The sequence below is a fragment of the Equus przewalskii genome, chromosome 9, assembly GCF_037783145.1.
Source record: "Equus przewalskii isolate Varuska chromosome 9, EquPr2, whole genome shotgun sequence".
Classification (NCBI taxonomy): Eukaryota; Metazoa; Chordata; class Mammalia; order Perissodactyla; family Equidae; genus Equus; species Equus przewalskii.
Genome location: NC_091839.1, coordinates 46,048,873 through 46,337,230, shown reverse-complemented (window position 1 = coordinate 46,337,230; position 288,358 = coordinate 46,048,873).

Here is a 288,358-nt window from a genome sequence, read left to right as displayed (position 1 = left end):
ATTCCACAGAGATTACATTCAAGCCAGGAAGGACAGATAATAACAAAAATAAATAAGTAAAAGCTTATGTAAATAGTGTTATATGCAATGGAAAAGACTAGAAGGTGGGGATATATGAGTATGAGAATGCTACAATTTTAAATAATCATCAGGGATAGCTCACTGAGAATGAAATCTTTGAGATGGCATCGTCTTGTTTTCATGTTAATAACATAAAAATGAAACTGCACTTTAGATAGATCAGATTTATCCAAATTATGTTAATGAAGTCTTGCTGAATGATAAGCATATCTATATTCAAACTTCAAATTTATTTTTCATTTCTTGCCTATAATTATAGAAAAGACATTCTAAAAGAATCTATCTGTATATTTATGTATGTATAGATATATAGACATAAATATATATCTACATTTATATTCGTATTTGCATACAAAAGTTATTTTAATTCTCATTACTTTTTCTTCTGAACACATTGAAAACATCAATTAAATTGATAAATAAAACATTCCTCAAAAAACACTCACTACTATGACTCACACAATGTGACCTAGAAAATTAAATATCCCTAAACTAACAAGGAAATTGTATTCATAAAATTCCACCCAAAATATTGCTAATCCCATATGATTTCACTGGCAAATTCCACCAAACTTTAAAATAAGAATTAACACCATTTCTACACAATCTCTTACATAAAATATACAAAAATTAATTCAAAGTGGATCTTAATTGCAAAGGTAAAATGTGAAACTATAAAACTTTAAGACAGAAATATAGCAGAAAACCTTTGGGATCTAGGGCTGGACAGGGCATACTTAGATTTGACATAAAAAATACAATCTAGGGGCTGGCCCCGTGGCTCAGTGGTTAAGTCCGCGTGCTCCGCTGCAGTTGGCCCAGTGTTTCGTTGGTTCGAGTCCTGGGCGCGGACATGGCACTGCTCATCAAACCATGCTGGGGCAGTGTCCCACATGCTACAGCTAGAAGGACCCACAACGAAGAATATACAACTATGTACCGGGGGGCTTTGGGGAGAAAAAGGAAAAAATAAAATCTTAAAAAAAAAAATACAATCTATAAAATAGAAAAATGATAAATTGGACTTTATCAAAATTAAAAACTCTTGCTTTGTGAAAGATCCTACTGAAAGGATGAAAATCTACATTCTGGGAGAAAATGTTTTCCAACCACAATCTGACAAAGGACTTGTATCTAGAATATTTAAAGGACTCTCAAAACACACTGTAAAGAAAAAACAAAAAATCAAAACCCACTAAATTAGAAAATAAAAAAAAAGATGAACAAACATCTTCCAAAAGAAGATATATGCACGACAAATAAGCACATGAAAAGATGTTCAACATCTTCAGCCATTAGAGGAATGCAAAATTAAACTACAATGATATATCACTACACACCCACCTGAATGACTAAAAACGCTTAAAAAAGTGACAACACCAAAAGCTGACAATGTTGCAGAAAAACTGGATTACTCATACATTGTTGGTATAAAACAGTAAATCCACTTGGGAAAACAGTGTGGAAGTTTCCTATAAAACTAAAGAGTAACCACCACTAGATCTGGCAATTGTACCCTGGGGATTTATCCCAGAAAAATGAAAAGCTATGTTGACACAATATCCTGTAGATAAACGTCTATAGCAGTTTTATTTAAAATAGCCTAACCCTGAAACAACCCAGATGTTCTTCATATGGTGAATGGCTAAGCTAATAGTGTTATAGTCACACCATGCATTACTACTCAGCAATAAAAAGGATCAAATTACTGGGGCTGGAGGTGGTGTAGTGGCTAAGTTCCCACACTCTGCCATGGTTCGCAGGTTCAGATCTCAGAGCGGGCCTAGCACTACTGGTCAAGCCACCCTGTGGCAGCATCCTACATAAAGTAGAGGAGGATTGGCACAGATGTTAGCTCAGGGCCTATCTTCCTCACAAAAAGAAAAAAAAAAAGGATCAAACTGTTGATACACATAAGAACCCAGAGGAATCTCCAATAATTATTTCAGATGAAAAAAGACAGTCACAAAAGGTTACATGCTATATTATTCTATTTATACAACAGTCTTCAAATGACAAAATAATAGAAATGAAGAATGATTAGTGGTTCTAGGAGTTAAGATGGGGGTAGGGTGTGAGGGAAGTGGGTGTGGTTATAAAAGGATAACACGAGAGATCTTTATTCATTTGTGCATTTCTAATGGATTAAGTCCTAAAAGTGAATGCCAATTTGAAAATTGTCACAAAAAAATTTTAGCAGTTTCAATTTATAAAATTGTATGAGAGTAAATTTTTCTACATTCTCTAAATTATTAGTGTACAAAATGAGTCAAAAATATTCCATGAGTATGAGAATATTTTCTAAGGTGTGTTTAGGCATGGATGGCAAGGAGGAAATCGGTTTAGAATCCTCAACTTGCATATTGTGTCTCTTAAAATGTAATGCACCATCTCAGGAGCTCATAAAGAGAGTACATCCACATCCCTGGATGTGTGGGACAGACTTGTAAACTTCCTGAAACTTGAAATAAATCTACTTCTCCTAACTTGTCATCAGAAAAGAAATGGAGCCCAGAAGGCAGTGGATGACATATTGGAAGCACTCAAGGGAAAAAAAGTTATCCAAGAATCCTCTGTCCAGCAAAATTCTCCTTGAAAAATTAAGAGTAAATAAGGACATTCCTAGATGAGCAATACCTGAGAATTTTTTTGTAAGCAGACCTGTCTTACAAGAAATACTAAAGGAAGTTCTTCAGGCTAAAAGGAAGTGACCTCAAACAGTAATTCTAATCAACACAAACAGAAGAATGCAGGAAGAGGTAATTATGTGGGTAATTATAAAACACGGTATAATAGCATATTTCTTTTCCTTTCTCTTCTTGCGGGAATGCAAAATCATAGGGCCATTTTGTAAAACAGTTTGGCAGTTTCTCAAAATGTTAAAAGTATAATTACCATATGACCTAACAATTCCAATCCTATGTATCTATGCAAGAGAAGTGAAAACAAGTGTATATATAAATACCTGTACATGAATATTCAGGGGAGCATTATTCATATTACCCAAAGAGTGGAAACAATGCAATTGTTTATCAAAAGATGAATGGACAAACAAAACACCGTGTATCCATACAATAGAATATTATTCAAAAATAAAAAAGAACAAGGTACTGATATATACTAAAACGTGGATGAACCTGTAAAACATTAGGCTGAGTGAAAAATGCAGACACAAAAGAATACATATTGCATGATTTCATTTATATGAAATATCTAGAACAGGCAACTATCTAGAAACAGAAGTAGATCAATGTTTGCCCGAGGCTAGTGGGAAGGAACAGGGAGTGACTACTAACGGATATTAGGTTCAGTTTGTGGGTGCTGGAAATGTTTTAAAATTAGACAGTGTCGATGGTTCCATAACTCTGTAAATATATTACAAAGTATTGAATTTTAAAAATTCATTGAATTTTTAAGTGAGTGAAAATGGATGGCTTTTATGATATGACTATTACACTTCAATGAAGCTGTTCTTAAAAAGTTAAAAAATTCATTTTAAAAAATATACAGAGGGAATGTTTCAAGGAATAAAGGCTTATGAAAGATTAATCAAGATAGGGACTGTTAATCTTTACATTTAGCAATCTACTCTTTATCTTTGTAGTAAAATTTCAAGACGACATATGACTATGTTAAGTCTTTTTCTGTTTGTTTTGTTTTTTCATTTGTTATGCTTGTTTCTAGAAACACGCCCTTTGAATTCGGAGGCTTACATTTTTAAGCACTGAGGAAATCTTCATTACTCATTTAACAATATCCTCCACTCTATAAGCTGTGATCTTTCTCACTTGAAAGTTGAATACCCTGTGTTCTTGATCCAAACATCTAATATTTGATCGTATTTACTCTATCATCGTGCTTTTGTTTATTGAGTGTTATTTGCATTTCTGTATAGATTTCAAGAGATTTATCTTGTTTTGTTTTTTCTTTCCTAACTAAAGGACCCTAGTCTTATTTATGGATAAAATGTCTTCTTACATTTCTTCTGAGCATACCAGTCAGAAATTTCTAAATATAATTCTGTTTTGACCTTTGTTTTTCTATCTTTTTGGGGGCCATTTTGGTTCACCTTGCTTTTTGGATTCTCTTTTTCCTTTTTTATATTTTCCACAAAAGTCTCGTGAGCTGTGACTGTACATTCACATTTAAGAGGAAGACTCCAAAAATTTGACTGGGAGTGCAGTATCCACAGGTTCACCTTCTCTAATGGTAGACTTCAAGTTGATTGCCCGAGTAACTGACTGTTACTCTGGAAACTCTAAATTGCTAAAATATGGTGGCAATTTCTCTGCAGTCATTTATTCTATCTGATGTTGACAGGGAGAGCTGTCTGGCAGGAAGTTTCCTGTTTTGAAGGTTGTGAGGCTTCGTCTCTTTTCTTTCCACATCCCCAAACGTTTATTAATCTGCTTTCTGTCACTAATTTTAGAATTTTTAAAAACTGGAATCATGCAGTATGTGCCTTTTTTAATCTATCTTTCACTCACTCTAATTGAGATTCATTCATGTTATAGCACAGTTTACTCCTTTTTATTGCTGTATTAATAGTTCATTCTATTTTATTTATCCATTATACAGATAGGCCACAATTTGTTTATCCCTTTACCTGTTGATGGGCATTTGGGTTTTTTCCAGTCTGGTTATTACAAATAAAGCTGCTATAAATATCATGTACAAGTCTTTATATGGGCTAATGCTGTCTTTTCTCTTGGGTAAATACCTGGGAGCAAAATGGCTGGATCATATGGTAGATTTATATTTTCCAAAGTGGTTGTATCATTTTACTTTTTCTTTTTCTTTTTTTGGTGAGGAAGATTGGCCATGAGCTAACATCTGTTGCCAATCTTCCTCTTTTTGCTCGAGAAAGATTGTCACTGAGCTAACATCTGTGCCAATCCTCTTCTATTTTGTATCTGAGAGGCCACCACAGCATGGCTTGATGAGCACTATGTAGATCCACACCCAGGATCTGAACCTGCAAACCCTGGGCCGCTGAAGCAGAGCATACAAACTTAACCACTATGCCACTGGGCTGTCCCCTCATTTGACATTTTCACTAGCAGTATATGAGAGTGCCAGTTCCTCTACATCCTTGCCAAACTTTGTGTCTTTTTAATTTTGCCATTCCAACAGGTATCCATATAAACCTCCTCATGGTTTAATTTGCATTTTCCTAATTTCTAATGATGTTTATCATCTTTTCATGTGAATAGTTACCCTCTGTATGTCTCAACTGGTGAAATGTCTGTTCTAATATTTTACTCATTTTTTTACATTGTGTTAATTATTCTCTTCTTGTTGAGGTTTAAGAATTCTTTATATATTTTGGATTCAAGTCTTTTATCAGATACATAATTTGCAAGTATTTTTCTACTGATATGTAGCTTCTCTTTGCACCCTCTCATCCGTGTTTTTCTTGATGAGCCATAGTTTTTCATTCTGATGAATCTCAACTTATCAATTTGTTCTTTTATGAATTGTGCTTTTAGTGTTTAATCTAAAGAAACTGATGCTCTGTCCTTGTTTAAATTCTATTTTCTGTCTGTATTTTATGTTAAAAAATGTGAAATGCCTAGAATTTTACCCTACTTATGAACTAACAAGTTAGTCAACCACGGTCTCATATATGCTGGCAGAAGACAAGAGACCCTGGGTCAGAGACAAAGGACTGTATTACTCATGGCACAGCAGGCAGGAAGAACTTCTGTTTCTTTTGCTATCCAAGCCCTAGATGTGCAATGTGGAATTGAGCTCAGTGGGACACTAGACACACAGTGGGTTTGTGCAGCTGAGAAATTTCAAGCTTGGGAACTCAAATCTTTTACAGGAGTCTCTGTTTATGTTTTCCTTCCCTTCTCCAGAGCCTGAAACTCTCTCAAAGTCAGTAAGTTTGGGCAATCACTGGATTCAACTTGTTTGTTTCCTGTGTCTCAATGATCAGTGTCCTTCATTGTCTGAAATTCAATATCTTGGAAACTGTTATTTAATACAGTTTGTTGACTTTTGATTTTTTTTTCCTGATTTTCTATTTTGACCAAAAGTGTAGAGGGTTCTGTTAAAGATTGTGGTTATATAGTCAAAGTGATATCAGACAGCTTGTGTGTGTGTGTGTGTGTGTATGTATATATGTGTTATGGTTACCAGCCATCCCAATTTGCTTTGGAACAAGGAGACTCCTGAGATGTAGAAATTTTAATGCAAAAAACAGGAAGGTCACGGGGCTGGCCCCGTGGCCGAGTGGTTAAGTTTGCGCACTCTGCTGCAGGCGGCCCAGTGTTTCGTTGGTTTGAATCCTGGGCGCGGACATGGCACTGCTCATCAAACCACACTGAGGCAGCGTCCCACGTACCACAACTAGAAGGACTCACAGCAAAGAATATACAACTATGTACCAGGGGGCTTTGGGGAGAAAAAGGAAAAAAAAAATAAAATCTTAAAAAAAAAAACAAAAAAACAGGAAGGTCACAAACAGACAGGGAGATTTTGTCATTCCAGGTTATGTGTATGAGTATGTGTTTGTGTGTTTATATGTGTGTATGTGAATGTGGTTTATGTGTATGTTTGTGTGATTTAGCTACTTTTAGTGAGTTCCATTCAGATGAACATTGTACACATATATGACTTTTGTGCAATGGAATTTCTAAGGAACTTGTCAATATGATTTGTTGTGCCTTTATTTAATTCAATCGAATTTAACAAATATGTAATAAGTGAGAGGGATAAGATGGGTACTTTCATGTCTTCTCCTCAGAGCCTTGACATTTAAATGAGCTGTGGTAAATTGCAGTAAAAGCTTCTTTGAGCTGTCTGATTCATTCAGGCTCTTTCTAAATGATGGTAAAACAAGCTTTGCTGTGTCATAAATTTAGTCAGTTATCTGTAACCATGCTGATGAGAGAACCAAAGTTTTCCGTCTAAATTTAATCATTTACTTGAAAATTTTGTTATTTTTTGTTAGAAAGGATAATAGTCATGTGATACAAACTATAAAATGCCTATTTTATTTTTTAAGTTTTATCAGAGAGAAGTAAAATCTTATGTGACTAAGAGATGTGTTAGATCTAATTTAAAAAGATCATTGCACAATTATTTCGTAATTTATAGAGAATCATGAAACAGCATTCCCTATTTTCAAGGTAGATGGTCACAATTAATCAGAATTCAATTTGTATCTTCATGTCAGATCTCACTGTATTTTACACTTCCAATATATTTTACAAAAATTGCTATTGACCCTATAAAGAGAGAAAAAAAAATGGAATGCATAAGATCCATTAATACTGACTAATACCATAGTGTATGATTAGGTTGAACAATTGTCTAGTACCGGACTAAAAACTGGCAGATCATTTCACATTGTCAGTGAATTCACTGTCAGCCTTACCTTCTGTTAATCCCTGCCCAGCTCAGTTTCAAGCTGTTGATCCATTTCAGTGATGAGACATTTCATGCTTTATTAAAAATTCCACTAACACACCTAGATATTTAATCTCCTCTATTTTTGTAAGACTATTTCTTAAACATTCATAAGTACTGCATACACTGGAATTCTCCAAAAAAACAAACTCAAAACACTGCTGTATTTAAAAAGGTTCCACAATATTAGGATTATTGGAAATTTCTTTATCTGCTTAACTCACCAAATCCTTTAAATGGTACTGAAGATTTTAAAAATGGAAGGAAGGAATTTTGACCATTAAACATGTTTGCAAGGTTTCCAGCCCATTCAGTGAACTCTTGTAATGAAGAAAGAAGTCTGAGATGGCTGAGGAGGACAGAGGGGGCAGAACAAGAGAAGACATGGAATGGGATATGAGAGACTAACCTCCTCCAATGTAACAAAGAGCAATTAAGTTTAATAACACCAATAATTTACGCAATATTGCTTCTTTCCATTATAGTTAATGACTTGTTTAGAGAAAAGGGCAGTGAGAGCTAGAATGATGGGCACGTATCGAACTCAGGGAAGTTTATCTTGTTTATCTAGGGAGCTCACTATTGCACCTGTATCTGCTTGCTTGACACACAGGTGTTACAGTCTGTATTTACAAGACTGTCTTCCAGCCTGAAGACCCTTTGTTGTGAAGGGCGTAAGCCATTGTGATTATAGGCACATAAAATCGAAAGCGAGCCGTTCCCTAATCCTCCTCACTTCCATCTGTTTGGTTGCCACTTCTCGGTGTAATTGAGACAGGCAGATGTGCAATCTGGGAATCCATCCAGATTCACTTTATTTTACTTCCTTTTTAAGAAAAGAGGAGCATTCAATATTGTCTCCAGAAAACAATTCAGTTTCCAGTCTGCGGTTATGTTTTATTCTCCGATCATAATGTGGGAGAAGGCTGGGTCCTGAGACTTCGACATTGGTCCTCTACTTCTTCTGCCTCTTTTGTCACCTCGGACAATGCTGTTCTCTGGCAGCAGTGTCTAGCACTTTCTCCAGAGAAAGTTCTTCGGTTGTGATTGTGGGTCTCTGGCTGATGGCAAAGGGCTAGAGGAAACCTACATAAAATTCCCTTAATATGTCCCTTTTGCTAACCCAACTGTGAAGGCAGCCAAATTCTTTGTATAATTGACATAATAGTAAGGTTTAGGGCTCTTTTAGAACCCAGACACAACTGGATATCCAGAACACTTGGGAATACAGAATGGTCATTCTGGGGGGCAGATCAGGGAGAGAGTGGAGACAGACTAACTGCAGCGACTTGTGGCCTGTAGTATTAGTCAAAATAGGCTGGGTTATGCTATGATAACTAAATTAACCCTGAGATCCCGGCAACTCAAAAAGACAAATGCTTCAGCCTAAAATGATGCATGCGTCCTTACAATGAATTGGTCAGAGCAGTCATTCGACCTCATTTAATAGCAAGTTGAAAACAAAAGGGTAATTTTCATGAAAGAAGAGTGAATCGAATATGCAAAGATGTTAACAGTCTTCACCATACTGACTTCATGAGTGACTGTTAATGTATAAGTTGATTTATTCTTTCAGTTCTTTATTGTTTCTCATTAGGCAAGGATCCTGCGAAGCAAAAAAAAGTCTATTATTTATTTATATGCACCCCACTCAAAATTAGATATATTTTTTCCTAGTTGCTAGAATATTCAGTTAGTCCCATAACTATTGTACCTCCATCTAAAGAACGTTTAGGTATATAGAAAAAGGAGGTAAATATTATCTCAGTTATGAAATATTTAGTTTTATTTTCAAAGGACACTGCCATCCCTGACTTAGTGATGCCTGACTTACTGAAAATGATGGCAAGATCATGCTTGGAGAGGTCAATTGGAAGCAGGAAAATGTGGTAGCAGATGGTGACATAGTGTGTGGGAGATAGGGTGGTGGGAGGGAGAATACACAAATAGAAATAAAAAGATTAACTATAGGTGACAGCTGCTGGTGAGGGAGTTGACAGATTTTTTTTTCTGGTGTGGAAGACTTTCACCACACTTGTTTTAGAGTCAGAAAATGTGAAACCATTGTTGGCACTTTTGATCTGTTTTGGCATCACCCGGAGGTCTTGCATTACTGTCATCAATATAATAAGCCAAGAATCGATCCTTTGAAATAACTGACAATACCAAAGAAGTACTGATAACCAAGTGCTCTTGTCCCTTTTGTTCTCGTCTTACTAAATAATTATTAAAGAAAAACCATAGGTGTCAACAAGAAGGAAGCAAATGTCAAAAGGTTTATGTTTTATTTAATTGTATTAAATCCTATTGTTATAAGAATCTGTTATTATGGATACCATGAAGGAGCTTGTAATGACTCAAAATTGACCTCATTTAATAGCAACAATATGATTCATTGACTTAGTATTCATAAATCATCTTAGAAGAGTGTTTGGCACATAGGAGGTACAAGTGTTTGTTAAATACACAATTAAAAAAAATTGGTTTTAGTCAAGTCAGAATTATCTTTCTTAGGTCATAAGTAGCTATGTGTTTCTACCAGGTCAAATTTAAAGAAATTCTTCATAAATGTTTCCTCTTTGTCGTGAAGTTCTATAAATTTTGGAAAAGAACTTGGATAAACAAGATTATATAAGTTAAAAAGGCTTTCATATATATATGCAATGTAGATAAGGGCAAGTAACACCTCCCAGAAGAACAGAAAGGGAACATAAGGAGAATAAGATGGAAATAATAGTTACAAAGATTTAAGGTTTTCTGTCCCCTCCCCCCTGTTTTCTTTTTTTATTTTCATGATGTGGGACTCTCTAGAGGAGAATAGGTTGCGCATAAAACGTTTTTTGATTTCCTGGAAGAAGGAAAATAAAGAGAGAGAGTTTAAAGAACTGATGAGAGAATATTTCTTGACAGAGAAGAGAGATGCTTATTTGCTGAAGGCAGAAATCCCTGGCCACTTCCACCACTCAATAAAAACTTTGGCAAATTGGGAAGCTTAAAAAGTGAAAATAGGAAAAATGTATGAAGGGAGAGGGGTTGTAGGTGAGGTGATTATATTTTGTGGATTGAGGTGCCCTAAAAATTCTCAGTGTTGCTTTATATTCTCATAATAAATTCTGGTTCAAATGACAATGGTATTGTAATTTAAGAGTGTCACTGTAATTTTATGGAAAAGTACTTGCATCCTAGGATATTGGGAAAAGAGAATAAACATCCAACTCCATATTTGATGTTAATTACAACAAATTAGAGTGACTTGAAAAGTTGCATGGGTAGAAGTGTTAGAGATCCATGGGTTCAGTTATCCTTAGTCACCACACCACATCTTGGAGGCGATCTAAATGCTCCAGAATGTGGTTGGATTAGAGAGCTATAAAAACACGAATTTAATCTGTCAGTATAATATTCAACGTTTATCGTTTTTCAGCAAATAATTCACTAGTCTATGTCTGCTTTGTACACTGAAGAGGAGATAGGCCATCAATACAACAGATGTCTATATTTCAGCCATATTTTTCTTGGAAATGTTATGACCCAAACTATTACTTTTGTATCATGGCACTTAAAAGTCATTACAGTCTCTTTTATGGTTTTCTATTTTTGACAGATAGTCCTGTTTAGATTATTGTGTTTTACACATAGTTAATCTGGCAGGGTACCACTGAGTACACTACAGCAACAAAGATAAATCCTTTCCTTCAGAACCGAGAGATTAAATATCCACTCACTGGACAGGACCAACTTACACCTGAGTTTTTAAAGATCAATCATATTTCAGAGAAATAGTTTCTAACTAAACACAGAGAAGCAGCAGGAGTCATGTACAGTTTTCTGACCTCTCAAAGTTAGGTCACCCAGTTTTACAATCTCATTTCTGATGATTTGTTTTACAATTGCAGGTACCACTATTGAATTAAATAATCGATGAAGGTGTCTCACAGCATCCATTACTCTCACTGGGTTGCAGGCTCCACTGGGCATTTCTAGCTTATTTCTCCATCCTTATCATCTAGCATATTGTTTCATTTATCAAGTCTCAGTTTCCACATAAGAATAATACAATATAATAACATATAATTTATTGGGAAATAGCATGGTGTTGTAGTCAAGAGCATTGATTCTGGAATCAGATAAACCTAGTTTGTATCTTAGCTATGGTAATTAATAATTATGTAAGTCTGGAAAATTCCCTAGACTACCCAGTAAAATTTTTACTTCAGATATTATATTTTTCCATTCCAGAACTTTAATTTGCGCTTTTTGGGGCTTCTTTTTCACAGGTCCTCTTTCCTATAGAGATCCTAGACTGTCTATCCCAGTATCTAGATTATTTCAGACTTATCTATTGATTTCCTTTTTTCTTGAGGATGGATCATGGTGCCTTTAAAAAAAAAAAACTATGTGTATTCTGGAAATTCTGGATTATATTCTAGAAACTGGATGATACATTGTGTGGATTCTGGGTCCTGCTATATTTCTCTAAGGAATATTAAGATTTTGTTTGCTTCCTTATTTTAGCAGACAGTTATCTCGGCTAAACTCAACCTACAAACTCTGTCTGCCATGTAGGGTGCAGCCATTGAAATCAACGCTCAATTCTTTATAAATAGCTGGCCTCCTTGGAGTCTGCCCCAGGCGTTCATAGAGCAGGGAGCAGCTGGAAAGTTGGGAAAAGTTTACATGCAGAATTTGGGGCCACCTCTCTGTGGCTTCCTCCTTTGTACAATTTCACTCTTCACATCCCAGCTGCTGTTGTACTCCTCATATCCGTTTCCTAAAATTGCCAATGCTATCCAAGTTCTAGCTGCCTGTCTTGGGTGCTGGCTGAAGACTTTCTTGAGGCAAAACTGATTAAAACAGGAAACTTACTTACAGCCATTCCTTTTTTCCAAATGTTGATTCTTCTCCAGGATGGGTTTGGTCACCCTTGAGCGCCTTGAGATAGTTATTTTATATATATATATATTTTTTAGAGTTTGTGATTGTTTGTAATTGTAGTCTGGAGAAGGTTACTCCACCATTACCAAAAGTCAAAACCTTCTCCCTAAACTCTCTAATAATTATTTTCCATATTTGTTTAAAAAAAGTACCAGCTAAATAGTAATATAACAGCTCAATAAGTTGCGGCAATTGTTGATTGAGATGATACATATCAATAACTCAACACATAGACTGGCATATAATGAGCGTTCAGTATGTGGCAATAGCACTTATAATAATTGCATGACAGGATTGACTGAGAAAATATACAGCACTTTAAAATAGTGAAATATCATATTCTCAGGATGAATTAATTTGATCAATATGTGGCCAATAAAGAAAATATTAAATTGAAGATTGTATCACTAGTTTAGATGGTTAATTTCCTTCTTCTGGAAATCAAACCCCTTCAGATATATGCTTTAGTTAGTGTGCTGTATTGTGTCCTTGAAGCATTTTCATTAATCAAAGAGTCTATGTGCATCAATCATCATAATAGATTTTTTTTTTAAAGATTTTATTTATTGCCTTTTTCTCCTCAAAGCCCCCCAGTACATAGTTGTGTATTCTTCGTTGTGGGTCCTTCTAGTTGTGGCATGTGGGATGCTGCCTCAGCGTGGCTTGATGAGCAGTGCCATGTCCGCGCCCAGGATTCGAACCAATGAAACACTGGGCCGCCTGCAGCAGAGCGCGTGAACTTAACCACTCGGCCACGGGGCCAGTCCCCGTAATAGATTTTTAATCTAAATCTCTTGATGTAGTTGGGTAACAACTATCATCCTTATTTCTTTATAGTAACAAAATTGACAGCTAGACTTTAAGCAGAAGTGCATTCAAACTACATAAAGAATCTTTAGGCTAGTCAATTGAAAATCTTGAATAAGCATGATAAACTTCCTGTTATCTATGTCACTTTCTGTTTATTCTCTTTAACAGCAATTTCAGATTCTAGGAAGCAATGTTCTTTTATTTTTCTGCACTCAAGAGATGATGTTGATGGTTTTGGGTGTTACATTTGCAAAGCGTTTTCTATTTACAATGTAGCTTAGTTCTTCTAATGCCCTCGGTGAAGAAGACTTCCACCTGTGTGCTTCTGCCTGCACTAACGAAGATTATCATCGAAGTCCCTCTGCATTTTCTTCTGTCACTAGGAATAATGAATACACATAACAAAACTAGAAATTGCATTTGATGGCATGCTTAAACATGAAATAATTACTAGCTTTACAGTCATCCTGGCGCCAGGTACTGAATTTACCTTAAGAAAAATGTAGAACAGTTTTAGACAGAAATCATTTGATAAGAAATTAGCAATGCTGATTTTTACACACCTGTTTCAGAATAAAAAAGTTACCAAAAAAAGGCTATTACATATTTTCTGGAAAAATTTTCTGGGGCATACTCTTATTTTGAATTCATTTTGTGTGTTATTCTTTGATTACTCTTAAGATATTCGTTGATTTCTCTGTATAAAATTCAACTTTTTAAAGAATACTTAGAAACATTTTAATTATTCCAAAGGGTACAGTATGTGTATTTACATATATATGTATAAATATATATGCTATATGATTTTACTTACACACATACACACACACGTCACACTTACAGCCTAGTTCAGGCACTTTTTAATCCCTGCCTTGATAATTACAATAGACTTAAAATCTTTATTCAAGATTTCCAGCTTGGCTAATTGTAAAAGTGTGATTGTGGTATGGCATCGTGGATTAAATGGGAGATTCTTAGGATTTGGGAGTGTTTGTGGATAGGAGGAGAAGAAAGAGATTCGCACATGTATGTGAGCATGTGTGTGCATGTGTGTGTGTTATAGATAGACCTGCACGGAAATCCATACTCCACCATATAGTAACTACGTCTACACAAGTTCTCTATCTGTAAAATGAGGATATTAACTACCATCCAGGATTAGGTGATTAAATAATATATTTAAAATGCCTATTTAAATAACTGATACATAGTAGATATTCAATGTATTCATTTTCTTTCTATCTAAACTCACTTCAAGTTCCACCCTTGCTTAAAAGCTTGACCTGCCAGCCTTACTCCTCATTGATTACTCCCGTGTTGAATTCCCTAATGCCCAGGCCTTCTGCAACCTTTTCTTAGCAGATGCTACCAAGTATTTCCAGTTATATATTGATAAGCATCTTGCATTTTTCAAGTGAGGTTGTAAGACATTTAAGATATTGTTGAGGAGAGGGATGGATCATTATACCTTTCAATATATCAACCATTCATCCAGGAGTCTAACACGTAGGAAATACATAATTAGGTGTTCTTTTTTGCAGTACTTATCAAACAAAGAGAACCATGGAATTGCACAATTTTAGAATTTAGAGCAATCGTAGATATCATCTAGACTAGAGGTTTGCAAACAGTTATTATAAAGGGTCAGATAGCAAATATTTTAAGCTTGGCAGGCCAGATGGTCCTGCCATAATTAGTAAACTTAGTCATTGTGGCGTGAAAGCAGCCATAGACAATATGTAAACAAACGGACATGGTTGTGTTCCAATAAAACTTTATTTACAAAAGTAGGAATTGAGCTACAGTTTATCAACACTTAGTTTAATAGATTCATTAGATCCATAGGAAAACAGACTTGAAAAATATTTTTCCTAATGTGAAAGTCGTCAAAAATGGCAGAATGAGAGCTAGGATTTCTTTAGCAGTAGTCTAGCCCTCTTTCCAGAAACCCAAAAGCCAAAGGAACTAGCGGATTAAATGCGTAATAATATTTTAGCATATAAATAACATAAAATTCAACTTAATGTGATGAATTATATTTTTTATGTCTTTGGAAATGGCTCGTTTTAACTGTGTAGGGCCACAAATACCCAATTTAGCATTTCATTTGATTATCATATCAACTGAATCAGAAATATACTGTACGTTTACTCAACAACTGATATTTTCCATTCTTTTTATCATAATCATTTGAAAAATAACTGATCCCTTGTGGAGCTTATTTGACAGGTCACAACCTTCTTAAGGGTAAAACATAGATTTGAGGTTTAAAGGTTAAAAATAGTTCAGAACAGAAGGCACCACAAGAGTGGACTTTCTATGTCCTTGTAGAATGGGAAAAGACACAGGTGCCCAGTTTCATTGAGCTTCTGAATGAGTGGAATCCATACAAATAAGATTGTTTGCATTTACAGGAAATAACTTTGAAAATAGTCTATTCATACTGAAATAGACTCTAAGATTTCTGTGCCAGCATTAAGACTCTTATTCTGTAATGATTTAAGGAGCCTCATACTGCAAAAGGACTGCTGTTCCAACTCTGCAGAGTTGTGTTAACTTTGCTGTTATATTAAAGATTTAAGACATTTCACTTGGAGTATATGTTAAAATCAATTTTATGATATACAAGATTTATTTTTTTGCATCTTACTTGAAGATATTTTTAATAGTCTCATGACAATATTTGACTATATTTAGGCAGATAATAGATGTCTTAGAAATTTAAAATCTTGTCGTATTTCAAGGTAAGTCTATGATTACTAGTTTATCCTTATCTTTTACACAATATCTCTTAACAACCAAATCAAAGTAGATATAAAAATGTCATAGAGCTAATGCAAATGATACTAAATTTCAATTTTTATTAATCTAAATTATGTATACAGTTTTTAAAAACTGATATTCATATATACTCATTATATTTGACCACACATAGAAGTCTACATTCAGAATTGTGTATTAGGAGGGACAAGAATGTTCTTTATAGTCAATAGCTCCTTCCTTTGCTGGGTCTGGAACCTTGAGTGTCATGTTTATCTCTTTATGACTTTCTCCAAATGCAAGCTGGGGCTAATACAATCAAATGTTTCTAAACAGGAGGTTTTATGTGATTCTACTATTTGCAAAAAGGCTTAGCATGGGATCTGGCATATTATATGTATACAATAAACATTAAATTTCATAGTTATTATTAGTTCTGGGAATCACATTGCAAGAAGAATATAGATAAAACAGAGCCAGTAAAATATAGTAGAAAGAGAAAAAAATCTGAGGAATTATATGCCGTTTGACTATTAAAACCAGTTTCTTTATCTGATAAATGTATGCCAGTCTCTTTTTTAGGAATTTATGGTGAATTCATGAACAAAACAAACAAAATTTTGGTCGCAGATGACAAACATAAAGAAGTACATGTATAGTATTTTCAAAGGTGATAAGTATTATATATGTGATATGTATATATATTCACATACATATGTGTAAATATATTATTTAATAATAAATATATATGTATATCTGTGTGTCATATGTATGAAAAGGTAAAGTAAAATGGAGGAGTTTATTGAGAATTGAGATGCCAGGATATATGTGGTAGGAGGAGCAATAAGAAAATCAGTTTAGGCCTGACACTTGAGAAAATGACATTTGCACAAAGATTTGAAGAAAGAGAGAAAGTTAGCAAGTCAGATATTTTGGGGAAGGGCAGACTAGACAGAACGAAGAGACTCAATGATGGGAGCATGACTCACATGTTCAAAAATAAGCAGGTAATCCAACATGGTTGTAGCAGAGTGAGGGGAAGAGTAGTTAGGAAATGAGGTTCAGAAAGGTCATGAGAAGCAGGATCACAAAGGGCCTTTAGGTCACTGCATGATTTTGGTTTTTAGTTAAAGTGAGATATTGAGTTACAGCAGGTTTTAGAACAGTGTGACATGATCATGTTGTTTAAAGGATTAGTGTCATTGCTGTGTTGATGACAGATTATAAGCGAGAAAGGGAAGAAACAAGTAGACCGATTAGGAGGCGATGGTAGTAATATAGGCAAGAGATGATGGTGGCTCAGGCTAGGGGAAATGTGATCAGATTTTATGTTAATTTTGATATTCTCATGGATTGAATGTGGGCAAGTAGAGAAAGAAAGGAATCAAGAATGACCTAACTTCAAGATTTTTGATGTGAGCAACTCGGAGGATGTATTTGCTATAAAATGAGAGGCAGAAGACTGCCAGTGGAGAAGGTTGTTAAGAGGGTCAGTAGGAATTATCTTTAAGCCAGTTTGAGATATATAGTAGACTTGCAAATAAAGATGTCAAGTAGGCAACGGATATAGGAGTCTGTAGACCATAAAAAAATATCTTGACTGAAAATAAACACATAGGAATTATTAACCCATTGATAGTATTTAAAACCATGAGACTGAAAGAAATCATCAGAGAAGAAGACCAAAGACTAAGCATCAGAGCTCACTACCACCAAACAAACAAAGGAAATTGGGAAGAAGCATCCAGTGTGATTTGAGGAAAATTGTATTGTCCTGGGAGACAAGTAAAGAAAATGTACTGAGTCATCCTCGTGGCCAGTACTTGTTTGCGCTGGGCTTCACCAGCCCAGGGTTTTGCTGGTTCAGATCCTGGGACCAGACTTGGCACCTCTGGTCAGGCCATGTTGAGGCGGTGTCCCATATGCCACAACTAGAAGGACCCACAGCTAAAATATACAACTATGTACTGGGGGAATTTGGGGAGAAAAAGCAGAAAAAAAAATAAGATTGGCAACAGTTGTTAGCTCAGGTGCCAATCTTAAAAAAAAAAAGAAAATGTATCAAGGTCAAATGCCATCAAGGTCAAGTAAATAAAGATTTAATATTGACCATTGAAACTAGCAACATGAAAGTCATTCATGATCTGAAAGGAGCAGTTAGGGTGGATATGATTAGAAGTCATTATAACAGAAAATAGGGAGAGACAAATTGGAGACTGAAAATATAGATAATGTATTTAAAGAGTTTTATGCAAATAAAAGAAGAAAAACTGGTAGTGGTTGGTGGAGGAAATGGGGTCGATATGTTTTCTTAACATGAGAAATAGCATCATATTTATATGGTGATGTGAATGAGACAGTGTACTATGTTGAACGGCGTGCCCTCTACCAAAATTCATGTCCACCCAGAACCTGTGAATGTGACATTATTTGAAAATAGAGTCTTTGCAAATGTCAAGTTAAGATAAGATAAGCTCTAATCCAACATCTACTCTCCTTACAAGAAGAGGGGAATTTGGACACAGACATAGATAGAAGAAAAGGCTATGAGAAGATGAGACAGAGATTGAATGATGCATCCACAAGCCAAGGACTGTCAAGGACTGCTGGAAACCAACAGAAACTAGAAAAGACAAAGAAAGATTCCTCCTCTATGGCCTTTAGAGAGAGCATGGCCCCGCTGATACCTTGATTTCAGACTTCTAGCTTCCATGATTGTGATAGAACAAATTTCTGTTGTTTTAAGACACTCAGTTTGTGGTACTTTGTTGTGGCAGCCACAGGAAACTGATACAGACGGTACAGATTGTTGATGAATGGGGAAATCAGTGATGAATGGGGAAATTAGAGTAGTTCATCTATAGTATAAGATAGAAAGGCAGGGTATGTGGATGTAGCTTCTAGTAAGTGAGTAGATGTAGCGTTAAAGAGACTCCTATTTTTTAATCGTGAGCCTTATCAGGAGGACCTTAAAAGCTTACATGTAGACCATAAAATATATTTAAAAATTATTAATCTAGATTAGCTTCCATCTTTTAAGATGAAAAATTTAATAGTGGGGCCTGGCCCAGTGGAGCAGCAGTTAAGTTCACATGTTCTGCTTCGTTGACCTGGGGTTAGCCAGTTTGGATCCCAGGTGCCGACCTACACACCGCTTGGCAAGCCATGCTGTGGCAGGCGTCCCACATATAAAGAGGAAGATGCACACAGACGTTAGCTCAGGGTCAGTCTTCCTCAGCAAAAAAGAGGAGGATTGGCAGCAGACGTTAGCTCAGAGCTAATCTTCCTCAAAAAAACAAAAATCGAATAGTGGCATCTAAATGCTATGTATCTCCTATGTCCTTTCATAACTGCCTGTCTTTGCTCATTCTTATATTGAATGCCCCTTTACCTTACATATTCATCTATAAAAATCATATTTATACTTCTAAATGCAGACAAAATATCACTTTCTATCAAGCTTTTCCAGGCACCCTTTCCCTGGCTGTATGTACAAATAATATTTTGTCTGCTCATTTTTAAAATTTGTTTAGAGAACATTTCTCCCTATCTTTCTTGTCAATACGTATATTTCAACTAATTTTCAAGTTTCTTGAGATTAGGAACCATATTTTAAGTATCCTGAATCTCCTAGAATGTCCAACAAAGTACTCTGTACCTAAGTTAAAATAATAGAATTTTGGTCAGGACAAAATCAGAAGTCATCTAGATCAAATCCCTTTCATCAACCACCAGGAAATTTATCCCTATCTCCTTAAATGAATTGACTAAGGTATTTTTATTTGACCTAATGTGTAGTGACATTTTCACTATATAGTGTTGCCCTCAGCATTTTCTAAATTATTCTTTGATAGCACTAAGATATATACGATGTTTATAATAAAATTTTGAAATCATACTTGAGTAAAATAAAATAGTCCGCAACTGATGTAAAAATAAAACATTCCAACTTTTTACACGTAATTGGGCTGACTATTTTTCTTGGTCTTCTCTTCCATTTGGCTTCCTAAATTTTCATCACTTATCTCTACTCATTACCATCTGTATCTCATGGCTAATAGAAAAGAAAACAAGTTTGGGGTAAATTTAAAATGTGTCATTTGCTTATTTCCTGGAAGCTTTGACCAGAATTTAGTTAAGGATTTGAACATTAATGACTGCAGTAAGACCGGGGGTTATTTGAGAATTTCATTCATCCGGATTCTGCTATTTCCCATTTCCAAGGGTAACTGAGAGTTGAATGAATCATGAAATGACGTTGTCCCATTGGTATATCTAAAATGGTTCCAGTGGATGAGAGAGTTAATATTCCGCGGCCATATCTATGTGCAATTCCAGAATTGACTACTTTACAGCTAAAATGTCCTTTCTGGATCTTTTGAGAACTGAGTTTGACACAATGGAAAGGATATATTATATATTCATCTCAAATTGCTTATTTAAAGTGACTAAAAATAACAGTTTATTGAGAAAAGTCAAATGAGAATTGTCAAATAGATATGATCAGAGGGTTATGAATTTTTCTCTACTTTTGAAAGTAATGAAATGTTCTTTAAGCTTTTCCTGCATTTTAATCAAACACAAATATTTTTAATTTTTACATCTTCAAATTGCAAAGAACTTATTCAAATATTCAGTTGATCCAAGTGCAAATGAGTCTCAAACACAAACAAAACACTTACAACACTTTCACGAATTTGCCTAAATCTCAGTTAATTTCTGGTACTTTCTACCATATTTGGAAAAGGACATCTGAGTTTATCATATTAAATATAAAGTGTTGATCATTTAATGATCAACTTTTATGGTATTGTCTCCCCAGTCTAATTAAAATGATGCTACAAGGTTGCTTTTAAAATGCTTTTAGAGGCATTTCCTTATTTGATCTTCACAATACTTACATTGTGAAGTAATTAAGGCATGGATTATTATTATTAGCCTCATCTTAGAGATGAGAACTCTTTGGCTCATTTAGTGAGTAAGTTGTGAAGGCAAAGCATGAATTTGAATTGTAATACTCAAAATATTGTGCTCTTTCTGCTACCCATAGCTGATTTGGTCAGTGACGACTGAATGTTCTCAGACTTGGATTCTAATGCTGGTTCCACCAAACATTAGGAGCATGGCTAAAGAAATTTTAATAAAATGCTATGGGTGAGGACACAGTTCTACTAAGTATAGAACAGACTAACATCTTTTTCCACTTTCAAGTTGAACATTCTATACATCTTCACGTTTATAATTGTGTATGTCAATGCATGCATGTGGGCTTATATATAAAATTCTGAGAGATATTATTGCAATTTGAGGTTGAATAAAAATTAAGAAAGTTCTTTACGAATTCTTGAACTTTTAATGTATTAATAGATATTCTGAATTTCAAGCACCAGTTAAATTTTGCAAAATTTATATAATTTTATATAAATGTGAATTCTTTTTGTCAAGAAAGTCTATGGTATTCAGTGAAAGAAGTAATTTTCTGAATATATTTTGGAAAAAACAGATGGAATATATTTCTATTTTTAAACATCTAGTAATGAATTTATGAATCTCCTTTGGAATTGACATTACTTCTATTGCTTCCCTTGGGGGAGGGGAAGAAGATATCAAAGCACGAGAGATTATTGCTAATTTTGACTCAGTATATATTTGGCTAAAAATTTAAAGAGCTTGAAAGATTTCTAAGAAGTTGATTAAATAAGGAATTATTTTGGATGTCACTACTATCTCTGGGTATCAAGTGTCTTTACAAAAAGAATATGGCTACGGCAAACATTCTTCATTAATTGGCTTTATTCATTTGATTACATTGTGGATAAAATGATATGATCTAGAAATACATCGTTTTATATGCCAACTTCTCTACCTACTTGTTCTCTGATCTTAGAATGGTTGTTTAGCCTCTGAAAGCTTTACTTAGACGTCGGTAAAATGGGATTTTAGTAGTCATGTTGCAGGGTATTTAGAAATATTAAACATAATTTATGTAAAGTGAACTAGATTATAAATTCTTTGGTTTCCTGAACCATTGCTGTGTCATATGTACCTGTACTTCAGTTCCTCTCACAGTGGAATTAAGACCTGATATGCATGGGTGACTTCTGTGTTTTAAGCTGGGGTCATGATAATCACGATATCATTTATGATAGTGGGAAAAGTAGGTTACACAGTGTAGCTATTTTCTAAGGTGTTAGGAGAACTGAAAAGTCAGAAGGGGATAGTGGGGTAATCCAGAATTTGGGAATAGGAAGAAGCCTCTACTACTCCTATGGCTGGAAGTACAAGGAAAACATGGAGTTACCAAAGGCTGGGAGCAGGATCACTGGCTGCATCTTCACCCATGAAGGGCAGGCCTCCCTGGAGATTGATGCATCTATAGAAGAGAGATGGCCACTTCCACATATACCCTTGAGGTAGGAAGGGGGAGGTACTCTGTATCTACTTCCCAATCTCAAATTTCCTGCCAGAATCTTCCATTTGTCAAAATTATCTCAAATTCAGATTGCAAGGAAAATATAACTTCCAGAGAAAGCATGAGGAATGGATTGAGAGCAACTAGCCCAATGGAACACACTGATGAGATTGTCTGATACTTATATAAAAATTGCAGTTAGGAAAAAGAGTGACTGACCAAGACCAGAGACTTTAGATTGAGAAGCACCATGTAGAAGTTGAAGATTTAAGATGAATCTTCATATCAACTTTATAAAAAAATAACTAATTTGACGAGAGGCAGGTCAATGGGCAAGAGAAGGAGCAGAGGGAGGAGGAGGAAAAAGAAAAAGCAGAGGAAAAGACCCTACACAGGAATCTTAAAAAAGCAATCTGACAGAAAGTGAACAAGGAGGATATGATCTCTTTGACTACAAAGGTAAGATCGAAAGAGAAGGGAGGCCATCAAACAAATAATATCCAATTTCTAACTCTTCAATTTTACATATGTATATACATAATGTATAAATATGTATAAAATTGAATATATAATATATATTATACACACATTCATGTATGCATCTGTCATATAAATGTTATATATCTATATTTTTATCTATAGATGTAGCTGTATATAATTACATATATGTATAAATTTATTGTGCAAATCTCTCTTTATATATCATATACATACATGCACACACACACACATATATATGCTTCATAGAGATTGATAAATGTATTTCTTTATTACCTCTGTAAGGGTTATATAAAATAACTTTCTTTATATTTCTTTATATTTCTTTGTTATGTCTCAGGTGAAAAGACAATGAGGAAGCGTCTCCATGAGCTGGAAGCTCATCCTGTTCCAAAGTCCCTTTGATTGTGTGAATGTCTATACCTAGAAAAGGGTAGTGCTATTTTTCAGTGATGATTGAGTGTGGAATATCCTGTCCTCCATGGAAATCCTATTTTGTGTTTTAACCATGATTCTGCTCAAGAAATTAATTTTCATATTCAGTGTAATGTGTGTTTATTTTTACTTTACTTTGTTCACTCTTCCAAGGGCATAGAAAATGTTTATTTTTTTCTTCTCAACAAAATCCTCCTATTTTTAGAGCCAGTCTCATCACCCCCAATGTGACCTTCTAGGCCGGATCACTATCGTGTTTCCCCTGAACCATTTCAATAGCTCTCTCACTAGTTTCCTGCTCCCACTCACGCCCCAGTTCAGTGTAATTCAGGCTCCACAACAAGCTGTTTTATGCATTCAAGTGTAAATCAAGTTATTTCTAAAGTCAGAATCTTCCAGTGTCATTGCTTCCATATAAAAGCTAAAACCCTTAACATGGCCTACAAGTCTCTTCAACATCTGTCCTACGTCCCACCTGTGCTCCCTCTTTGAGTACATATCCTCCTGCTCACACCATGGCTCACTATTCTCCAGCCGATGGTCCTTAAACACGCTAAGTCCTTACCCCAAGGTCTTTCCTCTTTCCATTCCCTCATTCTGAAATAGTTTTCCCATATATAAAGCAATCATTTACCTTCTTACTTCCTTTAGGTTCCTTCCTAAATGAGAGCTTGTCAGAGAAACCTCTGATTATAACTTTCTGTCACTCTGTTGACTCGCCTAACTTTATTCTTCCTTTGTCTTCAAGTTCGCAGACACTTCCCTCTGTCACCCCCATTCTGCTACTGAGCCCATTTACATTTTTCATTTTATTCTTCAGTGATAATATTTCCATTTGCCTTTTCTTTTTATTATCTTTTTATTTGGTGAGAGTTTTTACCTTTCCATTTATTTCAAGAGGGATCACCCTTACTTATTGAAGTATGCTTATAATATCTGCTTTGAATGCTTTGATAATTCCAACATCTGTGTCATTTCAGGGTTAGCGTACATTTTTGTATTTTCCTTTGGGAATTCAGATTTTCCAGGTTTTTCACAAGCCAAGTAATTCTGGATTATATCCAGACATTGTGATATTTTGATTATATATTATGAGACTCAGTATTGTTTAAGTATTAAGAAGAATGGTATTTTTTCTTTTATTTTGTTTTAACAGGCAATTCGCCTAGTTAGGTTCACTGAAATAGATTTTTTTTTCATAAATTTCAATTCTATTTAAAAAAAATTTCAATCCACCTTTGCTGAGCTGTGTTTGCAATGTCAGTTCACTTGTCAAAGCACTTGCAATGCTATTCACCTGTGTCTTATGAGCATACCATCTTAGTGACCAGTCTGGGACTTGGGCAATGACCTTCTCTGTAGTTGGCTCTCTAAGTCTATGGTATGCTGTTCAAGGTCAGAACCATGGATGCACACCTTGGAGGTGAGCTTTGAAGTTCATATACAACTCTGAAGGCCCACTCTCTTCTCTGTAATCTACCTGGCATTTCCTTTCTTCCTACATACCTCTATTCCCTGACTTCCAGTCAGATTTCTGAGTTATTGATTTCCATATTTTGTCACACAGTTCCTTCTACCAGCAACATATCTGGAACCAAGCTATGGAAAGAGAGAAAGAGGGGAGGATATTTGTCCCACTGTCTGGGGACCACAGATCCACTAGTCAGATAAAAATGGTTATCATCCTCAGGGTTTTCGAGGTCAGCAGCTGCTTATGTCCACCTACTGCCATCACTGCTGAGGTTATTGCCTGGGAGCTTGTCTTGCAATGAAAGGAAAAAAGAAAAAAAAATAAAATCACAGTATTTTTATCACTTTCTCTGACCCATAGCACTCCTGTTTCATACTCTGGCCCAGAATGAGCAGGCTGCTTTAAGAACTCTTTCCGTCCACACCTGGTGTATGCAATGTGTTTCGATCTGCCTCTGAGTTCAGGAAGGCAGTAGTGGAGGAAAATGGTAAAACCTGCATCAATGTGGTGGGACTTTGAAGTTTGGTCTCTTCTCCAATCCGCCTGCTATTTTCTTCTCAGAGTTCTCAGAAAGCTGGTCCATGCATTGTGCCCAGGGCCTATAGTTGTATCCAGTGGGAGGGACATACGAGAGTCTGCTTACACTAGGTTCCCTGGGATTGGAAATGGTAATCCCTCATTAATATTTATTTGGTACCACAAAAGTTTTCTTCTTTGTGATTTTGTTTAGAAAATGATGTTGAACTTGTAACTGCTTAAAGTATATTTTTGAAACAGTCAGCTAAAAACTTTGTACAGACAATTAGCAAATCAATATATTTTATCAGTGACTAATCTACAAATTGGTAGTAAATTTAGTTTAGGGAAATACCTGATAACAACTTAAGCTTTTGATTGTTCAATCTATAAAGACAAAACTGGTGTCTCCTTTGCAAATACAACATTGAATTTCTTAATACTTAAGAAATACTCTTTTGGATACATACAATGCCAAGCTTCCAAAAGAAAAGGGAAAATGCAGTGAAAGAAAATTTAAACACAATTAAGCAGACTTTCAAATAACCCAGTTGTTTTTGCCTACTTTTCCATACTTGGGATATGTAATAAATAGTAAACTAATAATTAGAGATTTATTCAAAAATCAGTAGTTTTTAGGTCTTCTATTTGGGTCAGTAGGGACCAAGGCCAGTATCCTGTACTCTCACTAAGATTTCATCTCCATCCTCATGCAATGAGAACAGATGCTTAAAATGATGAGCCTGAGGCTTTTGCAGATCTTGAATTAGCACAGATTCAATTATCTTCAGACTCATGAACTTGCTAAGGTGGGCAAAAAGACTAATGCATTTGAGAAAGATTTTAAAATAATAAGGATTGACCTGAAATGATTGAGAGTTAATTCTTAGTATTCATGGACTTTTATTAACCATATTAGCCAAAATTTTAAAGCATTAGTGATAATCAAGACTTTTTCTACATATAGTCTTCTGGTTTGGAATTTACTTTGAATATTAAGGAATATATATGCAGAGAAAGAGTAAAAGTTTGTTCTTTTGTGATAGCAACAAACTCCCTGTGGAGACTTTCTATACCTATGAAGGAGTTCAATAGCTATTTTCTTTATCTTTAATCAGATAGAATAGTGTAGCAACTATGAATTTGTCAAGATAATAATATCTGGAAAATAAATGTTATTATTTATTATCATTTACTAAATAAATATTATTTATTTCTTCATTCTTTCATATCTCAACAGTTATTCTTATTTATAAGTAAATAGATTGTTTTAAATTAGGGACTGATAATTGATTAGAACTGGTATTTCATTGATGTTTCCTAATACATATTTAGTTATGCAACCATATTCCTTTCGTATCTTCATGGATACACACAATGAAGATCTTGGAAAATTGTCTATTTACAGGATGATATATTTTATTCCTGAAAGAGAGCAAGCATATATTATGCAATATGTAAATTGTAGCACAGCTTTTAAATATCAAATTCATAATTAGATATCCTGCTTAGCTAGACTTCATTAATCCTTAATCTTGTAACATGCTGTGTGCTTCTTGAACATAAACTATATCTGGCAGAAACTATTTCTCAGAGTAAGCCATGCAGACTTTTGTGACATAAAAACAAAATGATACATGATTTATCTGAGAACATTTAAAAACAGAACAAAGCACATTGCTTGAACCTCTGATTCTACAGTTTATTTTGTCAAACTTTTGCTTATTTTTCAGAGTGCACAAGAGGCTGACAGTCGTAAAACACTCAACTGAATACTTAAGTTGAGAATGGTCGAGCCACATGGGATGTTTCCACTAAATTGAGAATCAAAACATGCCATGTTTAAAAGAGAAAAATTGATAGTCAGATTTTCGTCAAGAAAGACATTGATTTGTCTAATAGAAAATGCCTGTATTTGAAGCATTTTAAACTTGATTTGAGTCATTCTCTATTACATAGTAAGCATTCAAATTATTTTCCCCTTCTATTGGTTTTTTTCCATAACAGTAATGTTGGAATGGTTTTTAAAATATGCAGAAGAAAGGAAGTAGAATTACGCTAAAAAATTGCAGTCTCTGTGTTTGAAATAGTGTTTTCTCAGGTAAATGTTCTAAGAAAAATCTCACGTAGAACCAATGTGGTATAAAGCAAAACTATATTTACCAATAAGATAAGACATAATTTCCCAGGATGGGGACATGCAGTAGCCCTAAAAATAGAGAGAACTTAGAGGTTATCTAATGATAACCTATATTTACTAATAAGATAAGATGTGATTTCCTAGGATGGGACCACATAATGGTCCTAAAAATAGAAGAAACTTAGTGGTTATCTAATGATGTGACATTGCCTGTGACTCTGGGTGACTGTAGGAAATTCTAAAGGTCACACTAGAAGGTAGTATAGAACTGGATCTAAATGCCCCCATCTGATTCAGAGTACTTGGTTCCTTGCACTATATCTGCTTTCTCTCAATTAGTGGCTTTATTTTTCTCAATTTAATAAAAATTTCATAACTTCCTGTTATTGTCCCTGCTGATATTCTGGATCAGAAGAAGTTTGATTCTTCTTTATATTTACATGCTTGCCTTTGGTTTAGTTTTTCTGCCATTACCTTTTTATTTATTAATGCCTACACTCATTCAACACCTATTTAGAGAGTACATACTTTGTATTGGACACTATTATAGGCGTCTGGGGAATGTAAGTGAACAAACTAGAAAAGGATTCTTGCCCATATGTTAGAAGAAATAAGTGCTAGGAAAAAGGAATTCAGAAAGCAAGACCTTGGAGAATTGTGAGAGTCAGAGGGAAAGAGAGAGATTTCAGTGTTAATTGGAGCGGTCAGAGTAGGTCTCGATGGAAAGGGGATATTTGAGCACAGACTGAAATAATTTAAGGGAGTTAAGAATGAAGATATATAGAGGAAGAACATTCTGGGCAAAGGAGACAATAAAAAGGGCCTTGGATGGACTTGTGCCTAACATGTTCTAGGAACAGTAAGGTGGTCAGGGAGCCAAGACAGAAAATAACACAAAAGGCAGTCAGTGAATGGGATACCAGATCATGAAGGGCTTTGCAGGCAGCTAAAGAGTTCCAGGTTTACTCTGAGCATAATGGGAAGATCCTGGCAGTTTTTGAGCATAGGAATGGCATGATTTAACTTGAGTTAAGAAAGGAAGAGGTATCTACAAATGTTAAGAGATAAAATGGAACGGGAATTCAGAGAAATAGTGGAAAACTGAGGTGTGTAGTTGTTCTGAGCAGGCCCACAGGGCCATCCTAAGACTGAGGTTCAACCAAGAAAACAGGGTACCCCTATCCTCACCACAAGGCTAATGAGCTCCGAATACAAAGCAACAGCAGTCTAATGGTGGAGAAAGGGCAAGAGTTTGGAGAGGGACACCATCTGTGACACAGATCTGCAGGATGACTGAAATTTGACAGTGGAACTTTAACACTGACTAAAGCCCCCTGGTAATGTAGCCCCACTTAAGCACGAGTTAGGAAACTGTGAAGCCTATGGTCTACTTCATGTAATTATAGCAATGACAAAATGCAAACTCAGCTCAAGTACACTGACTAAATGAATTTAAACCTTCCACACAGAAACCAACTGCTTGAAAGAGCTGTGACCATTACTGAATGCAAATGCTATTTTCCTCAGACTTGTCTGCTCTAGAAAAGATTGCTCCATTCAGTTAAAAATTACAGAACACTTAAAAATCAAGAAAAAGGCATCTCATTAAGAAAAGACAAAGCATTAATAGAACCAGACTTAGAGATACACAGATGTTGTAAATCTCAGATACAGTGTTTAAAATAACTATTACAAATGTGTAAAAAGAAATCCAGTGGAAACATTGTACAACATGCAAGAACAGATGGGGAATTTCAACAAAGCAATAGAAAATATAGGTGTGAGACAAATGGAAGTGTTAGGATTAAAAATATAGTAATAGACACGAAGAAGTACTTTCCAAGACACATCAGTAAGCTCAATATAGCCAAAGAGAAATTAATTAATTTTAAAATAGGTCAACAGTAATTACCCAAAGTGGAAAAAAAAAGAGAGAGAGAGAGAAAAAAGATAATATATTAGATGTAAATAAACACTCTGATCAAAAGATTGTCAGACTGGATAAAAAAGCAAACTCAACTATGTGAAAGGTACAAGAAGCACACTTCAAGTATAAAGGCAAAGATAAAAACAAAAGAATGGAAAATCATTTAATGTGCAAGCAGTAATCAAAAGAAGGCTCAAATGGCTGTAGTGATATAAAAAAATTAGACTTCACTGCAAGGGAAACTACAAGAGAAGGAGAAGGGAATTACATAAATATAAAGAGATCACATCAGTGAGATGATAGAACATTTCAAAATGTATGCATACAATTATTAATTTACTTATAGTAAGAACACAGTTCTGAAATTCATGAAGCAAAAATTCATAAAACAGAAGGAAGGAATAGACAAACATAATTATGTTTGGAGGCAAATATTTCTTTCTCGGTAATCATGAACATAGACACAAAAACCCTCAATAACATATAGAAAATAAAATCCATCAATATATTAAACTTATAACACATCATGGCCATATCCTGGTCATACAAGCTTGGCTCAACTTTTGAAAATTAAAACAATATACTTCACCAGATCGATAGAATATTCATATATATTCTCACTCACTCACTAGGAATAGGAGAATCTTTCTTAACTTCCTAAAGAGAATCAATCCAAACCCCACTCCCCCTTGCCCCCAAAACCACCCTACAGATAACATCATACTTAATGGTGGAACACTGAATGTTCTAACAGACAGATATATTTGCATTTGTCACTCTTATATATCATATTACTGGAAGTTCTGGTCAGTCCAATTAGGTAAGAAAAAGAAACAAAGGGCATATCATTTTAAAAAGATGAATTAAAACTGTCTCTATTTACAGATGATATGATTTTCTTTAATTTATTTTTATTTAGATATAATTGACATATAACATTGTGTAAATTTGAAATATAAAACGTGTTGATTTGATACATTTGAATATTGTAATATAATTACCACCATAGCATTTGATAACACCCCTACCACATCACGTAATTATCATTTCTTTATGCAGTGGGAATTAAGATTTAGTCTCTTGGCAACTTTGAAGTTTGTAATATTGTCATCTATGATCTCTAGGCTGTGCGTTGGATATCCAGGACTTGATTGCCTACTAGTTGTGAACTTGTACCCTTAAACTACATCTTCCGAATCCTCTCACCCCCCAGCCCATGGTAATCACCATTCTACTCTCTGTTTTTATGAGTTTGGTTTCTTTAGATCCCATGTACAAGTGATCATACAGTATTTGTCTTTCTCTGTATGACTTATTTAGCATGATGCCCTCAGGCTTCCTGCATGTTTTAGCAAATGGCAGAATTTCCTTCTTTCTCATGGCTGAATAATATTCCATTGTATGTATGTATATATACCAAAACTTCTTTATCCCTTCATCCATTGATGGAAACATGATTTTCTAGTATTGGATTGCAAAGTCTTTAAGGAACCGCTAGAACTAATGAGTGAGTAAGCAAGATCACATGACAATATGGAAAAATAAATTGAGTTCCCATATAAAAGCAAAGTGCAATTAGAAATTAAAATTTCGTAAAAAGTACTGTTTACAATAACAGAAAAATTATGAAGACCTTTGGTATAAATCTAAAGACATATCCAAGATTTGTGTCCTAAAAACTACAAAACATTAACGAGAGAAAACAAAGATATAATGAAATGGATGTACATACAATATGCGTGGATTAGAAGATGTGATTTTGTTAATATATCACTTCTTCCCAAATCATTCTATAGATTCAACCTACTGCCACTACAAATCTGAGCAGGTATTTTATAGACATCATCAAGTTGTTTCTAAAATATACATGGAAAGCAAATTAACTTTTTTTTTTAAAGAATAGAGTCTGTGGACTCACACTATCTGATTTCAAGGCATAATGTAAAGCTACACTAATTCGTACAGTGTGGAATTGTTGAAAGAGTAAACATAGATCAGTGGAACAGAATAAAGAAGTGGAAGGAGACGTGCACACACAGATGCACACACCCAAACATATCTATTTAACTGATTTCAACACAGACATCAAGTCAATTTAATGGAGAGCTGATAGAATATCTAACAAATGATGCTGAGCAATTGGACATCCATACCCCCCCCAAAAAAGAAACAATCTTAACCCCTACCTTATAACTTATACCACATATAAAAATTCATTCAAAATGGACATAGGCCTAATGTGAAACCTAAAACTAATAGAAGAAAACATTCAAAACCATTGTAACTTTGTGTTAGGCAAAAATTTCATAGAATAAATAAAGTATGAATCATAGAAGAAAATTAGAAAAAAATAGACCTCATCAAAATTAAAAACTTTAGCTCTTTATAAGGCACTGTAAAGAAAATGAAAATGTAAGGCACAGATTGGGAGGAAATATTTGGAAAACACATACCTGATAAAGGACTGAAATTCAAAATATAGAACTATCAAAACTCAATAATAAGGGAAGAAACAACTCAACTTAAAAAACAGGCAAAATATTTAAGCCTACACTTCACGAAAGATGATCTACAAATGGCACATAAACGTGTGAATTGATGCTCAACATTATTTACTTATTTTTAGATAATGTGGTAAAATTACTCACCTATTAGAATGAGCAAATTAAAAAACAACAACAACAAGGAAAAAAAACTGACAATATCAAGTGCTTGAAAGAATGTGGAGCAATCAGAATTCTCATACTTCAATGGTAGGAATGCAAAATGCCACAATCAATTTGCAAAACTGATAATATTTATAAAAATAGATATCAACATATCATATGATCCATCAACACCTTTCTCAGATATTTATCCAAGGAAAATATGTCCATACAAAAACTTGTATTTGAATATTTATAGTTAATTTAGTCATAATTATCCATACCCCTAAGCATCCCAGATGTCCATTACTGGAGAAAACATTACAAATCTTAGAGACATTGATACATTGGAATACTTCTCAGCAATAAATTGGAGTGAATGGACTTCAAATACATATTACAACATGAGCAGATTTCAAATGTATTACACTAACTAAAAGAAGCTGAATTCAAAAGGCTACGTACAGGTTTTTTTTATATTAGGTTTTTCTTTTTCTAAAGTATATGTTTTTGGTGAGGAAGATTGGCCCTGATCTAATATCTGTTGCTAATCTTCCTGTTTTTTTTTTTCTCCCCAAAGCCCCGGTACATAGTTGTATATCCTAGTTGTAAGTCACCCTAGTTCTTCTATGTGGGACGCTGCCACAGCATGGCTTGATGAGCAGTGGTGGGTGTGTGCCTAGGATCTGAACCAGCGAATCCTGGGCCACTGAAGCAGAGCATGAAAACTTACACACTTGGCCACGAGGCCAGCCCTGGCTACACACTCTTTGATTCCACTTACAAAGCATTCAAAAAATCCCAAAAACTACAGAAAGAAAAATGTCAGTGAATTCCACTGGCTCGAGTTTTGGGTAGGGGATTAATTACAAAGGAAACTTTCCAGGTCAGTGAAACTGTTCTATATCTTGACTGTGGTAGTGAGTATATGATGGCACACATTTGAAAAAATTGAGTACTGTACACTTAGGTTAAATTTTGCTGCATATAAATATGCTTCAATAAATGTACCATAAAAAAACTATCATGATAAAAAATATAGCTGATACTTGATTATAGGCTAGTTGGTATTGAAGACGATATTGACTTACTGCTATGGCTAATGACAATGTTGATTATTTTCTACTATATGTATAATGATTGATTGAGTGTCAGGCACTATGTTATTTTACAGATATTATCTTTAGTGTTTTACAAAATCGGGAATTATATGTAATATAATCCTTTTTTTCTCCACTGGGAATTTGAGTTTCAAATTAGTTAATGATTAGCCAAAACAATACAACTTAAAGGTGCCCAAGCCCTAAATGATAGGATCATTTGATTCTAAAAGATGACCCCATTTTTTCAGAAGTGAGAAAATACGAAGGAAAGGAGCTAATAGAGATCTTAGTGAGATTTGGAACATGTTGCGTTGTTGTAAGAGCATGAGAAAGGTGCTAGAAAGGAGATTAGATTCAAAGAAGGAGATAGAGTGGCCAATGACTATGGTGAAAACTGAATTGGGATGACAATAATCAAAGCCCTGGAGATCAAATAAATGCGGCATTATGTTTTTAAGAGGGTCATTAACATGTATATTGAGATTTTTGAGGTTGATGGCAAACTAGGAGTAGGTTCATGTTTAACTCATTTTATTATAATTGAGAATTTACTTAGTTTGTGTATGAATTTATTTCTGTGTGTGCATACAACATTAAGGTCTTCAAATGCACAAACAGGGCTGTTTCTTAAAAGGAAAGGAAAACGTACTGGGGCTGAAACACTAGCACCTATTTCCTGACTACTGGAAAGAAAGGAAGGAGGGAAGGAAGGGAGCAGGGAAGAAAAGAGGGAGGAAAGGAAAGAAGGAAGAGAGGAAGAGAGAGAGAAAGAAAAATTAAGCTAGCTTGTTAGCCTGCAAATTGGAGGAAATACCAGCTGTACAAAAGTTTAATAAATAAAAAGTAAGAATGAAAGTGGGTATTTTCATCTTGATCCACAGGGAATTAAGTGCATAAATCTCTACATTTACCTTGTAGCCTGACCCTAGGAAGTAGAAATAATTGAGAAAGTGCCCACAGAATCTCATTATTAGAGAGCGAAATTACATAGAAAAGCCTAATCCTGAAATCCTCACGCAGGTGAAGTCTCCTCGCAGACAAGCTCGTAGACCACAGGGAGCTGACAAATGAAATTGTGTGTGAGATGATCAGCCTCCTGGAGACTCCTCTGTATGCTCACTTTATTGGAACTGCAACAAGAGCTTTCATCTCCTGGCAATGAGAAGTGCCTTAAGAATTTATCTATCATCTAGGAGGAGTGTGAAAAATATCCTGTACAATCATCTAAAAGTATGTTCATTTGCTAGGAATGAAAATTGAGGCCAGCTGCTTATAATTGGTTTGAAAATCATTCTCTAACATAAGAAAGGAAGGCTTCAGACATTTCACTAGGTTAAAAAAAAAAATCACACACCCTTGATCATGCGGCAGAAAATAAAATACTGTGCAAAATAATTTTATTTCTCCTTTTCAGGGCATTGGCTTTTTGAAATATGAATAATTCATAAAATTAATAGTACTTTTTAAATGTAAAATGGAGAATGTGCCAGGGCATTCCATTGCCATATTACTCCATCTCTACATTTTAAAAATGTTAATATTATTGTACAGTTCTAAATGCTTTACATATGTCATCTCAATGAATTATCTATGATGATGCATCTTCTGTTTTTGTCCCTATTTACAGAAGAGGAAGTGGAGGCAGAGGAGTGTGAATCCATATACTCTGGAACCATAAAGAATGTTTTTCGAATTTTCCCTGCAGAGCCTTGTTGACCCTGGGAAAAATTTGCTATGGCATGATTTCCTTTTTACCTCTGCTTCCTCAAAAGTGCCCTTCTGCTGGTTTTTTGTGAAACTTACTTGGGCCAATTTGGTGGGCAAAGATCCATGCTCAGATTTTTTTTTCTGACATTCATTTTCCTTCTTTATCAAAATTTATTTATTGGTCTTCATTCCCTGAGGACCTTGCTAAGTAATTCCTTCTCATAGGCTAATGGAACAATGTACTACCCTCCCAGCTAATAGAGTTGCATTTCAAAAGAGCCATTTTGGAGACATTAACTTATGGCATTACCTTACAGAAAAAAAATTGATATTGTTGAAGAGACTTTCAGGCTTCAAGCAGGCCTCTAACCCAATATCTTAAGCCATTTAGAAAGGCATTCTGTACTGTTCTGCTATAATGTACTTAGTCATAGCATTCAAGTCATCCTGGTAAAAGCTGAACTTTTAAACATCTGGGCCCCCTAGAGCTCTTCTAAATTGCCTTGTCAAATTATAAGATGTGCACAGCGACCAGAGGATATCAATTTCAACAGAATTGTTCACTTTCAGGAGATGGATCAAGATGTTTGTATTTAGCAGTTGGAAGACTGTTAAAATCTGAAACTGACATGGGTCTTTCTTCTCTGAGCAAGTGCTAACACGATACCACCAAGACATGCATTTCTGATATACTCAGCTACGTGCAATCTTAAGTGGCAGTAGCATGAAAAATTGTACAAAAGTATAAGATATTTTGTTGGCTATAAAATATTCAGAAGTCTTAGAAATTTTTCTGAGCAACCCAGGTTCATAGCTATGTATGTACTATTGTTAACAAATAAAACATCCTCACATTCTAATGTGATAGTTTACGACATACCTGATCAATTGTAGAATTTTTAAAACCCTTGGCTATATCCTGTAAATTATTGAGTATATGACATACTTTTGAATTAAGCAATTGATGGTCATGGGCATCAAAATCATATAAGCTTATTATTCTTGCTTTCAATATGAATCTATAAAAATCTTGTGTAAAAATTATGCAAATATATTCTAACTGCTTTATTATGTCACTGAATATTTATTAGGTGCCCACCAAGCAGAATGTTCACATGCCACATTTCAAAAGTTTAGATTTGTATTAAAAGTCCTCTCAGAGTTTCCTCAACAGTTATCTGATAGTAGATATTCCCCAATATTTATTTTGGCCTTAGAAAATTTGAGTTTACACAATACATCCAAATTCACATTATGTCCATTGATAAAAGGATTCACTTCTGATCTATTGGTTTTCTGTATTGAAAGTAGCATTTTCATATACAAAATTTTCCTATAAAATAGCATTGTATCTTAGGGAAATTGTGAAGTGGGTGAGATTTGCTTTTTGACCCTTATGTCCTATTCATATCCACTTATTTTGTGTTTATTTCCTGAACACCAACCTAAGTTGATTGATTGATTGATTTTTTGTCTGGGAAGATTCACCCTGAGCTAACATCTGTTGCCAATCTTGCTCTGTTTTGTATGTGAGTTGCTGCCACAGCATGGTCACTAACAGGCCAGTGGCACAGCTCTGCACCTGGGAACCGAACCTGGGCATCTGAAGTGGAGCGTGCTGAACTTGACCACTGGGCCACCAGAACTGGCTCCTTAAGGTGATTTTTAAGATATGTCACACACATTAGGACTTTCCTTGTTGCCTTCTTCTTAAATCTTATGCTTCCATTTTTCTCCATGTCTTTCTTATATATGCATGTGTATATATATATACATATGTGTGTGTATGTATGTATCTATATGTATATATGTATTTTTATACACACACACACACATATGCATTGATTAAACTAATCTCCAAAGGGCCATGACCACCCTCCCACATCTCCCACAATTTCATTACTTATTAGCTCTTCTTGATGGCACATTGGGATGAATTTCAATTTCTTCTTCTCAGGATATCATAACAATCCAAGACGGCAAAGAGCTGATCTGTTGAACCATTATGTACAAACAGAGAAAGCAAGAGGGATTTCCTAGAAGGAGGCAACAAAGAGAAAGACTTTAATGCGTGTTGGTATGACTAGATGGCGTAATTAGTTTTGGAAAGTTTCTTATCTTCCCTAAATTTGTTTTGTCATTTGTAAAAAATGAATCAATAGATCACAGGATTTATTTGAGATTCAAATGACTAAATTATGCATGCTTTTATACAAACAAAAGTGGGAGCACAGTGCTGGAAACTTGGTGCACACTCAATGAGTACCTATTGATTTGAATCTCACTTGAGGAAGTAGGATACAGAGAATTAGTGGCTGGTATCAGGCCTGGGGTCTGAGAAGCAAAATAATAAGAAGGGAGGTGGGAGAACGGGTGTTCTTGGGAAAAGTCCTGCTATCTGGACATCAGTGATTGATACGAGAAGGCAGAGGGCACAAGCGAATGCAGGAGGTTATGAGAATTTGGACAGCGCAGAGCTGGAGCTGTGGAGCTCTGTATACTGAATGGTAAATTGTTTTATGGAAAGAGGATAGATAAGGAAGGGAGGAGAAAAATGAGATTCTAGATTAACAGCTATGGGTAAATGAGATGAAGAGTCAGTGACTTGAAAATTGGTGAGGTCGTATGTAATAGTGATATAAGAAATAGAGATATAAGGAAGAAATAGTTTTATAAATCTGGGGAAGTTACATGAAAAGGAGTAAGACTTGGCCATAAAACTTAATCTCAGTTTCCAAATGTGACTTCCACACATTCCCTCTGACTCTTTATGTGATCCTTTTTAAGAAGCAGATTCGATATTCTTTGTAGGAAAAAAGAAGTGCCTTAAAAGAAGATTAATATCATGGCACTTAAAATCTCTGAGGTTGATCCTGTGCTCAGTGTTTTGTCTACTTAAAAAGGAGCCATTTGACTGTTGTGATAAAAATTGACTATTTATATGGCTGAGAAATTTAATCATCTAGGTTGCACTGCAAATAAGAGGCCATGTGGAAGCACTGAACAGGCCATACAAATCTTGAGTAATGATAATCTTTATCTGAAGATTCATGTATAAAATCATTTTAAGAATCTATTAGGGTAATAACTACACTGGCATTTTTCTTGGACACACGGAATATTTTATGATTTAGGAGATCTATATGTACTAAACTTGAAGCTGAAACAAAATATTCCGCTCTGTATGTCATCGATGGCTCATTTTTGTTCATAAGCAATTTTGAGTTATCGCGTGATGTTTAATGGCTGAGGACCTTCTAAAATAGGCTTACAGTTATCTGTGATACATAATCGCTGACTTTTAAAAGTTCAGAAAAAGTTGTTATGGTTTATTTGGAGATATCATATAGTTTACCAAAGGCTTCTGGGCTTGTTGACATCCCTGACACTTTGTGAATGAGACCTTTTTTATTCTCTCTTCATTTGTTTAGCTCTTTACCTAATTGATTTTCTGTGCTAATACACTAAAGGTCTGAAGAAGGCAGTGCCTCAGGTGTGACAGATGAAATAAGGCGCTTTTAGTCATTGCTTTTATCTTCCATATCTAATGTGTTGGTTACAGCTGTGCAGTTTAACAGCGAAATCAATACATCATTTGCTGCAGGTACCTGAAAGAATTTGGAAGCCCTTAAGTATTTTAACTATTAGATTTCCTCTGGAATTTTATTTATTTATTTATTACTTATTGACTTATTTGTCTGTTTTCTGAAGCTGCATGCTACAAGGTGAGGGCTCTCTTTTTTCTCCTTCTTGCCTTCTCCTGAAACATTGTCTTTTTCACGATCCAGTTAAGTTACTTTTCTTTGGGTTTGGAACATCTGCCAATCTAAATGAATCCTGTAAAGTGTAAAATAAATGTTTAAAAAATCTTTTCCATTTTGCCTAAATCATCTTTGAGCTTAAACATTTAGCATATGTTCTACTGAAAATGGAACCACTTTGTATTGTGCACGGAAGGCAGTATGTGTGGGGGCACTTGGGTAATTTCTCATGTAAATGGATGCTTTTATTGCCAGTTTTCCATTTTATTTGGCAATGACATGGTTTTCAGCCTGAAACGGAAAAAAAAAAAATCCACTTGATTAGAACATTTTCCCTATTCAATATTCTCCATATATTTATGTTCTTTCTTTTATTCAGTTTTAAACAGTTCTCCAACTGTTTACTGCATGTTAGTTTTACTTTCATGCCTTGAGTGTAAGCTTCCAAAGGGCAGGAAATGTGGCCTGTACTTCTCTCTCACCCTACACAGACATCACAGGCCCACGATGAGTGAGGGCAGCTCATGCAGCTTTGAAACCCCACACATACTTTACCAAGTTGATTTACTCATAGTAGGTTCTCAGCAAAATCTGTTGAATTTTTTTTAAAGTGGATTTTTGCTAACAGTTGAGTTTTTCTGCATATGTCCATGCCCTTATATAATTTATGAAAGTAGATGTCTTATTCATAATATGGACTTATTTTTTATAATGACTTTAAAAGATGATTTTCATTAACATGCTTATTTCGAAGAAGGTGCATATTTAGGTGAAGTAGATATAACAGAGTGATGCTTAAGAGAACACACATTAATTCAGCAACACTTATTCCATATTTTAGCATGCTTTTTGTATTAAACCTTATTTAAATCTTACGATCTTAAATGTTAACATCTAGAAAGATTAAGGATTTAGAAGCCCCCTCATGTTAATGAGTTTTATAAGTGAGGACAAACAGCAAGTAAATGAACTATATTCATGAATTTATTTTAAGTGTAATTTTTAGGATATGTCATAATATAGGATATAGGCTTCTCTCTTTATGGGCTACAAAGGCCCTGTTTGCTCATAAAGATGACTCAAACAAAGTGAGACCCTGATTAATGTTAACTCAGTTTATACTATGGTTCATGTTAGCTCAGTTTATATAACCTCTGTATAAGTGCTTTTTAATTTAATTCTAGTTAAAACTTCAAAAATGTAATTAATTCAAAAATATGTAATTTCTCTCAGTTTGACCAGAAAGTTCAATTTACACAACGTCCTAATTTTCAACCATTCATTTTATATTTTTAAGAAATACCTTTTGTAAGTTTCATAAGTGGTATACAAAATTATTTAAATAGTTAAACTATTGATTTACCGATCTATTCTTAGATGAGATTTAATGTTATTCCTCTTGGATCTCCATAAAACATGGTGAGATTTGGATAGGCAGGAAACATGTATTTTATAGTTACACATAAATATACTTATATGTCTGAGCATATTTATGTTAGCAATTGCTTAGTACTTTATGCAAGATGTCTGCATTAGTCATCAAAGGATTTTTCTAAGGTGAGGTAGATTTCTCTTCCTGAACTTTCTTAGCTAGTTGTCTAGACAGGTTCAGATTTATTTGTAATAGTACAAACCTATGCTTTAATTGCTCTGACTGAAGCAAAGTATTGGAATGAGGCTGAATCATGACGAAGGCTTTGTCTCTACAATAAAAGATTCTTCATTAAAATTGTAGAACTTTTTTGTTTTTTGTAGAATTGATTACTTATTAGTGAACAATTGATTTGGTTCTGTTAATTAAGTGACTAAAAGAAACGACTCACGCCTATTATTTTCATGGGTACTTGTGCACGATACATTGGTTTTTGACCACAGAATGCAACTAGATCCCAAAGGAACGGTGTTGAAGTTGATTGTTGAGCTAAAAGAACACTGAATCAGAATATTTAGTATGACCTAATCTTAAAGTAGAATACAGACTCAAAGTCCTTCATGTTTTTGCCAAATATACCCGTCTAGAAGAAATACAGGCTATTAGAGAGGTGCCAAATTAGCATGCTTTAGACAGGACACAACTTATTTCCGGGGAGCAATAGATCTTCTTTTAAGGGAAAGGATTTCTTTACATTGCTTAAATGTAATTATGTTGGTGCAAATCAAACAGCCACAGGCAGTGCTGCATTTGCATTCCAATGGCATAACATTTTCATTGTTGTACTCAAGCTGCTTTAATCTGCTTCATTGTTTAAATTGGGAGAATAGCCAATTTTATGGTATACTGATCCTTTGGCAATCTTGCCCAAGATGGAATCATCAATCTTTTGAAAAATATGGACAAGAAAATTATAGACTTGTTGTGGTTGTTAGTCAAGAAAGTAGGCAATAATCTCACGAAAAGCAGAAGTAACAATATGTAAATTCTAATTCTTTAGGGATAAAAAGGCTTAAGAAGACATTCATATTCTATCTTCCTCTTCTGAGAAAACCTTACCTAAATAAGATATATGTATGTAGGATGTGTCATCTTTTAGAATTATATGACTAGCATTACTATGTAATTTGTATTCTTTAAGCACACTAGAAGATACAAAGATGAATAAGACTTTGGTCACTAGGAATTTATAATCTACTGGTAGAGGTAGCCGTGTGCACAGATATTGAGAATTTAAGCAATGAAGAGCAGACAAGGGACTGAGTGAAACTGTAGATTGAAAACTTAGCAGCTCAGTGCTAAGACTTCCCTGGAGTTCTTAGGAGACGGCTACTCAACTTCTTTCAGCAATACATTTCATCAAGTGCATCCTTCAATATTGCCCCAAGATGGTCACACTGCCATTTTTTTTTCTGTATGTACCCATTTTTCTGATAATTCTACCTGTAAGCTTCATCCTGGTCAAATTGTATTCACCAACTCCAAATATTTTTGTAGCATTCCATAATATATTTAAAAATGAAATAATTAATAATTTAGAAATAAAGGCTCCCTGCTGATTTCTAATAATCAATAGCAGAAGAAAATAAATATAGGAGGAGTGCAATTTCCGCCTATATTTTAATGTGGGATCTCTCTTTCTGAAATTTATCTTTATTTAACTTCTAGCAAAGTGTAGTGCTACAGAGATAATTTTGGTGTTTGTTTTCTGATTAGCTATATCATATCAGGTGATACAGTGTAGAGAATACATTGAGCATAAGGTAGAGTAGCATATTTTCAAAATCTTGGTGGTTTGCGGTGAACACAAGACCTGGAATTCAGTCAAATCAAATTGATTATTTTCAAGTAATTTTTTATATAGCAGATGTAGCAGGAAAATTGGGTGCTGTCAATAGGACATATATATATATGTGTGTGTGTATGTGTATAAATATATACACTTGTATATAATATATAAATATATAAAATTATTATATATAATATACATGAATATATAAAATTATTATATATAATATACTTATATAGATATATTCTGGAGAATTCCAGATATGTCTTTCCAGGCAAGAGTAGCTCTGGCTTGAGATATCACAGTAACATAGATTCCTCCCCTCCACCTGTAACTTATATAAACACAGAACTCACTCATTCCAGAATGCCATGAAATCTACCTAAAACCTTGAAAGGCACGGAAGGTAACTAATTTGTCCGTTCATTAATTAAAAACATATATTGATTGCCTACTACGTGCCAGGTAGTAGAGAAAGGAACTGGAGGAATAAAAATGGGCCTTGGTCTCAATAAACGTGCTGTGAAAGAAGTAAGGATGGAAATCAGAGAAGCGAATCAGACCAGTGCATCTCTTTGGGGTGTTTTGTAATCCCTGTCCAAATCCACGCACAGAATGGCTTATGGGATAGTGCTTCAAGGCTATTCTAGGCCTGGCTTCACTCCCTAGGATATGTGTAGGAATCCTGTTTCTTCGAAACTAGTTTGAGCTATTTCAGTAAGTTTACTAAAAGAAGGTGGAAAAGACAAGTTGTAGCAAAGCTTCTCCAATTCTACAGCAATAAAGTAGACTTAAATACATCCATACCAATTTAGTATCACCATCCAGCCCGCACTTCCTACTTGCCACAACCAAACACAAATATAAGAAGCATGTTTTTTGGCACTATTTTAAAATATATTCCTTGAAGTTATATGACTTAAGGATGTATTGACCCAAGAGATCATACTTAAAAGGCAGTTGATAGAACAGCTATGATCTTTAGTACTAACTTAAAAAAAAAACAAACCCAGTTCTCTGGAGTCTCTGGGTGTTTTTAAATAATCAGCAAATTACGTGGTTTTTAGATTGTCAAATGGTTAGCTTTTTCATTTATTCATGCTTTTTTTGCCAAGGGTGCAGAAGGAAGACAAGTCTGTTATTTCTCATCTAATTTTTACCTGGCTATAGCCAATCAAGTAGCCTCTGTCTAGTCCCAAGGTACCCTATTGAAATGCTATATTACGTGGTTTTATATAAATGGTTAAGAAAAATTGTAGTTTTCATTTTTTTTTTGTTTTTAGAAAAAGGAGAGTGGTGAAGCAAAAGTCTTGTATTATGGGAGCATAGGGAAAGTAGTGAATTCGTCCCAAAGAAATTCATTCTTCAATTTATTTGTGCCTTTTTCCATGATAGTCTCAATTGCATCTCTCAGACACTATTCAATATATGTTTCCTGGGCATAGGGAGCAAAGGAAAAGTAAAACAGTGAACGTGTGGGAGGGGCTAGGTAAAAGTGGGAGCTTGTCTTTCATTCACCATGCCTATCGTCTCTGGGAGTACTTAGTTTCTGTGAGCGTTGCACTGTTTCCAGGACTTTTGTAACTACTTTTATTTACAAGATCTCAATGAAATCAAAAGAATCATTATAGGAGGCCCACTTGCTTCAATAGATTATTTTGTAGCAAATGGTTTATTGGTGAGCTAAATTTACACCGTTGTAGGCCACACAAGTTAGGAGTTCCAGCAATAGAACTATAAGTGGATGCAGACATCTGAATGTTATCAAGGCACATAGTCATGCTATAAATGGCTCTTTTGTCTAGTTTTTCTATATATTTCTGCTTACAAAGGATGTAACTCTAAATTGCCTTTTCCATAACATTGAAATCAGTTGATCTACAAGACTCATGGAATACTATTTCAGCAAGATACAATACTATTTCAGTGGGAAGCAATGGGGTCCACTTTAATTTATAAAATGCAGCATTAATGCAGTCCTCTGTAATGCGAAAGTCAAAGAAAATGAAAACCAACACTGTTTGGTTCTTTTTTTACATGCAAGCTGTCAAATCAGATAAAAGGCTTGAATTCCTGTTATTATAAAAGGAGAAGACTGATCAGGGAGTGTGTATGAAACTCTTTGAGGAATTAAAAAAAAAAACTGAGTAGAGTTCATGTGGAAATAATTTCCAACATGAGTAGTGGTCCTTTTCTTTATATTTTCTGTATTCCATACTATTTTATTGCTTTATCTATTTCACCTGTGGAGGTTAAAGCCTGTCCTCATAGTTGGAATTGATGAAAATCTATAGTATGTCAAATGCTAGGTACACATCAAATGACAAGCCTTAAGGGTGATGGATGGTGAGTCTTGCTGTTAGGTGTTTGGCAAGTGAAGGAAACACTCTATATTCTAGCAGTGCTCCCAGTGACTTTTCTCCTGATTTAATTTGAAAATTATTGACCTCTGGAATCTCAATGCAAACAAGATATTGTCATTCCATAATATTTGCCAGTCACATGCCAAAAAAAATTGTGTAAGCTAATGTTAAAACAAACAAAGTATAGGATTTCTAAGATAGAGTGTGTCAAGTATTATTTAAATTAACAGTTCGAAAATGATTAATGGTAGAAATGACATCGCCATACTTAACTTGAGAAATTCCAAGTTACCCTGTGGTTGCTTAGGGACCATAGTTTTTCCTCACTCTTTCCTTGAAGTAGATAGAGGTTCTGTTTTACTAGTTCAAAGCATTCTCAGGAGAAAACTCCCACCATAAGTCAACAATAATCCAATCAGGAGTCACATTAGGTTCTCTGGACATTGTATGCATATCTAACATAAAACTAAAAGTTCCAGGGTACTAAAATTGTCTGGAGTCCCTAAGATTAATACCACTTCTTGGCAAACTTCTCCAGAAAGCAGGACATACTTTATATATCAAGGATATGTGGCTTACGATGTTGATGTCATCAGCAATTTTTTTTTCATTTGAATTGTGATTTGGTGAATTTCACCAAGATGCATTACTATATTTGCTTTTCAAAACAGCTTCTTAGGCATTATGCCACGTAACAACTGGAAAGAGTTGTGATACTTCAGTTCAAAGCAAGTATTATTTTAGCAGTGGGTGAAGTGTGTCCGATGTATACAGCCCCTAGAGCATTTTCTTATTCTTTATGATGTAGTCCTGTAGAAGTATAGTTCACGTCATTACCTCTAGTGCTTTCCAGAGTAGAGAAGCACATTGTATTAAATTGGTAGTAGACAGATGAAAGCTTTTTCTACACAGCAAAGCAAAGCTGTGAATTTGAAATATCACTGATAAATTCCAAATCTCTTATGGGTTATTGCAGATTGCTCGCAAATGGTCACATTCTGACTCCCAAGGGAAAATCTGAAACATTCTCATCTTTTCTGATAGGAGTCTTGAGACAGTTTTAGGCAGAATACCTTTGTAGAAAATACAATTTATGTTTGCATGTATGTGTGTGTAGCCAAATCTTTCATCTGTTGTCAATAATCTATTTTGTTTTAAACCAATTACTATAACATTTTGTCCAATACAGGACATACATAACCTCTGTCTTTCTGTCTTGCAAAGGGAAAACTTAGACTATTATTAGTATTATCATTTTCATCATCATCATCATCAAAAAGGAAGGAGAGGAGGGATTTCCAATTTTAGCCATAAAGGAATAACAGTTTTAAGACTTATATTCCTCCTACAAACTTCTAGAAAACTAGGCAAAAAATATAAAATGATTGTTTTCACACGTTGAATAAGAGGACTATAATCCTTGACAAAAGGGAGACAATTAAGGGATGCTATATATTTTCTCTACTTTTCCTCTTGGGGAAATTTCCAAATCACAGCATAAGAAGGGGGACTTTCCAAAGTAATAACAGGGCCCCATAAATCTGTATAAATTTACTGTTAATCTTTGACAATTAACAATTAGCCCACATAGGGTAAAAATTGACAAGAGTGGTCACAGATAAATTTGGGGGAAAATAATAATGACCTGAATTCACACGTCCTGAAATAATCTAAATTTTCTTTAGCAAGTATGAAAAAAAAATCTTTGACTACATGGAGCTCTCGGTAGAGACCTCAGACGGGTTAGGCGTCAGTAGTAAGGCTAAACTTGTACAAAGGTAAAAGTATTACAGGCTAATCTTATAAAAATGAAAACAAAAAAACCTCAAAATTATCAAAACAATCTTCAACTAACTTTTTTTGTCTGTGTGTGGAAGATTGGCCCTGAGCTAACATCTATTGCCAATGTTCCTCTTTTTGCTTGAGGAAGATTGTCACTGAGCTAACATCTGTGCCAATTTTCCTCCATTTTGTATGTCGGACACGACCACAGCACAACTTGATGAGTGGTATGTAGGTCAATGCCCGGGATCTGAACCCATGTACCCTGGGCTGCCAAAGTGGAGCATGTGAACTTAAGCACTATGCCACCAGGCCAACCTCTGCAAGTGACTTTTTAACTATTAGGCAGATCAAAGTGCAACATTCTTTAAAGTAATACAAAAATTTAACACTCAACATTATAAAATCATTATATTCAGCATCCAAACAAAAACTACTAGATGTGAAAAAAATGGTAAAACAGAACAGGAGGAAATTCAGTTAGTTTAGATCCCAAAACAATGAAGATGGAAGATTACGTTAAAGAAGCTCTCATGAATAAGCTTAATATGCTCAAAGATTTAGTAGAAAAGGTAAAGCATGATGAGACATGAAGGAAATCACAAGAAGAAATATCAAGGGATAAAAAATGTAATATCTAAAATAGAAAAGTCAGTAGATATGATTAACTGTAGATTAGTCAATGCAGGAGACAATACCAGTGAACTTAGGGCTCAGCAATATACGCTATCCCAAAAAATAGCAGGAAAAAATGACTGACAAAAAGAATAGATTCTTAGTGGCTTATGGTAATATACTAAGCAGTCTAGCATACAGTACTTGGGATGTTAGAATAAGGAGGTGTCATAAAAAATATTTGAGGAAATAAATGACATAAAACTTCCAAAATTTGGAGTAAACTGTAATCCTAAATATCCAAGAAGCTCAACATAACCCAACAAGGATTAACAGAAAGCAAGCTATTTTAATACACAGAATAATCAAATTGTTATTGAAACAGTGATAAAAAAGAAATGTAGCCCAAGAAAAAAGGTATATTAGCTACAGAAACATTAGAAAATCACAGACATCTTGTCAAATATTATGTAAGCCAGAAAACAAAGAAATGGCATCCCTATTAGAGTGCTGATGAAAATAAAACAAAGCTCTGAATCTAGAATTCTAGATTCAGAGGCAATATCTTACAGAAATTAAAGTAAAAGAAAGACTTTTACAGAGGAAAGACAAGGCTTATTTTATACCAGTATTATTATATTACATTAAATGTTGAAGGAAATCTTTAAGACAAAAGAAAACGATATAATTTGAAAACTTATATCAATAGAAAAGAAGACAAAGCACCAAAAGTGATAAGTATGTGGTAAATATAAAATTTATATTATGTTTTCTGCTGAGGAAGATTCACTTTGAGTTAACATCTGTTACTAATCTTCTTTTCTGCTTGAGGAAGATTTGCTCTGAGCTAACATCCATCCCAGTCTTCCTTTATTTTGTATGTGGGTGGCCACAACAGCATGGCTGCTGACAAATGGTGTAGGTCCAGGAACCAAAGGAAGCAAATCCAGGCCACTGAAGCAGAGCAAGCCAAATTTCACCACTAGGCCACGGGGCTGGCTTTGTCTTTTTAATTTCTTAAAAGGTTATTTGACTATTGTAGGTTTTACAACATATGTATAAGCAAATTGTATAATTATATGGTAATAAAACAGAGGAAAGGAAGAAATAAACAGAAGTATACAGTTGTAAAACTTTACTTACAATGTGAAAGAATGTAATTATCTTTTGATGGTAGATTGTGATAACTTAAAAGTGTACAATCAATACTCCAGAATTACCATCAAAGAAAAATAAAGAAGGATAGATAATAAGCCAATATTGAAGATTAAATAGAATGCTAGATATTATTAATCAAAAAGAAGTTAGTAAGGACAAAAAGCTATAAGAATAAACAAAAAATGAGATGAAAAATTATATAGTAAGTTATTAGATTTGAAGCTAATTTCATTGGTAACAACAATAAATATAAACGGTCTAAACATTCCAATAAATAGGCAGAGAGAGTAAAACTGGTAAAAAGAGCAAGAGCCAACTATACGCTATGTATAGATATTCAATTTAAATATAAACATGCAGAAAAAGGAAAATATGTAGCATACAAAGAGAAATTATAAAAAATCTGAAATGGCTATTTATACAAGAGCAATTAGATTTCAGAACAAAATTTCATCACATATAAAAAAAGGGGAATTTCATAATAAGAAAGGGACCACTAATCAATAACAATAATAATAATAATATACAAATGCAAATGAGTATTCATACAGTAGCAGAGTCTGAAAGTACACGAACTAAAACTGACATAGGTGAAAAGAGAAAGCGGATAACTTCACAATTATAGTTGGAGTCTTCAGCACTACTCTATCATTAATTGATAGAGCAAGTCAATAGGAAACAAGTAGGTATAGAAGCTGTAGCACTATCAACTAAATTGACCTAAATAACATTTTAGAATACCACAACAAATAACTGCAAAATATGCATTCTTTTCACATGCATGTTCACCAAGATTGACCATAGGCTGGCCCATGATGAAAATCTACAAATGTAAAATTGCATCATAGCAAATATATAATATCAGCACAATTAAATTAAATTAAAGATCAATAAGAAAATACTCAAATATCCAAATATTTGGAAATCAAACAATGTAAGCCTGATCAATCCATGAGTCAAAAAAATCACAAAACATGTTGGAAAATATTAAAAATGATAAAAAATGAATCAAAATTTTTTGGCCTCAACTAAAGCAGTCTTCGGAAGAAAATTAGTAGATTTAAATGCTTATATTAGAAAGGAAAAAAGATCTCAAATAAATAATATGACTTTCCAACTTTAGAAAACAGAAATAGAAGATCAAATCAAACTCAAAATAAGGAGAAGCAAGGAAATAATAGTAACAAGAGCAGAAATCAATTAAACAGAAAACTAACAAACATTAGATAAATTTAATTAGCTCAAAATCAGTTTCTTAGAAAATATCACTAAAATCTTTCCTAACTGACAAAAACTGATAAATTTTAAAGATAAATATAAATGATAAATAAAATAAAAATAAATGAATTGATTAAAAAGATAAAATATTATTTACCAACATCAGGAATGAAAGAAGGGTTATCACTACAGATCCCTGAGACATAAATGAAGAATAAATCAGTATTGTGGACAATTTTATGCCAATGGATTTGATGTATTTGAAGTGTTAGTGAAACAGACAAAGTCCTTCTAAGGCTTACATTTTGAAAACTGATCTTTAAGCCTAAAAAACCTAGAAAGGCCCTATATCAACTAAAATAGATTAAAAAATCAATTAAAAATCTTCCCATACGGCTAAAAAGTAACAAACTGATTCTAGAATTTGTATGGAAATGCAAAGGAAAAACAAAAAGCTGGTGGACTTGCATCTTTGGGTTTCAAGCCTTGTTATAAAGCTTCAGTGATCAGGAGAGTGCAACATTTGGCACAAGAAAAAACATGTAGATCAATGAAGCAGAAGACAGAATCCATACTCATATCCACACTACATATAGTCAATTAACTTTTGACAAGGTGCTGAGGAGTTTAAATGGGAAAGGATAGTCTTTTGAACAAACAGTGCAAAAGCAATTAAGTTATATCCAAATGGGAAAAAACCAACTTTACTACTGCCTGACATCATACCAATAGTTACTATGATGGGGACTTCAGACTTAACCTAATAGCTAAAATAATATAACCTCTACAAAAACACAGCAAAATGTATTTGCAAACTTTAATCAGGCAAGGATTTGTTAGATAGAACACAAAATACACAAGCCATTTTAAAAAATAGATAAATTGTACTTCAGCAAAATTAATATCTTCTGCTTTTAAACTATATCATTAAAAATGAAAAGATGATACAGACTGGGAGAATATATTTACAAAGTACATATCTGACAAAGGACCTATATCCAGAATATGTATATATACTCAACAAGAAGTCAAGCAATCCAATAAAAAATGGACAAAAGATTTGAACAGAAACTTCATGAAGGGAGATTTGAGTGGTCAATAAGCCTAAGATAATTTCGTTAATATCTTAAGTTATTCAAGGAAATGAAAATTAAAACCATAGCGAGATATGACATTGATAATAGAATGACTAAGATTCATAAAAATTGGCAATACTAAATGATGATCTGAATATGGAGCAAAGCACAGCTCTCATACACTGCTTTTGGGAATGTAAAATGTACAAATACTTTGGAAAACAGTTTAGTGGTTTCTTAAATATTTAGATGTATACTGACTTTATACCGCTTAGTAATTCCTTTGTTAGATGTTTACCAAGAGAAATTAAACTCTATATTCAAGCAGAAACCTCAATAGGAATAACATGGCAGCTTTATTTTGATAACCCCAAAGTGGAACCAACCCAAATGCCCATAAACAGGTGAAAGGATAAATACACTGAAATATATCTGTAAAATGCAATACTGTTCAGTAATACAAAGGGACACACTACTCACACACATAACATGAATGAACCCAAAAACACGCTGAGTGAAAGCCAGACATACAAGAGTACGTATTGCATGATCTTATTTTTATAAAACTCTAGAAAACGTAAATTGAATATGAAATGATAGAAAGTCAGTGGTTGCCTAGGTCAAGGTGTCTTGTAAGAAGATTTCCTTATAAGGGGTACACAGCAACATTTTTGGGAGAGGTACTTGTTTTACATCTTGACTGTGGTGGTGGCTACGTGGGTATTTACCTTCATAAAAATTCATTCAGTGGGGCTGGCCCGGTGGCCTACTGGTTAAAGTTTGCATGATCTGCTTCAGCAGCCCGGGGTTCGTGGGTTCAGATTCCAGGCGCAGACCTACATACCACTCATCAAGCCATGCTGCGGTGGCATCTCACATACAAAATAGAGGAAGATTGGCACAGGTGTTAGCTCAGTGACAATCTTCCTCAAGCAAAAAGAGGAAGATTGGCAACAGATATTACCTCAGGGCCAATCTTCCTCACACAAACACACACAGACACACACACACTCATTTAGCTCAATGCTTAAAATATTACTGTACATAAATTATTGATTTATAATATAGGAGGGAAAAAAGGCAGCAGAATGCAAACGTAAGAAAATTTACCTATTCTTTTCCTAAGGGTCAGTAACTCAGGAAAGATTTGGGGTTTAGAACTCAAAATTAAATAATATATGAGGGCAACTATAAGGCCTCTGCAGAGCAGAACCATCTTGGTAGTTTTCCATTATGTTGCCCTCTCTCATAGTTGAAACGAACTGTACATACATGACAAGGCATCACTCTTCAAGATTAAGCAAAAGTTGCAGTGGGGATATCTCCAGGAGAACAAGTTTGAAATGAATGTGTGGCACTAGGAAGATGGGTCATCAACATAACACTGTACTAGCATGTTTACCAGATAAGAGGTTTTCCAGGACAGGGGATCCTGGTCAAATATAGGTAAGCTTCAAGACAAGGAAAGGAAGCAGAGAGCAATGAAGACTATATGGATAGGAGAAGGCATGTGCAGAGTTGAACCTTGGAAGCAAAATTGCCTTTGGTTAGTGGTGTAGAAGATTTGGGGTATGAGTAAGGGAGCCCAAATGAGTCTTGATGAAAGTGAAGGGCATGGCCTTTTTTTCTGTTTTGTTACATGATGTGTACCTAGATCTAGAGTAACGTGTAGCACATAAGAAGCACTTGATAATGTTTGTTGAATGAATAAACAAATAAAGTGATAAATATGGGTGATTATCAAAAGAGTACATGAAGCAATGAAAATAAAATTAATAGTCAAACTCCCAGCATAGGCATGGGGCATATATTGTACTCAATGTGCTATGGCTTTAATAAGTATTATTTCATAATTTTGGCTGAAAGCAACCCTGTAATAATTGAATTCTAGAGTCATCAATGAATATCATGGAATATTTTTTTAAAAAGGAGAATATGTAAAGTTAATTAAAGCAGGACAGTTATAAGGAATTCATTTTAGCGAAGTTTAAATTTCCTCATTTCCCATCTGTTCACATTATATTTAAGTGCTTTAGGGGAAAAACCACTTTGATCTGAAGTTCAGAGCTAAAACTCAAGTTAAAATAAAAACTGTTCAGTCTTAATTACAACAACGAAAGAAGAGAAAAGTTAGGGAACTATGTACTTGTGATTTAGTTACTCAAATAACTTTAGTATGAATGAAAGAAGATTGTTAACTCATCTGGATAAAAAAAGAGGAGGAGGGCCTTCACACAAGTATCACTCTTCAACATAGGAAGCTGTGCCTCTTTTCCAGGCCCCTAGCTTCAGTGGGCTCCTGTGTTCTGGCCTGCCTTCCTCAAGATTTTCTCGGGTCTCCTGGATCTGCCAGGGTAGACAACATTGTAAGAATGAGGCATCCCATGTTCTGACCGGGACCCTTCAGGGTGCTCTGTGAACCTCTAACACACCCTACTCCCTCTGCCTGTGGAGTCAACCGTATGCCCCGAGAAGCCCTTGGACTCACACATAGTGTTATCCTGAGCCCCTGTTTTTGGAATGGTTCCAGAAGTATGGCTTAGGGAGAAGACTGATTCTGTTGCCCAGTGTGGTACATCTTTCCAAGGATTGCAGAAAATTGGGCTCAAGAGTTGTGCTGACATGCTGATTTGGAGCTATGCAAATTGTTTGTATACACAGGGGCTCTGTTAAAAATGGCTTTCTGTCTCTCTTATTCTAAACTGAGAGAAGAAAGATAAACTGTAACATAATAAGAAAATAGTAAAGTGACAATATCTGAAAGAAGATTTAACAAGAGTGAAATACGAGCAGTCCATTATAAACGTCATGCTACAAATGTAATTCCACTAAGGTGGAGTTGAGATGTAAAACTGGGGTAGCTAAAATGCACGTAACTCGATTAAAACAAAAATAAGGCATTTGAAAGCCAAAGCTAGGTAAAGTATGGAAGTAATTAGAAAAATCTCTTCAGATTGGGGACAGAAAATACTTTCTCTGTAGCTCCAAAGTACAAAATAATTGCCGAGCAAAATGACTCTAATCTAGAAAATAAACCAATGTACATTTACATCCAATGGCTATTGAACTAGGCATATCTAAAAGTTATTTAGTGAGGCATGATGTCATGCCTAAATGATTCCAGGTCTTTTAAATATTGTCTCTCACTTAGTAGACATGCAATAAATATTTGTAATCTAAATGGAGCTTATAATTTGTTGGATATTTTAAGGTTTTTATTTATTCATTATTATTTCTTTTTCTTATTGAAGTCATATTAGCTTATAACATTGTGTAAATTTCAGGTGTACTTTATTACATTTCAGTTTCTGTATAGACAGCATTGTATTCATCACCAATAGTCTAGTTTTTATCTGTCACTGTACATATGTGCCCCATTATCCCATTCACCCTCACCTCACCCCATCTTCCTCTGGTGACCACTAATCTATTCTCTTTATCTGTGTTTGCTTATCTTCCACATAAGAGTGAAAACATATGACATTGGTCTTTCTCTGCCTGACATTTCGCTTAGCATACCACCCCCAAGTTCCATTCAAGTTGTTGAAAATGGCACCCTTTTGTCTTTTTTATGGCTGAACAGTATTCTATTATATCTATATATATATCACATCTTTATCCATTCATCTGTTGATGGGCATGTAGGTTGTTTCCATGTCTTAGCTACTGTGAATAATGCTGCAATGAACATATGGGTGCATATATCTTTTTGAATTATTGATTTCAAGTTCTTTGAATAACTACCCAGCAGTGGAATAGCTGGGCCACACAGTATTTCTATTTCTAATTTTTTGAGAAATCTCTATCCTGTTTTCCATAGTGGCTGCACCAGTTTGCATTCCCACCAGCAGTGTATGAGGCTTCCCTTTTCTCCACAACCTCTCCAACAATTATTTCTTGTCTCATTAATTATAGCCATTCTGACAGGTGTGAAGTGCTATCTCACTGTAGTTTTGATTTGCATTTCCCTAATAAATAGTGATGTTGAACATCTTCTCATGTGCCTGTTGGCCATCTGGATATCTCCTTTGGAAAAATGTCTGTTCATATTCTCTGTCCATTTTTTGGCTGGGTTGTTAATTTTTTTGTTCTTGAGTTGCATGAATTCTTTATATATTTTGGAAATTAACGCTTTGTTTGGTATGTGATTGGCCAATATTTTCTCCCAGTTAATGGGTTGTCTTTTCATTTCATTGATGGTTTCCTTTGCTGTGCAGAAGCTTTTCAATCTGATGTAGTCTTATTTATTTTTTCTTTTGCTCGACTTGCCAGCTCAGACATGGTATTCAAAAAGATACCAGTAAGACCAATGTCAAAGAATGTACTGCCAATATTTTCTTCTAGGAGTTTTATGGCTTCAGGTCTTACACTCAAGTCTTTAATCCATTTCAAGTTAATTTTTGTGTATAGTGTAGGATAATGGTCTACTTTCATTCTTTTGCATGTGGCTGTCCAGTTTTCCCAACATCATTTATTGAAGAGACTTTCCTTTCACCATCATAAATTTTTGGTTCCTTTGTTGAATATTAGCTGTCCATAGGTGTGTGGCTTTATTTCTGGGCTCTCAATTCTGTTCCATTGATCTGTGTGTATGTTTCGCTGCAACACCAGGCTATTTTGATTACCATAGCTTTGCAGTATAATTTAAATTCAGGGAGTGTGACATCTCCAGCTTTGTTCTTTATTCTCAGGATTGTTTTGTCTATTTGGGGTCTTTTGTTGTTCCATACAAATTTTAGGATTCTTTGTTCTATTTCTGTGAAGAAAGTCATTGGGATTCTGATTGGGATTGCATTGAATCTGGAGTTTGCTTTAAGTAATATGGACATTTTAACTATGTTTATCCTTCCAATCCACAAGCATGGAATATCTTTACATTTTTTTATGTCTTCTTCAATTTCTTTCAATAATCTATTATAGTTTTCAGTGTATAGACATTTCACCTCCTTGGGTAAATTTATTCCTAGATATTTTATTCTTTTTGTTGTGATTGTAAATGGGGTTATATTCTTGACTTCTCTTTCTGCTAGTACATCATTAGTGTATGAAAATCCAACTGATTTCTGAATGTTGATTTTGTACTCTGCAACTTTGCTGTAGTTGTTGGTTATTTCTAATAGTTTTCTGGTGGATTCTTTAGGGTTTTCTATATATAGAATCATGTCATCCACAAACAGTGAGAGTTTTACTCCTTCTTTCCAATTTGAATAACTTTTATTTCTTTTTCTTATCTATTTGCTCTGGCCAAAAACCCAGTGCTATGTTGAATAAGAGTGGTGAGAGTGTACATCCTTGTCTTGTTTCTGTTCTCAGAGGGATGGCTTTCAGTTTTTCACCATTAAGTATGATGGTGGCTGTGGGTTTGTCATATATAGCCTTTATTATGTTGAGGTACTTTCCTTCTATATCCATTTTATTGAGAGTTTTTATCATAAATGGATGTTAGATCTTGTCAAATGCTTTCTCTGCATCTATTCAGATGATCATGTGATTTTTGTTCTTCATAATGTTAATGTGGTGTATCATATTGATTGATTTTCAGGTGTTGAACCATCCCTATCTCCCTAGAATAAATCCCACTTGATCATGATGCATGATCCTTTTAATGTATTGTTGTATTTGATTTGCTAATATTTTGTTGAGGATTTTTGCATCTATGTTCATTAGCATAATTTTATTTTTTTATGTTGTCCTTGAATAGTTTTAGTATCAGGATAATGTTGGCCTTGTGGAATGAGTTAGGAAGCTTCCTCTCCTCTTAATTTTTTGGAAGAGTTTGAGAAGGATAGGTATTACGTCTTCTTTGAATGTTTGATGGAATTCATGGGGAAAGCCCTCTGGTCCTCAACTTTTGTTTTTTGGGAGGTTTTCAACTACTGTTTCAATCTCTGCTTATGACTGGTCCATTCAGTTTCTTTATTTCTTCTTGATTCAGTTTTGGGAGGTTGTACGATTCTAAGGATTTATCCATTTCTTCTAGCTTATTCAGTTTGTTGGTGTATAGCTTTTCATAGTATTCTTTTTTGACCCTTTGTATTTCTGTGGTGTCTATTTTAATTTCTCCTATTTCATTTCTGATTTTATTATTTGAGACCTCTATTTTTTTTCTTAGTGAGTCTGGCTAGGGTTTCCAATTTTGTTTATCTTCTCAGAGAACTAGCTCTTAGTTTCAGTGATCCTTTCTGTTGCTTCTTTGGTCTCCATTTCATTTATTTCTGATCTGATTTTTATTATTTCCTTCCTTCTGACTTTGGGCTTTGTTTGTTCTCCTTTTTCTAACTCTTTTAGGTATAAAGTAAGTTTGTTTATTTGATATTTTTCTTATTTGTTGAGCTAGGCATGTGTTGAAATAAATTTCCCTCTTAGTACTGCTTTTGTTGCATCCCATAAGTTTTGGTATGTTGTGTTTTAATTTCAATTTGTCTTTATGTAGTTTCTTACTTCTTCTTTGATTTTCTCATTGATCCAATAGTTTTTCAGGAGGATATTATTTAGTTTCCACACATTTTTGACTTTGCTAGATTTTTTTTTTGAGGAAAATTAGCCCTGAGCTAAATCTGCTGCCAATTCCCCTTCTTTTTTGCTGAGGAACATTGGCCCTGAGCTAATATCTGTACCTATCTTCCTCTGCTTTATATGTTGGAGGCCTGTGACAGCATGGCTTGATAAGTGGTGTGTAGGTCCATGCCCAGGATCCAAATTGGCGAATCCCAGGCTGCTGAAGTGGAGCATGCGAGCTTAACCACTTCACCACCAGGTTGACCTCCTCAACTTTTTTCTTTAATTAATTTCCAGTTTCATATCACTGTGGTCAGAAAAGATGCTTGGTATGATTTCAATCTTCTTAAATTTATTGAGGCTTGCTTTGTTTCCCAATATATGGCCTATCTTTGAAAATATTGCATATGCACTTGAGAAGAGCATGTTCTGCTGTTTTGGGATGGAATGTCCTATATATATCTATTAAGTCTGTCTGGTCTAGTGTTTCATTTAAGGCCACTGTTTCCTAGTTCACTCTGTCTGGATGATCTATCCATTGATGTAAGTGGGGTGGTAGGGTCCCCTACTATTATTGTGTTGCTGTTAATTTCTCCCTTTAGGTCTGTTAATAGTTGCTTTATATACTTTGGTGCTGCTGTGTTAGATGCATATATATTCATAAGTGTTATGTCTTCTTGGTGGAATGTTACTTTTATCACTATATAATGCCCATCTTTGTCTTTTATTATCTTCTTTTCTTGAAGTCTGCTTTTTATGGTATAAGTATGGCTACACCAGCTTTCTTTTGCTTGCCATGTGCTTAGAGTATCCTCTCTAATACTTTCACTCTGAGTTTTTGTTTGTCTTTAGAGCTGAGATGTGTTTCCTAGAGGCAGCACCTTGTTGGGTCTTGTTTTCTAATCTATCCAGCCACTCTGTTTTTTGATTGATGAATTCAGTTGATTTACATTTAGAGAGATTATTGATATTGAGGACTTAATACTGTCAATTTACTTTTTGTTTTCCAGTTGTTCTATATTTCCACTGTTTCTTTTTCCTTGTATTTCTGACTGCCATTTCAGTTTGGTGGTTTCCTGTGTTGGTTTTGTCAGTTTTCTCTTTAGTTGTGATTTGTGACTCAGCTCTGATTTTTTGTTTTTTGGTTTCTATGAGGTCTGTGTAAAAGATCTCAATGGTGAGAGAGTCCGTTTTCTGACAGCCTCTTATCCCCATTAGCCTAAGAACATTCTATCACTTTCCTCTTCCCCTTCTTTTTTGTTGTCATAAATTATTCTTCTTTTGTGTTTTGAGTTTGTGACCAAATGGAAGTGTTTATAGTTACTTTTGATAACTTCTTTACCTTTATCCTTTATGTTATAATTAAGTGTTTGCTAACCTATTCTGATACAGAGCTGCAATTTTCTGATTTTGTCTGTTGATTTATCTCCTTGCTCAAAGCTTTGTAAGTCTTTGCCTTTTTGTTTCAGGTATGAGGGCTCCCTTCATCATTTCTTGTAAAGCAAGTCTAGTGGTGATATGAACTCCCTCAGCTTTTGTTTGCTGGGGAAAGCTATTTTTCTCTATCATATCTGAAAGGTAATTTCACTGTATAGAGTATTCTTGGCTGATAGTTTTTGTCTTTCAGTACTTTGAATATATCATTCCACCCTCTCCTAGCTTGTAATGTTTCTGCTGGGAAATCCACTGAAAGCATGATTAGAGTTCCTTTGTAGATTATTTTCTTTTTTCTGCCCTTAATATTTTATTTTTGTCATTGGCTTTTGACAGTTTTAATATAATATGCCTTGGAGAAGGTCTTTTTTGCATTGATGTAATTAGGAGTTATATTGACTTCATGTTCTTGTATATCCAGTTTCTTCCCCCCAGATTTGGGACGTTCTCAGATATTATTTCTTTGCATAAGCTCTCTGCTGTTTTCTCCATCCCTTCTCCCTCTGTGATACCTATAATCCTTTTTTTTTTTTTTTTACTTTTCCTAATTGAGTTGGATATTTCTCAAAGAATGTCTTCATTTTTCCTCTCCTCCACCTCCTCCTGAAACATTTCTAGATTTCTATCTTCAAGCTCACTAGTTCTCTCCTCCATAAGGTCTGTTCTATATTTTATGCTTTATACATTATTTTTTTTATCTCATTAATTGTTTTCTTCATATTTAGAATTTCTGTTTGGCTTTTTTTTTTTTTCTTTTACAGCTTCAATCTCCTTGGTGAAGTATTCCTTCTGGTCATTAATTTTATTCCTGAGTTCACTGAACCACCTTTCTGAGTTTTCTTGTAACTCATTGAGTTTCTTTATGATAGCTATTTTGAATTCTCTGTCAGTTAGATTGTAATCTTCTGTGATTTCAGGTTTGGTTTCTGGAGAGTTGTCATATTCTGTCTGTTCTACTGTGTTACTGTAGTTCTTCACGGTGTTTGATGAATTGATTGATCCTCTGCACATTTGTGGTAGTAATAAACTTTCTTTATTTGAGTTCAGCTTTAGTTTCTCTGGTTCTGGCCACCTGGATCTTACATTCCTCTATTGCCTCTCTGCAGACTTGTATGCTGTTGTCCTGTGCACCAGCTATGCTGCCATTCCTGGGTTGCCTTGGTGTGTTGTTTGCACCACTGCCAGGGCTGCTGGGTCCATGGGTGTCACTGTCACTGGCAGGAGCCCATGAACCCAAAGACATGTGTGCAGCCCACACCATTGGTGGAGTTGGTGTCTGGGTTGCCACCACTGGGATCTGGGTCAGCAGTTTTGCTGTGGCTCCTCATGCTTCTGGTTGCAAATTCTACCTGCCACTGCTGGGGAAGGTGTCAGGGGCTGTTTTTCTGTTCCCTCCCCATCTGATTGTAGTTGTGCCAGTCAGGCTGCTCCACATTTGCACAGGCCTGGCCACTGCCATTCAGCAGGATGCATTTGCATAGGCTAGGCCAGCAGTGGTTAGTGTGTGCTCTTGTGGGCCAGGGCACCACTGCAGCTCCATGGCAAGGGACAGACTGCCTCTGCCTCTACTCATAGTCACACTGGCTGCTGTGTGAGGATCTCCATCCTGAATCACTATGCTGGGGAGTGAGAGAGGATAGCTTCCCTAGTTCCGCTACTTACCAGTGGTCCAGTCCATCCACCTTCAGATGACTAGCTGTATGGATCTCTCAAGCATCCTATTGTGATAAGTAGGGAATCCTCTGTTGATCAATGGATGTCCATTTCGTTGTAACTTAGAGGGGAGAGACAAAGGGAAGAACTCATTCCACCATGATGCTGATGTCACTGTCATAATTTACTGGATTTTTATATTAATAATACATTAAAGTTCTGTGAGAAGAATAAGGCAAATTCGAAGGTATGTAAGACATTTTTGAAACACAACAGGGCATGCAAGGAGGAAGGACTTTGTATTATCCAAGGTGCTATAAGCATAATGTCACAGCATTGAGAATTGACACTCTACTCCTTAAAATAAGCCAATTAGGGTTTTTCAACTTTGAATTCCTCAGTATACAAATAGCATTTTCAAAATAATATATGGAACACAGAGTCAAAAAGAATGTGCCTTCTTTGGGCAAGAGGATCCAATCCTTGAAAATATTTTCTTCTTAAAATCTTCTATGAAGTAGGTCTTAAGGAACATTTAGATTATGCATTATACACAGACATTTATATGTATGGATGTGTGTTTCCATTTTGGAGTTGCTTTTATTTTTTGAAATATTATACTTAATCCCTGAGAATTTTAAGTAAAAATATTTCTAGATAAAATGTTTGTTTGGCTGTCATTTGGGCCTAAGATCAGATCACGTTCTGATTCATGTTTTCTTATTTATCAATGATTGTTGAAGTATACATTTCATATAATTGGATATTTCCTATAGTTTATATTTTTGAATTGAATAGTGTTATTGTAACTCATAATTCAAAACATGGAAAAAATAATGTTTTGAGCTCTTAGCTTTAGAATTATACTGCTGCCAATAAAATGTGGCATTTCTCTAGAGCATGTGCATATCCAATTCTGTTTGGCTACAGGAACAGTTAGCATGGGACATATTTAATTGGGTAAGGCAGATTCTGGGTTCTCCTAAGAAACTAGATCCACTATTCACCATAAAAATATTGAATTTAAAACACCTTTTCTTTAAAAAAAAATTTGTTTTTCATAGTATGTCTCTTTTCTAGTAGATAACTTCTGAGAACTTCCAGAGAAAATATAATCTGATGTTAGGTCTTGTGGGTTGAGGTATATGTGATAATGTGCTGGGTAGACTAAAATTCCAAGTTCATTAAAAATAAATACTGGAAAATGGACAAGTTATACAGGATGGCCTTTCCATGGATAACCTTCATTTTTAGAAAATGTGATATGATTATAAACATAGTCATATTAAAGTGATTTTTCTAAGGATAGAGAAATAGGATATGTTCTCAAGTTGTGAAGAGTCAATTTTAAGTATTTTTAATATAGCAAGTCCAAGTATTTGAAACTAAATAGTCTGCCTTCTGTTTATTAGCAACTCTAGTTGAAACTATTTTCAGGATGAAAGATATAGAGACTGAGAGTGATGATTTAAATTGGTAAGTCCATGTTGACATTTGCCTACTAGCTAATTCCACCAACCAAAATGATTCCCTGTCACATCTCCAATAAATAATAGAATTCTTATAGAAAAGATTGATTAAAACAGGCTTCTTTTTCTCTAACCACAAACATTACTTCAATGCACTTTGTGCATTTTTAATTTTTATTACAATTTTATGCTTTTTAAATGGGGCTTCTGCCTAGGGAGAGTTAGTTCCTGGATCTCTCTGGCTATCTCATTTGCCTCTTTCTCTGAAATCGTGCATGAAACATGCTCCAAAACACCCCTACTGTGACATACGAATTACCTGTCTACTTGTGGCTGGGAAAACACGGAGGAGAATGTGCAATGAAGCTAAAACTCATGTTTTTGCCAAAAGCAAAAATTGGACAAATAACATAAATCTAGTAGTTTATTTATAAAAATTCCTATTCGAGTATGAATTTCTTTAAAATAAATGAAACAATCTTTTCTGTTTCTATGATGCTAAGGCTTATGCAGTTAACATAGATAAATATTTACTTAGCGTTTTTTTCTTTTTTAAGTTTCTATACCTAGTAGTAAAGAATTTCTTCAGAAGGTGAGGATACTTTTTCTAAACAGTCAGACAATGGAGATAAAACCAAACCCAACTGATCTCCTACAAAGCATGTTTATTATAGACATATTCAATAAATACACAGTTTTTAAACTCTGCTTACTACTTCTGTAATATCATTCTTTTAATAGTTTGCTACTAATTTCCATATATTCTCTTCTTTCTTATTCCAAAGATGATCTTCAGGGTCTGGTCAACAAAATCTTTTGAGGGAGTAAAACTCTTATCTTTCTTCTTGTTTTGTAAAAGAATTAAATTCTCTTCTCAAAATATATCTGAAGACAGCATCACTATTGTTAACATCAAGATGAGGTCAACTTTATAGAAAATAAATCAGTGTTTTCCAAACTAGGGTGCATAAGATGATTCACTCAAATTTTAAAAAAGTAACAGAAGACATTTTCATATTTGTATTTCATCATTTTCTAGTTTCGATCTTTGTGTACATTGTATAATATTCATGCAGTTTATACAATTATTGTGAAATTTATGCAATTAGCTTAGAAGGACAATATAGAAGTAATAATGTATTAAAGTGCTTAAGGGTGTGCCTCTGGAATCTGAGCACTTAGGTCTAAATCCTCCCTTCATCACCAACTAAATAAGGCACTTTGCCAAAATTATTTCTCTATGCCTTATCTTTAAAATACAGATGAAAATAGTACTTGCCTCGTGGGTGATGTGATGATTAAATAAGTTAACACTTATAAAGTACATGTTACATGTTAGCTCTTATTAAAATATTACTGAATATAATTTACAAAAAAGTAAACAGATATATTGAGAATGTATACATCTAGAAACTTAAGATAGTACATGATCAACATTTAGAAATAATTTAAATGTATGCATTATTAATCCAAGGATACACAGATGTCATGAGAATAGGTTTTAAAGTAAAAGCAATCATCATTTTATAAATGAGTAGAGAAGAAAACTTAAAATTTAGTGTATAAAAAGGTTTCCTGATGAAAATGTTTCCCTTGCGGAAGCATGTCAGAACAGAAGCATTTCAATTCCTGAGGACAACAGATCGAGCTTTGTTTCTGACTCTGCCAATGATTCTTCATGTGCTCTTGGACAAATTATTTCAGCAATCTGAAAATCACTTTTCTCATCTAATGAATTGCAATAGTGATATTAATTCACAGGTTGTTGTAAAGATTATGCAATGTGTGATGCATAGGATGCTGAGCATACTGTCTGCCACATCATCAATGTTGAAAAAATAATCAGTTTAGTTCCTTCCTTCTCCTGACCACAGTGCTTTAAATTCCTATATTTCTCAGCTAATAGGAAATTTTATGAATGAAACCATGTTGGAATATCTTCTTTTGAATCATTGATTAGCTAATCAATTCATCTAAAGCATCCTGAGGGCATAGAATGAGTATGTTGATGAGGTTATGGAGCAGAATGGAGAAGTGTAGGTGTTTTTTGTACGCATGCTTAAACATGTCAGCAAAGTCTTTTCCTTATGGGGGACCTCCACAGGTTAAACTACATCTTACTCCCAATAATAATTCACATGGTGTTGTCCATGAGATTGCTTGACTAACACACTCCCTCAGCACAACCGTAACACCAACCATGACACTAACTTTATGTCCAGACCAATTTCCAACTTTTAAGAGTGAACTGGGAAGGAAGAAACTATCTTCTCATTCTAGGCACACTAAACTTTGGTCTTCCGAAGCCTTAAGTATGGGTTATTCCTGTACATCTGCTGGCTTTCGAAATCTCTGGGGGCCAGCCCGGTGGCGTAGTGGCTAAGTTCTCACACTCCATTTTGGCAGCCCAGGGTTCACCGGTTTGGATCCTGGGCACGGACCTACACACCACTCATCAAGCCATGCTGTGGCGGCATCCCACAAAGAAGAACTAGAAGGACTTATAACTAGGATATACAACTATGCACTGGGGCTTTGGGGAGCAAAAGACCAAAGAGGAAGATTGGCAACAGATGTTAGCTCAGGACCAATGCTCCTAAAAAAAAGTAAGAAATCTCCAGACCAGGATCAGGGACCAGTCCCTCTATTAAAGTATATCCTTTGCCATAAGGGACTGATATCCACACCTTTCCGAAGAGAAAATAGACCCTATACTTAGGCACCTACAATGTTCTCAGAACAGTCACTTTCTCTAATGTCTCCTTCAGATAAAGGGAGAAGTCGCCAAAAACCGGTTTGACTTCTCTTGAGCACAGAAGAAGATTAGGCATCTCACACCAAGATTTGCGCCCCCTCAGAACATAGGGTCTGAGAATTTAATAATTTTCTTCTCAGCTGTGTGCTATAAACCATAATCTTAGGTCTGTTCGGCAACCTGGATGGATTATCTATCTACCCATCTATTTATCTGTATATCTATCTACCTATTTCATAGGGATGGATATCATATCATACTTGTTCATACCAAATAGAGATATATCATATATATTCGTATATACACACATACAGATTCACATGAACACATACGCAGTTTAATGTGAAATTTATGTCATTAAGCAGCCACATAAGGGGAATAGGATACAGAAAAATAATAGGAAAATACTGAAGGATGCTGAAATAAACTTCCTTTTTAAAACATATTTTTGCTACGCTTGGCCCTTAATTTAATACAACAGAGAACCCAAAAACATCCAATTTTTCATTGTCTGTGAGATATTTATTTTGGCAGAAAGAATGAAGCAGTAGTTCAAAAATCGATGGGTTCTGATCTGGGCATGTTAGATTCGAGATGCCTGTGGGCATCTCAGTGGCAATGGGCAGTCAACAGCTGGGTCCGTGGGTCTGGATTCATGGGAAGATTTACAACAGGCATCAGCACACAGGTCAACAGGGAAGCCTTAAGCAGGAATGAGATCGCTAAAAGAATGTGTGTGAAGTGCGAACAGGGTGTAGAACAAAAACTGAGCTACGCTGTTTAAAGGATTGCATGGACAAAAGGAGTCTGAAGGGAAACCTAAAGTGTGTTACTACAATATTATGAGTTATTGCAGAAACAAAAAGGAGAGCCTTTTAGTAAGTAGGGAGTAGATAGCAGTGTCAAGATCTCCAGAGAAAATGTAACTGTATAGAATATATTGAAACAAAAACTAAGGGACAATTGTTCATTTGGTGAGACAAAGTTTCAAAAAGTTACATTGATAGAAGCTATACATTAATGAGTTAAGAATAAAAAATAGGTCAAAATATAGAGACCAAAGTGGATAGAAGTTTACAACATTTGAGGACTTAAGAGCTTTACTAAGAATTCTCTCATAAACAATCAAAAGCTTTATAGAAATATGCTTACGCAGTAAAATCTTTCCTCAATCTTTACACTGTCTCATTATTTCCTACATGTTCAACCTGATTCTTTGATTTCTTATCAATGCATTAGGTAGTTTAGATCAGGAGAATGGTCCAGAAGTTTGGGTAATGTGATTAGAAATATTGAGCAAAATACAGCATGCTTATTGTAAAGAAAAAGGCTGGTAGTCACATACCACTCGATATATGGTCAAGAACATAGCTAATGGTAAAGACAAATGCTGAACTGCTTCTGGAAGAAATGTGCTTTCAAAACCAAACTATCATATTTACTGAGAGCTGAGACTATGTATAGGTAAAGTGAGGAATATTCTCATAAACATAGTTTTATTTGAGATGAACCAAGAATTATACCCTATTCATAAACTCTTTTCAAATCCACCTGTGAGTGGGGCATGATCTAAATTTTAGAGACTTAATACCCTTTAAAAAGGGACTTACTTAAACAAATGTTTAAATATCACGTCTATGAGTGATGGTAACATTTATTGGTCATTTAAAGCCCAGGTTAAATCACTTCTTTCTCACTGTCAGTGAACTGAGAACATGGAAGAAGAGGCAAAAGGGAGTGGAAGGCCTTAGAAATCTCAACGCCTGGATAGTGGAAAGAAAAGGATGCTAAGAAGGGACAAGCTAGAAAGAGATGATTGCCTGCCTGTGCTAAGCAGATAAATAGTTGCTCACATTCACCACCAAAATTTTAAGCCTATGAAGATTTAGTGAATAGAACAAAGTAAGTGCTGTAATTGAATGTTTATTAGTACCAGAGAGGACAGGCTCTTAATATCACATTATCTTTCTGGATTAGATAATTGCTGAGCAAAATTTCAAGAGAATTACATTGATATAGATAAAAGAAATGATAACAAGTGGCAGATTCATAATACCATTTCAGGCATCTGTTGATTCCGAAAGAAAACGTACATACTCATTCTGTTAGGGAGACTCATTCACTTACTACAATCCATCAGCTGTGGTCATGAGTGGATAAATCCATGCAAGAGATGGAGATTGTGCTATTCCTAAAGATTCAGCTTCACAAAGCCAGGATCTTTTTCCTTCATTCTTCCTTCCTTACACATTTTTATATTATTTATGTCATTACCTCATTTTCTTTCATAACGCTCTCAATATGTGCTGACTCATCATGTGCTCCCAGACAGGTAATCTGCAAGTTTTTATATCTGTGAAAACGGTCAAAGCTTCACAAGCTTAAGGAGAAAGGTCCATTACTCCTTTGCTTGCGTGAACTATGTACTTGTCACCACATCCAGACCTTTAGATGCTCAAACAGGTGGTGAATGGGCCTTCAAGAGATCCTGGGATTTGGCTGGTTTTCCAGATACTTCTTTGGTCAGTTGGGAACTTATTTACACTCTCAAATATTAAGATTTATGCTTTTTAAAAACTCCTCCAGGCTTTATGCTGTATCCATTCCTTAAGTTACAATTATCTTGGCCTCAATGAATAACAGAGGCCTGTATAACACAGTCCTGTTCAAAACACAAGTAAATTTAGCTAAAACCTGGCCCCTTTTCTGTAACACTTATTTCTTAACGTTTAGATCCCACAGCCCTGAGGAAACTCTTTTTTGGATTCCAGGCAAGTATCTGTGGAGTGCTATCGTCCAAACCCGTACTGGGACACACAATGTCGCTATTTAGTCATTTCTCTGATATTGATTAGTAGTTATGCATATACTTAAATTATTCTACTAATGAGAGAATAAACTCTTTGAAAGCAATTATTATTGTCATTTTTTATATTTACTATAGTATCTATATCAGTCTTTTACAAATTTTTAATTAAGTTAATAACAGATAGGATTTCCAGAATTCATGTTTTTTCCAGACACCAAAAAGTCACATCCTTTCAATATGAACAATTCATATGTAGAATTAAAGCAAAAAGTAGAGGACCCCTAAAAGAGAGAAAAAATGGACTCTGTGTGGCTAGCTGAGACCTAAAAGAAAACAGAGTCAAGCAGCTGTGCCAGCACTGAAGGGCAGTCGCATACTCTTTCCTTAGAAAAATCACAGCTTATCCCTGAAACTGAGTGTTCCTTCCTGATGGATGACCAGAGCCTGATCGAGCTGATTTTAGAAGACCAGTGTCTATAGGGGAACCAACGAATCAGAGGGCTTTCAATACAATCCCTGTGGTCTATGTTTTTGGCCTTTATTAGCTCTGCTCTCTTATACCCTACCCGGAACGAACTTTCAATTTGTTTTGGAGGCTGTGTCTCCCTGGTTTGCAAACTGTATGAGCAATAAAGCTTTCCTAACTATATTATTGTATTCTAGGTATTTTTGTTGCCACATATATGTTTCATTATTCAGAATATCGTTTAAAAAGATACTATCTCAGAACCAATATATTCTTAAACAAAGGCTGCCTTCATCAGCACAGGCCCTCTAAATATATAAAAAAAGAAAAAATAAACTAATTCAAAACTTCTATATTTTACAGGAGGTTTTACTATATGTATCAATGGGAAAATTCCAATTCCAAATGCACGTTTCATGGAAAATCAGTATGGCTTTAACAGAGTGAAGTCTCTGTGGAGGAATTCATGATGCATCTTTAGAAATTCACCAGCAGTAAATCCCTGGAACTGGATGAGTGCTCTCTGACGAGGTGTGGAGAAAATACAGTGTGAAATAGCAGAGATATTGACAAGGATATACCTTAAAAGCAATAAGCACTTCATGATTGGAAAGTTTCCCATACTCAAAAGGGAGTCTAGAAATCTCAGCGAAATCTGAGCTTAACCTCAGAAAAGCAGTAAATAATATAGGAAATAGATGATTCATTTCAAGTAATATAATTGGAACACACTTTATGGGTAATTGCTTTAAGGTTTGAAACTAAGATTACCAGCCTTTTTCTGATTAAAGAACTCATGTGTCCCACATGAACCTCCTGATTTAAAACATTTTATCTCCTAATTGAATATATTAAATTACTTTTAAGTTTGTTTGGTTTGCATTATTCCAAAACATTACCAATCAAATATTTTAATCAGCATTAGAAAACCAGTGTTAACACAGCAAAAAGCAAAACATAATCAAAAACATTAAAATAGAAGATACTTTAGCCTATGTTGTTTTAAATATATTTCTTTCAGGCTCTTGAAATCTTGAAGCAACTTCTAAATCCTCATTTCTGTTAACATTCAGAGTCTTTTAAGTGTCTAAAGATCTCTTATTGAGAACAATTTACTAACACACAAATTTTTTATGATTTTATTATAATTTTTCAAACTATTTAAAAATTCCTCCAATGAAGAAAAAAAAACGAATCACAGTAAATATCTTTCTTTCAAAACGTTTTTGAAAACTGCTTAAAAATTTTTTTTCCTAATGAGAAATTGAGATATTAATTCCTGCCTGGCCGAACTGTCCCAGCTCATCTGGCCAGCCTTCTTTCTGTGGCACTCAGGTCGCTGACCCGCTAGGAGCTGGACTTTGGTTGTGATTAATTTACCTGTAGAGGTACCACTACCACCGGCAATGTATTACATCACAGAAATTTCCAGACTATTATGTTGTCAAGATTTATATCTTTTATGACCAGAACAACCAAAAAGTAAGAAGAGCAGTTATTGTTTTCATTTTACTTTCAAAGAAACTGGGACTCAGTGAAGTTATCTGAATTTATTTGTCAAACCACATAATCAGGAAAAGAAAAAAAAGAAAAAAGAAGACCCTTTGATTTCTCATTAAGTTTCCCACCCGCACCACAGAGATGAATCTGCGTGCCCCTCCACTTCATGGGTGCACATTTTCGAGCTGGCGGACCGGGTTAAAGAGGTGGTCTAAGGCTATGAAACAATTGTGTTTTTTCCCCCGTGAAGCAGTAATTGATGTGCTTGGTGGCTGCACCTCTGTCCTGACCTCATTATTAATATTCTCAACAGGTACGCTGATGAACTCTAATGAAATTAATACTCTTTTTTTTTTCTCTGTTGAGAAAGACGGTAGAAGAAAAAGATCAAAAATGTGAGTAGATGTTAGAAAAATTCTAGGATAAATTTAGTATCTCAGAGCTGGAGCAGCATCAGATCCCCATATTGTGTCTGAATTTACCAGCTCCTATAAGTGTGAAAAAGGCTTAGAAACTTCATAGATACCTCAATGTCCATGATCCACCCACTTTAGGGTGTGATTTGAAAAGCAAATGGTGTGTTGATGGCATTAAAAAAGGTATAAAAGACATTTTAATGACAGTGTAATCAAAGATTATACACCAGCTGTCACAACCAAGGCAACCATAGTAATTGGGGGTGACCAGAAGGCTTTCCAAAATAAGCTTCTTTTAAAGATTCATTTAAAACTGTCACCAAGGGACTGTTGACATTTTAATTTTTTCTTTAGATTGGGAGTCGTTATTTTATTTCTTTTTATCTTTTCTTTGCAGAATAGTACAGCTCAATGTATCATCAGTCTGCTCTATAGTGAACGATCAGATACAGAAGCAAAGAAAAGGAAAACATTTGTATGATGGAATTTTTATTAAAATTAAGGCCATTTTGAAGGCAAGCATGGAACTAATTGATTAACATATCAGTTTGCCTTAAATATCACATAGAGATAGTTTGTACAACCATAATTAATATTTATATCATATATTTGGTTGGTAACATTTCTTGGTCTTCTGAGCCAATAATTCTATGCTCAAAAAGCAATTGCTAGTGTTAATATCATTGTCATGTTTAATTGATAATGATGCATCTTATTGTTCTATCTTTCAAGAGTTTGTATAATAAAAGGTATAAATATACCTCATATATAAATGAATTATAATTGTGTTTTCAGCATTTTTGAATCTTTCCTATTAACCTCACTGAAATTATACTTTACTAATGTTTCATTATGTTAGTAAAGTACTTAGTATTTTATAAAGTGTTTCCTACATGTTTTGCATTTGTTTCTCACAACACCCCAAAAGCATATATAGGATAAGCATTAACAGCCACATTTTACCACAAATTCCAAGATGTGGAAATTGAGAATGAGAAGGGTTGACTGCTCTATTTAGACTACATAATGAAGAAAGAGCGTACCTGAAGCTTAATTTTGGGACATCATTGCCAATGCTTGGTATTGTCAGTCTATTTTAAGCCAATTGAATAGGTGAGTAGTGATATCTCATTGTGGTTTTAATTTGCATTTCTCTAATAACTAATGAAGTTGAGCATCTTTTCTGCTACATATTTGTCATTAGTAAATCTTTTCTGGTGAAATGTCTGTTCAAATCTTTTGCTCATTTTTTTTAATTGTGCTGTTTTCTTATTATTGAGTTTTGAGAATTCTTTATGTAATGTGCATACAAAGCACTTGTGAGACATATGATTTGCAAATATTTTATCCCATTCTGCAGCTTTTCTTTTCATTTTCTTCATAGCGTCTTTCAAACAGAAGTTTTTACTTCTAGTGAAATCCACTTTGTCAATTTGTTGTTTTATGCATTGTGCTTTCAGTATTGCATCTAATAAATCTTTATCTAACTAGGCTTACAAAGATTTTCTCCTTGCTTTCTTCCACTATTTTTATAATTTTACATTTTATCTTTAAGTCTATGATCCATTTTGAGTTAATTTGTGTATAAGGTATGAGGTGTGGTTTGAGGATTTTCTTTTTTGTATATGGTATGTAATTATTCCAGCACTGTTTATTGAAAAAGATTGTCCTACTTCTGTTGAATTCCCTTGGCACTTCTGTCAAAAGTCACACCAATATATTCTGTGGGTCCGTTTCCGGACTCTATTCTGTTCAATTTATCTATGTCTCTATCTTTCCAATAAAATCACACTGTCTTGATCAGTGTAATTTTGTATTAAATGTTAAAATCAGGTAGTGTGCATTCTTCAACTTTGTTTCTCTTTATCAAAGGTATTTTAGATATTCTGGTTTCTTTGTCTTTCCATATAAATTTTTATTGAGGTTATGATAGTTTACAACCTTGTGAAATTTCAGTTGTTCTTTATTATTTTTCAGTCATATTATAGGTGCACCACTTCACTCTTTGTGCCCACCCTCCACTCCCCTTTCCCCAGTAATCACTAATCTGTTCGCTTTGTCCATGTGTTTTATTGTTTTCCACACATGAGTGGGAGCATAGAGGGTTTGTCCTTCTCCATCTGGCTTATTTCGCTTAACATAATACCCTCAAGGTCTATCCATGTTGTTGTGGATGGGACGATTTTATCCTTTTTTACGGCTGAGTAGTATTCCATTGTATACATATACTATATCTTCTTTGTCCAGTCATCAGCTGATGGGCACTTGGGTTGTTTCCACCTCTTGGCTATTGTGAATAATGCTGCAATGAACATAGGAGTGCAGGAGTGTCTTTTAATTGCTGATTTCAAGTTCTTTGGATAGATATCCAGTAGTGGGATGGCTGGGTCATATGGTATTTCTATTTTTAATTTTTGAGAAATCTCCATATGTTTTCCATAGGGGTTGCACCAGTTTGCATTCCTACCAGCAGTGTATGAGGGTTCATTTTTCTCCACAACCTCTCGAACATTTGTTATTTTTTGTGTTGGTTATGTCAGCCATTCTAACGGGTATAAGGTGATATGTTAGCGTAGTTTTGATTTGCATTTCCCTGATGATCAGTGATGATGAACATCTTTTCATGTGTTTCTTGGCCATCTATATATCTCTTTTGGAGTAATGTATATTCATATCCCCTTCTCATTTTTTGGTCAAGTTGTTTGATATTTTGTTGTTGAGTTGTGTGAGTTCTTTATGTATTATGGAGATTAATCCTTTGTTGGATATCTGATGTGCAAATACTTTTTCCAAGTTGGTGGGTTGTGTTTTTGTTTCAGTCCTGCTTTCCCATGCCTTGTAGACACTCTTTAGTCTGATAAAGTCCCATTTATTTATTCTTTCTTTTATTTCCCTTGTCTGAGGAGACAAGGTGTTTGAAAAGATCCTTTTAAGACTGATGTCAAAGAGTATACTGCCTATATGTTCTCCCAGAAATCTTATGGTTGCGGGTCTTACCTTTAAGTGTTTGATCCATTTGAGTTTACTTTTGTGAATGGCATAAAGGAATGGTCTATTTTTATTCTTTTACATGTAGCTATCCAGTTTTCCCAACACCATTTGTTAAAGAGACTCTTTTCTCCGTTGGATGTTCTCAGCTCCTTTGTCGAAGATTAGCTCTCCATAGATATGTGGTTTTACTTCTGGGCTTTAAATTCTGTTCCATTGATCTGTGGGACTGTTTTTATACCAGTACAATGCTTTTTTGATTACAATAGCTTTGTAGTATATTTTGAAGTCACGGATTGTGATGCCTCCAGCTTTGTTCTTTTTTCTCAGGATTGCTTTAGCAATTTGCCGTCTTTTGTTGCCCCACATGAATTTTAGGATTCTTCGGTCTATTTCTGTGAAGAGTGTCATTGGGATTCTGAGTGGGATTTCGTTGAATCTGTAGATTGCTTTAGGTACTATGAACATTTTAACTATGTCTGTCCTTCCAATCCATGTGCATGGAAAGTCTTTCCATCTCTTTATGTCATGATCAATTTCTTTCAGGAAATTCTTGTAATTTTCATTGTATAGGTCTTTCACTTCCTTTGTTAAATTTATTCCAAGGTATTTTATTCTGTTTGTTGCAATTGTGAATGGGATTGTGTTCTTGAATTCTCTTTCTGTTAGTTTGTTATTGGAGTATAAAAATGCTACTGATTGATGTAAGTTGATTTTATACCCTGCAACTTTGCTATAATTGTTGATTACTTTTCATAGCTTTCTGATGGATGTTTTAGGGTTTCCTATATGTAAGATCATGTCATCTGCAAACAGCGAGAGTTTCACTTCTTCATTGCCTATTTGGATTCCTCGTATTTCTTTTTCTTGCTTAATTGCTCTGGCCAAGACTTCCAGTACTATGTTGAATAAGAATGGTGAGAGTGGACATCCTTGTATTGTTCCTGTTCTCAGAGGGATGGCTTTCTGTTTTGCCCCATTAAGTATGATATTGGCTGTGGCTTATCATATATGGCCTTTATTATGTTGAGGTACTTTCTATACCCATTTTATTGAGAGTTTCTATCATAAATGGATGTTGGATCTTGTCAAATGCTTTCTCTGCATCTATTGAAAAAATCATGTGGTTTTTCTTTCTCATTTTGTTAATCTGGTGTATCACATTGATTGACTTGTGGATGTTGAATGATCCCTGTGTCCCTGGTATAAATCCCACTTGATCATGCCTAATGATCTTTTTAATGTATTGCTATATTCAGTTTGTCAATATTTTGTGGAGGATTTTTGCATCTATATTCATCAGTGATATTGGTTTGTAGTTTTCCTTGTTCAGTTTTGGGATCAGGGTTATGTTGGCCTTGTAGAATGTGTTAGGAAGTGCTCCATCTTCCTCAATTTTCTGGAATATTTTGAGATGGATATGTACTAAATCTTCTTTCAATGTTTGGTAGAATTCTCCAGAGAAGCTGTCTAGTCCTGGACTTTTATTTTTGAGGAGGTTTTTGATTACTATTTCAATCTCTTTACTTGTGATCGGTCTATTCAGATTCTCTAATTTCTTCTTGATTCAGTATTGGGAGGTTTCAGAAGTCTAAGAATTTATCCATTTCTTCTAGGTTGTCCAGTTTGTTGGCATATAGTTTTTCATAGTATTCTCTTATAATCTTTTGTATTTCTGTGATATCTGTTGTAATTTCTCTACTTTCACTTCTGATTTTATTTATTTGAGTCTTCTCTCTTTTTTTCTTAGTGAGCCTGACTAAGGGTTTGTCAATTTTGTTTGTTTTCTTGAAGAACCAGCTCTTTGTTTCATTGATCCTTTCTACTGTCATTTTTGTTTCTATTTCATTTATTTCTGTTCTAATTTTTATTATTTCCTTGCTTTTAATGACTTTGGGCTTTGTTCTTCTTTTCTAATTATGTTAGGTGTAGTTTGTGATTGCTTATTTGAGATTTTTCTTGTTTATTGAGGTGAGCCTGTATTGCAATGAATTTTCCTGTTAAGACCACTTTTGCTGCATCCCAAATGAGTTGCTATGGTGTGTTTTCATTTTCATTTGTCTCCAGGTAACAGTTAACTTCTCCTTTGATTTCTTCAGTGATGCATTGGTGGTTCAGTAGCATGTTGTTTAATCTCCACATCTTTGCACCGTTCCCAGCTTTGTTCTTATAATTGATATCTAGTTTCATAGCATTATGGTCAGAAAAGATGCTTGATATGAGTTCAATCCTCTTAAATTTATGGAGGCTTGCTTTGTTTCCTAATATATGATCTATTCTTGAGAATGTTTCATGCACACTTGAAAAGAATGTGTAACCTGTAGTTTTTGGATGGAATATTCTATATATATTTATTAAATCCATCTGGTCTAGTTTTTTATTTAATTCTACAATTTTCTTGTTGACTTTCTGTCTTTATGATCTATCCATTGGTGTTAGTGGAGTGTCAAGGTCCCCGACTATTATTGTATTTTTGGTGATATCTCCTTTTAGTTTTGTTAATAGTTGCTTTACATACTTTGGTGCTCCTCTGTTGGGGGCATATATATTTATAAGTATTATGTCTTCAGGGTGGAGTGTCCCTTTTATCATTATATACTGCCTCTCTTTGTCTCTCTTTACTGCTTTGCTTTGAAGTCTACTTTGTTTAAGTACAGTGATACCTGCTTTCTTATTTTCACTGTTAGCTTGGAGTATCGTCTTCCATAACTTCACTCTGAGTCTGTGATTTTCTTTAGGGCTGAGGTGTGTTTCCTGGAGGCAACATATTGTTGGGACTTGTTTTTTAATCCATCCTGCCACTCTGTGTCTTTGGAATGGAGAATTCAATTCATTTACATTTAGAGTGATTATAGACATGCGGGGGTCTAGTGCTCGCATTTTATCACTCGTTTTCTGGTTCTCCTGCATTTCCTTTGTTTCTTCTCCCATGTGTTTTGGACTACCAATTTAGATTGTTTTCTATGTTGATTTTCTTAGTTTTCTCATTTGTAACTTGTGTCTCTGTTTTAATTATTTGTTTAGTGGTTACTATGTGGTTTGTATAAAACATCTCATAGATGAGATAGTCCATTTTCTGATAGCCTCTTATGTCCTTAGACTAAGCTGGTTCTATCCCAATCCTCTTCCCCTTCTAAGTTGTTATTCTCACATCTTGTTTTCTTCTTGTGTTGTGAATTTGTGGTTAAAATGACAAGATCTATATTTATTCTTGGTGTTTCCCTTCCCTTTGTCTTTAATGTTATACTTCAGCATTTGTTAACCTGTTCTGATGGAGAGCTTCAATTTTCTGATTTTGCCTTACTACTTATCTCCTTGATCAGGGTTTTGTAACCCCTTTCCTTTTTTTCTTTTCAGGAATGAGGGCCTTCCTGAGGATTTCTTGTGTGTGTGTGTGTGTGTAGGGGGGTGTCTTGTGGTGATGAACTCCCTTAAATTTGTTTATCTGGGAAAGCTTTTATTTCTCCATCATATGTGAAGGATATCTTTCCTTGGATAGAGTATTCTTGGCTGAAAGTCTTTGTCTTTCAGAATTTTGAATATATCATTCCACTCTATCATAGCCTATAAGATTTCTGCTGAGAAATCTACTGACAGCCTGATAGGGGTGCCTTTGTAGGTTATGTTCTTCTGCCTTGTTTCCCTTAATATTTTCTCTTTGTCATTGACTTTTACAAACTTCACTACTATATGCCTTGGGGTTGCTCTTTTTAGATTGATAAAGTTTGGAGATCTATTGGTTCTGTCATGTGGATTTCCACCTCCCTCCCAAGGTTTTGGAAGTTCTCAGCTATCATTTCTTTGCACAAGCTTTCTGCTCCATTCTCCTTCTCTTCTCCCTCTAGGATACCTATAATCCTTGTTTCATTTCCTAAGTGAGTTGGATATTTCTCAGAGTTTCTTCATTTTTTTTTTTAGTTTTAGTTCTCTCTCTCCTCCTCTGTCTGAAGCATTTCCATATTCCTATCCTCCAGACTGCTAATTCTATCCTCCATATTATCTGCCCTACTGTTCAGGAAGTCCAGATTTTTCTTAATCTCCTCCATTGTGTTTTTCATCTCCAGCATTTCTGACTGGTTCTTCTCTATAGTGTCAAGCTCTTTTGTGATGTAGGTCTTGAACTCATTGAGTTGTCTATCTGTATCCTCTTTTAACTCATTGAGATTTTTAATGAAAGCTATTTTGAATTCTTTGTCATTTAGGTTATAGATTTCTGTGTCTTCGAGATTGTTTTCTAGGTGCTTGTCATTTTCCTTCTGTTCTGGAGATTTAATATATTTTTTCATACTGCTTGATAGCATGGATTTGTGCCTTTGCATGGAGATAGAGTTTGGCTACTGCTTCCACTTGCTGCTGCTGGGGGGAGAGGGTAGGAGCTGTGTAATCTGCACTCACCAAGATCCCTGTCAGCTGTTCCTGATTGAGCCTGGGCCACTCTTTGAGATTGCAGTGGCCTTATAGGGTCTCTCATCAACTATAGGAACAATCACACAGGGCCTTTGGGTTGCTGCTGCCTGTTCCCACAGACCTGCCTAGACATGGTCTCTCCTTAGGGACTGCAATGGTGTTATGGGCATTCACCACAGCTGGGAGTTTGTTTGCCCACACTCACAGCTCTGCCACATTCTTGTCTTTATGGATCTCACCTGCTCCCTCTGGGCTGGAGCAGAGCTATGGGCATCTGATGCAGTCAGCAGTTAGCTTTCCCAGGAATATTGCATCTACTTCTAGGTCGCCCAGGCTTTGTGCTTGGTAGGTGAGTGCCTTTCCACTAGGGCTGAGCAGAGACTTTCCCTGGGGCCAGCATGGGACCATGGATTTTACCATGAGACCAAGGATCAATCAAGCTGGGACTCCGGATAGTCACTGCACACTGTGTGGTCCCACTGGATCTCACTTGCCCCCTCAGGGCGGCAGCAGAGCTATGATTGTTTAATGCAGCTTGCGGGTAGCTTGCCCAGCTGTGCCACTTCTGTTCCCAGGTCACCTAGGCTTTGTGCTTGCTGAGCAGGACCTTTCCACTAGGGCTGAACAGAGACACTCCCTGGGGCCGCTGTAGGATCATGGATTTTCCCACTGGTCCACAGAGCAATCACAGGGGGCTTAGGGCTTTAGTCACCTGTTTCCAAGTTGCACTGAGGAGCACGCCCACCCTCGGGGGCTGCAATGGTGCTATGAGTGCTTCAGCCAGGATAGAGTTGTTTGCAGGTACTAGGCTGTCTAGGGGCTGGAGAGTTCTCACCTATCTCCACCTCCTCTCTGGGGGTAGTCCATCCACCTTCTGATGTATAGCAGCATGGGTCTCTCAGGCAACCTGAGGTGCTGTGTGAATATCCTACATTGATCACTGAATGTCCATTTAGCTGTAGTTCAGGGGGAGAGACAAAGAATATCGCTCACTCCGCCATGTTGCTGATGTCACTCTTTCCATATAATTTTAAAATCAGTTTATTATTATCTACAAAAATTGTTGCTGTGACTTTGACTAGGATGGATGAATTTGAGAAGAAGTGGCATCTTAACAATGTTGAGCATTCATATCCATGGACATAGTATATTTTTCCCAATTACTCAGGTCTTCTTTGAGTTCTTCCATTTGTGTTTTGTAGTTTTTTGAAATGCCAATTCTGCACATATTTTGCCAGATTTATGCCTATGTCACTTTGCTTGCCTTATTTCCTCCTTCCCTTCCTTCCTTCATCTTACATTTGAATTATAATCAGTCTCTTTCTTATGATAAAGCTCTCAGGAAGCTGACAGAGGCCATATTTCCAGACTGACTTAGTCTGAAAGAATGAAGGTGATTTTCAGAGAAAAGCAGGAATGAGAGAGATAAGAGAAGCAGAACAGACAGAGAGATGCCAATCTGGAGGCAGGCAGATCTGTACCACTCAGCTCCAGTTTGATTTGGACTTCCATAACTTATATAGAAAAGAGCCATGACCAAACATTGAGCCACTTACATTTTTCTCTTCGATTTTACATAAACGGCACCTGTTGCTGAACCATTTTATCACTTATTAGAAAAATTAATGACATCCCATGGAATTGGAAAAAACCCATTTGAATATGCTCTCAGAACAAGAAGCTGTCATTTATTTTCAAGTCAGGGTTAAGATAATAGCCCCTGATATTTCACCTTAAGATTATGAAGCTTTCTTAGCCACTGAGGGGTGGGTAGCACTGATGTGCCAATCACTTCTGCTCTGGATCAATACCTTATACAGAGGAGAATTCTGAAGCAAATACTGAGGAATCTAGTATGATTATTAAGTAAGAAAAGAAAGTCTTCAACATCATTTATAGCCAGGTATTTATAATTGTAGCTATTGTTAGTATTTCATGATTATTTATTATACTCTAAATCACAACTCCCCCTTAGGATGTACAACCACACACTTGTTTCAAAGTTTGGTTGAAAAATAGCAAATGCCAGCACTTTGAGTCACTCCAAGGTTATGTTACACCACCCATGATGATCTTACTTCAGGGGGATTAGGGTCAGATCCTAAATTTTTCTGTGTCTTAAATTGAGTGTGACCAGGAGTAGAAAAATTACTCAAGGAGGCAAGCCTATAAAATCTGTTGCTGAGTTCTCTGTTTATAATTTATATCTTTAATAAAAAACTATTTTTATTATTGAAAGATGTTGTTTATACTAGAACTTTATCAAATTCCACGAAGCATATTTTGTATTCCAAATATCCAACAGTAAAGGATTATTTTTTTTTTAAAAAAAAGGAAAGGAAAGGATGCTACAATCATATCAATACTAGGCATTCATAGTAAGTGATGTGACCAGATAAATCAGACATTGTTTTTCATCTCATGTAACACAGTAGGAAAAACATAGCATTGCCTAGAAATTATTCATGTCAATAAAAATTAAGCCTGTATCTAATCAAAACTAAAGATCTAAATATCAGTTTACAGGAAATGCAATAGGGAGAGTAGCATGCCAATAATACCATAAAGATGAAATCAGTCAAATCCAGAAGGTAGAAAATCTTACGGTCCGAAGATCCGTTTATTTTTCTACAAATAAATAAGATAATGAAATAAAGAAACATAAAATTCTAAAAGATTTAAACTGACTTAAGAAAGAACCAAATTCAATGTGTACATCATTTGGATCCTGATTTGAACAAACCAATTGCAAAACTACAAGGTTGAGACAATTGGAGAAATAGTAAACTTTGTCCATTACATAATATTAGGAGATTATTGCTAATTTTGTTAGGTGTGATTATGTTATTAGAGTTATATTTTCAAAAGGTCCTCACTATTATAAATGCAAACTGAAGTGTTTATAGATAAAATGATATTACAGCTTAAATTTACTTTATAATACTCCAGAAACAAACAAACTATTAAAAAATTTTGGGAAGACAATAGATGAAACAAGCATCTACAAATAATGTTGCCAGTTGCTTATGTTGGGTATTGGGTACATGTGGGCTTATTATACTATTCTCTCTATTTTTGTGTATTTTTGAAAATTTGTATAATAAAAAGTAGAAAAAAAATTAATGCTTCAGGAGAGCATATAACAACACAAGAAAGTGTTGGGACCAATCATATAAGCTAAGAAAATAGATAGCTAAACTGCATATATGGTATAAACAAACCTATGTAAAATGTAACCTTATAAAAATTTGTATATGAATATGCAACTACGTACCTCAAAATGTTAAATATTAATGCTTATCTCTAAGAGAATCATTTTGTTTTTATATATTTTAGAACTTTTAATAATTAATTTGTATAAATTCCATAATTAGAAGAAAAGTTCAAAGTTATTTACAATTATGTTAATTATCCATTGTCTTCGAGGAAGCTTGTAACTCTTTGATTCATGGTTTTTAAAATTGCGTAAAATGGTCTTACTGCCGTTCTCAAACTACTGGCTTAACATTCACAGTTTCATGTGCTTTCATAACAAATTGAATTTATTCCAATTAATATTATAACACTCTTATTCCTTACAATGTGGTCTATATTCACTCCCGGCCACATTAATAGAGCTGAGGACAATAAAAGTTTTTGATGTCTATGAATATTGAAATTCTCATGTGACAGTTTGAGTTTATGTTGTTGTTGTTTTACACTTAGGTTGGGAGTACATACAGCTTAAAGATCCCTGAACTGGGTAAATGTACAAGAAAAATGGGCAAGAATGTATCTTTATTGCTCTTTTTTAGTTCTTTTGTATCAGAATGTTATATGAAAAAGCTGAGGCACATGAGCTTAAAACAAAGGTGTGCAAAGTGATTACACATTCCAAGAGCTGCTGGGTCATTTGTAAGAACTTAATAAAAAGGGACTGGAAGAGCACACTTTGTCCCTCAGCACACCTAGAGGCATATGATGGGGTGACTTGCAGGGGAAGATGAGGAGAGAGGATTTCTTTACAGGAATTTGCCTGAATGCTGTACGTTTCCACCCCTCCCTTCTTACCACTTACAGAGTAGAGGTGCTTTTCAAGAGGAGAGATCAGCTCCTTCCCCCTGGCTGAATACTGGCTGGGTTGCGGAAATCTGTGAGGCTCAAGGCCGCCAAACTAAAGAGTAGAATGTGACAAGAGTCTGACCTATGTGTGTGGTGGTTTATGGGGGTTGAATTGGTGGTCAACCTTCAAAGAGAAACTCCTCAGAGAATAACATGGCTGGAGTTCCCTGAAGGCAGACTAGGCAGAGAGCTCTGCAGGGAGTACTGGGTGAAACACCCCTGACAGCAAGCCATGGTAGATGTTTCCTGCAGACTGGAGTGGACACTGAGAAGCAAACTGTGCTTGATTCATCTCTGGTTAGTGTAGTGGGTTCAATAGGGCCTCCCTTCTCCCAAATTCATGCCAGAATGTGACCTTATATGGAAATAGGGTCTAAATGTAGGTATTAGTTAAAATAAGGTCATACCAGTTTAGGGTGGGCCATAAATCCACTGACTGCAGTCCTTATAAGAAGAGAAGAGGACACAGACATACTCATATAGAGAAGTTCGTGTGAAGATGGAAGCAGATATTGGAGTTAGGCTCCCACAAACCAAGAAATGCCTAGAGCTACCAGAAGCTGAAAGAGGCAAGGAATACCAAGACTGTCCAGGAACCATCAGAAGCCAGGAGAGAGGCATGGGATGGTTTCTTCCTTGGAGCCTCCAGAGGGAACAAACCTGCTGATATCTTGATTTCAGACTCTGACCTCCTGAACGGTGAAAGAATAAATTTTGTTGTTTTAAATCACCCAGATTACACTAATTTGTTATGGCAGCCCTGGGAAACTAGTAAAGTGAGGGTAAATAAAATTTATCATCCTGACCAGAACTTTTTTGACAAAAGGCTTTACAATAGTTTAAGCAGCCCGCAAGACTGGCCCCTTACTGCTCTCTGACCTCATCTTCTGACGACTCTCCTCTTATTCACTCCCTTACTTCAGCTACCCTGCCTTCCGTGCTGCTCCATGAATCACCAAAACCTCCCCATCCTCAGTCCTTTGCACTTAATGTTCCACAGCCAGGCAGGCTTATTGTCCGCATAATTGGATGGCTGCCTCTATCACTTCCTGATGGCTTCTGACAAGTGTAACCTTATTATTAGCGCCTTTTCTGAATATCCTTCATTGAATAACAGAAGCACTAAATGTCCTTCTCTCTGCATTTGCTTTCCTCCATCATATTGCACATATTGCTTTCAAAACCACTTATCATGAGTTATATGTTTACCTATTTTTATCATGACTGTCGTTATCAAATAGACTATAAGTTTCTTGAAGGCACGAACAGGGTATTTTCATATGGCAACAACTCAAAAAATAAAGATAGTATGAATGAATTATTTATCAAGAGATATATGATAAGAATTATTTTAAAATAAAAAATGCAATTAGATATGCCAATGAATTTAATAATCTAGACAAAATTGATTAACTTATAGAAAGTGAAATTTCCAGAATTGGACTACAAAGAAAAATAACTCAGAAGGAAATGCTACTCAATACACAGAAATGGCAAACTCTTTACTCCAAAATTTTAAGAAATATACATGATATACAAAAAAGAAAAAGAAAGAATAAATAGAGGAAATGCAGTTCAATTAATTTTGTATATAATATATAAAAACTATAGGGGGCCAGCTCTGTGGCTGAGTGGTTAAGTTCATGCCCTCTGCTTTGGTGGCCCGGGTTTGCTGGTTCAGATCCTGGGCACAGACCCGCCCATCAAGCCATGCCGTGGTGGCGTCCCACATAGAAGAACTGGAATGACATACAACTAGGATATACAAGTATGTGCTGGGGCTTTGGAAAGCGAAAAATAAAACAATAAAGAGGAAGATGGGCAACAGATGTTAGCTCAAGGCCAATCTTCTTCACCAAAAGCATCCTTAAAAAAATTATAAATGCATATAGGTATACTTAGTTTCAAATATGTAAAGAAAATTTGAGATACCCTCCAAGAGAAACTCATGTATCTGTCATTTATTTCCTCACAGTAATTAAAGATGAAGCTGACAAAAATCAGACAAAATATAGTAGATTGGCATTGTACAGTTAATAGTTTGTTCTGGTGGGTACATGTAATTACTATACCCAATAGTTACCGAATACACCTTCTGCACCAGCATACATGGAACATTCTAAAACCCGACCACATATTAGATAAACAAACTAGTGGCAGCAAATTTAAAGGAAAAGATATTATAAACCACCTTCTTGGACACAAACAAAATTAAGCTAGACGTCATTCACAAAAAAGATAACTTTCTTTTTTCTTTTTAATTTTTTTTGAGGAAGATTAGCCCTGAGCTAACATCTGGCACCAACCTCCTCTTTTTGATGAGGAAGACTGGCCTTGAGCTAACATGTGTGGCCCCCTGCCTCTACTTTATATGTGGGATGCCTACCACAGCAAGGCTTACCAAGTGCTGCCATGTCCACACCCAGGATCCGAACCGGCAAACCCCAGGCCACCCCACTGCACCACTGGGCCAGCCCCAAAAGATAGCTTTCAAAGAGCCAATATAGTTGGTAATATGAAGGCATACTTTTTAAAATACGCTTGGGGGGAAGCAGAATTTTAGGCCCTAGTGTGTAAGGTTTTGGTGCTCTGTGGTAACTGAGAATGGTGTTTGAGGGCAGGACCAGATCTGGCTAAAATCAGAACTCTCCCTGATTGGAGAAGCTGCCAATGGAACTTTTCCAACTAAAATGTTGACTTTGTGGTCACTTTACTGCTCCTGGTCTGGTTGCCATCCCCTCCTTCTGCTTCCCTTCCCTCCTGAGCTGGCCTGACTACTCATGATGCCATTTCTTCCTCTGCATTGTAGGCAGAACAGATACCAAGATGTACAGCCAAGTGGTCTTTCAGCAAAGGTATTATGAAGAGAGATTAGTAAAATGCCTTAAACAACACCCTGAATGCACAACTAGAGGGTTGCCTTTCACCACTACAACCCATAGAAAGTCCTGTGAAAGCCATGAAAATGCAGCATATAATTACTGTGTGTTTTGTGATGTCTGGCTGTATAAACCAGGGGATCTATTTATCATTGGGACAATTCTCAAACTTGAGATAATTCTCAAACTTCCAGTAATGTTCTCCTCTCTCCAAGTATTTTTTTCAAGTTTCTGCAAACAGATGAAAAAAACCCCTTGCTTTATAAGGCATTTACCTTATACAGCAAACATTATGGACAACCATGAGGAGTGTTTACCATAAATTTTATGTTGGTTAGAATTCTAATAGTCTTAGTAATCTGGAAAATGCTTCAGTAACTATCTAGAGATATCTTAGTAATCTCATTGTTTTTCTGATTTCTGTAGTTATCTTCAAGGTTCTGTTGCAGTTGCTATTATAAGCATCTGCATAAAATAGACATGAGTGTTATAGGTCAATGTGCATTCTATTGGAGTGTTATTAAGTGATTTGTCAAGCTCCAGAAGAACAAAAGGAATGTGAGATTTTTAAATTTTTAGCTACACTCAGTTAAGCTACTGGAGTAGAAACTCACAAGATGGTCAATGGGTTATATAGCTAGAATATACTCCAATGAAGCTCTGAAAGCTCAGGGATGGTCCTTGCACACGACTTATTCTTACAAAGATAACAGTACAAGGATAACATTCCTGGTCTTTGTAGAACATCAAGACCTTAAAGTTAAAGGAACATTCTTCTCCCATTTTCTAATAAATTCAGTCTTCATATAACCCGATTATAAAGCTTTGTTATCTAAGCAATTGAAAGAAAGCTCTCACCAAATAATTCTCTAAGTAAGACAGACAATATAAGTAAACTTTGGTCAGGGAGCCAGTCCATCAAGTATTATAATCTTGTAAAATATTTCCTATATTCTAAATTCATATTCTTTCCATACTCGTGCACACATATTATGCTTTCAGAATAACATTGTTAAACAAAGAACAGGATGAAAATTTATGAATAAATATTATTTATAATGATCTATATTAGAATATAATACATTTACATAAGGAAAAAGAAAGACAAAAAAAAACTTATGTAGACTTTTAATCAGCAGTTATATAGCTTTCCCAAAAAACTAATTAATTACTCCTACAAATTTTTTGAAAAATAACACATTCCATTTTTTTGTCAAATTCTTCTAGCAAATAGGAAAGGGAAATACAATTCAACTCATTTTGTGAGGCTAATAAGCTCATTTAATTTTATTAGCTATGCCATACAAGAAGGGCATTGTAAAGGGAAATTAGAAGCCCATCTCATAGATTATCAGTGTGGCAAAAATCCTTAAAAATATGTTAGCAAAACACACCCAATATTATATCATTATACACAATTAAATTTATATATGTTCAGATGAATTTCTGTAACTAGTCATATAGGCAAATAAGTAGGTCAAGGCAACTACAGCATGACTACCATGTAACTGCTCACTCCATGAGGCAGAAGGACCATTTTGTTTTCTGCTTGCTAGAAGGTCTGATGCTTTATCAAAAATCACTGGGCCCTTATCCTGCATTCCTAAATTGTGACACAAACTCACTGCATTCTTAGGATTGTGGGCCTCTCACATCACCCTGTGGGACTTGGGAGCAAGAGGAACAGGACAAAAGTGGTATGCTCATACTACTTGTCTGCCTTGAGAAATAAAGTCCTTTGTCTCTGACTCAAGAGTATCCTGTCTTCTGCCATCATCCCTGAATCAGTAACAGGCCATTAGGGTAAAAGCTGAGACTCTTCACAAATTTTGACAATACAATAATATAAATTCAACATTATATAATAAACTATATATAAATGCATATGTGAATATATAATCATTTCAGTAATGATTAAAAACTAGTTGATAATATTCAACAGCTATGCATGATTTAACTTTCAGCAAGAAAGGAACTTCCTTAACACAATAAATCCTATCTACAACATCCATACACCATGTATCATTTGTAATTGTGCATCATTAGAAGCATTCTGATAAAATCTGAAACAAGTCAAGCAGGCCTGCTATCAGTGTTCCAGTTAATATTACAGCAGAGGTCTTAGCTTATTAATAAGAAAGCAAAAAAGTAATGGAATGCATAAGGACTAAGAGGAGGAAACAAATGATCATTATTTAATGTGATATGATTTTTGAAATAAATATCCAAGACAATCACCAGGAACAAAATGAGCATATTAGTCAAATTGTAAGTATGAATGCAAGATATAGAAATCACATCTACTTGAGTATACAAGCAAAAATAGAAAATAAGGCTAAATGTAAGAGATACTATCTTCAACAGTAACAATATAGGATACATCATAATAAATCTAACAAAGTATATGCAAGAGCTTTACAGGGAGAACTAGAAAGTATTGAAAGTCACAAAAAATTATAAATGAATGTAGATTTATGCCATGGTCTTATATAAAAAGGGGCAATAATGTAAAAAAAATAAATCAATTCATCTAAAATTAATCTCCAAATTAACTGAAATTTTACTAAAATTTCAAAGCTTTTAAAATAAAATTTTCAATATGATTGTAAGAAAATATGAAGAGAAATAGCCAAAAATACAATCCCATAGAAATTCTTCAATCCTGAAGACATAGACAAGTATGGTGGCTTTCCCATGAAATGAAATATCAATATTGATTATGGAAATTAAATAACTAATTTCGGCATGTGATTAAAAGACTTTTTGACCAATACATAAAGGAATAGACCATGAATGAACCCATATAAGGGATGCTGATATGTTATGGAGATGACACTCTAGAACAATTGGGCAAGGATGGATCATCTAATAATTTTTTTCTAGTGTATTTGGATATGCATAAAAATAAAATTAAATCTTTAACTCATGCTACATACAAAAATAAATTCTAGGATTATATTAATTATAGCAATTCTAGTATTTATAGACCTAAATATGGCAAATAAAACTGTAAAATATCTAGAAGAAAAAAGGTACAAGTTGAAAGGATTTCTTAAAGCCTGCCAAATCATTATAAAACTTCAAGAAGGAACTTCCAGTTTGCAGTTCTGCATGTAAAGAGCTTGCAAGTTGCCATTCTGTCTTAACAGCAAGTAAAAAGCTGAATAGCCTGAAAAATTAATAACTCTTCCTGGATCCCTAAGAGAGTAGAAGACACAGGGCAAACCACTGCCCCCAAGATTGGAGAGTCAGACAGAAGAAAACAGGCAAACACAGGAAGTTATGTCTTATCTGAACAGAGACTCACCAGCAGAAACCACCATAGGAACCAGTGCCAAGGTAAGAAAACCTGAACTGTAATTGACAAATTGCTGAAGGGTCAGTGTGGACAACTCTGAGAGTTAAAATCTCTAGGGGGATCCAGTCATGCAAGACCCCTACAGTATTGTGAGATTTACCACCAGGGTTCCACCAGATTCCCACAGTAAGTATAAGAGAAAAATCCCCTCTGGCTTCTGGCAGGAGGAGGGGAAAAGAAACTACTTTGAAATACACCAAAGCACTCAGTTCTTCATAATAATGCCTGCCTCTCAGGAGAAACCAGTTAACAAAAATCTAATTGGCTGGGGTATTAGCAGAGCCTAACTGACATGGGGAAGGGAAATACCCAACTCCAGCTTGCTCTAACCATCCTGTCCCACTTAAGTGGGGAGGAAGAAACTGAGAAGTGCTTGTGAAGTTCACAGTTCAGAGGCATAAGGTCACTAAAAGACTCAGACCTAATCATAAGACTATAGAATGCTTCCTTTCCCCCCACACCTCATTTCCACATTATTAAAAGCCTGTTTACAACAGTTCCTTTTTCCCAGTGCCTCATGACCTGCTATCAAGAAAAAGGCATACTAAAAAGCAAAAAATAGTTAGAAGAGACAGAGCAAGTATCAGAACCACATATGTAAGGATGTTGGAAATGATCAAACTGAGAATTTAAAACAACTATGATTAATGCGTTAAATGCTCTAATGAATAAAGTAGACATCATGCAAGAACAGATGGGTAATGTAAGCAAAGAGATAGAAATCCTAAGGGGAAAAAAAAATGAAATGCTAGAGATAAAAAACACTGTACAGAAATGAGGAATAATAAATGAGCCTTTGGTGGGCTTATTAGTAGACTAGACACAGCTGAGGAAAGAATCTCTGAGCTACAGGATATATGAATAGAATCCTCAAAAATGAAAAGCAAAAAGAGCAAAGACTGAGAAAAAAAAAACAGAATATACAAGGACTGTGGTACAACTGCAAAAATGTAACATACTAGAAGAAGAAGCAAGAAACAAAGAAATATTGAAATAAAGATGACAGAGAACTTCCCCAAATTAAAGTTGCACACCAAACCACAGATCTAGGGAGCTCAGAGAACACTAAGAAGGACAAATCCAAAATAACCCCAACACCTAGGCATATCATTTTTACCTACAGAAAATCAAAGATAAAGAAAAAAATTTCAAAGAGGAAAAGAACACCTTACCTAATGAGGAACAAAGATAAGAATTATATCTGGTTTCTCCTCAGAAACCATGGAAACAAGAACAGAATGGAGGGAAATATTTAAATTGTTGACAGAATAAACTCACCAAACCAGAAGTCTTTACCTGGCAAAATTAGGATTCAGGATAGAAGAAATAAAGAATTTTTCAGAAAAACAAAATTGGGGGAATTTGTTGCCACTAACTTGCCTTGCAGAAAATAAGTTTTTTGGAGAGAAGGAAAATATGTTATATATATATATATATAGAGAGAGAGAGAGAGAGAGAGAGACTATATATGTATTTATATATGAGTATATATAAGTGAAATGAATGATGGAAATGATACAAGGGACAGGAGGGGAAGGAATTAGCATTATTTTGTTATTATAAGGTATAATTATATTATATAAATATATTAAGGTATGAGTATACTATTATATACTACTTGTGAAGTAATATAGCGTTATTTGAAAGTGGACTTGTGTTAGTTGCAAACGTATATTGCAAACTCTAGAGGAACCACTAAAAAACGTTTTTAAAAAGTATAACTGATATTCTAGGAAGGGAGAGAAAATGGAATCAAATAAAATGTACAAATAAAACCACCAACAGTCAATGTGGGAGAATGGAAGACAAAAATAGAAACAAAGGACAAGGACAATATGTAGAAAATCATAATGGGAATGGTAAATATTAATGAAACTACATCAATGATCATTTTGAATATCAGCAGTCTAAATGCTCCAATTAAAGCACAGAGATTGTCAGAATGGATCAAAATATATGATCAGATTATATGTTGTCTACAAGAAACCTATTTTAAACAGAAAGACACGTAGTTTAAAAGTGAAAGGATGAAGGAAAATAAACCATCTAACACTAATCAAAAGAAAGCAAGAGTAGCTATATTAATTTCAGACAGAGCAGACTTCAAAGTAAGGAAAGATATCAGAGATAAAGAAGAGCATTACAAAATGATAAAGGAGTTAATTCTTCAAGAAAACATAACAATTCTTAATGTGGAAATGCCTAACAACAGAGCAACAGACTATATGAGGCAGAAAACTGTAGAAACACAAGAAGAAATAGATAAATCCACTATCATGGTTGAAGACTTCAACCCCCTTCTTTAGAAATGGACAGATCCAGCAGGCAGAAAATTAGTAAAGACGTAGTTGAATTCAACAACACTATCAATCAACTGGATATGATAGACATCTATAGACTGATTTATCCAACAACAGCAGAATACACATTTTTCTCAAGCTCACATGAAATATTCACCAAGACAGAGGGCATTCTGGGCCATAAAATACACCTTAACACATTTAAAAGAATAGAAATCATATAATGTCTGCTCTCAGATCAGAGTGGAACTAAACCAGAAATCAATAACAGAAAGATAACTGGAAAATCCCCAAATACTTGGAGATTAAATGACATATTTCTAAATGACACGGGTAAAAGAAGAAGTCTCAAGAGAAATTTTAAAATATTTCAAACTAAATGTAATGAAAACACAATTTATCAAAATTTGTGAAATGCAGTGAAAGCAGTGCTTAGAGGGAAATTTATGACATCAAAGGCGTATGTTGGAAAAGAAGAAAAATTTAAAATCAATAATCTAAGTTTCCATCTTAGGAAACTAGTAAGAGAGAAAATTAAATCCAAAGTAAGCAGAAGAAATGAAATAATAAAAATTAGAAAAGAAATCAATGAAATTGAAATGGGAAATCAATAGAGAAAACAATGACATCAAAAGCTGATTATTTGAAAAGATATTAATTCAAATATAAATGAGCTTTTATATTTCAAATCAATGAGCTTCTAGCCAGGCTAACTAAGAAAAAAGAGAGAGGACACAATTACCAATACCAGAAATGAAAGAGGGGACATCATTATGGATACCATGGAAATTAAAAGGATGATAAAGGAATATTATGGACAACTCTCTGCCCACAAATTTGATAACCTAAATGAAATGGACCAATTCCCTGAAAGATACAATCTACCAAAACTCAGACAAGAAGAAATAGATGATCTGAAGAGTACTATATCTATTAAAGAAATTGAATAACCTTTCAAATCACAAAGTACCAGGCTCACATGGGTTCCCTAGTGAATTCTAATGAACACTGAAGGAAGAAATAATGCACATTCCCTAAATCTCTTTCAGAGAATAAAACAGAGGGACTACTTCCTAACTATGAGGCCAGCATTACCCTCATACCAAAACCAAATAAAGACTTGACAAGAAAAGAAAACTACAAATCAATATCTCATAAACATAGGTGCAAAAACCTTCAACAAAATATTAGCAAATCAAATCCAGAAAAGTATAAACAGAATTCGACACCATGACCAAGTGGGATTTATTCCAGGTATGCAAGGCTGGTTCAACATTTGGAAATCAATTAATGTAATCCATAACATCAATAGACTAAAAAAGAAAAATCACATGATCATATTAATAGATACAGAAAAAGCTTTTGACAAATTTCAAATCCATTCATGATAAAAAATTTCAGTAAACTAAGAATAGAGGGGAACTTTCCCAACTTGATAAAGACTATCTTCAAAAAAGCTACAATTAACATCATAGTTAATGATGAGAAATGCAAAGCTTTCTCACTAAGATCAAGTAAAAGGCAAGGATGTCCCTTCTCCCCACTCCTTTTCAACATCATACTGGAAGTTCTAGCCAACGCAATAAGATAAGAAAAGGAAATAAAAGGTAAACAAATGAGGAATAACGAAATAAAACTATCTTTGTTTGCAGATGACATGATCATTTATGCATAAAATCCAAAAGAATCAACCAGAATACTCCTGGAATGAATAAATAATTACAGCAAGATTACAGAATACAAGATTAACATACAAAATCAATTGCTTTCCTATATGAAGATGAATAAACAATGAACCAACAACAAACAAGTGGAATTTGAAATTAAAACCATAATATCATTCACATTAGCACCCCCAAAAATGAAACACATATGTATAAATCTAAAATAATACGTGCAAAATCTATACAAGGAATACCACAAAGCTCTGAGAAAGGAAATCAAAGAACAACTAAATAAATGGAGCAGTATCCTGTGTTCATGCAGAGGAAGACTCAATATTACAAAAATGTCAGTTTTACTCAAATTGCTGTATAGATTCAAGGCAATCTCTGTCAAAATCCCAGAAAGTTATTTTATGTCTATCAATAAAGTGGTTCTGACTTTTATATCTAGGCAAACAACTCAGATTACCCAACATGATATTGAAGGAAGAGAACAAAATTGGAGGACTGACACTACCTGACTTCAAGATTTTTTATAAAGCTGCAGTAATCAAGACAGTGTGCCCATTCTTGGGAAAATAGTAGACAAATCGATCAATGGAATAGAATAGTGAACCCAGAAATAGACCCTCAAAAATATAATCAACTGATCTTATATAGAGGGGCAAAGGCAATACAATGGAACAAACATCGTCTCTTCCACAAATTGTGCTGGAACAACTGGACATCCACATCCAAAAAAAAAAATCTAGACACAGACCTTATAACCTTTAGAAAAATAAATTCAAAATGGATGATAGATCTAAATGCAAAACACAAAACTATACAACTCCTAGAAGATAACAGTAGAAAACTGAGATGACTGTCATAGTCTGCTGGGGCTGCTATAACAAAATATCGTGCGCTGGGAGCTTATACAATAAGTTTATTTCTCACAGTTCTGGAGGCTGGAAGTCCAAGATCAAGGTTCAAGCATGGTCAAGTAAGGGCTTATTCCAGGTTGCATACTTCTCATGCTGTCTTCACAGGACAGAAGGGGCTAACGGAGCTCAGTGGAATTTCTTATAAGAGAACTAATCCTATTCATGAAGGTTGCACCCTTGTGACCTTAGTATCTCCCAAAGGCCACCTACTAATAATGTCACCTTTGGGGGGGTTAGGATTTAAATATATGAATTTTAGGGTGATGCCAACACTCAGACCTTGGCAATGACTTTAAGTTTGGATGCCATTTTAGATAAAATACCAAAGACACGATACATGAAAAAATAATGTTTAAGCTAGACTTCATTGAAATTAAAAACTTCTGCTCTGTGAAAGACAATATCAAGAGAAGTAGAAGACAAGTCATAGGCTGGGAAAAATATGTGCAAAATACACATTTGAGGAAGGACTGTTGTGTAAAATACATGAAGAACTCTTAAAACTCAATAAAAAACCCTGTTAAAAATGGGACAAACACCTTTACAGATACCTCACCAAAGAAGATGTACAGATTCAAATAAGCATACGGAAAGAAGCTTCAAATCATATATCATCAAAGAAATGCAAGTTAAAACAACAATGAAATGCCACTACAAACCTCTTAGAATGTCCAAAATCTAAAACATGGACAACACCAAAGGATAGCAAGGATGTGGAGCAACAGGAACTCTCACACATTGCTGGTGGGAATGCAAAATGGAACAGCTACTTTGGAAGACGATTTGCTTGTGCCTTACAAGACTAATCATAATCTTGTCATACAATCTAGCAATTGTACTCCTTGATATTTATTTATCCCAAGGCATTGAAAACATACGTTCACATAAAAACCTGTATATGATATTTATAGGAGCTTTATTCATGATTGCCAAAAATTGGAAGCAACTAAGATGTTCTTCGGTAGATGAACGGATAAATAAATTTTCCAGAGAATGGAATATTATTTAGCACTAAAAAGAAATGAGCTATCAGGCCATGACAAGACATGGAGCAACCTTAAATATGTAATACTAAGTATAAGAAACCAATCTGAAAAGGCTACACACTACATGATTCCAATTACAGGACATTCTGGAAAAGGTAAAACTGTGGAGACAGTAAAAAGATCCGTGGTTACCAGGGGTGAGGGGTGGAAGGTGGGGAGAAACCGGTAGAGAACAGAGGATTTTTAGAGCAGTGAAAGTACTCTGTATGATATTATAATCATGAATATATATGTCATTGTATACTTGGCCAAACTCATAGAATGTACAAGACCAAGAGTGAATCCTAAGGTAAACTATGGACTTTGAGTGATTATTATGTGTGAATAAAGTTTCATCTTTGGTAAAAAAAAAACAAGTGCCATTCTGGTGAGTGATGTTCATAAAGGGGCGGGCAGGAGATATGGGAAATCTCTGTACTTTCCTTTTAATTTTGTTGTAAACCTAAAACTGCTCTAAAAAAATAAAGTATTAAAACAAATACAAAACAAAACAAAATCACATTTTACGTCTTAAATATGTACAAGTTTTACTTGTCAATTATATTTAATGTCTGGAAAAATATAAAATCTTAAAGTTTAATGTCAATAAGTTTGACATATGAAAATAAAATAAATTTCATCAAAAGACAATTGAAGAAATAGTAAACCTCTGGGTAGATATATTTTTCTCTTTTAAGTTCTTTAACATACGTATGATTGTCTAAGGCAAAGGAAAAATTAAAATATTGTTTGAAGTGTTTCAACATATGTGGATATATGCCTATGACAACTACAACAGAAAAGGAGGAGAGAATAGAGATAAAATGGTAGTAAGGTTGCTACATTCCCTTGAAGAGGTAAACTATGAGTTCTGATTAATTTCTTAGTCTAATAGAAATAAATACCGAAATTAAAAATTAATATTATCCATTGTAATCGCTAGAGCACACACATGAACAACGTGTACAAAACTTGGAATATAATGATGTTGGCAGTATAGAAGGAAACAAACTGAAAAACACAGCAACAAACACTAATCGAAAGAAATCTATATTGACTAAAATGCATGTATCCAAAAACATAGCTTCAAAATGCATAAAGCAAAAATAGATAGACCCAAAAGGGAAATGGACAAATCTGCAGTTATAGTTGAAGAGTTGCAGACTTCAACACAAGTATACAGGAAAACAGTACATGTTTAGCAGTATAGAACAATTATCTTGTACCAACTGTATATACTGCACAATATGGAACATTCACCAAAAGAACAACATACATATTCTTTTCAAGTACACGTGGAACATTCACCAAAATAAAACATCCCATAGTCACAAAACTAAGCTAAATTTAAAACCTTTGAAATTATACAAAGTATGTTACCTAACTATAGTGACTCTAACTAGAAATCAGTAAGGGAATATTTTTACTTCTCTTTGGAGAACAATTTGGAAATACCTAGTAAAGCGGAAGTAACATCCCCTTACTATCAAGCAATACCATTTCTTGGCATACACCTTAGGGAAACTTTTTCACATGGCCACAAAGTGACATCTACAAAAATTATTCCAATATTGTTGTTTGTCACAGCAAACAGTATGAAACAACTTAAAGATCTCTCAGTTAATCAGTCTATCAATTCATAGTTCATATGAGAGAATATAGCATAGCATTGAAAGTGAATGATGGAGAGCTACATATATTAATAGAGATGTGTCTCTCAAACAAAATGTTGAGCTAATACATTTAAGGCTTAGTCAGACGTGGAAAATACATACTCAGTTGTTAAAGATATAAGACATTAAATGAGAAAATGAACCCTGAACTGAAGAGAGAAGGTATCCCTTGGTGTAGAGGAGAGGCCGCAGATGAGATGGCAGAGAGAGGATACATAGAGCACTTCAATCAGATTTTAAGGTTTTCTTTCCCAATTTCAATCATGGATAAATGAGTGCTTGTTGCATTTTTTTTTGTGTAATAATATCATGTAGTTATAGGCCTGAAATATTTCATATTTAATTTTTAAAATATAATCAGTAGATTCATAATTAAAGGTCCTTGCTTTATTTTAAAAATAGTGATTTGACCCCTACTTGTACATTTTAGATTTAAATGTTTTGGATAAAAAAAATGCAAAGGACTGGCAAAAATTAAGAAGATTTGGAATACCAGCTTTGTGATACCAGGAATTGGTGAGATTGTGGAGAGAGAATGCTTGCATGTTGATCTGAAGGGAATATACTATTCACCCATTTTGGAAAAAAATCTGGTGGTTCTTAGTGAAATTAGTGTGCAACGCCATCTGACTCAGCAAATACACTTCTGAATACATTTCCCAGAAGATTCCATTACACACCTGTCAGAGCTACACGGTTGCCAGTTAAAATATTGGACTCCCTGTTAAATTTGAATTTTGGATAAACAACAGGAATATATTTCCAGTATAAGTACCTCCAAATTTTGCATGGAGCATACTTAGACTAAAATTGTATTTGTTGTTTATCTAAAATTCAAATTTAACTGAGAGTGTCACTTTTTATTTGTTAAATTTGGCAACCCCAATAAGGGTCCATGTTCATATTTAGTTAGCAGCGAATTCACGGCAACATAATTTTTATTCTCTAGGCCAGTGGTTTTCAAAGTCTGGTATTTGAAGTAGGAACAGAAGCATCATCACCTGAGAACTTAGAAATGCAAACTCTCAGGCCTCATTCCAGTTCTAGGGAATCAGAAACTCTGGGCCATGTGCCAGGCAATTTGTATTTTTGCTAGTCCTCTAATGCTCACTAAAGTTTGAGAAACTGCTCTGTGCAAACTGAGAAGTAAAATGTTTGAGAAGTCATTATCTCTTACCTGGATTTCTGTCATAGTTGTCCACTACACCCATCTTTGCTCTGTTCCAATCCACTCTGGACAGAGCAGCTACAACATTCTTTTAAAGAGCTATCAGATGGTTACTCTTGGGTACAAAACACTTTATGGCTTCATATGGCCACTATAATACAATTTAAATATCCTTTACACTTGCAGAACTTTTTTCAGTCTAGCTGCCTGACTCATCTTGAATCACTCTTGCTCTTTTTAGGCTCCGATGTTCTGGTTTTTGATTCCTTCAGGTACTGAGCTCTTGAATTTCAATGCTTCCATCAATCAGTACCAAAACATAGTTCTCTCAGTTTGGAACAGTTTTTCTCCCACCATTGTTTCTGTTTTGCCTTGCTAACTCCAACTTATACTTCAATTTAGCTAAAAATTAGCTACCTTAAGGGGACCTCCCCTGGTCCCTCAAACTCTTCAATTGTACTCTTTGGAAGGTAATCACTATGTACAGCCCATACCTGAGTGCCGATCTCCTTGAGGACAGAGGACAAAAATCACTCAGAATTCTTCTGCATGAGAGATCTCTCTATTCTCCCCCATTAATGAATGAATGATTTTCTTTATATCAGTATAATCTCACAGAAATATGTCTCATACTTTGGTTTATAATCCAGCACTACTTTACTTATTTTGTTGCTCATATTGTTCCAAATTTGGAATTGGGAGCTCTTTCATTTGCCACCTATATTTCTTTGACAAATTCTGTGTGTGTGTATGTGTGTATGTGTCTGTGTGTGTATGTGTGTATGTATGACAGAGGAAGAGCCAGAGAAATAGAGAGAGAGAACATCCTCAATTTGGGGTAGTACAGGATACTCCAAGATCATCTTGTATATATCCTACCCCAGTCCTGGAATCAGCCATTTGCTCAAGGATCCTTTGTTCTTCCAAAGAACAGTATTAGAAACCAAGATCTGGATGCTAAGTATGCTTGTTGCTACTAGGATGTCATTGCTTCTAGGCCCTCTCAGCAAGGAAATATATGCTAACCTGTACATATTTGCATATCTATAGATATTTCTGTATGTAATCATCAATATCTGTATTAAGGTAAACATGGGTTCATACTGATGTCTCCAACATAATCTATTACCGTGTGGATCATTCTAGCATCCTCCTCTTGCTTATGTGTAACTTCCCACTCCAACAGTAAGAAACCTGGCTCCTACCATCCGCTATCCATTTCCTTAATTGTTCAACTGATGTATACATGTATGGTGGTTTCAGAAATGTTAACCTTCCCCCATGTGGGAATTAACTTTTATCACCTATAGTACAGCGCTTGTATGCAGTTTTTCTGCCTTTAGACTTAAGATTCCACTTATTTCCAAAGTTACTTACGTCAGCACATTTCACCCACTCCCTCTCAGAATATTTTGCAACAGGAGTAATTTGGTTGAGTTAGCAAAGGGCAATGCCACAAATTTATTCTCAATCTTCTCTATCCAAACCTAGATAAGGATTTGTAATGGAAACAAGAATATATTCAACATATTATTACTATTGATTTTTACGTATTACTTTTGACTAGGAACCATAAAGCTGGATGCACTTGCTTCCTAAAATCACACCTAGAGTTACAAGGCTTTTTTAAATTTAAAGACAACTATACAGATAGATCACTTTGGCATCCCCAAACTGATTAATATCAAAAATGTTTTCACCCAATAGATTTGAAAACAGTAGGGACTATCTAAGCAAATTATATGAAAAATAAAATAACATTGACTTTTTACCACCTGAAGATGTACAGTGAATGAAACAATAATTCTTCTCTAACCAATATAATTGCAAAAGTGAGGACACCTGCCATTTTCTTACTACTAGATATAGGATACAACTTGAAAGAAAAAAGAAATTCCGTATCTGGTTAAAAAGTTTTGTTTGTAACATAAATAAAATATATATATATAAATCTTTAATGTTACATTTTTCTTCTTTTTATTCTATTAGTAACATGTTACAGAGATTTGTGTTGAAGAAAGATAGATGCACTAACGTGTAACTCTATCAACTTTTGTTTACCTAACATAATAATTGCACAAATTTTTATATAAAGAGAAACAACTAGCATTGCATTTCCCATTAATGATTAAAAGGGGTAGAATATTTTGGTGGATAAAGTGATGAAATTTATCGAAAATGTCTCATGATTTAACTTTAAATCAGCTTCTAAAGCGTGCCAATCATCTACATATAAAAAACAAAGATAATACCCCTGACTTCATGGGAATTTTATGAGGATTAGTAAATAATGAGTGCAAAGCTTTTTTCATTGTCTAGATTTAGTCACTAATTAAATACAAAATGTCACTGTTGAAAGATATACAGATAATATTCAGAAAGTGCTGAGATAGATTAAAAGTAGACAATGATATACTATGTTCCGAATTATTACTTAATCCAACCTTTCTCTACAAAGTATAATTTCGAAAGACTGGATGCTGTAGCTACCTATTGATCTGACTACTAATCACCATATACTAGCACCTTCAACATGTGTAAATCTTAGAGAATATGCTGAAATAACAGGCATTAAGCTGCAGACACATAAAAGAAAGAACATAGGAAGATATGATAGCATCTTTGAATTGTTGGTTCCATGCATAAGTAGACCTCATCAATGTTTTCTAAAAAACAAAACAAACTAGATACACATTCTTTATTCCATACAAATTTGCATACTCTGTTATTCAGGGGGCTAAGAAAAACATTTGACTAGGTAGTCCAACAGCGTCTTCATTAGTTTACGGTAAGTGTAATTTTTGTCTTTCTGTTCTAACAATGCTCTCGTGTTCTAAGCCAAGTCAAAGGTAGATGCATAATAATTTTTAAAACATATACACGTACCAGAAAGTAATCTCAAATACTGGCAAAAAACTGTGAAGACGTGATTATGGAAGCATAGTTTTGCTCAGAGTTTAAATGGCTACCGTGTGTTAGCTATGAAAGATAAAATCATTAAAGCACTAATTAGAAGCTGCTAGGCATACGCATATCATCTGTTTAAGTCAGGAACACTATCACATGCTGTGTAGAGCAGTACATAGGTGTAATTTGTTTAGCCTTTCCCTCAAACAGCCCACCGGCACCTACCACAGGCAGGTTTTAGTTTAGATGCACTAATTGTCTGATCCATTATACTGAAATTCATGGTCTTATTTGAAGAGATGATGAGAAATCATTATTTAAAGGATATCAAAGTGATGGTAATTGTGTAAAATAATCATTAGAGTCTATGTTTTGACAAGCATATCCTTTTCATCATTATTAACATCTATTTACTTCCTTGGGTTTATTTTTCTTTGTCAGGAGATATGTTAATTTTATTCAAGGAGCAAACACAATCCTTTGTCCAAGATTTTTCCAAAATTCAAATTCAGTACTATTGATGTGTCTTTGTAGCTTACTGTGATATTTTTTCAGAATGTGAGCAGAATATTAAAGTAGGCCCTTTAATATCGGTGGCTCTTAAGTTTAAATTGGGATCTGGTGTCCTATTTTTAAAAAATTGGTTGTATGGTGGTATTCTACACAGGCAATAGCTTAAGAGGCAAAATAATTTCTAAAATACCATATTAAAGATAGTAACAAGATATATGAGGAAAGTAGCATAGTCAAAATCATCAAACTCAAGAACCTACAAGAAATTGAGTGCACAGCAAAAATAATGAATATCTTCATTGTAATTTTATCAGAATAAAATATTAAGAACCTAATATTTGTACAAAAAATCAAAGATGTTATTTGTCAGAAAAGTATGTCAGGAATGTTCAGATTTTGATAAGATAAATCAATTATTTTGACCATATGACATTCTCGTAGTTTTTGAAATTGATCACAGCCAGAATGATCAATTATAAAAACAATATGAAAAAAATACTGATAGTAGGAAACCCACTTGCCTATTGTGTCAGACAGTTATGCAAATAAACAAGACACAAAACCTAGATATTGCTGAAATTGTTTATACTTAAAAATAAGTAACACAGAAATGAGAAAATCATTGCTAAGGGAGAGAATTCTTAAGCAAATAGTATAGGAGAAAAAAAATAATAATGTAAAACCTGAAGTGACCAATTCCACATTCCTATGCAATATTTTATAATCACTACAGTAAAAATGTGGTGGTACAGTGGGAGGCAGACCACCCTGGAGGGAGATGGACTTTTCTAAACAAGCCTTTTTATAAAATTTTCAGGTTGAGGTAAGTTAAGGCTCATCATTTCATTCTCACAGATGGGTATAATTCTATCCCAGACCTTGGTGTGCAGTTTGCATTTCCATGCATGTTCGGAGTCCCATGCTGGAGCTGATAGGAATAAGATATACGGAGGAACTCATAGACTTAGTGGCCTATGGAGATTTCAAGCCGTATTTCCTTCAGGCCAAGGAATTGATCTTAATTCTTTGATATCCACCTAACTACAAAGAAATTAAGTTATTCTAAGAAATTCAAGCAATCTGTACTCAGAGGCCAAAGGTCCTAGATCAACCTTTAATAATCATTGAGTAATTTACATAATCTAAGAATCAGTTTCCTTATTTGCAGAATGGGAAGAGTAAGAATAGTTTTCTCATCAAGTCATGGTGAAGCTCAAATGAAAAATTACTATGTGAAGGTTTGTAACGAGCTACTAAGTGAAGTACAGTTGATATTTCCTTAATAATATATTAAGAACATGTACTTGAAACTTTCAGGTTAGGCTACCACAAAATGACCACCATTTTAAAGAAGCTAAAGAAAAGTTACCCAGGGCTCCCCTAGAGAAATTTGATGTGGGTGTGGTGGTTGGGGGAGAGCATTAAATATGTCCATATTGCTATTAGAGAAGGAAAGGTCTAGGGCTATCTTTCTTTCAGTTTTCTAAATATTCCTGTGGATATGTGCGTAGTCATCAAAAATTTAGAGCTCTCAAGTACACAACAAAATGGGTGCTATCAGCGTATTAGCAGCTTTAACTTTGGTTTTTAGTTTCTGCTTCCTCCGCCCCCCGAGGCAGGAGGGCTTTCTGAGAAGTCCACAGTCAGCTAGTGGCCTGTCCCCTGTGCGTGGGCTGTCTCCATTAATTCCCCGTCTCCAGCTAAATCGATGTGTCTGCATGCTGCCAATCCATAAAGGAACACTTTTTTTTTTTAATAAATACCAATCGGATATCGACATAATTTAAATGAATATATCTTATTTTGGCCACGTTTGCTTAGACTTTACGTTGCTCACTACAAGAAAAAGAAGTTAAATTTTTTCTTTCTATTGAACTTTGAAATTTGAGTCTCTTTCTCTTAAACAAAAATCAATAATCATGGTAATAAAAGATGTCTCAATAATCTGCCCAAAGAGTCTTCAGCTAGCAAGTAATAACTTAATTTCTGTATAGCTCGGGGTGGGTGGGGGGGGGCGGGGAGTTGCAAAGGGAGTGTGAGAAGTTCATTATTATCCAGCAGAAAAAAAGGGAGCATGCTAAGAAGAAAGCAGCATCTTTCCTACTGGGATTTCTCTTGGACTACATGATTTGCATGAAGGGCGCCACATCAAACACAGTGGGTGCCCTTTTTCAAATATTAATGTGAAGCTTGTTTTAAGTTCTCTCTTGACTTTGTGCCACCTTGTATCAAAGGAACTTAAAAGTAGGACTTGGGGGCGGGGAGAACTTTTCCAACTGTTTTAACACTTAGTGGAATTCTTTCTGCATTTGATCAGTGTGCCTCAGATTCGTAATAATTTGACATATATGCACATTTTTCTAGGATGCCTATTTTCGTGACGATAAATCTTCTTATATTTTGTTGCTGTGTGGATTGTTTAAATATTCTAAACTGAAAGGATTTAAGAGATGGATCAGTAAATGGCACACAGAAGCAATAAATGCAGACACTGATAGTTACTTGAATTTATTGTGGAGAGACGATTGCTAGTTGCTGTTATTTTAAATGAAAATTCTCAGCTATTTAAGTAGAGGCTTTTAATCTCCTTCCTTCTGGCATGATTAAAACAAATCAAATTTGGGGACTAGTATGGAGATGGGTCTGTCTGGGTGCAGATGTGCATAAAATAGGGTGTAGGTCATGGAATGAGATTGGTAAATTGATCCACTGTGAGTAAATCTAGATTTGTCTCTGTCTGTCTATGTGGGTCAAATAGTAATTTGATCTCGCTATTGCTTGTTAAATAATTTAGTGCTGCAGCAGGATAGTTCACGTTCAGACATGTTTTTGGTTATTAATTTCAAGAATTAAAATTTGAAATATTTATAGCTTGATGTCAATTTATGCATATTTCTTAAAACACAAGCTTGATATAAGATTCAAATTGAGAAAATACATCTTAAAATGTAAAATCCACATAAGAGACTTGTTAGTTCAGGAAGAAGATAATTTTATTGATTAATATTGATCAACATATTATTGGTTGTATGCTCTTAATTGCTCTCCACCATAAGATGTTATCCCTCCCACTTTTCTCTGCTTTCTTCCTTCACCTTCCTCCAAAGTTACATTAGTTGAAAAAATCATCAGCACAGTAATGTGCCTTATAACAACATTTTGGTCAACGACAGATCGCATACACGATGGTGGTCCCATAAGGTTATAAAGAAGCTGAAAAATTTCTATCACCTAGTGATGATGTAGTCATCATAACGTCATAATGCAATGCATTACTCACAAGTTTGTGGTGATGGTGGTGTAAATAAACCTGCTGTGCTGCCAGCTGTATAAAAGGGTAGCACATACAATTAGGCACAGTATACAATACTTGATAATAATAAAGGACTGTGTTCCTGGTTTGTGTATTTACTGTACCATACTTTTTATCATTATTTTAGGGTGTACTCTTTCTACTTATAAAACAAAGTTTACTGTGAAACAGCATGCCATATTATGCCGGCAATAGCCTCATACATCTCGTGTTTATTGTGTCTGTTGATCGCATCATTTTCTTTTGTGCTTGATTTAATATTTTGTTGTTTTGTTCATCATGGCTCCTAAGCATACAAAATCCACTGCTGAAATTTCTGGTAATAGACCATGTTGAGTGATTGACCTGGAAACAAAATTAAAAGTGATTAAGGGCTATGAAGGTAGAAAATTAGTTATGGTTATTGCTCATCAGTCAGGCCTGTCCCATTCCACCATAGCTATCATCTTGAAGAATAAGACCAAAGTGATGGAAGCTCTTAAAGGATCTGCTTCATTGAAGACAATGACACTAACAAAAGTTCCAGAAGGGCTTACGTGAGACATGGAGAAAGTGTTAATGACCTTGATTGAAGACCAGACAGAGAAGTGTACTCCTTTGAGCACCATGATGGTCATGGCCAAAGTAAAAAGTTTGTTTGTGATGGGGAAAGAAAAGGCTGGACTTGACTATGATGTTGAATTTACTGCTAACTCTGGGTGGTTTAAACAATCCAAGAATTGTTCTTCATTACATGTGAAATGTGAAAGTGAGTAATGAATCTGAGCGAGCTGATGTGAAGGCAGCTGGAGAATTCTTTGAAACTGTGGACAAGCTGACTGGGGAGGAAAATTACTTGCCAGAGCAAATATTCAATATGGATTAAACCTTCCTATTCTGGAAGCGGACGCCTGAAAGGACTTTCATCCATAAGGAGGCCAAGTCAATGCCAGATTTCAAGGCTTTAATGACAAGACGAGAGTCTTGCTTGGGGAAAGATTTCAGGCTACAAATTGAAATGCTTTATGATCTATCACAGTGAGAACCCCAGGGCCTTCAAGTATATCAATAAGCACACACTGCCAGTATACTACATGAGCAATAAGAAGTCATGGATGAGCCAGCTCCTTTTCCCAAGATGCCCTCCTGAATTGCTATGCCAGTGAAATGGAGAAGTACTGTTTGGAGAATAAATCTTTGAAGATTTTGCTTATTGTTGATAATGCTCCTGGACATCCTCTTTTTATGGGTGATCTTCATCCCAATATCAAAACAGTGTTTCTCCCTCCAAATACCACCTCTTTGATCCAACCAATAGATCAAGGAGTTATAGCAGCTTGTAAGGCCTACTACCTTTGCCCAGGGTATTGCTGCAACTGAGGAAGACACTGAGGCAATTCTGGAAGGATTACAACATCTATGATTGGATCGAGAATCTTGCTTGAGTTTGGGGTGATAGCACCAAGAAGTGTATGAATGGCATCTGGAAGAACACACTTAAGAGGTTTGTCCATGACTTCAAAGGATTTGTCAAGGATGAAGAGGTTGCAAAATCAACAAGGCTGTAGCTGAGATGGCGAACAACTTTACCCTGGGTGTGGACGAGGATGACATTGAGGGGCTGCTAGAGGGGGGTTCCTGAGAAATTGACTAATGAGGAGTTGTTGGAGCTGGAGCAGGAATGCATAGCTGAAGAAGAGGCGAGAGGAAAGGAGACTGCAGGAAAAGAAAAGGAAGAACCCCCCAGAAAAGTCACAGTGAAGAGTTTAGCAGAAACTTTTTCACACTGCAACAAACTCCTTAAAAATCTGAATACATGGACCTCAACACAGAAAAGTTTTCATTAATAGAGGCACGGTTATGGTGTATTATCTGCTTACCAGCCAATCTATGATTAAGAAAAAAAAAGGAACAAACCAAGCAAACCACCCTGGACATACTTCTGAAAAGAGCGACATCTTCTCAAGAAGAGCCTCAGGTAGGTCCTTCAGAAGATTTTCCAGAAAAAGTCATTGTTATCATAGGAGATGACAGTCCATGGGTGTCGTTGCCCCTGAAGACCTTCTAATGGGACAAGATGTGGAGGTGGAACACAGTGATATTGATTATCCCAAACATGTATAGGTCTAGGCTAATGTGTATGTTTGTGTCTTCATTTTTAAGAAAAATTTTAAAAAGTAAAAAAAAATGCCAAAGAAAATTTTAAAAGTAGAAAAAAGCCTTTAGAATAAGGATATGAAGAAAGAAAATATTTTCATGCAGCTGTACGTGTTTGGGTTTTAAGCTAAGTGTTATTACAAAAGAGTCAAAAAGTTAAAAAAATTTAAAAGTTTATAAGAAAAAAATTACAGTAAGCTAAGTTTAATTTATTATTGAAGAAAGATACTGTTTTCCAAATTTAGTGTAGCCTAAGTGTATAGTGTTTGTAAAGTCTGCAGCAGTGTACAGGAATGCCCTTGGCCTTCACATTTTCTCACTATTCCCTCACTGACTCACCCAGAGCAACTTCCAGTCATGCAAGCTCCATCCATGGTAGGTGCCTGACACAGACGTATCATTTTTTATCTTTTATTTTTACTGTACCTTTTCCACATTAATATATGTTTAGATGCACACTTACCAGTGTTTTGCAATTGCCTACAGTATTCAGTAGAATAACATACTGTACAGGTTTGTAGCCTAGGAGCAATAGGCTATATCATATAGCCTGGGTGTGTCGTAGGCTATACCATCTGTGTTTGTGTAAACACACTATGATGTTCACTCAACAACTAAATTGCCTAAGGACACACTTCTCAGAATGCATCCCCCTTGTTAAGCAACACATGACTGTATCGTTAGGACAAATAAAACACAAATGGTAAGCAAAGCTGGTTTCAGTTTTTATTCATTAATAATAGATAATCGTTGGGTACATATTCTAGGGGTCCTGACGGCGACCTCTGGGAATAAAGAGTTTCACCTCACTCGGCACTATAGAGGACTTTGTAGAGAATATTTTACGCTATGGACTGAATGTTCCTGTTCCCCTTAAATTCATATGTTGAAACCTATCCCTGCCCCTATGTCATGGTGTTACGAGGTGAAGTCTTTGGGCTGTAATTAGGATTAGATGAGGTCATGAGGGTGGAGCCTCATGAACGGGATCAGTGCTCTTATAAGAGTCACAAGAAAGCTTGCTCCTTCTCTCTGCTCTCTGCCATGTGAGGATAAAATGAGCAGCCATCAGTATGCAACCCGGAAGAGGGACCTACCAGAACTCAACCATGCCGACATCCTGATGTTGGACTTCCAGCCTCCGTAACTGTGGGAAATAAATTTCCATTATTTATAAGCCATCCAGTCTATGGCATTTTTGTTATAGCAGTCTGAACAGACGAAGACACTTTATTTGAAGAGGGTGCTTTAAAAATGAAACTATGTGCTATGGACTGAATTATGTCCCCACAAATTCCAACGTTGGAGTCCTAACCCTAAATGTTAAAGAATTTGGACATGAGGCCTTTGGGAGGTAATTAGATTGAGATGAATCCATGAGGGTGGGCTCTCATCATGGGATTAGTGCCCTCATAAGAAGAGAAATCAAAGAGCTTGCTGTCTTTCTCCCTCATATGAGGACGTGGAGAGAAGGTTGCCGTCTAGAAGCCAGATAGAGAGCTCTCCCCAGAAACCCAACAATGCTGGCACTCTAATCTCGGATTCAGCCTCTAGAACTGCGAGAAAAAATATTTTGTTCATGCCACCTAGTTGGTGGTATTTTCTTATGGCAGCACAAGCTTATTAATATACTATTTGACTACACATCTACACACACGTGATAAAACTGTGTTGATTAGTAAGCTGTTTTACACTATGCTAGGTGTTTTTGCCATTAAATATTTGAGATGAGTTACATAAATAAAATATCAATATAAAAATATTAGGCTATCATGAGTCTTATTATTCACAATGTAGTCTCATATTGCTTCCTCTATAATTTATTTCCCTTGTGTTTATACTTCCTCAACTACATAATGCATTATACGTGTAGTGATAGGAACAAATATGTACACTCTGAAAAGAATGTATATATTTCTCAATTTCTATGCTTAATGTATTGATTTTAGTTAAACTATCTCACCACAATAGGTAATACAATATAATGTAATAGGTAATATAGTGTGACACATTAGGTGTTACAAACAAAATTGTATAATAATACACTAAGTTATTAAGCACAATTTAAAACCCATGGACATACTGCCAAACTTAAAAATGTTAACATTGCCAGTCCCTTGCATCTAGCCATGTGCCTCTGTGTCCTCTCACTCGCTGGCCTTCTCTGTGCCCACAGAGGAAAACACTATCTTGGATTTTGTCTTCGTCATTCTCTTGTTTTTAAAAATAGAGCATTACCATAGGAGTTATTTCAACCAAAACAATATATTGTGCATTTTTGTGTGTTTCTGAGCTTTGCAAAAATTCTCTATCTACTTTGTGATACGCAGGAGAAGTCCACACCCTAGTCTCAGGAACCTGTAAATATGTTCCCTTACATGGCAAAAGGGACTTTGCAGATATGACGACTTTATTGAGGTGGAGAGGTTATCTTGGATTGGCCAGTGGACCTAATGTAATCACAGGGTCTTTATAAATTAAAGAGGACATGGGAGAGGCAGAGGCAGAGAAGGAGATGTGATGAGAGTACCAGAGGTTGGAATGATGCAAATGCTGACTTGGGAGGTGGAAGGGGTCTATGAGCCAAGGGATTGAGCAGCCTGTAGCATCTAGAAAGGGCAACGCAATGCATTCCCTCTTACAGCCTCTGAAAGGAATTCAGACCTGCTAACTCTGATTCTAGCTCAGTGAGATGAAGTTTGGGCTTCTGATCTCCAGAACAGAAAGATAACCTGTGTTGTTTTATGCCACTAGTTTTGTGATAATTTATTACAGCAGCCATAAGAAACTAATACAGAATTTGATGACACCTGTGCTTTTCAACACACTATTATGCATCCAAGATATATTCACGTTTTTAGAGTTAAGCAATTCCGTTGTGTGAATGTGCTACCATCTATTATTTTATTTTCCTGTTAATGCACATTTGTAAGGTTTCCAAAAGCAACAAGTTGGGTTTTTTGCTCTTGAGAACAATAGTGTTAAGAATATTAAGAACAGCTGGCATCTGATGCCTGAATGCTAATTCTCCCAAACTTCTCTAGGTTGTATAGCTGGAACTGAAATTTCAGGTTATAGTTTTCAAACTTTTAGTTTCACAGTAAAACAAACAATTATCTGAAGTGGTTGTACCAACTTTTTATCTCATCAGTTCCCAGTGCTCCACACCTTCCCTGGTATGTGCTACTAACTTCAGGGAAGTAATTTTCATTTTATGGGTACTATTGTTTTGTCAGTGTTTTATATGAAAATATCTTTCTTCAATTTGTGGCTTGGTTTTGCACTCATTTAATAGTGTCTTTTGTGTACAAAGTAATTCTTTTTAATGCATTAAACTTGAAAATTTTTTACATTATAGTTACAACTTCTCATTTTATTTTTCAAATGGACAATACATTGTCCCTGTCATTTATGGAGTGGTCTCTTCTCCCCACAATAATCTCAAAAACAACCTCTGTTATACTAAGTTTCTATTTATATGACAATCTATTTCTTGACTTTGTTCTGTTTCATTGTTCCCCAAAACCATTTTGTGTTTATTCTAATAAGTTTAAAATGAGTTTTGATATCTGTTAGGCCAAATCTTCTTTAGGAGTCTCTTGGCCATTCTTAGTGTGTTGTTCCATATAAGTTGAAAAGGTGAAATAGGTTAGATATATTAAAAATGTAAAATTGTTGTACACTGTTTAAAAGATAAAAATACCATGAAAATTAGTGTACACACCACCCAGAATAATAAACAGAATAGTCCAGAATCTTTGACAATCCCTTCATGGGCTTCTTCCTCAACACAGTCAGGAAAAGTAAACAACCTTCTGAAATTTCTGTCTAATATTCTTTGTTTATTTTTTTATTATATTAAAACTTCTGTATAAATGTCCCCAAAGGATCCACTGTATGTGTTTTTTATTCTTGCTTATTTTAGCTGAGCATTAAGTTTGTAAGTATCATCTACATTATTTTTTGTTTGTGTTTGGGTATAGAAATAAATGAGATTTTTTTTGTGTAATAATCTTATAGCTAAACAACTTGTTAAATGCTTCAATTATTTCTTATAATTTTGATTGTCAACTTATATGATTATATCATTTTCAAACAAGTCAGTTTGGATTCTTTTTTCCATTCCAATTCTTGGGATATTAATATTTATCCTCATCATACTGTGTTGACTAGCTGCCCCATCAAAAAAAATTGAAAATTGAATGTAAATGATAATGATTTACTTGACCTTAAATATTTTTTTTAAAGATTTTATTTTTTTCCTTTTTCTCCCCAAAGCCCCCCAGTACATAGTTGTATATTCTTCGTTGTGGGTCCTTCTAGTTGTGGCATGTGGGACGCTGCCTCAGTGTGGTTTGATGAGCAGTGCCATGTCCATGTCCAGGATTCGAACCAACGAAACACTGGGCTGCATGCAGCGGAGTACACGAACTTAACCACTCGGCCATGGGGCCAGCCCCTTGACCTTAAATTTTTAAAATGAGTTTCTGTAATTTCTCATTATTAATATGTATTATAAATTTTTGTTAGATACTTTTAATGAGTTTAGTAAGTTTGCTTTTATAATATCTATTAATGTACTAAATGGCAATGAGCATGTTCTAACGTTAAACTTTATAATCCTGGGATAAATCGAAAGAGGTCATGATTCAATTTTGTTCAATGTTATAAATTAAGAAATTACAAAACAAAACATGAAATAAGCTTTATAGTTAAGGTAAGCACAGGAAAAAGCTTAAAAAACACATTTTGACAACGCAAAATCATTATGTGGCATGTTTAAAATGAGAAAGATATAAAAGAAAATAACTCAATAGAAAACAGATTGAATGTATTAAATGTAAGATATGACAAACATAAGAAATGGATAGATAGCACTTCTATAAATATATATACACATATATATATCTGTATTATCATATATAGTCAATGGCTACGTATATATGTGTGTGCATATGTATGTGTGTGTGTACATATATATACGTATATATTATATTCATGCACTAAGATTTAAAACTCAGAGTATGACTGAGCCAGCTGTGATGGCCTAATGGTTAAAGTTCAGTGTACTCTGCTTCAGCAGTCCGGGTTCAGTTCCCAGGTGCAGGACTATGACACTCTTCTGTCTGTAGCCATGCTGTGGTGGTGGCTCACATAGAAAAATAGGACTTATAACTAATGGTGTACAATTGTGTACTGAGGTTTTGGGGAGGAAAAAAAAAAGAAAGGAAGATTTGTAAAAGATGTTAGCTCAGGGCAAATCTTTCCCAGAATAGAAAAAAAAAACCTCAGTGTATGAGTTCAACAGCACATAATGAAGAAGTGAAATGAGAACTGGTGAAGTGGCCATTAAATCTGAAGAATTAACCTAAAATGGTGGAAAATATAAAAAGAAACAAAAGCAAAAGACATGAAAAAGCAGTGCAGATTTTTGGCATATCAATTTAGAGTTCTAGAAGGTGAAAAGCAAGTGAATTAGAGAGAGAAAATATTCAAAAAATAAATGGTAAGAATTTTACAGAATGAGGAAGTTTTCAGATATGAGGAGCAGGACGAACTACTAACAATGAAAAAAAAAACCAAAAAACAAAAAATACTAACCCAGACATTCTGTAGTACAAAGTCAAAGTGCCAAAACCCACAAGAAATTCTTAAAGGCAGATTTTCAGATAAATGAGATTTTATAAAAAGTAATTAAATTTTAGAGAAAGAGCAACTTTTAACAGCAAAAATTAGAAGCCAAAGTCAATGGAATTATATCTTCTAAGCTATTAGACAAAATAATTGTCAACCTAGAATTGAATACCCTGCTAAATTATCATTCAAGTTTGAGAGCTGTATAAAAGCATTTCCAGAAAATAAAAACTTGAGGGGGCTTAAAATCAATACATATTTACTAAAGGAAATTCTAAGGATGTACTGAGAATGAAATAAAATTAATTAAAAAAAAAGTTTGGACATACAAGAAGGAAAGATGAGCAACTCTATTGGTAAATAGGCACAGAAATCTAAAGTAATACTGATTTGTAAGCCAATAGTAATGGGGTTTGGAGTTTCAAAACAACACAGAATGAACCTATTGGATTGGTTTGACGTGTGAGATGTAAAAGTTTTACTTCAAGGTGAATCTTACAAAGATATTTGTGGGGGAACAAAGAAGATAAAATCAATACATTTGACTTTAAGTTAGCCTGACTTTAAAAGTTTAAGTCACTAAAATAACAGAATTAGAGAAAATATTTTCCAAACCCGCAAAGTGAAAGTGGCCTGAAAATATTCAAAGAACATCAAGAACTACCGGGCTGCTCTCCAAAGTGGCTGCACATTATACATTCCCTTCAGCAATGTGTGAAGGTGCCGGTTTCTCTGCAACCTAGCCAATGCTTGTTACTCTCTGTCTTTTTGATTACATCCATCCTAGTGCGTGTGAAGTGGTGTCTCATTGTGGTTTGATTTGCATTTCCCTTGTGGCTAACTATGTTGAGCATCTTTTCACGTGCTTATTGTCATTTGTGTAGCTTATTCAAGAAACATTGATTTGGATCTTTTGCCCATTTTTAAATTTGTTCTTTTTTAGTAATGGAATAATAATTTATTATTATTATTGTTATTATTATTATTATTATTATTGTGTGTGTGAGGAAGATTCACCCTGAGTTAACATCTGTTGCCAATCTTCCTCTTTTTTCTTTTTCTCCCCAATGCCCCTGTTCAAGTTGTATACCCTAGTTGTAAGTCATTTCAGTTCTTCTATCTGGGATGCCACCAGAGCATGGCTTGATGAGGGGTGCTAGGTTTGTGCCCAGGATCCAAACCAGCGAACCCTGGGCTGCCCAAGTGGAATGAGCAAACTTAACTACTTGGCCACGGGACAAACCCCAGGAATCATAACAGTATAATTATTGTAAGAGTTCTTTATATTTTCAAGATATAAGTCCCTTATCAGATATATGATTTTGAATATTTTTCTCCCATTTTTCAGGAGAAATTAAAATATTCTTCCCCACAAAAATTTGTGCATGAGTATTTATAGAAGTATTATTCAAAACTGAAAATGACTCAATGTCCATCTAACAAATGGATAAATAAATTTGTTATATCCGTACAATGGAATACTATTCAATAATAAGGAATAAAGTACTGATATGGTACAACATGGATAAACCTTTAAAACATGATGCAAAGTCAGACAAATCACATGTTGTGTGATAGCATAATTCCATTTACATGAAATGCCCAGAATAGGCAGATCTATAGAGCAGAAACTATATTAGTAGTTGCCTAGAGGTGGAGTTGCAGGTTGGGGGATTGGGAAGTGACCACTAAAGCCTATAGAGTTTCTTTCTGTGGTGATGAAAATATCCTAAAATTGATTGTGGCAATAGTTACATAATTTTGTGGATACACTAAAAATCATTGATTGTACCCTTGAAATGGGCATGTTGTATCATATGTAAATATATCTCAATAGAGCTGTTACCAAAAAAAGTCAAGAAAACAGATGAATATGAATATAACAAAGAAAGACAGGAAGAAATACAAAATATTGTGAAAGAATAAATCAATCTAAATAAATTATACTTTAAAACAAATAAAAATTGCCTAAACTTGCCCATTAAAAATATATAATTGTAATATTGCTTGAATATCTACTATAGAGCTGTAATCTGCTTACATTTAGAAGCAAGGTTACATCCAAACTGAAAGTATTAAAATTAAATGAAGAGGTGTACACATCAGAAAAATAATAGAAACAACAATAAGTGCATATGTGTCTATATTACCATGAGACAAAATATTTCAGGTAAAGAGAGTTGTATGAAAGAAACAATCCATAACAAAAATAGAACAGTCTAACTGATTTGCTTGTATATAAATACACACACACACATACATACACATGCACACATGCATACATATATATGATGATATTATGGGTCTAAATAAAATCTTTCAATTATATTAAGAATTTAAATAATCTGTTCAGTTACACATGGAGCATTTAACAAAGTGATGACATATTAGATCATAAAACAAATCTAAACACAGTTAAAAGAGCTGTTAGTATAATGAACATAGACTTTATATACTTGTTATACAAGGTAATTAAATGGGAAATCAAATTAAAAACAAAAAAATGAAAACTTTTACATCTGGAAATTTATTTGTTTATTTTTTATTTTATTCCAGTAACAGTGGATTTTAACATTATATGGCTTTCAGATGTACGTCATAATATATTTCAAATTCTGTGTAGATTACATCATGTTCACCACCCAAAGACTAATTACAATCCATCGCCACACACATGTGCCTAATCACCCCTTTTGCCTCCCCCTCCCCGCTTCCCCTATGGTAATCACCAATCCAATCTCTGTTGCTATGTGTGTGTTTGTTGTTTTTATCTTCTACTTATGAAAGAGATCATATGGTATTTGACTTTCTCCCTCTGACTTATTTCACTTCACATAATACCCTCAAGGTCCATCCATGTTGTCACAAATGGCCAGACTTCATCATTTCCTATGGCTGAGTAGTATTTCATCATGTATATATACCACATCTTCTTTATCCATTTGTCCCTCGATGGGCACCTAGGTTGCTTCCAAGTCTTGGCTATTGTGAATAATGCTGCAATGAACATGGGGGTTCATACATCTTTATGCCTTTGCTTTTTCAAGTTCTTTGGATAAATACCCAGCAGTGGGTTAGCTGGATCATATGGTAGATCTATTCTTAATCTTCTGAGCATACTCCATACTGCTTTCTGTAGTGGCTGCACCAGTTTGCACTCCCACCGGTAGTGTATGAGGGTTCCCTTCTCTCCACATTCTCTCTAACACTTGTTTCCTGTCCTGTTAGCTCTAGCCATTCTGACGAGAGTGAGGTGATATCTCATTGTAGTTTTTATTTGCATTTCCCTGATAGCTAATGATGTTGAGCATCTTTTCATATGCCTGTTGGCCATCCATATATCTTCTTTGGAGAAACCGCTGTTCGGATCTTTTGCCCATTTTTTAATTGGGTTGTAGGTTTTTTTTGTTGTTGAGCTGTATGAGTTCTTTGTATATTTTGGATATTAACCTCTTATCCTATATATGGTTTGCAAATATTTTCTACCAATTGCTAGGTTGTCTTTTTGTTTTGTTGATGGTTTCCTTTGCTGTGCAGAAGATTTTTGGTTTGATGTAGCCCCATTTGTTCATTTTTTCTTTTGTTTTCCTTGCCCAGTCAGACATGGTGCTTGAAAATATGCTGCTAAGACCAATATCAAAGAGTGTACTGCCTATGTTTTTTTCTAGAAGTTTCATGGTTTTGTGTCTTATATTCAAGTCCTTAATCCATTTTGAGTTGATTTTTGTGCATGGTATAAGGTAATGGTCTACTTTCATTCTTCCACATGTGGCTATCCAGTTTTCCCAACACCATTTATTGAAGAGACTCTCCTTTCTCCATTGTATGCTCTTGGCTCCCTTGTTGAATATTAGCTGTTCATAAATGTGTGGGTTTATTTCCAGGATCTCGATTCTGTTCCATTGATCTGTGTGTCTGTTTTTGTGACAGTACCATACTCTTTTGGTTACTATGGCTTTGTAGTATATTTTGAAATCAGGGAGTGTGGTACCTCCAGCTTTGTTTTTTCTCAGGAATCCTTTGGCTATTCGGTATCTTTTGTTGTTCTATATAAATTTTAGGATTCTTTGTTCTATTCTATTCCTATGAAAAATTTTATTGGAAATTTGATAGGGAATGCCTTGAATCTATAGATTGCTTTAGGAAGTATGGACATTTTAACTATGTTAATTCTTCCAATCTAAGAGCATGGAATATCTTTGCATTTCTTTGTGTCTTCTTTGATTTCTTTCAACAATGCTTTATAGTTTTCAGTGTACAGATCTTTCACCTCTTTGATTAAGTTTAGTGCTAGGTATTTTATTCTTTTTGTTGAATTGTAAATGGGATTGTATTCTTAATTTTTCTTTCTGCTACTTCACTGTTAGTCTATAGAAACGCAACCGATTTTTGTATGTTGATTTTGTATCCTGCAACTTGACTGTATTCATTTATTATTTCTAAAAGTTTTTTAGTGGATTCTGTAGGGTTTTCTATATATAAAATCATGTCATCTTCAAAGAGTGACAGCTTCACTTCTTCTTTTCCACTGTGAATCCCTTTTATTTCTTTTTCATGCCTGATTGCTCTGGCTAGGACTTCCAATGCTATGTTAAGTAAGAGTGGTGAAAGTGGGCATCCTTGTCTAGTTCCTGTTCTTAAAGAGATAGCTTTCAGTTTTTCTCCATTGAGAATGATATTTGCTGTGAGCTTGTCATATATGGCCTTTATTATGTTGAGGTATTTTCCTTTTACACCCATTTTATTTAGAGTTTTTGTCATCAAATAGGTGTTGTATCTTTTCAAACGCTTTCTCTGTATCTATTGAGATGATCATGTGATTTTTATTCTTCATTTTGTTAATGTGGTGTATCACGTTGATAGATTTGCAGATGTTGAATCATCCCTGCATCTCTAGAATGAAACCCACTTGATCATGATGTATGACCTTTTTAATGTATTGTTGCATTCGATTTGCTAGTCTTTTGTTGAGGGTTTTTACATGGATGTTCAACAGTGATATTGGCCTGTAATTTTCTTTTTTTGTGTTGTCCTTATCTGCTTTTGGTATCAGGAAAATGTTGGCTTCGTAGAATGAGTTAGGAAGCCTCCCCTCCTCTTCAATTTTTTGGAAGAGTTTGAAAAGGATAGGTATTACGTTTTCTTTGAATTTGTGGTAGAATTCGCCAGGGAAGCCATCTGGTCCCAGACTTTTATTTTTTGGGAGGTTTTTGATTACTGTTTTGATCTCCTTACTGATGATTGGTCTACTCAAATTCTCTACTTCTTCTTGGTCCAGTTTGGGAAGGTTGTATGTTTCTAAAAATTTATCCATTTCTTCTAGATTATCGAATTTGTTGGCATACAGCTTTTCATAGTATTCTCTTATTATCTTTTGTATTTCTGGGATGTCCATTGTAATTTCTCCTCTTTCATTTCTGATTTTATTTATGTGAGCCTTATCTCTCTTTTTTTTTGGTGAGTCTAGCTAAGGGTTTGTCAATTTTGTTTATCTTTTCAAAGAACCAGCTCTTGATTTCATTAATTTTTCTATTGTTTTTTTAGGCTCTATTTCATTTATTTCTTCTCTGATTTTTATTACTTCCTTCCTTCTGCTGATATTGGTCTTTGTTTGTTCTTCTTATTCCAGTACACTTAGATGTGCTGTTAGATTGTTTATTTTGGATTTTTCTTCTTTGTTGAGGTAGGCCTGAATTGCTATAAATTTCCCTCTTAGAACCACTTGTGCTGTATCCCACAGATTTTGGCATGTCGTATTTTCATTTTCATTTGTCTCCAGGAATTTTTTTACTTCTCCTTTGATTTCTTCATTGTCCCAACTTTTGTTAGTAGCATTTTGTTTAATCTCAACATTTTTATTGCTTTTCTTGTTTTCTTCCTATAGTTGATTTCTAGTTTCATACCTTTGTGGTCAGAAAAGATGCATGGTATTATTTTGATCTTCTTAAATTTATTGAGACTAGTTTCGTGGCCTAATATGTGATCAGTCCTGGAGAATGTTCCATGTGCATTTGAAAAGAATGTGTATTCTGAGGTTTTTGGATGGAATGTTCTATACATAGCCACTAAGTCCCTCTGGTCTAATGTGTCATTTAAGGTCAGTGTTTCCAGATTGATCTTCTTTTTGGATGATCTATCCATTGGTGTAAATGGAGTATTAAAGTCCCCAAATATTATTGTGTTACTGTCTATTTCTCCATTTATGTCTGTTAATAATTGCTTTATATATTTAGGTGCTCCTATGTTGGGTGCGTAGATATTTACAAGTGTTGTATTTTCTTGTTGGATTGTTCCCTTTATCATTATGTAGTGCCCTTCTTTATCTCTTGTTACAGTTTTTGTTTTAAAGTCTATTTTGTCTGATATAAGTATTGCTAACCCCACTTTCTTTTCTTTGCCATTTGCATGGAATATCTTTTTTCGTCCTTTCACTTTCAGTTTGTGAGTGTCTTTAGGTCTGAAGTCTGTCTCTTATAGGCAGCATATATATGAGTCTTAATTTTTTATCCAATTGGCCACCCTGTGCCTTTTGTTTGGAGCATTTAGTCCATAGATATTTCAAGTAGCTATGATAAGTATGTATTTATTCCCATTTTCTTACTTTTTTTTCTGGATGTTTTAGTAGTTCTTCTCTGCTCCTTTCTTTTTCTCTTCCTCTATTCCTGTCTGGATCTATGGCTTTCTTTAGTAATGTGTTTGATTTCTTTTGTCTTACTTATTTGCTCTTATAGGTTTCTGATTTGTGATTACCATGATGATCCTATATAATATTCCATGCATATAACAGTCTATATTTAGTTGATAGACTCTTTAGCTTGACCTCTTTCTAAAAGCTCTACTTTTTCACTCCCCTTCTCCCACATTTTATGTTTTTGGAATCATATCTAATCCTGTGTTTTGTGTGTGTCTATCCATTACCCTCCTATCATTGAAATAGTTAATTTTAGTACTTTTGCATTTCAACCTTCATATTACCTTCACAGGTGGTTGATCTGCTACCTTTACTATATTTTTGCCTTTACCAGTGATTTTATTGACTGTTTTTTTGGAGGATTTCTTTTGATAATATTTTTATCCCTATTTGTGGGCATTGCTTTCCCACTTAAATAAGTCCCTTCAGCATTTCTAGTAGATCTGGTTTCTTGGTAATAAACTCCTTTAATTTTTGCTTGTCTGGGAAGCTCTTTATCTCTCCTTCCATTCTGAATGACAACATTTATGGATAGAGTATTCTTGGCTGTAGGTTTTTTCCTTTTAGCACTTTAGATATGTCATGCCATTCTCTTCTAACCTGTAGAGTTTCAGCTGAGAAGATCTCTGATAGCCTTATGGGCTTTCCTTTGTATGTCATTTGTTGCCTTTCTCTTGTTGCTTTTAGGATTCTCTCTTTATCTTTAATTTTGGACATTTTAATTATAATGTGTCTTGGTGTGGGCCTCTTTGGTTTTATCTTGTTTGGAGCTCTCTGTGCTTCCCATACTTGGATGTCTGTTTCCTTCCTTATGTTTGGAAATTTTTCAGCTATCATTTCTTCAAATAAATTTTCTGACCCTTTGTCTCCCTCTTCTCCTTCTGGGACACCTATGATATGAATGTTAGTGTACTTGATATTGTCCCAGAGTTCCCTTAGACTGTTCTCATTCTGTCTAATTCTTTTTTTCTGTTCATCTTGGGTGATTTCCCTAGTCTTTCATCTAGCTCACTGATCCATTCTTCTGTATCCTCTACTCTGCTATTGAGTCCCTCTAGTGAATTTTTCATTTCCAGTATTATATTCTTCATTTCTGATTGATTCTTTTTATATTTTCCAGTTCTTTGTTGACAAGCTCACTGTGCTCATCCCAATATCCGTGAGCATCCTTATGAGTCTTTTGAACTCTGTGTCAGGTAGGTCACTTATTTCTGTTTCATTTAGTCCTTTTTCTGTGGTTTTGTCCTGTTCCCTTGCTTGGCATGTATTCCTTTGTCCCCTCCTTATGTCTCTTTCTCTGTGCTTATATCTATGTATTAGCTAAATCAGTAATGTCTCCTGATCTTGGAGAAGTGGCCTTATGTAAGTGATGCCTTTTGAGGCCCAGCAGTGTGCTTCCCTCTCATCACCAGTCCAAATGATCCAGGACTGACCCCTTTGTGGGCTACTTGTGCCCTTCTGCTGTGGCAGGGTTGCTTTTAATACAGGTACCCATGGAGTCTAGTCTTCCCTTGCCTGGCCAGCTGTTTGCAAATCTGGTTTGGGGAACCTCAGCACCATTGGCTACAAGGTCTAATAGCACACTCCTTTTCAGTTTTCCTGTTAATTGGGTAGGTACTCAATGTAGCTGGTTGCTAGGCTCAGGGGCTTACAGTTGCTATAGGTCTTAGGCCTACCAGGCTGCTGTCAGTTCTCTTAGGACTACAGCTGTGTGGGGCAGCTTAGGCACTCAATTGTTTCAGGCTTTGGAAGGTGGGACTGATCCTTTTTATGGCTATTTGTGAAGCACAGGTCTTCTGCTGCTGATTAGCCTCACCCACCCCTAGGACCACACACCATCAACACAGTCCTGGTCCATGCACACTTCTCAACCCCCAGAGTGTACCCCGGCACCACACTGCAGAAGCCTCCACCTCTCCACCAATGCCCCCTACAGTTCACCTGGTCCTCAAACAGGCCCTGCCCCACAGAGGTGGACACACTTGCCTGCCTGTAGAGGATCGAGGCACCCAGTCAATGCAGGTCGAAAATTAGCCTGAGGGCTTGCTTTTAGGTGGGCTGGTCCCTAGGGCTGGCTGCCTGCCCTGGCTGAAGTGGATTAAATCTGGTCTCTAGTGGGTGTGGCAGACCCCTGGGCTAACAGGTGGGGGGAAGAATTTCAATGGTGTCTGCCTGCCGGGGTTGGGGGGTGGGGAGGCTGGAGGTGTCTGTGTCAGCATGCCTTGGACTAGGTTACCACAATGGGACCACCAATGTCTCAATCTCTGTAGAGGTCTCTCCTCTCACCACGATGCCCCTAGAGCCCAACAGATGACTCTCTTTTCTCCAAAGGACTGTCTGCCTTCTCTCTGATGATTTTAGGTTGCTGAGATGGGTGAGTTTGTGCCTGGGCCCTTTAAGGCCTAAATACTTTCAGCTTTCGACCATAGCTTTTCTTGGGGTATCCACGCTGCAGTTAATAGCCAGCGAAGCCAGATAGTAAAACCCTCATCTCAGTTGTGCTGAGTCTGAAGGACTCCAGGGACAGCTGCTTACCTTAGGGTGGCTCCTACCTGACTGGCTGAGAAGCTCCGCTGCTTCTGAAGGTGGCTTTTTTTTCTCTCCAGCAGGAACTTCTGCCTCTTCTGCCTTAATCAGGACTGTCCCTTGTTGTGGGGATTCTTTTTATTCAGTTTTCACTTTTCTATCCAGGGTAATTTTTCCAAAAATAGTTGTAACCTGGTTGTGATCGTGGGAAGAGATGGGTTCAGAGTCTGCTTACACTGCCATCTCGATGAGATCTCCGACATATGGAAATTTACAAACACAACTTCTAAAGAAATCATGTGTCAAAAACACAAAGGATATAGAAAAATTCTTAAATACAATAATGAAATAATTCGTATATTCTTTGTATGATATACTCAAAGTGGTACTGACAGGAGAATTGATACCTTAAATTCCTAATGTAAATAAAAAGCTGAAATAACTGAGATAGGAATTCAAATCATGAAATTGGGTTAGAGGGATGATTAGTGAGAGTAAATTTGTAAAGAGTAAAAGGGGGGAATATTAAAGCACATAGGTTAATAAAATTGAATATACCAACAAAAATAACAAGAAAAGAGAGGCAAGCTTCAGCCAAGATTAGTCAGAGAGGGAACGGGCATCAGAGAAAACATATAAAAGTACTAGAAATGAATAAATAGATTTGGAATAGGTTTTTATGTTAGTAATATTGATACTTTTATTAAATGGACAATATAATAAAATACTATAATTTAAACAAATTAAAACAGAATATGGAATAAATCAAAAAACAATTGCATTATCTTGCATTCTTTTACTGATAAATTCTGTCAAATGTTCCATAATAGAAAATATCAAGCTATTTCATATGCTTTCAGAAAGCATTTTTTAAAAGGAGTAATGGCAACCTATTTCATGAAGCTTATAGGATCATGATATTAAAATCAGTCAAGGACATAGGAAATTACATCACAAATAATTATCACAATTATAAAAACAAAAGTTTGAAATAAAACTTTAGCAAATTAAAAACAGGAATGCATAAAAACATATTAGTGACAAACTGTCAAATTGAGGTTTATCTGCATTGCAGGAACAATTCGAAATTAGAACATCATCTAATGTAATTCAGCATAATGACAGATGAAGGAGAAAAATGATAAAGATAATTGCAATATACTCAAAACAACTTTTGATAAAATTCAGTATTATTTCATAATTTTAAAAAACCTCTTGCAAAATAGAAATATGAGAGAATATTAAGAACATTTCCTTTCAAAGCGACAAGAAAAGCGTGCTCACTAACGTTTTTTCTACTCATCATTTTCTGCAGTTCCCAGCCACTGAAATCAAAAGAGGAAACAAATGAATAAAATTACAAATATTGGAAATAAACAAATAAGTCATAATATGAGGATAAAATGGTTTTCCTCAGAGATAATGCAAAGCAATCCAAAAATTATAAGTATTAAAAATTTATCAATATTGATAGAAAAATATTAATATGTTAGAGTAAATTATATTCTGAAACACAAACATCAAAGATATGGGTCTTTTAATTTTATAAAGAATATATAATTTAGAATGACATCAAACACAGATTCCTAGCAATAAATCTAACAATCTATATGCAAAACCTTTTAATATTTTGAATGAAAAAATATTGAAAACCGTGAAATAAATAGAGAAATAAATGATGTATTATTTATGTGGAATTAGTAAGAGGAAAAATAATGATATAGGAGAAAGGGACAATTTCTAGAGGTATGTCCTGGAATAATAGAGATCAGGAAGGATTGAAAACATAAGTCCAGAGACCAGCTTTATGTAAGAGCAGAGAGAGTGTATCCAGTTACAAAGTAGAAGGCAGGGTGTAAGGGCAGCACGCAGGTGGATGGTAGATGAGGTCCTGGGTACCTGAGATTGCATTAGTGATGTAAGTGAGATAGGAAGGAAAATCAAACCAAGAATGACTACGAGGGAGAAGGTGTTAAAGGTTTGAGAAAAAAGAAGCATGAAATCATTGTACTGGGGAATGGGAGGATGAATGGGATATACAAATATAGTGTAATTAACAGATAGCTCTTTGAGGCTCTTTTGATTAGTAGTCATGAAATTAAAGTGAGACATAGCAGCATGTCTTTCCATTTTTTCTAGAACAGATTAAGATGCATGGTTTTAGGCAGAGTACAGGCAAAGAGTTGAATTTAGCCAGGATAGGATATTGCCAAGATCGTCTGAAGAGTGTGGAGAGAAGCACCAGATACTCGACAGCTTAAACAATGACAGACCAAGACAGGAAATGCAGAATACTGAGTACTACATGAATGGAAGGTAACAGGCAGGCAATCATTAGAAAAGGTGTGGTGACATGGGTTTTAGGGAGGAGAGAGTATCATTGATCTAGAAGTGTGGCAAGGAGGATCAAAAGAGGCCACTACCCAATCTCCAGGCTAGGGGAATGGAGGGTGAGAAAGTAGAAATATCCACTACCTACAAGGATTGTAGGCAGGCAGTGTCCTCAGCTGAGAGGGAAGGTAAAGGAATGACCAGAGCAAAGTTTGACTATTTGGAGGATTTAGATAATGACTGAGTATGTGTTTCCAAAAGTACAGGAGGTACATTTCAGGAGTTACAGAGAGGTAGAAAAGTGAGTTAGAATAGAGGATATAAAAGCTTACAGGGATGAGATTCCAGGAGATGGGGTGTGCTGACAGTCCCGGCTTACCTTGTGGTGTTGGATTTAAAAATGAATATAGGACATAATTAAGTTGGTTTCAATTGTCTTAAAACTTAGGCAAATGCTTTTTAAAAAATTCTATTCGTCAAGGAATATTGGTTGCTTCTTTTGCCAATCAGCCGTGAATTTTCAAAGTTTTAAAAAGTTTAAAAAGAATTTTAAATATTCTTTTTTGGGAGAGTTTCTTAGAACATCTAATATATCTCAAGTAAAGAATCCTAATGAGATATTTATTTCAAAAAGATTCAATAGCAATTGCGGCTGCTTTATTATGGCAGACATTACGTTATTTGCTGTACCTGAATTTTCAAGGACCTTACCACCATCTGAGGACACACTAGGGTAATGCTCAGGCAGGACTGTATTGTTCGTGATGGAGTTTGCTTGCTCACCTACCCTCTAACAGAAAGTGGTAGTCAGTTACCAGTATCCCGAAAATGTACAGGAACAAGCGCATCTCTTGGTGGTTGTTTGTCTTCCCTATTAAATTTTTTTTTCTATTTTCTTTGATCAGCCAGAAAAGAAAGAGTGACCATGGAATCTATCAGAATAACCAAGGAGACAGGGAGGCTTAATGTCACCTGCTGAAAAATGATTTGGTCAGGAAGAAGCATTCTGATTAGCTTTTAGTGTTTCCTGTGGCATGAGTAATGCCTTTATGAGAACAGAGGCTGCAGGATTATTATTGTGTGTAGGCATGGATGTGTGTATATGTAAGTGAGATGTGTGGATCCATTTAGAATTTTCTCTGGAAAGGATGACCCTTAATCATCAGGAAAAAAAATAACCTATGTAGGAGTTTGATCCAAGTGGTAAGTGGCATTTTTAATTACAAAAGAAAAAAAGTCAGTATTATATTATTTTCTACCTGAGGCTGAGAGGTAAGTAATCCCTCTTGGCTTGTTTCATCTCTACTGAAAAACACTTTCTGAAGGCTACAACCTTAGGCATTTTTATCCACAGCCTGCAGCCCTGGATTGCTCCCCATTTATGGTATCTAAGATATATCTACGAGCCCTTCTTCTAGCATTCCTAAATCTATTTTCATAGAGTTCATTTAGCCAGAAAATGATTAAATGAAACCATTTAACTTTTCTTTTCCTAGCCACAAAACAAATAAAGCTTACGCATCCCATAAGCTAGGTTTGTACATCTTCAGGAAAAAAAAAAAAGAATGTGGAAGGATGCATAGTAAACTGTTAATAGTCATTACCGCTGGAGAGAGGGATGATCAAAGAAGCGTGCAACTCTCATATTGATTTTATACTGTTGGAAAAATTTAGGTTAATCATGCATTTTATAATTAAAAAGTGAAAACCTAATGTTTGAAAAATTCACACTAAATTTTCCATATTAAGAAGTAGATTATGAAACTTGAGGACAAAAATATAAAAATAAATCTGGAGAAAATCAAACTTGAACATCGCTGAATCACTTAGTAGAATAAATATATGAAAACACATGGCTAGGGGCCAGCCGGTGGCGCAGCAGTTAAGTGCGCACATTCTGCTTCGGTGGCCCAGGGTGCAGGCATGGCACCGCTTGGCAAGCTGTGCTGAGGTAGGCATCCCACATATAAAGTAGAGGAAGATGGGCACGGATGTTAGCTTAGGGCCAGTCTTTCTCAGGGAAAAGAGGAGGATTGGCAGCATTTAGCTAAGGGCTAATCTTCCTCAAAACAAAAAAAACCACATGACTAGTCAACAATCCTGCTGCCACAAGGGAAGTCAGGAGTGGGATGCAAATTTACTTCCAGTTCTTTAGTCCAGAAGTCTCCCTGGCTGATACCAAAGCACCCAAGGTATTGAGCTAAGATGACTCATAGAAAAGAAGTTTACTTTTTTGATCTTCATTTATCTCAGAATGCAGGCCAGGGATCTATACGCATCTGAAGCTAATACAGTGATTAACTCTTCTTTCTTTCTATTTTCTGTTATATTTGTCCGCTTGTTATCTTGATTTAGGGCTAGCTTGAAACAAAGATAAACTGAGCAATGAGGCTGCTGTAGTGGCCCATAGCAAACCATCCATCTTCAATCCACATATTTTCCCCAGACTAATCAAACTTTGACACAAAATCGCCATCCTCTTTATGGACATCACGGGCTCTCAGCACATTAACAATTGCACTGTGGGCTAATGTGCCTCCTAGCCATTTGGGAAAAAAGTTTGATTTGTAAAAGCAGAAGTTTCACATATAAAGTAAAGGATGCTTTTTAGTTTAGAAAAAGCAGTGACAGGTGGTGGGCAATCTGAAATGATTCAATTCAGCCAATTTTTTAAATCTGTTTTTCATACGGAACATCAAAATGATTTTGCTTTGACTCATCTTGGCTGCCACAGCAGTTTGTTTTAAAATTTCTCTAGTAAATGTCATTGTAATGATAGAGGCCATATCTTAAACTTGAATGTCATCTAATATTTGCAGTGTTTTGATTTTAGACATATCTGGAAAATTTAAACACTAATTGAAAACACAAAACTACTTTATTCATATCCTTCCTGCGTTCAAATACCTCTAATAAAAAAGCCATCTTTTACTATAAAGCAATTATGTAGTCTTAAAAAGTCCAATCCAAAAGCAAGATCTTGGATATTATTCCGCTGACCCAATTTCTGTACAAAATTGAATATTTTCCAAGTTGATAGTAATTTAACTAATGAAATCACGTAGAAGAGAACAGCAAGCAAAACATGCCTAACTGTCCATATTTTAAAATATTTCTATAAGCTGAATAAAGTAATTGATACTTTTGTTGGCCTAAACAGTGACATCTTAAAAAAAGGAAACAAAATAAAGTGGATTAAAAAGATATACTTTAATGAACACATTTTCTGAACACATTTGCCTCAATAGTAGACAGAATAATCAAGATCAAGTTGCTTTGATGGTTCAAGCTTCACTTCTTAGTATTCAGGCAAAGTGCTTGTGATTTGTAAGAAATGAAGAAAGAGGAAAAAGTGTGCCCCAATACAATAAAAAGCAGTAAACAATATAACGTGGGAATGTGTTTATTAAACATATGGCAAAGGGAGTCAAACATAAAAATAAACACGTCCTGATTTTCCTCTCTAATTTAAATATTTTCCAAAATCTTTTTAAAATTAATTTAGGAAAATAGTAGCTCTGATTGAAGTGTTAATGGGTAAAAATTAATGAAATGAATTATTTATTTTTCTAGAATACTTTTTCCAGAATTTCCAGGTGTTAGCTGTGCATATTCCTTAATACTTCATGAAATCCTTTTACGTAATTACATAAAATTCTGAGCTTCTACTCATTATGTTATTCATCCATGCATCATATGAAGCATGACACTGATTTCATCAGGGAAACCAGAACCTTATCTACTTGTTCAGCTCCCCTCAGTTTTATGAGTTGTTTTCTTTGGGAGCTATTGATTGAAGCTGAAAAAAGAAAAAAAAATTGTCCCTGCCGAAATATCGCCATGGCCCTTGCGGAGGGCTTTTTTGGATTGTCTTCAATGGTATTCATTCCAATTCCCTAGGAGTAACCCCTCTCTGGACTCAGATTTGAAATATATGCCTAAAATCTCCATTGCCCAGTTTCCCTTACAGCTACTGTTCCAACTTACATATAGATTCTTCCAATCATATCTGTCTTTTAAAGACTTTAAAGACATATGCAGAATAGCATAAGTTAGCTGCAATTATTCTGCTTCTGCTATCTCTGCTGGCGAGCATAATCATGGATGCCTTTACTTTTTGTGGAAACTGTAGCAAAAGTTCTCAATAGGATTGTGAAGGAGTACACAGGGCATCCATCCTTTTTTTTTCTTTCTTTTTTTTTGTTGAGGAAGATTGGCCACGAGCTAACATCTGTTGCCAATCTTCCTCTTTTTGCTTTAGGAAGATCGTCCCTGAGCTAACATGTGTGCCAATATTCCTCTAATATTTTTTATATGTGGGATGCCCCCACAGCATGGCTTGATGAGTGGTGTGTAGGTCTGTGCCAGGGATTCAAACATGTGAACCCTTAGGCCACCAAAGTGGAGCACATGAATTTAACCACTATGCCACCATCTCGCTTGCCCCCAGGGCATGCATTTTGATGGAGTGAATCATGAGCTTACAACAGTATGTCAGCTTCCTGATTTCCTAACTGACTCATTGTGGCAGAACTAGAAGCTCTCATGATGAGACAGACCTGTGGAGTCTTCATAGCCAATGCTGCTAGATTCTGTAAATATCACTCACCTATATTCAATCACTTTCTGCTATCTGCAACTTTATCCTAATCAATATACCTCCCCATCAGTTAGGGTACACAAAACTACATAAAGGCCTAATAACCCCCTCCATTGCTGAGTATGTCAGAAACGCACATACATTACCAAGTGTGGCAATCATACTCATTCCAGAGTGATGAGACCAGATTTCCCTCAATCACCCCACATCAAGACCTGCAGAATCTCAGTTTCTTGGCTTTCTCATCCTCGGCTATTCTCTTCCTTCTAAATCGGCCTTCTGTGAGGTTTCTTCCTTGGCCAAAGCTTTTCCTTTTTTCTTTTCTTTTCTTTTTTTTTGCTACCAGAGAGCAATACCAGGGCAGCTTGTGTTAATTTTAGAGCTTTTAAACTAATCTAAGGCACATGGAGATTTGTTTTTTAACTAAATGTATATATATAACTGAAAATGCAAGAGGGCATAGGCAATTCCAATTTTGAAGTGTTACTAAACATCCTGCATGTTTCTGGGGTAGATTCTAGAACACCTTGTGAGTTCCTATTTTAATTAAGGAAGAATCTAAATATAATATGTTTATTTGTTCTGTAAATATCAATTGAGCTCTTAAATACTTGCCAGGGTATTATTCAGTAGGGGAGCCATTGAGGTGTTCTATTGAAGAAGGTAATGTGATTAAATATATACTTTAAAAAAAGATCTCCGGCTCCAGTGTGGAAACCTGATTGAAGCTGACAAATACTGGAGATGAAAAGACCAGTTAAGGAGGTTATTGAAGCAATCCAGGTTAGAGATGATTGGGGCCTGACTTAGACAGTGGCCATGGCAAAGAGGTGAGTGACATAGATGGGTTCCATAGGTAATAAAGAGGTGGAAGCAGTAGGACTTTAGGGATGATTAGATATGTGGTAAGCAACCCTCGTGGTCTAGTGGTTAAGATTTGGCACTCTCACCACCACGGCCTGGGTTTGTTTCCTGGTCAGGGAACCACACCACCCATCTATCAGTTGTCATACTGTGTATTGCTCTGTGATTCTCAGAGCTGTGCCACCAGTATTTCAAATACTAGCAGTGTCACCCATCATGGACAAAGCTTTCAGACTAAGATAGACTAGCAAGAAGCAACGGGCCACGCACTTTTTAAAAAAATAGCCATGAAAACTCTATGGAATAACAGCTGAGCATTGTCTGATACAGTGCCAGAAGATGAGAGGATGGCACAAAAGATCATGCAGGGTTCCACTCTGCTGTACACAGGGCCGCTAGGAGTCAGAATCCACCCGATGGCACTAATAACAAAGATGTGGGGTGGTGGGAGTAGACGTTGGGAAAGGAGAGGAAATCAAGGATTATATCTAGGTTACTTCCTAAAGAACTGATATTATGGGCTGGGTGTTATATACTGTACTAAGAAACACAGGAGAAGGGAGAAATTTTCTGTTATTTTGAGAACTAGATAATTGTGGCAAAATATTTATAAAAATTTCAAATATTTTTAAAAGCAGATAGAGTATTACCGTAGTACTGTCTACTGTCATAAATAGAATAGTACCATTTACTGCCATGTATCTATCATGCAATTTCAGCAAGACTTTGCCACATTTGTATCTGTCCCTTTTTATGATTTTTCATTGTTAACATATTTTAAAGCAAATGGCAGCCATATCTTTTTACATCATACTTCAGTAAATAGCTTGCATTTCTAAAACTAAGGGCATTTATTTTTATATAACCACAATTTCCTTTTCATAGCAAATAAAATTGACAGTAAGTCTTTGCATCTGTCTATTGTATGGAGCGTTGTTACATATTTATAATTAATTGTATTATTAACATTTTTATTGAAGTAGATCAGTCATACAAAACAATGTGCAAATGCAAACTGTGCAGTTCAGTGAATTATCTTAAACTCACTTCTATAACCGTCACTCAGATCAAGAAATAGTACCACCTTAATCTCCCTTCTTGCCTCTGTTAAGGAGTACTTGCTCCCTTTCCCAAATATGACCATAATCTTGACTTCTAACACCATGGTCTTGCCTCACAATTTATTTTATATAAATGGAATGACATGTTATATATCTCTTTCTATTTTTTTCCAAAGAAAAAAAGCGAACATAATATTCTGGGGAATGCTCTAAAATCAAGCTGTCCCACAGAGTCACGTTTTCCTAGATGATAATAAATATGGAATTAGATTCAAAGTTAATTAAAATTAATTTGAGACACTGACTATCTTTTAAATTCTTTATACTAAAACTGATATAGGTTTTTACTGGTAATTGGAAACCAGAGTAGATGACAAATTCAGTTTTAAAAGCAATTAGCATTTCAGAAACCATTTGGTGATGAATGACAGGGTAGTTGGAGATAAGTAAATTGTTCAGAACAACAAATACTAAACACATTGTATCTATCCTCCAAATATGGTGAGTAGTCATATTATAAATTATACCAGTAATCTTTAACATTAATTCAAAGATAATTACTAGGCCTAGTCCTTTATTTTTAGATAATTCCATAGAAAGCACTCAAATATCTACACCTTGGAGGATTTATTTCCACTGTAGTTTAATTTAATAAAGTCGTGCCCTATGGCTGTTCATCTTGGTTGCACATTAGCATCATCTGGAAGCTGAAAAACACCAACGCTGGGTTCCGTTACCCAGAGATTCTAATTGGAATTGGAATGGCACTGGATATTGGTATCAATTTTAATCAATTTGAAATGCCACTGAATATTGGTATTTTTAGAGTTCCCTGGTCATTCAAATGTGAAGCCAAGATTAACAATCTCTGGTGCTCATGGTGGGGGCAACCGCTCTTTAAAAACAGTGCTACTTAGTGTTGGCTGTGATTTACTATGATCTAGGAAATTATAAACTTCCGATACTAGGGGTCCTGCCTATACTTACTTATGTGTATCTGTGGAAATGGTTGGAGTGAAGGAATTCCAGAAATCTATGTTTTTAAATATTCCATAGATGATTCTGATGCAGTCAGGAATGACAGCCATTGCTTTATTTATTTATTTACTTCCTGTGAGGAAGATTGGCCCTGAGCTAACATCTGTTTCCAGTCTTCCTGTTTTTGCTTGACGAAGATTGTCACTGAGCTAACATCTATGCCATTCTTCCTTTACTTTGTATGTGGGTCACTATCACAGTGTGGCCTGACGAGTGTGTAGGTCCATGCCTGGGATCGGAACTCCCAAACCCTGGCTGCTGAAGCAGAGCATGAAAGACTTAACCACTATGGTCACAAGGCCAGCCTCAGAACCACTGCTTTAAAATACAAACTTTTGGGGCTGGCACAGTGGTGTAGAGTTCAGTTCGCATGCCCCACTTCAGTGGCCTAAGGTTCGCCTGTTCACATCGCAGGCATGGACATACTCCCTGCTTAAGCCATGCTGTGGTAGGTGTCCCACATATAGAATAGGGGAAGATGGGCATGGATGTTGTTAGCTCAGGACCAGTCTTCCTCAGCAAAAAGAGGAGGATTGGTGGCAGATGTTAGCTCAGGGCTAATCTTCCTCAAAAAAAAAAAAAAAAAATACAAACTTTTATTTAATCCTAATGCATTATTTATTATTTTATTTTAGTAACATCATCATGAGTATTTACTATTTTATGTTATCTGGTATCAGTTTTGTGACTCTTAAATTCTATTTATATTTTGGCTTAATTTTCTTGGGACTTCGGTTCTCCTCCTAAACTTTTGAACATAGTACGTCAAGCTAATGTATCAGTAAACATAGTGCTGAAAATGAAGGTGATTAGGGTAACATAGCTGGTGGACCTCCTATACTTAGTATGCAAAGGATTTAGTAGTATGTAAATCATTTAGTAGTAATGAAGTCAAACTTCCAGATATAATGTATATACAGCCCCACCACCAGAAAGCAGAATACAGCATTCTGAGGGGTGCTTCCTGGCCATTTGGAGATATATTTTTATTAAGATGAGCTAAAGGGAATTTCCAAGTTGCATCAGTATTATGACTAGCGAGCAAGAACTCAAGTGAGGGGCCGGCCCCGTGGCTGAGTGGTTAAGTTCTCATGCTCCACTGTGGCGGCCCAGGGTTTCACTGGTTCAGATCCTGGGCATGGACATGGCACTGCTAGTCAGGCCACATTGAGGCGGCGTCCCACATGTCGCAACTAGAAGGACCTACAACTAAGATATACAACCATGGGCCAAGGGGGATTTGGGCAGATAAAGAAGAAGAAAAGAAAGAACTCAAGTGAATTGGGGACTAACAAGAGTATTTATAGAGAAGCAGAGGACATTTGAAAGGGCGCTGAGGATAAACACTACATATAGGCAGTGAGGGAGGTTTGTGGTTCATATTTAACTTCAAGTGGAATGATATTCCTTTCCTTTTCCTTTGTTTCTTTCTATTTCCTTTCTTATTTAAATTGCTTTCACCTTTTTGATAGTACTTACCAACTTGATCCATTAAAACTGTTATCTATCCAGGGGGCTGGTCCCGTGGCATAGTGGTTAAGTTTGGCACACTTCACTTCAGCAACCCTGGGTTTGCAGGTTTGGACCCTGGCATGGACCTACACCATTCATCAGCCATGCTGTGGTGGAGACCCACATGCAAAATAGAGGAATATTGGCATGGATGTTAGCTCAGGGCTAATCTTGCTCAAGCTAAAATTAAAAAAAAAGAGAGAGGAAGGTTGGCAACAGATGTGAACTCAGGGTGAATCTTCTTCAGCAAAAAAAAAAACAACAAAAAAGCTGTTATATATCCAGATGGAAAAATACAAATGCAAAAAATGCAGAGTGGGAGTAGGAAATAACAAATGACTTGACTGATCTTGCTTGTTGGATATTATCAGAGTTTACTACTATATATCCTGTTCTGCTTTTAACGTGCAAAATTTAGAACTACAAAAAGTAGCAAGACTTACCAATCTTTTGTTTTGCAAATATTAATTTGCACACTAGTTTGATTTTCTGACATTCTAAATTTACAGATATAACATCCACATTTTGAGTAATCTAATCTAATACCCACATATGTTTGTGTAAGTGTCTGAATTTTCACATTTGTATGTCAACAAGTGCTGTGTAGGCAAACGTGTTTATGAACGTGATTTCCTTTTTCTTAGCTTTTTATATAATGAAAGATCTTCAAATCATACTGCAGCTGAGTTAGGAGCTATATTGACATAACTTCCATGGCAGACAGGTCTGAGTTATAATCATGTTAGAGGCAATCCAACACAGGTTGCAAGGAAGGGGAGATTGGGCATTTATTGAACAGCTGTATCTGCCAGATATCAGATGTTTTCACACACAATCTCTCACAACATCAGTCATTACGCCCTGTTGGTTCTTCGCACTAAATACATCTTGATCTGCCCTTTTTTCTTCATAACACTGCTTGCCCTTGAATTATTTCGAGTATAAAGCATCACTCCTTCTAGGGATACTCCTATTATTTCCTAACTGTTCTTTCTGCCAAGAAGTTTTATTTCAACATTCTACCCTCAGTAATTCTCTTTCAAAGTCACAGATTTAATCATGTTTTTGTGTGTCTCTTGAAATCATAAATCATTTGCCTTTGAAATGAATGACACATGAAATTATTCCTGACCTACATACAAGCCTCATTTTCCACAACTTTTACCAACACTTCTTTTCTTTTCCCCATTCCCATCCCAAATGTACCTTATGGTCAAATTACTTACAGCTTCTGGTATATGAATATTGCTGTATATGAAACTCTATTTATCCAGTTTCCTAGTTTGCCCTTCTCTCAATATGCCTCTTGCCCTTCACAATTTCCTCAACCACTGGGCTGGGAGTTACATTCTTCTCAATGTTCCCATAATACCTACCGTATACCAGTTACTGCCTTACAAAGATCTTTGAGTGTCTGTCCAATCAACATCTAGTCTTCAAAAGAAGGGCAGAAATTCCCTATTTCTCCAATGAAGTATATTTCCCTGTGAGATAAATCAGATTATTGCATCAAAAGATCCTTCCATGAGATTTAACCAACGGGAGCTTCAAGCTATCTGTAAAATTATATGCAAGACAATTTTGATGAACCTTACTTTCCTCATCTGTAAAATTATTGTAGTGGAATAATATTTTGAAATATTAATCTCTGTTTTGTTTTCCTGGCTTCTCTTCTATGTGACTCTCCCGCCGTTCAGTCAAAAAGATCCATTTAATTAGGCAAGATTAAAATTGGTTAGTTTATCTTTAATTAATTCAACCTCCTATCCATCTGAGAGAATTTTGAAATCATGGCACAGACAAGAACCTTGAAAGGCAAGTTTTTTGCTTTGTAAGAATAGAATTTACGAAATAGAGAAAATGTTTATGGAACTAAAGCAAAGCCATGAAAAATTCAGGCTTCAAATTTAGAATTAAGATCCCTCCACATTTTCTCTAACTGTTCTAGGAGACTACCAGATAAGGACTACCAGAGAGAATCGGAAGCGAAGGGGATACAGGTGAGTAGATCTCTGAAAAAGGGCCGCCATGCGCTGCTGCTACATAGGGACAAATTACATTGGGAAGGTAATAGAAGGTTCTGGAAATTTGATGAACAGAAATTATGGGACCTTCTCAGTTACATGTCTATTTATTTTAAAAGAAAGCAAGATTATCAAGATTTCTCTCTAAAGTCTTATAAAATTCTTTTCCAATCAGTAATAATAGTGGGCATTTTCTCTATTTCTATGGCAATTATTATGACCAAATCAAATAGGCTTGTGAACATGCTGTATGAATGGCAAAGTATAAGGAGATTTTTAACATGATCTTTAAATCTTGAAGATAAAAAGATTATTGTTTACTTTTAAATTATTTCCTCCACTCATACCCCATTTCCTTATCATAATTTTAAATAAAATTCAAGTATTTTATAAAGCAGGAGAAAAAGTGAAGGCAATGTAGAACGTTCTGGAAAACAAGAGAAGTTTTACACTTGCATTATCTCTAATCCCTAGGTGGGAGGATTAGAAATTATACTCGTAAAAATAAATATGCTCTAATAAAAGAGTTCTGTCTTTATATATAGTCCTGGTGTTTGTGCTGATTATAGGTCCTCACTAATTGGTCTATATTCTATATCTTTGGCAGTTATTTATTCTTTTTTACTTTGTTGGTACATTCTAAAATCAACTTAGAAATGCCCTTTTATCTTCCTTTTTCACTATCTACCCTGCTGTGCCTTTCCATGGCAATTCTCTCTTCATCCAGATTCCTAAGCAGATACGTTAAAAGTGAAGAGGACAAAAACATTTCCTTGGCTCAAGCTAAATTTAAACATAAAGTGACATATAAATTTGACTATTATCAGATAAATAGATCCATCTAAATAGCCAAACAACGTCAGAACAAAGAAAATCAAATTTTCTAGACTGATAAAACAAAATAGATAGTTGCCATATGCCCACTTCTCTTTCAACTCTGTGTATATCAAGCTAATTCCCAATGACAGTGCAGTGTGTAATCATCTCTGTAGCCTGCATATACCTTAAAGCAGCTTGTACCCTCACAGAAATCTTAGCTTCAGAAACAAAAATAGAAAAATGTATTTTCTATGTGGATGTATATTCCATTGCAATAAGTGACAAAGTTTGTTTCTGTTTTGAAATGACGGTAGTCAAGTAGAAACCTGTCATTTATAAAACTGAGAAGTCTTTCTCGCAACTCCATGCATAATCCCTGGCTGGCTTCAGAGTCAAGGGAACAGAAGGATAAAGAAGATGGAGGAGGGCAGTGTCTTCTCCAGAACTGTGTCACTCTTTGCCTATAGTGTTCCTTTGTCTGTCCCCTGTCATGATCTCCCAGGTTGGGCATGGAGGTAGAGTACTGGGGTTGGCGGGGGAAGTTCTAGTAAGTTTCAAAGACAAAATAGTACCTATTTAATATTATGTCTTGCCAGAATTAAAGAGAATGTATGCAAAACCTCATGATACAAACTATTACATGACTGCTTTTCTTACATAATTTGAACAAGATTACTTATTAAGTGGAAGATTGAACACTAAATCCTGGTCACCTGATGCCTCAATTAAATGAAATTTTCAATTGTGTAATTGTTGATGCATTTCTTTTTACTTTCTAGTCTTTGGTATTCCAGCGTTCTCATGATTTCTCCTTGAAGAAAAAAAACAAAATAACAAATTCTGGGTCTGGCTTTGTGGCCGAGTGGTTAAGTTCACATGCTCTGCTTCAGCTGCCCAAGGTTCCGCTGGTTGGGATTCTGAGCATGGACCTAGCACTTCTCATCAAGGCATGCTTAGGCAGTGTCTCACATAGCACAACCAGAAGGACCTACAACTAGAATATACAACTATGTACTGGGGGACTTTGGGGAGACGAAAAAGAAGAAAACAGAAAAGAAGATTGGCAACAAATGTTAGTTCAGGTGCCAATCTTCAAAAAAAACCAACTTGCACTGCAACACTTCAATAATCTCAAATCTCAAATGCAAATGAATGGCTACTTTTTCCAGCACATTTCTATTCAAGATACTTTACAGAATGATTGGTTCCAGCTTTCTAGTCTAATTTCCTGCAAACATTCCCATATATCCTATGATTCATAGTCAATAACTCTAAAATCTCCTGACAGACCCCAAGATTTTCCTCTCCTGTGTCTTTGATCATGACTTTCCTGGGCAATCTTTCCATGGCCTACACGGCTGAAGGTATTATGAACCCTTACCCAATTTTCAAGGCTAATTGCACAGGCCTCCTCTTTTCTACTATCATTTTCCTATTTTAGGCCTTTGTCATCTCCTGCTTGAACATGTTTACTGATTCTGACTCTAGCTTGGTTTTATGAGAATTATCACTTCTGCTGTTGCCTGGATGTTTTATCAGTATAACAAATTCTACCTTGCTACTCCCTTGCTCCACCAACTGCAGAAAAATTGCAGACTGCTTAGCATGGAAGGAAGTCCTTCATAATTAAGGCCAAATTATGTATATAGTCTCTCAGGTCACAAAATACCTGATTGGAAATATCCTACTGTATTAATCCTGAATTACTTGTAATTTTACTTACATATCTTGCTATTGCTTATTTCTTCTCTGCCTAGTGTCTGCTTTCTCCATTTTTGCAACTGGAGAGCAGGCTATTAAATTTTCAACATACAAACCTGTGGTAGGCAGAATTCCAAGATTGTCTTCAAGATTTCTGCCCAGTCTACACATTTTGTATAATCCCTGGGACTTGTGAATGTCATGGATTTCATTCTCATGTTTAAGTTTTGTGATATGGCACAGTTGACTTCAGGAAAGGGAGATTATCCTTAATGTATGGAATCTAACTGGGGGAAGCCTTCAAAGCAACTAGGTTCTTGCTGGAACAAAAACAAAAAAAACAACAGAGATTCAAAGCATGAGAGGGATTCAACATGAGGGAGATTCTCCTTTGCTGACTTTGAATTTTGAAGGACCATATGGCGAGGAATACGGGTGAACTCTAAAAACTAAGAGAGGCGACAGACTAGAACCACAGTCCTACAACTGCAAGGAACTGAAGTTTGCCAACCACATGAGCTTACAAAGAGAATCTCAAACTCCGGATAAAAACAGCCTGGAGGCCGGCCTGGTGGTACAGCAGTTAAGTTCACACGTTCTGCTTCAGTGGCCGGAGGTTCGCCAGTTCGAATCCTGGGTGCAGACCTACGTACCACTTGTCAAGCCATTCTGTGGCAGGTGTCCCACATATAAAATGGAGGAAGATAGGCATGAATGTTAACTCAGGGCCAGTATTCCTCAGCATTTAAAAAGAGGAGAATTGGCAGCAGATGTCAGCTCAGAGCTAATCTTCCTATAAAATAAAATAAAATAATAATAAAAAAAACCCCCACAACCTGGCCAGTACCTTTATATTAGTGTTGTAAAACCCTGAGCAGAGAACCAGTTCAGTTGTCACTGGATTTTGGTGTGGAGATACTATGAGACAAAAAATGAGTGGTTTTTTTAAGCCACTAAGTTGGTGGTAAGTTTTATACAGCACTAGAAAAGTAACAAAAACTTCAGTATTATTTCTCAAGAGACCATCTCTCCATCCTTTGCTTTCCTTCCAATTACCATTTCAATATTGTAGTTAGCTACAGCTCTTTGTTCCTCACACACTCAAAGAAATGGACTGTAACTCCAACTAAGAGCCTTTGTAAGGGGCATATAGCACTTGTAATTAATTTGAACTGAATAATGCAATGAAGAAACAAAGTATCACAGATGTTCTATATGCCCACAGACAGATGCATTCAGAAAAAGAAATTATTTTCCAGCTTTTTTTAGCAAAAAGGTTACTACTGGTAACAATGAGCCTACTAGCACCAAATCTTGGTTTCTAATACCATTCTCCAATAAAAGGAATCATGGCTCCTTGGAGAAATGGCTGATTCTAGGACTGGGCCAGGCAAGATGCAAGAAGATCTTGAAGCATCTTGTATTGTCAACTGTAAGGCACTAAAAAACCAACAAAAAAGAACAAACAAGAAAAGAAACAATGATGAGTTAAATCAAATGGACACAAAAGCCAACTGAAAAAACCCGCAGTGGCCTAAACTGGAACAACTTGAACCACAAAATAAATAAAGCAGTATTAGATTATGCTCAAAGCATAAAATAAAAATTCATTACCCATACTGATATAAATAAATGATTGATTAAATAAATAAGTGGAGAGGATTAGATCAATGTCCTGTGCAGAAAAATTCCAAATAATTTATGTTGATATTCCATAATGAAGGAGAACTTGAATCAAGTATTCCTTAAGTGAGGTGACTTCCTTCCAAAGAATCTTGTATGGAAACGGTGAAAAAAAAGACTAACTTTTTTTTATTAGATTGGCACCTAAGCTAACAACTGTTGCCAATCTTCTTTTTTTTTCCCTGCTTTTTTCCCCCAAATCTCCCCAGTAAATAGCTTTGTATTTTAGTTGTGGGTCCTTCTAGTTGTGGCATGTGGGAAGCCGCCTCAACGTGGCCTGATGAGCGGTGCCATGTTCACGCCCAGGATCTGAACCAGCAAAACCCTGGGCTGCCAAAGTCGAGAGCAGCAACTTAACCACTCTGCCACTGGGCCAGCCCAAAGAGTAACTTTATAGTGGAGAACCTGACAAACATTAGCTAAGCAAGCTGATCAAGGTCAGCATCAACAGTGATGAGTTGTGTTGATAGTATGTACTCTTGGCATGATGTGATGAAAATGGCGCTTTACCTCTGTGGTCTTCCTCCAAAAAATACATAATCCCAGTCTTATCATGAGGAAAACAAAAGATAGCTCCCAATTGAGGGACATGCTACAAAATACCAGACCAGTCCTCCTCAAAATCGACAAGGTCAACAAAAACAAAAGTGAGAAACTGTCACCTCCAAGAGGGGCCTAAAATGACTGTATGCAATGTGATATCCTAGATGAGATCCTGGGCCTGAATGTGAACATTAGGTAAAACTAAGGAAATCTGAACAAAGTGTGGGCTTTAGTCAATAAGAATGTATCACTATGGTTCATTATTTGTGACAGGTTTCCCACACTAGTGTTAGAAGTTCCTAACAGGGGAATCTGGATGTGGGATATATGGTAATTCTGTGAACTATCTCTGCAATTTTTTTAAAATCCGAAACAAGCTAAAATTGTAAAAATTATTTTAAAAATTGTAAAAAAAATTTTCCTTATGGTATGAGTGAGAAGATCAGGGAAGAGAGGGAGTAACTGTCTATAATTATACAGGAAGATATTGTACATAACGAAAAGAGTTTTCAGCAGATTAGACTGCCTGTGGATTCTTAAATACCCACAAGCTGTGGTTCACAGACGACAATGTGGGTGCAATTTTGTGCCAGAAATTTGGAAGATGCTTTTGCCAATATTTCATTAATATGTACCCAAATTTAGTTCAGAAATATTTGAATCAGATATCTTTATTTTTAGTGTTTGTTTCACAAATAGCAGGAGAACCAGGCTATCTGCTTTCTATTGATGGGAAACCACTAATTGAAATGCTAATAAAAACCTAACAGGTTTAGCACTTGCAATCCTTGAAGTAGACGAAACCGTTCAAATGTGAGATATACACAATTTAAAGTGAGCTTTTTCTTTACTTTATATTAAGACCTGTATGCATAGCCAGTTTTATTAAAATCTCTTTAAAATTTACTTCTTGGGAAAGAAATACCATTTGATTAAGTAGTTTCATTAAATTTAGAATATATGATAAAGATAAATGCTAGAAACACAGTAATCCAACCAATGTTGAGAGAATAAATAATAATTATTGAGAATTATTTTGAAAAGAAGCATCTAAAAAGCTGGAATACCACATATTTTGACTTGTGATGCTTTTAAAACACAATAAAATTTGTTACAACCTTCACCTTTCAGTATATCCAGTTTCTATCTGTCCTCTTGTTATCATTCTCAGAGGATCAGTCAGTTTCATCTACTACTTGTCTACTGTACATAAACTCTAATACTCTCACTGTGATGATGAACTAAACTGATACTCAGCTGTGACAGAAGTCATATACAATGTACTTCAAAATATCCTGCACATTAAATTGTGAAATAAAGAGAAGAACTTTGTTTCTGTCCCTGAGAGCAGCGATAAAACAATATATGGTAATACTGAAGCTGGAAGTGAACATACATTGTCAATAATGGTAAATGTACAATTACAGTTTTGTATAATGGAGCAGAACCTAAACCACAAAATATTTTCTTCTTAGTCCCCAATATCATAAAGTTTTCTGTGATATTGTCTATGGTGGCACTGCCATCAACTCTCCCTTTCACGTCTGACATATGGATGTTATTCTAGACTCTTCTCTCACCCCACCTGCCAGGTCTTGTTGGTCACTAAATCCATTTGATTATATTTCTTAGAGGTAAGAAATTAGGGAAAATTGGGGTGCCACTGCATGGCATTTTGATGAGATTATGCATGGATACCAGAATACCTTAATCTCGTCTTGGCGGAATCAACATCCTGCCCCCATATCTTCCTGGATGGAGACAAACAGGGAATAATGGAAAATGGAATAAAAGTACTCTTATTGTTAGGCTGGGTTGTACCAGAAATGTCACTAAGGGACTCTAGTGAACTGAGCTAATACATGTTACAGCACAGAAGCTACAGTGTGGGCACTATAATTCACACTGTGCTTCTTCACTCGGGAACACAATCTTGAGGCTAATACATTTTCTTTGTAGTTACTATCCCATGAACCTCTGACCCCTCAGAGGTGCCAACTCCTAAGAAGCTGGAACATCTGGGCAATCTACATGATGCCCACAGATCCACAAAGATATCATGGAATTCCAAGGATTTATACCCAGAAGAGGTTTACCAGGAACTGATATCCAAGTGAGAGGCACTCCATTATGCCAGAAGCTAATGGACAACTACCTGGACCACTAAAAGGAGAAAGATGTCATAAATCTCATGACTTCCATACCTGTTCTCTCTGTCCTTACCATCACTAAGAGAATCCACAGACACATTTTATAACTTCTAAATCTGGTTCAACAAAATCCAATTGTTTATTATAAACCTTCTAATCTACAAAGATGTCCCATATGGGGACAACATATCTATATTGAAAACATTTCTGTCTCATCTCTGGATACACTGTCTCTTAGTCAAGGATCTAAAACCCTGAAAACTGTATTAGATAGCATAACAGTGGTGAAGACCTAACCCCAAACTTAGAAGTAAAAAAGTAAGGTAACATTTTATATCAAGCAACTTTTGAGAACCTCTAGCACCACTTAGTGAATGGGGTTTCAAGCAGGAGGCGTTAGCCTCTCTTTGACCATGCTCTTACTTAAATGTTCAGGTCACACTCCTGAAAATGACCACAAAAAAGTTTTACACATTAATGAAGCATTTGTCTAAGAGCTCAGAGTTATCTCATTCTATACCCGACAAACCTTTTCTCTCTCTGGATGTGGACTATTGGTTTTACACTTGACTTTCCTGACTCTTCCTATGTCATTTTAACTTGGTAGCTTTAATCTAGATGATCTCTTTTATTACTAAATTCTTAAATTCCATAATTTTTAATATTTTTGTCTTCAGAAATTGACTCATTGTTTCATGCTGCCCAATGATGGCCAAAATGTGCATTTAGTAAATGAGAATGTGAAGTATTTAAAACCACCAACTATTCGGCTTAGATAGCAAAATGGGTAGACAATACAGGAAGAACAATAGTTTATGTTAAACGTTTATTAGTTCAGTGTTTTACTTACTGAAGTTGAAGTATATAGAGAGTTAAATATTACCCAGGAGTAAATGTCATCTAACTGAAAAGATGTATGGCATGGTAGATCTGCTTATCAGAAGTGACTTAGGGATTAAAAATATAAATAAAGATGCACAGATATAGCAACACATGTTCTGGCTTATTAGGCTTAATATTAAGTATTCACAACTATAGTTTTCAAACGTTCCCAGGTGATTATGATGTATAGCCAGAGTTGAGAATCACTGGTATAGAAAAAGAAGTAAAAGATAAGGAAAGAGTCAGTATTCACACAGATAGAAGGAAAATTAGGAGAGAGTGTAATTCTTGATGATGAGGAAAGAGTAGGCAAATCTACAGATATAAGAGAAAGATTAAATAAGGGTAGGGAAGAAAGTTGTCTATTGAATTCTGCAAACTAAAATCATGTTTTGCAATAAAAAATAATTTTGATCCTGGAAATAATATTTACAGGATCCACAATTGAAGAACAAGTAAATGGCAAGGTAGTAGACTCTTATTTCTGGAAATCTGGTAGCCTAGAGAACCTGAAAAGAAAACTTGGTACAGAACTCCTAAAATGCAATATAACATACGTAAGATGTATCAGAGCTGAGGTGGCAGTAGAGGAGGAGGAAATCTCAAAGGTCAAGACTTAAAAGGATGAATCCTGAAGACAGCACCTTGCGTGGGGAAAACATACTGCTTGGTTTCCTGAAGCTCAGGCTGATACAGGCTGGATGCAGAGGAAAGACCAAAGACTTGAGGGTCTGCTCAAATGGAAACATCAGCATAAATCTGGAATCACTCTAAAGCAAGATCCACAATGAGTAATCTAGGAAGGAAAACAGTAAGCAACAACTACACTAGGAAGATGTTAAGGAAATTTTTGTGTCCTATTCTTAGCCTGGAGTGAAGGAGAAAAATAACTATGTAGAAGGAAAAATGACTAACTTGAAAAACAATTGGGTTTGGAATTTACTTTATTTTTATTGAAGTGAAATTTGCATAATATAAAATTAAGCATTTTAAAACGTACAATTCAGAAGCATTTAGTGAATTCACAATGTTTACAGCCACCACCTACGTCAAGTTCCATCACATTTTCATCAGTCCAGGAGGAAAGCCCACACCATTAAAGTCACTCCACATTCCATAGATATCTATGGATTTACCCATTCTGCATATTTAATATAAATGGAATCACATGACGTGTGAGTTTTTATGTCTGGCTTCTTACAGTGAGCCTGTTTTCATGTTCACCCACATTGTAGCATTATCAGTGACTCATTCCAAAAGGAATTACTGAATAATATTCCATTGTTATGCATATGCCACATTTTGTTTCTCCATGAATCCACTGTTTGACATGTGGGTTGTTTCCGCTTTATGGTAATTAATTGTGAATAATCCTACTATGAACATTCATATGTGTACAGTATTTGTTTGAGTACTTGTGTTCAATTCTTTTGAGTATACACCTAAGGGAGCAATTTTGGATTGTATGGCAATTCTATGTTTAACTTTTTGAGGAACCATCAAACTATCTTCCACAGTGGCTGCATGATTTCATGTTCCCACTAGCAATATATGAGGGTTCCAATTTCTCCACATCCTTGTCAACACTCATTATTTTTCATATTTTTGATTATAGCCATCCAAATCGTTGTGAAATAGCATCTAATTGTGGTTTTGATTTGCATTTCTCTAATAACTAATGATGATGAGCATCTTTTCATGTGCTTGTCGACTGTTTGGATAAATGTCTATTCAAGTCTTTTGTCTATTTTTTTAATTGGGTTTAAAAATTTTGGGGGGTTATTTAGTTGTAGGAGTTCTTTTTGTATTCTGGATATCCCTTATCAGATATATGATATCTGATATCATATATTTTATATAATTTGCAAATATTTTCCCTATCCTGTAGGTTGTCTTTCACTTCTTTTTTTTCTGTAGGCTGTATTTCACTTTCCTTTTTTTTTAAAAGATGGCACCTGAGGTAACATCTGTTGCTAATCCTTTGTTTTTTCCTTCTTCTCCCCAAAGCCCCCGAGTACACAGCTGTATATTCTACTTGTAGGTCCTTGTAGTTGTGCTATCTGGGCTGCTACCTCAACGCGGCTTGATGAGTGGTGCTAGGTTCGCGCCCAGGATCTGAACCGGTGAAAACCTGGGCTGCCGAAGTGGAGTGTGCAAACTTAAACACTCGGTCACAGATCCAGCCCCTCACTTTCTTGATAATGTCCTTTGATACACGAAAGTTTTAATCATGATGAAATTTATCTATTTGGAATCATCATCATTTTTATTATCAATTTAGCTTTTTTCTTTTGTTGCTTATGTTTTGATATCACATCTAAGAATCCATTGCCAAATACAAAATTTATTCCTATAATTTTGTCTAAGATTTTATAGGTTAGCTTTTATCTTTAGGTCATTGATCTATTTTGAGTTAATTTTTTGCATGTAGTATGAGATAAGTGTCCAATTTCATTCCTTTGTATGTGGATATCCAGTTGTCCCCACCATTTCTTGAAAAGATTATTCTTTCCCCACTGAATGGTCTTGTCACTCTTCTTGAAAATCAATTAACAATAGATGTCTGGATTTATTGATGGACTTTCAATTCTATTTCATTGGACTATATATCCATCCTTAGCCAGTACTACACTGTTTTGATCACTGTAGGTTGTAATAAGTTTTGAAATTGGGAACTACAAGTCCCCCAACTTTGTTCATCTTTTTCAAGATACTTTCAAGGTAGTTTTGGCTGCTCTATGTCCTTTGAATTTCCATATCATGTATTTAAAAACATAAGATCATGCAGTTATGTAAAGGAACAAATTATTGATGCACTCAAAAAGATCAAAAAGATCCAACACCACGTAGAGCAAATGAAGTCAGAGAAAGAGGATTTTACAAATTATTCTGACATAAAATTGTATACAAAAATATTAACACATTATCTCAAGGTAAATCAAGAAATATATACAAAGAATGCACATTATAATAAATTTGGTTTTCATCCAGAAATACAGGTTGCTTCAATATTAGAAAATCTATCAATATAATTTCATGTGTTATTTGACAAACAAAACAAAGCAAATAAACAAAAACAGCTCAATAGATGCAGAAAAAGTTTGAAAAAGATCAAATTTCATGTCTGATTTTTTCTTAATCTGATAAGAATAAATCTTAAAAAATTGTGGCAAACATAAAATTTAATTTTTAAAAGTTGCAAGCATTAACTGTAAAATCAGGAATGAGGTAAGGATATTTTCATCTCCTACATTTTACAAGACATCCTATTCATCAAATAAGAAGAAAAATTAAGTTATAATAAATGTCTTTATACAAAGATGATAAAATTATCTCCATAGAAAATACAGTAGTACATTTAGCAAAAGTTTTAGAATCAACAAGAGAGTTTATCAAGACTGTCACATTAGTCTAACATACAATATAAGCCGCAAGTATTTAAGACATCAAACATAAAAATAGGTGTTATAACAGCATCAGACTTTGAAATATATTGAATTAACTCTAACAAATACATAATAACCTTTTATGGAGAAATTTATAAAGCTTTATAAAAATACATAAATGACCTTAATACAGGTTATATATATATATATACACACATATATATATACACACACACACACAGGGAGATTTTAAAAGCTACATGAAAGAGGACTAACTAACAAATTAAGTATTATGTAAAAGTAGAGGATTTAGTCTTGAGCAGAATCAGGAACTCTGTGTCTCAGCGCACCTCACATTAATATGAAAATTATGGATGGATGCAGAAGTAGATATGTAGAAAATTTAAGGTAATTTTTGCCAAATGAACTAGATATTTCCTGGAGAATGTTAAGTAAGAATATTAAGTAAAAGAAAAGAGGACTGGGGAGATGGTTAAAATTTTGGATAGCTGCCTGTTATTTCCTCCTACGATGGAAGTTTCTCAAACACCTGTTTTAAGATATAAAGTAAAACATAAAGTTAAACCTACCCCTTTGTTTCATTATAGGATGTAAATTTTTTCGTAAGTATATATGTGCAAATTGGATGATCTATATGGTACTTTATATGATACTATGTCCAAGAGTAATATAACTTTTACCTACCAATCTTTACTATTATTATTTTAAAGGTATCTGGGATTCTCTTTAACCATGTATTTTAAGACGTGCAGAGTGGAAATGACCATCATGAAGGAAGAAGTTTTAATATACTCAAAGGTCCCTGGAAACAAGAGGCACGGCACCCCACACAGAGCCAGACAATGAAGCACCAAGGCCAGATGGGTAGGCTGAGTGAGAGAGAGAACTATGGGCTAGAGCCTTTCTCGTAGTTATGGCAGGAAAGGGGGAAAAGCAGAAGCTTCTTATTGGTGTAGGCAAGGAATGAAGATATGTTTAAATGTGATTGGTTATTGTACAATATGAACTGCATGCCCTCGTGAAAGGAGTAATGACACAGCTAGACCTAAGCTAGTACACAAAGGTGAAGATTGGTGTAAGGTCTATGAAAGGATGCCAAATCATCAAATACAGAAACTAGAAACATGGTTATTACAATTAGCTTCAAGCAGAATCCAATTTCCTCCATTGAGTTAAAAATGCATTCCTGTTTTCCAAAAAAAGAAACAATGAAAAGAAAAGAAAAGAAAGGAATAATAAGCTATTTCTCTTTACGTATTTTGCTACTATTCATATGTATTCTCTGATCCTCTAATTTTGCTCTCTTTTCTTTAGGTATATTGACTTTTTGGGTTTTTTTCAGTGAAAGTTTTTCCTGAACAAGGAGTTCAAAACTGGGTCTCGGCAAAATTTACTGTGGTTCCACTCACTTTGTAAAATGAACTCTTCCTCTCTTCCTCCTGAATAACACTGAGTTAAGGAACAAAGTCAATATAGGCCATTAAAAATAAGCTTTTACTAGGCCAATATCCCTGTACAATATTTAACGTGTATGCTACATAAAAGAGAATTTAATAAGCAGCTCTAAGGGGAGGTTATTGACTTTTAGGAGAAAAAAAGGTTCATCAGAAGATGTTGCTATAATTAAGTATAAACAGTAGCACTGTGCTAGCAGAGAGAATGATAATCAGAATAGAGCATCTCATCAGGAATGTACATTAAATGATAGAGCAAATATGATAATGCACTCAGTAAAATAGCTTTCTATGTTTTAGTTTTATGTTCAGGATTGCTTATTCCTAAAAAAGAAATGTAGAAAATTTCTATCTTAGAAACTACAATTATCAGAAGTGTCCAATATCCTCTACTTTTTGGCTGGATGACTTTCCTCATGACTGATATGCTGACCTCCCAGGCTCACATCAAGCTTCAACACTTCCTTCCTGCTGAGCGGCCTTCCAGAGACTCTTAACTTGCTCTTGGTTTGATCTCTATTCTGCATTCTCTGACTCCTATATTCTTAACTTGTTCTCAACACTCTGAACTTCTTATCTCATTGGTCACTCATCTTACACTTTTTTTACACTCTTAGCAAGGACACTCTTGATCTTATGCTTGTGTGGAGATTTTCTTTGAATGCCTTTCTGTCAACAAGTTTTTACAAATCTCATATTGACTTTTTTTCATCTCACCATTTTCCTTTAAATCTCTTCCCTTTCTCATCCTTGAGGTGTTTCAAACAACTTGCTTTAATGTGGCTTCTCTCTTTCTAACTGGTACCTCCCAAGGAGATTCATAGAGATGGTAACATAATGGTGGCTAAGGAGAGAAAGATAAACTGCTCTGAGGCCATATGAGATTGTTTGGGGCCTTGGATGTATAGACAAGGAGAGTGATTTCATTCTCGGTAGGTTTCGGGAGGCATAAAGAAGCTTCTGTATTTCATCAGCACTAATAAACACATAGTGGAAAACAAGTGAATAGTGGGTGACCGGGCTCAGCACATTCCCAAAGTTCATTAAAATCATTATCATTGTGTACTCACTGTTTGGTAGTTTAATCTGGGAATCTCCCTTCAGATTCTCTAGCAACCAGGATCATACCCTTTATTGTATGAATCTATCTAATAATAACATGGAACAGTATTAAAATAACTAAGAGATTGGGACATAAGACAAGAATGCATTTAATGAAGAAGAAAGATGTCAAGATATGTCAGTCATGAAATTTAGAATATAAGAGAAATTGGAAGGAGTGGAGGCTACACAGTAGGAGGGCAAGATTATGCGGCATGCTATAATAGAAGTGATGAGCCCCAAGAAATTCCAGATGGAAGCTACAATGGTGACACCCAGAGATATCAACATCTCATGTTTCAAATCATGTCACAATTTTCCAAAGTGTTTCAGACCACCTGGGAATGGCTAGATAATCCTTTTCCAGGCTTTGACATCATGGAATAAATTCCTCTATAACAATACTTACAGAATATTCATATTATTTTCTAGTACAGAATCTCTCCACTAAATTATGAGAAATATGTTTCATTGTGTCAATATTTTTAATGCAAATCATATATTAATAAATGTTGAACATATAAACATTTGTGAGCATATTTATACATTGCCTAATGTCCTCCAAATTTTACAATGGCTGCAACAGTCAAAAAAGATAAAGAAAAGAAAAAATGAATAAGAAGAGAGCATGTAAATGTGAAGAAATGAAGTGGTCCTGCAATCACTCAATAAAAACAATAGTAAAGTAGAACAACATTAAAAGAACATTTTAAACACACTGAGAAGCATCCAAGAGTAGACAGAAACAGAAAGAGAGTTTAATCTCAAACAAGTTAAAATGGTAGGAGTAAGAATTGAATCTTCCTTTCTCCAGGGCATTGACCAGCCTGCAGAGCTATGGTTACAGAAACCATAGGCTGGAAATCACAGCCATCAGTGCTAAAGATGGTAGAGATAAAAGATGAGTACTGGAAAAGCAATGTAAAGGGAAAATGTTATAACACAACATTCATGGAAAGAATGAGACTCAGCACTTACAAGAGAAGAAAATTATGGACCAATATCCCTGATGAATATAGATGAAAATCCTCAACAAAATATCAGAAAATCAAATTCAACAATACGTTAAAAGGATCATACACCATGAGCAATGAACAACTGGGATTTCTTGCTGAGAAACAAGAATCGTTCAACATATACAAATCAATCAATGTGGTATACTACATTAACAGACCGAAGGATAAAAATTATATGATCATCACAATAGATGCAGAAAAAGCATCTGACAAACACCCTTTCATGATAAAAAGCTCTCAATAAATTGGGTACAGAAGTTCCATTCTTCAACATAATAAAGACCATATTTGGCAAACCCACAGCTAACATCATACTCAATGATTAAAAGCTGAAAGCTTTTATTCTAAGATCAGAAAGAAGACAAGGATTTTCATTCTGGCCACTTTTACTCAGCATAGCACTGGAATCCCTAGCCAGAGCAATTAGTCAAGAAAAAGACATAAAAGGCATTCAAATCAGAAAGGAAGAAATAAAATTGTCTGTATTTGCACATGACATGATATTATATATAGAAAGCCCTGAAGAATCCACCAAAAACTGTTAGAACTAATAAACAAATTTCAGTATGGAACTCAAAGCCACAGAGCAGTTGAAAATTATGAGTATCTCTAGTAGCAAAGAAATCACAGAGAAGGTAAACCCTATTTCTGCTCAAGAACAGGAATCATGGTAAATAGAAATAATACTGTTTTAATGTTTGTAATTTTTTCCTGAAGCAATTCTACATTAACACTAAGTAAATAAGTATAAGAAAAATAATGGAAAGAAAGATAGCTAGAACCCAATAGTTAAAAGACAAAGAGACATTAAGACATAATTAATACAAGGAGCCAGCCGAGTGGCATAGCCGTTAAGGTCACGTGCTCCACTTCGGCAGCCTGGGGTTCACTGGTTTGGATCTCCAGTGCGGACCTACTCACTGCCCATCAAGCCATGTCGTGGCAGGCATCTCACATATAAAATAGAGGAAGATGAGCACAAATGTTAGCTCAGGGCCAATCTGTCTCAAAAAAAATAATACAAAATAATAAAAGAAAAGATGAATAGAGGAATGGAAACAGTTGAGACAAAGAGAAATTAGCAAATTTGCAGAATAAACACAAAAATATCAGTAATTATATTAAATGCAAATTAACCCTTCCAATCAATTGGCAGAGATTGTCAGACTGGATAAAAGGTAAGAATCAACTGTATGCTGCCTAATGCACTTTAAATCCAAACACAAACAGCATAATAGAGATTGGAAATAGGATGCTACACAGAGAATAGTCGTAAGAAAGCTTCAGTTGTTCTAAAGAGGTCAGGCAAAATAAGTTTAAAATGAGGGATTATTGTAAGAGTAACTTCACAATGATAGTGAATCAGTCTAGCTTGGAAATATAACAGTTATAAATATATATGTAAGTAACAGCAGAGCATCAATATATGTGAAGTAAAAACTGGCAGAAACAGTTCTTCAGTTTCTTAAACATTAATCATACACTTACCACGTGTCCCAGAAATCCCACTTTTAGGTATATGTGTAAAAGAAATAAAAATATATGTCTACTTAAAGAGTTGTATGAAGATGTTCATAGCAACATTATTCATAATATTGCCAAACTGGAAACCATCCAATAACCCACCAATTGAAGGATGGATTAATAAATTGTGGTTTTCCCATATGGTGAAATACAACTCAGCAATATAAAACAATTGACTACTGATACACAGACTTCACACACCAAAGGCTATATGCAGTATAATTCAGTTTATATAACATTCTAATAAATCTAAGACTATACGACTAGAAGCAGATCAATGGTTGCCAGGGGCTGGAATTCAGGATAGGAAACCACAAAGGGATACAAGAAAATCTTTTCAAAGAAATGTTCTAGTATTATCATTAAGCTGGAATGTACACAAATGTATACATTTGTTAATTTCACCAAATCATACATTTAAATTTAGTATATTATATTGTTTGTAAATTACATTTCAATTTTCAAAAGAGGAAATATTAGGTTTAAAAAAGTAACAGGAATATGAAAATGAGATTAGAATACTGTTAAATCTTACACCATTGTTGTTAATACACTATTAATTTTGCTTAAAATTCTAACCTACGGTAAAAGATATGATCTAACACAAATTTATGAGAGCTGTAAGAGGAAAAGAAATAAAAACCTATAACCTAGGTAAAGTAGAATAATTCTTCATAATGAATCAATGGAAAAAGTTTTCTTAAAGTATGATAGAATGTATTTTCCCAAATATATGCAAGCCCTTCCTGAGAGAAGAATACATACCTCTGCCCTATCCTATCAGGCTTGGCTGTGAAACTTAAAATGTTTTTCCCGAAGGAGGAAGAAACAATCACCTTGCTGGCATCAGGAGTAGGCCTATTGATCCTAGCAACTTGTTATGCCAGATGAAATTGAGAAGTGGTGTGTGTGTTACTTCTGAATACATGTTATCACATTCAACTGGTGGTCCACCCCAAAATTTTCTATACCCTTCAAAACACAGGCCAAGTTCTGGTTAAGGGCTGCTTGATTAGCCAAGGTCTCAGTGTTACGACAATATGAAGCAGAGCCAAAGCAAGTCAATGACGGCAACGTAACATGACAAATGAGTATTGGTTCTTTGAGAAACTGAGGTGTTGGGTCACTTGTTTAGGAAGGATAACTAAGCCTATTCCAACTTATACTAGCTATATGAACTAGACTTTTTATTTCTGTTTTCACTGTTGCTAAAACTGAATGTCTTAGAAATAATTTTGTAGTCCAAAGTTAAAGTTGGATAGCAAGGCACGAGAGAGAATGTTTTAAAAGAGGGGCATTTTTAAATGTCTTTCTGGTAAACGTTTTAGTATTTGTTTGTTTCATAAGTTGTTATGAACTGAATGTTTGGTGGCCCCCAAAATTGATATGTTGAAATTCTAACCTCTCTTGTGATGGTATTAGGAGGTAGGGCGTTTGGGAGGTAATCAGGCATGAGAGTGGAGACCTCATGAGCGGGGTTAGTGCCGTCATAAGAAGAAGCACAGAGCTTGCTTCCTCTCTCTGCCGTGTGAGTATATAATGAGAAGACGGATGTCTGCAAACCAAGAAGGGGGCCCTCAGACACAAGACCTCTTGGCACCTTGATCTTGAAACTTTCCAACCTCTAGAACTGTGAGAAATAAATGTTTGTTGTTTAAGCACCTCTGAATATGGTAATTTTGTATAACAGCCTGAACTAAGACAAAGATTTTAATAAATTAAAAAAACAAAAACAAATGTTTGAATTAAAGACCAGGAGTTCTAAGCACAATTTTTATTACGCCAACTGAAAGGCAGACCATATGTGCCAGGTATATGGGATAACTTATTTTATGATCTGGGACTCAGGAGAATGATAAACATAGAAAACATTGAATTTTTAGATTTTAAAAATATGTTTGCTTGAAGGGATTTCATGTCTAGTTTAATCTATGGGTAAACTAAAACTCCATGAAATTCTATAATCTAGCAAAGAGGAGGCAGAAGCAGCTCATGGATAATAACTGGCTATTCTGACCCCCAAGTCCAGCACGCTTTCCACAACTCATCTTTCTAATATTGGACAGTAAAGATTAAAACACTACTTTAATATCATGGAATCAATTAGTCAAAGATATCAACACCACAGGCAATACTTACATTTTATGTATTAAAAAATTAGTACATCAAAAATGCATATTAAATACTATGTGTGGAAGGTAGAATAATATTCTCTCCCATGCCCAAAGATTCCACATCCTAATTCTTAGAACCGGTAAGCATATTGTTTTACATGGCAAAAGGGACTTTGTAGATGCGATTAAGTTAAGGATTTTGAGATGGTGAGACTGTCCTGAATTATCTGGGTGGGCCCAACGTAATCACAAAGGTCCTTATAAATGACAGAAAAAAGGAGAGGCAAAGTCAGAGAATGAGCTGTGATGATGCAGGCAGAATTGGGAGCGATGTAACTGCAGGTTTTGAGGATGGAGGAAAAGACCATGAGTCAAGGTGTGGAGGTGGCCTCTGGTAGCTGAACAAAGCAAAAACAAAAACAAACTAACCAAAACCCAGAACAACAACACAGATTGTCCCCTAGAACTTCCAGAAGGAATACAGCCACGTGAACATTTTGATTTCAGCCCATGTGTTTCAGACTTCTAACCTGTAAGATAAATTTGTGTCGTTTTAAGCCACTAAGTTTGTGGTAATTCATTACAATGACATTAGAAAATTAATACAACATGTGCTCAAAATTGCTATAAATAAGAGTTATCAGAGAATTGGTGAATTTCATAGAATTTAGGAAATGGTCACTGATAGTATTGTCAATGGGATTTAATATAATGTTCTGGGGAAAGGAAGAAAACAATTAAGTATGATAAGTTGAGTGAGTTTGTTATGATCATCTAGAAAAATATACAGAAACCATGATGATCTATAATAAATATGACAATAGCCTGCACAATATTAAGAACAGTGAGAGAGCTATGTAGCTCCTTTTGTAGAAATTCAGACACTTGCAACTAAACTAAGATTAAAATAGACTATATAGGACCTCAAATAGTGATTTTCCTATGCCTTTTATGGAAATATCATCATTTCCCAGATTGTATATTAATACAGTTTGGCATGCCAAATGCGAAAATGCAAAAAGCATGGTTTTTTAAAATTGTATGTGGGGCTAGCCAGGTGGTGCAGTGGTTAAGTTTGCACGTTCCACTTTGGCTTCCTGGGGTTCACCAGTTCGGATCCTGGGTGCAGACCTACGTACCACTTGTCAAGCCATGATGTGGCAGGCGCCCTACATATTAAAAAAAGGTAGAGGAAGATGGGCAAGGATATTAGCTCAGGGCCAATCTTCCTCAGCAAAAAGAGGAGGATTTGTGGCAGATGTTAGCTCAAGGCTAATCTTCCTCAAAAAAAAAAAGAAAAGGAAATAAAAAAAATAAAGTTATGTGGATCCTAGTTTTAACTTTGTATAGGAGTAACCTTGAGAACATTTGTTAATCTCTCTGCATCTCAGCCTTTTCAAAAATAGTGAAAAATGACACCCTACTTTACATGGAAGAGGTGTGGAAAAATAAGTGAAACACCTGACATGGTGTCTGATACACAACAGGATTTAATAAATGTCAAGTTTCTTTTCTGTCTATGCCCATCACTCCATATTAAGCATGCTAAGATACCTAGTCTTTACAATTATTACTATGTTTGGCGTATTTTGCACATATTTCCTCAAACTCTCTCTACTATTTGCTGTGAAAATTGTTGTGAGGTCTAACCCCAGTTTCTATGAATGCAAATAATTTCAATTGACCATTCTTTAGGAACAGCAGAGTTCTGGTAAAATAAATTCTGGTTCAAGAGGTTAATAATTTCTTTTTTTTTTTCTTTTTGAGGAAATTTAGTGCCAATTCTCCTCTTTTTAGCTGAGGAAGACTGGCCCTGAGCTAACATCCATGACCATCTTACTCTACTTTATACGTGGGACGCCTGCCACAGCACGGTTTTTGCCAAGTAGTGCCATGTCCACACCCGGGATCCCAACCGGCGAACCCCCGGCCTCCGAGAAGCAAAACATGGGAACTTAACCACTGTGCCATCAGGCCAGCCCTGAAGAAGATAATAATTTCTAAGATCTATTTTTTAACTGGAAGTTATTCAGTAATATTGCAACTAATGAGGGAGAAGAAATTAATGGGAAAATAATTTTGGGTCTAAGTCCTTTTCAGATTTAGCGACAGTTAAATAATTTAACATAGGGGCCACCAAGTGATTAAATTTGCTCACTCCATTTCGGTGGCCTGGGGTTCACTGGTTCCGATCCTGGGCGTGGACCTACATATTACTCATCAAACCACGTTGTGGTGGCATCCCACATAGAAGAGCTAGAACGAGGATGTACAACTATGTGCTGGGCCTTTGGGGAAAAAAATTAAGTTAACATGGGCAAAATCTCTTAGAAATGCTATGAAAAAGCAAAGTGTAATTATTCTAAATAAAAAATTATCGTTGTTCAGTAGAAGCAAATTCCACCATAACTATTTTATCCCAGCACTTAGAATGTTGATAGTATGTTGATTATTTGTAATATTAAAATAAGTGTAATTTTTGATGTTTGACCATTGACAGCTTTCAATCCCCATGCTTCTCCATTCCCCTTTGACCCACATCTGAGCAAATCTATAAGAAGACAGCCCTACTTCTCGGCCAAAATCGACATCAAAATCACCCACTTTCATCTCTCTTGTTTCCCTCCAGACCTAACCTGAGCCCTTCTCTTTGGAGAACCCTTTTGCAGGTTACTATGTAAATAATAACTCCCCTTTTCTTTTCATACCCATTGGTGCCTATGCATCATTTGTCCTGACATTTGTATCAATTCCTAGCCTAGGGGCTGCCCAGAGCCTCCAAATAAAACAATAAGACAAACAATATGCCAGCTGGGAAACTGATGTGTAATTTCTTCATCCTCTTTGGCCATTCATTTTCCTCCTTTCTCCCAATAGTGTAAGAGTGGCTTCTCCATCATATATATATATGATATATGATATAAAATATATATATATTTTTTCATGCCAGTAAGGAGCAACACCCATAATTACTGAAAAAAATGTGTGGTTCCTTTACACCCGCTGTGTGACATAGTACTTCGAAGACCAGTCACCTCATTTGTCTACTCAGGAAAGAGACTAAGTCTAATGTATACAAAACACAAAAAGGCTAAACACTTTGTCTAAGTTGTTTCTATTATCTTGAAAGGCAAATCTGTGGACATGTTTGTGTACTGAATTAAAACTGTCCCCGAGGTTTAGCTGGAGACGCATGGGAGCCAGATTGTACCTGTCAAAAGTCACTATTGAGAAAGCTTTGGTGTGGGAGAAAGTATGATTGTTTTTAATTGCTAATGTTTGCTTTGTGACCTTCCCATCAGCAGACACGTGTGCCTCTACTTACTGATACATTCATCCATCTCTCTAATGGCTCTGCCTCTGTACCTGCTCTTAGCACCGGTGATTCATCACTGCGAGTAGAATATGTTCTAATCCTGGCATGGCCTTCATTTCAGCTGAATGTGGGAAGGAAAAGTTATACATTCAGGCCAAGTTCTCATTTTTTATTTTCTATATGGCTTAATACTAATGTAAATTTGAAATTCAGAAACACAGACTTCTTTTCCCTTTGAAGTTTGCGGGAAAGGATCTTTTCTGAGCTAAAATATAAAATGAGGTGGAAGACAAATTTACCTTAAGTAACAGACTATTATATGTTGAAATACATTACAATATACTTTAAATCAATACTTGCTACACTTTGATAGTATTAGAAATTAAATAGAAAATAAATAATATATAAATAGGGCAGTTTTCTTCTTATGAAATGCAATCACATGGCAGTCCTCTTACTTACACCATTCAAGTGATTCTTTCCATTTATTCCATAAATGTTTACTTTCTTAGAATGAGCTATCTTTGTTATATTCTCTTTTTTTCACCTGTACACATTTTTATTCCATTTCTCATGACTAAGGATTTATTATACAAAAGCTTTCATTCAATTTCTTAATTATTTCTCTGTGGCACATGTTTTTGGCAAGCTCAACCTGACTAATCTGAGATGACTCATAATATATTACTAAAATATAGATACAACTACTGATTTCAAGAAAAAATCCTGTTTAGAGTATATTGAAAAAAGGATTGTGCAAAATAATATAAAAAGAAGGATATAATTTTGAAAAAAAGGATTACAATGTTGGAATTGTAGGAAAAAGGTTAACGACCTATGTATAAATGTGAAAGTATGACTTTGCAAATTCTAATTATCTTTTTTGCAGACTTAAATTGCATGTGTTTATTTTAACCACCTGGCTAACATTCATAGTTTCTAAGAATAATTGAAGATGTAGATGCTTATGTTACCTTCCTGAAATTTAATTCATCATTGGTATATATCCTACCACAGCCAAGGCTGACCTGGATTTGAGGCATACTAAGATCTCTGTCCCATTGAGCAATGAGGATTTGGCTGGGAATCTAGATCTGGGTTGGCCAGAGACATAGTCTAATATACTGCATTCCAGGGTTTAAGAGAATGTAGAGTGTCAGTGAACCATGGGAGCAGGATGTTTTAGGCATGGGTGGCATGAGAATTCAGGTAGATGGCATTGCATTCATACAATGTCATTAATTTGTTTAGAACAGGACCTTCTGCCATTGGGTTGGTGTGGAGATAATTCATAACATTGGTATCAGTCTTGTAGAAGTTGGATCGCAAAGTGAACAAGGCTTCAGCAAACTTACAACAGATCTTTGGGGTCAGGACATACATAAAAGAAAGAAAAGGTGTTCGCTTGTAGCAGAATGGCAAGGGTTTAGGGAAGGCTGAAGCCTGGGGCGCACATGTCTAGGGTTCATTTTACCCCTGTTGGAAATTTAGCCAACTCTAGATTGATCATCTCACATGGTGGCCCTGCCTGCCCTGGTCCTGAGGGAGTGAGCCTATGGATTGAAGACTTCATTTCACCAGCAGGTGTAATAGCCTATATTTCAAAGCCATCTGTGTGTTTTTTCAAAGCGATTAAAGCCAACAGTAATTAGAAGAGGAGGAACACATACCAAAGAGTATGGAGGATGTCAGGCAGATAAAAATACGGTGGTTTATTACATTTTAGCACTTTTATTACCATATCATCATTCAAACAGTTTGGTGCTTTTAAAATGGAAATATTTTATATTTTGCTTTACTATTAAATGAATCTTATTTGATTCTTATCATTAATATAGAAGGTTTCAATTGTAATGTTGTTCACTGAGATGATAGAAAATTTTTAATAATAAAATTGCCAAAATACTACCCCTTTGCTTTATAGTTTATAAGTAACTAAACTTCTTACTTTCATACATCAGACAAGTCTGGAGTTATATGTCTAACTCTTATACTAAAAAATACATAATTTCACTGGTCCAGAATGATCTCTGAGACATATTTTTCCGTAAATGACATCTTTGCCAAAACTATAAACGAGTTTCCAATTATCACTAAGAATCCATGCCCTGAAATCTTTATAAAATTAAAGTTCATGTGAAATGAAATTTAAAAGTGTATTTATAAATATGAGATTATGCATTCATGTAGACATTCAATCTGAGATAATCCATTTCATAATTTTTGCAAATAAATTGAATGAATGATATAAATGCTGAAATTATCCTAGCAAGACTCTCAAAATGTAATGTATATAAAAATTTTTAAACATGAATCTATTGACAGGAATTATAATTCCCAGTTTGGGGATTTGCATTGAAAAAAAAACACCTACAAAATTTTATATAAATAAAATTACTTATAGAAACAAAGCACACTTGAAAGGCAGTACAGTGTAATGGTTAAAGCATGGACTTTGGAACTGGCAATGAATGCTGGTTCCACCACTTACTGACGGTGTGACCATGGCCAGTTTCCTAGCTTCGTGGCTCAGTTTCCCCAAATCCAAAATGGAGATAATAATACTAATTCTTTCATAGAAACTTTTTGTGGATTCATTAATTATATGTAACAAAACAGTGAGTGCCTAATATCTAGTATGTACCACGGTAGTTTTCTATTATTGTTGCTGAGCTTTTAACAACAAAAACCTAGTAAATCATTTTGACAAACCACGTTTTTCTCTCAATTTTCCTTATACCACATAAAAGCCAAAGTTATGAAGAAATTAAATAACTTTCTCAAAGACCCCCAGTCTTAACAAGAACCAGGTACTCAATTTATGTTGCATACTAATGGTCCCTACTTAAAAAATCAATAGTGTCCAAGGTGAACCAAGACACTAAGTTGATATATTTGACAATAATAACAAAGCTTCCATTGGTTGAGTGCATACTGCTTCACATGATGCCTCTCTTGGCTTCTCTCTTACTCTTTTATTGCTATTTTAATTCCCACAACAACAAGGCAAGGTAGGAAATATCAACCCACCTTGAATCTGAGAGAAGGTATAAAGATATTAACCTATTTACCCAAGGTTATCTACTAAGTGGGTGAATGGGGATTCAAACTAAGGACCATCTTTGTCCAAAATCTTAGCTTTTTCAACGGCATCGCTTTTGATTTGACTTTTATAAAATGTACACTTAGGGAGAATATAAGGTAACTTCACAAAGCTTCTTTTTTGTCTTTTGATAGTTTAAAAATCCATAGTGAGCTCACTTGCCAGATATAATCTGTTTCTTAAAATAATTTGATATTTTGCTCTCCTTTAGTTTGTACAGTGCTAGGTCAAGAACTAATCTGCACGGTATTCAAGACTATACTCCTGACTCTATAGATTCCTGCCAATTAACACTTTCCAGGAACTTTCAAACAGTCTGACAGGGCTATTGCTTGTGCAATGTACTGAAAAACCATTGAATAAAGTATTTTAAAATACAGAATATAATCTATTAAGTGTTTGCTATCTTGATGGGGTGGTGAAACAGTTTTGTTTAATAAGTCAGGGTGTTTCTCATTCGTGCTGGTTTATAAACTTTGCTTGTATACCTGTTTTAACCATCCATGCATGCTTAATAGCTCCTTCTATCTACTCTACCTGAAGGTTAATCTAATGTCTGTATTAGGTCAATAGATTCTGTAACAGAAATATATGCAGATGGGCTATTAAATATCAGAACTACTCAAGCAAGTCAGAGTGGCCATTTATTTTATCTTAATTCCCTTAGAGTCTGGGGAAGAGTTTGAAGGAGTATATAAAAACGGTAATGGAGAAGGTTGAAATCTAGGAGCTATTCCATCAGTTCGTCTCTTTTTTTTCCCAAGTGAGAAAGGAATATAGCTAATTATATTATAAGTATACAAAATATTGAAACTAAAGCTTTTCTCCTGGTATAATGAATTTTTTTTAAAAAAAGTAGAATTAATCTCCTTCCTCATTTATCTTTAATCCAAGTTATAAATTTATTGAGGGATATACACGTGCATGTATGTGTGCATACATATAATCACTGTACAACTTAGTACAATAATAAAGGAGTCAGGTCTTGACTTCAAGAGTCCAACAATCTGGTGAATTGTGAAACAGATATTTAGCACAAGAAAATTTGGTTTTGCAGAGGTACACATCAATAGACTCAAGAAACATTTATTGAAGCTCCAATATGTGTAGGCAGTGCACTATAAAAATAGACTAAATAAATAGGACAAAACACCCAGAGTAAGGAAAAATGAAAACAAATAACAGTAAGTGTTCTAACAGTGCTATGCATCTGGTATTATAGTAAAATATAAGAACGATTTGGAAATCAGTCTGGTGGGATTGGAGGGGGAATGAGAGATTGAAAAAGAAGTCTTCTCATTAGCTATCTGATAAATGCCAAGCTAACGGACCTGCCATTCAAAGCCATCCATGAACTGGACTATGGCCATCTTTCTAGCCTCAGCTGATGTCCATTCCTGCCTCATCCCTCATGTATATATAAACAGAAAAGAGAACCTACTCCCAATCTTCAGACTCCATTCTGCACATGTAGTGTGAGCTATCACTTGCTTGCATTTGCTCATGCAATCGCCTTTTCCTGGATTGACCCTGCTCTTCACATATTATCTCAGAATTTAGGCTCAATGTTGAGTCACTTTATTTCCTTGACGCTACTCAGCTGTTCATCCAAAGTCAGGTTAGCAGCCATTTGACTCTCAGAAAATCCAATGCACATCCATAATCCTTTTCACGTACTTTGTATCATCATTGCTTTCCTCATAACATGGTAAGCTTCTCCAACACGAAGATTATATCTCATTAGCTTTGTAACTGCAGCACCTAGCATGGTTTACGATTACATAATAGATATCCAATAGAAATTTCAGAATTGAATACAGGTGACATTTATTTGAAACTTCAAGGATGAGGATAAAAGTTAAGCTGGCAGATAAGGGCATTAAGAACACTCTGGGAAGAAGAAACAGAATTTGAAAAATGCAGCTTTATGAGAAAATATAATGTTAGATCATCCTATAATGTGACTCAGAAATGAGTTTTTGGAATTTGCCTGGTTTATTATTGTATCCTCACAGGAGACAACATGGTTACACTGAAACAGTATACAAAGTCTGTAAGTCTCGGGTTGCGAAATTCAGAGACCATGATTTTGCCCTGAATGGCCTTCAATATCTTGATTTCTCATGTCATCAGTATGGCTATGTAAGCCTGTTGGAGAAACTAGGATAGAAAAAACATAAAGGAAAAGAACCAAGTAAAAACAGAGATTGTAAGTAAGAAAGAACTAGAAGTTATCTAAGTATTCCAACTTGGTCTTAAAAATCTCCCCCAAGACTTGAATTTTTAATTGTCTATTGAGCAACATGATTCCACAGACCAACAGGCACTTCTATTCATTCCCAGGTCTTCTCTACCTGCATTAATGCCTTCAGTTGATGACACATTCATTTCTTATCTTCATAAATATTTATTTATCACTTAGATTATATCTTTAATTGTGCTAGGGCTTGGGTATATTCTTGTGAATAAAAGACACATAATTTCTACATTTTAGGGAATATTTAATCCATGTAGCCTAGAAACCCTCCCAGACCTCTGCTTATCATCACATTTTCTGTATCCACTCAATTAGGTCACTGGTCTCTTTCTACCCTACTTCCTAAATACTATGTGCCTCAAGTCCATCTCTTCTCTGTTTCTACAATTACTTTGGTTTAGATCCTTAGGCTATATTCACTTGAATTATAATAGCTTCTTAACAGCTGTTTCTCTGCTTTGTACTCAATATGTATCTTCCACGATATGTTTTTATAAACAGATTTAATCATGTTACTATCCTGCTTAAAAATCTTTCAATGTTTCCACTTCGACTATAGGTGGAAGTTGTCTACAAAAGTCCTTTTCGTCCCTGCTTCTATACCAACAGAACACCTATTTTAAAATTTTTAACCTAACCCTATTTGTTTTAGGGAAAGGTGACCTCAAGTTGAGCTTCTGGGGCTGATGTTGATTATCTAAGCCAATCAAGGTCACCTCTTTTTCCATTGCCACTCATTGTTTTAGGAATAGGCACGTGGTCCCTGGAAAATGAGAAGCAATGAGTGTCTTTCGAGGGAATTCTTGGAAAAATTTTCTTTTCTCCTAGGAAAGATTTTTAGGAGAAAATGACAGCATCTCTCGATGTGGTACCTGGAAGAGCTGCGTCCGTCATGCTACCAGCTTGAGAATGAAGGCCACACGACTTTCAGTGAAACTTAACTCATCCTCTGAAGTTACCATCCCTGTAGTCCACCTTGACTCTGGACATTGAACAAATGTCTTTATCTTTAAAGTCCTCTGAGTGAGGGTTTCTTTTACATACATCTTTACGCATGCCAGACAATGCCTTCCGTGATCTGCTCCTGCTGCTCAACCTTAGCTCTTGTACCCCCTACTTTTGGGATTACGGTTTCAACTAAATCGGTTGAAACACCAAGGTGTGCATACAAATTATCTGGGGCCTTGTTAGAATGCAGACTCTGATTCAGTAGGTTTCAGGCAGGGCTTGGGATTCTGTGTTTTAGGTTACACAATGTTGCTTGTCCATGAATCACACTTTGAATAAGAAGGAACTAGAGGGGCATAATGATTAAGTTTGCATGGTCTGATTTGGTGGCCTGAGATTTGTGGGTTTGGATCCCAGGTGGGGACCTGCACACTGCTCATCAAGCCATGCTGTGGTAGTGTCCAACATACAAAATAGAGAAAGATTGGCAACAGATGTTAGCTCAGGGACAATCTTCCTCAAGCAAAACAAAGAGGAAGGTTGGCAACAGATGTTAGCTCGAGGACAATCTTCCTCACCAAAAAAAAAAAAAGAAGAAGAAGAAGCAATTAGATTACCTGTAAGTACTCTTCTTAAACCATCAAGGCAGGGAAATGACAAAGCCAGCACTGAAGCTGTATATTTTATGAGTCATATTTTCAGTTCTCTGTCTTATCAATAATTTTTTATGAAACATTAGTTCCTTTGGAAATTGGTTGAGTTCTCCAATAGCATGAAAGGAATGAGCTACACATTGTTAACACTCAGAATCAGAAGATATATGTATGAACACTCACACACACACACACACAAATATACTTAAATGATGTTTTTCATTCTTATTGTCATGTTTCATTGTTTGCTCTGTATTTTTTCTCTGAATTAACTCCAGCAATCATCTAAATTAGGGATTTTAAAGGGTATTTTTCCTAAATTGGGTCATTAATTTCTAAATTCTATGCTATTTAGGTAGAATTCCTTGAGAAGGAACTCCAGATAAATTTTAAAGCAATATTAATTACTGGAAACCAGCTTCCTGCAGCTAAGGAAAGCAAATTACCTAAGGTAATTGAAAATAAATACCTACTGTTATTAGCATAAAGCTTTGTTTTCTAAATTACTGGTAAAAAATGTCTGGTTTTTACAATTTTTTTCTATTCACTGGTTTCCAGGGTGCTCTTTTCCTTCCTGAGCTAAAAAAGTTTGAAACACTGATAATTAGCTTCTACAGGATTCTGACGTTTGAAACATTTAACCATAGGAAAGAATTCTCTATCTTCTATTATGAACTTTTCTCTTATGGGAGAAAATGTAATTACAGATAAAACATCAAGAAGATCATACATGAGAATTGTTACTCAAACCAAGATATTAATAAATAATACAGTGTAAATATTTAATAATTCATACCTAGAATAACCACAAAAGGACAAATTATTTAAACTTTAATAAGAATGTTAGTACTTTTCACTGGGGACAAGAGTCTCAGAATTTTCCTAATCTATATATTGTCCAATTACTTCTTTGTCAGAAAAAATATAGATTTAGATTTATGATTTTTTTACATGTAGTTGACTATAGTTTATTTTTCATAAAGATATAATTTAAAATTAATCATACAAATATAAATTTAGTTATAAGGGAAAACTTTCATGTGTGAATGTGGCCATTTTCCCCACTCCATTTGAACTCAAAGAGTAACATGCTTAAAAAAACAGTCAAGAGAGAAATCTCGTGCCACAACTAGAAGGACCTGCAACTAAGATATACAACTACGTACCAGGGGGGATTTGGGGAGATAAGGCAGAAAAAAAAAACCAAAAAAGATTTAAAAAAAAGGGAGAAATCTTTTCATATTTAAATTTCTCAATTCTTCTGCTCACATTACAGTAAATTAACCTGGAACAATTCTCTTTGTAAAACTCCCTTTTTATTAGAAACATCCTAAGGTCCAATATCCACAATCATTTGTAAGTATTAATATTATATTGTTTTTGTTTATTCAATTATGGCAAGATTGGGTAAAATTATTATATGTAATGGACTATAAAGAGATGTTGATAGTTGCTAGAAGAATTATTAAACTCTTCAAGGATTTTAATGAATCAGATTAACAATTAAAATAATAACAATAAAATAGGAACATTTACTGTGTGCCAAACTTTTCTATTCTTCACAACAGGTTTGGTATCATTGTTTTCTCCGTACTATTCTAAAATGGAGTACAACAAATTTACCTGGGCAAATTGTTCTCTTAAAATTCTCTTCTTCCTAGAAACAGCCTGAAGTCCAATACTCATAGTCATATATGAGTTTGAATAGGATGTTACTTTGGAACATGCAGATCTGTTACATTTGTTTTGCCAGTTATGATATTTGTTCAGTTATGATTCAATTATGAAAATATTGTTTTACAATTTTTATATGAAGTAGATTCAAGAAATATTAATGACTCCTTCAAAGATTATTAACTTATATAGAGATTTTAATGAATCAGCTTAGCAGTTAAAATAATTATAAGACCAGCAATAATAAATTATTGATAGTAATGGGCACATTTACTATGTGCTAAACTAACAAGTTCAGTATCATTATTAAGCCTTGTCTTTCTCTGTACTATTTTACTACGCAGCTATTCCCCTCCTCTGTAACACAGGGTATTTCATGAAACCACAATTTTACTTCAATCTGGTTAAATTTTTATTTGTTCTTTTCAGGCTTGGGTGCCTTTTTCTCTCTTTCTTTTATGTACAAAGAAACTTGGGCTTCTTCGTGATTTTTATGACGTTTTTGTAAGAATGCTTATTTATTTCCTTGTATTTTAAACGTACCCAGAGGCTCCATGCTCCGTGTCTGTAAATTTAAATTTAGGTCTAGTTATTCAGAAATAAATGAGAAGATATATAAAATATGTAGGATGGATGCAAGCAGACATACAGCAGAGCACAACACGGTTTGATTGTTGACTAGAAAACATGGGGAATTTTGTCATCTTTGATTTACCTTGCTTCATTCTGACCAAAACTGTCTTGACACAAATAACAATGTAGAGAATGGAGATGTGGTTTCTGGAACAGTTGAGATTTGTGTGTGTGTGTTTTCCCCTGAAGCAAGTTATAAGCACAGATGCCATTCAGTTGGAACACTGACTACAAGTTGAACACAAAGGGTCCTGACCTCATTGAAACAGTTATTTATGGTGAGGCAGTGTCTGCAAATAGCATCCATTAGGACTAAATGCCTAGTGCATGAGATGGGAAAAGGCACCATCACACAAAAATGTAATATCCAGATTAGGTGCCTGCTCCTGAAATCACTGAATTTAGTAAGGCAAAGTTCCATTTGCTCTTGGCCCTGAGAACTACACAATACATTCTCCTATCTCCAAAAATCAGCCCTAGTTGAAAAGATACAATTTTAGAAGGAGAAAGAATGCTAATATTGAATGGATTTATTTCAAATTTTTCTTCACAGGGCATTTTCCTCTCAAATTCTTTCACATTCTAAGGCATATCTTGGCAATAAATGTGGATTTTTACATATGCAAGTAATCCTGATATACAAATGTTAGAACTTGCAGTATTGAAAAAATATACTGAGTAATTAATTTTAGTAATCTGCCAAAATGTTAATACAAATGTCAATGTTCAGACTGAAGAACATCGTCTTTTACAACGCAATCAGCTCTTAGAATGTGTTAGTGGTGTCGAGCTTTAAGTAAGGAGCTCAGCTGAGGAGGAGAAGATATGGGGCTACCATATTTCAAGCAAAATTTAGGGGCATATTATATGCATTTCGAATTAAATATTTTAACACACACGTGTTAAAAATTAAAATTGTATTTTGTTGATACGGAAATTAAAGCTCATATAAATCATATGTCATGCTCAAAGGTATTTCATTCATGAAAATCTGTGTTTTGAAATTAGTTCTATCTGAGGATGCCAACAAAGTTTTAAGAATAGATACATAGTGGAGAAAAATATATCATGCAATTGACGGAAATTTATGGAACACTTGTTATGTCCAAGACCTTGTACTAGGTGAGGCAGAATTTACAAATAAATTTAAAAAAATCAATAAAGCCATTAAAATATTAGGACTTAAAATGCTTATACTCAAATCAGAAAGATAATATATCTTCAATACTATGATTTTCAGACAAGGGGGATACGCTTATCCTGATTCCCTTCCTGGATTGTTCTCCCCTTCCTATCAACATTTTTATTGTAGCCAACTTCCAGTCTGCAGAATAAATTTAGTCTTGAACCATGTCAATGGAAATTTGTGTCTCTTTCTCTCTTTTTTTTTTCTTCTTCTCCCCAAAGCCCCCCAGTACTATGTGGTATGTTCTGACTGTAGGTCCTTCTGGTTGTAATGTCTCTTTCTTGAACCACTGATACAACATTTATCCCATTACATTATATTCATTTGTGTAATCACACCAAAATGTATGAAGACTACAAGGGTAGGGACTTTAGAAGTAATAGTCAACACTGGATTCTTATACAATGCAGGTGATCAATAGATATTTCCTAAATTAATATATGAATGAAATTTATACACTACTCATTATTATAATTTTTTCTTTTGTGCATATGCTATTGATAAAGTAATATATTTTTTAATATTCTCAGAGAAGAGGACTATGTCCTCCATTTCTCTGTATCCCTTATGTGCTTGCATAGTGATTTTCACATAGTAGGTTCTCAATACATATTTTTATTTTTTTCTCTTTTTTTCCTAATCAAAGAGATCTGCAGAGTGAATTTAGGTAGGTATCTTTCTGAATTAAAAAATAATCAAATCAACAACAACAACAAAAAAGCACAAACATTTGCTTACATATGCCCACACTGCCAATTAGTAGTATTTCCTACGGGATTTAAAACTGTATATCATCCATCCGAATATATTTTAAACATAATAAAATGACTAAGTTTCTGAAATTCAGTAGGTAAGATGAACCTAATTTCTCTGTCTATGCATTTTAGTTTTAGTATTTATCAATAACATAATTTTTCAGTTCTAATATAGCTGTGGAAGGAGAAGTGCTTTAGATCTTCAAAAAAACTAGATGAAACTGCCATTGCATTGATAGGCACAAGATTTTGTTCTTGACATCCAGTGGCTCAAAGCCTGATTCTCTATGCTTCTTTTCTTTTCTTTTACACTGAAAACAGTTGATTCTTCCACTTTGATGCATAGCACCTGACTACTACTCTGAAATGGGGATCAAGACGCTGGTTCAAGTCTGTTCCTTTGGAGATCTGCATTACCTGGAAGAAGCTGTTATATGTGTATGTATCCAACTCAACAGTACATAAGAAACTCTTCTACACTGGCATAATTTTGTGAAGGACTAGCTTGAATTTCTCCTATTTTTCTTTTTGTCTTCCCTCTTTACAATTGAGAATGAGGGATCAGCGAAGAGTGATATGTAAATTTCCAAATGTAACTTACAAGTAGAATATACAGCTATGTACTGGGGCTTTGGGAAGAAAAAAAGGAAAATTGACAACAGATGTTCGCTCAGGGACAATTTTCCTCAGTAAGAAAAAAAAAAGAGGTGGTTGTTAAAAAAAAAGAATTTCCCAATGCAGAATAAAATTGATTGATGGAGTTAGAAGTAACTGTTCATATACTATATAGTATGCAATCAATTATAACATGCTGGAGGACTATTAATAATTTGATGTTAGAACCCAGTTCACTTTATTCGTCAAACGTTATGTTTAGGTTTTTTGTTATTATTGTTATCTCTACTTCTATTCATTCCTGTTCTTTCCCCATTCTCTGGATGCGATTCTTAAGCTTCACTCTCTTAAGATTTCTCATTTTGATGTGAACAATTGAAGTTGATTTGTTCAGCACTTTAACAGCTTGACTACTCTGTCTGATCAGAAAAAATACCTCTAACTTTTGTGACATTTGTAAAATACCTGTATGACATGCTATTACCAACGCTGGCTTAAATAGTAGTTTTTACACAGGCCAAGTGAAAGGCAATACCTGGTAAAATAATTTCTTTTTCTGAAAAAAAAATAATATTTTGAGAGGTTCAAGAGAAAGGAATCATTCAGATAAAACATACACTGTGGTCCTTTCAGGAATAGTAAACTTTCACCAGAAGTAAAAGCCAAGGTGTAAGAATCACCCAGCAACCCCCCATCCGCCTCTGGCTAGGCGAAAACGTGTAAAACGTGTAGCTGCCAGAAATAAACAGAGGGAACTCCTTTTCAGGACATTGACATTTAATTCTATTTGAGGCTTGTTAAAGGTCATTCAATTTCTTTGCTTGCATTTTGCTTTCATTATCTTGCAAGCTACTTTGGTGAATTAATTCATTTAATACTGTGAAGATGAAAATTGATTTGTATCAGATCAGCTCATCCTGTGGATAACTTGCTAATTTCAGAAACATTTCATTCTTATTTGTAATGAGGATGAAAGGGATGGAAAAGATTTATGAGAAAGCGAAGATCAGGGAAATTGGATATTATACTAAAGGCATTATCTTCCAGAGTTTCTTTTTAAAAAAATGACCATATTTTTATTTTGTTATAACAGTAAATGGAAGAAGGAAATGAGTGCTATAAAAAACTGTTTATCAAAAACCAAGGGAAAGGAATAAAAGTATAAATATGACTAGAAACATCATACTCAGACCCAAATAAAAACATCAGGAGAGATCTAAAGTATGTGTTCAAGCTGAGAGCAGTTATAGCAAACACGGAGACAGCAAAATTATCTCTACAAAACCTTATAGTTACAAATGTAAACAAAAGAGGGGTGTAAAATTGATAAGAGAATAGAATGAGCATGATTAGATCAATTCTATTAAAAGCTATGAAAGACGATAAATGATTCAACAGAAGTAATCTGCATCCGGGTTTGCTCAGTAATCCACTGGAGGTCTTTGTCAAAATCTTTTGACAAGCTAATTAAAAGCAGACAGTTATGCAGCATTTGGTGTTTACCTTTGTGAAATGAATCAACTCGTCTTCAAGTTCCTATATTCATATTTTCTCCATTGCCTTGTCATGGTGACCTTTACGGTACAATACTACGAATAAGCTGCATATTCATCAAGACAGCCTCAGAGTCACAGGGAAAATAAGATGTCCCCAGAAAAGATTATAAACCAGCATTTAAGTCAATGAAATAAACATTCCCTGAACATTGATTATGTCCTGGACATTACAGAGAGTGAGAGGCACACACAAGAAAGTCAGAGCCACTGCCCTTGAGGAGCTCATGATAGGTTAAATATTTTAAAAATATGTAGCCTGAGGGGGCTGGCCCCGTGGCCGAGTGCTTAAGTTCGCGCGCTCCGCTGCAGGCGGCCCAGTGTTTCGTCGGTTCGAATCCTGGGCACGGACATGGCACTGCTCGTCAGACCACGCTGAGGCAGCGTCCCACATGCCACAACTAGAGGAACCCACAACGAAGAATACACAACTATGTACCGGGGGACTTTGGGGGAGAAAAAGGAAAAAATAAAATCTTTAAAAAAAAAAAAAAAAAAAAAAATATGTAGCCTGAAATTTTCATTGTTATATTTCTCTTATTTTTTTTCTGGGTTAGTGGGATATATTTTCCTCAGGATAATTCTGGTCCTTTTACAATACCAAATTCTACATAGCAGTATATATTCACAACCAGCAAACCCCAACAAGTTTACTAAAATAAGGGAAAGATAGGACAAAGTTTGATTTTTTGGTTTTGTTGCTGGTTTTAATACATATTTTGGAATAATTTTGCAGTGGCTCCATAGGATAAACTGACGCCTTCAGGCTAATATGGCTTATATTTTCCCTAGCGCCTGACAAATTGGTGGAAACTGGAATGAACTATTCTTTACACCAGCAATGTCCTTCAAGGTCACTTTTCCTTTAACAAACTCCTCCTGTCTGGAAGATTCAAAGCAGGCCAACTTTTCTTCTGGTAATTCATCTCAGACTCAGGCTCACAACTAGGCCAGGAAGCTTGGGCAGGCCAGCTGTTTCTCCACACGGCTGGTTTTGAAAAATCACATTGCAGGGTTTTGAGTGCTTTGAAAAAAAATGTTTGAATGAACATATTTTGAATAAAATGGGCAATTAGAATCCAACTAATGTGCTAAGGAAACATTTCTTTAAGCAGATAGGAGTATCAATAATAACTCATTTTGGGGGGCCAGCCCATGGCTAAGTGGTTAAAGTTCCACATGGCGCCTCTGCAGCCCAGGTTTGCAGATTCAGATCCTGGGCACGGACCTACTCCACTCATCAGCTTTGCTGTGGAGACATCCCACATACAAAATAGAGGAAGATTGGCACAGATGTTAGCTCAGGGACAGTCTTCCTCAAGCAAAAAAAGAGGAAGATTGGCAACGGATGTTAGCCCAGGGTGAATCTTCCTCATCAAAAAAAATCAAAAAACAACCAACTCATATTTTAAAATTCATTAAATATTTTAAATCTAGGGAGCATTAATGCAAATGCTTAAAGTAGAGTGATATTTCTGTGTTCTTGGCATTGATTCTTCAGTATAGATTCTAAAATGAAGCCAAGGTCTGATACCAACAACATTGAATTGACATCCTTTTATTTTTGTTTTCACTATAATGGACCACAAGATAGCTCATCCTATGTTTCAGTCCCAATACTAAGCATTTCACAAATATTACCTCACTGGATCCCCTTAACAGGCTTGTGAGGAAGATACAGCTACTTTTTCCATTTTGCAGGTTAGGAAATTGAAGCATCAATAGATGAAGTAACTTGTTCAAGCCCAACTTAATCACTGGTGGAGACGGGATTCTAAACCAGGGCCTGTCGACAGATTCTCAGCTCTTAACCAGACACATTGAAGCTTCTAATTGTACTTTTGATGTTGAGATAACTTTTGTTTTAATTTATTTTCAGCTCAATTAAACTAATACATGTACACAGACCTGCAAACTGAAGAATAATAACTAGCAGCCTTCTGCTCACTACTACTTGTCTGATTCTTACGGACTCAAAGTAATAAGGTTTGGGTTTTTTCTGTCATTTATCTATGTAACTCTAAAAATAAAACAAAGCCTGCTCATATTATTCTTTCTTGATTTTTAAGTGCGTGATATTTTCTACCTGCTACAAAGAGATGAAAGTCAGGGCTTATACATGGTAGACACACAACGCATGCATCCACTCCTGCCATCTCATCAGTGGTATTTCATCTTTTTATTAAATCAGTATTCATAATGACATGACACTATGTAAATTTTGGGCCTGGATAAGTGACCACAGGGATTACCTTTTATTCCTGTACAACTTTTAATTTTCCCTGAAGTTGCTAATTGCCTCATTTCATTCTCTTAGATTTCTGGGTACCTACCGTTAATTCATTCCCAAATATCCTAACAAACTATAAATTTCCTGCAATACAGTAAAACCCACAGTATATCTGTCAAGTGCATTTATTTCCCACCTCCAGTGACCTCCTTTCTTGAGTCCTCTGCCTTCCTGCACTGATCTGAACTGAATGGTCACCAGTCCCAGCAAGTCTTTTCACTATGATTCTGAGCAGCCGTCGTCTCCCGTTTGTCTGGGTTTGATCATTGATCTTTATAAATATTTTCAAGGAATTCTCCAGTTTTCAACACCACCCTCAAAAGCAACTCACCTTCAAAAGCATCTTTGTCACCAAATCTCCAGCCTTTCAAAGAACATTAATTTGGGCAAGTGGTGATAGCCCACATCTACTCCTATTCTCATCAGCATAGATTTCAGCTTTCTCTCTTCTGCTAAATTAAAACAATGTATTTATGTGTGTGTGTGTGTGTGTACATAGATATATACACACACGTATTCTAGGGAGGTCAAAATCAGATGAGCCTGACAGATCTCTTAGTTGAGGAGACAGAGCCAAGAGTCTGAAGAGACCGAAGTAGCTAGAATTCACAGAAGAGAGTAAAAGAGAGAGCTATACAGAAATGTGAGATCAATACAAAAATCAATCATGTTTCTATATACTACCAACAATCAAACAAAAGTTGAAAACAAAACAATAATACATATATAATAGAATCAAAAATATGAAATACAGATAAATCTGGCAAAAGACATGAAAAACCAGACACTAAAAACTACCAAATTAAAAAAAGATCTAGATGAATGGAGAGCTTTACCCTGTTCACGATTAGAAGATCAATATTGTTAAGAAGTGCAGTCTCCCAAATTGATCTGTACATTAAACACATATCCCAAATTAAAATTCTATTAGGCTTTCTTGTTTTGGTAGAAACTGACAAGCTAATCCTAAAATTCATGCGGAAAACAAAGGGTCTAGAATAGCCAGAAGATCTTTGAAAAAGAAGAACAGAGTTGAAGGGCTAACAGTAACTGATTTCGACTTATTATAAAGCTACAGATAGTAAGAACTTCATGGTATTGACAAAAGGTTAGACACGTAAGTGAGTGGAACAGAACAGACAGTCTAGAAATAGACGCATACACATATAAATGACTTATTTTTGATACAATTACAAAGACAATCAATGGAGAGAGAATATTTTCAACATTTGATGCTGAGAAACTTAATTAAACATATAGAAAAGATTAACTTTGATTCCTAACTTTCTCCATATAAAGAATTCAAGATAGACAATAGACCTAAATGTAAAATGTAAAACTATAAAAATTATGAAAGATAATACGACACTTAGGTTAAACAAAGAGTTCTTGGATACGGCACCAAAAGCATGATCCATAAAAGGAAAAAATTGACAAAATAGACTTCATCAAAACTAAAAACTTTTGAGATATATAGAAGACCATATAAAATACAGTATAAATAAATATATACATATAGAGAGAGAGACAATCTCAAAACTCAATAATAACACAACAAGCAATTCAATTCACAAACTGGAAAAAAATTGGGGGCCAAAAAAAAAATATGGAAGACAAATAAACACATGAAATGATACCTGACAGTATTAGTCACTAGAAAAATGCAAACTAAATCACAATTAGATACCACTAAATACTGAGCTTACTAGAAAGGGCAAAACATAATTCTGATTGTACCTAGTGTTGTCACGAATGGGGAGCAACTTGAGCCCTCGTATACGACTGATGAGAATGAAAATGATCCAACCACTTTAGAAATCAATTTGGCATTTTCTTAAATTGTTAAGCATTCATCCACCAGATAACCCAGCCATTCTCTTCCTGGGTATTTGTTCAAGAGCAATGAAAGCACATGTCCATACCAAAACTCATGCATAACTGTTCATAGCCGCTTAATTTATAAAAGCCTAAGTTTGGAAACAACTGCAATATCCACTAAATAGTCAATGCATAAATTGTATTATATCCATACATTGGAATACTACTTAACAATGAAAAGAATTATCTATTGATGCAGCAACAACATGGATAAATCTCTTATACTGTGTGAAATAAAACAGGTGAAAAAATAATATATGATGTAATTCAATTTATATAAATTTCTAGAGAATACGAAACTAATCTAGTGACAGAAAGCAGATGAGTGGTTGCCTGAAGATGGGCGGGAGGTGTTGGTAGCAGCGAGGTGAGGAAGAGAAGGATTACGAAGACATACAAGGGACATTTTGGGTGATGGATAAATTTGCTATCAGATTGTGATGATGATTCTTAATTTTATACAGACGTCAAAATGCTTCAAATTGTACACACAGTGCTAAATAAGCCAATAAAAAGTAAGGGGAAAAAAGCATTTGCTGTCATGTTCTCTTTGTCTTTGTAGGATTACTCCTTTTAAAATGCCATCATTTTAATGGTTTTTTTTGGGGGGGAAGGGAAAACCCTAGTTGAGATAAACATGCATATTCAGTCATGTTTGACTAGAGGCAAGATTTAGTTTCAGTTTCTAGTTTATTTCATTTTAAATTAAGACTCCATTAAATAATAGCACCATATTAAGTCATATTCAAAAAAAAGTTTTAAAATGACGCTACTTAATTTCCACTGTATCAGCAACAACTTGCATACCAAAGCCTATCTCCTAGTGAGAAATGCTATGAAGGGCAATGGGAAAACTGACGAAAAGTTGCTTGCTGATAACCTATAAATTACTTTCCCTTACACCTTCAAAACTTGTGAACATGGTAGGAGATGGGATTGTGAAAGAACGTTGTAGATTGCAAAGCATTATACAAAAGGAAGATGACCTTACTACTCAGTCAACTGAAGGAAGGCTATGAATCAGAGCCAGGTTGTTATGGTCGGATTCAGGGACAACATTCTATATAACCAACAGAAGAAGGATTCCTGGGAAACAGGCTCAGTTTTATAACTGTATCCTTAGGTATTTGACAGGAATAGACAAAGGTCCTGGATCCATTGATCCTAACTCCTCAAGGTGTATAGGACAATGCTGAAACCCTGTGAGCTGTGGTCATTTGTCCATGGTATCCAGTCACAAAGAAGTTACCTGGTTCCTGCCAGGAGGGCAGTATCTACCAACTCTTTGCTTGAACTTCATTTCACTACACCCAAAACTCCTACTATCCAGGGAGCAGAGCTTAGTGGCTAAAAGTCCTAACTTTGAACCCAGACTGCCTGAGTTTGCATCCTGCCTCTACTGCTTACTAGCTGTAACCTTTAGGTGTTAAGGCTGTTTGTAAGAATTCACGTCTCTTCCTTTCAGGTATACGGTAGGATTATACTTTCCTCTTTGAAAGTTGATGTGACCCTGTGATGATGCTTTGACCCCCAAAATGTGAAAAGAGTAACATGTGTCTTTTCTGGAAAGAAGCTTTAGGATCCAGTGCATGATTTGTCATGTTTATTTCCTCTTGTTGAAGCAAGATGGGAGCTGGTGTCAAAATGGTCCTCGGCCAGCTTGGGTCCCTGAGCAACAATACTGAGCATGAACCCCTGTAAACTTACTAACTTGTAGTCTTAGGATGAAACTTTTGTTTTGGCAAGCCCCTGAAATTTCTTTATTTATTGCAGCATAACCTAGCTTATCCTGAGCGATATTGTATGTGACTTCGGGTAAGTTGCTTAATTGCTTAGCTCCTCAGTTTCCTCATCTGTAAAATGGGAGTAATAATAGTTTTATTCTGAGGGTTCTTATGTGAAGTAATTGAGAAAAACGCATGTAAGAATATGCTAAGCACACAGTATTTTTATTAGTGGTAAATTATTCGCACCTTCTTTGAAAGATTGAAAAACCTCATGATTCTCATTCAAGGTAAGCTACTATGTAATGAATACCTACTGCAAGCCTGGTAGTACAAAGACCATTTTATGTGAAATATGAAAAATAATTGTCATGACAACATTGTAGGCATTATTCGGGTCTATAGTTTCCATTTATGAGTATTCAGAAATATTTGTATGGTTTTGTTGTTGGAGGAAAATGTCCTATTTTGATTTAGGCAAATATTTTAATTTTCAAGTTTTCTTTAGAAGGACTTAATTGAATCAAAATATAAGAAAGCAGATTATTATTCTCAACATAATTAGAACAGAGTTCTATATTGGTAGGTTTCTTCTGGCTACACTAACAAATTGACCCAAATCTGTGTAATGACTTACATACAATAGAAGTTTGTTTCTTCCTCACATGTCAATTATGCATCTTTCTTCCTTGTAGTCATTTATGGAATCACGTAGATGGAGACTTTGCCACTTTCAACAAAGAGTGTGTAGGGTCCCCTTGCATCTGGTCTCCATTCCAGCATTTTCAAGGGAGACAAACAACAACAACAAGAAAAGTAGAGGAGTCTACATGGGAGGTTTTTATGGACCAGGTCTAGGAGTCAAATACGTCACCTGCTCAGACTCTACTGACTACGGCTTAGTCACTGTGTCACCCATAGAGGAAGACCTGAAAAAGGTTTCTAACATCGGGCCCAGAAAAAGAGGCAAATAGATTGTTCTGACACATGTAGCAGTCTCTGCCTCAGCTTCTTAGATCCTGAAATCTGTGATTAAAGGAGCTTTTCCACTCAAGGTAGCTCCTGACAGAGTAACTCTAACATATTTATTTCAACATTTTCAGCTGGCTAATATTCTTTCATTCATTCTCATTTTGCTCCTCACAACAACCCTCTGAGGGGTAAGACAGGTGTTATGATTATTCTCCACTTAAAGTGGAGAGAATTGAAATAAGGGTTAAGAGTCCCTGGGTCAAATGGAGCAGAACTGCTTAATAGAGAAATTAAGTGGATGTGGGTAAAAGGGATAAAGCGAAGCTATGCTTGGTGCCCAAACCTCAAGAGAGGCTCAGGCAAGACCTAACTTTAAGAAGCCTTCACTCTCAGGGACATTTCTTTATGTATATACTCACGTCGTGTTAAACTATCTTTTTCTAATTTTTCCTTAAGAAAAATGATTGTATAAGACTGATGCATAACACATATAATATTAGTGAATTTTTAAAATATTCATGCATATATAAAATCTGACACAGTCTTTTACTGTCCTTATCTTCTCCAAAGGCCAATTTATCTTAGATGGATTTCATCCTGGATGAAAATGGGGAGGGAATTATAATTTAATGAGCAGGTTTATTATGTGAAGCATTCTGCTAGTATTCTGCGTATATTATCCCATTTAAAGAAAGTTTTAGGACACAGTATTGTCTAAATTTTATACTTGTGAACCCTGAGCTAGAGAAAGTAACGTTTTTTGGGAATCATAAAATCACGAATGAAATTCTAGAAGATTAAGTTTTTCCTGAAATAATGGTGATAGAGGTAAGGGAATTGTTCCAAAGATTGTGAAAGCAACTTTCCATAATAACTATCACATTAACAGCAGGTGAATTTTTACAGAAATCTATACCAGGTACGGTTGGCAATATTGACTTTAGCAAAACTAAATGTTAATGGTTGAAACATTGAAGGAGTTCTGTTGTGTTGATAGCTTGAGAAGTCAAATGACGAAATCTGATTTTGGTCTAACCCCATTATTAAAAATAAGCTGTAAGACAATGGAGAAGTTAATTCTTGAGTAACTTGTATTAAGCATGTTCCAGCCCTTCAAGTCCAAATGGTCGACTCTTGTGCCAAACAACTCATATATCCCAAGTATGCAAGCTGAGACCCTGGCAGAAGGAGGAGTAATTCTTCAGAGAATGGGTGGACAGCCTGCAGACGCAGAATCACAAATAGCACATCTCGAAGCACATCTCCACTACTAGCCTTTTGTCCACATACATTTTAAACAAACTATTACGTTTATAAGAAAAATCAACTAATCTGTGTTATCATCCTTCCAGTCACCTTGTAATTCCAGATGAGGACCTACAGTTTGGAATTCTATTTTAGCCTCTGTCGTGTATTGGCTGTGTGGTGCTACTTAAGACACCCTATTTGAGCCTCAGTTTCCTCATCTGTAACACTGAGAAAATAATACCTCTGTGGCAAGTTAAGAAGATTAGAGATATTATAAAAATAATGGAGACTATTTCTAGCACAGAGTAAACCTTCACAAAATACTTTTAGTTGTTGTTATTGTTGTTATTGTGATGCTAATGCTGGTGAAGGGGATGATGATATTTGGTCTCCAAAGCCCAACTCATTTAACATACCAGAATACCTTCACAATGCTTATTTGCATTTTAGGCATAACAATTTTAAAGTTAACTTACATTTACTGAAAGCTTTATTTTTGGGAAAATATTTTCAAGCATATCATCTCATTTGACTCCCGAGATATTTTGATTCCCATTTTAGAAATGAAGGGAGTCTAATATTGACGTCTCATGGCCAACATTATGACTGTATTCCAAGGCTGTTGCTATCCTACCTCAACATTTCTATGAGAAATGTTTTTCAGTATTTAACACAAATATGAGATTGAGCATAAAACTGATCCGCCAAACTCAATTATATAATTTTACTCAGAAATGTATGTCACTATTCTCTGTTTATCGGAAGGCAGGCACTGCATATATATGAGCACAAATTACTGTAAATGATTTCCCCAGGATAGATTCAGTGCTGAGGTAAGTTTACTTTCGCTTAGAGTGGATTCCATAAAAGGCCTAATGAGGCCTCTGGATCCTGGAGACAGAAAGGAGTGGGAGCAAGTTTAGATGTTGCCCTTGCCCTCAGAGAGCAAAGAACATAATCCAAGAGAAAAATAAAAGAGTAAACATTTAAAAATAGAGCACAAGAAGTGCTCTAATGCAGGTACAAAGCAGCGCTTAGGGAGCTGCATGTCCTTTGTGCAGACATGGGTCAGTAGCAGGAACAGACGAGCAAGGTCCCAGACACACACCATGAGGGAATGAAACTTGTTTTGTTGTTTGCTAGGTTAGTTGGTCAGTTGATCACATCTAAAGTTTACAGAGGGAAATCAGCATTTTCATGTTATCATTCTGGAAATCAGCAACATTCTTCAAACACAGAATAACAGATGGAGTCATATATCAGCCTCTCCAACAGACACACAACTGCATAGGGCAGCCTGGCCCAAATACTTTAAAGAACATGGAGTTATAGAACCAGAAAAGGCATCTGTTACACAGGCGTCTCCAGAGTCATCACGCCCTTACACCACCTGCGAGGTGTCTCCCGTGGGAGCACAAACAGAGAGGCAGTGCTCTGGAGCATAAAATCCCAGACATTCTCAATATTTTGGAGTTGAGCAGAAGAAGCAATGTCCTTATTTGGAAGTTAACTGATAATGATGAGACTGGACTTTAGGGCCAAAGTCAATGACCAGGATTTGGGGGAAAGGATTCAGTCTGAGAAGGGCAAGGTAGAAAGTACCATGCTGGCAACAACCGGAGGGTTCAACCCTCATGTCTGGAGCATTCACTGGGGTCTAGGTATGCACTTCAATTCCAAGTTCCGTTATGTGGGGAGCAGGCATGGAATACTGAAACTGTTATTGTGCTATTGACTTTGTGTCAAAAGACGGGAAAACTGAGTTTGTCGATTTTTTGTGAATCCAATTGTTTGAAGTTGTGGAAGTGTAGGACAGAAAATGGGAATACCATCAAAAAGGCTGGTAGATAAGAACACATTGGTCAGAGAAGTAGATAAGTAGGTCTAATTTAGGAAGAATTCTAATTTTTCCATGTTAGCCTGAATCTGCAGCTCTTTTTTTCCCACTAGGAATCATGTTATATTGTTTCTTGAGATTTAGGCCAAACAGAAGAGTCATTCCTAGGATTTGAATTCATTTTCATAAATACAATTTACATAAACTATTTAATTTGACTCACACAGTAATCCTGTGAGATAACTATTATTACTTTACACTTCTTAACAAATAAGAATTTGAGGTTTAGGTAGGTGTAGTGACAGCCAGTAAACGATGGCGCCGGAACTAGGTTTCACATCCCCGATGCTTTCAACTCCACTTGCCATGCTACCTCTCTCCCTGGTCTTTCTCTTTCCTTCTTTTTTCTTGAGGTTAATTTTTATTGGCTTTTATTCTTATTACAAAATAATATTTTAATTTATTGTCAGACAATAAAGTACATTTTAGTAAAAAAAAAAAGGAATTGAAACTATGCATAATTTCATCACCCGTAGGTAATTATAACTAATATTTTGCTGTACTTCCAACATTTTACCTGTGAGTATGGGTATGTGTGTGGGTATATGTGTAGGCTCAAGTGTACAAAAATGTTATCATAAATGCATACAAACTTGGAAATCTACTTTGTTTTAAAATTATATTTCAAATATCTTTACTCATAATTATATATTTGAGTTTCCAGAATATTTTTATAAAAAATAATATCTTCTCTTGGTAAAATTTCTAATAATTCAGAGGGATGTGCACAATAAAAATAAAAAATCTCGCCAATTTTCCACCAGAAATAAACACTGTTAACATTCTGATAAATATCCTCTGACTTTGCATATATATGTAGAATAAAGGAATGAAAGAAAAAAATAAACACGTGAATTCTTTTCATAAAGAATGGAGTGCCATGAAGTGAAGTCTTGATTGTGAAGTCAGGTTACATGGAATCAAATCTGGTCTCAAACACTATGAAATAGGGATTGTTACAGTGCTAACCTCAGGGACTATCCTGAGGATTTAATACGTTATTGTATGTAAAACTTAAAAGAGTAGTGTGCATGGTCATAAAGTAAGTTTTCCATAAATATTACCTGCTATTATTATTGTCATCATTGTTGCTTTCATAGCCATCATGACTCTAATTGTCATATTTTTAAATAATGCTGATGGATATTATTTGTGTTTACTTTTTTGTTTTGAACATTTTCATGTTCGCCTGATATAATACCACAGAGCACTGCTTTTATGTCCCTTGGGAATAATAAACACTCTGACAAATAAGCCTTTTATAAGTAACAGTTATCTGCAATAGCTGGAAAGATTCATTGTAATAAAAAAATGGCAGGTTTGGGGTAATCAGTCAGGACTCCCTTTTTTGTTTTTCAGGATCCTCGTGAGACAGAAACTTAGGTCAGTGGTGATTGGTTTCAAGTTGTCCAGACTGAATTTCTGCAAGATTGTGGGAAACCTGAGTGTGGCTTTCCAACTTCTCAACCTCCAACCAGGTAATGCTGGAACTCAGACAATCGCCTTTTACAGTGCCTTTAGCAAGCCGTCTTACCTGGCTCTAACATCCGGGTTCTGAACATAATTTCTTACTGGAATGATCTTTCTTACTTTTCCACGATTTATAAGAAGAAATAACCAGACATCACTCTTGCACAGTTACGTAAGAATAACGACATGTTGATCAGGCTGTAGACGGAACTGTCCCTTTTGTACAAGAGCAAAGAGGACCTGAGAATTCCAGACCTGTGTTGATCCTATTTCAACAGATTTTTGTGTCCTCTTTACTTTTTATGCTTCTCTAATTTATGTCCTCAGATAAATTTCTAAAGTGGGATTTCTGGGTGAAGGATTGTATATAGTTTATGTGTTGATATCATTGCTAAAATGTACTACGACAGAGATTAAACATCGTATTCCTGGGCAAAGTTCACTGGAGGAGTCTGAATTTCTGCTGGCTTGGGGGCACTGCTCTAGGCTCGCCTCCTACATTCCAATGGTAGGTACCCAGTTCCACCGCAGGGAGCTTTCTCTAATCCAAAACCATCACCACGTGACACTCACCGTCAACGTCATGGTCCAGGCTCTTGTCCACTCTCTAAATCTTCTCAAAAATCTTCAGACAATCTCCCTGGCACCACTCTGGACTCTAGTCCACCTTTTCTCACTCCTGTCAGAAGGATCTAACAAAAAACTCAAATGGTTATGATTTTTACAGGAAGAAAATGATTTTCTTAAATCATTTCTGAAACATCTGAGAAGCAAAATGTCCCGTTTTATTGTCTCTAAAAAAACCTTGAAGAAAAAATTTTATCCTGCAGTCCCTGATATTTATGCTACCTGAAAGACGACTGAAGGGCACGCATTTATCAGAAAGCATCAAGACTCTCCCTGAAATTTTGCTATACTGCTTAGTGCAGTTTGTAATTATGAAAATTGCACCCTGTTGTGTTTTATTGATTAATATTTTTGGCTTAGACCCATGTATTCATGTAATTTATAATTTGCATACCAAAGCAACTTCTGTGATAAGAAATGCAATACAATGTCCTAAATTTGTCAGTTCAAGTGTATGTTTAGTCTTTTGGGGTAATGCCATTAGTTTAAATCTATGCTTCACAAGATTTAAGGGGAATTTTATGCATTAAGTGCAAAAATATGATACAAGGGATATTTTTTATTCCGTTGCTGAGGAGAATTGGCCTCTTGAATGTTTCTCCAGAGGACTACTTGTTGCAGTAAGAGGCCAGAGTCTCCCCACTTGGAAGGAAGTGTTCTCTCATTTATCCCCTTTGCTTTACTCCTCTAGAGAGACAAAAGGAATAAGACTAAATTTCTGAAAAAAACAGTAAGGGGTGAATTAAGCCTTCAGCAGTAGACCTTATTTCTGAAAGTTCAAAGGGGTCTGTGGCTCCCTCAAATTATTGCCCATCTCACCAGAAGTTTAATTTATATTCTGGACTCAAATAAACAGCTTGGGTGCCAATAAATCAGGGTATTTAGCTGCAGACACTTCGCCTCTCCCTCAAAAATCTGTGGCATCTGTGGGCAGCCGGTTTAAGGAAAACTAGATTGTTGCTGTTGTTTTTATCTTGTTTTCCAAATATCAAAATGTTTATATGACTAACAAAAGAAACTGGGATATAATTTAGATTTATTCACTACTACCATTTATGATTTCCATTTTACACACACACACGAACACTTGGACCCAAAGCCTGTCCAGCAGCTGAATTCAGCCTGCAGCAGCCTCAGCCTGTGAGATAGAGCCTGGACCTAACAGCGTAGATGAAGGAGCCCGTCTGATGGGCCCCTCGCCGGTACTGATTCGGTATCAGCACTGCGCCCGCCCTCTCAGCTTTTGTGTAGTGATTTCACTAAGCTTTTTGCCTGTGTTAATATAACTGTTTTGTATTGCTCTTTAACCACAATTTAACTAACTCCTTTATGATGAGATAATCATATTTCTCCACATCTTTAACTTTAAAATCCTTAATAAAATTCCCTTGAGGGCTTCTGTCTTCCAAACCAAATAATAATACAGCCATTTCTGTTTCTCTAACTAATACCAGGAACCATGTAGTTCAGGTAGATACAACACTATAATATAATCACAACATCAAAATTGAGACAGCGTGGTTTAAGAGATAAACAGAAAGTTGTAATCCGAAACGTGCTGTTAGTTCCCTAAGGTGGGAGGTGCCAGAAAGACACAAATAAGGTATATGTGCTCGCTATTAACTCCAGGCTGTACCAAGAGTTGGCAATACAGCATCAGCAATCATTCTCCGGTTTATTCTTAAGATATTTTCAATCACTAATATGAGTTTCTTGTAGCGATGCAGCCAACATTGAGTGTACAGATGACCTAATAGCATTGCTCTGTACAGTCATAAATTTACACCAGTGATAAACATAGGCTGTTAGAATTTTCCTATCACTCGGTCACTCCATTTCTTTGGTTTCTAAGGTGCTCATTCTTTTGAAAGATACAAAGAAGTTTGTTTCCCATGTCGATTTTAAGTTTACTGATAAAATAGCCAGATGGTGAAGTCACTATTAGACCCACTCTATGAGTATCATCTTCATCCTTGAATTTATTTTTACATTAAGAGGACTTCCCTGCAAATACCTGTAAGTGCATCAAAAGTTCAGGCTCAAATCTGGCAAACTTTGTTTTTCTTTAACATGAAAATTTGGGTTCCATCCCTTATAAGTGCGTTTCTGCCATCAAAGTTACACATAAAATATAACAAACTAAATGCAATGACAGTGGATAACAAACAATTGAAACAGAATGATATAATACTCTCAAGCTAGATTATGAAATTAGAAGCAGCACAAAGTACCTTGATAACAAACAATACACGGAGTAGCTGAAGCCTAACTTTGGACCTGAGTCCTGTACAACATTGGCCGAGTTACTCTTTGTGCTTTAGTGGCCCGATGATAGCAAACACTCCAAACTCGTGATGCTGTAGTAAGGATTAAATGAGTTAACATGTGTTAAAAAGAACAATACCTGGCATTTGAAAAATGCTATTAAAGTAAGCTACTATTTCTTGATAGTTTTCAGGCTTTAAATTTACAATTTGATCCTTTCCTTATCGAAGGGAATGCAGCAACCTATCCTCCACTACTTCCTTTCCCCCTCAAGAATCTTTGATAGATTCAAATATGATATGCATTTCCCAAAATATGTACGCTAAATGAGATTTCTCTGTCACTGATACATTGCAGATTTAATTTGGGGGGGTAGTAAATCATTTTATTCTTATTTCCTAAACATCTGAACTGCCATGGATCAATAGAAAGGTTTTTTGTTTTGGTTTTGATATGTACGTGGTGTGTGTGTTTACTTATTACTAAAAACTCTCTGAGAAGCTTGAGTTCTTTTTTTTCTTTTGTTTTGAGTTATTTTTATTGAGATATAATTGACATATCACATTGTACAAGTTTAAGGTTTATGAAGCAATGATTTGGTACACGTATATAATATGAAATGTTTACCAAAATAAGGTTAGTTAACACATTCTTCACCTTACATTATTGACATTTTGTTGTTGTTGCTGTTATGGTAAGAACATTAAAGCTCTACTCTCACAGCAACTTTCAGTCTACAATATAATATCATTAACTATAGTCACCACACTGTGCGTTAGATCCCCAGAGCTTATTTATCTTATACCTTAAAGTTTGTACCCTTTGCCCAACATCACTCCATTTCCCCCACCCCACAGCCCCTGACAACCACTACTCTACACTCTGTTTCTCTGAGTTTAATGTTTTTAGACTCCACGTATATGTGAGATCAGGTAGTATTTGTCTTTCTCTATAAGTATTTGTCCTTATCTGTCTGGTTTGTTTCACTTAGCTTAATGCCCTCAAGGTCCATCCATTTTGTAAATGACAAGATTTCCTTCTTCTTTTATGACTGATATATATGTCACACTTTCTTAATCCACTCATCTGTCAATGGACACTTAGGTCGTTTCCGTGTCTTGGCTATTGTGAATAATGCTGCAAAGAACACGGGGGCGCAGATATTTCTTTGAGATACTGATTTTGTTCCCCTTCAATATATAGCTAGAAGCAGGATCCCTGGATCGTATGGCAGTTATATTTTTAATTTTTTGAGGAACGTCCATAGTGTTTTCTATTTTACATTCCCACCAACAGTGCACAAGGGTTCCCATTCCTCCACATTCTCACCAGCATTTATTACCTCTTGTCTTTTTGATGACAGCCATTATAACAGGTGTAAGGTGATATCTCATTATGGTTTTGATTTGCATTTCCCTGATGATTAATAATGTTGAGCACCTTTTCATCTACTCGTTGGCCTTTGTGTCTTCTCTGAGAAAATGTCTATTTGAGCCCTCTGCCCATTTTTCAATTGGAGTTTTTGGTTTTTTGCAATTGTGTTGTACATGTTCCCTGTATATTTTGGAAAATAACCTCTTATCAAACACGTGCTTTGCAAGCATTTTCTCCCAATCTGTAGGTTGCATTTTCATTTTGTTGATTGTTTTTTTTGCTATGAAGAAGCTTTTCAGTTTAATGTAGTCCCACCTGTTGACTTTTGCTTTTGTTGCTTGTGCTTTTGGTGTCATATCCAAAAAGTCATTGCCAAGACTGATGGCAAGGAGCTTTTCCCTGTGATTTCCTCTAGGAAGTTTACAGTTTCAAGTCATTAAGTCTTCAATCTATTTCAAGTTAATTTTTGTGAATGGTGTCCAATTCTATATTTTTTTCATGTGATTATTCAGTTTTCAATAAACACTATTTATAGAAGAGGCTATCCTTTCTTCCTTGAGCATTCTTGGCTCCCTTGTCAAATATTAGTTGAATATATATGCATGACTTTATTTCTGGGCTCTCAATTCTGTTCCATTGTTCTGTGCATCTGTTTTTATGCCAGTATCATACTGTTTTGGTTACTATGGCATTGTAGTGTAGTTTGAAATCAGGAAGTGTGCTGCTTCCATATTTGTTCTTTCTCAAAACTTCTTTGGCTATTCAGGGTATTTGTGGTTCCATATTTGTTTTAGGATTTTTTATCTATTTCTGTGAAAAATGATATTGGAATTTCGATAGGTATTGCACTGAGTCCTTAGATGGCTTTGGGTAGGATGGACATTTTAACGGTATTAACTCTTTTGATACATGAACACAGGATATCGTTTCATTTATTTGTATCTTCTTCAATTTCTTTCATCAGATTCTTACAGGATTGTACAGGTCTTTTGCCTCCTTGGTTAAATTTATTCCTAAGTCTTTTACTATTTTTGATGGTATCATAAATGGAATTGTTGTCTTTATTTCTTTCTCAAATACTTTGTTATTAGTGTATAGAAACACAACTAATTTTTTACATTGATTCTGTATCCTGCAACTTTACTGAATTCATTGATTAGTTCAACTGCTTTTTGGTGGAATATTTAATATTTTCTCATAAAGGTCATGTCATTAGCAAAAAGGGACAACTTTACTTTTTTTCTTTTTGATTTAGATGACTTTCATTTCTTCTTCTTACCTAATTCCTCTGGCTAGGACTTCGTATGTTGAATAGGAGTGATGAGGGTGGGTACTCCTGTCTTGTTCCTGATCTTAGAGGAAAGGCTTTCAATCTTTCACTGTTGAGTTTGGTGTTAGCTGTGGGTTGGTTGTGCATTGTATTCATTATATTGAGGAATGTTTCTTCTATATCCAGTGTGTTGAGGGTTTTTACCATGAAAGTTTATTGAATTTTGTCAAATACTTTTTCTACATATATTGAGATAATCGTGATTTTTGTCTTTCATCCTATTAATATGGTGTTTCACATTTATTAATTTGCTTGTATTGAGTTATGGTTGATTCTCAGGGATAAATCCCACTTGATTATGGTGTCTGATCCTTTTAATGTGCTCTATATTTGGGTTCTCTTGTAGCTCTCTGAGCATCTTCAGAACAATTGTTTTGAATTTTTTGTTGGGCAATTCATATATTTCCATTTCTTCGAGGTCAGTTACTGGAAGTTTACTGTGTTCCTTTGGTGGTGTCATGATTCCCAGATTCTTTGTGATCCCTGTAGCCTTGCATAGGTGTCTTCACATTTGAAGAAGCAGACATCTCTTCCAGGTTTGATGGACTGACTTTGGTAAGGAAAGAACTTCACCTTTAGGTGGGGACACACTGGAGCAAGCTGTGACCCTGGGTCTAGTAGTGCAGGGCACTGAATGTGAGGGCATGTGGCAGCTCTAGGTCAGATAGATATGAAGTCTCTTCAAATCAGGCCATTGGGGTCTACAGCATCAACAACTGTGTGGTCCTTGGTAAGTGTTGTGGGGGTTCAGCAGTAGCTACAAGGGATGTTAGGGCCCTCAGCAGTTCCACCAAGTCCAGTGGCCAGGCACCAGGGCAGAGAGCAGTGGTGGTCAGAATCAGTGGTGTGCACACACTCAATCAATTATGTGGGCCAGCTCCAGGTTCCTGTGTAGTCACAGGGGCCTCTTGCAGACACACACATATTGGTGACGGGTAGGGCCAGCAGCAAAGACCAGGGCCAACTGCAGGCATACTGGCAACTGTAGGGGCTCTGAGGTCAGCATGCACTCCTGTGGCTGCGGGTCTTATCAAGGACGTGTGCTTACCAGTGAAGGTTGGTGATAGAAGTCAGGGCAGCAGGATGCAGGACCCAGCCAGAGTGTTTAGTTGCAAGTAAGCTCAGCAGAGCAGACCAGTGACAGCAGATAAGGCCAGAGCCAGGCCCACAAGCAGCTAAGGGACCCTTAGCTGTCAGCATACATTCTTGCGGCTGCAGGGTCTCCCTATGGGCACATTCATGGCAGTGGAGGCCAGTGAAGGGACATGGATTGGAGGTGTGTATGTGCACAGCTGGCAGGGCTAGCTGTAAGTGAGCCCAGAAGTGTAGGCCACTGAGAGAAAACGGCCTAATCAGGGCCCACAAGCAGCTGTAGGGACCCTGGTTGTCAGTGTGCATTTCCTAGCTACAGGATCTCTACCACAGGCATGCACATGGCAGTGAACCCAGTAAGAATCATCAGGTCTGCAGTGTGCAGGTGTACAGCTGGAGAGTCTAGTCCCAAATGCGCATACAGCAGTGGGGGTCAGTCACTGATGTTTATGCTGGTTTCTTGCACTCTTGCAGCCATGGTGGCATGGGTCAGCTGACTGACCAGATCCTGGCTATGGCGGAGTGGGAGAGAAAAGGAGGGGGAGGGACTCAGGAGGCTGGCATCTTGGAACATGAATACCTGTGGTTTCTTCAGTAGTGAAAGCTGCTGGGGCCCTCTGCAGAGCAGGTCCCTGAGTACCATGGTCATTCCCACCATGTGGCTGATACTGGTAGCCCCTGCTCTTCTTCCTTGTTCCTAGTCATCTCTATATATCTCAGCAGGAAGAACTCATATCTTTGTGGAAATATTCCCAGTATCTTTTCAAGGCTGTTTATGTCGTGAACAGCTTTGGAAGATAAAATTGATATCGTCTCTCCAGACCAAACAGCAGGTTATCCTTAGTACTTTTCTCCCTCACATCCCGGTTCTAATCCTCCAGAAAATATGTGAGTTCTTTCTTAAAAATATATCTAGAATTTAACACCTTCTTTATATTTCTGTGGTTCAACTCTCCAATGGCTCTCTATTTCAATGAGCAAATTCCAAAGTCTTTAGAGCAGCCTACAATGCTCACCATGATCTATATCCTTCCACCCTCATCACCTCTCTGACCTTATTCCTTACTACTCTCCTCTCCACTCCTTCTGCTCCAGCCACACGGCCTTTCATGCTGAGCCGAAAGCATACCTGGCATACTGCTTCTTGAGGCCTCTGCACTGACTGCTTCTTCTTCCTGAGATGTTCTTCCTCCAGCTATCCCATGGCTAACTTCCTCGCCTTTTTTAAGTATTTTCTCCCCTATCACCTTTTCATCTCTGGATCGTCTTATTTATATTTACAATCTCCCTTCATTCCCACTCCAGCCCTTATACTTTCTTATCTCCTTATTTCTTGTTTCCATGTTACCTTCTAACATATATAAATATATAATTGGCTATATGGAGAGAGTCTTTATTCCTTTGTTACAATTTGAAGTCAAAGGGCATATTTTTGTATGTTTTCATTGATGTTTCCAAGCACCTAGAAAAGTACTGTGCACATAATCAGTGCTCAATAAATGATAGCTTAATGGATGATGAATGTTTATCCCACAAATTTTCTGTGGAAGAAGGCAAAACATACGTATATCCATACGTAAGTCCGGTTCATAATTGTGCTGTTCCTATGCTTTTCTTATTAGAAGCATATTTTAACAATGTTCCAGAATGCTCCTAACAGGATAAAACCCTTCCTACTTTTAAGTTTTGAATATGCTACTGGTCATGACGTAGGCATATTTAGGGTCTCAGCTAGAAGTGACCTTTGTTCTAAAAACCGTGTTAGGACTGATAGGCAATGCTTTCTTGGAGACAGAATATAGGCTTCTTGTGGAATTTGCAGTAAACAGGTCTTCACTGTTTGCTGCACATTTTCTTGTTTCTCTTAGAAAAATATTTAGCAAGTTTCAGGTTACAGCTTCCTATTTTTCTCTTAAACAATCTTGCCTCAATTTTTATTATATGATTATATCCTGGTGTTCTATCTGCTTTAACTACAAAGATTCCGGCACAAATTTGGGAAATTGCAAAAAGATTGGATTGAAAAAAAAAAATAGAAGTGACCTAAGACGGTAAACATTAAAGAAATATGGAAACATGATGACTTCTTCATGGCCCTCTTCTCTTCTGTTAACAGAGGAACTAAACAGATAGCAGTGTAGAAGTTAAATTTAATGTTATTATTCTACAAAGTAAAAGTTAAATTAATGAGCTTTAGGACGAATATATGATAAACAGTAAATATTATTCATGCCTTCATGAAAGAACCATAAATTTAGAGTTCAAAAAACCAAGCACATTCTAGAAAAAAAAGAGCAATTGTTAACTTTATGAAACAATATAAGGTGATACAATAATAAATTATGCTGTATGAATGTTTTGTTTTTGGTAACAATGTACAATCCTATCAGACATTTGTGAGACTTCCCTGCCCAAAATTAACGTTCAATAAATATCATCTCCTTTTATTAACTTGCTTCTATGCCGTCTTGCCAAGATTTGGTATTAAAATAAAAAATTCCAATGCGAAATAAAGTATTTTATTATTGTTTTAACGTGCATTGCTTTGCAATTCGACATGTTTTCCGTAAGTTTATTGGCCGTTAGTACTTCTTATGCTTCTTGTTTGGGTCTCCCTTTTATTTTTCAAATAGAGTATTTATCTTGTGATTATTGATTTGCTAAAATTTTATAGAATAAGAATATAAAGACTTTGATTTATATATATGCCAAGCATTTGTCATTTGTTTGTGATGTCTCTTTCTTTGTACATTTGGTAGTGAAGTTTTTACATAGCCAAATCTATCAATCTTTCCTTTGTTAAAATACTTAGTAAGACCTTCCTCAGCTTGAGATCAGACATATATTTTCTTACATTTTTTAAAAGCTATTTTCTGCTTTCATTTGTCACACTTAATCTATCTGGAATTTATTTTAGAAGAAGGTACAGGGTAAGAACCTAACTTGTTTTTTCTAAATAGATAACCAATCTTCATGAGTTTCATGACATGATATTTATTTAGAGAACTAAAACCAGGCTGTAATTGTAGTGATTTGGGATAATTGCAAGTAACAAAATTCATAACTCTTAAATGTCTAAAATAGAGACATATGCAAGAAAAATTTTTTTAGTGTTTAATTACTCAATGCCTTTATTTAAGTTCTGAATGAAGAAATCCTAAATGTGCACATTAAATGCATTCCATGAACGTATTCATGTAAGCATATTACTATTCTAGAAATTAATAATAAAATGATACTTTATAGAAATAACTTCCTAGAAAATAAAATAAAATTCAATGGGGAAAGAATCAATAGATCCTTGAAACATAATATAGAGCCCTAAAATAGATACACACAAATATAGTGCAAAGGAGCAAAACCAATTCAGTGGACAAAGGATAGTTTTTTAAACAAATGGTGCTGGAACACCTGGACAACCTTGTGCAAAAAATGAATGTATAAATGCATATTACCAAGTGAAAGGAGCCAATCTGAAAAGGCTACGTACTGTATAATTCCAGCTATATGCCATTCTGTAAAAGACAAAACTGTGGAAACAGCAAAAGTTTCAGTAGTTTCCAGGGGTTAATCAGGGGTTGGTAAGGGATAAGCAGAGCACAGAGAATTTTTAGGACAGTGAAAATAGTCTGTATGATACTATAATGATGAATACATGTCATTATATATTTGTCCACATCCACGAAATGTACACCATCAAGAGTGAACTCTAATGTAAACTATGGACTTTGGGTGATTATGATTTTATCAATATAGACTCATCAATTGCAACAAATATACCACTCTGGTGGGGGATGTTGATAATGGTAGAGACTAGGCATGTGTGGGAGCAGTGAGTAAATGGAAACTCTCCGTACTTTCCTCCCAATTTTGTTGTGAACCTGAACGTGCTCTAAAAAGTAGGCTTTATATATAAGGAAAAAAATGAATCTAGCCACAAACCTTACATGTTTCACAAAAATTAACTCTAAATGGATCATAGACCAAAATGTAAAAGGCAAAACTATAAAAATTCTGAAAGACAGCATAGGAGAAAATCTAGATGATCTTGGGTTTGGCAATGATTTTTAGAGACAACACCAAAGAAACATTTTATGAAAGAAATAAATGATAACTTGGACTTCGTTAAAATTAAAAACTTCTGCTCTGCAAAAACACTGTCAAGAGAATGAGGAGATAAGCCACAGACTAGAGAAAATGGTTGCAAAAGACACAACTGATAAAGAAATGTTATCCAAAATATGCAAAGAACTCTTAAAAGTCAATAAAAAAGTGAACAACCCAATTAAAAATGGAAAAAAGATCTGAACAGACACCTCGTTACAGATGATATGCAGATGGCAAATAAGCGTATGGAAAGATATTCAATACCATATTGCATTAGGGAATTAAAATTTAAAATAACAGTGAGATACCACCACAGGCATGTGAGAATGACTACAGTCTAAAACATTGACAAGACCAAATGCTAGTGAGAATGTGAGCAACGGGAATGTTCATTCACTGTTTGTGGGAATGTAAAATGGTACAACGACTTTTGAAGATAGTTTTGTACAAAACTAAACGTACTCTTACCATGCTATCCAGCAATTGTGCTCTTTGGTATTTACCCAAATGAGTTGAAAACTCATGTCCATACAAAATGTCAGGAATGTTTATAACATTTTCATTCATAACTGCCAAAACTTGGGAGCAACCAAGATGCCCTTCAGTATGCGAATGGATAAATAAACTGTGGTACCATAAGACAATGAAATATTATTCAGCTCTAAAGAGAAAGTCCAGGGCTAACATTTGTACTCAATCAGGATAATAACACGCTTAATTGAGTGTTACGTAAGTAATAGAAATTTAACCTCTCTTTATAGTGTGAAATGTATACTCATCCGTATACATATATTATACATTGTGTTGATTAGAATATGGTTCTTATACAGAAAAAGGAATATTAGATGACATCTGGAGAAAATAGAAAATAAAAAAGACAATTTAACAGAGCTTCATAAAGATAACTGAAGAAATAAGGTGATTTCCATACACTTCGTACTTCCAAACACTTTGACTACTTTCTATTATTTTGGGACTCAATTACTAGAAAATATCTCTAACAACTTTGTATGATCTACCAGAAAAACTATAACAAGGGAAAATCTTGTATAGTTTCAGATACTAACCTAGCAGGATCAGTAGGAGAGGAGAATCATACGTAATCAACCCTTAATAGTGTAATACAATTACATTTGGTAGGATAGAGAAAGAGAAGTCACCAGAGAAATATATAGGTGGATCCAGATAGTCTTGTGGTAATAGGATGAGCCTTAAAGTAATGGGCGCAACTGAGGGAAATTCTATTTTAATCAGTACCAGTTTGGTGCAAGAGAAATTGGCTTAATAGCCAAAAAAAAAAGCTTGAGGTTGTCTGACTGCAATACAAAGAAAAATTCTCCATATGGCTAAATACAGCATTAAGATAAATGGAAAGCAATGTTATCATCAAGAGCAATTTAGAATAAGCCATTATTTACATAAACTTTTATAATTAAATCTGAGAGAATGCCATGGAATTCTCTTTTTCAAAAAGGTGTAAAAAGGAGGAGGCGGAGCAAAATGGCAGGGTGAGCTGACCTGGGACTCTCTCCCCTCCAAAGTACAACAAAGGAATGACAAAAAAAAACATGAATTTCAGCTAATGAACCTAATGCCAGGACTCAAAGACCTACAGTATCAAAAGACAAAGGCCAGAGCCCCTGCTGCCAGCCTCGGAGGAGCTGGAACGGGGTAGGAGAGAACATCGCTGCATCCCCTAGAAACCAGGATTGCCGCACGGGTCCGGGAAGGAGTGGGGGAGGGGCCATGCGACCAGAGGATTGTCTAGGACTCCTGCCGCCAGTACAGTGGAAACCCGCTGATGGGGGAAAGCTTCCATGCATGGGGACCCCATAAACCCAGGGCCCCGGGAGACCAGAGAACAGAACTAATCGAATCCAGATCAGTGCGCGAGAGAAGCCGCCCCTGCCCCCACCCCGGAAAAGCGCACTGGGCGCCGCCATCTTGCCTGAAGGCGGAGAGCTCAGACTGTGTGGCACTCTACCCCCATCTAGTGGCGACAGGCTGTAACTGTAACTGAATTCCACCACCATGTGAAAAAACTGCTCCTCTACCATTCAGCAATTTATAAAAGCCCCAGACCAGAAGGAAAGCAATAAAAACATAGAATTAAGTTTAGAGGACTTGGAATTAGGTAAACTAAATGAAAATGAGTTCAGAGCAGCTATAATCAAAAAACTCAATGAGGTAGAGAGAAAGAGAAACAAGCCGAGTTCTGGAGTTACTTCACAAAAGAGATTGAAATTATAAAGAAGAATAAAACAGAACTACTAGAGATGAAAAACACAATGGACCAGATAAAACAGAATACGGATTCCCTGAATGCCCGGGTAGACTCCATAGAAGAGCAAATTAACATAATCGAAGATAGACAGGCTGGATGGCTCCAGACAGAGGAAGAAAGAGAACTAAGGATTAAAAGGAATGAGGAAAGTATTAGAGAGATAGCAGATTCAATGAGGAGAAAGAATTTAAGGATCATAGGAATTCCCGAGAACGTCAAAAAGGAAAATGGAGCAGAAAGTGTGCTTAATGAAATTATAGAAGAGAACTTCCCAAATCCAGGGATTGAGGGAGAAATGTGTGTAGAGGAAGTTTTCAGATCGCCTAGATTTGTCAATGTAAAAAGACCTAATGCAAGGCATATAGTAATATAAATGGCAAAAATGAATGACAAAGAAAGAATACTCAGGGCTGCAAGACAAAAGAGAATTACCTACAAAGGAGCTCCTATGAGACTTTCAGTGGATTTCTCTGCAAAAACCTTACAAGCTAGGGGAGAATGGAGTGACATATTCAATCCTCAAGAAGGCTCCCATACCTGAAAAAAGAAAAATGGGAAAAAGGGGTCACAAACCACAGAGTAGGGAGACAGATAAATAGAACCAGAATAGGATAGCAAATAATCAACTATAGCATTAGGATAAAGGTTAGGAAACTACCAAAACAAAGACGATCTTATCACTCTAACTACAAACTCATAACACAAGTTGGAACAAGAAGTGAAAATAATAATTTAGGAGGGGAAGAGCAAAGGGACTAAATTAGTCTAGGCCAAGTAAGTAAGAGACCACCAGAGAATAGACTATATTGTACACGAGATTCTAAATACAAACTTCAGGGTAGCCACTAAACTAAAAAACAGAACAAAGACAGAAAACATAAATAAGCAAAAATCTAAGAAACCCAGCATAAGAAATTGCAGTATCAAATGGGTAGGATAAAGCACACAGGAAGAGAAAAGCAGGAAAGCCAGATAATGAGCAACAGATTGACAGCTTTAAGTCCACATGCATCAATAATCACTCTCAATGTAAACGGATTGAACTCTCCAATAAAAAGACACAGAGTGGCAAAATGTATTAAAGAACAAGACCCAACAATTTGTTGCCTCCAGGAAACACACCTCAGCCCCAAGGACAAACACAGGCTCAGAGTGAATGGGTGGAGGACAATACTTCAAGAAAATAGCAAGGAAAAAAAAAGCAGGTGTTGCAATTCTTATATCAGACAAAGTGGATTTCAAAATAAGACAGGTAAAGAGGGACACAGAAGGACAATATATAATGATCAAAGGGACACTTCATCAAGAAGAAATAACGCTTATAAATATCTATGCACCCAACATAGAAGCACCGAGGTTCATAAAGCAACTATTAACAGACCTAAAGGAAGATGTTAAACACAACACAATAATAGTAGGGGACCTCAACACCCCACTCACATCAATGGACAGATCATCCAGACAGAAAATCAACAAGGAAATAGTGGAGCTAAATGAAAAACTAAAACAATTGGACTTAACAGACATATAGATCACTTCATCCTAAAAAAGCAGAATACACATTCTTCTCAAGTGCACATGGAACATTCTCAAGGATAGATCATATGTTGGGAAACAAGGCAAGCCTCTACAAATTTTAAAAAATTGAAATAATAACAAACATCTTCTCTGATCATAGTGCTATAAGGCTAGAAATGAATTACAAGAAAAAAGCTGAGAAAGACACAAAGATGTGGAGACTAAACAATACACTACTGAACAAGCAATGGATCATTGAAGAAATTAAAGAAGAAATCAAAAAATACCTGGAAACTAATGGAAATGATAACATACCATACCAACTCACATGGGATACAGCAAAAGCTGTATTAAGAGGAAAATTTATCACAATACAGGCACATCTTAACAAACAAGAAAAATCCCAAATAAGCAATCTTAAACTACACCTAACTGAACTAGAGAAAGAAGAACAAATAAAGCCCAAAGTCAGCAGAAGGAGAGAAATAATAAAAATCAGAGCAGAAATAAATACTACTGAAATGAAAAAGCCGGTAGAAAGGATCAATGAAACAAAGAGCTGGTTCTTTGAGAAGATAAATAAAATTGACAAACCCCTAGCCAGACTTACAAAGAAAAAAAGGGAGAAAGCTTAAATAAACAAAATCAGAAATGAAAGAGGAGAAATAATAACACCAGACTCCGCAGAAATACAAGGGATTATAAGAGAATACTACGAAAAATTTTATGCTAACAGAATGGATAACCTAGAGGAAATGGATAAATTCTTGGACTCCTACAATCTCCCAAAGCTCACTCAAGAAGAAGCAGACAATTTGAACAGACCAATCACAAGGAAAGAGGTTGAAACAGCAATCAAAAACATCCCAAAGAATAAAACCCCAGGACCAGATGGCTTCCCTGGGGAATTCTACCAAACTTTCAGAGAGGATTTAATACCGATCCTTTTCAAGCTATTCCAAAAAATCAGGGAAGATGGAACACTTCCTAACACATTCTATGAGGCCAACAACATGCTGATACCAAAGCCTGACAAGGACACCACAAAAAAAGAGAACTACAGGCCAATATCACTGATGAACATAGATGCAAAAATTCTAAACAAAATTTTGGCCACCAGAATTCAGCAATTCATCAAAAGAATCACATATCATGATCAAGTGAGATTCATACCAGGGACACAGGGATGGTCCAACATCCGCAAATCAATCAATGTGATACACCACATCAACAAACTGAGGAATAAAAACCACATGATCATCTCAATAGATGCAGAGAAAGCATTTGACAAGATCCAACAGCCATTTATGATAAAAATTCTGAACAAAATGGGCATAGAAGGGAACTACCTCAACATAATGAAAGCCATATATGACAAACCCACAGCCAACATCATACTCAATGGGCAAAAACTGAGTGCCATCCCCCTGAAAACAGGAATGAGACAAGGATGCCCTCTATCACTACTCTTATTCAACATAGTACTGGAGGTCCTGGCCAGAGCAATCAGGCAAGAAAAAGGAATAAAAGGAATCCAAATAAGGAGGGAAGAAGTGAAACTCTCGCTGTTTGCAGACGACATGATCTTATATGTGGAAAACCCCAAAGAATCCATTGGAAAACTGTTAGAAGTAATCAACAACTACAGCAAAGTTTCAGGGTATAAAATCAATTTGCATACATCAGTAGCATTTCTATATTCTAATAATGAACCAACAGAAAAAGAACTCAAGAACACAATACCATTCACAATTGCAACAAAAAGAATAAAATACCTCGGGGTAAATTTAACTAAGGAAGTGAAGGACCTATATAATGAAAATTACAAGGCCTTTCTGAGAGAATTGGATGACGACATAGGAGATGGAAAGACATTCCATGTACATGGATTGGAAGAATAAACATAATTAAAATGTCCGTTCTACCTAAAGCAATCTACAGATTCAACGTTATCCCAATCAGAATCCCAATGACATTCTTTACAGAATTAGAACAAAGAATCCTAAAATTTATATGGGGCAACAAAAGACCCCGAATTGCTAAAGCAATCCTGAGAAAAAAGAACAAAACGGGAGGCATCACAATCCCTGATTTCAAAACTTACTACAAAGCTACAGTAATCAAAACAGCATGGTACTGGTACAAAAACAGGTGCACAGATCAATGGAACAGAATTGAAAGCCCAGAAATAAAGCCACAAGTCTATGGACAGCTTATCTTCAACAAAGGAGCTGAGTGCATACAATGGAGAAAATAAAGTCTTTTCAACAAATGGTGCTGGGAAAACTGGAAAGCCATATGTAAAAGAATGAAAATTGACCATTCTTTTTCACCATTCACCAAAATAAACTCAAAATGGATCAAAGACCTAAAGGTGAGACCTGAAACCATAAGGCTTCTAGAAGAAAATGTAGGCAGTACACTCTTTGACATCAGTATTAAAAGGACCTTTTTGGACACCATGTCTTCTCAGAGAAGGGAAACAATAGAAAGAATAAACAAATGGGACTTCATCAGACTAAAGAGCTTCTTCAAGGCAAATGAAAACAGGATTGAAACAAAAAAAACAACCCACTAACTGGGAAAAAATATTGGCAAGTCATATATCTGACAAAGGCTTAATATCCATAATATATAAAGAACTCTCACAACTCAACAACAAAAAAATCAAACAACCTGATCAAAAAATGGGCTGGAGACATGAACAGACATTTCTCCAAAGAAGATATACGGATGGCCAATAGGCACATGAAAAGATGCTCATCATCGCTGATCATCAGTGAAATGCAAATCAAAACTACACTAAGATATCACCTTACACCCATTAGAATGACAAAAATATCTAAAACTAATAGTAACAAATGTTGGAGAGGTTGTGGAGAGAATGGAACCCTCATACACTGCTGGTGGGAATGCAAACTAGTGCAGCCACTATGGAAAACAGTATGGAGATCCCTCAAACAATTAAAAATAGAACTACCACACGACCCAGCCATCCCACTACTGGGTATCTATCCAAAGAGCTTGAAGTCAGCAATTCCAAAAGTCCTATGCACCCCAATGTTCATTGAAGCATTGTTTACAATAGCCAAGACATGGAAGCAACCTAAGTACCCATCAACAGATGAATGGATAAAGAAGTTGTGGTATATATATACAATGGAATACTACTCAGCTGCAAAACAGAACAAAATCATCCCATTTGCAACAACATGGATGGACCTTGAGGGAATTATGTTAAGTGAAATAAGCCAGTTAGAGAAAGATAATCTCTGTATGACTCCACTCATATGAGGAATTCAAAAATGTGGACAAAGAAAACAGATTGGTGGCTACCAGGGGAAAGGTGGGGTGGGGGGTGGGCACAAAGGGTGAAATGGTGCACCTACAACACGAATGACAAACATTAATGTACAACTGAAATCACACAAGATTGTAGCCTATCATTAACTCAATAAAGAAAATAAAAAAGGTGTAAAAATATAACTTGTATCAAAAGGACATTAATATGGTCTTTTCTTTGAAACTAAACACTACTCATGGTCGTACCTAGAAGCTATGGGCAGGTCTGGAGTGGAGCATTTTTAGAAACTTTAGGAAATTAAGAATTAAACTCAGAATATATTCCCATTACATTTTCATGAAGATCTTGAGGTTTCTTAAATTTAGTATGTTCATGAATATATTAAATTTGCACTTATATACTTTATTAAAATGCCTAATACACACATATATAGACAAACACCCCTGCTAGAATCCAATTAAAGTAGCAGGAGCAGGATTTTCCCTCTGAAATGCAGTTACTGTGCCTGAACTCCAACTATACCCAACACATTACTTATCACAGCATAAATACTTGCTAATGATCACAATTGTAAAGATAGTTACAGTCTGCACTCTAAGACAGGATTACAACTCTTTTGGTGACAGCAACTCAAACTACAGGAGTGACATTATGGAATGAGGACCCAGATAATTCAACTGTGCTCACTTCCTCGAGAGGTTTATTAGTATCTGTGGAGTATATAGGCATAGACGGCTTCTTTTCTAAATGATTAACTAGTGAAGTTTATTTATATAATGTGTCTAGAACACATAAAAGTGAGATGATCGATGATTTGGTTTTATTAACATCTATCTAGATATGTAAAATGAAATGAGATACTTTAAGAACAAGCTTAACATTTTAGTTGTATCTAGTATATTGATGTAACTAGACCAAGAACACTGGGGTGAAAATGCATAATATCTACAATTAAAGAGAGCAATCTTAAAATATACCAAAGGAAAAAAAGCAGCGTACTCATTAAAAAAAAAATTAAAATCACAGATTTGTGAGGTTTTCTTGTTACTTGCAAAAATCAATGGCAGAAGAGACCAGAATAAATTTAAAGTGATCAAAAATATCATCTTTTAAAGGGAGAAGTAACTATGTGAGACAAGATGTAGAAATAAAATAAGAAAGACTTCTTTCTTCCCATTTCAAACAATTAGAAATTCTGATTAAAATTTAACTACAAAATGATTTAATACATAGAACTATAAAAGAAATAATAGTAAATTTCAAGGGCCTAGAACTAAAGAAAATGTTGGAAGACATTCTCTGTGGGTTTCTGACATTAAGTCATCTCTTATGAGGGAGACACTGTGATTTTGGTCCTGTCTTTTGATGGACTTCTTTATGGCAAACAGCTTTGGAAAACAGGATGGTGTTTCCCTCTGTAGCAAAGGACAGATTTGGTTACTGCCTTGGAAAACAAAGATAGTGACTTTTGAGAAAAAGTCAGGCATGCCGGTTGCTCAATATAAAGGATTCAGGATCCCTAAGCTCATGGGTCCTCTCCTACAATATACCCACTGAGTGTTCAAGTTTCATTTGGGCCTCTGCATTTTCTTGTTGGATTTCAGGCTTGGTAAACCAGCACAAGAAAATATTGATACTCTGGTTAGTGCTATTGTTGTGAACAATAAACTATCCTTCACTTCTGATCCAGGAGTCTCATCTCTTCTGTCAGCATCCGTGGAACTGTGGCAGGCTGACTTGATTAGCTTGAAAGGACGGTAAAATCTCTAATCTTCCACAGTTTTTGACAGAGGGAAGTAATGATCTGGGCAGTCATTTTGTAAATTAGTGCTCTGGAAGCCCAGAGAAGTATTGTGTTCAGATAAATCCATTAGAAGCCAGAGATTGGAATTGTAATGGCTTCACAAAGTCCTGTGCACCAATGAATTCACACAGCTATATAAACAAAGAAAAACTATCATCTCTTTTCTGGCTTAGGAAAGCTTGACTCTATATGGGGCTGTGCACGGGGGAAAATGCTTCCACTAAGCAATAGAAACTCCACATGTACATCATGCATGGATGTATGGACAGACTGTCCACAGTCCACACGGTGTTGGAATCCAGGAGAGCAGATAATATCATAAAAACAAGTAAAACCCTTGAGGTAGAAACAAGGTCAAAATCACTCTCTAGAGATATCTCCTCATTTTAGGAATATATAGGCATCTCATAAAATACACTCTTCCAATGAGAGTAAGTTCAACAACAAAAATGTAAAACTGCATAAAGAAGCAATCACCATGAGGGAAGAATAGAAGATTAACTAAAAGAAAGTATTACAACCCCAAGACTAAGAGAGAAAAAAGTAATCTGAAAGACAATAGAAAATAAACGTGCTTAATTGGTTAAAAATATAAAAGAAAAATGAAAAGCAAAGTGAAAGAACAGGAACACAATAAAACAATATACACACACCTGCACAATAGAAAAGGAGCTATATTGAAATTCCAAACATAAAACAAATCACTGATATATAAGAAGAAGCAGATTAATTAAAATATTAGATACAGCAGATAAGAAAGTTGGTAAGTGGGGCCAGCCCATGGCCGAGTGGTTAAGTTTGCGCACTCTGCTGCAGTGGCCCAGGGTTTCGCTGGTTCGGATCCTGGGCACGGACATGGCACCACTTGTCAGGCCAAGTTGAGGTCGGCGTCCCACATGCCAGAACTAGAAGGGCCTGCGACTAAGATATACAACTATGTACTGAGGGATTTGGGGAGATAAAGCAGAAAAAAAAAAAGGAAAGTTGGTAAGCAATGAAATCTGAAGAAATTATACAGAATGCAATATATAGAAAAAATCTAAGGGAGTTCAAAACCAGGGTAAAATGAAAAGGCCCAATATATATCTAATAGTTCATTGATTTATTTAATAATTTGCCCATTTATTGTGTCTGTGCATGTTTATTTTATTTATAGTTCTTAAAAAACTTAGAGTTTGAAGAAATATTATTTCCTTAAAGATGCAAAAATGTGAGGAGTAGAGACAATGCTGCAGTTTAGAGATTTTTGAGACATTTGTACTTTAAAGATAAACTAAAACCTTCTAAGTTAGACATCTTGAAAAAAACACTATGGTCAATTATATTTTGTGTTTGAGTTCTATTTTTTAATTAATTAATTAATTTTCTTTTTGAGGAAGATTAGCCCTGAGCTAACATCCGTGCCCATCTCCCTCTACTTTATATGTGGGACGCCTACCACAGCGTGGCTTGCCATGCAGTGCTATGTCCGCACCCGGGATCCGAACCAGTGAACCCCGGGCTGCCGAACAGGAATGTGCAAACTTAACCACTGCACCACCGGGCCGGCCCTGTGTTTCAGTTCTAAACCATCAAATAAAGAAGGTGATTTTGCTTATGTTGTCATTTTGAGTGGCAATCATGGACTTTGCGCTGAATGGGCTAAGGAAGGCATGTGACTAGAAGCAGTCTAACAAAATCAGACACATGGCTCGAGCTGAGAGAAAATGGATAAGCATCAAATCTAATGGGCAAAGCTGAGATAGAAATGGGAAACCATATAGTGTGTTCATGATGGAGAGCATTGAAAGGAGGACATGGAGTCGTGGGAAAAGCAGGGTCAAGATGTAGGTTTATGACTGACTGTGAACTGCAATGACATTCTACGGAAGTGTTTCTACATGGTACCTTGTCACTTACTTCCTAGTAGATTGATGAATATTGACATCAGGTAGACTATATCTTTTTCAAAGAATGCATAGCACATTACCATTACATACATACACACACACACACACATCTCAAACACGGTCTTAAAAAATAAATTAATATACAAAATATACAAAGAACTCATACATCTCAATGACAAGAAAATATGACAACCCAATTAAAAAATGGGCAAAAGATCTGAACAGACATTTCTCCAAAGAAGATATACTGATGGCCAACAGCACATGAAAAGATGTTCAACATCACTATCAGGGAAACGCAAATCAAAACTACAATGGGATATCACCTCACACCCATCAGAATGTCTATAATTAACAAGACAGGAAACAATAAGTGTTGGAGGGGATGTGGAGAGAAGGGGGAACCCTCATACACTGCTGGTAGGAGTGCAAACTGGTGCAGCCACTATGGAAAACAGTATGGAGATTCCTCAAAAGATTAAGAATAGATCTACCATATGATCCACTTATTCCACTACTGAGTATTTTTCCAAAGAACATGAAAACATGAATGCATAAAGATACATGCATCCCTATGTTCATTGCAGCATTATTCACAATAGCTAAGACTTGGAAGCAACCTAGGTGCCCATCAAGGGACGAATGGATAAAGAAGATGTGGTATATATACACAATGTAATATTACTCAGCCATAAGAAATGATGAAATCCGGCCGTTTGTGACAACATGGATGGACCTTGAGGGTATTATGCTGAGTGAAATAAGTCAGAGGGAGAAAGTCAAATGCCATATGATCTCACTGATAAGTAGAAGATAAAAACAACTACAAATAAACACATAGAAACAGAGACTGGATTGGTGGTTACCAGAGGGGAAAGAGGGAGGGAGGGGGGTGAAAATGTTGATTAGGCACATGTGTGTGGTGAAGGATTGTAATTAGTCTTTGGGTGATGATCATGATGTAATCCACACAGAAATGGAAATATATAACGATCTACACCTGAAAATTTATATGATGTTATAAACCAATGTTACCATATAAGAAATAAATAAATAAATTTGCCAGTGAATATCGACTGCATGTTGTCTGATAGACAATACTGAACAAAATGTTTACGCAATTTAAAACATAGCTTCTCTTAACCAAAGAAATAATAGAGTGAATTACAAGTATTAGATGGGGAGTAATGCAAGATTTAGTAAAAAGAGCAATTTACGTATATATTTTTTGTATTTTATATCTATATGGCAGAGAATGATAAACATGTGAACAATAAAGTGATTTCAGTATAGAGGAATATATATTTATGTATATAACTGTCTGAATTTACTCTCATTAATTTATACTGTTTGAGACTTTGAGACCATTCTATCATTCTGATCACATTGAGTAACAAAGGGAAGCAATAGAACAAAAACATGTTTTACTTGCTTTTTAGAAAGCTTGATCGATAGGCCTATAGATTTTCTTGATTTTGATCCATTAAGGGAAGACAACATATATTAAATATGGTTTCCAATTTCCAGAAACTAGCTGCCATGTATGTGCATTTGGTTTCAAGGCTGATGTGTTCCTACTGAATTAGTCATATTCTAAGCAGCCTACCCTGTGTATCTTCCTTTCCATGCTATAACAGTTGTAATTCAAGATAACATCTACTTCCAGCAGAATGTTAGAGATGATTGGGCCTTAAGGAACATATATTTTAATCCTAGCAGTTTACATATGAAAGAACTGAGTATCTGAGAGTGTGAATTATTTTCCCAAGGTCATCTATCTAGTTAGAAGCTGAATTGCTTGGTTACCTTAAAAAAAATCACCAAAGTTGAAACAGAGTTCTTTATGCACAGCCTCAAGGAAATGCAATGTTTATACCAGTAAGGAGAAAATTAGAATATTCTTCCTCTGCTAAACTCTTTAAAATTTTCATCTCCTTTTGCTTTTTTGCAAATCCTTAAAATATTTTGTAATTTGGTTTACAAATTGACACTGAATAAAAAGGAGTGTTTAAGATGGTCTCTGTCAATTCCTTGTGGAAATTACCATCATTATTCTACACTAGTGCTAAAAAAAAAAAGGGAGATTCCCTCAAGACAAATGGGCCCTGGAGGCTTTTCTCCTATTTCTTCTGGACAGGAAGGATCAGATTTAAGCATTCTTATTTGAATCAACTATTATCTTTGTGTGTGTTCATTTTAAAATAACTTTCATACTTCCTCTTATTTATTATAGACCCTAATATAAGCTAAATATGCCACACAATGCCCTTGTGGCATAAGTACATGGGTCAGATTTTGAACTAGAAACATCTCATGACATTAAATTTGATTTTGTTCTCAGATATTCTTTTATTTTCTTCTATTTTAATGAAAAGTCACCTAGGTTCATAAACTGATCATGAAGTCCCTGAAGGTAAATATAATGTCAAATATCCAGACACAATGTGAAAAAAAATTAGAATGGATTTATGTGTATGATTGCAGAGCTCGTTTGATAAAAAGACTGGCTGGTTCTCAAATGATGCCCAAAGGTAGCCCGTCAGCAGGAAATATAGAAAGATTGCTTTCTTCGGTTCATAAAGGTAGATTGCTAAAGTCCTTAAAGGAGTGGGCTATGGCATGACTCAAAGGTAAGTGGTATAGCTAACTCATCATTTAAATGGAGATGTTGCTGTTTACCTTAAATAATTTTTGCAGGATTAAATGGCAGTGTATGTAAAGTGTATAACCAAGTGTCTGGCACCTTGTAACCAACTATTCCATGTTTCTTTCCTCTCTTTACATGCTCACGTTCCTCTGCCAACCTCTACTTATTGAAATATGGCTACTTTTATTTACCATCTCTGCAGAAATTCTTAGACCTCCTGGTGGGGTAAATCACATCTTCCTCTAATTACTCTTTACACAGGGCTTGCACCTCTTTTGTAGTATTTCCCTTTCCCTCTGTATTAAATTTCCTTATGTCTGTGTCCCTTTGGAAAGGAATTGCCCCTGAAGTGCTGTATCTTATCCAGATCTTAGCCGTGTATACTAAAATGTACTCATAATGTCAGTAAACATGCATTTGTTAGCCGAGTTAAATAATTAAATACTGAAAAAAATTAACATCACTAAAAAGAGTATTATGCCATGTCTGCATAATATTTTATATCTGGTCAGCTAGAGGTTTGCTTATTTCCTTAATACATAGCTAGAATATATGTCTTTGTGTTGTCAAAACATTATCATACCTGATGAAGTTTGTTCATAATTTGTGCACGTTTACATTGAATTTAGCCTTCAAGTTTGCCTCTATATCATCAAAATTGCTGAATTTGTCTACTTTGTATAAAATTTTGTGTCTCTAGTAATGTTTTCAAAGCATTAAATTTAATTTTAATAGCATAACCAATATGTTGCTAATGAATTAAAATTCAGTTATAAGCTAATTCTGGGCATAATTTCCAGTATAACTTATATACAAAGCTTCTCAGAGGCTAGTTTAATTTCTAAAAGGCTAAGGAGAAAATTATCCTTTAGGTCATGTGTAATGTTAGCTAGGACAATGTGTTTTGATACTTACAAAAAAAAGCATACATATGCTTTATATTAAAAAGTCAATTTTCCCAGTTTCACTTGTTATATCTTAACTTTTCTTGTTACATCTCAAGTGACAGGGAAAAAGAGGTTGATTTTACTTTAATCTTAGGTCATTGACATTCAAAAATGTAATTAACATCAAAACCTGAAATGGAGAGAATAGAAGCTTTAGATTTAAATTCTTAATGCCAAAATATTTGGCTTACAATATAGGACAATATGAGGAAGCATTAAACCTGGTCTCAATATCTGTTTACTTTAATGTATAATTTAGTATTTGTTTGCTCAGATGGAAGATATCTTCCTCCAATTATAGCAGATTTTGCACTTCCCTAAATGTTACATGTCATCTGTTACTACTTGAGTATACCAGCACATAGTTTAATAAAGCCTGGGGTGTTTAAAAGGAAAGTAAATAATGATTGCTATTTGTGATAAGTTTATTATAGAATTTCAACCTTATCTCCTCAGTAGGTTGAAAGTAGGTGTTTTAAAATTAAATACTCCACATGAAAAGGTCATCCTAGGTTGTGAATCTGCCTTTTGCCTTTATCCTTCCAGTACAAAATTTATTTGTTTGCAGTCTGGAACAGATATTTAAATTACTCTTGTGGGACTAATTATATCTGAATCAGTGTAAGTATCTTTAAGAACAATTAAGGAATCATTTTCATGGTATAAGTTCTATAAATATCTAAGATGAATTAGTTTGAGAAATTTTCATCGCAGCAAGAAAATAATTGTACAGTTTTCCTGCATACCTTTATTATTCATCCATATCAAAATGCCATCACCAAGTAGGTTGCCTTTCAAAAGACAACCAAATCGCTTAGTGCTTGTTACAAAATTAACCTTTATTTTCTCAACTTTTTGACCTTAAGAAGCTATGTTAGCTATTTACACCTTAGAAAAATCAAAACTACAGCACTGACTAGAATTATTTACAGACAGAAATAGTTTACAGCAATGGATAGACACTATGGGAAGTATTAACTATCATGGGTTATGCTCAGAGGCTACACAATTTTCTAATAGGAACTTTAAAAATACTCTAAAACAAAATTAGAGAGAGACAAAATTCGCTGACGTTACGTACTCAGTTGCTTCAATTTGTTCACCTTTATGCTTTACGCAACCTTCTAAAGTTGTCACTTCTTTTTTAAAAATTTTCATTTCTTTTATTGTTCTGCCCATCAAAGATGTCTCATTCTAATATTTTTCTCACTTCCAGATGATGCCTATTTAAATTCTTTGTAATTTTAACTAAGCATTTGCAAGATATTAAATATGCAAATACAAGAATATATATGCACATACAACACTTCTAATGTTAAATCCTTATACACATACGTATAAAATCTCCAATTTCATGTCATTTTCTACATAGGTGCATATATACAAAGAATGAATTATGTGAAAGAGAGACAGTTAGTAAAATAATATTATGTATATTTACAATTTGGAAAACATAACTAATATCACCAACTCATTTTTTTATAGGTTTTTGAGACTAAAAGTAAAGAGAAGAAAATTCCTCTTTTACAGTGTCATTCTTGTTTGACCAAATCAAAAGCCACACAAAATTTAGAACAAGAAAATGCTAATCTTGTTGATTAGTCTCTTTTTGGTTGTTAAAGGGAGATATATGCACATTTTTTGGTGAGGAAGACTGGCCCTGAGCTAACATCTCTTGCCAATCTTCTTGAAACCCAAATTTAATTTCAGAGCAAGTGTATATGTAAGTACTGTGTCTTCACAATCACTAATTGTAGGATGTCATTTTCTAATAATTCTGTATTGGACACCCAATACAACTTTGATTTGTTATACAAAAGCACAAGTAATTTTTGGCACTTGATTTCTTTCCAGCACATGTAATAAAAGCTGTAAATATATTGTTTATTATTTACATTTGCATAGCAAATCTATAAAGTATTGCATTAAACTCAACTATATTATCTTTGATATTTAGATTACCAGTAATTTGAAATTTATTTTTTGTGTTTTCCAATTCTTATGTAATGTGTCCATGACTTTTGTAATCAGAACAGAACTTTTTCTCTAAAGAGAAAAAAAATTTTAATTTAACAAGTTTTTTAAAAAACTGCCCTCTCCTTCAGTGTCTCCCTGGAAAGTCCCAACAGGCAGCATGGGAACTTCTTGCCCCTGCCTTCGTATTTCATCACTCCAGTGTATGTTCCATTTTAGCTCTTGGCTGGAGTATAGATTATGTATTTGGAATGATTTTGTGTTGATGCACACAACAACCCCCAACTTCTAATCTAGTCTGTCGCAAAAGAAAATCAGTATTTAAGGATATTCTGAACAAAATGAAGACAGCTACACTTGTCCAAACTATCTAGATCACCAAGAATGTATTGTGTTATTTTAATTCAAAGTACTATCACTTTATAATTATGAATGACATCATTGATTTCATCTGTTAGTGTGAGGCTCAAATTTCATATTATTTTCTATCAGCAAACAGAATAATAAGCCCAATTTTGCATTATCACAGCTCTGTGCAACTGTGATGAAGAGTTTCTAACGTCACATATATTTGTAGAATTCTATCTAAGTCATCTGCAACAGGAAGATTTGGGAGCACACTTGGCCACTGATCATGCAAATTTAAATGTAAATCTTGTCACAGACAACTCAAAACAAACTTCATAATTCTCTTCTCCAAAATAGAATAAATGCTTAGTGTGTGAATCACCTAATTTGACTAAAAATTATTTGAATGTTCTTTTAGCCATTTTGAGCGGTTTGTACCATACAAACAGTAAATTTTTTTCAATCCCTGTTATTTGTATTCTTATCCCTAGTGTTGAAGTGCGTTTATTCACAGTCTTTGGATTACACTTTCTGTTTTAAGTAAAACATCTGTGTGTTACCACCCGCCTACAACCACCCTTGCAAAAATGTGGATTCTGGCAAGCTAACAAGAACAAACTGACACACCAGATATTCATAGCTGCAGGTGGGCCGAGGTCTTCCATCTGTGGTGCACGCCACTTATGGTCATTTGACAAAGGTTATAGTATAAGTTGGAATAATATGTGCAAGGCAAAATTAAACTAAAAATTTAACTTTGTGATATTGGCATCTTTTCCTCCTTTTATTCTTTGATTGTATTGCTAAATAAAGATTAAAAAATTTTGATAATATGCTACAAAATTATTTTCCATGCAATTTCACCAAATAAATATTACTGCAATTTTAGCACCAAAATTATAAGGTTATTTCACTTATTGAAAACAATATGGTATTCTTCAGAGGGGTTAAGATATTCTCCTCTGTTTTTTTGAAACTGGCCTATAGCTGTAACACAGTTGAAAGTGTTAGCTTCTACTACGCGTTTCTGAAATTTTACTGTAGCGACTTTAATTATGTAAGACTGTCCCTCTACTGTGGCCCTGGACCGGGCACCTCAGGCTGCTTTGGGGATGGTTTCATTTTGATTGTGATAATCTAAAGTCTATCAATAAATTATAATGCCTTTTTAGTTATGCAAAGTTTTTATTTTAAAGAAAATTTCAATACATAATAGGAAATTAAGCACTTTTGTTATGTAAAAATGAGCATGTCTTTCTACTCCACATTATATAGATTAATTTCAAGTATTTATTTCTATCATTCATTTGCAAGAAATAAACCTTCAATCAAATGACATTTATTTCCCCATTTTTATGCATAAATGATTAAACTGTGTAAATTAAATAATATTGGATGCCTTATTTTTTCACATTTATAACAGAACAGTTTCTCTTCTTTCAATAAAAATTTTATAATACAGGGGCCAGCCGGGTGTCACAGTGGTTAAGTTCGCACATTCTGCTTCGGCAGCCTGGGGTTGCCCTGCTCGGATCCCTGGTGTGGACATGGCACCGCTTGTCAAGCCATGCTATGGCAGGTGTCCCACATATAAAGTAGAGGAAGATGGGCATGGATGTTAGCTCAGGGCCAGTCTTCCTCAGCAAAAAGAGGAGGATTGGTGGCAGATGTTAGCTCAGGGTTTTTATATTTAATGAGCCTTGCTTTATGAATCACTACATGGATTATTTCACACTTGAAAAAATATTTGTATGCTACCATTATTGTGTACAGCGTTTTTGATATGCAAATTCATTAAGTTGATTGATACTGTTGTTCAAGTATGTAAGAAGAAGGAAAGCTGAAATTTTAAACTATAGTAGCACATTTGTCTATTTCTCTTTTCAGATCTGTCAGTTTGGCTTCACAATTTGTGAAGCATTGCTATTAGGTATATACACATTTATTTATGATTATTTTGTCTTCATTATTTGACCCATTTATTTTGATATACTCTTTTTATCTCTGGTAATATTTTTTGTTCTAAAGTCTCCTTTAATCTGATAATATTATAGCCACTCCAGTTTTCTAATAATGCATGTATACTTATGATTCATATACGAATATATTTGTATGATATTTATCTTTCATCTTTTTACTTTGTATCTGTTTGTCCCTTTATAGTTAATGTATTTTTGTTGAAAATGCATACTGTTACTTCTTGCTTTTTTATCCACCCAGATAAATTCAGGGTGAATTGTTTTTTTCCTGATGTGTTTAGAAAATTTACATAAAATGTAATTATCAATATGACTGGCTTTAAATATATCATCTCGCTATTTTTTTTAACTTGTTCCATCTGTTCTTTATTCCACTGTGGTTGTTTTCTGTCTTCTTTTGGAATACTTGATTATTTTTAGGAGTCTATTTTATCCTTATTATTGGCTTATAAAATATACCTCCTTTAAATATATATTTATATTCTATGGTTACTGTAACATTTGCAATATTCAGTTTTAACTTATTATAGTATAGTATAAAATATCCTCAAACTTCAAGTGCAGGGTAGGAAACATAATAGTATGCTTCCATTTTTCTCTTTCCACATTTTGATATTGTTTGCATATATTTTACTTCTAAATAAATTATGAAAATGCACAATGCATTGACTTTTTTAAAAAGCAATTATTTTTTATAGAAATTTTAAGAGTTAGACAAAAGTTTTTCTGTTTATCAACATATTTATCATATCCAACACTATCCATTTCTTTGCCTAGATCAAGGTTTGTTCTACTCTTGTTTTCTTTCAATCTCAGTAATTGACTTTTCCATTTCTTAAATGCAGATTGGCTGGCTGAGAAGTGTATCAGTCAGCATTTTTCTGAAAAAGGCTTTTATTCTCCTTTCAGTTTTATAGGTGATTTTTGCTTGATGCAGAATTCCAATTTGACCGTTGTTTCTTTCAGCACTCAATGATGTTATTAATGTAGCCTTTGGCTTGATTGGTTTTGATTTTTCCCCCATGAGAAGTCAGTGTTCATTCCATTCTTTGTAAGGTGTTTGTTTTTTTCTGTGTTTTCAGTATTTTCTCCTTATGGAAGGGTTTCAGTAGTTTGATTTCCTGTGGTTTGTTATAGTTTTCTTCATGGTTATTCCACATGGCTCAGTTAGCCATTTGGATCTTAGGTTTGTAGTTTACACCGAAGTTTGAAAGTTTTCTAACATTCAAGCACTCCCCATTCTCCTTCTGTGAATACAATTATACATGTGTTAGACTGTTGTATACTGATGCACAGTTCACCCTCTAAACATTCTGTCACATGTAGATGCATTTCTCTCTACTTCAGTTTAAATGGTGTCTCTCACTGTCTTCAAATTAACATTTGTTGTAACTACAATCTAACTTGCTGTTAAGCTTTACAGTAATTTTTCATTTTAGATAACAGATTTTTAGTTTTTCTTTTTTCTTAATGTCTTCTATTTTTCTATTCATTATGTTTTTGTTTTCTATAATTCTTTCAACATATTTAAAAGCAGTTTTCTGAAGTCTTTCTTACTTTCAAGTCTGTTTATATTGAGTGGTTGTTCTCCATGGTACAGATATTTATTTATTCTCTTGCTCTTTACCTCTTTGTCTCACTCTTTCATTCTCTCTGTCTCTCTCTCTTTCTTCCTCTTTTCACATACCTCATACTTTTGATTAAAGGCTAGAAATTGTGATTGTTGCATTTTTGGCCATCCTTCACACGTTGCCTACTCACTGTGTTGATTTTGGAATAGACTCAAGGTTACCTCCATCTCCTTGCCCCTACAAATAACACTGAAATGAACACTTTTATATATAATCCCTTATGACTCACTGTGATGATTTATCTGGAAACTATCTCCAGGAATATTATTTCTGGGTTATAAACATTGCATCCTCAACTTGACTACAGAGTAGCAAATCACTCTATGGCATGACTTCCTCAAGGGGGGGTTCACTCTCCTCCAAGATTATAATTTTATCATCTAGTTATAAAATTCATACAATTCTTATAGGCATGTCATGATATCTTGTTGATGTCGTTTGCATTTCCATGATTGCTAAATCATTTGATTGCTATTTCTTTCCGAGCATCTTCACTTATTGGATGACCTCTTCTGTAAATATTCTTTTCATATTATTTGCCCATTTCTCTCTTTGCTTTATAGGTGTACATATGATCATTCTGCAGCTGCAAGGCCATATTTAAAAGAGGTATTTAAATACTTGCATACTGGCTGAAAGTACTTATTACTAAAGTCAAATTTTTGGGGAGCTTGGTTATGTCTTCAATTTGGGCAAGATGACTTGGGGAGACAAAGAACAGATCAGAATGCATTGGGTGACAACGACAATACAGAGAATACTTTTTAAAGAAGAAAAACACAGATGTAAGTAAGGGCAGAGATGGAACCATTCCTCTTGTCCAGAATTAGTCTGATGTCTCCCATAACACAACATTTAACTTAAATATAGATTGAATTCTATAATTAATAGGTAAAAGTGATTAGTCAAAGAAAATAGGGGAGAAAAATCGAGGGAGTATATAAATAGTCTGTAAAACACACACAAACAGAACAAGTCTGTAGGAAATTAATTTTAAAAAGTGGTTGATATATGAGGTTTGTACTTGTTTATATTGCAAAATTTTAAGTTCTAAGCTTCTTTATAACAAGCTCTATTTGTTTTATTTAACAGTCCCCAGATGCTGCAGTTTTCTCCATTCCTTATTCTTTAAATAAGAACATTCAAATCAGTCATGTTTAATATTTCTAAAGTACTGCTTATAAGAAATACTTTTTGCTAATATTCAGGAAAATAAGAAAGGAATAAAAAAATTGATCTAATTCTAGTTAATCTTTCTTATTACTGTTAAATTTGGGAATTTGACCCATACTTGACAGAATGGGAAAGTTATAAACAATTTTAATATATTCACAATTAAACATATTCTACTGACCATCAAACTTTCTTGAATCCACTTGCAGTCACAGTGGACTGACCACTTACTCCGTCACCTCTCCTAAGCTCAGTATCTAAACCCCGAAAGCCTCTTACTATCCGTTTGCTTTGTTTGTTTTCTAAATAAACAGTCATCTTTATTGTCTAATAAGGGAACTCTTTCAAGAGACATCTCATTATATTTTTGCCTCCCTTCTTTACTGAAATCTATCCTTTTCAAACTGTTAGATTCTTATTCTAAATCGAAATATTCATTAAAAAATTTCCCATCTCAAACATGTTCAATATTCAAGAGTTTGCACCTACGTTATTTCAGTTGATGAGAAGAAAACAACCTTGCAAGGTGTTAGGTAGAAATTTTTACAGATGAAGCTAGTGAGCTTTGGAAAAGTAAATTCTATTTTCTCAACTTGTTTGTCCTGTATGTGCTGGAGAAAACTGCAAACCTGAACCTACATTCTATTATAAAGTACATAGTCTTAATAACGACACACACAATAACTGTCTTTCATTTTTGTTTTGATCCTTATCTTTTCTGACACCCTACAAGAAAACTCTAATTTAACTACAATGATCTTTTCATTGACTTATTATTGTGTGCCTCTTTGCCATTATGCTTTGGTTCATAACAATTTTGTTTCTCTCCTTTCTTCCTCTTCCAGTAGCAATTTCCTTCCTTCTCTTCCAGATGTGTAAAAATCCTTTCAGAAATTCCAGTTCTAAATCAATTCTATAAAAACACTATTTAACTGCATAATTGATGTCTACACACTCATAAGTATAATTGTATTTTATTTATGTAATTGATTCACTATATCATTTTTCATTTTATATATTTAGAGGTTTTTTTTTAAGAGGAATGTATTTGCTCACCAGGACTCTTTCCACCACATTGGACCATGAGTTTTCAAGAACAAGAACTATCTGCAATTTCTTACCTTATGTAAGTTGGTAATAAATAAATACCATATAGATATCCTATTAATTGATATAAAAATAAATAACCTAGTTGCCAATGCCCAGTTTTGTCTGATATTAACAGATCATTCCAGCTATTTCTTTAAAGGCAAATTTTTGATTATTTAATCTGCCAGTAATCTATATTACAGTCTCTTTGGAAGAAACCAAGTCACTAGGAATGGATTGATACAAACTTATTCAGCTGATATTAGATGAATAATCCTAGATTAGCTCATCTGCCTATAATTTGTACTAGTTTGCATTTTTCAGCATTCAGCAAAGCATTTTACATTTACAATTGAAGTTTTTCTCTTGTATATGAAAAGTTAAAGCTTTGATAATCAAGCAATACTAAGCAGAAAAGATATACAATCCAAACATACTTTTTATTTCTGCTTTTGGTCAGAAGGAAAGAAATAGTATTGGAATTACACTTTCATAATAGAAAACTGAGAAAAATATATGAAACAACTGGTTTCAGATATTGGACAACAGGCAGTGCTGAAGAGACAGATGTCAGAGTTTGGGACACTCAGCAGCTGGAATGTGTGAAGCAGATTATTGGAGAGAAGGAAGCTACACAAAGCAAGAACTCCAGAAATCTAAGTAGGGGTAATCTTGAGTCTTTCAGTAAATACTTACAGGTACATTCATAGGATAAGAATCTATAAGACCTGGCAAAGAACAAATTCAGGGGAAAGAACAATAACTAGGCAATTTAAGATGAAATGTTCCCCAAATTGAAACAGGGCTAGAAAATGTTCAAGCTTCAACCAGCCAGATCAGAGAGAATTAATTGAACAGCTATGATAGTCATTAAAGACCTCAGAAAGGTCATACCTTGTAGAAAGGCTTAACTAATCCTAAGGTAAAGACTATGCTAACTTACCCCAGCAAAATTGAAAGTGTCAGACTGATCCCCAAGTAGCTTAACTGCCTTCTGAAACAAAACTCATCCCACTTTAAAGATGCTACTCTTAGAAGCATTAGATTAAAAATCACCTAAACTCACACATGGAAGTTAAAAATCATAGTGTTCAGTGAATCAAACACAAGCAACATCATAAGCTTAATAATATAATACAATAGTAATTTTTTAAAGGAACATGTTGAAACAAGCAACAAAAAAAGGATGGTATACAAAGATTGCCTGTAGCAGAGTGAAGAGGGGTAGGAAGGAAAGTGGAGTATGTGAGTGAAAGAGAATGGGTGAAATAAGAGAAAGTCTTTCTGTGGAGCAAGGATGATACTGTGACACTTACAAAAGAATATTATTAACCCAACCCTCTTCAAATGAGGTTGAGAACAAAGGGCTTGATAATACCATATTTGCAAGAGTGTTTATTAGATAAGGTCCATAAAACCAAAGCAAAACATGCTATGAACAGTGTTTATTTGGGTTAATGTAACATCAGTGTGTATGACTTCCATTGCACATTGACTTGTTTTTAATTTACTTGAATAATCTGACCAGTTGCTTCAGTTTTTCATGGCTGCCTTGCAGCTCCCTGGCTGACACATTATTCAGGTGACACTATTTTGTTATCAGTTAAGTGGCCACAGGTAAAACTTAACAGTCTAGAGAGAGAAGAAGCAAGCAGAGAAGGTGAACAAAAGAAAAGCAAAAATAGAGGAAGAAAAAATGAGAGATGGAGGTAACTGAGAGAAGCAGCAGCAGAAAACTAAACAACAAGCCGGACATTGTAAATCCTTCTCTTTTAGGGGTCTTCTCTTCCATTGCTCCCTCTCTCTTTCCTTTTTGTAAATTGAGTTTGTTTTACTAGTCATATTCTCCCGGAATGTAAAATCTTACTTAGTTTGCATTAAAGGAAATTATATAGAGGAGCTTTCAGTCAGCTGGACGGTGAAGAAAAGGAAGTATGGAGCTAAAGGGCTGTTTTAGCTGCATGTCTCTAACCCTCAAGTCAGGGTCTTATCTTCCATCAGTCCACGTTTCCATAAGTAGCGACACAGTTGCTGATGTTAGGAAGTCCAAAGAATCAACATGCACTATCTTGGAAAAATTAAAGCTGGTGACTATAAGTAAATTGGGGTATAGTAAATAAGATACATGGACAGAGAAGATCAGTAAAAGATACAGTAGAGGAAGAGAAACAAACACTGTTAATTGGTCTGGTGCAAAAGTGAACAAATGCTATAACGTTTGGAGGAACGAAAGAAGAGACGTTTCAAAGACAATACAAAGACGTGTGCTTCTGATACTGGCTGTCTTTAGCATTTTGTCCCTTCTTTTTTGATTATAATATGTTTAATTTGTTTATCTTTACTGAGAAACAAAAATGCAGTAACACATTATACACAAAAGCAAACCCTGTGGAAGGGAAGGAGATTGATCGGCCTCAGGGAAGGTGGTGAAGTCCAGTGATTGACAGACAGTAAAAGAACAAAACAAAAAGCCTCACAATCTTTTCTGTTTTTGTCATATATATGAGAATTTTTGCTATATCTATATAACGTATAATATATCTAATATATAATATATACAATATCACCACTCATTTTTTCAATAGAGCCTGCAGATTCTTTGCCTTTCTCACTCTGCTCTGAATAAATGGCCCCTCCCACAGCTGCCTTCCTTGTAAATTCTGCACCAACCATCACTGATAATTGCTTGTGTTAAGCATAATGTTTTCACAGCTGCAAGCAGGATTTTTAAATAGCAAAGGTGCACTGAAGCCATCCTCAGCAATCAATAAATACAATAGTAACAACATTTGCGCTTGTGACTTTTTTATTCTGAGCATACCAAAGCACTTTACAAATAAACATGTGTTATTAACCTAATTTTTTACAGATGGGGGGAAAACCCACTAGATTTAGGTTAAGGCCGCGTAAGTGACAAGTCAGATGCATGACCTTGAACAGAACCCAGAACTCCAGCAGGGCCTCTGCTCTGCTTTGTGAAATCCAGCACATATTAGCATTTGAACTTTAAATGAACACCACTTAATGAACTTTGCACATCATCATATTTGTAGTAACATTTGCCATGAAAACCAGTGTGTCAGTTCTGATTTCCATTAACTTTTTTTCTATAAAAGAGCAAACATTACGTTTTAGAAAGATTTTTACAGAGAAAGCCAAGCCTCAAATCAAACCACTCAGACACTGAGGAATGTGTCTTCTCAGGAGTCCTGTCAATGAACTCCCTGGAGCAAAGGAGGAACTGTTGGTAGGCATAAGGGAGGAGATTCCCAGGCCCTGGATGGCTTTCAGAGGATGGAAGGCAGGAAGAGACTAATGGAAGGCCCAGGATGTTTGTTCAAGAGATGTGTTCCTAGCCAACTACCACAACTCATGAGCCTTTTTTGTTTGTCAACATAGAGAGATTAGATATTTGTAATATTATATCTCAAGTTCACATTTAATGCCCAAAGGCCAACTTGTCCACTGGTAATAAAGTGTGCCTTACTTTCCACTAGCCTACGAACTCTGCAGAAACAAGACTTTTGTGCTACATAACTATATTTATAGTCCTTTATTGTTTAAAAGACTGTGAAAGCAAATTTTAATTCAGTATCTCAATCTTCACGAACACATATGCCCTCTGGTTTGGATTTTGATCCCACCACAGAAGATTGTTATCTGTTGGGACATTTTCCCACCACTCTTCTCCAAGTCAATATGGCAATCTTAAATGAAAATATAGAAAATATAATTAAATGTGTTGATATATTTAAACTTCAAAACCATAAGTTTATCTACTCATGATTATGATATTTTAAAGCAACATTTTTATTAAAAACAGTACATGCGAATGCATAAAAATTAGAATAGTCTGATATTTAACTGAAATATAGCTGTTTTCTATGGAGATTATGCAAATAACATTCTTCTACACAGTTTTTCAAAAACTAATACATTGGTTTTTTTTAGAGTTAAAGAGCAACTGAAACACAAGTGAGATAATATATGTTTGCAATCAGAGTTCCTCTGGCCAAAAATTAGTTTTTAAAATAAATAAGAGTTAAATGATTATAAAAAAGGAACAGTTTATACCACGGACATGTATATTACAAAAGGAAAGTATATAATATGTGAAAAATCCTGTGCTTAAGTACTGTACTGTGGGAAACACCAAGAAAAATAGAATGATAGCTTCCTTTATAGGATGCTTCAGATTACAAAGCTCTAATCATGCCCATCATATGTAAGTCCTGTAACAATCCTTTCAAATAGTATTTATTATTTTCTTTAAAAATCTTCTTTCGCTTTTTCCATTAACTGCGTACTTTTATATTTATAAAAATAATAAACATGTTTAAAGAAAGAAAATATAAAATAATGAAATACATAACTCTTAAGTATAACATTCCTCCTTGTTTCACAATGCTCCAGTTGTACACTTGAGTTAAAAAATTAATACAGACACACACATATATTTTTATAAAGACTATATGCATATTCATATATGCATCTTAGCGCCATTATGTACATAAATGGAAAATATTATGCATGTTCTCCAAAAACTTGCTTTAAAGTTTGCAATGGAATTTTAAAGAATTTATGTACCAGTACAAGTAGATGAACCTCATTCTTTTCAAGATATGCTTAATATCTAACCAATCCTCAGTTGATAAACATGTCTATTTTTTCCTGGTTTCTTTCAATTTCAATTAATTCTACAAAGCCAACGAATGTATAACTACTTCACACTTTTTTGAACATATCTCCATAAACTTCCTCAAAGTGAAATTATTTGGACAGCTAATACATAAAATTTAGAATGCAATAGATATTGCCAAATTGCCCTTTAAAAGTCTGAACTAATTTACAACTACTCTAACAGTTTCTGAGAATACTAGGACAAATGTATTTGTCTCTAATTAAATAAGTAATACATTCAACTCAAAATGATGATATCGTAGAAGCCCACAATATTGTCCATATGAAATTTTCAGTAATATAATCATAAAAACATTGGTATACTCTCCAAAATGGACTCTCAGAGAATTGAATGCCCGAATTGTGGACATATCAACACTAAAGACAGACGAAGCCAGTTCGAAAGAAAATGCATTTAGGCTTCAAATTTTTGCCAACATGCCTGTGTTTCAAAATGTGATATAGACTACCTAAAAAACCCTAAGGATTACTCAGTCCCTTCTGTCTGTTTTCTGTATTAGAGACTCAGAATATGTAACAATAAGAAAACCGGACAAAGCTCAATCTGCATCTTCGAATTTTGTTCTAGTCACCTTTGTGCAACGTCCACGTCTTGGATACTATCTTTTGACATCTTTTCAGAACGAGTAAATCACACAATATATTTGCGCATAAAGAGTGGACTAGGGAAGAAGTTCTAAAAAGGAATTGGGGGAAAAACCATTGTCTTTGCTGTTAGAGGAATATTTTTTCAAACATACCACCGGAGAAAGAGTAGAAGACAAGAAAAATGCTGGTAATTGTGCATTCTGGAGAACTTTAGTTTGCACGTTATTTAAAAGTATTAGAGAACCAAGTAGTGGAGTATGAGGTAGGTTCTGGAGAAAGGCTAAAAATATCCAAAAAATGGTATTAGAAATATGTCAAATCAACTTGCCCTACATTCAATCCCACATATGAGAAATGGATTTCTTTTCAATTATCAAAAATAATACTGACAAGGGGGAATAAGTACATATTCATAAAATATGAGCCAAGACCATCTTATTGAATAAAAAAAAAAGTCTGAAATGTCTCCAATAAAAATATGTTGGAAGGAAAAGGGAATACCACAAGTGGTTACCCTTGAGATAAAGATCTAATGCAGAATTCTCACTCCTCAAATTTCAGACAAACATTCGGCATTATCATGACTGTGAAAAAGACATGTCCTTCATGAAATAAGAACACAAGAAGAAAAGAGCACTAGTAAAAAAAAGTTAAAAAATGAAAGAGGATGCGATGAAATAGCAGTAGAATGAAATAAAATAGGAGTACAATAATATAAGAAGGAAAAAGAAAATAAAGTACCATAGTGTAATTTATACCTACTAAATGACAATACCATAATCAAATAATTAACTCCTAAACCAAAAAGCCAAATCGATATTAAGGAAAATTAAACCAATGAGGTGGAAACCAATTTAAAGAACACCCACAAAATGCAAATGAAAATGCCTGACAGTGGAAAAAATATCATTGAGGAAGATTCATATGCGTAATTCATAAAATGGAAATACAATTAATTTTTAATTGGTATTCCCGAAGAATAAGCCAGGGAAAATAAAGGAAATGTAATAAAGTAAAAACAGAAATATAAACTGAAAAAACTCTAAATGATATTCTAAAAGAAATTGCACACTTTAATACACACTGTGATTGCATTCTCAGGATAAAGAAAAATCTTATTGAACACAAATGTGTGTAAGGTAATAAAGTTCAGACAAGACCAAAACCTCTTCTACAAATTTAAATGAAAACTGTTACCATGACAACACATATACAGTATTGATAAAATGTCTATCACGGACTATTTCTATACCCAGCCATTTTCATATATAAATTTCACAGAAAGAGAACATCAGATAAGCAAGATATCAAAAAATTTTGACATATTTACTCTTCTAAAAATGATTTGAAGGTATATTCTAAGTGACAAAGAAATACTTGAATGTTAATGTTAGCCAAAAAAGTGAATGTTATTTTCTAATTGAACTTGTTGTGGGGACTGATTACAAATTAAACATATAAAAAAGTAGAAAATTTCCGGCCATCTTATTATTAGCAAATGCAAATGTAAAATTTTTTGCAAGGAGAAGGTATGTATAAAAATGAATTCTAACTTTAAAGGCTAGATGTATCAAAAATTACTGAAAAGTGAACAAAATTGAGGGACTGTGAGGAAAGAGATTGAGTTCTGCTTTAAATGGAGAGCTGTCCTTAATGATTCTGTTCAATCTTTATTCAAACAATTAGAAAAATACAGTCAAGAATAAGAGCAAAAGGGGCCAGCTCAGTGGCATAGTGGTTAACTTTGCGCCAACCACTTCGGCAGCCCAGGGTTCACATGTTCAGATCCCGGGAGCAGACCTAGCACTGCTTGTCAAGCCATGCTGTGGAGACGTCCCACAGAAAATAAAGGAAGATTGGCACAGATGTTAGCTCAGTGACAATCTTCCTCAAGCAAAAAGAGGAGGATTGGCAACAGATGTTAGCTCAGGGCCAATCTACTTGACAAAAATAAAAAATAAAAAATAAGCCCACAAAATATATATTTCATACAAGTCTATGCGACTGAGAGAGAAAAAATTTTGATCAAAATGACAAAGATAAGCAAATATAGCTTGTAAAAATAAATTAAATGGATTGGAGTTCTCCTATTAAGAAATGTTCCCTGAATTTTCAAACACAAAATATAGCCTATGCAGGAGAGAGAAGGTATACCTTAAAAAAAAAGATACAAGAAATATTAGAAAGGAAAGGTTGAGCAAAGCCATGTCCAACTAATGTAAATAAAAAAGCCTCCCAAATCCATGTTATTATCACATAAAATAGGACTGAAAATAAGATTACATTATAACTTGTATCAAAGAATATAATTCATTATCAAAATATAATTATAATGAAAATTTTGCAGTCAGTCATAAAAATATTCAGTGTAAAAGCTGTCAGGAAATGCAAATATAAATAGAAAGAAATAAAAAGCAACATTACATTTTTATATTCTCCATCTTCAGCAGATTAACTGAGCAAAACGTATACAAAGATTAAGTATATATTTAATAGTATAAATAATATAGTTCATTTATTGAAAGAATAATACACTTTTTATTGTTCTTTGTACCTTCTTTATAACTACATTTTCTACACCAATGGAATATTTGCCCCAAGAAGAGTTTATTCAAAGCCTACCTTGATCAATTTTGTGGGCCATAATCTCTATACATAATATGAATATGTACACTTTCACAAGATGAGAATATAACAAAAAAATCACTCTCATATTTACCATTTAATTTTTTAAAAAATGCACTGCTATGGAGTTGTCAAGTGAACTGTATTTATTGACTGTCTAAACTATTTCTTTCCATCATTATGTTAATTTTCTTAATTGTTATATAGTTCATTTATGCTTTTTAACTTACCTAAAAGTTATGCTACAACTTTTCTATTTCATTGCTTCTTAAAAAAATAAAATAATTAGAATAATTTTTAAAGCAATTATACTTATATTTTAAATGATATTATACACTTTTTAGTATTAAATCTGTCTTACTCTTTTTTTAAGTCTTGTTTCATTTGTTAATATTTTTACTTTCTTGGTTGATTATTCAGTTCAAATAAAATTACTTACAATCAGATAACGCTAAAATCACTTCAATATATACCAAAATGGCATTTGATAAACTTTGTTTACTTATGAAAAAATTCCATAAATGATAGATAGAAAGCTATTTTATTATATCAAAAGCTAAAATTATATTTATATTAAAATATGAATGGATGGTGTCCAATATTGATTGACTTATAAATGATTGTAATGAAAGATGTGGCTAACACTTATGCATAAATTTTGGGGCATGCATGCACATGACAGACACTGCACACACACACATACACTTCAACACACAAAATTAAGTAGAAGTTAATCAGTGCTCTTTACAGCAGAATGTGCCATAGCCCTCAGTATGCTAAGATGCTTTTAGAAATTGTTTTCCTGTTATCTCTTCAATAAAGTTGTATTATATAATTACTTATATAATTGTAAAGCATTAACAGTGTGCTTATTTCTGAGTATTTTGATTGTACGTGCTTATCCTCTTCCTCTAGTCTATATGCATTTTCTCATTGTTCTACAATCAACACGAATTGATATGAGAAATAATGTTTTTCAAAATAGCATTTAACTAGAATAAATTATCGGAGATTTGAAATTTTAGAGTGGGAAAATTTTTCTTATAACATAACACCTAACAACCATAAAAAAGTGATAATGTTAACCATTTTATTAGGCAAATTTCAAATGTGCCCAAAAGAGAAAACATTAAAAATGAACCCCTGTGCAGCATTTCAAAAATTATCCACAGTTTGCTGATCTTGTTTCCTTTATTTCCATCCACCAACACCATTTTCCCTTTTTTTCCACCGAATTCCAGGTATTTAATTTACCTATAAACACTTCTGTATGTATCTCTAAAGAGAGGTTTTACTAGCATAAATTCAGTATTACTTTTAAGCATAACAAATTTCCAAAATTATGTTAATTTTATCTAAAACGTCTGTAATTTGATATTTGTCCCCTTTTTACAAAAAAATGTTTTTGGTTGATTTGTCAAATAGGATGGTTTTGCTTCAATTTACTAGTAGTACACTGTTGAATAATACTGTAGTGAGCAATAATTATAAAATAATATAATAATAAAGCAAGGTCTATACATATATTTCCATTTATTTTTGTTTAGATATAATTTTATGTGTAACAATTTCCCTCCATTTCAGATTTCCTTTTTTTCTTTTTTTAAAGATTGGCACCTGGGCTAACAACTGTTGCCAATTTTTTTTTTTCTGCTTTATCTCCCCAACCCCCCCCGTACATAGTTGTATATCTTAGTTGCACGTCCTTCTAGTCGTGGGATGTGGGACGCCGCCTCAACATGGCCTGACGAGCAGTGCCATGTCCGCGCCCAGAATCCGAACCCTGGGCCGCCACAGCGGAGCGCGGGAACTTAACCATTCGGCCACGGAGCCGGCCCCTCAAATTTCTTATATCTTTTTTTTCTACTTAAGTATAGTTAACACACAGTAAAAGACACATCTCAATTATATGGTTTGAGTTTTGACAAATGAATATATCCATATAACTCACATCCATATTAAGATATAAAATAATCTTCACCTCAGAAAGTTCCCTCCTGCCCCTTCTCAGTAAATTTACTGCCAACAGGAAGACACTTGCAATTTCTGTTACCCAATTTAATTTTGCCTGTTCTGGGACTTTATGTCAATCAAATCAGAGGGTAAAAACTCTGTGTAAGCACAGCATGAGTTTTTGTGGGATTCAACCCTTTGTTGCCTACAATGGTTGTTTACTTCTTTTAATTGCTGCTAATATTCCATTTAATATTCCATTGTATGGCTATTTCACTACCTGTTTGCCTATTCAACCCTTTTATAATGAACTATTTCCGTTTTGGGGGGGCATTATGAAGAAAGCTTCTAGGTATATTACTTTAGAGGCCATTTATGAATATGTTTTTATCTCACTTGGGTAAATACAAGATTGGAACTGCTAACTCACAGGATAGATGTATGTTTATTTAAAAAGTTACCAAATAATTTTTGCAAAGTGTTCATATAATTTCATACTTCCACCAATAATTTAAGAAAGCTTGGTGTACATTTGGAGTTTCAGTATTTTTAATCAAGCCATTCTAACGGTATATAGTGGTACTTCATTACTGTAAAATTTCCAATTTTTGATGAGTATTATTGTGTACTTTTCCACATATTTCTTGGCTATGTGCACATTTTCCTTTTAGAATTATCTGTATAAGTCTGTTAATCATTTTTAATTTGGTTATTTATATCTTTACTGATAAAATAATTTTAAATATATTTATATATTATAGATAATATAGTATTTATAAATTTATAATATAATATAATAATTTTATTATTATAGCTCACTACAATATTATTCAACAGTAACAATGGCTAGTACAATAAGAGAAGAAAAATAAATAGATGACCTAAAGATTAAAATGGAAAAAAACTGTCTTTATCATAGGTATTGTACTGATAATAAAGATAATATAGTCACAAACCTTAAATGATATAGAAAAAAGGCATTAGAACAGCTCCTTTTTTCTTTTTTTTGGAGCAAGATTAACCCTGAGCTAACTACTGCCAGTCCTCCTCTTTTTTGCTGAGGAAGCCGGGCCCTGAGCTAACATCCGTGCCCATCTTCCTCTACTTTATATGTGGGATGCCTACCACAGCATGATGTGCCAAGTGGCGCCATGTCTGCACCCGGGAGCTGAACAGGCGAACCCTGGGCCCACTGAGAAGCAGAATGTGTGCACTTAACGGCTTTGCCACCAGCCAGCTCCCACCCCCTTTTTTTTTTAAATAAGATTATTTTTTTTTAACGATTTTATTTTTCCTTTTTCTCCTCAAAGCCTCCTGGTACCTAGTTGTGGGTCCTTCTAGTTGAGGCATATGGGATGCCACCTTAGCATGGCCTGATGAGTGGTGCCATGTCCATGCCCAAGATTAGAACCAGTGAAACCCTGGGCCGCCAGAGCGGAGTGCAGGAAATTAACCACTCAGCCACGGGGCCAGCCCCTAGAACAGTTATTTTAGCAAGGTCACAGGACAAAAGATCAATATGCAAATATCATTTGTAATTCAGAATACTGGCAATGAACCAACTGCAATAGCATCAAAATTAAAATACCAAAGAATACATTTAGTTACATATGCTTAGGACAGGGGACTGCAGAGACTTGTGAAGAGAAATTAAAGAAAATATGAATAACTGGAGATGTGATACTAAGGGATTGAAGAATTCAATATCATTAAGTTGCAACTCTGCCCAAGTTGACATGTGATTCCAATTAATGTCCTAGTTTTTTAATAAATAATCAACAGGCTAATTTTAAAATTTTTATGAAGAGGTAGATAATCTAAAATAACCAAAAAAGCCTTGGAAAAGAACAAGGTTTGAGCTAGTCCTGGTGGTCTAGTGTTTAAGATTTGGTACTCTCACCAGCATGGCCTGGGTTCGTTTTCCAGTTGTGGAACAATACTGCCTGTCTGTCAGTTGTCATACTGTAGAGGCAGCTCACATAGAGAACTCCACTAACAACTAGGATACACAACCATGCGCTGAAGCTCAAAAAAGAACAAGGTGGGACAAATGCTGAGGTAATTCAATATGGAGTAAAGTTGACTTCACCAAATGGTGCTGAATAGCCATATAGATATCTGTATGGAAAACTACTTGGGTCTTGGGGTTTTCTGTTGTTGGTGGTGGTTTTTAATCCTTTCTGTCAATCTTTGCCTTTTAGTTGGAGTAGTTTGTCCATTAGCATTTAATCTAATTATTAATATTGTTGAGTTTGAATATACTATTTTATAATTTGTTGTGTAGTTGTACCTGATTTTATCTATTTCTCCTTTCTTGTATTTCTGCTTGTTTGAATTTCAAAATTCACCCCATGTTCATGTCAGCAATATTCACAATAGCCAAGACTTGGAGAAAACCCAAGTGCCCATCAATGAATGAATAAGATGTGGTATATATACACAATGGAATACTACTCAGCTATGAAAAAAAAATTAAAAAGATGAAATCTTGCCATTTGCGACAATATGCATGGATTTTGAGGGTATTATGCTAAGTAAAATAAGTCAAATGGAGAAAATCAAATACTGTATGATTTCATTCATAAGCAGAAGATAAAAACAACAGCAAAAAAAACACAGATACAGAGATTAGATTGGTGGTTACCAGAGGGGAAGTGAGGAAGAAGGAAGGTGAAAGGGGTGAGGGCACTTGTTTATGGTGATAGAGGGTAACTAGTCTTTGGGTGTTGAACACGATGTAATCTACACAGAAGTTGAAATATAATGGTGTACACCTGAAATTTATATAATATTATAAACCAATGTTACCTCAATTAAATAAATAAATAAAAGGGACATTTTTAGCATATGTTTAATTTGATCTCAAAGTATTTTATTTAGGAATTGACATCTTTTTTCGTAAGTGAGAGCTACAAACCTCACCTATCACATCCTCTTTTTAGAAGACAATTATGGAAATTTGCATACCAACTGATTGTGCGGTATAGAAATGTATAATGTCTGTTTTTTCCACCAAGAATTCATCTTTTTTAAAGAAATAAACATAACAACTAGAGCAATGACTATTACACTCAACACATTTTGTGATGTACTAGCTTGTAATTTTTTGTTTTGTGTACTTTTGGCAGGTTTTATCAGAATTATACGTGCTTCATAGTCAATCGTTTTCTTAGATCTATCTGTACTTATGTTTCATGGATATTATCCTCATTTATAAAATTAAAAAGCTAAAACTCAGAAAGTTTAAGTGATTTCCTAGGGTCATGCAACTAGTTAACGATGGAGTCAGAATGAGAACCCAGACCATATTATTTCTAAAACACGTCTTTCTAAAACAACATACAGCATTATATTTTCACATCTTGCTTTCGGAAAGCTCACATTCTCATTAGCAAAATTATCATGTGTAAAACAATTTAATACTATAAACTGGATCTTATTAAGTAATTTAAGATAGTATAAATACAGTCCTGGTTAATATTTGTATTAATATTTTTGTATTTCAAATTATCAAAATTCAGGATGGAACTTTTGAATCATCCTCTAAGTTTATACAGACCCAAATTCCTAAAGGAAAGGACTCCATCATTAATTGAAAATAGGATCAAATGTCGACATTTAAAATTTGGTATCAAATTCTATAGTATAAATTTAGTTACTTTTGAAGTTATTCATTCAATTGATATCATGGTCAAAAAAATTTTATCATGCAAAAATTTGTCCCAAAGTATTTCATTGTGTTTGTCATATAACTTAAGTAGACTTGCTCTTTCCAAAAAAATATTACTTTATATTTTCTTTCTTTTTTATTTAATTTTCTCTAGTAGCTCTTAACAACCACTCACTGGTCCCAGAGTTTATTATCCTAATTGAGAAAATGTGAAATGAAGTACCTCAGCCACTCAAGTTGTAAAACTACCACATCGTTTAGCTTGGGAAATGGGATCTCTGTTCCACGACTTTCCATTCTCATATTCAGAGAAAGCCAATATAACCGAGGTGAGTTTGTGGGAAAATATCTGAAATGAACAAGTAGATGAGGCTTTTCTTTCCTCTAAACCATTGAACATGTATTTCTTATTGAGAAAGGTAAATTACCATCCCTCTGTGAAGTATATTTGAGGCAAGTACATTCAGCAGTAAGTGGGAAATGCAATTCTCTGGCAGAAGTAGATCTAAGAAGTACTTTTTAACTTATTGGAGGAGGGGGAAATAGATAATGTGATTTTCTTGCTGTAAATTCTATTCTCTGTTACAAATTCACAGGGGAATTTTGTGAAGCAGACAGTTTAACTAGTGACTACCTCGAGTCAGGAAACATTTGAATTCTGTTAAATAATTCATTTAAAAATATTGATTGATTGGTTGATTGATTTGGTCGATTAATGGAATGCTGTCTATCTGTCAGGCAATGGAGCTACAATTTTGAATGTATATTTTAGTGAAGAAAATATCTTCTTTGCTTTCTGGGGATTTTTTTTTTCTTGCAAAAGTGATCTATATTTATTCAGACCTGGAGGAGAAATGAAATGATTTTTCAACTGAAAGGGAATTTTTAAACTACTTCTTAGATTCAGTGCATGCAGCGGAAGTCATGGAAATGCTGGGAGATCTTGAATTAAATCAAATTTTCCAAAAGTCTCCCATAACCATTTGACAGTAAAAAAATACAAGAAGACATCAATAATTTCAAATTACATTAACTGGTTCTTTATAGAGATATACTATTTATGTGCTTAATATTAGATGTGTTTATTCTATAGCATGCATTATTGATCCTTTAAATATAATTATAGGGCAAAATTCCTTGTTTTATAATTATCATAATCCAGCAACATTTATATTTTTAGTATTTAAGCAATACATATAGCAAGGCATTGTTCTAAGTGTCTAAAAATGTTAACATTTAAAACTCATTGCAACTCTATAAAATAGGTAGTAATATTACCCCCACTTTCAGCTGAAGAAATTGAAATAACAATGTTAGGAAACTTTCTAAAGTTCACACAGCTGTTAAGTAGTGGACCTGGGATTTGAATCAAAAAAGCTCTACTCCAGAGTCCATGGTTGTTTAGGTTCATTTTGTTTCATTTGGAGAGAGACTAGCACAATGAAACCTCATACCCATGACCCAGTTTGAAAAATTAGAAATATTTGTCCAATTTTGTTTCAACTATATCATCCCCTCATATACTCATTTTTTAATATTTTTTGGTGAAGTACATGTGATCAAGCAACTAAGGTCAGCAAGGACCCTTCTGACACTCATGCTGCATTTGAATATATGACGAAAGAAAATTACCTTTCGGGGAAAGATGATGACTTTGCTGACTTAGAAGAACTTTCTTCCCAAACTGATAGTGGAATGGACAAAAGAGACACCTCAAAGGAGTGCCTTTCTCTTGAGCTAGAGGAGCTAAGGAAGGCTCAGTCACAATTAATCAGTTCCACTACGGAAGTGCAGGCACAGTCAGCCTTGAACTTTTCAGGAACAGAGAGTGATGCTGAACTGAAGGGGGCCCTAGATTTAGAAACCTGTGAGAAGTGAGACATAATGCCAGGGTGGACAAGCAGTCTGATTCCCCAGAAAGCCAGGTGGAAAACACACTGAACATACATGAAGATCTAGATAAAGTTAAACTCATCGAATATTACCTTAATAAAAAAAAGAAGAGTCACATTTATCTGAAAACCTGCAGAAGGCAGAATTAAGCGATGGCAAAAGTATTGAACCAGTGGGAATAAACACCACCCTTAGCAGTTCTCTTCCCCAGACAAATGGTCCCCCAACTGAGGGGGATTGCAAGGAATTTCATTAAAAAAAAATTTAACTTAAAACAAAATTCAAAAAAATCCTTTCATATGTTAATAGTATGTATTTTGAATAGATAGAATTTTCTTACAACTTTAATTTAGTAAGCACAATTAACACAGTTAATAATAATTCTTTAATAGTTTCTAATACATAGCTCATATTCTAATGTAATCAATTGTTTCAAAAGTATATTTTTATTGTTGATTCATGTGAATTAAGATCAAATAAGATCTATACATTACATTTGGATGATGCATATCTTTATGTCTTTTTTACCCTAGGGCATCATCTATCCTTTTCCTTGTTTTGTCAGGCCGTTTATTAGTTGAATATATGGTCTAATTTGTCCTGTAGAATTTCCCACCTTCACATTTGGTAAGAGGCGCTACATGCACTAGGGTGGGTTATAGGAAAGTAAAGCTAAGTTTAGGGAACTTTAGTTTTTTATAATAGTCAAAAATTACACCTTCTCATTGTTCTGGAGTGAGACACTACATTTATTGTATTGGACACCAAGCATGTCTGCACTTTGCTCTTGAGGGAGATATTATGTCTATCTCCCAAGAGATCCTCTATGCAACCGTCATTGGAGAGAGACATCAGTACCTCACTCACAAGACATGTAGAGACATGAGAGATCTGTGGAGAATTGTCTCCTAACAATATTCACCTCTCATTTCGACATTGTCTTGAATTCTGGTGAATTTTCCAATAAATATGTCATTGTATCTGCCTTTCTGTTTAATCTGATCTACAGAGGCTAGGAGCAAAATCCTTTCAATTGTTTCATACAACATTTAATTAAGGATATTTTCAATAAGATTCCAACCAGCCTAATGAGGACAACCTGAAGTCTTGACTAAGATATACCATCCAAGTTACCAGACACAGCTGAGCGAACAAATCAGGTTTTAAAATTTAGAAGTCATGGTGTCTTTCTCTATAAGTTTCAGCATTGACCTTTCCACTTGGCTCGAGGCATTAGTCCGGCCACAGCAGATGGATTAGTGATTGCACAGGCTTTGTCTTGGCCAGGAAGGAACATGTTTCAGGCAATCATCCATAACAACCATGACCAGTGAGTCCAGGCTGAAGTGAATGCCTTCCAGGGCCATTGCAATGGATTTGATCACTTCAGTTAGAGTTGGGGATAAATTTTGTACCATGGTTTCTAATTTATTGACTCACATTATAGAGATAACTGCCTCCGAGGAACACATAAATAATAAATCCATTATCCCTCTGGGAAGTATCCTTAAGCAACCAAAGTAGCCTCATTTTGAAAAGATATCCACAATCATACATGGGCTGCATTATCTGCTGTTAGTGTTTCATAAAACACCTGTAGGTCTCTTATATCTACCCATAAATTATAAGTCTCTGTGTTTTGGGGAGGGGGGTAAGTTAGTTTATTGTTACCAGATAAGAAACACACTGCCAGAGACAGATATAGTGTCCCTAGAAAGAAACTCTTTTTCAAAATTTTGGAGTCTTGCAAGCAGAACTAATATCCTTTGGGAGAGGGCAGAGATTAAGAATGCCTCCAATGTAATCTCCCAAAAAACTAATGAGCTTTAGATTGCTAAATTCAATTTGAATAATCAATCTAATTTTTGCTTCAAAGGGAGTGTCTAAGGTACCAGGAGGATGGCATCTGTCTGCCCCACGTAATAACAAAGTGATGGCTCTGGAACGTGGGTGGGTAAGATATCCTAAGACCTTGGCAGATGTTTTCTTTTGCAGATGTGGTTACTGGGGACCTCCACTCTGTTCCAATCTAAAAGATAAATATGCTTAGCATCTCTCCCTCTCCCTTACTTCCTAGCATGTGAAGTGTTGTCTCCTCAGGTGATAAGGCTATTGTTTTGTCTCTACCACCACAAAATAAGGGTGTCTTGTCATCAATTCTCTCCTTATGCCATATACACAACCAGAATTTTTCCCAGAAGGATCAGGAGAATTTGAAGGCAAATCTAAAAAACTTATCCAAACTGAAATGCAAAGAGGAAAATATTAAAAACACATAATAGAACATCCAAGAGCTTTGGGGGAATATGAACCTGTTCAACATATGCATGATTAGTGTCACAGAAAAAAGAGAGAGAAAAAGGAAAGAATAAATATTGAAGAAACAGTGGCCAAGACATTCCTAAAGCTAATGACCGACACCAACCACAGAACCAACAATTTCAGAGAAAACAAGATAAGCAGAAAAAAAAATGAAGTGACAAAATATACATCAAAGGATGTCATTTTCAACTATTGAAAATTAAACACAAAGAGAAAAACTTGAACATGAGAAAAACACAGAGTATCTACATGAGAATAAGAAAAATAATCTAATAAGACATTTGTTGGAAATTATGTATGTGAGAAGACTATATGATGACATTTTTAAAGTGCTGCAAGGAAAAAAAATCTCAACCCGTAATTCTGTACCCAGCTAAAACAGTCTTCCAAAACGTGATGGAGGATGACATGAGTGAAAATGATGGAGTAGGGACTGCTGAAATTTGTTTCCTCCATAAAATGAGAAAACTGACAAAACATCATATTACATTTTTTTCAGAGCTCTGGCTATCAACCAAAGGCTTGCAGCAACCCAAGGAATATTTTCTTCTTAAAAAATGAATGATCTCAGTAAGAACAAAGAGTTTTGTGGGTATTTTAATTTGCCTTTGTCTGTAGCTACATAAGAGCCACTACAGTATCTGTCTTATGGGTCTGTGGAAGACTCCTACTTGCAGAGATGTATTTATTCAAACTGACTCAGGGCTCATTCAGCAAAACCTCTCCCGGTCTGTGAAAGTTATGAGCAGCAACTGCTTGACATTCCAGCTGCCTGAGGCTGTGATAACATTTGAGGCAAACAAGAGACTGACCAAAAAATTTAAAAGGAAATGTTGGTGAATGGGTGCTCACAGGGAGCTTTAAAGATCTCAGATATGTCCCTGAGAATGTAGAAGACTGCACACGTGCACAGAATGGTGTGCATGCCCAAGATTTGTGCATGCCCAGGAAAGAGCTGATAACTCCTAGCCCTCAAGTGTGGCTTACCTTGAGGTTCTGCACAAGCCAAAAGTGAAGGATAATAGAGTGTGGTAAATTACTTGCCTGCACGTTGAAGGTATATACCAGAACACACACAGAACACCTCAGCAAAGACTGGAAGACTTCTGAGTCCAAGGCATTTGAGGAAATCTGTCCAGTCATTAGCTGGCCACTAAACTAGCCAAGCAGAGACTTCAGAGAGCACACATGACAATAAAGATAGACTTTACAGAATTAATTTAGAATAGTTACTAAAACAAACAACAACTGTAATAAATAGTAACAACAACAAACCATGGGGGAGGAGAAGAGTCTGATTTCCACAGTTGCCTCATTATATAATTTAAAACATCTATTTTTACAAAAAATTTAAGGGCATACAAAAAGTAGAAAACATGGCCAATAAAGGAAAACATAAGGAGTCAAAAGAAACAGCCTATGAGGAAGCACACACACTGGATTAAGAGACAAAGACTGTAGATTAGCTATTTCAAATATCTTCAAAGAACTAAGAAAAATTATGTCCAGATAACTACAGAATAGTATTATGAGAGTAATGTCTCACCAAATAGAGACTATCCATAAAGAGACAGAAGTAATAAAAAGGGAACCATAGAAATTCTGGAGTTGAACAGTAGAATAACTCAAATGGAAATTCAATAGAGAGACTCAAGCAGACAAAGAATCGGCACACTTGAAAATAGAGCAATTGATATTACCCACTATGAAGGAAAATGGATGCCAAAAAAAATGAGCATATCCTCAGGATAGATCATATGTTAGGCCATAAAACAAGTCTCAAAAAATTTAAAAGGTCTTATCATCAAAGTTTTTCTTCAATCACAATGAAAGGAAATTAGACATCAATAATAAGGAAATTTGGGAAATACACAAATATGTGTAAATTAAACAACATATTTCTAAATAATCCCTGGGCCAAAAAGAATTAAAAAAATAGTTTGAGATGAATAAAAATGAAAACACAACATACCCAATGTTTTGGAATGTCGTTAAAACAGTGCTTTAAAGGGAAAGTTATAGCTCTGATGCATATATTAAAAAAGAATAAATATCTCAAATCAATAAGAAGTAAAACTATCTCTAGTCACAAATCACATGGCCTTTTATTTAGAAAAACTTAAGGAATAAACAAAAATGTCTTAGATCTAATAAACAAGTTCACCAAATTGGTAGGACACAAGATCTATAAAGAAATCAATTGCATCTCAATACTTTAGCATTAAACAATTCCAAAATTAATAATTTCATTTCCAATAGCATCAAAAAGAATAGAATTTTGAGAATAAACAACAACAAAAAAAACTGTAAGATTTGTACATTGAAAACTGTAAAACACTGTTAAAAGAGGTTAAAGAAGACCTAAATAAATGAAAAGATGTCTTGACTGGAAGCCCAATATTGTTACGATAGCTAGACTTCCGAAATTGTTCCACAGATTCAATGCAATCCCAATCAAAAACCCAGTTGCCTTTTTTCAGAAATTGACAACTCAGTCTAAACTTCATATGGAATTTTAAGGGTACAGATTAGTCAAAAAAAAAAAATCATGGGAGGAAAAAATAACAAATTTGGAAGGTATTGGAGAACACAGGCTTCCTGTTTTCAAAACTTACTACAAAGCCACAGTGATCAAGATAATATGACACTGTCATAAGAATACACATATATGCCAACAGAATAGAACTGAGAGCTGAGAAATAAACACTTAAATTATGGTCAATTGATTTTCAACAAAGTTTCAAAGATAAGTAATAGAGAAAGAACACTCTTTTCAACAAATGATGACCAGACAACTGAATATCCACAAGCAAATAAATAAATTGGACTCCTTCCTCATATACATACAAAAATACACAAAATGGATCGCAGGCCTAAATGTAACAGCTAAAATTATAAAAGTAGTGGAAGAAAGCATAGACATAAATTCTTGTGATTTTGAATTAGCAAGTGGATTCTCAGATAGTTCTCCAAAAACAAAGCAAGAAAGGAAAAGTAATAGATAAACTGGACTGTATAAAAATTAAAAACCTTTGTGGTTCAAAAGACACCCTCAATAAGTTGAAAAAACAACCCACAGAATCAAGAAATTATTTGAAAATCATTAAGGGACTAGTGTCCACACTATATAAAGAACTTTTACAACTTAACAATAAAGATAAAACCCAATTTTAGGAATGGGCTGACTTTAAATATATTTCTCTAAAGAATCTATAAAAATGGCCAGTAAGTACAGTATAAGGTGTTCAACATCAATAGTCATTAGTGAAATGCAATCAAAGCCAGTGAGATACTACTTCATACTCAGTAGGATTGCTCTAATCAAAGAGATGGACCAGAACAATTATTTGTGAGGATACTACTAAATTATAACACCTACATATTGCTGGTGGGAATGTAAAACAGTGCAGCAACTTTGAAAAATAGTTTGACATTTCCTTAAAAATGTAAACATAGAGTTACCTTATGACCCAGCAATTCCACTTCCAGGTATGTACCCAAGAGACCTGAAAACTTATGTTTACAGAACAACTTGTAAATAAATGTTCATAGAAGCCTATTAATAATAGTTAAAAAATGGAAACAACTCAAATGCTTATCAACTGATACATAGATATTTATGATTTATCCATACAATGGATAAATATTTAGCCATAAAAAGAAATGAAGCACTAATATATATTACAAAATGATTGAATTTTGGAAACATTATGTTAAGTGAAAGAAACCAGACACAAAAGCCTACATTTTCTATGATACCTCTTGTAGGCAATGTCTCAAATAGACAAATTCATAGGGATAAAAAGTAGATAATTTGTTCCCAGGTTCTTAGGAAAGGAAAAAAAGAGAGTGACTTCTAATAGACACAGAGTTTCTTTTAAAATGTGATAAAATGTAGTGGTGATGGTTGCACTACTTTGTGAATACACTAAAAACCAAGGATCTATGCCCTTCAGAAGGGTGAATTTTATGGTATGTGAATTATATCTTAATAAAACAAATTAATATTTTGAGTCACTTTATATTTTCATAAGGAAAAAAAAGACCTTGGGTTCCACATATCACGATATGTTATAATCATTTCCTCATAATTTTCACAATGAAATGTGAATTTTAAACCAATTATGCTTCTGGCAAGTACAAGAAATACCTTCATGACAAGCAGATAGATAATGATAGCTTAGACACAAAAAGCATCAATCATGAAATAAAAAATTGATAGTTTAGACTGCATTAATATTAATATTTTTTAAATCATAAATAAGTGAGTGAAATCTTTGATGATAAAATGGAAAAAAATATCTTCAATATAGTTGATTGACGAGTCCTAACCAGATTGGATAAAGATCATTTACAAACCAATTAGAAAAAACAAGTGACCTAATAAAACAGGTAATTATCAAAACATAATATTCAAAAAACCAGGAAATACATTACTTCATATTTCACATGATTATGAAATGCAAATTAAAACTGCAATAAGATGACATTTTATATCTACCCGGACATTAAAACAAAAACAAACAAAACATTGACCACGTTAAGAATTTCCAAAGATGTGGTGTGATTGGAACTCTCATACACTGTTGTTTAGAGTGTATATCGGTAGAATACATTTGGAAAGTGGCAACATTCACTATGGTGAAGATTAGATACCATATGACTTAGCAATGCCACTTATATTTTCTACATACATGCGTATGTTCACTCAATTACATGTACATATTTGCACTAGATGACATGCATAAGAATGATCTTAGCAGTATTGTTCAAAATTACCCCAATTTGGAAACAACCTAACGTTCACTAATAGTTGGTGGATAAATAAATTGTGGTATATTTTCAGTGGAAGACAACACAGTATTGGAAATGAAAATAATATTGTAACACGTAGTGACATGGATAGATCTCACAATCAAAACATTTGAGCAATAGATGTTGAAAAGAAAAAGATACGTACCGTATGACTCTGCTATGTAGCATCCTAAACCAGGTGAAAAAGATCTATGGAAGTAAGAAGAGCACTTATCTTTGTGTGGATTATGACTAGAAGGAAGCATAGCAGAGGTTTCCACAATGTGGATATAGTTCTATTTCTTGCTTTGTTTAATGGTTGTATGGTGTGCTTATTTTGACAAACCAAACAAAGTTGAGGTAAATTAGGGAAATTACATAGATTTGTATATGAATAATTTTAGCATAGTTATATTAATTCCACACTAGTTTTTACACATTAGGAATTAGAGTAGAAAATGAAATTATTTTTCAAGCCACCACCATAGCTTACAAGCCATTTTCTTCTATATCTTCCCCTATGACATTTCAGTCGTGGGCCAGAAAAATATTTATGTTAAATTCATGAAATTACTTTCTAAATAAGCTTGAAAATAAAGATGCTGGCTTGTATCTCATTCTATGTTTACAAGCTAATAGATAGTATAGTTAAGAGAATTAGCAATATGTATATCTCCCCAATAAGTCAAATAATGGGCTCCTTAATATTTGTGTATTTGTGAATTGTATTGGCAAATACACTTTCCTTGTACAGAGACTCTGTGATAGAAAAGTTTTCTCCAATTGAAATACACAGGAAAAGTCTACAAGCCAACACGAATATCATATTCTTATAATATGTAGCGAATCATTCTCTGGATGAAATACGTAACCACCTTGTACCTGCTGAATAACTGAATATTATTCTCTTTCATTGTTTCTTTTCAAATTCATTAATGTACAAAAAAACAACAAATATGCTAATATTATCAGAGCTTACTTTAAAGAAATACGTTTATAGAATTAGTTTTTAAAAAATCATTTCATCAATTTGGGCTTTGATAAGTCTGATTACTAATCAAAATCTATATATCAGTTTTGAATATGTTTATCAACTTAAAAATGATGCTGTCAAGATGAATACTTGAAGCAAGGTTTTAGTTATAGTCAAAATTTACCACTATTACACAAAATTAGAGTCCTTCCCCCTAATTTCATAGAAGGGAAAGAAAACATGTAAGTGTTCTTACTTAGGCAGCACAAACAGGACTCTGTGAAGCTGGCAAACCTTTAGAGCATGAGAACAGGACAACTACTGCCTTAGGAATTTATTTTGATTAAGCTGTTTCAAAATAGAAGCAACAGCACCAGTGGTAGCTTCAGAATTTCTATTTAAGAGGGGCTGAGGAGAGCCGGTCTGACTGGAAGGGGACTGTAGGGGATCTGTCTTGAAGATATATTTGAACAGTAAGCACACTGTATTTCTACTGGTATTTATATGGGGGGACCTAGGAGAACTGATGGAGATGGAAAATAAAGTAGCCCCAAACATCGTTATTGCTGCCACTTAATAGTATTTTATGGAAATACAACTTCTCTTTAGAGACTTATGAACGTTCTCCACAATCTGGTTTGCAATGCAAAGAATGGACTGTTTTCATAAGGAGCTCCTCTGGTGTGCTGGGATGAGCCCAGTTTACTAGTCTCAGTTTTATTCAGATACTAAAAATTTCATTTCCATGTGTTGGAATTTGTGCCCTGATTCTCTAATATTGACAGAAGAAATAATCATGACAATAAAAAAATTCCGTTTTTGTGGAAAATAAATATGCACTCTCCTAGAACTGAGTCGCTCAAACTAGTGTTCTTCCCTGAATGTTATAGCAGAAATAAGGCAGAAAGCAATGGAAAACATTTTATTTTTTGAAAGCTGTCAATATTTGGGGGAAAAAAAGAGTTTGAGGGCAATTTTTAGAAGAATTGCATCTGTTTTGCTTAGCTTACCTGTAGGGAACTCCACAAAGTAAACACATGCAGTATTATGAATAAACTGTGAAGTGAGTTTTCTTTAAAAATTTCTTTTAATTATTACTGGCACTTGTGAGCATAATACTAGAATCAGCTGAAAAGTGATATAATTGTTAGCTGGCCATAGCAATGTGAGACTCAAGCACAAGTGACTGGTTATGGTTTAATAATCCTAAAAAGGACACATATATAAACCAAATGTTTAATTTCAAATACCTAACATCAAAGGCACTTTTTTTTCTTCTGACAGTTAAAATACTTTTAACACAGTCTGGAAATTGGTTTACAGACTTTTCTTACAGCCAAAGACATAAGAACAGAGATTCTGGCCATGTGGCTGCCTCAAGCTGTAGCCCTTGGCCTGCCATAGATGATTAAAAATGTTCTATAGAGAAAGAGTCAAGACTTGCGGTCTATGATTATAAGTGAGTGTGGTTTGGAACGGTTTTAATGGGGAGAGACCTATATTCTTGGAAACCTTGACTCTTCTTTACTTTTTTTGTTCTTTTCAGCTGGCTAGAGCCTTTGCTTTTCTCCAAATCAGGTGCCTGTCTAGATAGAAGCCAAATTTTTAAGAATTACATGGAAATAACACTTGTTATTTCATATTTTTGAATGTCAAATCTCCACTGAAAGGTAAGGGCAATTTAAACCAAAAACATGCATAAGTTGGCTTGGAATTGCTAGGAGGAGTTAAAGGAATAGATATGTTGTTGTAAATCATATGGCAGAAGTGCCATATCCAACCAAAGTCACACCTGGTTTTCTTTAATAGAGAAGTCACTCCCATTATGCAAAGAATTTCCCTGTAGCTATTCACATCCATTTAGTGTTCGACAGCTTGCTGAAGTGAGAGTCTTTGAAGGCTTAAATATATTCATACGTTCATAAAAATGACATACTCATTAGCAATTATTGGACCAAAGGGAGATTTGCATTTTCTTCTCAAAAAAAAAAGGTAACTTCATGAATAGCAATGGAAGTGTTTTTGTTTTGTTTAGTTTTTCAATCATTATTGATCATGCATTATATGCAGGCCCCTTACAAAGCATGAGATGCCCTGGAATCAAATCACCGGGGACCCCAGACCCACTTTCTGTTTGATCTTGAGCAAATTATTTAACCTTCATTTGTCTCATTTTCTTATTCTGTAAAAGTGAGAAATAATAATACATAACTTATGGAGCTGTTGAAGATTAAATAAAAGTATCTAAAATTTTTAGGAGAGAACTTAAGGACCACATCATACTAAGGACCACACTTGTTACATAGTAGGTGCTCAACAAAGATTATCTGTTGTTATTATCATCATAACTGATCTTCATGACAGCCCTATGAGTAGGCATTGACAATCTGAATATGACACAATTGAGAATTTGTAATGCCAAGTTATTTTCTCAAGTTCATTCAGAGATCATAAGCAGTAGAGCAGGTGAGCTGGTACACAAGCCAGGTCCCTCCAAGCACAAAGTCAACTCTTTTTTCTGCAGTTAAGCTTCTCACACTTCTTAGGACTATTTCTTTCTTTCTTTTTTTTTTTTTTTAAAGATATGAGTTTTGTTGGGGAAGATTGGCACTGAGCTAACATCTGTTTTCAATCTTCCTTTCTTATATATTTTTTTTCTCCCCAAAGCCCCAGCATGTCGTTGGTATATACTAGTTGTAAGTCATTCTTGTTCTATGTAGGATGCCACCAGAGCATGACTTGATGAGCAATGTGTAAGTCCACACCCAGGATCTGAAATGGTGAACCACAGGCCATCGGAGCAAGACATGTGAACTTAACCACCCAGCCATGGGGCCGGCCCCCACAAAGTCAACTCTTCTCTCTAGCTTGTCAAATTACATTCAACACAAATATATTGAGAATCAATATATTGAGTATGGGTCAGGTCCTCTACCTGGATCTAGGCAAAGGTGAATAAGACACAATCCATCACCTAAAGAGACTATATTCTTCACAGTTAGACATATGTGAAAATCAGTCATTTAAATAAAGGATGATAAGGGCCTTACAGAAACATTAGTGTAAGCATGAAGGCACTGCTTCACTGTTGCGGTGTAGACTGTTGCCTCTGAGGACTGGGAAGATACCACAGAATACTCAGCATCCTCAACCAGGCTTGCATACACAGAATCTGTATCTTTAATCAGATACACTTTTTTTTAATGAAACTAAAAGCAAAATCCAATAAAACTTACCTATAATAAGTGGGGTTTTTTAGAAATCTTTGATACTCAGACCTATAGTTTTGGATATCCATGTCAAATGTGTTCACTATTTCCTTCTAAATAACCAATTAAACATCAAATTAGTATAACTAACAACTTTCAGCTAGATTTTAGAAATTTTATTTAACAATACCTTAAATCCAGTTGTCTACAATAGTAATAATTAAGGTGCCATGCAAAGTGTGCTTTTCCAGTTTTTATTGCTTTAAGATTTATAAAGAAATTTTAAAATACAATTTTTGAGATTATTTGAAACATTTTCCAGTAGTTTTTTTCAGATGAAATTAGAAAATTTTCAATAAATTACTAGCAAACACCAATATAATTGAAAAGTTCTATTACATTACTCTACATTTTACTTTTATTGTTATACCTTCATTAATTACATTTAAAACCATGTGTAGCAGTCTTCATTTAAACTTCTTCCAAATTACAAGGATTTATCAGACTTGAATCTGTGCCTTTGCACAATCAGCAATTTGAGGCTATTTGAGATCCTGCCACTTGGCATTTTTCTGCTTCTTTCATCCCATATACATTGCACTATCTGCCCCTAATGTAATAACAAATAATTAGAAGTTGCAAGAAGCATGTATACATTCATTTTTCATAAGCAGTGCAGTGTATATTTTTAAATAACTGCAAATGTCCCTAGAACACCCTGCTGGTTTTTAGTGAAAGATATTTTGTTTTCAACATATTTGATACTACAATATATCAAATGCAAAATGGAATGTGACTACTGCAAAGAGTGGCACTTTGGTTTCAAAACAGCAGTGAGTTGATATTGTTGCTCACAAAAGCACTATCTATAATTCATGACTTCCCTTTGTTTAATTTTTTAAATCTTTACTTATTTATTATCTAACAAAGTTTGTATCAACAGCCCAGAGGGTGATTTTCAATGAGATTTATTAGTCAGGAGTGAAGTAAATGAAAAACAGAAGTAACTTTTCTTTAAGCCCCAGGAAAAAACTCTTTAGTTCAACTTGATGAAGCAAAGTTTATCTGTAAAATGTCAAAATTAAAATGGCTTTGGCAGTTTTATAAATTAGAGAAGAGTATTGCAAATTTAGAAATACTCAAAGGAGAATGGAGACCAATCTAGTAAATACTTAAGTAATGTTCTTTTGATAATGTTAGACCTTTTTTGAGATTTAGACTTTTTGTGTTTCAAATTGAAGGCATCATTTAAACAATTTTATAAATTCTGATTTTTTTAAACCAAAAGAAATATGTATGTTAAGGTAGAAAATTCTTAATTATAATCCTACTTTGCTTAGTCTAAAAATGTTCCAGTACATTCCATTTTTATCTTACTATTATAAAAAACATGAAATACACAGAAAAATGAAAGAATCTTATAACAAACACCAACAGATTACATTCATTACTTTGATTAAAAACTCTTTAAAGTTTTGTTATAATTGCTTTATCTACTTAATACTATTTATATATTCATATTGTTCAGAACTATTTGATAGTTACAGGCTAATGATATTTTATCTGTATATAAATTGGCATGTTTTCCTAAACAGGACATACTCCTGCAAAACCACAATACCAACATTTACCAAAAAATAATAGTATTTTCCTAGTATCTTGGCTTACATATTCATATTCAAAACTCCCCAAATGTCTGCCAATATATCTTGTATTACATTTTTAATTTCAACCACGATTCAAAGTTTCACACATTACATTTTTTCATGTCTTTTTATTATTTTTAAAATATATTTTAAACCCTCACCTTTTTATTCTTTTAAGACATACATTTTTGAAGACAATAAGTCTGCTTCTTTTAGAATTTTCCACATACTGAATTTGTCCAGTTGTTTCCTAATGATGGCCTTTAAACTTTTCCTCAAACGCCATATTACCTCTAAACTGGAAATTAGGTCTAAAGGTCTGATACGATTCAAATGAAATATTTTGGTGAAAATATGGCACAAGTTGTGCTATGTATTATATGTTGAATCCTGTCAGTTGGCACACAGCATCAGACTGTCCCAAAATAAGTGGTACTAATTTTCATCTCCCTTTGTCAGATGATAACAGACCGTATCTCTCCATTATAAAGATATATTTTCTTCCTTTTGTAATTAGCAAGAAATCTGTGAGATAATACTTTTGACACTTTAAAAATATCTGATCCCCAATAATCTTTCATTCACTTTTTTGCATATGCTAATGATCATTTACTGAATCATCAATTTAATAAGTAATTTTCTAATTTTATTGTTCTTTTTATATTTTTAGCTATCCTTCTCTATAAGAAAAGCTTTTGATTATCAACAGGAGATGAATTATAGCTTTTTATTAAAGAGCAGCATTTATGTTTAATTCTGCCTCTTTAATGAATTTCAGATAACAGAGTTGGGGTAAAATTGGTGACAAATGAGTTTTTCTTTATACTTTTCTCCCTCTATTTTTTTAACATCATCATGAACTCATCAATTTTTATTAATTGATTATTTTAGAATCTCGTCCAGTCATTATTCATTTGGATGCTCAAAGGCTGGAAACTTATTTTATGAAGAAGAATATCTATGGAAATAGAGAAAATACCTATAAAAATAAATGAATGCTTTTCGTTTGTGCCCCTGAAAATGTATTTAGTTTAACATATAATATCTTAGTCCCTGACAGTATTTAAATCATTATGCCATGTGCTTTCGTGTTATACATGAACTCAACAGAACCGAATGTTACTGAAAAATTCAGGAGATACAAACATTCAGCTAGAAATTAAATAATCAAACATTGTTTGACTTACTCTACAGCATTGCAATGGCTGTCATTATCATCTTCATCAAATATTTAGTACACCACCATCTAGGAACTGTCTTTCTCTGCTACCTAAATAGATCCATTTATGTTACTACACGTTTTTCTAATCTTTCTTATACCAGCATCAGTTTAAAAGAGAACAGTATCACTTCTGCATTTAAATACTTTGTGTTTTATTTTCGTGTCCTATTTTACAGATCTAAGCAGTAGCATTTATTAGAAAATCTACAAATCAAACACTTGTCAACATAAATATTGTTGAATTAAAAAGGGTTTTAATGTTTTACAATTTGTTTTCTAACCCATGGAACTCAAGGAAGGTAGGAACTGCTTCTATTAACAATTAAGTATAAGTCCTTATAATGATATCATATTTACAAAGATAAAATCTGCAAAAGTTATCAATATAAACAAATTATAAAATAATATTTAATAATAATATTTAACATCATAACATCCAAAAGAAGCATTAAGTCAGTCATTTTAGAAGTGGACTATCTTACATTAGCTCTATTGTATCTTGGCGCATGGCTGGGTCCAGATTGCTAAGTTTTATGGAATACTCAGACATTTGAGGAAGAAACCTACAAGTAGACACTCTTGCTAGAAAATGGGAGACACCAAGGAATCATATGATGGGGGAAAATTAAGCCCAGCATTCAGAATATGATAACCAGCACTTCAGGTCATGGAATAAATGTGTGGTGGCTACCAGTATTCAAAGGTATCAGGGAATTTAACAGCAACTAATGAGTAGGACGCATTCATAGAGATTATGAAACCCGATCCATTTAGAAATTTAATTTGACAATTCTAGAATTTACATCTAGGTAGACAGTCAATCGACATTATGAAAATCTGCCTTATGATAATGGGCAAAAAGCCATCAGAATAAATTCAATACAACTTTGGTTTACCAAGAGAATGTCACAAGCTTGACAAGACTCCTTGGCTTATACAGACAAGGGCACTGGTAAGCTACTAATAGAAGAGATGTCAGGTACAGGAAACGGCAATGGAGTCCAGTTAACACAATTATATTATAAGGTGGGTCCTGGGTTTGGGGATCAGAATGAACATCCTCTAATTTTAAATTTAAAAAACATAACAAAGCTAGTCTAGCTTCAAGAAATGACTTGATGTGCAGTCTGAATATTAAGCTGGAATTTCTTAATTTTGTATAGACCAAGATGAAGTAGGTAGGGCCTGAAGTATGATGATTCAATCATAGTGATATGGAGGGAAAACATATGGAGGCTGAGAAGAGACAGGGCTTGATGGACTGCAGACCAAATAGATTTGAGATGCCTTAAACTTACAACTAAAATTGGTTCTAAGTTTAAAACTAAACGAATAGAAAAATGTAATTTAAATAATTTCAGGAGTTCCTATATTCAAAAATATACATCAAACCATACACTTATATTTAGGTAACTACAATGTTTAAAAGGTGGAGTTTAATAGAGACTAACTTTTAAAGTTTTTGATACACATTTCACATTTTGATAAATTGTTCTAGTCCCATATGACTGAGGTATTTAATGTTAAAATATTTGCATGATTTATTGAGTGAAATTTACATCTTAAGGTTTCCTTTTATTCATGCATTTACTCTAATGCAATGCACCACTTTTGTGCCATATAAACACTCCCACTGGCCTTTTTTCTTATGAAAATATGTTGATTTTTCCATGAGACACATTTCAAAATAAGTATCAAAGTTTTTTTTTTGTTACTGTACTAGTTTCATGTCTTCTTAAAAGGACAGGATGGCCCAGCTAATCAAACTTCATATTTGAGTCCAGATAATTGGACAGTTTTTTCTTATTTAAACTTTCAATGTATGAAAGCATTTCTATGAAAGTTTAAAAAAACCCACAGAAGCAGGATCCTTCACAAACTCGAGTAAAGCATGCATTATTATTTAGTGTGGTACATTAAACACATGATTATGTATAACAGCTTTACACCATCATTTTAGTAGCACATTGTTTTAATTAGTTTAACTAAATCCTGTTCATTGAAAAATGTTGTGACAGATTGTCTGGTGACAGTTCATTTTTCCTGATTATACTTTTAATAATATTTTATTGATTACATGGAATACAGTTTTATCTCTGCAATAACAGATCTCATGGCAAGGAATCTTTCATAAATACACTGAAATTATTATCTTTGCTAACTTTTTAAGACCCAATTCTGAGTTTGTTTTAGTTTTAAAACTTTTCCCTATAGTTGGAAAAGGAATAATAAGTATTTTACCCATATTCAGTGACAAAAAGAAAAAAAATTGTTGTTAAAAGTAGGAGAAGTGGCATGTCTACCAAAATTTAGAGTAATCAAATTTTTCCCTTTTTATAGTTCACTTTCGTGCCTTGTACCATGTTTTAATGCAGGCTTTGTAAATGTGTTGAAGCCTTTGGAGTGGCTCTGCCCTGACAAATAGTGCCAGTTTTCCTTTGGTCAAATTTAGTTCTCTGGGGGATGACTAAACTTGTGTTCCTGATCTAAGCTTTGCTTCTCAAAACCCTAGTTCTGGATTGATAAAATGATTGTCTTTGAAAATGCAAAATCTTATAAGAATTATATTAATAGTACTAATATGATTATATTATAATTATGTTAATTATATGAACGCCTTTTTTCTAGATTATGGGATCAGTATATAACTTATTGATGCTTAGTGCTTTCTCTCTCTCTCTCTTTCACTTTCATTAGCATACCTCTTCTGTATCATATTTTCTGTTCTTGTCCTCTCAATTTTTGGACACATCTGTCTTAAACATTTATTGTACTTACACTTTAAACGGAGTAGCCAAATTGTGCAATAAAAACATGACTTTCATGGCAGAGGTCCTATGAATAATGGCTGATACTTATGAAACTTATTTATTTATTTATTTCAAAGATTGGCACCTGAGCTAGCATCGGTTGTCAACCTTCTCTTTTTCGTTTCTTCTTCTTCTTCTCCCCAAAGCCCCCCAGTGCATAATTGTATATTCTAGTTGTGGGTCCTTCTAGTTGTACTCTGTGGTATGCTGCCTCAACGTGGCCTGACGGGTGGTGCCATGTCCAGCCCCAGGATCCGAACTGGCAAAAACCCTGGGCCACCGAAGTGGAGCCCATGAACTTAACCACTCGGCCCTAGGGCCAGCCCCATCATTTATTTTTTTAGCTATCATTTTATACCAGACAAGAATAACTGTAGTTTTGAAAATATGGCCTTTCAACTCTCTATGTTCAGGCTCAACAATCAATATGAGACATGGTCAAACTGTATGCAGCTTTTTAAAATATGAAACTAATTTGCTCCAACTCATTTTAATGACTAAGAGTAAATTGCATGCTTTCAATTTCTGGTAGATAATTTTGTCATATAGAACATCCTATGTTCACCATCTGCTCTCCTATCTTAAAAAACAATATAACTCCTTGACCTAAAACTACATGCTATTATTTTTGTCGTCTTTATAGGAAAAACTGTCTATATGCACAGTCTCTAAATTTCTCTTCTCCAATTTTTTTTTATTAAGGTTATGAAAGTTAACATCCTTGTGAAATTACAGTTGTACACCATTAGTCATGTTGTAGGTACACCACTTCACCCCTAGTGCCCTCCCCCCACCCCCCCTTTCCCCTGGCAACCACTGATCTGTTCTCTTTGTCCATATGTTAACTACCACCTATCAGTGGAGTCATACAGAGTTCGTCTTTCTCTGTCTGGCTTATTTCACTCAACATAATACCCTCAAGGTCTATCCATGTTGTTGTGAATGGGATGACTTTGTCCTTTTTTATGGCTGAGTAGGATTCCATTGTATATATATACCACATCTTCTTTATCCAATCATCAGTTTCTGGGCACTTAGGTTGGTTCCATGACTTGGCTATTGTGAATAATGCTGCCATGAACATAGGGGTGCATGGAACTCTCTTCTCCAATTTTTTAAATTTTACTTCAGTTGAGATTTTTGTCCTCACAATTGCAAAAAGAAAAATTTTATTTTCAAAGTCTTGTTAACACAAGAGTCAAAATCAGTTCTTAATTCTTTTCAGTCACCAGCATTTAACCCAGATGATTATCCTCTTGTTCCTAAAACCATCCCTTTGATCCCCACTTCTCCAGATGCCCCAGCTCCTCAGCTGGTTTGTTACTTTCTCCTCATTTTCCTGGTCACTGTGGTCAGCATAACCTGGGTCTCATCTCTGACATCCTTTCTTCTCTATATACTCTGTCTCCTCCTTAGAGGAGCTCATCAAGTCCCATGCCTTTAAATACCATCTCTATCCTGATGACTCCATAATTTATATCTCTAACTTGATGGCTTGTCTAGACATGAGAATTATAAAGCCAACTACCTATATACCTGGATACTCTGAACATCCAAAGGCATTTCAACTTTAATATGTCTGAGAACAAACATTTGTTTACCCTCATCATACCTGATCTTCCTTATTTCTGCCCATATTAGTAAATCCCAAGATCATTCATTTGTTTGCTTAGGATAAAAACCCCAAAACACATCATCTACCATAGGTCTCTTATACATCACATCTACTTTATCTGCAAAAGTTTTCATGCCTTTATTCATTATGCATCTCAAATCAACAACTATTTATTGTTCCACCACTATCATCCAAATACACTGGTATCTTATCTTACTTGAATAATTTCAAAACCCTTAGACCTGGTGTCTCTACTTCTGTGTTTAACCTACAAGTCTCCAGTTCACATTGAAAGCAATTATATACAAATATGTCAGATTCTTACTCCTCCCTTGCATAGCCCATGATTGCATTCCATCTAATTCAAAGTAATACCTAAAATTCAGCAACCTTAATGTGACCTAAAAGGTGCTACGGAATCTGGCTTACGTAACTCTTCCCTTCTGTGACACCCTATTCCTCTGCTTCGGTCACACTAGACTTCTTGCTCTACAACCTACATGTGAAATAATTTTCTCCCAAATAACTCCATGGTCTAGACCCTTGTTCAATTCATTTATCTTAAAAGTCATGACAGGCATTCCCTATCCACTTTGCATAAAAGAGTAACTGCCACCAAGTTGTGACTATTTATCATTTCTTGCCTTATTCCTTTTTTTTTTCTTCTACGGACCTATCAAAACAGCTTAAAAATTTTACCTAGAGTTATTTCAGATTTGGAAGATTTTCTTTCTTTCTCATTCTTTTTTTTTTTTTTATCTCTTTCTTTCTTCTTTTCAATCAAATTTCTCTTGTGAGGAGCAGTAGAGCTATAGAGTGAAAACAGGATTTGTGTTAGCATGAAAGAGCCTTTATTGCTCAGGGGTAGAGGACTTGCACTGACTAGTCCAGGAAACTTCTCATGATGTCATGTGAAGAAGCAGAGCTCCAGGGGTGAGGGCCAATTTAACTTCCTTACTATCTCTGAGACAATTAACACAGGGCATGTTACGAGAGAAGGCACTGAGCAAATATCGTATTGCTCTCTAGGGTAGCCCAAACCTATGGTCCTGCTAAAATCAGTTTGCGTCGTGAAATGGTAACTGAGTTGCATCATTGACATTCTTTGTGTTGAAAGTTTACCTTTATTAGATTAGTTTAAAAACTAGTAATGTACCATATTACGTCTTACATAGACGAAACAGGAGTTGGTGCCAGCATTTCAAAAGTCAAAGCCTACAGAGAATAAGTAGATGGAGGAAAAGAGAAAGGAGGGTCATACTGGGCTCATTTAACAGTATTCCATTCAAGCATGCTTCACTTCCCCTCAGGGCATGGTTATCAAGATGGTCCCTGCTGAGTTGAGGTCTACACATTACTCCTTATATCTAGAGGGAGAGACAGTTAATGGTTTTACATACCCCTTGCTGTGCTCAGAATCATATGTCTTCTCAATCAAATGACACAGATAATTAGTAATTCTAATAAAGACTCAAGCTTGACAAATTTTACAGAATTGATTTTAATTTGTTTGCAGCATGTTTGAAATTCCCGAAATTTTAAGATAATCTTTTATCAATATAAAGTCCAATGGAGAACAGACTTGGCCTTGTTGTGCATAGATCTTAGCAAATTGATCCAGGAGCTATTGTCTAAGTCTCTCTTTTTGGAATCAGATTTTAGATCTTTAACAGAGTTTAATTTTTCAGTTTTTTCACCTATAAAATGGAAGTATTTTATTAATAGAATAAAAGTCAGTAATCAATGGAGCAAAACTACAAAAATAGAAAAAAAAGATATGAGTTTTATAGCTGTTGTTTTATTCTCTACAAATTTCATTGTTCTGTATTGCAGAGTTAGATAAATGACAATTATGTAACATGAGTTTAATTAGTTTTTATTAATGTACGTCTTGGGAAAAAGAGTCAGGATACAACTTTAAGATAATCCCTAAGTCACTTAGAGTGTAGCATACCTTTCTAGGACAAGATAGTGTAAAAATTAAAATTTATTAGGTTAGCATTCTTGTATTTTATGAAATATAAGAACACTTTTTTCAATGCATGGTGGAAGGATTTCTGATCGAATAAACTGCAGAAACATAAAGCATTGCCTTGGATAATTCAGTACGAATAAAAATTTTAAGCATCTAAGAATCCTTACAGTAAATATATGGATTTACCTTTGTTTAAATAAGAATTTTCAAAAATTGCTTCATTATAGCATATATTCAAAGAACATCTATTTATATTATGTATTGTGAGGGATCAGAATTGTGTCTCCCACCCCAAATGTGTCTTTTTGGCTTGATTATTCCTAAAGAGAAAAGACTCTGAAAGAGACTTTGACCTTCCCCCTAACTGTCTAAAAGAATTTAAGACAGAAAGTCTGTTCCAAGGACAGGCCATCATCATAGATAACTCTGGGTATAACAGACTTGGAGGATCCTTGCTAAACTCGTTCTTATCAAAGCTCTTCCTCTGGAGTCACATTGTCTAGAGACAGCCCAGCAAACATTTGTTTACCAAACATTTGCTTTCCCATCTCCTTGTGAATTGCCCTTCCCCCCTTTGAAGTCCCAATCCGCTACCCTCAACATCCTCCTTTGTCTTTAGCTGAAGATGGTATTTAGGTAGTGGCTTCAGCCATTTTGCCTCGTTACTCAGTTTTCCTGGGTTTCTCCCGTGTATACATGTTATTAAATTTGTTTCCTATTCTGCTATTCTGTCTCATGTCAATTTAATTTGTAGACCAGCCAGAAGGACCTAGAGGGTAAAAGAATATTTCTTCCTCCCCTAGAGTACAATACCACTTTAGCAGAACATAGTTTGGAAAACAGAGGTAAAGTTATGATGGCTTCTTTGATTTCTTCTAAATATTAATACTATGTAATTATCATTGAAAACTTTTACTTCCTTTTATCATTATGGAAGAAATTGAAAGCATAATTGTTCAGAATATTTTATCATCTTTCTTTTAACACAAGACAGAAAGGTTTGTTTCATTACTTTCCATGTATTCTATGGATTATTTTAAATTTTTATTTCTGTTTAGTTGTTTTCTTCTTACCTTTGATTTTTGCAATACAATGAAACATGAGAAAAATTAGAAGTATAGTATAAAATCACTATACTACCCCCACCACTAAATTTATAATTTAAAAGTCACTGCTAGTGACTGTAAGTTGATTGTATCTGTGGCTAATTTTTTATGATTTTAGATTTATAAAAGGAAATTTATAAAAGACAATGAACAGTTGGGAAAAGCTGCACATAAAAATACTATCTGAGGGTCGGCCCTGTGGCACAACAGTTGGGTTTGCACGTTCCGTTTCAGTGGCTGAGGGTTCACGAGTTCAAATCCTGGGTGTGGTCCTATGCACCACTTGTTGAGCCTTGCTGTGGCAGATGTCCCATGTATAGAGTGGAGGAAGATGGGCATGTATGTTAGCTCAGGGCCAGTCTTCCTCAGCAAAAGGCGGAGGCTTGGTAGCATATGTTAGCTCAGGGCTAATCTTTCTCAAAAAAAAAATTGCTGTGTGTTTCAGCCTATGCCATTTTTTATATTATCCTGTATTATTCCTGTGGTAATTCACACAACTTATCATTTTGCATTTGCCAATTAATTATTGCCTCATATTTTGAATTCTCCAATTCTGGGTTTTGTTTCACTGTTCTTTCATTTACTGCATTGTTTGTTGATATAATATGAAGAAGCTGTCCAAATTGGTCCAGAAGAAGAAAAATGGATCATGAAGGAATAAACATATTTATCCTTTCCTTCAAGGAAGTGAAGATAAGATATTTTTAAGTGCTTACTAAATATATTTGTGATGCTAAACTTTGGGGTTCTGTTCTAAGATCATTAACTCTTCTGGCCATATGGTCATTATATACGATTTTTTTTTTTGAAAAAGCAGATTTGGAACTTTTGATTGTAAGAGATAGTGAAAATGTGGACAGAAATAAAATGTAAAAGTGATTGGGTGTGGAGGGTAACCCTAGGTCTAGGACCTTCTATCTTGGGTGAGGTCTTAGCAGTTCAGTGGTTTGGAGAAAGCCAATTTACCATAAGAAAGAGCCCATGATATGATATTCTGTAAAGTAAATGGAGACATGATGAGTCCCAGTACAATATCTTCCTGTATAACTGCAAGAACAGTGGTAAAAGGGACCATTGACCAGCTTGTAGATCCTGCCCTCAGACCTCCAGAGTACTGCGGGATATTTGTATCATTGAATACATAGTGGAAGGAGGGGAAACCTATATCTGTAATTTGATGTCCTACTATGACATATTTGTGCATCTGGGCCTAGGTAGATAAAACATTAAACACTACCATCATTTGACGTTTTCAAGTTTTAAAGCTCCACACATTTTCAGATTGATGTAATCCTATTACTGTGCGACAAGAAATTACAATTCATGTATGTTTTGTTTCTTTTTGATATTTTAATTTTGAACACCTTTGTTTAAATTACTTTATTGTGACCTTTTCTGAATGGCAAGGTCAAAAGGGCAGAGAATTTTTGTGCTTTAAAGAGAAGTAGATAGCACAAATGGAACTATTTCTGATGGTTGACCTTTTGATAATTCAGTCCTGAACTTTAAATTCAAAATAAACCAAAGTTGTCAGAATTGGCCAGTTATGTTGGTGCATACAGACCCATGGGAGCATGCAAATGCAAATCAAGTCCACCTGCAAATGCAAATCTTGAGTTCTAACACAAAGGATGGACGTTTAGACACTTTTCTAGACTTCCTGGCTAAAAAAAAAAACTGGTTTTGAATTAAAATGAGAGGAAAGAATGAGAGTTGAAGAAAGGCAAAATCATGTAATGTCTTTAACAAAAAAACAATGACAAAAGGGTGGTTTTAGTAACAACTTGAAATGCAAATTAGCATTGAGTAGCAAACAGGAACCAATAGTAAATGCTGGGAAACAGCATATTGTACTGGACAAAAAAAGAATAGTAGATGGTGGGGGCAATCACAAAAAGACAAAGCAGTTAACACACCACGATATACTGAAAAGGAGAAAATAGCATGAAAGGAAAACAATAGTCCAGTGAAGTGAAAAAAGGAGACTATTCTTTAATTTAAATAGTTTAATTATTTTAAAACTCTCATCTGATGATTGTTGCTTCAGAAATTTCCCCTGTCCTTGCTTTTCCCAGAATTAGTCTCAGCCTTCCTCATATCTTTATCATCAAAACAAAAATGGTTTGGTAATTGTTTTACTGTAAAAGTAAACCTTTATCTTTGTTAAAAAAATCTCCAAATTATAAAAATAAAAATAAAACTCTCTTGATACGATTATCCAGAGAAAATTGCTATTAGCACTCAGAGTATATCTACTAATTTTTCTAATTGTTTTCAATCTGCATAGATATGTATTTTTAAGCAGAAATCAATTTTATATCTATACATTTAAAATAGGATTAATATGCATTGTATAATCCTTTTTTCATGTGAAATTTGTCTTATTTATTTTTACATGTCAAATTGATCTGTGGCAATTTTTTATTTTACATATCTAGATATATTAACCCATTTTGGTTGTATTAAAATTTTCTGCCTCTATAAACAATGTTGCAGTTAGTATGTTATATGAGCATGTCATATAGTTACTAAATTCTTTTTTTGGGATGAATTCCTTGAAGTGGAATTGCTGGGTCAATGGTTATGCATATTTTACATGATTTTATGCATATTTACCAAATGCCTTCCAGAAATTTTATACCAGAGTCTCTCTTTGAGTCTGTTAGATTACCTGTTTCTTTCTTTTTTTTTTAAAGATTGGCACCCGAGCTAACAACTGTTGCCAATCTTCTTTTTTTTCTCCCCAAATCCCCCCAGTATGTAGTTGTATATTTTAGTTGTAGGTCCTTCTAGTTGTGGTATGTGGGACGCTGCCTCAACGTGGCCTGACGAGTGGTGCCATGTCCACACCCAGGATCCGAATCAGTGAGACCCTGGGCCGCCAAAGAGGAGTGCAAGAACTTAACCACTCGGCCCCCGGGCCAGCCCCTACTTGTTTCTTAATAATCTCCTCAACAACGGAAGTTTTCATGTACATATTTAAAATCTTTAATCTTTCATGATTTTTTCTGTTTTGCAATAATTTTGTATATAATGAACGTGAATCCTTTCTTCACCATTTATATTGCAAATATTTTCCCTATTTTCCCTTTTGTTCCTTCGTTTTATTTGAATTCTTTGTTCTGTTTAAAAGCTCTTTAATTCTTACACCATTAAATTATCAACTAATTCATTTATGATAATTGCTTTCATATTATGCATAGAATGCATTCCTAAATTAGCCACACAATCAGAAGTCATAAAGATTGACATCAAACAAAACAATCACTTATATAACAGAAGACATCATGAATAAAGAAAATGCTGTGATAGAAGGGGACATTTTTAGCAGTATCCAGAACAAATAATGATTAACTATTACACAAGAATTTAAAAATCTTTGAGAAAAAAATAATGTAAAACATTTTTCTAAAAATGCTGATTATTGCCAAATGATTTTCACATCAAAAACACCAATGACTAATACACATATATACATTATACTCTGCACTACCCTTTACTAATAAATGTATTATTATTCATCCATCTGATTATGGAAAACATAAAATATTGGTAACATTCAGTTTTGGCAAAAAAGCACTTGATAAGGAGTTTGTATCTTATTTGATATGTCTAAATTAAAAGAAAAAGTAGAGGATAGACCAATTTGAAGCACTTTTCAAAACTGAAACTATACAAATTTGACTCAAATAAGCAACTTGTAGCAATTTTTCCACAAAAAAATAACTGCACATATGCATATCGATATTGATGCATGTTTCATTTTGGTGTGATAATAATATATATATTATGTACATATATATGTACATATATACATATAAATATATACACACACATAAAGAGAGACATAGCTCTCCATATTTATTAATTCTGGTTGCAAGTGACAGAAGCTAACTAAAACAAAATTAAGGAAAACATAATATATTTTATATACAATGAAAATGTCCAGAGATAGTCCTGGCTTTAGTCAAAGAGACATCCAGCAGTTCCAGCAATATACTCAAGACATATTATCACTTTCTCTGTCTTTTGAATACTGTATTATTTGTGTTCATTCTAGGTTGACTCTCACTGGTTAGTGGCAATATAGCTGCCATTAATTTCAGGCTCAGTTTTCAATCCAGCAAAAATATAAATCTTTTCACAACAATAAAACACTTTGAATTGTGTTACAATGTACATTGCCCATCCCTAAACTAGACACTGTGCCAAGGAAGATTCCATAACCTACTTAGCCAAACTTGAGTCATGTGGCCACACCTAGGGTTAGCCTGAAGTTGGCACATCCAATCCACTTGAACTGGGGTAATGGCTCAGAAAGATGTATTCTGTTAAAAGAATGGGAGGAATGGATGCTGGAAGCCCAATGATATGCTCTAATGAGTTATACTGTTAGGTGTGAACAATACAATTTTCAGAATGATAGAAATTATATATCTTTTTATAAAAAGTAAACAGTAAGTAAAGATTTCCTTAAGATATACATGTGTGAGGGGGCCATCCCGAAGTTAAGTTCGCACGTTCTGCTTCGGCAGCCCAGGGTTCACCAGTTTGGATCCAGGTTTCAGACCTACACACCACTTGTCAAGCCACACTGTGGCAGGTGTCCCACAAAAAATAGAGGAAGATGGGCATAGATGTTGGCTCAGGGCCAGTCTTCCTCACCAAAAAGAGGAGGATTGGCAGCAGATGTTAGCTCAGGGCTAATCTTCCTCAAAAAATAATAAAAATAAAAATAAAAATAAAATAAATAAAATAAAAATAGATATACATGTGTGAAAGCAGATATAAAAAGTACCTAATGTACACAAATCTGTCAGTGTTGGTTACCTCTGGGGAAGGGCTGAAATTCAAATGAAGTCCTTTCATTACTTAATATATTTCTGAATCTGTAACCCTCTACAATATTAATTAACAGGTGACATTTACTGAGATGTTACTATATCTAAAACACTGCTAACTTGTTTTATATGTACAATTTCATTTAATTACAACAAATATTTTAAGAGGAAAATTCTATTTTTATAATGATTTACAGATGAGCAAAATGGAAACAGACTTAGCAATTCATTAGTGTTACGCCAGAGCCTTTATTTTTCTTAACTACAAGGCTATATATGTTAAAATATGTATATATATACACATACATATATATGATTGTTTATTAATATATGTGTATATAAAAGTCAGTGCATTATTTTGAATCCTTAGTGCATAGTATATTATTATGAATTACATATAAATATAAAGATTATAAACTGCATTTTGTGTTCATAGTTTCATTTGATATTAAAAACATTCTTTTCCATATTCATACTATAAAATAATGACCTAGGTATCAAGTACTTCTAAAATTTTCAGTTTTTCATTTAAAATTTTAATTCATATGGAAATGACATATAAGACATTGATACAGCCTTAATATTTTCCAAGTTGTTCCTAAACTGTCCCAAGAAAGTTTATTCAATAATTCTATTTTACCACTAAATATAATGACCACTTTACTAAATAATAAATAATTTTAATATTATAATCTGTTTTTGAAATACACGTTCTGCCCCACTAGTCTATTCTGATCCCAGAAATATTTTTATTTCTAAAAGTTCTTTCTAATCTCAAACTTATATAAGTCCATGTGATATTTAGAAAAAATGAAAAGTCCATACCTTCCCAAATCCATCAGTACTCTATTTTGATAGAATTAGATTTATACACTATTTTAAGAAAATTGGTTTCTTTATAATATTGACCTCTTATGTCTATAACAGGGGACTTTCTCTCCCTTTTTTAAATAACTCCTTTTATAGCTCTTAATTAGTTTCATAGTTTTCTTCACACAGTATTTCTCATTATGGTATTAATGTCCCAAGAGATTTTACATTTTTTAAAATTACTGGAGTGCAACACTATTTATATTACCATTTCTAAATGGTTATCACTGAAATATAGGATAGCTAGTGATGTTTTTCTTCTTCTTGCAATATTAATTTACTGTTTGAGTATATTTTTTAAATGTTATTGAAATATACTTCACTTACCATAGTTTCATCAACTTAAGGTGGTTTTTCCTATATTCACATGTTGTACAACCATCACCACTGTCAAACTATATGTGCCTGGCTTTTTGCACTTAACAAAATGTTTTCAAGATTCACCCATGTTATAGCATGGGCCATTGCTTCATTATTTTCATTGTTGAATAATATTCCATTGTATGGATACACCACATTTTGTTTATCCACTCTTCAGATGATGGACATTTGGGTAGTTTCCATCTTTGGGGTATTATGAGTTTAGAGGGGCTGGAGTTGGGTATTGTATTAACTGTGTGTTTTCTTCTCTGTATTCTGATGCTTTGACTTCTGGGGCCTTGCTGACCCCAGAGAGACTGCCCCTCCCAGGGTCAGCCAATCCTTAGAGATAGTAAACAACTTGCACATGAGCATGCTTTTCAAATGAAAACCATGCAATCCAGAGCCTCCCCCTTCAACCACCCGCTTTTTCAGACTTTCAGACTGTGGGCCACTGACCATCTGCTCTAATCACCCAGGGACAGGTACCAGAAAACTAAAGAGAGGCTTTATGCCCCTGAGCCTGCTGAAATTATTCAACTTAGCCTGCTTACCATGCCTGGCTCACACCTTCCCAAGGAAACCACAATAAATGCTCTCGCCCATAGTTCTTCTCTTCTCCCGCAGCCTCCTGACTGACCTGGTGCTTCCAGGTGTGAACCCCCATGGAGTGGTGTGGTATGCTCCTGCCAGTTGGAAACTTGAGTAAGAAACTATCTTTTTTTGTGGCAATCATCTCTTGACCTGTTGGCCTTATTATGCCTCAAAATTTCCATTAACACACTATACTTTAAAAAAGATGTCTTTTCCCTAGGTCATTTAGGCTCTGGTAAAACTTAAGTCTGTTAGTCTCTGGTAAAATAGTTTCCACTGAAGGCAATTCTTGTTAAGGAAATGATAATGCTCTGGGTGTATTTCAAAATAGCTACATTTCTCTTCCTTCTCCTGGAAGGACGAGAAGGTTTTTCTTCCACCTTCACTGAGAACCTAGCAGGGTTTGTAATAGTGAAGCACATGAAAGTGTGACCACCAAATGACTGGGTCACTATGGTGTTTTTAACTCTCAAATTTGTCCACACTGAACCTCTAGCAATTCATCTATTCAGGTTAAGTTGTCCTACCTACGTGCTGGCTCCAGCAGAGATTTCTGTTCCTGTGCTTCTGCTCAAGTAAACTATAATTTTACATGTCTGCCTGTCTATCCCTCAAATTTTGGGGACAGGTTTGCCCTGTGACATCAAGTCTCTGAAAAACTTAAGAAGAGTTGTTAATTTTCAGCTTGTTCAGTGTTTTACTTGTAGTGAGGTTGGGAGTGATGACTTCTAAGCTCCTTACAGACTGGGCTAGAAACTGGAAGTCCAGTGTGTTTATTTATATTCTTTAATATGAAGATTATTTAATTTTATATTTCTCTTTTTCCCTAATTTTTTATCAGACTGTATTTCATGTTTTATTATTTTTAAAAAGTAAATTAATAAGCTTCTCATATACTTCTCTGCTATGTAACACTTTTTTTTTTAAATGTTACCTAAAGGGATGATTTTTATGAAAAATATAGTATGCTAACATGACCATAAATAGGCAGTAAATCAGAATAAGTAAATAATGATGTATAAATACAACACTTAATTAAAAAAATTATCCTCAATGATGTTATATTTGAGTTCTACCAATCCTTTGAGAATATACCATTCCTAAGTAATAAAAACTTTTACACTATTTAATCTCTTGTTCATAGATTTTTCTGTAGAAAATATATATATTTACACAGATTGCACTCTAATGATTAGGTTCTCCCCTACAGCAGCATATCATTTGAATAAATAGAGTATTACTTGGTATTCAGATTATAATGAGGCAAATTGCCAGCATTTGACATGAGTTTAGGGCAATGAAACTTTCATCAGGCCCAAGAGATAACTTCCAATGCCCCTTGCTGGGACAGTAATTAAACATCAAGCACTGAGACTCTGGAATTAGAAGACCAGAACTCCCTTCTCACTCTGTCCCTTGATAGCTCTGTTAATTGGGCAAGTTACTTAGCCTCTCTGTTCTTCAATTTCTTCCACTATGAAAGTGCTACATAATAGTCCTTCCTTATCATTGTCATGAAAATTAACGACGTCAAAATGTACTGTGCTTTGAGGACTGCCTGACACATAGTAAGCAGTCTGAAATATACCAACTATTAAATTCCTTTTAATGTATTTCTGCACATACAAAATTTCACAGATTAAATCTTTATATCTTGTACCCATATGTCCAGTATATAACCTAAGGTGTCTCTGAGCATTTGCTTTAGATGTTTACCATACTTCCACAGTGGTACGTTATTCATAAACCCAGTGTTTATTACTGAACACAAATCCAAGACAATACTATTTAGAAATAAAAAAAATTATTAATTCATTATAACTGTGAAATTTATTTGTGGAATTATCTTCAGACAAGCTGTATACAAACACTCAAAAATGTCATTCCATTTCTTGATTTTCTTTCTCCATCTCTTATTTCAGTCTCTCCTTTCTATTTGCATACTGGTTTCATATCCTTCTGCAGATAAGCTCTTCCAAAGTGCTCTGAGACACGACTGTTCTTAGCTCCATATTACATTGTCTACTTTTGAAAAACAGGAGACTAGAGAACATCAATTTTTCAATCCTAGGGGAAATCAGGATCATGATTCTTCTTCCGTTTCTTTATACAAATTACCACCACCAAGAGACAGTGTGCCCTTATTTGTCAAGTTAACTCACTTGCCCCTCTCTGTTTAGCTTGGGAGCATCCTCTCCTCTCACAGCAATGTGGACATGTAGAGGTGGTTCCTCAGTGAAAGAATGCTGTGTAGGCCGGAGCAACATATAATCCCTAAAAGAAGTATAGAACATTGTGAAACCATTTTCACTTAATTTTCCTCAATATGTTATTGCTATTTTTTGAGGTTAGATTTATTTGTTACTTGGGAAGATAGTGTAGCAATTCAAACAATATTACTACTGTCAATGTATAAAATAAACAGCATACCACATAGAAAATAAAAAGAAATGCGTATTTCTTCATATACATCCTCAACACCCAAGATTGACATTATGAATGATAGATGCTATCAACAAAAATGAAAATAAATGATTATTTTTTATATCTGCCACTATTGCGTTTCAGCCTCTTTATGTCACTCTAGGAATAGTAACAACTTAAATTTTAAAAATGACCTCAAATACATGATTATTTTATCATCCTAGTATTTATGTACGGATGATGCTAATGCAATAAGTATTCAACACCAATGCACTACTTTTGATTTTCTAGGTTGATATTTATTATGATTTGAAATGGTCTAATACAAAATAATAAAATGATATCAAACTAAAAAGAAAAGTATAATTTTACCCATTTTTATGTATAAAGGATATATGAAGGATATATAATCTAAAAATGATCTTTTCCCTCAATTATAATCACTTTACTGAGTACATTTTATCATAGGCTCTAATGTTTGCAGAAGCAAAGTGAAAGAAAGAGTAAGGGTCTACAACCTTATGTCAGACATCTTCATAGTCTAGTTATTTCATTACCGTGTCAAAAAAAATGATAACAAATACACCTTTTCATGTTCAAAAATTTAATAATAGTTAATATGAAAGAATTTTTAGATTATACTTCTTTGACTCTAGTGTCGTATGAAAAAAATCAAGTTAGAGCTTCTGTGATTTGCTTTTGTTCAAATAATCTTGATAAATTTGAAGCAAGGAAGAGGGCTTTAAAAATTTCTAAATAACATTTGGACAGTTAAATTGTAGGACTAGACAAGGCATAAATATAACTGAGTTTCTCTTTTTCCTAAAATGGATCTATGAATAATGAGATTGGTATTTGTGGTTCCCTCATGGTCAGAGGGTTATAAAAACAGGCCATGGTGAATCAGATTGATTTAATCTTTTGACCATGTTCAATTAGACTGCACACATATGAATATTTCCAATGTTAGAAGTTATTGACATTCTTATGAATTAGTGTGTTGTCTACACGCTAATGTGATAGTTATAATAGGCTATTCTAAAACACCATTAAACTTTCATTTGGTCTGATTGAAATTGAGATTATAGTTAAGATCTGTTGACTTGTTATCAGTCTAACATTTATTTCAATGTTTTTCCTTAACATATTATAGCAAAATCTTAGTGTAATTGTTGTGTAATGAAGAAGTTGGCTAGTCAGTGTCCCCATTTCCTAGGATAGAGCCTCTGAACCCTCAGAATTCCCCCACTTGAGGCGAGTGTATTTATTACTGATGGTGGGTCTCTTGGACCACACCTGAATTTATGCTAATGAAGTGACTCAAGTAGGCCCTTGATTGTTTTAGGATGAGGGCTGGTCCTACCAGAAATGTGAGCCATGTGATTAGAGGGTTGGGGTTTTGAGTCACGTGACATCAGCTCAGTCTCTTGGGAAGAAATGAGGGTTGGAGATTCAGTTCAACTGCATGACCAGCAATTCAATCAACCGTGACTACATAATGAAATCCAGTAAAAACAATGGACATCCAAAGCTCCAGTACACTTTCCAGTTGGTGATACACATTGATATGCCAGGAGGGTGACTCATCCTGCCTTCACTGGGAAAGGACACAGAAGTTCCAAATTTGGGGCCCTCTCAGACCTTGTCCTATGGGTCTCTTCTTTTGCTTTTTCTGATTTTTCTGTTTTATAACAAAACTATAATCATAAGTATAGTGCTTTCCTGAGTTCTGAGAATCGCCCTGGTGAATTATCAAACCTGAGGGGTTAGTGGGAACTCCTAAATTTGTAAGCCGTTGACCAAAAGTGTGTGTGGCCTTGGAACTTTCAAATGCAGCTGGTGTTTGATTTAAGGTAGTCTTGTGGGAGACTGTGCCCTTAACCCGTGAAGTTTTACCTAACTCCTGATAGTTAGCAATCAGAATTGCATTGCAGTAATATAAAAATACTTTTTAATTAAAGTAGGAACTACTTAATGAGAACAAATTACTTAAAGTTTCTGTACCCATAAGAATAAAATATTGAGCAATCTATAATAACAGGATGATTTATTCTTTAAAATATAAATAGCTCAGTGACTAGGGCATCATGAGCAACACATTTTATCAAACTGAGTAGCTTTTTGATAAACCAAAATATTTACAAATATTATATTTGAAATAAACATTGAGTATTTCCAGCATCATACAATTTTCATATAAAATTCATCAAAGTAAGTCTTATGGAAATCTATGAGAAAAACCAACTGAGAGAGATATGGCAACAAAAGTAGTTGTGAAGATTATTAGCAAAACACACAAAAATCTATTTGACTCATGATATTTAATATCTTGGTATATACAGGCAAATAATAGATTTTCCAATGTGTGTGTGTATTTGTGTGTGAGTGAGTGAGTGTGTGTGTTTATATATATGTATATGTACATATATATATTGCATTAATCACCTGAAAAATTGTACAAATTAAATATATAGTCAGAAAGAGAAATTATAGTATTCAAAAGCAGGAGGAATTACTCAAGTTCATGTTGCTATATCTCAAAGCTATTAACAGGGTCTGAGTTACTAATGTCTCTTTTATCTTTCCTTGATACCAGCAGGAGTGGCCAGAAGTGATGGTAAGTGAGACTGAGAAAAATCTAGTCTAGCAACCCAAACTTACCTATGTGCTCTGGTGTTAGAAGGGTAAAACTCAAAGTAAATATAATGTTGGTAATTACATTCTATATTCTATCCATCTCAGAATGTCCCCATGTGCCTTATTGTTGGCAATATAAGATATGGTTCCAAGAACATAAATAACACTGAACCCTTCCCTTGGCCTAGCGTGGTCTAATTGCTATATCTTCAAGGACATGTTGCTTTTCTGCAGGTTACCTTGATAAACATCTAGCATGCTTCCTGAATTGAGGAGTAAATTTTTTAATTGCCTCTTTTCTCATATATGTATAATAGTCTACATCGATAGATAAACATTTATATATCAGAAAGGAAAGATTGATAATGGATGTAAGCATATCTGACACATTTTTTCAACTTATTTTCTCAATGCACCTTTTTTGGACAATGTTTCAGGAGCTGTGTAAAATGCTAGAAATGCAAAAGTAAGCCTTCAAGAAAGCTTCAATCTGGGACTAGAGATAGAAGTACAAAACAATGAATGCAATAAAATTGGCAAGTACTATAATTGAGATAAGTTGGTACAGAAAAGAGAAATAGTGCTTTATTTTCAAGAATTACTTGTCTTATATTTTGAGGAAATAAATTAACTACTCAAAGCTACTGTGCCTTTATTTGTGAATGTATGTAAGAAGACATAACTCTCAGATTGCCATATTTTTTCTTTTTTAGAATTGAGAAACTGTATAAATTATGCAGCTCGTTTATAAAATGAATTTTACCTATTTTTTTTGCTTTCAATTTGTCTAGAAATGCATCTCAGAGCATGTTCAGAAAGTACTCAAGGGAAATTATAGTGAAATAATAATATTTAGGTTGCGTTTTAGTGACTAGCAAGTTCCTGTTTGGATAATGTGTGGATGGTTCTTAAAGTAGAGCAAAGGTAGTAATTTTTAAGCTATAGGTAAAGATGAAACAGTACAATTTCAGTAATGAAAGTGTTCTTTGTTCAGGGGATGGTGTAATTAAGGCAGAGCATCTATAGAGATTGTTTGGATATGGGATTCAGGACAAGAATAATATCTCTTCTATAGTCTTCAAAGATAGTAGGCTTTAATAACTGCAGTCTTCACGTCATTTTTTAAGAATGTATTCACCATTCCTTGAAGCAGACAGTACCCCCTTTATCTTAGTGAATAAACAGCCATTTTAGTAAATAGGCTGACAAACCACAGCCCTTGGACCATATCCAGCCAACAGACTGTTTTTATGAATAAAGTTTTATTGTAACACAGCTATGCATTTTCATTGCCTGAAAAGCTTTCACACCTATAATGGCAGAGGTGAGTGAACAGAGACCTTATTACCCACAAAGCCTAAAAGATTTACTCTCTTGCTGTTTATATTTTAAAAAGTTTGCCAACCCCTGTTCCACAACATTCAGGAAGATGGAACGGAATAAAGGGAGAGAGAGTAGGTAGTGGACCACTGTGTCAGTACCAGCAAAGCAAAAAAAATGAAAGATTGGACTAGGGTGTGGCCATGAAATAGTGAGGAGGAAAAAGAAATAATCAATCTTACCTGAGCTCAGGACAATGATGTTCTATTATAGATAATAGTGCTACTACAAATACTCACAGAAAAATTCTAGCAGTAAGGAACTTTGGGTTGTTTTTATTTTCTTTGCTTTATGTCAATGAAAAAATTTAGCAGAGTGCTGCAAAAGTTTGTAAAGTGTTCAGACCAAAATCATACCCCCATGGAGCAGTGGTCCTACCAGGAAGTTTTTACTGTTATTTTAGTAATATACCATTTTATTAATTTTTATTATTATTAGGATTATATTCCCAAGCAAAGAGTATGTTCTTTTGCTACTCTACTGAGCACTTTCTAATGTAATGATTACTCTTCTCTTTTTCCACAACTCAAAGTCAACCATTAAAGAATTCCTGTAGCAAAAATAATTCTTCCCTTTGACAGTGTAGCAAATGTGATTGTCCCTTTGACAACGACAAAGGCTTCTCTTCCCATGAAAGTCTGGTGAGTAAACATAACTTTTCATTCCACTTAAGACTTATTGGTGTCAAATTCAATACCCTTCACATTTAGTCACACATTCTGATACCACCCAATGGGCTCACTCTGTTGGCCACAATTTGAGCCAATTAATCAAAAAAAGTTAGAGGTAGAGAAAGGAAGTTTAATTAGGTTAGATTAGCAGGCAAATTGGAAGATGAGTGACTAATGTCTCAAAAACCCATCTTCAAGGATTAAAGAATCTGGAGGCACTTATACAGGGAAAACGGGCAGTAAAGAGGGGGTTTAGAAATGTTCATGACAGACTCTAGGATCTCTTATTGTTCTTTTCCTCTGTAATATTCTACAGGTATTCTTTCTTCCTGGAGGTCTTCTTATTCCTTGGGAAAATTCATTGAAATTGTTAAGAACAAAGCTATCAGAGTACTTCGGCAGGGGTATGTGCACAGGACCAGGGCAGAAAATCATGGAAGTGTGCAGCAATTTATAATGAGCATATGCTAGAAAGATTTCAACTAAGAAAGGGTTATTCAGTGTAGCAAGATGGGCTCACTTACGTTCACTTACAAGGTGGCTTTACTTATGTTCAGTTACAATTCCCTTCCCAAAAGAGCTTAGTATTGGCTAATTATTGTACCCCTCTCTGCCACTTCTGCAAGTTTTTGTCCTTCACTAGTTTATCCTCTCTCTCCAATAACCCAAATTCCCAGAATTCTTCAAGTCCCAATTAAAGTGCATTTTTCTAGAGCTCTCTAGATTACTTCAACTCACAGTGGCTTCCCTCACACTGAAATCCTGAATTCTTATTTATTGATCTAGTAATTAATTAATTAATTAGTTACTATTTTTTGCTGAGAAAGATTAGCCCTGAGCTAACATCTATGCCAGTCTTCCTCTACCTTATTTCTGGGTCACCACCACAATGTGGCTGAAGAGTGGTGTAGGGCCACACCCGGTATCCAAACCTTGGCACCTGAGCTGCTGAAGTGCAATGCACTGAACCTAACCACTACATCATGGGGCTAACCCCCTCTTGAGTTATTAATTTCAATCCCACCTTACATTTTGATATCTCTTGTATTTCACTATGAATTGTTTGATACCACTTATAATGTCCTTTGCATTCTATGTTTATTTCTCCTTTCTCCAAGCACATTGCAAGGTCTTTAATACAGAGGACCATGTTGAATAGCGATATGTATCTATATCATCTTTATCCATGAGTGATAATTTTTCCATCCTCCTATGTAATTTTTTCGTTTTAATAATTAATTAATTAATTAATATAATTTTTTTTTGTTGAGGAAGATTATCGCTGAGCTAACATCTGTGTCAACTGTCCTCCATTTTTGTGTGTGCGACGTCACCACAGCAAGGCTTGATGAGCAGTGTTGTAGGTAATCCAAACCCACAAACCTGAGGCCACCAAAGCAGAATGCACAAACTTAACCACTATGCCACCAGGCCAGCCCCTTTCCTTTTATTTTAAATCACTACATTGCTGAGGGGTCTTTTGGTGTGAGATATACAACTACTTCACATCTGTGAACAATTTTTATTCTTTGCTCAGAAAAAATAAGTAAAGAAGAAATGATTAATTTTTTCCCAGAAAACCAGGCATGTAATACAGCCAGCATCATTTTTATGTCAGCATTTGAGGAAAAAGAAAGGGATTTATCTCTCAGTTGCTGACATAAACTCCAAATTTCTAGGATTCTGTGAGGACTAAAAGTGAGCAAACGACAGAGGCCGTCCGGCAGATAATCTGGCACAGATTAAGCGTTGAGCGAATGCTAGCTCCACTGCTGCCTGCTTTTTCTCTGGAATAAAATTCTCATTCTTATTTTGAAAGTGTTCACTTCAAGAAGTATGAAACTCCATGCTGTGGATGACACGTGGATACAACAAATTTGTCCAATAAAAGAATTAACTGTTTATTTTTTGCTCCCACCAGCTTTTTGGCTTTCTTCTATATTTGTGAGCGATACATGCATATTAGTTTCAAAAATACATTGTGGAGTACAAGCTTCTTCTTTTTTTGTTTTTTGGGAAGATTAGCCCTGAGCTAACATCTGCCACCAATCCTCCTCTTTTTGCTGAGGAAGACTGGCCTTGAGCTAACATCCATGCCCATCTTTCTCTACTTTATTTGTGGGATGCCTGCCACAGCATGGCTTGAGAAGTGATGTGTAGGTCTCCACCCGGAATCCGAACTGGCCACCAAAGCAGAACATGCAAACTTAACCACTGCACCACTGAGCCCGCCTTCACACTCTTGTTTTTTAAGGATATACAAATAATATACTTTTTCAGGTCTAATAGGCAAACTGTAATATTAAAAATATGATTGCATAATACACTAAAATTAGATAATTAATTTTTACATTTGTTCTGAAACTAATTATTCAGCTCATCCAGAGATAGCATCTCTGTGATTCTCACACTCAAATAGGGCCAATTTCAACAGTTCATGTGGTGGATACTGTGTTATTGCATCTAGATATAATCTTACATTTGAAGAATTTATCCTCTCAGTTTCTAGAATCACTCCCCAAACATATTCCTCAGCTGTCAGCCTGTTATAGCTTTGCCTTAGTTGAAGCAAACAGCCTTTCTCAAGGTCACATATTCTTCCAGAGGAATCCTTCATTCAATACTTGATAAACACAAGGCTGTATCGGTGTGGCCCCCTCATCCAAACTTGAACAAATCTGAAGGTCCATACAAGGTCCAGAGCTCCCGCCGTTTTAGCTGAGGCCTTTGTTAGAAATGCGTCCACTTCCGTCCTTCCCAATACTGCTTGCTTCTTTCCCTTGCATAGCGTCGATCCCAAGAACACTTCCTTGTAAACATCCTACATGCTAATACATGTCTTAAAGACCCATACTTGGGGATACAATTTGAGACAGTATTAAATAAATTATGAATGTTCTTCTTAATTCATAAAGATTTCTCTAGTTCAGAGCCTTTGACATTTAGAAGCACAAATATGATATTCTGTTATGACATTGTGTTTTTCCACTTAAATTGTTTTTTCTATTCATAAGTGGGGGCGAAAGAGATGTCACAGCAGATCCTATGTTTCTCATTTCTGGGTTCAATCATCAGATTGGTTCAGTCTAGACAAACTAGAACACTATTTCATTTTTCATGTAAAGGTGATGGATAGAAATTGGAATCAATCTGGATATTAAGTTCACTGGACAAAGAATGAAGAAAGTAGCCAACGATTTTAAGAACATGGCAGAATAATTTAAAAGGCCATCTGGAAGTAAAACCATAGGTGAATAGCTGTGACAATTGACAACAATGACAAAGGGATAAAGAAAGAAATAAAAGTAGAAGGAAGGAGAGAAAGATACAAGGAAAGAATGAAGGAAAGATGAAGGAAGGATAGGAAAGGAAGAAAAGAAATTGGTTGAAGAGAGAACTTTCTGTATCAAAATTTATAAAATTCCATATATTTTTTAGGTATTGCCATTTGTATAGGACTTAATATTAATGATAATGAAGTTAATATGTAAATGTTAATATTTATAATAATTTAGTATATGAAATATTCGCATGTCATAGTATGGTAAATAAAGACTCATAAAATGTATTTTTGGAAATGATTTTTTCATTAGTGAAGTTATATCTGTATATCACTAATTACACTGAGAATAATTCCAAATAGAGTAAATATTAAAAGGTAGAAAATAATCCTATGGGATGAGGACCTTATATATAACACAGACACAGACACAAACACACACACACACATAAATCATACAGCAAAAGTAAAGACTTTTGTGTAATAGTATTATATAAACAAAATTAAAAGCTGAAAAATGTACTTTTAAATTGATCTTCAACAACAGAAAGAGATGCCCTACCTCACAAATAAGAAAATTCACATTTTAGGGGCCAGCCCCATGGCTGAGTGGTTAAGTTCGCGCGCTACGCTGCGGCGGCCCAGGGTTTCGCTGGCTCTGATCCTGGGCATGGACATGGCACCGCTCATCAGGCCACGTTGAGGTGGTGTCCCATACGCCACAACTGGAAGGACCTGCAACTAAGATATACAGCTATGTACCAGGGGGTGTTTGGGGAGATAAAGCAGACAAAAAAAAAAGATTAGCCACAGCTGTTAGTTCAGGTGCCAATCTTTAAAAAAAAAAAAAAAAAGAAGATAAAATCCACATTTTGACAATTATATTGTTAAGTTTTAAAATGATAATAGCTAGTTATGGTAAAGTTATAATGGAACAGAAACTCTCATTGACCTCAATTTGATCGCAATGCCAAAAGCCTTTTAGAACAGCAATGTACCTTTACTATTTACCTTAAAAATGCATACACATTTTGACAAGCAGTTACAATTCTAAGAATTTAGTGCATACAAAAACATATAAAACTTTGCAAACATATTCAGCAGTACAAAAGTATTTACTGTAGAATTTTGTCTTATTCAAATTCAGAAACATTACAAAAAATTACATTTCTAGTGTATGATTTAAATATAATTTAACCCAATGATGAAGTCCCACATACATCAACAGTGGAAGACATCAATGATATATTAGTGAGTAAAAGAATAATTTCTAAACAATATTTATAACAAACTCTCATTTTCTCACTTATAACTCTAATATAAAGGTTAAAAGTATTGAAAATAACTATAGCTACAATAATTTGTTAATGGATACACAATATGGAATAAAAAATGTAAACTGTAACATCAAAAACATAAAATGAGGTGAGGTAGAGAGTGAAAACATATAGCTTTGGTATGAGATCAAATTAAGTTATTATTCGCTTAAAATAGACTGTTGTAAGATATTTTAGGTAAGCCTCATGGCAACTATAGAACAAAAACCCATAGTAGATACACAAAAGATAAAGAGAAAAGAATCAAGGTAGAAAATCATAAAATCACAGAGGAAGACAGCAAGAGAAGACGAAAGAAACAAAAGACTTACAAAACATGTAGAAAACAATTAAAACTGTAACAGTAAGCTCTTACTTATCAATAATCACTTGTAAATGGATTAAATTCTCCAAACAAAAGTCAGAGAGTGGCTGAATGGATTCATAAAAACAAGATGTACCTGTATGCTGCCTACAAGAGACACACATCAGCTTTAGGGTCACCCATAGAATGAAAGTGAAGGGATGGAAAAGATATTCCATGCAAATGGAAACCAAAAGAGAGCAGACATAGTTATAGTTATATCAGAGAAAATAGACTTTAAGTAGAAAACTATAAACAGAGAAAAAGACGGTAATTATATGATGATAAAGGGATCAATTCATCAAGAGGATATAAAAATTGTGAATATTTATGCACTGAATATCAAAGCATCTACGTATATAAAGCAAATATTAGCAGATCCACAGGGAGAAATAAACAACACTACATTAATAGTAGGGGACTTCAATACTCCACTTTCAACAATGAATAGATCATCTAGACAGAAAATAAATGAGGAAACACTGGACATGAACCATATGTCAGACCAAATGGACCTAAGAGACATATACAGAACATTCCATTCATGGCAGCAGAACACACATTCTTCTCAAGCACACACAAAACATTCTCTCAAATAGATCATATATTAGGCAACAAAATAATACTTAACAAATTTAAGAGGATTGAAATTGTAGCCAGTATCTTTTCTAAACACAATGATACAAAACCAGAAATAAATAACAAGATAAAAACTGGAAAATTCACAAATATGTGGATATTAAATAACACAATCTTGAGCAACCAATGGGTCAAAGAAGAAATAAAAAGGGAAACTAAAAAATAAAAATGAACATTTGAAATGTTTCATTTTATTTGTGCAACAAATGCAAATGGAAACAAAAATTACCAAAACTTATGGGATACAGTTTTAAGAGGGAAGTTGATAGCAATTATCACCTACATTAAGAAAAAAGAAAGATCTCAAATAAACAACCTGATTTTATGCATAAAGGAATTAGAAAAAGAACAAAGCCCAAAGTTAGCAAAAGTAAAAAAAAATAACAGAGATCTGAGCAGATACAAATAAAATAGAGACCAGAAAAACAAAAGATCAACAAAGACAAGATTGGTTTTTACAAAAGATAAGCAAAAGTTACATACTTTTAGCCAGACTAACCAAGAAAAAAAGAGAGAAGTCACAAAAAAAATCAAATCAGGAAAGAGAAGACATTACAACTGATACCACAGAAATACAAAGGATCCTAGGAGACTACTCTGAATAATTATACATCAAATTGGATAACCTAGAAGAAATAAATTCCTAAAAAGAAATAGCCTCCTAACACTGAATCATAAAGAGATAGAAAATCTGAATAGATCAGTAATGAGTAAGGAGATTGATTCAGTAATCAAAAACCTCCCAACAAATAAAATCCCAGCACCTAATGGCTCTATAAGAAAAGAAAATTACAGGCGAATATCCCTGGTGAACATAGATATAAAAATCCTCAACAAAATGTCAACAAACTGAATTCAAGAGTGTGTTAAAAGGATCGTACATCATGATCAAGTGGAATTTATACCTGGCATGCCAAGATAGTTCGCCATATGTTAATCAATAAATGAATAAAATGAAAGATCAAAATCATGATCATCTCAATAGATGCAGAAAAAGCATTTGAAAAAATTCAACATCCTTTCATGTAAAAACCCTCAACAAATTAGATATGCATGGAATGTGCCTCAACATAATAAAGGCCGTATATGAGAAGGCCACAGCTAACGTCATAATCAATTATGAAAATAGGAACACTTTTCCTTTAAATTTAGGAAAATACAAGCATGCCCAATGTCACCATTTCTATTCAATGTAGAACCAGAAGTCCTAGCCGGAGCAATTAGGCAAGAAAAAGAAATAAAAGGGATCCACACTGGAAAAGAAGTAAAACCGTCTCTATCTGCAGATGATAGGATCAATATATAGAAAACCTAAAAGTGTCCACCAAAACACTGTTAGGACAGATAAACAAATTCAGTAAAGTTGCAGGATACAAGATCAACATGCTGAGATGAGTTACTTTTCTATACATTAACAACAAACTATCTAACAAAGAAATTAAGAAAACAATTTCATTTACAATAACACCAAAAAAAATAAAGTACTTAGGAATAAATTTATCAAAGAGGTTAAAGATCTGTACACTGAAAACTGTAAAACAATGATGAAAGATATTGAAGAAAACACAAATAGATGGAAAAACATTCTGTATTCATGGATTGGAAGAATTAATATTATGAAAATATTCATACTATCCAAAGCAATACAGAGATTCAATGCAAAAATCTGCCAAAATTCCAATGTCATTTTTCTCAGAAATAGGAGCAATAATCCTAAAATTCATATGGAATGACAAAAGATTCTGAATAGCAAAAGCTATCTTAAGCCCAAAGAGCAAAGCTAGAGGAATCACGCTTTCTGATCTTAAACATAATTTTTGTTTCAAATATAATTTTCGTAAGGCTTTGATTACAAAGCTGTAATAATCAAAACAGTTTGGTATTGGCATGAAAACAAACACATAGATCAATGGAGCATAATAGAGAGCCCAGAAATAAACCCATACCTATATGGCAATTAATTCACAAAAAAGATGTCAAGAATACACAATGGAGAAAGGATAGTCTCTTCAATAAACTGTGTTGGGAAAACTGAACATCCATATACAAAAGAATGAAATTGACCTCTTTACACCACACATAAAAGTCAACTTAAAGTGGGTTAAAGACTTAAACACAAGATCTGCAATTGTAAATCACCTGGAAGGAAACGTTCGGGGAAAGCTCCTTGACATTGGTCTGGGAAATGACTTTTTGGACTTGACACCAAAAGCAAAGGCAACAAAAGCACAAATAAACTAGTGGGATTACATCAAACCGTAAAGTTTCTGCACAGCAAAGAAAACAAACAACAAAATGAAAAAGCAACCTAAAGAATGTGAAAAAATATTTGCAAGTCATATATCTGATAAGGGGTTAATATAAAAAAATACATAAGAAGCTCATGCAACTCAATAGCAAAAATCAAATAATCCAATTAAGAAATGGGTGAAGGACCTGAGAAGACATACACATGGCCAATGGGTATGTCAAAAGATGCCTAACATTACTAATCATCAGGAAAATGCAAATCAAAATCACAATAAAATATTACCTCGTACTTGTTACCTCTTAAAAAGACAATAAATAACAAATGTTGGCGAGGATGTGGAAAACAGGGAAACCTTGTAGATTGTCAGTGGAATGAAAATTGGTACAGCCATTACGGAAAACAGTATGGATGTTCCCCAAAGTATTAAAATTATAAATACTCATAATCTGCCAATCCCACTTCTGGGTATCCAAAGGAAACAAAATCACTATCTGGAAGTGATATCTTACTGCTATGTTCATTGTAGCACTACTCACAATAGCTAAGACACGGAAACAACCTAAGCGTCTGCGAGAGAATGAACAGATAAAGAAAAGTACACACACACACTCGGGAATCTTTTTCAGCCTTAAAAAAGAAGGTAATATTGTCATTTGTGACAATATGGATAAACTTGGAGGGCATTATGCTAAGTGAAATAACCCCTACATAAAAAGACAAATATTGCATGTATTCATTTATATGTGAAATCTAAATAAAAAGCATAAAACTCATAGAAGCAGAGAATAGGTTGGTGGTTGCCAGGGGATAAGGGTGGGAGAGAGGGTGGTAAAAGGGTACAAACTTTCAGCTCTAAGATGACTCTGTTCTAAGGATCTAATGTATAGTATGGTGACTATATAGTTAATGATTCTTTACTGCACACTTGAAATTTGCTGAGAGTAGGTCTTAAGCATTCTTACCAAAAAAAAAGATAACTGTGAGGTGATGGATGTGTTAATTAACTTCACAGTGAGAATCATTTCACAATGTATACATATATCAAATCATCATGTACATTTTAAATATATTACAATTTTGTGTGTCAATTATATCTCCATAAAGCTGGAAATGATTTTAAAGAATAAAGCAGAAAATAGGAAAGGGGAGAGATAAAGTGTTTTAGAAGGATACTTGGATATTGACTAAATGTTAATGATTGTCTTTTAGGAATAAAGATACTAGAAGTCAGGGAACTTTAAATTTGTTTAAAGCTTTACATTATCTTGTAATTTATATAATTTCGTGTATTTTCATGATGGAGAAAGGATTACTGCTGATTCTGCTCTAGTTCATTGTTATGACGCGTTTTCCATCCACATTAGTGGACATATCATTCACACGAATTTTTTCCACAGGAGTATCTGGGTGCAATTTGGTGGATCTCTTGTCCAGGATGTATGCGTCATTAAATTACAATAATTTTATAACACTTTAATAACCAAATTTTTAATTGTTTGGCCCAAACTGTATCTGTTCACTATTCGGTTTGAAAATTGTGTCCCTAAATGTGTTTTCTCTCTGGATAGCTTCCAGAAACAAGGAGAAAAATATATTCTCAACCGTATACATACTGCCACAGTCTAGAAGTGCTAAATAACACACTAATAGATAAGTCTAGAGCTAATTTTATTTACAGTTCTTATGAGGGATGCGGTTGCAAAGAATTTGTGAAGATTTTTCTTAAAAAAATCTCTACTTACATATATATATTCTTTAAAAAGGACCATTTGACTTTTCTTTATTCTGACCAAACCATAACAGAATCAATGAAATTACTTGAAAAATAAATTTGATTTATCTCAAATTATATTGAAGATTTAAAAGAGAAAATATGGGAGAAAAGTTTCTGGCTAAATGAAAACAGGAGGACAGAACAAACTTGGAAAACATCCGAGTTGACAGAAAAGGCAAGTTTTGTTGAAGGAAAGAAATCGTATTCCTTGGATATTCTCAAACATAGAGAATATGAATATGAACTTTCCAAGCCTAGAACAAGCAAATTATGAAAAATGTATACTGCAAAGATTAAGCCACTCATCAAAAGTGCTTTTCTATTCATTTTAGTACTTTTGTTTGAATTTCTCCTATTTACTCCTGCAACCAACTATATTTGCCCAACAAATATAGTGTATTTGTAACTTTTTTCTCTACTATTCCTAGACTTACTTCCTCTATATTCTTTTAGTTACATAGACTTAAAAGTCTATCAAATAGCGTAGTGAGTAAAGAATCTGCTATTTTCTGTGCCAGATCTATTGCAACTTAAAAAAGTAAAAAATATATATATTTTAATTTGTGAGGTTAGTCTCAACACAAATCACAAACAATGTATTGTTCACTCTATAAATGAGATTAAATCATGCTATGGTATTTTTGGATTTTGGTGTCATAGGCACTATGTCTTAATGTCCTTTGATTTTCTATTTTCCTTCTTCTTTCCCTGAAAACTCCCCAGTACGTAGTTGTATATTCTAGCTGTGAGTGCCTCTGGTTGTGCTGTCCTTTGGTTTTTAAAATTACTTCTTTTACATTGCCACTAAGTCTAAATCGCCTCTGTTTTGAATTCAGCAGCATACTCCTTTTATTTTACTAAATGTCAAAGTGGAAATGATCCACCTATTTTACTTGCTTTAGACTGTTTAGACATAACTCATGGAGAATGCTTGTGTCAGAATGAAATGAAGATTTTTAGTTAATCACAATCAAGCCCAACTAATGCATGACTAATTCATCTATTTCTCAGTGTGGCTGCAGAAAATGAAGTTGTGATCAACTCAGAAGGAGGAACTAGAGAGCTAATAACACTATTGATGTCACCTAAGAAAGAATTTCAAATTAATTAGCATGTCTACAGTAGGCCACTCAGTTTTCTTTCTAGTATCATGAGTACCATGAAGGTTCAGATGCTCTGAAAGTATAATGACAATTGTTCCTATTTCTGTTTCTCCATAAAGTGTGAACTACTAAAGATGTCCCAACACTTAATTCTAGCTTTTCCTACAACATGCAAACATTTAGTGTATGTTGAAATGCTTTGTAAATTGTAAATATCAAGGTATTAGAATGATAAAAAAGAAATATGCCTATCAAGCAAAACAGTTGGAGAATATAGATTTCCAATGATTACTGCAAATAGTAAGTTATATATTAAAGTTTATTTGTCTCATAAATACTGAATTCAAGCCGGTGGGTATCACAGCCCAGGATTTCAAATTCATACATAAGTTGAGTTAATGTCATCAAAATAATCTAAATAACAATATTGTGATTTTCTTGCTTTCTTACCTATTTTAAACATGTTCAAACCTAGATAAAAGTTGAAATTTTCAGTGCATATTCTTAAATAATTTACCTAGATTTTTAAAAATATTATTTTTGCCATTTTTTGTTTAGTTCTCTCTGATTTTGGTATACTACTTGAAAGTAAGTTGCAGACTTCATGTCAATTTACCCCTAAGTATTTCAGCAAAAATCCTATTTTTTTTCAATTTTTCATACAATTAAAACAATGTTATCTTCATTTTACTTAGGAGAAGCTGAGACAAAGTTTGTTTAATTGACTTGTTTACCATAGCAAAATGTCAGAATAACATTTTGAATTGAAAACTAAATTTCCCCTCAAATCTATTCCCTGATATTTGAATCCTACAGATCAGGAATCAGCAAACTGTAGCTCACAATCCTGCTGCCTATTTTTATAAATACAACTGTATTAGAACCCAGCTACATCTTTTTATTTAAGAATTATCTATGGCTGCTTTCATGCTATGATGACAAATTAGAGCAGTTTCAACAGAGGGTGTGTGGTCCACAAGCTTAAAATATTTACAATCTGGCTTTATAAGAAAAGTTTGCTGAGTCGTGTTCCAGATTCTACAATTCTTTCAACAAAGCTTCCTGTACTGAAACTTGGACCAACTGAAGAGACTTGGTTAATTTATTAGTACATCTGGTTTATTTATCAGTACACCACTAACCAGTTGACCTGGTTAACTTATCTGTACTCCTAAACATGTCATATGATGCTTTTCAAATACAAAAGAAGTCCGCCAAGCAATGTCCCCCCATATTGAGTGACAAGAAATAAGGTATAGAAAATGTTCTCCATTTTGAGGGAGAAGTCTCAAGATGCACAGGACTCCCTTTATCTCAGGTGATTTACCAAGGGGTCAAACCTCTGCATGTTATGGGATATATCTCTGATCCTCAAAGGAATACTAGTTATTTGTTAATTTCTAATTTCCTGTTTTATCAATATAATATCATTAATTTATAGACCAATGTGAGGGTTTATGAAATGAGGAGATGATTAAAATCTTTACAATCCGAATTGTGGCATAGAATTTAAGAATTCACTTAATCTGAAGGAAAAATTGTCAAAGATGTTCTAATGTCCTTCACGGAGGAAAACAAACATTTCTATAATCTTTTTATTTAATGAGACAGAGAAAATCAAGGACTTTCTTGAGCAAAAGCTGAGTACCAGTTGCCTTTATCCCTTAGCCCTGGTACCAATATATATTATTCTGAGTTTTCCTAGTTGTAAGCAATAAAAACTGACTCCTAATTAGTTAAATAAAAAATAAATTTATTGATCATAGAAGTAGTAGGATAATTGAAGAACTAGGCTCTAGAATGAGACAGAAATGAAGAGGCTAGGTAGCCAGAGTCACAATCAAAATCCTAGCATGGGGTTGGCATGTTTAGAACACTGTTATAGCAACCAGTACATGTCAGATGCAACAATTTGCTATAAAAGACCACTTTTTATGTGATCTTGCCATAAAAAGACCAATGGACACTGCCTCTGCCATCTTTCTTACCTCTGTTTGTTGAGAATAGAAATTGTTGTCACTGCTTCCGCCAACACAAGCATGACTTCCTCAGTCTTGCTTTTGGTATCTTTGTCTTCCAATTCAAAAGCCAGAGAAGGTATGTTTAACTTCCTAGGTGTAGGTCACTCCTAAGATTTCAGTGCGTGGGAGAACTGAGCTATGAATATCAGATCTTTTTGGCTTTAGTAGTGTGAGACAACCTCTGCTGTCCCATAAGTAGGTAAAATTTTTAAAGATACTGAGGGAAAAGGGTATTCCAGAGAGAGAAAGGGAAGAGAAAATGAACAAATTTAGGGACAAGAGTGAAAGGCATATCTGAGACGTCTGATAGAGTACTCTAGATGTTCATCATGCTTATAATGAGTATATATTGACTGTATATTGAGTATATACTGTATACTGAGATATAATGTAAGAGTAACTCTTTGGATCCAAATTTAGGCTGGTCTTGAATGTCAAGAAGAGAAATTATAAAGATTTGTTTATTCGTGATTTTTCTAATCTTATTTGGAAGTACAAAACTCAACCCCTCAGAAGAGAGTGGTAATGGCCCAAGTGTTATGAACAGAAGAATAGACTAATCCTACTACACAAGTATCAAAAACCTGCTGATGAAGCCAATGTGATTCATAGAAAACTATTTAGTAATGTGGTCACACATATTATTGTACCATAAGTCTTAAACTTTAGGCCTATTTGGTGACACTCCTTATATTATTATTCAGTTCTTACTTATCTTTGAAGACCAAGAAAAACTACACAGTCTCTAGAGCCTAGACAATGATAAAATACAAGTTACAGTACTTTCCACTCTTTTCCTTTAGCATGTGTTAAATTACACTCCAGTTACACTCCTGATACTTAAAGGGTTTTATTTTGATTTGAGAAAAATGCCATCATACTGCAGAGAAATGGATCTAATATACAAAAATAATACATCAACATCTTAAGTGACTGAATACAATGAAATACTTATTAAAATGTAGACATTTGAGAGCCCAGCCCGGTGGCATAGTGGTTAGGTTCGCATGCTTCCCTTGAGCAGCCCAGGGTTCACAGGCTCAGATCCCAGGTGCGGACCTAGCACCGCTCGTCAAGCCACACTGTGGTGGCATCCCACATAAAATATAGGAAGATTGGCACAGATGGTAGCTCAGTGACAATCTTCCTCAAGCAAAAAGAGGAAGATTGGAAACAGATGTTAGCTCAGGGCCCATCTTCCTCACACACACAAAATATAGACTTCTGATAGTTATTGCTTAAAACACAACAGCTATTATTGTTATTATTGATTAAATTCATGTCACATATAACAGATTATTTCTTTTATATCCTTAACTGCACAATACAAACAAAATCGTGACCTCATTCTAATAAGCATATAGTTGAAATTGATGACATCACCAAGATCAGAAATTTTCTCAAGCTTAGGAAGCTATTAAATGGATTCCATTACACTGTAACTTTTACAGTGTGCACCATCAATGATAAAAGTCTATAGCTCAGTTTCTCTTAAGGTAAATGGATTGTTTTATCTCAATAGAAGGTTAAAATTAGAAAGCATAGTCAAATATTTTAATTTTGTGGTACTTTTCCAAGGGTATAAAAAAAATTTTTGGTAATCATAGTAACATAATAAACTCCCAATGATATACAGTAAGAAGGGCAATAAAAGTAATTCTTATGCTTTATAATTACTTTAAATGACTACAACACAAAGTACTGCATATATATATATATATATATATATATTTATGAAGTCATTGCCCTCCAACAAAAGGCTTTTACCCAGCAGCCAATTTCCTTAATAAAGTTGTCAACATTTGCAAGTTGGAACAGTTTGCAGAAATGCATACAATTCCAGATTCTTTTTGAAGAATCTGAAGATCAGGAAAAATGGGCCCAAATTCCCATACTCACAAAAAGTCAATTAAAGCACCAACATGGAGTAACAATGTCGCCTCTTACATGGAGTGCGTTCTCTTTTTTGCACTCTAAGCCACACCCACTCCATCCCAATTCTGAAGCTAGGTGCCCATCGCTATTTATTAAATGTTCGTCCCACCCCACACTGCTTTGCTTTAACCCCACCTGCCTGGCCCTGTAGGCACATGTATCTTTGACCACATGCTACTGGATGAGGGGGTGGTAAGGACCTCGCCCCCTAGAGGCTGCAGTGGTGCATTGGGTCTGATTGAGAAGGATTTATTCCTATCAGACAAAGTATTTTCAGAACAAGACATGAGAGTCAGCCAGAAAAAGAGATTTAAGATTTTGCAAGAAAGTAAAGAAAAAGTACAATCCCTGATGATCTGTTGAAGAATGAAGCTCAATGCTTCTAAGGTACTCCAAGCTGTGCACGAAAGGCTCCAAGTGCCCCGGAGGATAACACTGTTAAGGTGTTGTGAATGAGAGCCCTCCAGAATCTTCCTTATCAATTTACCTTTAAACAGTTCCTTCTTTCTTGCCTCAGTATGAAGTGTCAATTCTGGTATTTTTAGAATTTTTTTCTTCCCTTGAATGGTTACCCCAACAGGCTCTTTTGAAAAAATGGTACATTTAAAAGTTTTATGTAATTACAACCTGAGGTCCACTAGCACTGAGAGGAGCTTTATAGTTAGAATGCCTTGCTGTTCCCACAGAAAAACCCTGTGGTTCACTGCTTGTCTGATACTTCAATTATTTGGCTGCAATCACATACTAAAGCAGATATTGATTTCCTGGGTATTCAAATTACACCCCTAACTGCAAGCACCAGTAAAAGGGTTTTTTATCATTTTAAATGATAGACAATTTGGTGTAATGGGCTTGTTCTCACGTAAGGGTATACATTCATGTATTTTTAAAGCTATATTATAAAACTCTATCACAGGGCTAATTTCTTAGACGTATTTAGACTTTTTCTTGCAGGAGGTATACTTTTCATTGGCGTATAAAAGGAAAGGTGCATTATGATGAGAAGATTGGGACATTCATGAAGGTAAACAGTTATTTTTTTCTTCTCATACAGTATAAGCAGTCCATATGTATTTATTTTTATTTTGTGTAGTTTACAAAAGGTATGTGATTATAGATTTCCCAGACACATATAAAATGTAAAAATAGTGGTAGCAATTGAATAGAACATTGCCTTGCCCAATTTTGTTATTGAGCTATTTTCTTTCTCAATACACTATGGGCATTTCAGAGAAAGATACTTAATGCTGTGCCAATTTGAAAATGATCAATTACATTAGTTTTATTTCATAATTAGTGTTTGAATACTCCAATGAAAAACTCAATACTGGCAAGAAAAAAAAATCTGACTAGTTATTCACAAATTTGGCTCTAATTTTTTTCTACCAAAGAAATTATATTTCTTTCCTATATGTTTCAAAAGCTGAAAGATAGAAATAATGCTCATAAAGTCCAGAAGGAAATATTTTCTACTTTCTCTTATAGGTTGGGGTAGCTGGTTTGAGTTGGAACACGCAAGCTACACCACAGGAGAATGGAACTGGTACATCCTAATATGTTTGAGCCAATAAGTAAGATCTTTTTGAAATGGGCCATTCTTCTTATCTGGGAAAAGTTTTGGTTAAGTCCTTGGCAAATGTGTACTACTGCCTTGTCCAGAAATAAGAATCTCTTACCTTTTTGCTCTCCTCCAAGTAATTGAAACACTGTGATAAATCTGTAATTAGTAATTAAAATTTTGCATTACTTTCTTTAATGGCCATAGTTTTAAAGGATGAGAGCATGTACAAGAGTTGAATATTTAATAATTAAATTTTGTGTCAGTTCTTTTCTTTTCTTAAGGATTTGCTCAAACCATCAGAAATATTTATTTTAAAATGTAGTCACCATGTTTATCTTGACATGCTTTCTCACAGGTTTCCATTGATTAAGCAATAATGGAAATCAAGATTATATTTTTATGCTATTTCTGAGTTGTCATTAAATATTTCATACATAATCAATATACTTAAAATGACTTTAAATCATAGTTTACATTATTTATAAGGATACCGACTATCAAACTGAATATACTGTCTTGACTTTGTAACAACTATTTTTATTTGACTTTATCTGCCCAAAAGAGATTTATTGACAACTATATAGCTGGATGGGTAAAAATAATCTAGTGGGTGTCTGTTATCTCAAGGTTTTCTAATTATATGCAGCCGTGAATGATAAGCACTTACAGAGAATGCTAACTCTAGGGAGTAATTATATTGAGAAATAATTCTACAATTGGTTTTAAATCATATCATTTTTTGCTCATTTTTAAAAACTATTGAGAACATCAAGAAAATTAAACTGCTTGCACATATGTTTACAGCATGTGTCTGTACAATAATAAACATAGTTTTCATCCACAAACACAGAAAATCAAGTGTATCATGAAGCGAATAGCAGTATCTTACTGACCAAGCCTAATTATAATTCAATCTTTCTTTATCTTTCTTTTTAATACAGTTTACAAATTATAGTTTAAAAAGGTGCTATACATTGATAACCACAAATCATTTGGCAGCAGAGGGAACTATGTTAGAACTCAGTTCTAATTTACCTATTGTATGACCCTTAACAGATACTTGATTTTTTTAATATCTGTGTTTCATTTTCAATAAAATGATGATGATCATTAAGCACACTGACTGGTAGTTCCTAGCATTTTTAATTGATACAAGAGAGTTCCCACTGGTATTATCTTTAGTGTCTCTTTCCTTTTATAACCTGAAGGTTTTCCAATTATTTTCAAAACAGCAACTGGTACAGTGGCCAGACTATTAAAGGTACTCTGTAAATAGTTGTGTAAGAACCAAACGAGTTTTTTAAAAGTTGTGAGTTGAATTGTGTACCCCCTCTTAAAAGATATGCTCAGGCCCTAACCCCCTGGTGTCTGGGAATGTGAACTTATTTTGGAACAGGATTTTGAAGATGTAATCAAGTTAAGATAAGCTCATACCAGCTTAGGGTAGGCCTTGAGTCCAATATGGCCGGTGTCCTTGTGAGAAGAAGAGAGGACACAGAACCACAGGAGAGACACACAGGGAGAATACCACATGAAGATGGAGGCAGAGATTGGTGTGATGAATCTATAGGCAAAGGAACTCCAAGAACAACCAGCAGCAACCAGAGGCAAGGAAGAGGCAAGGAGAGATCGTCCCCAAGAGCTTTCAAAGAGAGCATGGACTTATTGACACCTTGACTTTGGATGTCTAGTCTCCAGAACTCTGAGAGAATAAATTTCTACTATTTTAAGCCACCCAGTTTGTGGTACTTTGATAAGACAGCCCTAGGAAACAATTATAATTTGTCATAGTTCATTACAGTGTGAAATTAAACTCATAAAATAAATAAGTATTGCTTACATTGTGCCAGGTGTCATTCAGATAGATATAATTTTCTTTGGTGATATGCTTATGGATGTATAATTATTTACATTATATACATTAATATTGACCCTATGATTTTATGTAAATTTCCATATACTTATTTATTTAATTCTCAGAAACTCCAAGATACATACATATCTCTAATTTACAGTTAACTAGGCCCAAAGAGGTTAGGTGATTTATCTATGACCTTACAGACAAAATATCAGGGCAGAGGTTAGGATCTGCTTATAAAATTAAAAAAGAAAGGAAAAAAGTTGCTATTACTATCTCAGCAAAGGACACAAATTCACAAAACTGAAATAATTGTACTGGATACCCACCTTTAATTGTTCAGAAATTTGGTTGCACTTTAAACCTCCTTGACCTGTTTATTTTCCCCTGTGAACACAGTTTTCACAATTTTCTATCCCACTCCATTTCTTCTTCAACAGGAAAATCCCATGATAAACCTACAACTGATCTATTAGCCAGGCCATCCATTACCATCCAAGCTGAAGAAGCCACACACACCCCTATAAAGCACACTTGATTTTGTCACTCACTTTAGTTTATTTCATTTGGTGACCACAGTAGCACCAAAAATGATCTTCAAGTGCTTGTTTGTTTATTTTCCTTTTTCTCCTCGGAATAATTACCACCGCAATCAGCAGAGCCTAGAGTAGCACCTAGCCTAAATAAACCTATATAACCTACTTATTTCCTTAGAACTGTTTTACAGTGTTTGTTTTTTGTTTGTTTATTATATTTGAATAAAAAAGGTAGAAATACTGACAATCAATCCTCTATCTTCCCAGATTTGATATGTACAATTTATCCAAGAAGAGGATTTGTCTTAGCTACGACGCGTGGGTGCTGATTTCATCAATATCCTTGACGGCAAGATATTGGGAACACCAGTATCCATCTGGGAATTGTTAGCGCTTATAGAGTTCCCATTCCATGTGGACATGCTGTTATACTGTGAGCATCACTATTTGTTCAGTGCTTGATACAGTGCCTGACACACACCTGGCACTCAGTACTCTTTTTGTCAAGTAAGTGAAAAGACTTGATAAGTCGAAAGGTGCTACAAATTCATAAGAAGTAAGATGTTTAAAGAGATTCCTGAGCGTTCACTGGAGGAATGCATCCCATGAAGAGGATTATCCTCACCCTTCTATCTTCATAGAAAATATTCACTCTCGAATTACTATGGAATATGAGTTGCTGTTCATAGTAAGAGGAACAAACTGAAAAGAGATAGGAAAAATGATGCAACAGGGAAAAGGCTTAATCTATATATAAAACTGTGCTAAATCCATTGAATATGAAATCTTGCATTACCTATTTGAATTCCATGTTGTTCATATTAAACAGAGTGTTATGAATCTGTATAAGTGTTGACCTTTGTCCTCTTCAGGCTAACCCAGAAATTCCATGAGTTATGGGGTATCCTAAAGCATTAGCCTCTTTTTCTCAAAAGTACTCCTATGGTAGAGAATTATTTGGTTGTTGAAACTTGAACAGTTTTTTTTCAGTTAAATTAAAAAATGGTTCTTTTGAACATGTTATGGTACCAAACGTGCCATAAGTTTGCTGATAAGACTGGCGAAACAGAAGATGTGTCTTCAGAGCTCACTGGATTTGGCAATAAAACCTGGCGTTTCAGTTACAATACATAATCAGGATGACTGCTACCTTTGGCAGCTTGAGAGCAGTTAATATGTGTAGTACACAGAGCAGTAAAGAGTCTCTAAGATTGATTAGATGCCAAAGATAAACATCATTCTTGTCAGTTAATCAAACTTAAATGAAGCTTATTGCAAATATACTACAAGGTACGTAAGATTATTGCTGCTCTAAAACCAACTAATACAATACGTAGAAGTAAAATTTAGGAGAATTTGGTCATATGGCTCTAAATGGGAACGGCCTAGTCTGATACACTGAAATTATTCCTGAATGACTATACGCTGATCCATAAAACAGTGAAAGTCCACAATCAGTTGCATCAAGAAATACAAAGTTTTGCCCTTTAGTTGTGTTCTGCTGCTCATTTTTATTTTGTGACTACGATAAATCAAATTGTAACTTGTTCTTAAATGAATTCCTAGATGCTTAAGATCACCTATGAGTTTTGAATAACTATCCAAGAGCTAACTATCAAATATTTGGAACTATTAAAAAACTTCAGATAAAAATGTTATACACAAATGCCTATGACTTAATAAGAAATATGAAATTATTTCCATAAATATAACAGAATCACATTTTATTGTTTGTCTTTAATAAATTTTCATGAGCTGTGCACTTCACTGAGTTGCTTTAATGGAGACAATCCATTAGAGATATTTCACAGACAACAGCAGTCACCCTAATTCTTTTTCGGAAGGCACAAAGGCTAGATGTACAAAGAGAAGAGTCACTCAAATCCAATCTCTTTCTTTCTCTCACTTTGGTTCTCTCTCATCTTCCTCTCTTCAAGTGTATGTCTTCTTTATAAGGCTGAACACCCTACTGTTAAGTACAAAATAGTTTACAACAATTTGTTTATATGACTTAGAAATTACCTAAAGGTCCTACGTTAGGTGAATATTTACGTAAACAAAGGATCATTTAATCGATGGAAAATTCTGTACCTACTGAAATGTATCAAAATGAAGATCATTAATATCTAAATACACTTGCATTAGTGTGATCTAAGGAAAAAGGATTTTTTATATTGTGTGATTATGACCACTTAAGTTTGAAAAACATAACAGACTGGCCAGAAAGATTTGCAACAGAATCTTAATAATGGATGTATTTGTGCTATGGAGGTCATGACGATTCTTTTCTACTCTTCTTTCTTCTCCATTCTTCTTTAAAGAAACATCATATACATTCGCTTCAAGTGAATAATGAATTACTCTAGAACAAATTAGAAAGCAATATATTCTCCCTCTTCTATAATATATATATATATAAAATTATTATTTCCTGTGTACTTACTCCAAATACAAAAGAAAAGCACAGTTTTGTACTAGTTTTCATCCCGTTATACTTGGGAAAACTCATATAATTTTTACGTAAATAAAATTGAGAGTTTTTCTTCACATCTACTAATTCTCTAACTCCCTGGACACTAACTGGATGTCCTACAATTACTTTCTTTTCTGACACTATCTGGAGTTAGTGCGGCCTCACAGGTGAAGAGCTGAGTCTCCCAAGACTGCCCTCACTTCAGATGCCAGTTGATAGTCCAGACCTCCCATAATTCTGACCGACGACCTATAAATCAGCAGTTCCCATGACCCTCTTCTTGGGTTCTGTAACTTGCTAGAATGGCTCACAGAACTCAAAAAGGCACTTGAGTTACTATTACTTGTTTATTATAAAGGATGCAACTCAGGAACAGCTAAATGGAAGAGATTCAAGGAACAAGGTACGACAGATGGGGTGTAGAACTTCTCTGTCCTCTCTGGGTGCACCACCTTCCTAGTACCTTCATTTGTTCACCAGTCCAGAAGTTCTCTGCACTCTTAAATCTAGGAGTTTTTATGGAGGTTCAATTACATAGGCATGAGTGGTTAAATCATTGGCCATTAGTGACTGAACTCAATCTCTAGCTCCTCTCTTCTCCCTGGAAGACTGGGGAGTGGGGCTGAAAGTTTCAATCCTCTAATCAATGGTTGTTCTTCTTCAACTAGCTCTCACCCTGAAGCTATCTAGGGACCCACAAAGAGTCCCCTCATTAGCACAATTTTAGCAATGGTTGAAAGAGGCTTGCTATGAGTAATAAAAGATGTTCCTTTTACGCGTTCAGGAAATTTAAAGGGTTTTAGGAGCTCTGTGCCAGTTTTCGGGAATAAAACCAAATATATATTTCTTATTATATCACAATATTTTAATTTTATATAAAATAAGCTTTATTATAATTATTAATACCTTAGAATTTGGAGAAAATATTAATACTTTGGAAAAAATATTAATGTGGATATTTGATTTGCTACTAGAGCATTATGTGGAACCTCTTTGAGTTTCAGTTTCCACTTCCATGTTATTATATATGTTTGTGTAACAATCAAAAGAAGTGATGCCTGTATACAGCCAGGAAGGATCTGAGACACAGTGACTGCAACGCATGATACATATTATTAATGTCTTGGCTGCTACTGCTACTATTATTGTTGCTGCTGCTGTGTCTGTCATTTAAGTTATAAAACAGTATATTTGATTAAGCTTTATAATAGACATAAGGCTTAAAGAGTTTTAAAATAGAAATAATGAAAAACTTGATTGATAAGTGAAATAGAAGCTGGTTTGAGGAATTTGGGGAAATGTGGGGCAGGTCAAGACTAGGTTATGGGAGTGGGCAAGACAAAAAGACGGGTAATTTCCAAAAAAGAGTTTGAGTCTTCCTTATGTGCTTCCATATCACCCTATGCTTACCATGATTAAACCATTTAATACTCAATTTGGGGATGATTTGCATCTGTGTTTGTCTTTAGACTGAAAGTGATTTGTAGAGAAAAAACGTGTTTGCTTCTCTTTATTCTTTACATTCACAGAGTAAACCCAGAGCCTACCACTTAGTAGGTGCTCAAGAAAGATAAGTTGAACAAATAAGAATCCCTGTCTCAAGGTTTTTTCTCCAGCAATATGGCTGTTTTAATAAATTTTAACCATATCTTTAAGACACAAAGATATTGTGTATATCTGTGGTGTACCACAATAGAACCTCAACATGCTAGTTTATGGGTCAGAATACCTATCTTTTTTTATTCTTCACTGTTATGCTTTTAATTATTCCTCTCTATTTTAATGATATATGGAGACTCATAAGTTTTTAAAATTTATTTTGTTATATACAAAATATTTAAGTTGTTTCAATATCTAATATATTTTTAAATGTAGTAAATTTCTAATTTATTATTTTCCAAATTAACATTTCTTTTTTTGCTGAGAAAGATTCACCCTGAACTAACATCCACTGCCAGTCTTCCTCTTTTTGTATGTGAGCTGCCACCTCAGCACGGCCGCTAACAGATGAGTGGTGTAGATCTGCACCTGGGAACCGAACCTGGGCCGCTAAAGCAGAGTGTGCTGAACTTAATGACTAGGCTGCTGGGGCAGGCCCTCCAAATTAACTTTTTGCCAGAAAATTAATTTTCCACCAATTGATCATAATTGGTAGTCATTATATGTATAATGGCAGCCATAATCAATAAATCACACTCTAACATAATATTTTCACATTGGTAAAGTATATTTAATTGAAAACACTTAAAAATGAATTATATATTATAAGGAAAGAAAAATAATGGAAAATAATTCACAAACAATATGTTATTCAACCTAGACATAATCCTATTAGCCTTAACATGCATCCTAAGTGTCCATGTTTCGAAACTATGTATTTATATTAGTCTACTTTAAAAAATTACAAATACGTTGAGTGAAGAAATAACATCTAAATAAAAATAAATATATGGGGAAAAAAGATTACCTGTCATCTCACGCCCCTCCCTCAACCACTGCTAACATATTACACTGTTTCCATATAATACATATATTTATGAAAAAATGACTCTCCTAAAAGAGGTAATAAGGAAAACGCCAACATTAAATAAGGAAAATCTAGCCTTTGTGCACATTAACATTGAGAACTTCCCAAACACCTGGAAAGTTTATCCAGTTCACTACACGCCCAGCTTGTTGCCATATTTTAGCTGCTACTTTACATTCTAATGACATGGTAAGGAAGAGACAAAACTCTTGTTTCCCTGCTGACGAGGTAATCAATATACACCTGTTTTCTGCTGGGAAAACTGCAGCAGTAGACACGGTGGCATTTTAACCTGTAAGATGGTGACAAAGTAGCATACTGAAAACACATGAATTTGACAAACTTTCACATACTGTTTGCAAATTGAACACAAGCAGTGGGATGCTGGCATATGTTACTATTTCCATGATGACAAATTATGATGCCTCAGGTAAAAGTTAGAATCCTTCATGGAAAAGAAGAGGAAACCCAGTCATGAGACAAAGCCATCGAGTGTGTACTTTGTGTTTTCTAATATCATCCAAATACGTTCATTTTGGTATTAAGGTTCTTCTAAAAGCAAAGATGTTAAGTCAGCAATATCCATAGAAGAGGAAGAATGGAGAATACTTTAGACTTGTTCTTGAATTTTTTGTATGAATGTATTTCAGATAAAATTAAAAGGTTTGAATATAATGTTTTGAATAAGTGTTTTAATTTTCTTTAAAATTAATTATTTATGCAATGCATATGTAAAGATAAGCTATGTCTGAATGTATGTGCACCATCAATTATTTTTCCTCCAAATCAGGATGCAGTATCTACAATTTTTCTTCTTTAAAGATTGACACCTGAGCTAACATCTGTTGCCAATCTTCTTTACTTTTTCTTCTTCTTCTTCTCCCCAAAGCCCCCCAGCACATAGTTGTATATTCTAGTTGCAGGTCCTTCTGGTTGTGCTTTGTGGGATGCCGCCTCATCATGGCCTGATGAGCAGTGCTGTGTCCACACCGAGGATCCGAACCAGCAAAACCCTGGACAAGTGAAGAGGGGTGCATGAACTTAACCACTCGACCATGGGCCGGCCCCCTATTATCTATATTTTTAGTGTATGTCATGCAAAATAAAACAAATTGGCCACATGATCAAATGCTTTCTTCCTTAGAACAAAATTAACAAAACCAAATATTGAATTTTTGATCAATTATATTTTGTCATTTGTTGAGTT